The sequence below is a fragment of the Neovison vison genome, chromosome 6, assembly GCF_020171115.1.
Source record: "Neovison vison isolate M4711 chromosome 6, ASM_NN_V1, whole genome shotgun sequence".
NCBI lineage: Eukaryota > Metazoa > Chordata > Mammalia > Carnivora > Mustelidae > Neogale > Neogale vison.
This window is the reverse complement of record NC_058096.1, coordinates 25,203,092-25,491,449: the sequence shown is the minus strand read 5'-3', so window position 1 is coordinate 25,491,449 and position 288,358 is coordinate 25,203,092. Positions and strand designations below refer to the sequence as shown.

At 36.1% G+C, this 288,358-nt stretch overlaps 2 protein-coding genes across 3 annotated transcripts; one reads left to right on the top strand and one right to left on the bottom strand.

Annotated features, from left to right (window-relative positions):
- Positions 1-129,290: 129,290 nt before the first annotated feature.
- CHODL (chondrolectin) lies at positions 129,291-155,640 on the top strand. 2 transcript variants are annotated; one of them, XM_044254992.1, is made up of 6 exons: positions 129,291-129,369; positions 138,901-139,210; positions 139,522-139,679; positions 150,354-150,440; positions 152,322-152,424; positions 155,490-155,640. In XM_044254992.1, the coding sequence occupies exons 1-6, from the start codon at positions 129,291-129,293 to the stop codon at positions 155,572-155,574; spliced, it is 822 nt and encodes a 273-aa protein (XP_044110927.1). In that variant the 3' UTR covers positions 155,575-155,640. The 2 variants fall into 2 exon arrangements, with proteins under 2 accessions (XP_044110927.1, XP_044110928.1); XM_044254993.1 differs by lacking the exons at positions 129,291-129,369; positions 152,322-152,424 and having other exon boundaries at positions 138,945-139,210.
- A 3,772-nt stretch (positions 155,641-159,412) lies between these two features.
- TMPRSS15 (transmembrane serine protease 15) lies at positions 159,413-278,810 on the bottom strand. Its single transcript, XM_044254991.1, has 25 exons — positions 278,666-278,810; positions 275,737-275,867; positions 275,393-275,460; positions 267,009-267,160; positions 262,557-262,592; positions 255,557-255,688; positions 248,829-248,937; positions 243,801-243,907; positions 240,977-241,117; positions 239,885-240,034; positions 231,953-232,058; positions 231,505-231,655; positions 228,384-228,519; positions 220,083-220,172; positions 218,413-218,538; positions 215,892-216,032; positions 205,211-205,321; positions 203,512-203,644; positions 188,660-188,755; positions 185,313-185,362; positions 184,977-185,151; positions 169,066-169,247; positions 167,735-167,830; positions 164,479-164,618; positions 159,413-159,648 (listed from the first exon to the last, which is right to left on the bottom strand). Exons 1-25 carry the CDS (start codon positions 278,808-278,810, stop codon positions 159,493-159,495), a joined length of 3,060 nt encoding a protein of 1,019 aa, XP_044110926.1. The 3' UTR covers positions 159,413-159,492.
- Positions 278,811-288,358: the final 9,548 nt, after the last annotated feature.

Here is a 288,358-nt window from a genome sequence, read left to right as displayed (position 1 = left end):
TCAGTGCACCCTAAGAGAAAAGCAGTCAATCCCTCCCATCTCCCTGGTCTCTGTCTGCACTCTGTGCTTACCCAGCCTGTGACTGAGCATTTCTATCTCTGGTGCACAGCCCTGTTTGGAGTCTCTAAACCCAGCAGATTCCTGCAGCACACTCCTGTGCCACTCCCCCCCCCTGGGGAAGGAAGGTGAGTCTCCCCAGATCTGTCACTTGTGGGGTCCCTGCTCAAAGAGCAGTGGCCCAGCTGTGCTTCAGCTCATGGTTTAAGATAATCCCAAACTGAGAGCCCCATCCTTGGCTCCATCACTGCAGCCAGCTTCCCTGCTCTGATACCTGAGAGCCCTGCCACCCTCAGACATCCCTGTTCTTTTTGTGACCCTGTTGGTCTTGAGACCATGCTGTTGCTGTGAGGGGTCCACCCCCCACTGAGCTTCTGGAGCAAGATCTCTCAGTGGATCAGACTTCTAAAATTTCTCCCCTCCCTCTGCAGTCTCTCTTCCCATATGTTGCCTCATATGGCTAATTATATGTCAGATTCACTTCTTCACACATTCTACCTTTCAGAAAGTGGTGGCTTTTCTGTTCCTAGAATTGCTGCTCTTATCTTTGTTGTCCTGTTGAGTTTGTAAGTGTTCAAAATGGCTTGATAATTATCTAGCTGAACTCTTGGAACCCCATGTATTTAGGTCTTCTACTCCTCTACCATCTAGCTCCTCCCCTCCCTCTATCTATTTTTCTATCTATATTAAAGAAATAAATGTTTATGTTAACTCACAAGAATTATAGCTCTTAAAAGAAAATCTATCATCTTAAATTTTCTAAGAATAATTACTTTGTTTTAATCTACATTACTGAAGAATTTCGTTTTTGTGATCCATACAGTAACTATGGAGTTCTAAATGCCTAAACTATTTCAATTGAAATGATCCCTGTTTTACATTTTTTATTGATTGTTTTATAAAAAACTCCAAACAGAATAATCTATATGAGATTAGATGCATTTGAAATTACCAATGGACAAACATTAAAAAAAAATCTTTTAATATATTTTATTATACACTTTCCTATAGGCACTGGACAAGGTCCATACACTGCATTAAAATTCTTATAAAATATGGCTTTTCTTCTGAAGGAAGATAATTAACTTGAGCAGTTTATACAGAAAGTTAACATATTGTTGTGCCATTTTTGGAAGAAATCCTTTGAGCTTGAATGGCTAATTAAAAGTCTGTGCCAAAGTTTAGCAACTCAGTAACTATCAAAAAACCCAGCAACATAGTTCTGCTTTTTTTTTTTTTTAAATTTTTACAAGTGGATGTAGAAGTAACTGTTGAAAATAGCCTTACCTAAGAATGAAGGTAGTTTACCAAAGAGGTGATACATACAGATTAGAAATAAAACACTATTAAAGTGAATGTTTGGATGTTTATGAAATGCATTCATCAAGTAAATGCACATTTCCTGTCATCTCTAACAGTGATGTTTCCATTAGAGGCTTATTCGTGCACCACATTTAAGGTGTCTGTCAACTTAAAGTGGTTTCATTAATCACTGCATATTTAATCATTTGATATAAAGCAAGGTTTTCTCTCCCGTACTTCTATGTTCACTTAATCATCAATTTATGTATGTACAAGTTTACACAATTCAATTTGGATGGTTATTTTGGCTTCTGAATGGGATAATTGAGATAAGCAATTGGCTTTTTATGTTGGAGATTTAGGGCTTGAAACCTGTGACACCTTCCAGAGCAACACGGTAGGAACCCAAAGGCTTTCATGTGCAAGACTCCTTTGGGGGTTTGTCACAGGCAGGGTGGACTTGCACAAAGGGGTCAATTAGAGATCTCCATTAGGAGCTGTTTCAAGTGTTCCCTTCATTCAGGCACCCACCCTCATTGGAGTTGGTGGTACAAAGTTGAAACTTAAAACCCAATATTCCGTGCTGTCTTGGAATTTGGTGAAGTCAGGAGGGCTTCTCCAACATAGCTGCAAGTACCCACCTACTCTTCTCCCATTGGATAAGATCCCCAAGCCATACAACTTTCTTTATTAAGGGGACCAGGTGAAGTTCCTTCTTATCCCTGAGTACTGGGTTTCCGTTCCCTAACGACTGGTGGAATTATTCAAACAAACTAGCTACATTATCCCATTAAAAAAGGGAGCTGGGTGATTTGTTCTCTTGTTACTATGAAGTCCGTGCCATGCCCCTACTTATTCACTCTGTTCCCAAGTGTAATGCTGTATGACCCTCGAAGGCATGCAATGCCCTCCTCCCTCTGTAAATATATGTGACTAATAACCAGTTCTCATCTTATCTGTTCAGGGTCAGATGTCATGTATTTGACCATCCCCATTGCCCTAAGGCAGAAATCCTTTTCCCATAAAGAGAGTTAGCAGGAGGTGATCAGAACAGGTGATGCTCCCTTGCTCCCCACCCCTTTTACTCTCTGGCCTTTCTCCAATATGCTACGACCCAGCATCCTTGGATGCCTTGCTATGTCACTGCTAACCTTGAATTGGAAATAAATTCCCACTTGTATGTATCCTCTAAAGGTCAAACAAGGCATCCAGCTGATTTTTTTAAAAAATATATTTAGATTTTTTTTTAATTGGCTATAATAGACACACAACATTACATTAGTTTCAGATGTACAGCATAGTCTACGGCTATACCACCCTGAACGTGCCCGATCTCATCAGATATACAACATAGTGATTGGACAACTCTACATGCTATGCTTGCAGAAGGGTAGCTAATGTCAGTCAGCATACAGTGCTATTATAATACCATTGACAATATTCTTTAGCTATACATTTCATCTCCAAGAATATTAAGAATTTTAATGCTGAGAATCAAGAAAGCTGTCAATGGAAAGCTGATGTACCTGAGAGCATCATAGGAAGAAATGGCCTGCTTTGCATCTACCCACACCCTTTGAGGATGTTTTGGATATTTGCTGATCAAACTGGTAAGGAGAAGCAGAAAAGAGAAAGCAAATCATGTCCTGAATAAAGGACAGTTGCTAAACTTTTCCAAGCACTTCCACGTACCATTATCTAAGACTTCTGTATGTACATTTTCATTTAATTCTAACAATAGTTCTACGAAGGAGGTACAGTTGTAAAAGATTAAAAACAAAGAAACAAACATATAAAACTAAGTCATAAGAGTTGAATAAGTGGCCAGAAACAGAAAGTGGTAGAGATAAGATTAGAGTCTATCTGTCTGAATCCAGATCTTGGATCTTGAAAATCACCTTGCCGTTCAATGAATATTCATGTATATGCACACATGGTAAATCACAAAAATCGAGAATGGCACAGTGATTTTCAGCTCTACACTTACACACAATGCAGTCTTGAACAAAGTGCCTGATCTCTTATTTCCTCTTTAATGATAAAAACTAGTGAACAAAAAACACCTTAGGGTGTTTTTAAGGATTTACTGACATAATTGAAATTAAAGCATGCGGGGTGTTTTAGTTGTTAAATTCATGTTTATTCCTAACCTCCTTTTTCTTCACTTAATCACATATCCAGCAAATAAATTCTGAGTTCCCAATATGTGTTAGCTACTTGTTCTGGGTACTTAGATTACAAGGGCAAAACAAACAAACAAACAAATCAAAACCAAAGCAAAGTACCCTGCCCTCATCCACTTCATACTCTATGCACTAGATAAATTCCAAATGAATCAGAGTCAAATATAAAATATAAAACCATGCAATCACTAGAAGAAAACATAAGTTGAGTACCTTTATCATCTAAACATGGGGAGAACTTTTCTTACAATGACTTAATATAAAGAACCATTAAGCAAAAATATTTATGCACCTCATGATTTTTTTAAAAAAATGTTTTTATGCATGGAAAAGATTATCAAATACAAAGTAAAGGAACAAATAACAGTATTGGAAAAGAAGTTGCAACATATGTAAAGAATTTTTTTTAAAAGAAGAAAAAGACCAGTAACTTCATTAAAAATCAAATTAGAAAAAAATAAAAGTATAATGCTAAGTGAAATAAGTCAGTCTGAGAAAGACAAATACCCTATGATCCCACTCATATGTGGAATTTAAGATACAAAACAAATGATCAAAGGAAAAGTGAGAAAGAGGCAGATGGACAGACAGATCAAGAAACAGAATCTTAACCATAGAGAACAAACAAGTGGTTACCAAGGAGGAGGTGGGGAGATGGGTGAAATAGATGATGGGGATTAAAGAGTACACATATCATGATGAAAAAAATAGTTGACAAAAAATGAATTAGAGATTAGGACAGATAAGTCATAGAAGAAAAATGCAAATAGCTTTCAATCTAATAAAAATATATTCAACTTTTCTGAAAATAAGAGAATTGGAATTTAAAACTAAGACACCATTTGTCGATGATTAGTTTAGCAAATTCCAAATGTTTGACAATATACTCTGTTGGTGTGGCAGTGGGGGAAAAGATACTCTTGTATATTTACAAAATGCAAACTGGTACAATCCCTGTGTGGTGGGAGTGGCAATATTTAGTAGAAATACATATGTGTTGTTGGAGAATATCATCAAAAAACATGATGGCTGATTGGCCCATGGGTTGGACCTGGGCACTTGGAGACAACCCTCTCTCTCCTCTGTCCTTGGAATGTGGGTTCTGCTCGCCTTTCCTACTCCTAGACATTGCTCTAAGGTCAAAACTTTGAGATAGTCATGTGTTGAGAGCACCTGCATAATCCAGTTAGGGCTCCTTTATAAACTTTTAAGATTTGGGGTGGGATAAAGGGATCCATCTATCTTGCTGCTGCCCAAGACAGCCTTTTATGTAAGTTCCCTTTGCTCATTAAACCTACCACCCAAGAGCCTGGAGTTGCAGGCCTTTTTCTTTGGTCTCTTCCTGTTCTCCACATATGGGGGTCAGTTTCAGATTACATTTGGGAAGTTCCTAAGAGGGTTGCAAACCAACCTATGTTTACCCTTTGACCTTGCAGTCCTATTTCTAGGAATCTATCCCAGTAATATGCTGATGTTTTGTTGGTTTCATTGAGATATAGAGTTTTCATCATTGCAAAAAAATTTAAAGCCTCCCCTCTAAGATTAGGAACAAGACAAAAGCGTCTTCTTTCACCATTTTATTCAACATCATAGTGGCAGTCCTAGCTAGAGCAATCAAGTAAGACAAAGAAATAAAAGGCATCTTAATTATAAAAGAAGTAAAATTATCATTATTTGCAGATGATATAATCTTATATATTGAAATCCTAAAAACTCAACTATAAATTTATTGAATGTAATTAATGGGAGAAACTAAATACAGATCAAGGTCAATAAAGTCAAGCAAAAACCTTAGAGTTTGGAGGTACCTGGCTGGCTCAGTTGGAAGGGGATATGCCTCTTGATCTCTAGGGGTGGGAGCAATTAAGATCTAGTTTCTTAGCAAGTTTAATCTATAATAAGATTTTGTTGTCTGTAATCACTATATTACATATTTTATCTCCAGGACTTATTTATGTACTAGCTTCAAATATGTACCCTTAAACAACATCTCTCCCATTTCATGAACCTTTCATGCTAACATTTGGTAGCCACCATTATGCTTTCTAATTCTTGAGTTTTTAATTTTTGTTTTTGTTTTCTTTAATTCCACATATAAGGGATAGCATACAGTATTTGTCTTTCTCTACATGACCATGTCACTTAGCATAATGTCCTCAAGTTTTACCCGTGTTGTCTTAACTTTTCTTTTTTCTCATGGCTGAATAGTATTCCATTATATATATGTATGTATATCTATCATCTCTCTTTCTCTCTATCTACATCACACTTTCTTTACCCATTCATTGGCTGAGAGCTGCTCATGTTGTTTTCATATCTTGGCTCTTGTAAATAATGCTGCAATGAACATGGGGGTGCATATGTCTTTTGAAGTTATTGTTTTCATGTGTTGTTTGGTTTTATTTTTGATAAATACTCAGAAGAAGAATCTTTGGATAATAGGGCAGTTTGAGTTTTAATTTTTTGAGAATTTTTTTCTCAATAAATTTTTCCATGGTGAGTGAATCAATCTACATTCCCACCAATAGTGTACAAGGGTTCCCTTTTCTACATATCTTTGCCAACACTTGTTCTTATCTTTTTGCTAATAGAAATTATAACAGGTGTGAGATGACACCTCATTATAGTTTTTACTTGCATTTCCTGGATGATTAGAAATGTTCTGCACCATTTCATGTATCATTTAGATGTCTTCTTTGGAAAAGTATCTATTTAGTTTCTCTGCCCATTTTTTAATTGGATTTTTTTGTGTTTGTTGTTACTGAATTACATGAGTTCTTTATAAATTTTGGATATTAACCCCTTATCTGAGACATGTTTTGCAAATATTCTCTCCCCTTCCATAAGTTGCCTTTTTATTTTGTTAATTGTTTCTTTTTGTAGTGTATAAGCTTTTAAGTATGATGTAGTCACCACTGGTGATTTTTTCTTTTGTTGTTTGTGCTTTCAGAGTCATATAAAAAAATCATTGCCAAATCTAATAAGGATCTTCTTCCTTATGATTTCTAAACAAATTTTTATTTAAATTCCAGTTGGTTAACATACAATATTATATTACTTTCAGGTGTACCTAGGATTACTTCTAGGAGTTTTACAGTATCAGGTCTTATGTTTAAGTCAACAAAAGTCTTATAGTTTTCACTGTACTAATCTTTCACTTCCTTGGTTAAAATTAGAGTATTTTATTTTTTTTTAATGATATGGTGAATGGGATAGTTTTTTTAAATTACTTTTTCAGATATTTTATGTTTGTGTTTAGAAATTCAACTGATTTTTGTGTATTGAATTTATATCCTGCAACTTCACTGAGTGCATTAATTATGTTCAATAAATTTTTAGTTGAGGCTTTAGTATTTCAATATATGAGATATCATCTCCAAATAATGACAGTTTTACTTCTTCTTTTCTAATTCAGATGCCTTTTATTTCTTTGTCTTATTTGATTGCTCCAGCTAGGACTTCAGTATGGTGTTGAATAAAATGGTAAAAGTACACCCTTTTGTCTTGTTCATGATCTTAGAGGGAAGGCTTTAAATTTTTCTCCATTGGGTATAACGTTAGTCATGGTTTGTCATATACAGCCTTTATTACACTGAGGTATGTTCCTTCTATACTTCACCTTTAAAGGTTTTTATCATGAAAGGATGTTGTATTTTGTCAAATGCTTTTTCTACATCTATTGAGGTAGTCACGTGATTTTTGTCTTTCATTCAATAAATGTGGTATATCTGGTACCTGGGGGGCTCAGCTGGCTAAGTGATTGCTTTTGGCTCAGGTCATGAACCTGGAGTCCCATGATTGAGTCCCGCATCAGGTTCCCTGCTCAGCAGGAAGTCTGCTTCTCCCTTTGACCCTCGCCTATCTCATACTCTCTTTCTCTCTCAAATAAATAAATAAAATCTTTAAGAAAACAAAAATAAATAAATGTGGTGTATCACATTTACCAATTTGCATATGTGGAAACATATCTCTACATCCCAGAGATAAATCCCAGTTGGTTATGGTGTATAATTATTTTAATGAGTTTTTGGATTAGATTTGCTAACATTTCATTGAAATTGTATCTATGTTCATTAGAGATATTGTTCTCTTGGTTTCTTTTCATGTGGTGTCCTTATCTGGTTTTGGTATCAGGATGATACTGGCCTTATACAATGATTTTGCAAGTGTTCTCTCCTCTTTAATTTTTTGAAGGAGTATGAGAAGGATTGGTATTAAGCTTTTTAAAGTGTTTGGTAGAATTTGTCAATTAGGCATGTGGTCCTCTGGTTTCTGTGTTGGAAGATTTTTTATTTCATGTCCTTACTCTGTATTGGTGTGTTCAGACTTTTTATTTATTCCTGGTCGTCTTGTTAGGTTGTATGATTCCTGGAATTTATCCATTTCTTGTAGGTTATCTAGTTTGTTGACATATAATTAATTATAGCAGTTTCTTACAATCCTATATATTTCTGTAATGTGTGTTATAATTTCCCCTCTTTCATTTCTGATTTTATTTATTTGAGTCATTTCTCTTTGTTTCTTAGTCTGGCTAGAGATTTGGTTTATCGTAATTCTGTTTATTTATTTATTTTTATTTTTATTTTTGAAAAAGCAGCTTTTAGTTTCATTGATCATTCCTGTTGTTTTTCTGGTCTCTATTTCATTTATTTCTACTCTGACCTTTATTTTTTCCTTCCTTCTGCTAACTTTGTTCTTCTTTTTCTAGTTTCTTAAGTTGTAAAGTTATATCATTTATTTGTAATCTTTCTAAGTTTCTTGGTTTGTTGTTGTAGTTGTTGTTGTTTGTTTTTTGTTTTTTTGGTAGGGTCCATGCCCTTTGTGGAGCCCAATGCAGGGCTTGATCTGATGACCCTGAGATCGAGACATGAGCTAAAATTAAGAGTCAGACACTTAACTGACTGAGCCACCTAAGTGACCCTCTAATTTCTTACTATACGCATTTATTGCTATAAACTTACCTCTCAGAGCTGCTTTTGCAGCTGCTTTTGCAGCTCCCATAGTTTTGGTACGGTGTGTTTCTATTTTCCTTTGTTTCAAGATGTTCTTTGATTTCTCTTTTGATATCTTCCCTGAACCATTGTTTGTTCAGGAATATACTGTTTAATTCATACATGCTTATAGATTTTTCCAGATTTCCTCGTATTGATTTCGAGTTTCAAAGATCATGGTCAGAAAAGATATTTGGCACGATTTCAATCTTCTTAAACTTACTAAGACTTGTTTTGTGTCATATCATATGATCTATCCTTGAAAATGTTCCATGTGCACTTGAGAAGAATGTATATTCTACTGCTATTAAGTAAATGTTCTGTAGAAGTTTGTTAGGCCCATTTGATTTAATGTCTAGTTCAGATCCACCGTTTCCTTGTTGATACTCTTCTGGATGACCTATCCACTGTTGAAGATGAGATATTGAAGTCCATTATTACTGTTTTGTTGTCTATTTCTCCCTTTGTATCTGGTAGTATTCAGGGGCTCCAATGTTGAGTGCATATTTATTTAATTGGTTCTGTCTTCTCAATGAATTAATCCTTTTATCATTATATAATGACATTTCTTATCTCCTATTACTGATTTTGGCTTAAAATCTATTTTTTCTGGTGGAAGTATAGCTGCCCCAGCTTTATTTTGGTTTCTACTTGCATGGAAGTACTTTTTTCCATCCCTTCACTTTGAATTTATGTGCATTCTTAAGACTCAGGGGGGAATCTTCTATAGGCAGCCTGTAATTGGGTCTTATTTTTTTGATCCATCAAATCACCCTGTGCCTTTTGATAGTCGAATTTAATCCACTTACGTTTAGAGTAATTATTGATATGTAAGGACTTAATAATGTCATCGTATTAATTTCTTTCTGGTTATTTTATATTTTCATTGTTTCATTTCCCCTCTGTTTCTGCCTAGCTTTACATGTTGGTTGTTATCCACAATTGCTGTGTTTTCTGTTTCTTTGCCTTTTGTGGATTTATTCTGTTTTTGTTTGTTTGTTTGTTTGTGCTTACTATAGGGCTTATAGTAAACAACTTATAGATAAAACAGACCATTTTAAGCTGATGACATCTTATCTTCAATTACCAATAAAAGCTCTACCCTTTTACTCCTTCTCAAAATTTGCCTCCTTTTATGTTGTGTATTTGTTACCAATTTGTAGTAGCTTTTGTTATTTTTACTATTCTTTTACTTTAAACTTTATACTATAGTTGAGTGTTTAATTCACCATCCTAATGATAGAGCTACAGTATTTTAAAAGATATTTATTTATTTATTTATTTATCTGAGAGATAGAGTATGCTACCAAGGAGGAGGGGCAGTGGGGTGGAAGAGGGAGAGGGAGAGTCTTAAGGAGACTCCACACTGAGCACAAAGCCCTCCATGAGGCTTGATCTCATGACCCTGAGGTCTTGACCCATGCTGAAACCAAGAATTAGATGTTTAATCAACTGAGCTACCCAGGTGCCCCTAGAGTTATAGTTTTCTAATTCTGACTGTGTATTTTTCACTTTTATGGATGTGTTGTATACTTCTGTATGTTTTCATGTTGCTGACTAGCATCTTTTTATTTTGGCTTGAAGAATGCCTCTCAACATTTGCTCCCTCAGCTTTTGTTTGTCTAAGAAAGCCTTGATTTTCCTTCAGGGCTTACCTGGATAAAGTATTCTTGGCTAGCAATTTTTATCTTTCAACTTTGAATGTATAATTCCATTCTTTCCTGGTCTGTAAAGTTTTTGCTGAGAAATCCTACTGATAGCCCAGTGAGGGCTCCTTTGTTGGTCATAATATTTTTAATCCTTGACTGCCTTTAACATCTTTTTTTATCATTGATTTCTGACAGTTTCATTTTAATGTGATTTAAAGATCTTTTTGCATTAAGAAAATAGGGTGACCTGTTGGTTTCATGGGCTTTTATGTACACATCTTTCCCAGGCTTGGAACGTTTTCAGCCATTTTTTCTTTAAATAAACTCTCTCTTCTCTTCTTTCTCTCTCTTCTCCTTCTGTAACCCTGGTTATTCTCAGATTTATGTTATTAATGGAATCTAATAATTCATACAGGCTTTCTTTGCTCTTTTTAAATTTCTGTTCTTTTGCCTCTTCTCTGTTCCGTCAAAATTCTTGCTCTCCAAGTCACTTATTTTTTCTTCTATCTGACCTGTTATTGATGGTCTCTGTTGCATTCATCTCCTTCATCTCTTTCATTGAATTCTTCAACTCCAGAAGAATTGGAGAATTGGTTTCTTTTTATAATTTTAGTATATATATTTCCTGATTTCATTGTATCACCTTCCTGAGATTTCTTGTAACTTATTAAGTTTTTTTTCATTACTACCATTTTGAATTCTTTATCAGTTAGATCATATTATTTCATGTCTTGAAACTTGGTTGCTAAAAAAATTGTCATTTTCATTTTGTGATGCCATATTTTCTCTATTTTTCCTTGTAGTTGTGAATACATGCTTTCACATTTGAAGAAGCTGATACCTCCTTAACTCTGTACTCATTGTCTTTAGTAGAAGGGGTGGTATTGCTATTATCTGGGTGTTTACTCTGTGTTTGTGAAGGTGAACCTGTTCCACACTTCTTGCTCTCATTTGTAGCCATGTTTTAAGCTTTTATGTCTTCTGTGTTTCTTACAATTTATCAGGCTAGTTATTGGAATATTTTCCCTTTTTTTCTGGAAGATGGTGTTCAAGTTTTTAGTTTCTTCCTTGCCTGCTGACTGCTCCCTATTTTTCTGAGTGCTACCTGCCTATTACAGCTCTCTTTGCAGATGTATTCAGGAACACACCCAAAGACAGTGGTGGGAGGTATGTGCTTAGCTCTTGGTGCCTTGGGGGTAGCCAGGACCCAGTAAAAGGATCCCTGGTGGTGGTAGTCTTAGAGGCTCCTAAGTGGACTTTTTGGTGAGTACAATCTCTAATGCCATTTGAAATTCTTATTTGCCTCTTTTCTAATGTCCTCTGATCTCCCCTACTCATAGAGATCTCACCTTACTACTCTTGGTGCTGGACAGAAAACTGGGTTTCTCTAGAAGCATCTCACCCATCTAGGATAGCTTCACACTCACTGCTTTCCTTTGCTTGTGGGAAGGGTTGCCTCTACCAGATAATTGACCCTTTTCAGTATTATTTTGGGGAGAGGGCGATTGTATGAAAAAAGTTTCTTTTTTTGCCTCCTCTGTGAGGCAATCATTTTCATTTTCTTTTTCTCTTTATTTTTCTTTTCCTTCCTTCCTTCCTTCCTTCCTTCCTTCCTTCCTTCCTTCTTTTCTTTCTTTTCTTCCTATTTATTTATTTTTTTAATTTTTACAGTGGTATGGAGTAAGTAAGATGAAATATTTAAAAAGCTGAAAAAAAAACCTCTCTCAACTAAGAATTTTATATGTGATAAAATCATTCTTTAAAAGCAAAAGGCATTCTTAGGTAAAACTGAGAGAATCATTGCTAGCACATCTGTCTTTATAGGAAGTGCTAAAAGGAGTCCTTCGGACTGAAATGAAAGGACACTATTACTGGAATCCATTAGAGAAATAAAAAACAGTCATAATGGTAATGGCATAGGTAAATATAAAAGCTACTATTACTGTATTTTTGGTTTGTTATGATCCCTCCTCCCCTATATATGATATAAAAGCAAGCAGAGAATCTCTTTCTCAGGGAGGTTCTAGTCTCTCTTTTTAAATATTGATCATCTGATTAACTCAGGACCAACTGTGATGATCTTATTGTTGATAATTAAGTTAAATTAAATTCATCCTTGTTGTGTAATGTACAGTTAACAAAAGAAGGATATTCTATCATATTCAAAGGTCCTGCACATACTCAAGGGCAAGGACTATTGGGGGTCATCTTATAATTCTGATTACCAAATGATGTTTGAAGATGCTAGGGAATTAGCCCATTTGTAGATCTGATAAATAAAATGGAAGAATTAAACATTATTCTACCTTTTAACTGAAATACTTCAAATATTTAATAAGGGGAAATTTCTCTTTATAGAAGTATTCCATCAAATAAAAGAAGGAAAGAATGATGGAAAAAATGATACTATTTGGTTACCTCTAATGAATTATTTGATCTAGGAACTGATCATGAAGCACTGTGAGCAAAAAGAGAGGAAAAGGACATCATACGCTTCCTGAAGAAGAATAAAATGCCACACATGAACTGGTCTTGCCAAAGAAACTGATTCTGATATTCATCAATCTTCTAGATCTTACCACCAATATGAAGGAAATAAAGCCAATAAAGTATTGCCCTCGACCTGCAAGGACGACAAGAAGCCCCAGTTCAGATGTATCTTCTCTCTATTTCCGCAAGTCTACACACTTATATACGTTTGCATGACCAATCAGCGAGCAGGGTACAGGAGGGAGCGAATCAGGCTGCGCATCTAAACGAACAACTTTGCTATCAACCAATGCTGTTTACCTCTTCTTTGGGCATTCCGCTTAGTCTCATGAGGTAACCCTAACCTGGCAACTAGCCAGGTGCCATCTTTTAATGGTGGAGGCCGCCCTGGCCAGGGGCCTGCCTCCGACATCTCCCCCTTTTTTCTTTTATGGCAGGGATCGTGCCTGTCTTAGGTTGTCAGTGGCGGGGAATATCCTTACCTGTCATCAGACGGCAGATATCAGTGATCTGCATTCTCTCTTAGGTTGGTATATTTCCCCCACCAATCTTACCCGTCATTGACTAGTGATCCAGCATACTTAGCCACACTTGGGGGGATGTTCCAGCCTCGATGGCTAACAAGGCCTGCACCATGGCTTGCTGTTGCCTATGTTGCTGTCGCCTTCAAATTTGCAGTTTCCTTACTAGTAGAATCAAGCCCATTATGAGGATTGTCATCAGACCCATTACGCTAGCCCATTGTTTCATAAAGGTTAACACATCTTGCAATGTTTTGATTATCTCAATGTTTTGTTTATAAGAGGGTTGCAAGCTCAACTCTGGTGTTATTTATCCTTGTTATGCCTAGTAGCAGGTGCTAAGTGTAGTTTTGGAATTCTGTGGACTAATTCCCCCACAGGTATTGGGAGAGCTGTCGGGAGACATTCTGTAAGTCACTCATATTAGGTATAGGCTATGGGAGTTACACAAATTGCCGGGAAGGGTGCTATACATCCCAGCCCCAATAGGGCCCCCAATATGTCCACTTGTTCTTGAACCAAATCCACTCTCTGGTTGACTATCAGGATTCCTGCTTGCAGATGTGCATTGATCTGAGTCTGTGTTTGAAGGGCAGCCGCCATTCCTTCTGCAAGGGTGTTCACAGCTTCCGCAGTGGGTATAGTTGTAGCAAGCGAGACGGCTGCTGCCATGGCAGCTGCTGTAGATATAGCCAATGCTGTCACAATGGTGACTGTGATACCAAAATCTCTCTTCTTTCTGGATAGCACCACTGGTAACTTGTCATCTGGAATGGAAACTGGGATAGGAACATGGGTAGGGATACGCATAATCACAGCCAGCTTGAAGGCCGTGACATTCCAGCACTGGGAAAGATAGCAATTCTTAGTGCAATTCAACGTATCATTCAGCTCGCTAGCATTTGTTACGAGGAAAATGAACGGTGGTGAGATGCATATGGGAGTGGGCTGATAAGTAATATTATTGGGACAAGACACATTAACTGTTGTCTCAAAGGTACTAGAGTCATTTTGTTTATAAGAACAGCTGAGGAATTTGCCACCATTTAACATGGACACTGCTGAGATATCAGTACATGCTCCTAGCAAGTTACAGACCTGCCATGCATCAAAGGGAGAGGAGAGATTGCCTTGCTTAGGATTTTGAAAGGAATAATTGTACCCTGTAAAGGTATTATTTTTATGAGTAGGAAAGCGTGGAGTGAATGTAAAGCTATGCATTTCATTGATGTAAACTGAGTGCAAGGTACTCTGACATCCAGACCACTCCGGTGGCCATACCCTGTTATTGGTGCACCTGGGCAACTTAAAAGGTTGATATGGCCCCGAGGCATTAATAGGTTTCACAGGGGCCAAACCCTGGATCACAGATGGTCCCATTGAGGTATGTTTAGCAAGCCTTCATCTAGGAACCATGGAGCTGCCTTTTCCACTGTATTCAAAAAGGCCCGAGCAGTTTTTACTTTTAGTGGAGTTCCATTGGCTTTCAGCAGGTCTTTTAAAGACCCTTCCAACTGCACTTTAGATACTTCAGATCCCATTATGAACACACAGACAACAGACGCGGACGTTAAAGACACTAACTAGCACATTAACTTTTTACATGCATACACTTCAGTCGACCTTTACTCCCCGCTTTACCGCGGAATTCCCACTTTTGAACGTGGCTAATGTCCCCGTTTACCTGCGGACCTTTACTCCCCGCTTTACCGCGGATTACCTTGCAAGATTCCTTTATTTAGTTCCCGGGTGCCGGCACCATTTATCGCCCTCGACCCGCAAGGACGACAAGAAGCCCCAGTTCAGATGTATCTTCTCTCTCTTTATTTTCGCAAGTCTACACATTTATATACGTTTACATGATCAATCAGCGAGCAGGGTACAGGAGGGAGCGAATCAGGCTGTGCACCTAAACGAACAACTTTGCTAGCAACCAATGCTGTTTACTTCCTCTTTGGGTGTTCTGCTTAGTCTCATGAGGCAATCCTAACCTGGCAACTAGCCAGGCGCCATCTTTTAATGATGGAGGGCGCCCTGGCCGGGGGCCTGCCTCTGACACAAAGGACCATGACATATGCCATCATAGGGAATGTTAGCAAAAGCTGTTCTGTGAAGAACTCAGAGAAGTCAGCAAATACTTTAGAAGTTAAAAAATAAATTGGAAGTTAAAAATAAATAAGACTGGAAACTTACAAGAGATCTAAGAAACAAGTCAAGCAGTTACAATTAATTAACAAAGAAAATCTGAGCTCTGAGCATATTTGTAAGGACTTCTGCATAATGCAGAGTAGAAGGTGGAAGAGTTTGTAAGTAACTATGATGGTAGGACCAAGGCTTCTTGGAAAATTGGTCAGAATTAGCAGAACAACAGCTTAATAGTAAATTCTGTGACTGTATACAGTCTGTGACTCCCCTGTGCTATCTGTACTCCTAGTCAAGAGCATGAAGGTCAGCATCTTGCCTCTGCTCAGCACCATCCTGATCCAACAAGCCAAGGACTTTGTTTTAAAAAGACTGATCACCTGAGTGTCTCAGTTGGTTATGAGCTCAGGGTCATGGCTTCCAGCCTCACATGGAGCCCAGCACTGGGCTCTGCTTAGAGTCTGCTTGAGACTCTCTCTCTCCTTCTGCCTCTTTGCCCTCCTTGCTCTCTCTCTTTCTCTCTCTAAAATAATAATCCTCAAAAAATAAAAACAAAAAAATAAAAAGACCAATTGCTTTTCCTTATGATACCGTGAGGTTTTTGCTTTGCCACCACTCCATACTTGGCCTTTTTGTTCTGGGTGAAAATCTTCTAAGGGGCCATTGTATTTTGCTGCATGACTAAATCCTCAACACTACAACTAGTTGTATCTGATTGTTTTTGCCATTTAATCTAAAAACCCCATCTCACAAAACCTAATTTCTTTGTGTTGGATCAAGTTCCCCTGCTTTGCCTACTAGTAAGCATAGTTAATATTCATTGTGTTTCAGATTCTTATATTTCACTTTTAGTGATGATTCATATTTGGATCTTGATTCAAACAAATATATGTAAAAAAAATCAGTGACACAATAAGTGAATTTGGAACATTATTTAAATAGTTGATTAGCATAAGGTATTACTACTTATTTTTTTTAGGTGTGAGAATATTGTTTCAATCACATATTTTACAAAGAGTATCATATAGAAATACATGGTAAGATATTTACAGACAAAATGATATATAGACTGAGATTTACTTCAAAATTAATCTAGGGTATATGTAGAATATGTATGAATATAAGAATGTATAATATAGACTATAAGAATATAAGAATGTATAAGATATGAATATTAGAAGATACCCATGACTTGATTTATTGAAGTCAGATAATAAGCACAAGGAGTACATTATACTATTCTGTTTATTTTGGCATGTGTTTAAAATTTCATATAATAAAAACATTTTTCGGGCGCCTGGGTGGCTCAGTGGGTTAAGCCACTGCCTTCGGCTCAGGTCATGATCTCAGGGTCCTGGGATCGAGTCCCGCATCGGGCTCTCTGCTCAGCAGGGAGCCTGCTTCCTCCTCTCTCTCTCTGCCTGCCTCTCTGCCTACTTGTAATCTCTCTCTGTCAAATAAATAAATAAAATCTTAAAAACAAACAAACAAAAACAAAACAAAACAAAACAAAAACAAAAAACGTTTTTCATGGAGATTCCACCTTTTGTGGTCATATTTTAGTAGGCTTTAGCCAATAAACAATTAACGTACTAACAATAATAGGATATTTACAATTTTAGGCAGGATAAATGCTACTGTAAAGGTGATAGGAGATAGGGAATGCAGTATTTAATAAGATCAATAATATGTGCACTTTGCATGTCAAAATTTACTGCCACATATCATTTATATATGTGTGTTTAGGTGTATATTTTATATACATACTCATAAAACTCTTTTTTTTTTAAGATTTATTTATTTTAGAGAGAGAGAGAGAGAATGCAATGGGGAGGGACAGATGGAGAGGGAGAAAGAGAATCTTATGCAGACTCTATGCTGAGAATGGAGCTGAACATGGGGCTTGATCTCACAACCCTAAGACCATGACCTGAACCAAAATCAAGAGTTGGACACTTAACTAACTGAGCCACCTGGGTGCCTCTGTAAAACTCACTTGTAAAATTACTTTAATGTTGGCAATGCTATGGAATTCATTGTAGATTTATGAAACTATCTTTTTCTAGACTCTGAAATTTGTAGTGGGATATATTCTTTACCTAAATAATTTAGGTTCCATTTAGTAGTTTTATGTTGTTTACTTCTTCCACATGGTGCCAAAGTTGGCCACATGAAATATATGTTTTAAGATATTTGAAGTATATCTAATATAGAAAACTGTATTGTATCTTATTGGATTTTCTTCACTGTGAATTGCTATATATTCCATGGGAATAATTTTTTTTAAAGATTTTATTTATTTATTTGACACAGAGAAAGAGAGAGATCACAAGTAGGCAGAGTGTCAGGCAGAGAGAGAGGGGGAAGCAGGGTCCCTACTGAGCAGGGAGCCTGATGCGGGGCTTGATTCCAGAACCTTGGGATCATGACTTGAGCCAAAGGCAGACACTTAACAAGTGAGTCACCCAGTCGCCCCTAGGAATAATTTTTATAAAAAGGAGTTTCCTTAATGGTAAAAATAAAAAAAAATGGGTTAATTTTAATAAAATTCACCAAAAACCTGACAAAGGACAGATTTTATTTTTTAGCCATTCATCATAACTTTGTGGAATTGCTTTTGGTTTATTGCTCTGTTGTTCCAATACCAAGTTGACATTTTCTATGACAAGCCTTATTAATTTGCAGGAATTATTCCTTTTGGCAGCATATATTCAGAATGCATTGTATTAGAAGGGGGTTGGGGGTTGTGATGGAGAAAAATGGAAGTGAACTGAATAATTTAATGTTTTAAAAAGGAAAATGCTATGCGACAGTAACCAGGAGAAATTCCATGAATTTGAATAATAGATGATGAAGGTTCTTGAGTTCTTCAGAATATTAGCATCTCTCTAATGGGGCTTGAGACTTAGAAGGCACCCTAACAGGTCATGTGACATTGCCTTACCTTCAACAAAGCCACAAATAAAGCAGCTTAGACAGAAGTAGAAATCCATTAAAAATCCTCTGTGGAAGGACAGTCATAAAATTCTCCCTATGGGTCACTTATGTTTGGGGAAATCAGATTTGGATAAGTTTCTGATAATAGAGAAATGTGTGTATGTGATGTTCCTGGAATGTGGTTGATGAATGCCTGGCAGTTGCAAAGCAAAAAATGTATACTTCATGTTGTGTAATAAATCAACTCTAGTATTCTCTTGTGCATTCTCTCTCTCTCTCTCTTCCTCCTTCCCTTTGTCATTCCCTCTTTCTTCCTTTCTCTCTCTCCCTTCTCTGTCTCTGTCTCTCTCTCTCTCTCTCTCTCTGTGTGTGTGTGTGTCTCTCTCTGAATATGTGTGTGTAAACTTAATAGAGCCAACATCTGTATGACAGAGATCTTTTTAACCAAACATAGTTTGGAAAGCCAAGGAGTTTCTTTCTACACACAGATTTTCACTGTAGCAGGATGGAATAAACAGCAAATTGGTAACTGTGTTTTAATCTCTGTGTGAGTGGTGAGTGTGTGTTTGTATTTTCCCCCAGGCTTTTGTTTCTTTTTCATGTGATCATGTCTACGACTGCTGGTGAATAATCCAGATACTCATACAAACTCTCTTCTCTTCAGTTGTCTTATTTGTAAAGGGGTAATAGTATCTTTGTCAGAGGGCTATTTAAAAGATTAAATTAGATTATTATAAATTTTTAATATCATGTCTGGTACATAAGAATGTTTAATAAATGTTAGTTATTATTTTTATTATTATTCCTAGTACTCACTGTTGTCCACAGAGGTGGCTGGTAAGACTGGTCCCATGTTCTCTTCACCTTTGTGTTTAATTAGAACAACTCCTCTAACTAGTGAAATAGACTTTGTAACCACCTGAGGTATGTCTGCAGCGTAAATGGGATATAGGGTCGATTTGTGTGGATAAACATCATTTTAGAAAATCAGTCTAGGACCTGAGGGGTGACATAGGCTGACAAGAATCCCTTAATTCTTGGGGACTTACAGTCTACCCTCAAGTCAAAAATGAAATTATTAATTCATTCAACATTCAGTGGAGTGTAGCATGAAGAACCATAATGAGCTGGTCATAGTAACAGACATTAACAAATCTATTTGAAAAAATTTATTCTTGAAATTATCTAAAGGAGGCATAAGGTCATATTATAAGAAGATATATAATACTATCCAAAACTTTTTGGGTAGGTTGGCAAGTGCTTTTTCCATTATTTGAGATAGATAGATATAGCTTGGTTCCCAAAGAATAGTATTCCTTATCCCGATTATTTACATACTTATTGAATACTTTCAAATATTGAAACACTTTGAAGAAAGGCTTTCTTGGTCTGCCATGTCTGTACTACTGTTTGTTTTGTTAACAAATCTGTCTTAGTCAACTTAAGCTGCCATAATGAAATACCATAGACTGAATGGCTTACACAACATAAATCAACTTATTTTTACACAGTTCTGAAGGCTGAAGTCTGAGATCAGTGTGCTAGCATGGTCAAATTTTTGGTGGATACTCTCGTTCTGGATTACACACACACCACCTTCAGAGCAGAACACTCCCTCTGGTGTCTCTTTTTACGAGGGCACCAATCTCATTACACTAGGGCCCTGTCTTCCTTGTCTCACTATCTCCCAAAGGCCTCATTTCTAAACACCATCACGCTGGAGGGTAGGGCTTCAATATATGAATTTTGAGGGGAAACAGACATTCAGTTCATAAAAATATCTTAAATTAATGAAATATAAACATTTGTTTCATAGGCTGTACCACAGATTATTAGAAACTGTTCAATATAAACTGCTCTTATAACTTTGGTATACATTACCATTTATAACCCTTTTATTTAATGTAATAATAAATTAGAATATTGAAAGTCCAAATATATTGACTTTGGATAAATAGTTGAATTTTCACACAGGGAAAATTTACCTTTAGTAACAATTTCTCCAGTCACTTCCATCCTATAATTAAAATAGTCAGTGTTTGGTATTCTTATCATCTTTGTTTCAAAAATTATCTTAGATACTGTTTCTTTAATAATGACAAAAGTCCTAGTACTATAGGTCCTGCATCATTACTGGATTTGCTTCCTAGCAGTCTCTAGTTATCTTTTATACAGATGACAGCAAAAGCCTTCTGGATGGTCTCTCTCTAACTTATCACCTACACAGCAGGTCAATCTCCTTCCTTCTTCCCTTTTTCTTTTCCTTTATTTCCTCCTTCTCTTTTTTCCTTTATTTCTTTATTTCCTTTTTTCTTTATTTCCTCCTTTCTTCTTTCTATAATTCTTCTATCATTTTTAAAAAAATAACCTTTTATTTTTCTTAAAAGTTATATGTGGTATAATTTTATTATTGTTCTTAGTTGTTTTCCTTATGAACCCTGAAAATAGATTATACAACCTTATATCATCGACTTTTACTAGTGGTCATTTGTTTGGCTAATGAATATAAAAGAAAGCCATGTATGCCAAGCTTATGCAGAAAATGTGAAGACCATTTTGCGGCTTGCTGATTGCTCTTTTTTTCCTTGCCATGAGAAACCTATATTATAGCTAGCTGGTAATTATTTCTAAATTTTTTTTCTGTACTTGTATGTATGCACAGATACATAAATGTATAAGTTGAATAGTCCAAATCTGTGTTTTATTTAGGATGCTTTTGCTATATGTATCAGAAAACATCTTTGAGAACTTACATAAAAATAAAGTCCATATGAATTAAAGAACCAATTAAAATTATGAAATAATTAGAAGAAAATGCATGTACACACAGATATATAATTCACCATGTATCTTTTTCCATTTCTGTATCTCTTCTATCAGGATTTATTTTGGACAATGAACAATAACTTGCAACCAAATGGCTATGATGGTCTCAGAATGTTAGTACCTGGGTTAGGAACAAAAACAGACACACACTAGATTCAGTAGTTCTCTGAATTATGAAAGTGAAAACATTTTCAGACAAGGCCAATAGTTCCTTTTACATTTTCTTCCTCCTCTATCCATTTAAATCTATTGTGGTGGCCTTTTATCCTCTCCCTCAAAGAACTTCACCTCTCTCAGAAAAGGAGGAGTTCCAACTTAAGTCTTACAAATCCAGATGACATTTTAAGTTTTGGCCAAATGCTAATGAATCTCCCTCTGATCAAGCTATAGAGGGTCTAGAATTGTGTCTTACTCCTTTTGGACTGCTGTATCAAGATTATTTTAGACTGGGTGGCTTATAAATAACAAAATTATTTCTCAAAGTTCTGGAGACTGGGAAGTTCAAGATCAAAATACTAACAGCTTTGGTGTCTGTTGAGGTACTGCTTCCTGGTTCACAGATAGTTACCTTTTTGCTGTGTCCTTACATGGTAAAAGAGGACAGGGGTACCCCGAAGGGTCTCTTTTATAGCAGCATTAATCCCCATCATGAGGCTCTACCCTCATGACCTAGTCATCTCCTGAAACCTTTACCTCCTGAAACTATCACTGGGGTGGAGGCTAAGATTTCCATCCATGAATTGGGGAGACACAAAAATTCAGTCTATAGCAAATGGAAAATGGCATTAATTTCAGTTTTATCTGCCACTAGAGTTAGTCTTCATATGTTTAGTTATAATGTAAACTTATCTCACCAAGATGAATGTTCAAATGGAAAAAACTTAGTTAAGAAAAATGTATTTTTTCTTATTAGCCTGGCTTTGATCTTGCTTTTTTTCTTCGAATAGTAGATTTTACCATTATTGTGAATAATAAGAATTTTGCTTTTTCTTGACCTACCCAAGCCATTCTTGCTTTAGAAGAGAAATGATATTCACTGTAAGTAAACAGCTCTTTCCTTACTTTTTCTGTTGAGGTGTAGAGGTGCCAGTTCTTATTAAAGTCTTTTATCCTTACACAAGAGGAACATTACATTTTATCCTGTGACACGTAGGTTCTCATTTAATCAAGTTTACAATTTGTCCTTTGCCAATCCTGTTAATTTAATTTTCTACCATTTACACATGCACTCTTAGCTCCTGCTATTTTTAAACCCCTCACAAACTACTTAGTATAAATTCTTGAAGTATTTTATTTTCATGAAGCTTAAGTCAAACAAAACCTTAGATGAAATTTGGCAATACAGAACAGACAAAAACAGAGTTGTCTTTGTGGAAGCAAGAAATGATCCTTGGACTCTACCCAGATATCTTCTTCCATCCCATTGTGTTCTAACTGAATTCTGTCCGTTGGTATCTCCTTCATCTGGATAATTCCTTCTCTTGCATCAGGTTTCTCATTCTTAGAAGTCTAAACTAACCTGCGGTATTCTCTGGTATCATAGCAGTCTACTCTATTTCTGTCATAGTGTAACATGCTGCTCTGTTAGAGTGGTTTGCCTCTCACTCATATAGGATCAGATACTGTTTGAGAACAGGTATGGCTAATGCATTTTTGTCTACCTTGTGCCTTGTATAGTACCCAAGACATAGTAGGCATTCAATAAGCATTTGCTGAAAGAATTAATAAATGAATAAGCATTACTAAAACATCATCTCTGCATTAAATATGTCTCTTTTATATGTTAGCTTTACTTACATAAATACTATCAAATTTATTCTTCAACATCATGGAAGAAGAATGAAATACACAATATTAAAATACTTTGGTTTAGAATTAGGATTCACCCTTATTCTTTTTTTCCTTTTTTTAAATTTTTTTTTTTTTTTTTTTGGAGAGAGAGAGAGAGAAGAGGGGGAGAGGCAGAGGGCAAAGGAAAGTGAGAATCATAAGCAGGCTCCATACTTAGCACAGAGACTAATACAGGGCCCAATATCATGACCTTGAGATCATGATCTGAATTGAACTCAAGAGTTAGACACTTAACTGACTGGGCCACCCAGGCATCCCTCACCTTTATTCTTAATGATAATTATCTTTGATTTGTGGGGCAGTTGCAGTGTTTTTATTTAAATAGTTGAACTCCAGAGTTAACTCATTAAGAATTTGTACAATGTTCAGGTTCACTGTGTAAACACTTTCTATGTATCATACAGCCTGGGGACAGGGAGCATCATTTCTTAGATGAATGCTAATCCCTACTCTAAGGAAAACCACCTCTGACTATTTGATCTGAATCTTGACACTTTTCCTAGAAAAATAATTATTTTTGACAAGTTATATTTTCACTTAGTAGCTTATCCTGTGTTTGTGTGCAAATGTGTGTGTTCATGTGTATATTTATTCCCTGGCAGAAAAGGTGTGAAGTGTAAGTTGTGCAGAGTAGACTGTTTATAGAAAAGAAGATACCCCCCCCCCTTTTTTTTTAGAAATTCAATTTTTTATTTTTACTTTACAAAGCTATTGTGAGGGTTAAATAAACTGGATGATATGAAAGCAAATAGTGCATATTCTTTAACAATTTTTAACAGGGGATTGATTAGAGAGGGGAAAAGCAAAAATTTAGATTTAGGCAGTGGACATCTTTAAGGGAAACAGTAAGTTCATCCTTGATGTATCTTTCAGTGCATGTGAATATTGGTCTCTTTCGTGGCACAACTTTGCATGTGTGCCATCTCTTCTAGAAGACCACTCTAGTTTGCAGAATCTTAGGTAGCTTCTTTACTTCATGACACAGCAGAGGGTTGAGGGGATGACAACCTAACAAGGTGAATTTTTTTTTTAAATGTAGATTTCTTTTTAATCTGTACTGTGGTGTCTTTAATAGCCTCTTCCCCGTTCCTCCTCCACCTGTAGCATATTGCTGTCCATACACACCTACTAAAAAATGACTAAAATGTCATCAAAAAAATAAAGACACATTTTGTCATTGGGGTATTCATACAGCAATCTTGATTTTGTAGACTCTTATCATCTTGGATTTTGCAGCATCCAAATGTTACCTCTTTTTAAAAATCTCTGGGTGGTTTCAGGAACTCCAGACAACTTTGTGCCAAAGATATCACTGATTCGTCCACACCATTCAGTGGGAAATATTGCTGAGGTTAAGTCTTCTATTCTAACTGTATTCTAATTTCAAAAAGGAAACTCTGAGATCTAGAAGGAATACACTTCATAAGGAAATTGCATATATACACATATGTATATGCTTGTTTATGTATATATATATATGCATATATATATTGCATATATATGTATAATAAAAATGTACAGGTAGTTCTTATTATGAGGCACTGCTTTTAACTGAATTGTGTCCCTCCCAGTTTAGATGTGGAAGCCCTAGCCTCCAGTGTGATGGTGTTTAGTGGGGGTTCCTTGGAGGTGATTAAGTTTAGATAAAGTCATGATGGTAGAGCCCTCATCATGCGATTACTGTCTCTCTAAAAGGAGATACCAGAGTTTGCTTCCTTATTCTCTCTCTGCCCTATGAGGAGACAGCAAGAAGAGAGTTGTTTACAAGCCAGGAAGAAAGCCTTCAGCAGAACTAGACCATGCTGGGCACCCTGACCTCTAACTTCTCAGCCTCCAGAACTATGAGAAATAAATGTTCATTGCTCGAGTCTCCAATCTGTGGTATTTTATTATAGCACCCAGAATGAAGACAGTCATGTTGTGTATTCTGTCTCAATGTGATAATTCAATTAGATGTGCTTACTTTGATCTCCAAATGCCACTTACTGTGAGATGCAGAAAAAGAATAGCATGTTCTGTTCATCTCATTTCACATTTGCATCACACTAAATTATCAGTTTTGTTTTATTTTTATAAGATTTTATTTATTTATTTGTCAGACAGAGAGTGAGAACAAGCAGGGGGAACAGCAAAGGGAGAGGGAGAAGAAGGTTCCAATGGCATTAGCTTGTGTTTGACATGTCTAGTGTTAGAAGAGAATGATGGATGTTTTGAGTACCCTGAGTAGTTCTAAATTTTCCTCCAGTATCCACTAAATATGGTTCAAGTCCTCTGCCCATGTATAGTGTAAAACCAGCACTCTCCTCATTATTTCTTAGGGTTTTCAAGGAATTAGTATTGTCCAGGCACTTGTAACTCTGAATTTCTTCTCCCACAGTATTTTTGTTTATCCCTCCATCATTGTTATGGGGTCTCTTTTCCTCTCCACCCAGCTTTTTCTTCGTTATTTCCCTTCATCAAACAATCATGAGCATTTTTAAAATGAAAGTCAGGATGATAGAGCATTACATCACAGTCAACCACTTCAGGCCGAATATGTTAAATATCTTCTGTTTTCTCATGTCTCCCTATTGAGAGCATTTCAACAGGTGACTTTAATAATCCACACTGATTGTCAAGATTTTTCTGCCTAACTTCTCATAAGTTACCTCTCTCAGCCATTAAATTCTTTATTCTGCAGAATAGTTTTACTTTCAACCTTCATCCTATATTAGGTTCTGGGACATGTAAATCTAAAATGGTCTGCGAATGATATTCCTAAATAAAGTTGTCATCCCCCTCTTGAAAGGCCTAATGTATTTCATTAAAATCAATGATAGTGATAGTGTATAGATGTGTGTGTGTCTATGTGTGCTTTCCTTTCTTTTATACCTGGAAGTGCTGGCTTTCTAGGAGAAATGGTTTCTTCAGGTAGCCATTTCTTTACCATTATGCTGACTCATGTGTATGCAATTGTACATCTATTATAACTTATGTATAAAGATACACGATGCATATTTTTGTGTTTATCCATAGAAAGAACATTTTCTTGCTGAGTAAAACTCTAAAAACTCAATTTGTCTCTGAGAATTTAGGCAGAAAAGTTCCAAGAAATAATAATTTTGTGTAAAATAATTACACACGAATTAAAAGATGTGTTGTTAGGTTGAATTTTGCCTTTTCTACAAAAAAATTGTTACACAACTTCATCATTAAAATAGATTATTTTCCCATAAATACAACAATTTGTATTCTGAATCATTTTTTTCCTTTTATACAATCATTTCAAAATTATAACAGATTCAAAGAAGTGTCCCTTCCTCTATTCTCTGTTGGAAAGTACCTGCTTATTCAATTTATTTCATCTCTCTATATATTTGGAATTTTATCACATATAAATATCTTGATGCTGCCTCTTTAACCTAAAATATGGAATCTGAAAGATTTAATTAAACTTCAATTAATGTAATGTCTAGCTTATTATTTTTATAGTAATTATATTATTTTCTTGAAATAAAATTGGGTCGTCATGATAGAATTACTGCAGCCCCCCCTTTTTGGTTTAAATAACCATCAGTTAAATATGGCAAGTTTTTTTCTTATCATATTTATAGTAATATTGATGGAAATTCACTTTATTTACAGAATTATATTGATTTTGCAAGTTCCTAAAAGGCTCTTGGAAAGACCAGTAATGGAATGGATGGATACGTTGCCTTGTAGATCAATCAGTGAGAATTTCATGGATTGTAAAGTCAGGACTAATGTACCGAGGTCAGCACTTTTTGTTCCTGCTGCTCTTTCTGGAACTGCAGCCAGCGACTTATTAGTACTAGTTGCATACTTTCTGGAATGGCAAGCAAAGGAGAGCACAATGCAGCAGAGTTTCTTGGCAAGGAGCTGCGGTTTCTTAACTGCTTTAATTCTGGTGATTGCACTAGGTGCAGTTCATCTCTGATGAAATGCTCCTGGTGAAGACCTAGTACTCTATCAAATAGGAGCTGATGCCTCATTACTTTGAGCAGGGCTCCTGTTCACAGATACAGGAATGCTTGGATTTAAGTGCAGTTGCAACAGAAATGAAGAAGCTTAAACTAGCTTTGGTAGAATTTTACTTTATTTCCTTTAATGTTATTTCATGGAAGATAATAATGCAACAACCAGGCTGGTTGTGTGTGTGTGTGTGTGCATGCACATGCCTGTGTGTATAAGCTTATGAATAAAATTTGTAAATCTGTGTCTTTGTGTTTATTTTTATTTTTTAAAAAGATTTTATTTATTTATTTGGCAGACAGAGATCACAAGTAGGCAGAGAAACAGGCAGAGAGAGAGGAGGAAGCAGGCTCCCTGCTGAGCAGAGAGCCCGATGTAAGACTTGATCCCAGGACCCTGAGATCATGACCTGAGCTGAAGGCAGAGGCTTTAACCCACTGAGGCACCCCGGTGCCCCTGTCTTTGTGTTTATATCCAAATAAAAACTATATCTATTTATAGTCATATGAATGTTATCTGTAGATAAACATGGTTGAATCTGATATTCAATAGTATAGGCAGGAATTTCTATATTATCTGGAAATGGAAAGCATTATAAGACTGTGACTTAGGGATAGGATATAAAGAGCATCAGCAATGGAGGAGGACTGACTGTGTAGGGCCAAGGGCCATTGGAGAACCTATAGGAGGGGAAATTGATTTCATAGCCAAAGGCAAAACTAAACAAACAAACAAACAAACAAAAAACCATAAAAAGAAGAGAAAAGAAAAAGAAAAAAAATGAGAAAACAAGTGGCAGCTATCAGTGAAAGTGATATAGTTTCCCTGATTTGGGGTGATGTTATAGGGCTTTGTGGTATGCAATTTATTATTGGAATTTGAGACATGAAAGTTCATAGCTCAGGGAATCTAAGAACAGAGCCTGGTCCAATGGAAAGGCAGTGTAATAGCTAATGGCTTATCCCCAGCAGAGCTGACCATGACCTGCCTGCATGTAAGATTCAATGCACTGGAATTCTGGAAAAATTGGGAAGCTAAATTCTAATACCCTGAGGTACTAGAGGTACTAAATTGCAGGCCCATTTAAAAAAGTAAATAAAAGATCAATGATCGCAGATAATGGTAATGAGTTTTTTAGCTCAGGTGTAAAACACCTAAGACGTGTCCCTGCGTATTCCATGCTATATGGTTAATGTTAGTTGTTTGTGCTGTGTTATTTTATGTTGATTATAATTATTAACTAATTCTTTATTTTTATTTTTAACCATTTTATTTTTTTAAAGATTTCATTTATTTATTTGTCAGAGGGGGAGAAAGAGAGGGCACAAGCAAGGGGAGAGGCAGGCAGAGGGAGAAGCAGGCTCCCTGCTGAGCAAGGAGCATAATGCCAGGACCCCTGGATCATGACCTGAGTCAAAGGCAGATGCTTAACAAGCTGAGCCACCCAGGCACTGCTATTAAGTAATTTTTTTAAAGAATACTATACCTGAATCTCCAGAATTGATAGGGGAAAATGGTGGGAATGGTCTTCAATAAACTGTACCAGTATTTAATGACTCTATATACTTGGGAAAACTGAGGAACTAGCACATGGTACTAAAAAGGGCTCTGTTATCCAAATTGAACTATTTGTTCCAATCTCTTTCCTCTTCCTTATCTCATTTCATGGTTCCATCTTCTGCTTAAATTCACAGAAACAAAACTGTAGTAAATGTCTCTCTTTTCTCTGACATCCCAGATTAATTTAATAAAAATGGTTAAATTTCTGGGAAAAGAACATCTTTTTGGAGTCCATTTTCCTAGAACACTTTCTTAGTATCTGAAGGCATAGAGGGAATTTGGGAAGGAACTGAAGACTTTGAACATGGATAATTAGCTTCTTCACTTTTGGACAAATTGCTTAACCTTTTTAAACCTCATTAGCTTTTTTTATTTCCCAAAATGGGATGGGAGGGGGAGTAAACTTGATAATCCCTAAAGTTTAAAAGGCCTAAAATATGCACAGAGGGGACAATAGTAAATTTAGGACTACTATTCTGTTTATAAGCTTAGAATTTTATATATGTCAAATATATAAATTTCTAATGTACCACTGTTCACTGTTTGACTTTGCCAATAGTTTGCCAGTATTTCCTTTTCCCTATAGCTCATAAAATTATATGAGGAGCCCTTTGGACCCATTCTGTTGAGATGGAGAGAATCATATGAAGCATGAAAGCTGAATATTATCTTCAGGCTCTTTCCACGTGATTCACTGCTTTTTCAAGGATCCAAACATTTCCAGGTATAGGAAAAGCTGGAAAAATAGAGTCAGCCAATGGGAGCAGGAGGGACTTTACTTGGATAGTAAAATTAATCTCCATTCTTGCTCTCCTTAAATAATGTGGGAAGTCGGTAATGGTGGTGGTATTGTTGGGGATATATATACCTGTATATAATTATATATGACATATAGTCATGCATATGTGTATGTGCATATGTTTATATAGTTATATGTTACAATAGGAATTGTAAAATTAAACAGTTGCACAAAAAATTACCTTAATTATATAAAATTTTTTTAAAGAAAATTGGGTATATGGAATATACATAGAAAATGACTAAAACAGTCTAGGAAATGATAGCAATTGCTAGAATTATACTAATAAATAAATCTATAGTTTCTATAGTTTCTACATATATAGTCGAATTTTAGTTGATGAAAGAATAGACAGTTGAAGGAGAAAAGCGACGAGAAAATTCAAGAAGGGAGCATGAAACTAAGAGCATTTGAGATCGATCATAAAGGAAAGGTAAATTTGAATTATTTTCCTTTGCATATTTCAATTTTAATGTATTTTAGAGCTCTTAAATTTTAATAAATATCCATCTATTCATATTATTCCTAATATTGTGGCACTTTTCTCACATTAAAAAAAATGTGAATTTAACATAAAGACTTAGTATTTGTTCCTTGACACAAGGTATTTATACTATAATTTAATACTATATTTATACTATCAACAAATAAAATTATTTTCCATAGAGGTCATCAGATTAGCCCACTTGGAGCTCAGAATATTTCAGACAATGACAAAAGCTTGAGGCAGAAAAATGCATCCAGCGTAAAATGGAGAAGAACAGAGTAAAGTAAAATAATGGAGATAAACCCAGAAAGATGGGTTTGGAGCAATCATTGGGACCCTTGAGCTTCAATGATAAGTAAAATTTAAAGTGACTGAAATTTTCTCTATGGGAAGATTGCTTTATCATCTCTATGCTTTAGGAATAATTTAGTAGATGTATATAAAATCAAATCAAATATAGAGATACTGAAAATAGGGAGTATAATTAGGAGGACATTTCCATAGGTCCATCAAATAAGTGAAAAAGATGATAAAACTGACACTACACACTGGAGTGAAATGGATAGCAGTGGAGAAAGGAGATTCTGAGTGTACTTGTCTCAGTGTCTGAGTAGTGGTGGCAACTTGAGAAATAGGAAACATGGGAAATGATTGGGTTTCATAGGTTTTAAAGGAAAATGATGAATTTATATTGGAGATTGGCAGTTGCAGGTAGTAGTATGCTGTAAGTGGAGAAGTTCCCTCCAGAGATTTTTTAATGTTGAGAGAAGTTAGTGTATGAAATATAGACCACCCTTATGAATGTAGTGATTGGAGGAGATCCTCCTTTTTTTTTTTTTTTTTTCTTTTCTTTTAGATCTTATTTATTTATTTCATAGAGAGAGACACAGAGAGAGAGGGAACACAAGCAGGGGGAATGCGAGAGGGAGAAGCAGGCTTCCTGCCGAGCAGGGAGCCTGAGTGGGGCTTGATCCCAGGACCCCAGGATCATGACCTGAGCCAAAGGCAGGTGCTTAACAAATAAGCCACCCAGGTGCCCTAGAGGAGATTCTTCTTGAGAAACAGTAGAAAGAGAAAGAAAAAAATGGTAATATGACATTAGAAGAAACTCATTTGTAAATCAACAAGAGAAATATAAGCCAAAGAAACAATCTGGGGGTAAGAATTCAGAAGAACTTCAAGATAACCACATTGACTCTGACTAGTTTGCATAGAGCCCCTGATGGCAGTTGCCCAGGTATAATTGATCTACTGTGAATTGACCTGGACTTTACTTCAGACTTGAATCCCTCAACCTTATAGGTCACTCACATCATGTAATATAGTATGAGTAATGACGGTTATAAGAAGATACCCCCACAGAACTTGGAGATAATACAAACATGTTTGCTTTTGAGTCAAATAAAACAAAAGAAAAATCAAAACTTGTTGAAAATAGAAATCATATTCTTTAGACCTATTTAGAAAATTGTATTTAAAGGATAAATAGATTGACTTGTTCAGAGAGCGTCCTCTTAGAGAGGCAAATTTTGGATTTTCACCTCCAGCATTATCCAAGAAGAGAGACGCAGCATTCAGGGTCTCAGCTCCTTCATGAGCAAAGTGTGTTCTTTGTTATGAGCAGATCTCTTACTTTAGACTTCATGGTTAGAGTAAATTACTCCCCATGTCAATCCTTGGGCTTTGCCTTGATTCTGTGCCATCAATCAACCTATTGATCCAATTTTTGGCTATAAATATTGGAGGAAATATGCACATTAGAAGTGGTATCTTCAACTGTGAATTAATAAATTGGAATTTTTTTAAGATTTATATATTTTAGAGACAGACAGAGTGTGCATGCATTATACACTTATATACCAGTGTCGGGAAAGGGGCAGAAGGAGAGGGGGAGAGAGAATCCTCAGACTCCCTGTTGAGCACAGAGCCCGATTTGGGGCTTGATCTTACAACCCTGAGATCATAACCTGAGCCCAAATCAAGAGTGGTTGCTTCACTAACTGAGCCAGCCAGGGCCCCTGATAAGTTAGTACTCTTAACTATACAGCTGTTTTGTGAGAACTTAGAATAATTTTATTACTTATTTCTGGATACAGTATTAAGTCCCAGTTTTTGGCATTGAGAGATTAAAACTAGACTCCAGATCATGGTAAATCTACCCCGTGAGACCACTTTGTGTCCACTTCCACTGAGGTTCTCTTCTTTCACAACTTCTTACCATCCATTTTCTATTCCAAGCATTTCTAAATCTGGAGTTTCCCAGTGTTCATGTGGCCTCTTCTTACTAGATGTGTATGCAGATCTGCTAGGAGAATCATCAGGTGTTATACGATTTTCTGACAAATATATGCAGATGTTAGTTGGCTGAATGCCTAGGTCAAGTATATGCTTAACGCAGCTGGCTGATTGACTGGGATCTACTTTGCATTTGATGTTTGCAGAATACTTAAGTGCTTTTCATCATTCTATGTTAGGACTGCTTAAATATAGAAATTCCTGGGTTTTAGATACCCAATATGGTATACTTCAGAACAGGAAAAACAAAAGTGAGCTGTAAAGATTCCACTAAAACCAGAGGATTTAGCAATTCTGACAGCCTGATTCATTTACCCATCTTCCCATTCCACATTTGTGTTCTCTTTCAGTGGATAGTACTGATTGACTTCTAGTAAACCCTAGGGAAAAACACTTTATAAATGAATTGATAGTTACATAAATAAAATATTTGTCAAGTCACTAAGTGCTAGGAGCATATTCTCCAATTTAAGCACCCTAAGTCACTCCATGAATATTGAAAAATCAAGGGGAAGGAATATTGTAGCCATGTATATATTCAGCAGAAATGTTTATGTTAATTGATCCTTTTTACTTTTCTCCAACATCCAGTATTTCTCCAATATCTATTTATCTAACATCCGCCATCTTGACTCCTCCCCTAACATCTCCAACATCATAATAGAAAATTCTTGTGATTTTAATTTTTATGGCTACAGGGCTTTCTGTGTAGTGAGATGCATTCTCTTATCTATTTCTGTCAATGGGTACCATTGCAAGTGAATTGTTGTTTTAAAATGTTTACGACTAAGTGCATGAATTCTGAGGCCAGGTGATTGGAGTTTGAATTCTTGTTTTCCCAAATATTGGCTGTGTGACTCTGAGCAAGTTGCTTAAACTCAATGTGCCTTTGTTCTTTATCTATAGATGGGAATAATAATGGCTTCAACTCCCTAGTGTTGTTTTGAGATAAATGATTTCAAATATATAAATCACTTAGTATGATATCTGGAACATAAAAAATGCTGTATAATGGCTGGCCATTATTATAATTCAATGTGTATTTATTTGATTATTCAGCCAACTTACGGAGGTGTTTCTGAATAACATCCTAATTTATAAACAATTACTTCCTGCTTATGGATATTAATTAGGTCAGTCTTTTACAAAATTACATATTCAACATTTATTCACTACAGTTGAATATTTCCTTTCCTCTCTCTTTTTATATTGAACAAGATAATTCCATTAATTTTTCTAATAAAAACTAAATGATTATATTGAGGCAACAACGTACCTAAGATCATGAGAACTTGCAAAGCTGGTCTAGTAATTTAATAGCTACCCAGACTTATCTGGAAGATATTTGCTTATAATTAGTTGGAATACCTGTGCATCGTCAATAACATTCTCTGACGGAACAGTAGTGCCTAAGTCTAGGTGTATCAGTTTCTATAAACAGACTATTTGATTTTAAGTTTTTATAGTCATCCATAGTAAAGGAAATCACACCAGAATCACTTGATACCTGAGAAGATAGTTCTTTACATTTGAAAGTTATTGCGTTGTATCATACCACTTACAGAAGTGTTCTCTGTTAACGTCTTAGCTGAAGGAACTGCAATGCCTTATAGAATATTGTATTAACGTAAAGCAAGAGAGGAATTTAATTTTACCATTAGGAGAATTAGTGCAGCTTTTCCCAGTTATCACTCTTCATTTTGCATCTGTGACTAACCTTAAGGCCACGTTTACATGGAAGTTGGTTCGCTTTGAACCTGCGTCTGTGTCAGTTGCCATGATTTCTGGTCTACATCACATACAGCAATTTCAGTAAGTGCCTGCCTTACAGTGATTTACATTCACCCAGAGACCACAGGGATCCTGCTTAAACATTCCATCACACAATAAGCTTTCATTAAGTATTTCTCTGGAAAGTACGTTTCAGATATCTGCATCAGGTCATATTTTGGAAAATGTTTAATTTTCTTCTCACCTCTTCCTTCTCTGGAGGTTAGCAAGACGGTGTCGCCTTTCCTCACTGTATGAAGATGTTTCTATTTTTCTTTTTATGGTATTATTGAATTTGGTGGGGGATGGGACAGGGCAAGCAAGTTTAGGAAGAATATTGAGAAATTCTGTAATAGAAAAGATAAAAAACCTTAAAGAAAGCAAATTATATTCTGAATCACATTAACTAAGTAAGAGTTGAAAACACTTTTGTTGGTTCTCTCCCCAACCCAATATTTTATTTATTTATTTGAGATAAAGGGAGAGAGACAGAGAAAGCACTGGAGTGGGGGCAGGGGCTCAGAGGGAGAGGAAGAAGCAGGCTTTCCACTGAGCAGGGAGCCCGATGTCCTGAGCTGAAGGCAGATGCTTAACCCAATGAGCCACCCAGGCACCCTGAAAATAGTTTTGTTTTTAAATGAAAAAGTATGGGGCACCTGGGTGGCTCAGTGGGTTAAGCCTCTGCTTTTGGATCAGGTCATGATCCGGGAGTCCTGGAATCAAACCCCCACATCGGGCTCTCTGCTCCACGGTGAGCTTGCTTCCTCCTCTCTCTCTCTGCCTGCCTCTCTGCCTACTTGTGATCTCTGCCTGTCAAATAAATAAATAAAATCTTTAAAAAAAAATAGATGAAAAAGTATAACTTTGAACCTTTGAAAATAATCATTTGCAAGTCAATTATAAATGACATAATAACATATTATTAATGACTTTAAATTAAGTTATTGTTTACAAAAACAAAATCTTTATGTTGTTGGAACTTTTTTTTTTTTTAAATTTACTGCAATACATTTTGTGCACTAAGGGGAATTTTTTAGTTTGGTAAAGGAGAACACTTGCATAATGCTTTATTTAAAAGTAGAGGACAGGGGCGCCTGGTTGGCTCAGTGGGTTAAAGCCTCTGCCTTTGGCTCAGGTCATGGTCCCAGGGTCCTGGGATCAAGCCCCGCATCAGGCTCTCTGCTCGGCAGGGAGCCTGCTTCCCTTCCTCTCTCTCTGCCTGCCTTTCTGCCTACTTGTGATCTCTGTCTGTCAAATAAATAAATTAATAAAATCTTTTAAAAAATAAATAAATAAAAGTAAAGGACAGGGACATCAGTTTGGCTTAGCCAGTTAAGAGTCTGCCTTCAGCTGAGGTCATGATCCCAGGGTCCTGGGATCGAGTCCTGCATTGGGTTCCTTGCTCAGCAGGGAGCCTGCTTCTTCCTCTGCCTGATTTGCCTGCTGCTCCCCCTGCTTATGCTCTCTTTCTGGCAAATAAATAAAGAAAAATCTTAAAAAAAATAAAAATAGAAGACAGTATGATGTTGAATTCATCTTAAATCTGTACATGGGAAGATTGAGCGACAGACGTTCAAAAGGTGTTTTTTCTTGAAGTTTGTTTCTGTAGTGCCGAATAGAGAGGAACTCCTAGCAGGAGGCAATAAACTATTTCATTTGGAGTTGTTGTGTTCAAGAAAGAAAGCCTGGGATTTTGCTAAGTTTTATAAAATATATCATTGTGTTTCTAAGACTTCATAAAGAATCTCAGAAGCTCCCAGTTTGGAGCCTGAGAGTCTGGTGCAAGTGTGTTTATCGATCAAAGAGACCAGATGATGGCTAATTTTCATTTCACTTTGTGATGATTCCATGGCTTGAGAAAGATTTTTCCAGGCATGCATATGCAGACACACACACACATGCACTTACTCTTGTGTGCCTCTAACCCATTGCTCAGAGTTGTGTCTGAATGAGTCAAAGTGACCGTGCCTGTGGAGAAAGAATCCTGTGCCCATCAGGACGAGTTTTAAAATGGGAATGAAGTTACATTAGTGCGCTGTACCTACGCGTAATTTGCTTATGTCTCTGATCTCTTTTGTACCAAGAAAGTCTTTTTCTTCTTATCCTCTTCTCTCAAATATTGTAAAGAAGAATGTTTTGGAATCCACTTGTTTTATTGTTTCCATCAAAATGATTTGCAGCTTGTTGGCTTTTTTACCATTCTGACTAATATTATTTTGATCAGACCCAAAATGTCTACCTTCTTCCTCTCAAATTGCTAGTGTTTAGGGATCTTGGAAGAGGGAGACAAGTGATCCATCATTTTTTCCAATCCTTTCAGCTTCACTTTCTTGGCTTTATATACTCTCCTTGGCCAAGAGAAGGGGGCTTCATGTTCTGACCATTGGAAAACAGTCGTAATACGTTTTAAATATGTACTGTCCTCTGAGGCTGTCTTGCTTGACAGGTTTTAATGTTTGCTTGAGTTCTACTCCTGCATTTGAGCTTAAAAAAATCACTTGGAACAGTAACTTTATTAGAGTAACGTTTTGGTTTGATTACGGGGGCACAGAGAACAGGCGTGATCTACTCTGCAGGGTCAACAAGCTATTCTCTGGAAGGCTCATGGTCATTTTGGAAATAACTAAAGTCTTCTGCACCCTTCTCCTTTCCAAACATTAGTTGTCTGTCTTCATTCCTCTTCTTGCTCTTCCTTATTCCAAATGCATTCTAATTTTCTGTTAAATAATTAACAACTGGCTAACAACTGGCTAAATCTGTTAAATAAAAATATAAGATTCTAAAGTAGTAAGTATTCGTATGGGTGGCTCATAGACATGATATCAATTACTATCTTCTCATAATTCTAGTAGGGAGTTCTAGTACATTTTGGTCTTTGCCATGTAAATCATGGAAGACACTTGTTGATTATTTCATGCCAGGGGTGGTAGCCTTTTTCTGCAAAGGGCCAGGGAGTAGATATAATAACTTTTGTAGAACATACAGTCTCTATCACATCCACTCAACTGTACTGTTGTAGCATGAAGGACACTTAGATCGGGCAAATGTAAAAGTGATGTGTAAATAATTGAGTGTAGTTAACGCCTGTCCTAGCTGATGGTTTCTCCCTTCAGTCTTTCTTTCCGAAACCCAGTTTTGTGTGTGCGTTTGTGTGTGTGTGTGTGTGTGTGTGTGTTTAACAGTATTAAGTTGGTGAGCACATGTTCAGGAAATTAGGCTCCTCTCTCAGCTTCAAATGATGTATCATAATCGATTTAATACAGTAGGGATATTCTTTGGCCAAATATTAGTTTAGGGGGAGGCGTATATCCCACCAAAACGGAAATCTGTTGGGGGACTTCTGCTAACTATTTTGTAGGAGAAGGCCACATAAGAAAAGCGGGTTCTGTAGTAATCCAAAGAGGTACCCGTACCCCAATGTTCATAGCAGTAATGCCCACAATAACCAAGCTATGGAAAGAGCCCAGGTGTCCACTGACAGATATGGATAAAGGAGATGTGGTATATATACATAATGAAATATACTGCACCATCAAAAACTGAAATCTTGCCATTTGCAATGATGTGGATAGAACTAGAGGGTATTATGCTAAGTGAAATTAGTCAATCAGAGAAAGGCAGTTATCGTATGATCTCACTGATACGGGAAATTTGAGAAACAAGGCAGAGGAGCATAGGGGAAGAGAGGGGAAAAAATGAAACAAGATGAAACCAGAGAGGGAGACAAACCATAAGAGACTCCTAATCTCAGAAAACAAGCAGGGTTGTTGGATGGGAAGGAGGTAGGGATGGGATAACTGGGTGATGGACGTTGGGGGGGGTACGTGGTATAATGAGCACTGGAATTTAATTTAAAATTAAGTAAATTAAAAAAAAAAGAAAAGGAAAGCAAGTTCCTTAGCTACATTATGAAGATGTGATTATATCACATTTACTATCAATGGTGAGGATAGTGATGATTTGTGCTAACTTCAAGTAACTCATCATTTTATCCCTAAATCTGTGATACACATTGGTGCTGCTTTTTTGGGTAGATTTTTAAAAAATATTTAAGAATGGATACCTTTAATTTGCTTCATAAGCAATCAAACTCATGGCAAAGATATATTTTTTTTTTGTCTCCAGAAACCCAATTAAAAATTGCATGAAAAGCATAAGTACCTTAAAAAGCTATCTTTTTAAAAAATGGCATTGCAAAACAATGAAGTACTTCTTTCAAGATCCCTTAGAGAATGTAGCAGTGTCTCTTATTTTATACATGTAGAAGAATACTTTTCCAAGATTTAAGAGAAACGATAGAATGAAATTTAATTAAAAAGGTGGGGAATTTTGCAGAGAATTTATAGGGTTTACAGAAGTTTCTTGTATGTATGCACATGCATATGATATTCTTTAATTGGAAAATGGATACAGTACAACTCATATTGAGTCATTTATGAGGTGTGAGGCCATATAAGCTAGCTTCCAAATATTCATATTTATGTAAATTTCCTTCTCTGATGATTTCCTCTTTGTCCAAGAGGTATTACTTACATTTACAATGTACACATGTCATTTTATCTTAAAACTCCATACAGTTAAGCAGTTTGGTTGCTGACAGAAGAAAACTTTCTACAATCCCCCCCAAATCTTTGTTTTTATACTTATTATCAATGTTGAAATAGGAATTTATTTCAATGTACCCCAGGTTTAAATCTTACTTCAAAATCTTGGCTGTCAAAGGGGAAAAGGTCAGATGGAGCCCCCTTGCCCACTTGTTAAAAAGCAGGCTCCTTTGCTGGGAATGAGTAGTTTTGCTCTTAATAACTAGCTTTCCTGCTTTCTAATTAGAGGATTTATTTGCTCCTTGCTGAACATTCTGTTTGAATTTGCTTCCCTGTCCTGTTTAATTTCTTACCGGTTTGTAAAAGTAAAACATAACCATGAGAGTCAGATTTTGGATTCAGCTTTAATGAGATTTGAAGAGAAAAACAAGAAAAGGAAAGTTGCTTTTCAGATGAATTGTTCTCTTGACTTCTTTTATTATTATTCCATCTGGCAATAAAATTGGCAGTCATGGTCAGTCTCAGGAAAAAGGGTCTTACACTGAATGGACCATCTTATACATATACTCCTGACACCAAAGTTCTGATGGAAGAAGACTGGGCTTGGGATGTATGCACAGTTACCCTTGTGCATACCATACAATACCATATACATTAAACATTTACAGGAAATTGAAAGGTTTTTTGGCTTCTTTTTTTTTTTAAGAGAAAGAATCTCATGGGCTTCTCTACCTAAAAATTCTTCTTTAGCTTATGAACCACACATAAGGTCTAGTCTTTCAACTATTCAGAGCCGTTTTAATGCTATGAAGTTCAAATAGGCAAGGGGAGTCTAAGCTTCTATGAATACATCTCCACGAAAATATCAATTCAGTTACACATTTTCAAAAATTCGAAGTTCCTTGAGTAGAACTGCACTATTGTAAAACTTAACACTTCCAAGGGTCCTACGTGACTCTCCAATAAGTTAGGCTATTCTGTGGTAGTGACCTGGGATGACTGGCTACCTGAGATGAGAAGATATGTCTGTAATAGTGTCTTGAAGATGGAGTCTCTCTGTGTGTATGGAAATGTGTGTGTATAACTCATTAGTATCATAGTAAATAGTTTTATGGAGTTTGATAAAATAGATTCTAGGGTGGTTTGGAATAGATTAATAATCCATTCAGCAGATAACAGCTGTGTAAAACATGGAAGCACAGAACCCAAACCTGGCTTTTAGTTACAATGCTACAGCTTAACAGTGGTTTTGCCTCTGAAGGGTGTTTACTCTCTGTATCATCATCTATAAAATGATAGCATTGGACTACATGAACAAATCCATGTGAGATTTTTGCTATTGGATAACAGAGTACCGCCATAAACTTCGTGACTTAAAACACACCTACCTATTATCACACAGGACTGAGTTCTAGGGTGTGGGCACTGCTCGACTGATACTCTCCTCAGGGTCTCACTAGACTGAAATCAATGTGTAGGCCAGGGCAAGTTTCTCATCTGGAGGTCAGGGTCTCTTCCCAAGCTCATCAAGATGGTTAGCAAGATTCTGTTCCTTGCAGCTGTAGGACAGAAGTCCCTATTTAATTGTTGGCCATAGAACAGGGAAGGGTTGCTGTCAGTTCCGTCAGATGCTAGCCACACTGCCTTCTCAAAACACAACAGCTTATTTCTTCAAAGCCAGCAGGAAAACCCCACTTCAGCCTGCTATGAAGAATCTTCCATAATGTAACATAATCAAGACCATTTGTCCCATCATATTCATAGTTTTTACCCACATTCCAGAGGAAGGACATGTACACCAGAGAGCAGGGCTCTTAGAGACCATCTTAGAATTCAGCCTCACATATAACCAGACTGATAGTCAAGTTGCTATAAGAATCATGAGACTCCTAATAAGTCTTCAGACAGAAAGTTAAGATGGAGAATTGTCACCGCCCTCAGCAAGAATGATAAGCCCTGATTTGGGACTATATCATGGCCTTGGCATCATTGGTGATTTCTGTATTTATTTTATTAAGTGTCCCCTTGAATATAGCAGCCTACCTGTGTTATGATCGTTAGTCTGGCTAATATCCTCTGTACAAGTATTCTGTCACTGCCATAACAAATTACCACAGATTTAGGAGTTAAAAACAAAACAAAACAAAACAAAACAAAAAAACCCACCCATTTATTATCTAATAGTTCAATAGGCTGAAAGTCCAGGTACCGCTTGGCTTAACTGATTCTCCACTCAGATTCTTAAGGCTAAAATCAAGGTGCTGGCGGGGCTGATTTCTTTTCTGGAGGCTGTGGGGATAAATCCACTTCTGGACTTATTTAGAATATTGGCAAAACTCTGTTCTGCATAACTTCAGGACTGAGGTCCCAGTTTCCTCGTTGGCTCTTTGCTGGGGGTCATTTTCAGTTTCTAATAGCTGCCAAATTCCTTGGCGCCTGGCCACCTTCCTCCATTTTCAATTCACAATGGCGTATTGAATCATTTTCATGCTTTAATTCTCTTTGATGTCCCTTCCTGCCTCCAATCTCCTCTGTCCCTGTATCTCTGTATTATATCTCTGATCACCTCTTCTGCTTTTTTTTTTTGTCGCTTTTAGGGACTCATGTGACTATACTGGGTCCATCTAGGTAAATCCAAGATAATTTCCCTATTTTAAAGTTAGCTGATTAGTAACCTTAATTCCATCTACAAAGTCCCTTCATAACAGTAATTAGAACAGCGTTTGACTGAATAACCAGGGGACAGGGAACTTGGGGGATATCTTGAGAATTTATCCTTCTTACCTAAAATTAATTAACAAATGTTTATGGTGTGCCTTTTACATTTAATATTCTGCATTAAATATAGGAGACAAAAAATGAGAATGATGTATTTACTGTCCTCTATGAGGTTGGAGTTGATGGTAGAAAAGTCAAATCTATATAAGAGATAGTGTGAGGAAGATAAGCAGACACTGGGTTTGGGAAGGATGTGAGAAGCACACTGGGATGATCATGGTGGGTGGGCACATGGACATCAGTATATCAGTAGGGTCCGGCTATAATCTAAAGGCCAATCTCAAATTAATGCTGGGGAATGAGAGCATCGAGGGGAGCATCTAACAAATCTGTACTGTGAATTATCCTGTAATAGAGAATTAGTCTGACATCTAGGGTCATCCTGTTGACCCTAGAGAGACTATTTGTAATGTGCCTATTCTCTATCAGAATTTAGAACAAAATGAGAGACAGGATAAAAGTCAGGTTGAAAAGATCAAAATGTTCTTAACAGAATGATAAATCAGATACATGAGAACAAATTAATATATTAGATTTATCCAGTCACTGTCCCCAAGTTTGCAAAGTCTTCAGTCTTCCCTTGGGAGAATTTGTGCCTATAAAACCAATGATAAGGAGGAACCTAGAATTGATGTGCCTTGTGGATACACTGAGCTGCTACCTCCTTACCCTGACCAATAATGTTTCCTACATGTTCCCCTCCAGAGAGAAGGGTATATGACAGGATGGGGCAAGAAGCCAGGAGTCTTATTCCTCTATTGTGAAACATGAACCAGGGGAGAGGAAGTTCTTTCCCTCCATGGGAGGTTATCCTAACTGCTCTCAACATATTCTCCAGGAATAATTTACATTTAAACATGATAAAACACAAGGGATGCACATTGGAGTGTTTAGAGAAACGTGGTGGTATACAGATAAGGCCACTGAGTTTTGCTAAATCGGGTTCCTCATGGAACCCGAGTCAGGAAGTTAGTTATTAAGCCATGTTCTGGAGTTGAATCTCTTCAGGTTATGGGCAATAGGAAGGCAGCCCTGGAAACAGTGATCTGGACTAGAATTGCTCTTCCAAACTAAGCCTTTAGGCTTCAGTATTTCAGTGTTGGCAGGAGGCTACTGGTTCATTCTAGTCCTTCTGAGCCTAGCTGAAATTGCTAAAGAATCTCAGACTCAGGGCACATACTAAATAGCTTTGGAGTCTCAGGGTCATCAGTTCACTAAAAGGAAATCCTGGAACTAAGTAATTTAAAGGCATTATGAACACGGGGTATTTTTAAAGAGGCCAAGTGCTATTATTGATGAACTGTCTGTAGTGTTAGATACTCAGAGAGTGACTGGGAGATTCTCTGCTGAAATATGGCCTAATTTATTTCTTTTGACTTTGGACTCTGGGAGGGAAACCAAAGTGACTCACTTTATCTAGAGATCTGATGAAAACTTTGTATGAGTAAAAAGACAATCTGAAAGGCAACGTATTTTCAATTAATTTATCTTTAAGAGGAAAAAATAGCTGCAATTAAAAATTGGCATGATTTACAAATTCAGGCTTTAAAATGTTTATCATGTATTAAAAATAATTTAAAGAAAAATAAAAATCACCACTCACATAGTTGGTCAAGCAAAATTTGTAGAGATCTGATTTTAATGTTTACTTCCTGCATCAATGTAGAATCAATGAAGTTTAGCACCACCTGTGGATTTGTTGTTGTTCTTGTGAAATTTTTATGTGAGCATCATATTAAAATGTTTTCTTATGGTTGGCCCATTTGTTCTAGTTGCTATTGCTGAAACAAACCAGCTCAAACTTGGTAATTTGGCATAAAGCAAGCTTTATTGCGTTCATGGCTTCTGTGGGTCATGTAACTTTAAAGGACGTAGTGGGGACGACCTGTCCTTTTTTTTTTTAAAGATTTTATTTATTTATCTATTTGACAAAGAGAAAGAGAGAGATCACAAGCAGGCCGAGAAGCAGGCAGATAGAGAGAGGGAAGCAGGCTCCCTGCTGAGCTGGGAGCCCTATAGGGCTTGATCCCAGAACCCTGAGATCATGACCTGAGCTGAAGGCAGAAGCTTAACCCACTGAACCACCCAGGCGCCCCTGTGGGGAGCACCTGTCTTAATCCACAAGGTCTGGGGCCTCAGCTGGAAGACTAACGAGCTGGGAGGGAGGGTTTAAGTTGTTGGTGAGGCCAGCTCTTCGATGGCTTGTTCAAGTCACCTGTTGCTCCTGGACAGGAGGACCATAAGTCTAGGTGTGCCTATCTTTGGCCTCTCTGAGTGGGTTGACTTCCTCAAGCCACGGCAGCTTACATGAAAGTTCAAGGTTTCAAGTGCAACTATTCCAAAGAACAAGATAGAAGCTGCCTTGGAAACCACATGGTGCCAGTCCCTTCACTGCCACCACTGCTCTTGGTTACAAGAGAGTCACACACCTGCTCTCATTCAAGGGGAGTAGAGATAGGCACCATAGCTCAGTTGGAAGAGTACCAAGGTCATATTGTAGAAGCAAGGGGATGTGGGCTGGAAGATCTGTTTTTGCTATTTTGAAAGTGCAATCTGTCACAATGTTTATGTTATGCATATTTATTATTCAATCGAGAGTATCTTTGTAGCTGCAGTCTGTCTTGCTTACCTGCCACTATGCATTTGGGAACTATACAGAAAAATCTTTATTTGTGGCCATAAAATAAATGAAATTACATATTCTAATAGTTGTGATGAGAAGAACGAATGTTAAATTGAAAAATGCAATGATATTTTTATTGTTTAGTTTACTAGTAACATTAGAGATATATTTCATTAAAAATCCGTTTGTACATATATCCATGAAAACTTTATTTCTCTTTATTCAAGCAGGTTGTGTCAGCCAAAGAGCAGATGGCTTGCCCATAATGCCTTTGGGCAGATGTTCTCATTTGGGCCATAATATGTGAATAAAAAAATGTCATATTGCAAGCTCTCTCATCATCTGCAGCAATTACTGGATGAAGTCCAATGTTTACACAGGTCTTTTATAACTGTGTGCTATATTGGCCAGGGGTAGTACTGGAAGCTTGGTATATATAACATTATTTTGCTAAGTTTCAGAATAGATTATTTTGTACTATTCAATTTGATATTTACTAAATGGTCATAACACTATACACTTTTATGTATATAGAATTTAGGCATCAGTTTAATAACATTATTTCATTAATTCCAACATTCTGATATTACCGTTTTGGAAACTTATATTGAAAATAAAGGCATATAATTATTGTATGATGATGATGATAGATTAGAAAACTGAAAATAAGTCTATTCCAGAAAAGGAGTGGAAAAAGAAAAAGAAAAGCCAATGATTATGGGAAAATCACTAGAAACAAACAGTAAGATGGTTTTACCATGTGTTTTATTTGAGGATCTACTTCTTCAACCACATAAGACTCCATGAGGTTTTTTTTGTTTTTTGTGGGTTTTTTTGGTAGTTTTTTGTTTTTGTTTTTGTTTTGTTTTGTTTTGTTTTTTAATTCAGGTGTTTGTCAGTGGAACTTCTGGAGATACTAGAAAGAAGTAAGCCATTTTGAGTGGTGGGAATGAAAATGGAAGACAATTACTCCATTTCCTGAAAGAGGAAAACATGCTGAGACTGACGTACAATAGATTTTGTGTAGATCATTTTCTTTCTTTCAATCTCGAATACTATTCAATCACTTGTACTTTCTTTATCCAACATCAGCATCTGTCTGAAACTTTAAAAGGGGCAACAGAAGGTGCTGCACATAAAAAGTCCTTATTGATGTTGCTTTGCTAGATATAAGACTGAAGTACAGCTTCTTCAAAAGACTGAATTAGAAGACAGACTAACATTACTTTGCACCTGCATCTCCATTTACATTTTTCTATTCACTTCACCTACATGCTCAGGCAATATTGTTGAGAAAAATGACATTTTACGAAAAGGAAGCATCAGAATATGTATTTACTCTTGAATTTTATTAGTGTATTCTGCATCTAAACACATGGAATGTAGCCTGTATCACAAGTAGGTTCATTTTTAACAAACGTTTTGGCGGTGTGCTCTGGCTTTTGTTTTCTGTGCTGTTTCTTAAATGGGACTCCATTAACCAGAGAGTTTATATATTTCAGTTCAGAGGAGTGGTTCTCGATGGCAAGCAGTTTTGAGCCCCCAGTGGACATTTGGCAATATATGGAGATATTTTCACAGCTGGGGGGTGGGCATCTATTTTGTCAGAATTTTGAAGGCTTCTATCCTACTCATATATAACAGTTAATTCTTGGCCAAACACTTATCTTTGAATATTCTCCATAAGTATTCCTCCCTGTACTAGGATTTTTCAACCTTGGCAATACTGACATTTTGTGTTGGATAATTTTTTATTGCGGATGGGGACAGCTTTCCTGTCTTTTGTAGGATTAGCATATGAGGTTGGCAATGTGGTGATTTAATACGAGAATTGTTTTGTTTCCCTCCACCACTATTTAAAGTTGTCTGCTGCTTTGAGATTTTTTTTTTTCTCAAAAAAGACCTTATCAGATATCGAAAACCTTAGATTTTTAGGCTAACTTCAAATATCACTGGAGTGAATTTTCCATACCAGTGACTTATTTATTAACCTCAACTTGATTGTTAAACAAACAAACAAACAAACAAAAAAAAGCTTACACAGTGTTGTATGTCAGCTATATCTCCATAAAGCTGGAGAAAAAACTTAGAAAATAATTTAAAAATAAAATGAACATTTTTCGGAGTTTCCTATATATGGGCATTGTTTTTAGTATTGTGGTAGGTGGAATAATACCACCACCACCCTTGCCCCAACATCGATGTCCTAATTCCCAGAACCTGTGTATCTGTTGCTTGAAATTGTAAAAGGCATTTTGCCCATGTGATGGAGATTAAGAACCTTGAGCTGGGGGTTATTCGGGTGGGCCCACTATAATCACATGAATACCTATAGGTGGATCATGTGTTCCCAGTTGTAGTCAGAGGGTCAGATGGATGGTGATGTGAGGAATTCAATTGTTGAGGCTGGCTTTGAAGATGGAGGACAGCATTCTTGAGCCAAGCAATCCAGACAGCTTCTAGAAGTTGGAAGAGGTCAGATTCTTTCCTAGAGTCTCCAGATAGGTAGACAGCCCTGATAATACCCTGCCTTCAGCCCCCTGAGTCCTTCAACAGACCTTTTTATGGAGAGAAGTGCAAGATAAAAAAATTTGAGTTTAAGCCCTTAAAAAAAAGTTGGAAATATTAAATTTAACAAGGTCAGATTTTTTTTTTGTCTGTTCTTTCTAGTTTTACTTCAAGACTTATTTTCAGAGCTTTAAAATGCTAATGTGAATTGTGTTTCTCCTAGAGAGTGACTATGAAAAGCAGTATTTCTCAAATTTGTTTGACAGGGAAGCTTTTTTTTTTTTCTTTTCTTTTGTGTGTTTTGGACAATTATAGCTAGGAAACAAAATTCTGTTAGGCTCTATAGTTACTGAACAGATACTGGATTTTATTTTATTTTTTCAAATGTGATATGAGCTCATTTGGTAAATTACTTAAACCTAAGACTTTCAGGAGGATGAAAATATGGTTTGCACCATAGTCTATCTATTAACTTAAATCCTGATGCTGAAGTTTTTGTTTTTGTTTTTGTTTTCATGTTTGAAGGCTAACAGATTTCTTGAAGTATCGTTTGTATTACAAAGATAAACCATTATTTCTGTAAGGGCTTCTCTGAATACACAGTGTTTCTGTGACCAAAGAGCTGTCTCTTAAAACAGAAGCTCAAAATTCAGCAAGAATAGTGATCAATCAGCCAGGGCTAAGCACATGCTATCCTTTTACTGATCTGGGTGTGATTAATGCTTAAAAAGGAAGAACAACCCCATTTCAATTCCCTTTACAACTTTATTCTTAGCAGAACAATGGATTAAATGCTTGCAAAAGGAGTTGTTTCTATTGTACATCTTAAAAGAATTAAATTTTAATTACCAAATGCATTAAACCTGTATATTAATTAAGTGGTTTCGGGATGCAGTGCTCCTGGGGCATCAGCATTTTTCCTGATGTCTCATTTTGCTGACTGCAGTCTGAAGGGAAGCTTGTCCCAGACAGAGGCAGCAGGACCAGCACTGCCAAATAGCACTATGTCCAAACAAAAGGGCTTGCACCCCAATTAAGTTAAAAGTCTCTGAGATGCTCTTGCATTCCAGATGGCAAGTAAATTCAAATTTACAGAGGGATTTAATTAAGATACTTTGATTGCAAGCACGAAGCCAGCAATATAATCTCAAGCACACACACACACACACTGTGGGACTTAAAAATCACTGCCATATAAGTAGCATCTAGGCCACAGTCATCAAAAGTCTGGGATTGGGTACCCAGTAACACTTCTCATTCCGTATTTTCTGCTATTTAGACAATTTAGAAACTTCTTTTTTGTGGTCGGTGTAGTGAACAAAATTTCAGGTTTTTTTGTTGGTTAAGAACAAAGGCTTTGTTATTAGACACATCTGTTTTCAGATGCTAGACTTGGCAATATTAACTTTATGATTTAATTTCTCCCTGAGCTGCCGTTTCTTCAGCTATTGGAGGAAAGTAACATCCACCTTGTAAGATGATGGGGAATGAATAAAGAAAAACATTCTAATGATTCTGAGGGTAGGTCATTAGTCCTGGTCTTTCTATAGCTCCCCACTTTTCCCTCCAACTGCTTAATTGCCATCTCTACTCAAATTTATAATCGGTATTTTGAGCTTACATTGGCTTAAACAAAATGGTTGGTTATCGTAAGCACAGGAATCTGTCTGTCCCCCAGTTTTCCCCTTCTCAGCTCTGGTTCCACTATCCATTTGACTACTCAAGCCAAAGAGCCAGGAGTGAATCATGGTTCCCCTAATCCCATCATCTCCTACAGGAAATTCTGTTAACTCTCCCTCTGATCTGTATCTTGGGCATGCCCACTTCTTTCCATTGCCATGACTAGTGTGGTGTTTCTCAAGCTCGCAGCTATTGATTTTTGGGGCTGGGTAGTTCCTTACTGTAGTATGTTGTCCTGTGACATTGCAAGATATCCTTAACATTGTAAGATGTTTAGCCATATTCCTGGCTTTTACCTACTAGATGCCAGTAGTATTCCCCCAGTTGTGAACACAAAATGTCTCTAGACATCGACAAATGTCCTCTGGAGTGAGAAAGTCAATCTCTGTTGAGAACGGCTGCACTTGTACAACTCATTATTACCTCTTGACACCTAAAATTAACTACCACAACCACCACTTGAAATATTCTGTGTTTAATTTTTTTTAACTTAGAGTTTTGTTATATAATACTGTAATTCATTGTTTCAAATAAAGATAATTTTGCCACCTTTCAATCTTTATCTTCATTTTATCCTTGTAGTTATTGCTGTGTGTGTGTGTGTTTTAAGAAACCATAAAACTTAATGGCTTAAAAAGACAATAACATTTATTTTGCTTACAAATCTGCAATTGGGCAGTAGTTGGCAAAGACAGCTCATCTCTGCTCTACTCATGGCAACGGAAGTGTCTGGAAGTTTGGACAACATGCTTTTTTGCAACATGGTGGCTGGCTTCCAAGAATGAGTATTGCAAGAGGAGAAAACTAGGTGAAAGCCAAATTGCCTCTTAAGACCTAACCTTAGAATTCTTATAGTGTCACTTCTATAGTATTTTATTCATCAAGAGAGTCCCCCAAATTACCAAGTTTCAAGGGCAGCAACAATAATCTCTACCTTGATGAAGGAAAGGCAAAGCCCTAGTAGAGTGTGTGGGGATTAAAATTACTACAATGGCACCTTTTTTTTTTTTTTTTTTTTTTGATGTGTGTGGAGGAAGATTACTACCTGCCATACTACTTCAAGATGAATATTAAGTTGGGAGCTAAGTTAAAAGTTTTTGTTCTTTAATGAGAATGTATGTTGGTTTTCTATACTGTACTACAAGTTATCACAGATTTAGGGCTTAAAAACAGCAAACACTCATTTTATGTTTCTGTAGATGAGTGATCTTGGCTCAGTTTATCTGGATTCTCTGCTCAGTTTCACAAAGCTTAAATATCAGACTGCATTTTTTCTAGAGCCTGAATTGCTCTTTTTTTTTTTTTAAAGATTTTATTTATTTATTTGAGAGAGAGAGATCACAAGCAGGCAGAGAGGCAGGCAGAGAGAGAGGAGGAAGCAGGCTCCCCGCTGAGCAGAGAGCCCGATGTGGGACTCGATCCCAGGACCCTGAGATCACGACCTGAGCCGAAGGCAGCAGCTTAACCCACTGAGCCACCCAGGTGCCCCCTGAATTGATAACTTGTAGTACAGAATAGAAAACCAACATACATTCTCATTGAAAGCTGAATTGCTCTTTTAAGCTTTCAATGAGAATGTATGTTGGTTTTCTATTCTGTACTACAAGTTATCACAGATTTAGGGCTTAAAAACAGCAAAAACTCATTTTATGTTTCTGTAGATGAGTGATCTTGGCTCAGTCTATGTGGATTCTCTGCTCAGTTTCACAAAGCTTAAATATCAGACTGCATTTTTTCTAGAGTCTGAACTGCTCTTTTAAGCTCACATGATTGTTGCTAGAAATCAGTTCTTGGTGGGCACAGAAATCTTAAGATCTGTCATAGAATTCTACTCACCACAGAATGTTTATAATATTTTTCCATGAAACATGATACTGATTCTGGTTTTGAGATTTATGTGTATATGTCTGTTTAATGGAAATCTAGATCTATTTCTGTTGCATAATAGACATTTTACTTGAATTATTATGCTAAATTATAGTAATAGATTTTCAAGCACTATCATCCTGCTATTCCTGAAATTGATGTAGTTTTGAATGTAGGTGAGGTCCAGAGCTGACAGCCAAGAAAGAATTCTTGATGCATCTTTGGTGTAAACAGGTGATTATATTAAAGTACAAGGACAGGACCTGTGGGCAAATAGATCTGCATTGGCATTGTGAGGAGCAATTCATTACATATGTGGAGTTTGGGGAGGTAAGGGAAAAAGGAAGTTTTCAAAAGAACTTTCACATGCTAAAGAGGACCTACAAGATACCCAAGGCCTTGCCATTGTCAAGTTAAGGTTGTTTTTCCCTCTAGTAAAGCATTAATATTAAGACAGTTGGGAGCTTCCTGGAAGAATAGTATACTTTGCCTGCCTCAGGTATTGGTCAATAACTGCAGGTTATAAGGACATTTCATTTTATCTACATTTCCTTCTGGAAATTAAGTTATTGATAAGAATGTTCTTTTCTTGTAAGTCACTAAGACATTTGTGGACTGAGGGAGACTCCTGTCTCACAGGACTGTGATCTCTATAAATTAACCATTTGTTTTTCCTTCCCTTAGCTTTGGGACAGCCAGGAGTGTCTGAGGAATGTCACCTAGATCCCACCTGGGGGGAAAAGGGAGGTTTAAGGGGTGTGTGTGTGCTGAAGTGTTTGAGGGGTGTCAGCTTGTGCTTTGTTCTCAGCTTGCCTTCTGCTCCTTCATCACAATGAACTTTCTTGGTGTTACTGAATCTTGTTTACATATTTATTTAGGAGGTTTTTTTGCATCATTATTAGCTTGATCTTATGGAATCTTTTTATTGTGCTGTTAGAGTTAGGGTCAATTTTATGCTGGTACTGTAAGGAATTTCCCATTTTGCATTCTGAGTGGTTTAAATAGCAATGGAGTTTTCTCACCCATGAAGATTTGCTAATGTGTTCCTATGCAAATATTTCAGCCTAGTAATTTTTAAAATTCTTGTGTTTTGTGTGTGTGATGGTGGTGGGGAGTTGGGATAGATTTTTTTCCTTCAGTTTCTTCTTTAGTAAAACAACTTGCTTAGTTGTCGCCCTCGACCTGCAAGGACGACAAGAAGCCCCAGTTCAGGTGTATCTTCTCTCTCCTTATTTCTGCAAGTCTACACACTTATATACGTTTACATGACCAATCAGCGAGCAGGGTACAGGAGGGAGCGAATCAGGCTGTGCACCTAAACAAACAACTTCGCTAGCAACCCATGCTGTTTACTTCCTCTTTGGGCGTTCCCCTTAGTCTCACGAGGCAATCCTAACCTGGCAACTAGCCAGGCGCCATCTTTTAATGGCGGAGGCCGCCCTGGCCAGGGGGCTGCCTCCGACACTTAGTTTTTCTGTTCTGGGGCCACTTTGGTCATATTTTTTAAAATATTTTATCAGGTTTTTAAGTTTAGCTGTATACAGGTGGGAAAAGATCAATATTAGAATTAACTTTTTTTTTTTTAAAGATTTTATTTATTTGACAGAGAGAGACCACAAGTAGGCAGAGAGGCAGGCAGAGAGAGAGAGGAGGAAGCAGGCTCCCTGCTGAGCAGAAAGCCTGGCGCGGGACTCGATCCCAGGACCCTGAGATCATGACCTGAGCCGAAGGCAGCGGCTTAACCCACTGAGCCACCCAGGCGCCCCAACTTTTTTTTTTTTTTTTAAATGGAGTTACTTTACCATTCTCATTTCTCTCCCTCTTTTTTAAAAAGTTTTTTTTTTTTTTTTTTTTTTTTTAATCTTTGTGAGGGAGAGAGGAAGTGAGAGAGAGCATGAGAGGGGATAAAATCAGAGGGAGAAGCAGATTCCCCATGGAGTTCAGAGCCCAATACGGGACTCCAACCCAGGACTCCAGGGATCATGACCTGAGCCGAAGGCAGTCACTCAACCAACTGAGCCACCCAGGCGCCCACCATTCTCATTTCCGATTCCATGCTTTTATGGGTTTTTTTGGGCAGGGTTGTTGAAGATTTTTTGTGTGTGTGAGGTATGCTAAGATTTTTAAAGAATTAGCCCTTTGAGCTCTGCCACTTTAAAACTCACTACTTTTTTGGTTATCTCTGTTTATTCTTCTTGTACTTGTTGTTTAAATTATTCTTAAACTAGCCTCAGAGGTAAGTACATTATTGGAACCATTTTGCCAGTGAAAAACACTGAGGCCCAGGTAAAACTGACTAGTCTGTGGTCCTAGTAGGATGGCAATGCTAGCATTGAATTCAAGCATTCTGGCTCAAGAGTTTGAGTTGCCTACACTAGTAATTACCTGTCTTTTAGCTATTCCAGTGGGTGTATGAATTTGTATTTGTGATTTGTGTTTCCCAATGGTGATAATATTAAACAGCTTTTCATGTGCTTATTGGCTGTTTGTATCCCTTCTTTGGAGAAACGTCTATTCAAATTATTTGCCCATCTTAAACTTTGGCTGTCTTTTGATTGTTGAATTTTAAGAGTTTTGTTTTGTTTGTTTGTTTTTTTTTTTACAGATTTTATTTATTTGTTTGACAGACAAATAGAACACAAGTAGGCAGAGAGGCAGGAGGAGGGAGAGGGAGAATAGGCTTTCCGCTGACCAGGGTGCTGGATGTAAGACTTGATCCCAGGATCCTGGGATCATGACTGTTGGGTTCGTTATCAAAGGGACGAGACTGAGACAAAGTGAAAGTTATGCAAAGTCTTATTCTATGCCAAGCATTAGAAGTCAGACTGACTGGCCAGGGCCGCCTCTGAAGAGAGCAACCCCCCCTTGGTCTTACAGGCTAGTTTTTTTAGGGCACAACCTCAGACCTCTACGTACATGGCTTTGGCTGATTGGATGTCTTTTATCTGCCTGGTCTTATTTTACGTGTGTGTTTTAGCAACAGTACTCAGAACTGATATCACTAACTGCTGAGGCGTTAATTAAACAACAAAATGCCTACCTAGGCAACATGGCAACAACAAAATGACTACCTAGGCAACAAAATGGCTACCTAGGCAACTTGGAGTCACTCTGGCTAAGCAGGCGCAGGCAGGCTCTAGGGGTTTAACAGGTTTTAACATGGAATCGGCCCCAACAATAACCTGAGCTGAAGACAGCCACTTAGCCGACTGAGCCACCCAGGCGCCCTGAATTGTAAGAGTTCTTGATGTATTCTGAATGCCAGTTCCTTTTTTTTTTTTAAGATTTTATTTGTTTATTTGACAGAGAGAGAGATCACAAGTAGGCAGAGAGACAAGCAGAGAGAAAGGGGGCAGCAGGCTCCCTGCTGAACAGAGAGCCCAATGTGGGGCTCGATCCCAGGACTCTCAGATCATGACCTGAGCCAAAGTCAGAGGTTTAACCCGCTGAGCCACCCAGGCACCCCATCTGCATACTAATTCTTAGAAATTTTATTTAAATTCAGCTAATTAGCATATAGTATATTATTAGTTTCACAAGTAGAGTTCAGTGATTCATCAGTTGCATATAACACCCAGTGCTCATTACATCAAGTGTCCTCCTTACTGCCCATCAACCAGTTACCCCATCCTCCACCCAACTCCTCTCTGGAAACCCTCGGTTTGCTTCCTATAGTTAAGAGTCTCTTATAGTTTGTCTCCTTCTCTGATTTTCTTATTTTATTTTTCCTTCCTTCCCCTATGATCCTCTGTTTTGTTTAATTTCTACGTACAGTGAGATCATATGATAATTGTCTTTCTTTGATTGACTTATTTTGCTTAGCATAATACCCTCTAGTTCCATCCATGTCATTGTAAATGGTAAGATTTTTTTTTTTTAATGGCCAAGTAATATTCTGTTGATAGGAGTGAGGGACAGGCAGGACTAGGTAAGGAGAGAGAGGTAGGGGGCTACAGGATCAGTCTCATAAGAATTCCAAAAATGCATGGTGAAAGGAAACCAGATATATGGAAACAAATCAGACGATCCTGTCCTAGGTGTCAGAGGTGGGTTCTTGTTATAAGAGCTACTTGTGACCAACAAAAAATTATCAGACCTTGAAAAGGAAGTAAGCCATTAAAGGTGGTGTATTATTAACCCTTGCTCAATGTTGCTATCAATGAGTTATTAAAAGGATTTAAGTTCCCTGGTTAGCTTTCAATAAAAGATCAACCCTCAAAGCTCCCAGTGGCAACCCTGTTGGGACCCCTTTCTCCTGAGAGCTTTCTCAGTATCTTTGTCAGTGTCTTGATTACTAATTTAATCTCTTTGTTATAGGTAGATACAGATGTTTTCTTTACTCTGTTTTAGTTCTTTGTGCCTTCCTAGAAATCTTTCCAGTTATGTACTTTGTTGGTATGACTGTGAATAATATTCTCTTAAACTTTATTTCTGTAAAGTATGTGGAAATATCCTCTCCTTTCTCTCTCATTTTAGTAATTTGAGTCTTCTCACTTTTCTCATTAGTTTAGCTGAATTTTTCCTCTTTCTTAATCTTTCTCTTACAGTGATATCTCTCTCTCTCTCTCTCTTTATATATATATATATATATATATATATATAATATAATGTATTATATGCTGGGACCGCACTGTCTTGATTACTCTAGTTTTATAGTAACTTTTCAAGTCAGTATGTGTGAGTCCTTGGAGCCTTGTGTGTCCAAGGACAACTTCAGGTTTGTTGACTTTTTTTCCCCCTATTTTTTTTCTTTATTTTTGTTATTTTCATACTGTTGCTTACTTTTGGTTTTATCTCTTTTTAAGAAATCTGTAGAACTTCTATTTGGTTCACTTTTTAGAATTTCTACTTATTGATATTCTCTATTTCATGGGACATCATTCTCTACTTGTTCTGTAGACATGGTTTCCTTTAGTTCTTCTGACATATTTATAATAGCTATTTTAGGAACACCTGGGTGGTTTAGTCAGTTATGTGTCCTACTCTTGCTTTTGTCTGGGTTCATTCTCTCTGGGTTGTGGGATCAAGCCTATCATCAGGTTCCATGCAATGCATGGAGACTGCTTGAGATTCTCTGCCTCCCTCTGTCCCTCACTTGTGCTCTCTCCCTCTGTCTCTATCTCAAAATAATAATAATAAAAGCTGTTATAAAACTTTTTAGTAACTCAAATGTCTGGGTTCCTTCAGGATTATTTCTACTGATTTTTCTACCCCAGCTCCCCACCAATGGATAGCCATACACCTATTTCTTTGCATGTTTTGATTTTTTTTTTTTTTTAAGAAATTGGGCATTTTGAATGTGATCTCTCTGAAAACCAGGCATGTCTCCTCATAATCTCCCCATTTTTTTCTTGGTTTTGCTGGTGATTGTTGCTGCTGGTCTGTATTCTTTGGCATGTACAGCCATTGATTTCACCTCACAGTTAGCTTAGTGGTCAGCCAATATTAGACAGTTTTTCTTAAATTCCTTGAAAAAGATGGCCACCCCACCCCCTGTCATTTTCTAAAGTGGTACTCTGTGTGAGTATTAAGCCACACTTTCAACTGCCCCAACAGTTCACAACTCTACTTTAGCTTTCATTTCCTACTTGGGCAGATTCTTGAGATTAGCTATAGCTGAGAGATTAGGGGCTTCCCAGTCCCTTACTAGGTATGACCACATTTTCATGACCTTCTAATTCCCAGGAATGTCAGTTTTTGAAATTCCCCTGTAGTAGTCTCACCCATAATTTTTCCTTTAAAGTTTCCCCCTCATTTCGTTTTAAGATCCCCACCCCTTATGTGCTTTTGTATTGTTATTTCTGCCTTATGCAGGTGTGTTAGACAATTGAAACTGTTTTTGTTGTTGTTGACAAAAAAACGAAGACAAAAGCTTCTTGCATTGAATGAGCTCTGAATCAGGCCAAATAAGACAAGTCCTATGAGTATAGTTTTCTAGGAAGTAACCAGATAATCAAATAACACTAGCTCTCTGGAAGAGTGGGCCTTTTGGTTCAAAACTGTTGCTAATCCTGTTTGGTCCCACCCAGTGGTTGCTACACTGTTTATAGCTATCTTGGTTGTAAGGCTGTTGATTTTTGAAGGCTACTGCAAAGCTTGGGGGAAGGTGATGGGATAGGATGGGATAATGCAAGTTAACATACAACAAGGTCAGCTTTTCTTACCAAGATTCAGCTGTTTTACTTAAATAAACACTTCTCAGCCTGGCAACTGATGTCTTTGTTTTCTTCCAGAATTCTGAAAGTTAATTTTGAGAATTTGTTAGCATTCTTACTACTTTTATGGAAGAGTGGATTTTTTGATGTCCTAACGCCCCCATTACAGAAGTCTTGCCTAGAAGATGGGTCTGAAATATATTAACTTCCTATGTGATTAGCAACTACAAATTTCATGACTTAAAAGATACCTATTTATAATGTCACTGTTTTGTAGGTCTGAGCACTATTCAACAGGGTTCTCTGCTTGGTCTCACAAGACTGTAATCCAGACATCTTTGGCCAGCTTCTCATTTAGAGCTTGTGGTCCTCTCCCAAGCTCATTCAGACTGTCCACAAAATTCGGCATCTTGTACTTATAAGATGGCAGTTCTGAGCTCCTAGGTAGTTCACAACATGGCAGTTTGCTGCTTTGACATCAGCAAGGGAGGAGATCTCTGATTACTTATGACTCTGACATATAGACCCAATGTTAAAGAACTTAATTGCTTATGCAGTCCCATCCAGGATAATTTCCCCTTTGATAACTTAAATTGATTAGAAGCCTTAATTAATCTACCAGATCCCTTCATCTTTGCCATATGAGAAACCAAAATTTCAGGAATGATATCCCATCACATTTGCCATATTCTACTCTTTAGAGGCAAGCTACAGGTCTTATCCACACTCACAAGGGGTTATTATTCAAGGATCATCCTAAAAATCTGTTACCACATATGGTGAATCCTAAAAAGTTCTCATTCTACTAATTGATTTGGTTATTTGTAGTTCATAATTTTATCTTTATAATGTAACAATGATATCAAGCATTATTATAAAGTAGTAGTGAACAGAGGGGATTCCAACTGCCAACAGTGAAAGTCTAAGACCCAGTGTGACAAGAGCAAATTCTTGTACTCTCCTTACAAAGCTTGCTTATGCTGGGGACTAGCTCTAATTTATAGATATGTGCTGCCACTCTTATTCTACCCTCAACACCCTATACTCCTCATTCTATGCTGCCTATAATGGCATTCTCCCAGTGGATATGCTTTGCTTTGTAAGAGAAGATGGGAAAATGCAAGCATACCTAACATCAGGCTTCTCATGAGTGGGCAACTTTCTCTGGATGTATTATGTAGGGAATAACACTAAATTCCACAGCAGGATGGTATTCTTTTTAGACCTAGTAAAGGCTTTGGTTTAAATTTATAAAGCTAAATGAAAATTGAAATGTCCATGTTTGGCCCCACTTTGACTTGATTATAAGGTACTTATAACATTGCTATATATCCCAGTCTAAAAATTTAAAAGGAAACAAACAGTAACTTATAAAATTGAATGCCCAAATAACTTTACCCAGAAAAATTGAAATAACCATCAGTAGTGTTCCTAGGCATTTTTTAAAAAAACCCAACAGTATGTACCAAGCCTTTCAAAATAGTGATGCTTATTTTTTCATTCACATTTATCAGGGAATCCTTTTTTATTAATATAATGCAACACTAGATATGGAGATTATATTTGAAAATCATAAAGTTAACCCACAAAGGAATTATTTCTTGCAATTAAGTTTTTTTTTCTTTTAATACTAGGTAAAGTGCTATTCCAAGAATTGGATTCAATATCTACTAGTTTTCCTTGAATCTTAATGCTAAAGTTCTAATTAAGTTAAATTTTTATGGCACCAATAATTTTAAAATTCCTTAAGGACCACATTGGATTATGAAACACAGTTGCTCTTAGCCATTAACTTTCATATTTAAGACCAAGTTTATAAGCTTTTCTTACTTTGTCTTTTTTTTTTTTTTTTGAAGATAGAATTTTTGCTGACAGAGCTTTTGGAGTTAACTAATGGATGCATATATGATTCCACACACAAAAAAATGTTGAAAATGATGAAATGGCTTTTTCTAATTAGAAAGGATTGACCAAACAGGTTCCACTTAAGTCAATGAGGGAAAAAGTATGCCTATATCTAGCCTGGCAGAGCTTGCTAGTCAGGCCTGGACAAAGATATGATCCTATTTTGTTTTATACCACAGACGTTATCCTGAGAGCTTACCTGCATGTTACACTATCCGACCCTCACCCACAGCTCCAAGTCAAACTACACTTAAAATACCCAAAAAGATGCCTGGATATAGAGATATTTTGGTACGATTATTGCTTTAGCATGCAGACTCTGAAGCCAGGTGATGTTCAAATCCTGGATTTTCCCACTAATTTTAATGGTGTTACTTTGGGTAAGACCTGAATTTACCTGTCAGTGTATTTATAAAATGACCATAATACTGCTACCCATAAGTTTGTAGAGTGGAATAAGTGGTGATATCTCTAAAGCACTTAAACCAAAGAATATTGTATGAAATAATTGTTGTCTTTCATTAAAACAATTATTTTAGAATGTAACTGCTTTTATATATTGAGGTTTTCTAAATTTATAATACAGATGTAGTTGAAAAGCAGCTAATAAGGGAATTCTCATTTACAGTGAGTGATAGCTTACATAGTCATTCAGTCCTTTATTTTCTTTTGCATCTAGATATTCATTTAGCAGATGTTTTCAGGATATACTCTATACCAGGTACTGTGCAAGATATTAGGTCTGTATTACTGAACAGGAAAGATTGTCCTTGTCCTCATGGAATTTATAATCAGATAAAAGAGACAGAAGGAAAAATTAAATGACATATTTAAAACATCACAAATTCGATGAGCTAGAATACCAAGAGAGAATATCAGAAGAAGCTTTTTGGTTTTAGGGAGAAATCATAAATAGCCTCTTTCAGGAGATCACATTCAAACCAAACTTGAATTTTAAAGAACTGGAGTGACTGGCAGAGCATTTCTAAACATATGAAATATTTATTAAGGCATAGAAGACCTCGGCTGATTAAAGAAAAAAAAAAAGACTAAAGATATTGTAATGGTAGTGAGGAGTACATACTTTTTGGTGATGGAGAAGGAAATCAAGCGTACGGTTTTGGATAATTCAATTTTTGTGAAATTAAAGACCTCCATAGAGAGATGTCTAGTAGGTAGTTGAATACATATATCTGGAACTTGGAAGAGTCTGAGCATAGAGAGAATTGGGAAATAACAGTACATAGGTTATATGTAAGCCTGTACGAATGAATGAGATCACTTTTGTTTTTGATTTTTTATTATTGATAGAGATCACAGGTAGGCAGAGAGGCAGGCAGAGAGAGAGAGAGGAGGAAGCAGGCTCCCCGCTGAGCAGAGAGCCCAATGAGGGGCTCAATCCCAGGACCCTGGGATCATGACCTGAGCCGAAGGCAGAGGCTTTAACCCACTGAGCCACCCAGGTGCCCTGTTTTGTTTTGTTTTCTTACCTAGGAAGAGCCTAGGTTAAGAAAAGGTTGAAGGACTGAAACAGGAGGGACAGAAACCTTTAGAGATCAGTCACAAGAGGAAGAGCTGGCAAAAGAATATAAAAAGAAGCTGGTGAAATGAAGAAAACCTGGAGGGTGTTAGGTCAGCTACTACTCTAGGCCCATTCTTAGGGGTAATGCTCAGACCATTGTACAGTCTATCAGTTCTGTCCTCACAAAATCAAATACTAGGGCTCTTAAGGGAGTATAGTGGAATTTCATTGTCGTTGTTTGCTTGTAGATGATGGCTCAAAACTTCAATAGTTACTAGCAACAGGAGAGAAAAAATATGAACATATGAACTTTCATTTTCAATTATTCTTATGAATGTAAGCATACCCTTTGCCCTTCATACATATCCAAGGCATGCATAATAGAATGGACCATTGCCTCCTTTGCATTGGCAAATATAATTCTATCAGTGTAACTTTAGCAACTCTGTGTTTAAGGTTTCTTTAGAATAGCATCAGTGGTCCTTAAGATCAAGCAAAATTATTCATTCTAAAGATTAATAAGTATTGTAGAAAAGTGTGCTTGAAACAAATGTGTTTTTAAAGTAAGATTAAATAGATTAAACTTCATTGGCAATTAGGAGCCTGAAAGGATTTACTGAAACAGAAGAATATTATAAGAGTTGTAATGGGAGAAAATTACACTTGGGACAGGACAAAGGAGGGAAAGGAGAAGGGAGATTAGAGGCACGCAAAAGGAAGGAAATAGATATGGCATTTGTTGCAGAAAGAAAATAAAAACGTCTTTAGTTATAGGTTGTGAGGGGGTAAGGGATTAGAAGGAATCCATTATTTCCAGAGTCTTGAGCTAGGAGATGGGTAATAACCCACAAACACAGTGTGGGAAATAGGTTCCAAGAGTGGAGTTAGAAGTTCTAAGTCAGGTAAGATTTGTGTTCATTGTAGGTGCTGGCGACTATTAACAGAAGGGGCATTGAGTTCCCAGCAGAAAGCCAGACTCCTTCTTTACCACCCTAGCATCTGTGAATAAGCCATGGAGTGGCACCCATCAAGTGCATGTTGAATCACCACCTCTTCATTGTTTTTAGTTTATTCTTTCGAGGTTATTCTTTCACAATGAACAGACGGTAGAATTTTGCCATTCTTTATGGAATCTATTATGACTTCAGCTTTATCTGCCTAATTAGTTACCAGAACAATCCTTTTTCTGTTCCCAGTAATTTTATTTTCATTTGTCACATGCTTAGTATTAGTTTTTATATAGTTTCTTGGCATCCTGAGTTTCTCCACAGCACATCAATTGAACATTGGTATCCCATACTGGGCTACCAACCCCAAAGTATAGATGTTTCCTTTGTCTGCACTGAGCCTAATGTAGTGTTTGGGCCACACTACCAAGCTTATATTCTAGTTAATGAGGGACAATGACATTTTACTCATTAATAAATGTGAAAGTATTTGATACTAAAATGTGCTTATGGTACTATTACTAGATACTTATGACAGAAGGATATTGTATGTAGTGTAAAATAGGGCTTCTTTAAGCTCAGAAGAAAGAGTTGGAATTGGAAAAAGATACACTACCTGCTTACCAGAGAGAATAAAAGATTTAGATGTTAATAACATACAGTATTATCAAATTTTAGATTAAGAAAATTTAAATGACAAGTACAACATAATTTCTGATATATCAATAGTCCACAGTAAGATAATAATGGTAAAAATATTAGCAAGAGGAGAAATTTCTATAGATTTCATTGTGTGCTTAAGTGACTTGCTAAGGGATTTACATAAATCATTGTCAATCCTTCTAACAACTCTGTAAAGCAGGCATTATTAAACCTATTTTCAGTTGAATAAACTGAGATTGTAAAAAAAATTAAATTGTCAAAATTCTGAATCAGCAAAATGTTGAAGAGCTGAGATTTAAATCTGTATCTTCTTATCTCTCAGTCTCGTTCTTTCTACCATAAAGATATTTATTATTTGGCACTTTTATTTTTACTTTACAAATGGAATTTAAATTTTTTTTACTCAAAATTGAAATGCTCAGATACCTCAAAATGCCAGAAACCATGGAACATTCATAACAAAATGATGCCAGTATAGTCAATAAGTTGACTTTCTAGTTAACTAATTACCAAAATTTTGCTGATTTTAAACATATAAAATTAATTATCTATCTTACAACATTAGTTTCAAAATTGTGTTTATTCAACTGGTTTAGAGTGCTCCATCAACAATAAATTATTTATAATAATTCATGAATAAACTTTGAATTTATTCAGTAGGTTTAGAATGTTACTTTATAAACAAATTTGCTAATCTTTGAAAAAGCTACTGACTTGGTCCAAATGAAAATATTTATTTTTCAACAAGAGCACTGCAATTTTTTTTTTTTAACACTTAGGTCCTCTATTCAATTTCTGGAATACATATGAACTTTGAGAATTCGACTAGGAGAAAATCTCAGCCATCAAGCTTATGACTGGTAGTAATTTTCTTAGAGATCTTCTAGCTAATAGTTTACTCAAAGCTACATTTTGTATAATATACTTAATATTATACTTTGTGATATGTTTCATAATTATGTATACTGGATGCAGTTATTTTCACAAGGCTAATGGATAATTTATATTTTACAGGATACCTTTAAGATTATCTGCGTGTTTTAACATGAGAAGGTGGTGATGGTAAATACAGATACTATGTTATACTTTGCAGTGTTTTTATTTTATTTTTTTTACCTTTTTAATCTTTTTCCCCTTTAATGTCCAAAAATAACTTGCATGAGCTTTAATTTCAGATTATCACCAATTCATATCACACTCATAAAACTATAGTTTCATAAAGACATGTTGAAGAAGTATTGTGATTATCTTAATTTTGTTACTGTTGAGTTTCATCTTTAAGATACAGAGTGTATTAGGGCTACCAGAGTGGCTCAGTCAGTTGAGCATCTGACTCTTGGTTTTAGCTCAGGTCATGATCCCAGAGCCCTGGGATCCAGCTAGAGCCCTGGGATCCAGCTTGGGTTGGACTCTGCATGCAGTGGGGAGTCTGAGATTCTCTTCCTTTGCTCCTCCCTACACTCAGATTCTCTCTCTCACTCTCTCTCTCTCTCTCTCACTCTCTCTCTCAAATAAACAAATAAATCTTTTTTTTTTTCCAAAAAAGTGTATTAGTTCACTGAGGAATTATACCATTTGGGGGACAATAAAGTAGTATCTTCTGAAAGTTTCTCATTTCTTGCGAATTTTCCCAAATCCTGTCTGCTGTGGATAAGAATTTGATATTGTTAAAAAGAAAGCTTATCACCACCAAACACACAGATCCGTCCTTAGAAACCTTTTATGAGTAATTGAAACCTCAAAAAACTCAAGGTCTCAAGTTGAAAATCTCCATTCGTGGAGTTTTGAGGTGATGCAAAAATCTCAGCCAGGTTTCTGCTTTGCCTTTTATTTGTTCTACTTGTCCTTTCACCCATTTCTGGCCCATTTCTACCTTTAATCCTAACTCTTGGATTTTGCCTCATTTATTGATTCCTGTCTTTGTTTGGTTTTCAAACTATGACCTTGAAATTACTGCTGCCATTATACTCCCCATTCTGAATTGATTAGTTTTTCCAGTTAATTAATGGTTTCAGGTTTTCTTGACTCTTCAGAATTTCTCAGAAGCCTACCCTAGACTTCTGGAAACTTGTCTTTGCTCCCTTAAACCAACCAGTTTAAAGTTGGGGCAATTTTATCCTTAAGTTTAACCTAAGAATAGATTTTTGGGATTCATAAATTGATGGGTTTTCATTTTACCTTGATTCTTCTGTTCTTGTTTCTGTGGGAGGAATCAGTTAGGTGTGATAATAGCATTTCTTTTCCCTCTAATTTCCCTTTTTAGTTCACAATGGGATTATGAGATTCCTAAAAGCAAGCTCTTTCAGAAAATATTTAGGTATAGGGTGCCTGGGTCGCTCGGTCAGTTAAGCATTTGCCTTCAGCTCAGGTCATGATCCTGGAGTCCCAGGATTGAGCCACACATCAAGACTCTCTGCTCTGCGGGAAGTCTGCTTGTCTTTATGTCCGTTACCTTCCCAATCCATCCCCTCCACTCATCTGCTCTTTCTCTCTCTCTTGAAAAAAATAAAACCTTTTAAAAAATTTAGGTATACACTTTGCAAATGAATCAAGATATCTAAAAATTCCATTTATTTTTAGGAATGTCTGTCTCAACACTGAAATTTTTGTTTTCTTATTTATTATATATCTTCTTATACATGGATTTTTATAATTTTTAATGATTTGTATTAATTAAAGCATTTGGAGTCACTGTAGAATAGTGTTTGAGTATGGGCTGTCAGCTAAATTGATATGTTGGCTCTGCTACTTCCCTCTGCTCCATAGTCCATATCTATAAAAAAAGGTAATAATAGTACATAGTTTATACTATCATTTGTATAGCATTTAGTGAGATAATACATGTAAAGCAAAAATTCCTAGGTTGTAGTTAACATTTTGATGAATATTAAATTCTATTGTTATTGGCCACATTTTAAGAGTTTTAATTGAAATTCCAGTTAGCATACAATGTAATGTTTCAGGTGTACAATGTAAGTGATTCTGTACTTCCATACAATAATACCCAGTGCTCATCACAGCAAGTGCCCTTCTTAATCTCCATCATCTATTTCAACCACCCCCTCACCCACCTCCCCTCTGGTAACCATCAGTGTGTTCTCTCTAGTTAAGTATCTTTCTTGGTTTGCTTCTCTCCCTCTCTCTCTCTCTCTCTCTATTCCCTTTGCTCATTTGGTTTGTTTTCTAAATTCTGCACAAGAGTGAAATCATGTGGCGTTTGTTTTTCTCTGACTTACTTTGTTTAGCATTATATTCCTTAGCACCATCCATGTTATTGCAATTGGTAAGACTTCTTTTCTTTCTTTTTTTTTTTTTATGGCTGAGTTAAATTCCCTTGTGCATAAGTGCCACATCTTTACAAGTGTCCACATCGATGGACACTTGGGCTGCTTCTATAGTTTGGCTATTGGAAATAATGCTGTTATATAAACACAGGCGTACATGTAATACTTTGAATTAGTATTTTTGTATTCTTTGGGTAAATACCCAGCAGTGTGATGTAGGGTAGTTCTATTTTTAACTTTTTGAGTAACTTCTGTACAGTTGTCCACAGTGGCTGCACCAATTCACATTTCCACCAACAGTGTAAAAGAGTGTTTCTTTTTCTCCACTTCCTCACCAACACCTCTTCCATGTGTTGGTTTTTAGCCATTCTGACAGGTGTGAGGTGATAGTTCATTGTAGTTTTGATTTATATAACTCAGTATTTGTATATAACTCAAAAGACATTTCAGTGTGGTCTCAATTTGTCTCCAGGGAACTGAAAAATCAAAAGAAATGGTATTGTTACATGATGAATTCACCTAAAATATCAGAGAAAGTTGTTAAGATGAGATCAAGTAAAGTGTCCTAAAACCAGGGGCACACACCCGTCTAACTAAGGCAAGGGAGATTGTATATCATTTGCATTTGGCCTATGGAACCAGCTAGAATTGGGTTTATCTGTTCTGTAATTTATCAGATCTTATTCATTAGGCTGATTAATCAAAGCTAGTTGAGCTCCTACTTCTTCATAGGTAAAATGGATTGATAGCACTTACCTCTTAGGAGTATTAGGAATATTAATGAAAACAGAATGTTTAGCAGGGTGCCTGGTGCAAAGTAAATGTTAAAGATGTCATAATTAATAGCAATACAGTTATATTAGTATCACTACTAGTCACTATTAATATTTAGAATATGTAAATAGCCCTTACACTATTCATTTTATTCCTATTCCTGTTTATTCTATGTAAGGTGAAGTGATACAGGTAAAACATAAAATATAAACATATATAAAAAACATAAACATATATAAAACTAAGCCTGCTGCAAATGAGTTATGAATTATTATATGTATGTTCATGCATTCACTTTTAAAAGAATTTTACTGGGATGCTTGGTTGGTTTAGCCTGTAAAGTGTCTGCCTTCAGCTCAGATCATGATCCCAGGGTCCTGGGATCAAGCCTCACATCAGCCTCCTTTCTCAGTGGGGAGCCTGTTTCTCCCTCTGCCTGCTGCTTCCCCTGCTGTGTGCACACTTGCTCTCATGTGCTCTCTCTCTCTCACACACACACATAAATTAAAAAAAAAAATCTTTAAATAAAAAAATAAAAATTTTACTGAGGGGCACCTGGGTGCCTCAGTTGGTTAAATGTCGTGTTCTTCGTTTCAGCTCCAGTCATTATGTCAGGGTCATGAGATCTAGCCCCGTATCAGGTTCTACACAGGGCATGGAGCCTGCTTAAGATTCTCTCTATCCCTCTGTGTCTGCCCCAACACCTTTCCACACTTGCTCACAGTGTCTCTTGAAAAAAAAATTTTTTACTGAAATTTACATACCATAAAACCTCATTTAAAGTATACAATTTAATGCTTTTTTAGCATAGAGTGGTACAACTTTCACCACAGTGTAATTTTAGGATATTTCATCCACATCAGAAAGAAACCCTGTACCTATTAACTGTCACTTCCCATTCTCCCTAAGCCCTGTGCAACCACTGATCTACATGCTGTCTCTATAGATTTTCCCATTCTAGACATTTCATTTCAATACAGTCATACAGCATACGATCTTTTGTAACTGTTTTCTTTCACTGAGGATAGTCTATTCAAGGCTCAGCCAAGGCTCAGTATTTCATGCCTTTTTATTGAAGAATACTCTTCCACTGATGACTATCACCTCTTATTTATCCATTCATCAGCTGGTGCATAGGAGTTTTCACTTTTTGGCTATCATTAATAGCACTGTGATGAATATTCATGCATACGTTTTTGTGTGGAAGTGTGGAAGTATGCTTTCTGTTCTCTTGGGTATATCCCGAGGACTGGAATTGCTTAAGTGCAATGTCAACTCTGTTTAACTCTTTTGAGGAAGTACCAGCCTGTTTTTCCAAAGCAGCTATACCATTTTATGTTCCTGTTAGCAATATACAGTATCAATTTTGATTCACGTGAACACTACTTTGAACACTACTTCTGAAATTTCTTTTCTTTTTTTTTTTTTAAAGATTTCATTTATTTATTTGACAGATCACAAGTAGGCAGAGAGGCAGGCGGGGGGGGGTGGAGAAGACTCTCTGCTAAGCAGAGAGCCCGACGCTGGGCTTGATCCCAAGACCCTGAGATCATGACCTGAGCCAAAGGCTTTAACCCACTGAGCCACCCAGGTGCCCCTACTTCTGAAATTTCTAATGGATAAAGAACATGACACTTAGCCATGGGTGATATCCTTAAAACTGCCTATCTCAAAGGATAAAGGGAATGCAGAGGTCAGGATTTGAGCCCAGGTCTAGCTGGGTCCAAGGACTGTGTTTTTCACGGCTATAGCACGTGCTCCAGGGACGTTTGGAGGGGTTGAGTTCCATTACAAATTTGTTGGTCCTGAGTATTCTATTTCAAATACAACTTGTTTTTCATGATTTATATTCCACATCCTAATGGAGCCTAATGAAAAATATACTTATGGGAAGACCTAAAATCTTATTTCAATTTTGCATCTAAGTGGAAAAAGAAAATTCACACCCTTTCAGTCATTTTACATAAACTGCTTCCAAAGTAAAAGCAAGTGTATTAGTCTTCCCTAGTGCTACATCATTTCTTTTCTTTTCCTTTTTTCTTTCTCTCCATTCCCTTTTAAATGCAAGCAGAATTTCCTGGTCACATTCTTGTCATATGAGGAAATATTCTGGGCACTGCTCTGCTTTCTACTCACTCTCTCTGCATTTGTATTAAAAGACTTTGTTTTAGCCAAGGTATATGGAGGTAGGCCAAGAGCGTAACTTCCTGATACTGTAATTCCGAGGCCACAAAACCTCTATCATACATAGTCTCTAGTACAGAAAAGATAAAATTATGTCATATTGATTAAACACAAAAATCAGTCTCCAAAAGCTTTTGAAAAGAGCCATTAAAACATCTCATCTTTTTAAGTATATTTAAGGTAATGGAGTAGATAAATTACGGGGTCCCTTTGATTTAAGATTTATTTATTTGAGAGTGAGAGAGCATGAGTGGTGAATAGGACCAGTGTGAAGAGAGTATCCAGGCAGACTCTGCTAAGAGCAGAGACTGACATGGAGCTCAGGCTTATGAGTCATGAGATCAGGACTGAGCTGAATCCAAGACTTGGATGCTGAACTGACTGAGCCACCCAGGCACTCCTGGTGTCCCTTTCTCAAAGAATGCACTCTGCCCTTCCCCAAACCTGTCCATAAGATTTTTTTGGTGGGGGGAGTGCCTCCTAAGATAAGTATTCAAATTATATCTATGTTGTCCTAGTACCTTGTGGTAATAAGAGATTAGACATTGGATCAGGGGTTGGCCCAGGCTATGCCAAATCATGCCCCTTACCAGGAATTTAAAATTAGACCCAAGGGATCCCAGCTGTAATTTGTGATATGTTGTAACAATTAGAAATTGTGGCATAAACACCTTTGCCACATTGTCTAAGTGCAGAAAGAAAATTATAAAAAGAGACATAAAAGACTGGGAAGGTAGAAGGGAGGGAGAATCAGATTCTAGTCCTTCTTGAGAAACCAACTCTTATACCTGCCTTTGTTCATGAGACATTTCTAATTTTTCTTCATTTCCTCCCTGTTTCCACCCCATAAGCTAGTTTGAGTTTTATTACTTGTGGTCAAAAAGCAGTAATGATTCAAGGTCCTTAGAACTACAAAGAGAAGGAAGCAGTACTTTTTCCCTTCTTCCCTGCATTGCTGATAATAATATTTATGTACTTGAGATGTCATAATTCTGTGCACACTAATGGAACTAAGAGAAAACCTTCAGTCAGGATATATCTTTGACAGCTTATTTATTCCGATGAGGGGAAGTGGTTACAGAATAAGCAAGGGACCCTGTATTCAACATTAGAAATTAAAAAAAAATAATTTGGATGTTTTGATGATTTGTCATCTGAATGTGAATTTTCTTTTGTAATGGAGTCCTAGCTTTTGAGTCTGTTACTTTTTTTTCCCCACAGAAACATATTTCCTGTGTCTTAAGAAAGTCTTTTTAAGGGGCGCCTGGGTGGCTCAGTGGGTTAAGCCACTGCCTTCGGCTCAGGTCATGATCTCAGGGTCCTGGGATCGAGTCCCGCATCGGGCTCTCTGCTCGGCAGGGAGCCTGTTTCCTCCTCTCTCTCTCTCTGCCTGCTTGTGATCTCTATCTGTCAAATAAATAAATAAAATCTTAAAAAAAAAAAAAAAGAAAGTCTTATTAAAAGCGTAATAGTAAAGGTTTACTTTTCCAGAGCCATTTTTTTTTCTCTTTGGATTCATGAGATTTAGGTATGTGAATTATTCACATTTGTAACACTAAGGTATTCTATGTTCTACATGATTTTCTAAATTTTTTGTCAAAATTACCACAAAATGAAGTCTCAGCTTTAATTTGATTTCAAGAAAAAGGGTTTAGAGTTAAAAAGCAACTGGAAGAGAGATTTCTCCAGACATAATTTCAGTGATTGAAAGTTCTTTAAATAAATATATATCTGGTAACGTTGAAATTTGAATGATTTGCCTCCTATTTACGAAACACAGAATATATGTAACGACTGTTAGTATACGAAGTGAAATTCAGACTAAGATATTTAACTGGGAAAAAAATCAAGCTGGAATACTTATTATTAGAAGTATATTTTTGAAGAACAAAATGAAGATATTAGGAATAAACACATTCACCACTTTTATTACAGATTTTCAAGCAAACATTGGCTTAAAAATGTGTATTTGTTATGAAAAATTTTCCTTAATACCAAGTGTATAAACTAATAAAACTATTTAAGTTGAACTGACTCTGACTTCAAGTCTGTGCACTGCCCCATATCAAATACTATGGGAAGGGAGAAACATTTGCAAAGTTATTATTGTTTTAATTTTTATTTAAATTCCAGTTAACACACAGTGTGATATTAGTTTTGGGTGATTCAACACTTCCATACAACATCCAGTGCTAATCCCAAGTGCATTCCCCACTCCCTATTGGCCATTTAACCCATCCCCCACTCATCTCCTCTCTGGTAATCATCAGTTTATTCTCTGTATTTAAGAGTCCATTTTTTGGTTTGTCTTTTTCTTTTTGTTTTCTTTCTTAAATACCACAAATGAGTGAAATCATATAGTCTTTGTCTTTCTCTGACTTATTTCACTTACCATAATATTCTCTAGATCTATCCCTTTTGTTGCAAATGGCAAGATTTCATTCTCCTTATGGCTGAGTAATATTCCATTGTAGATATATATCACATCTTTATCACTTCATCAGCCAATGGACATCTGGGCTCTTTTGATAATTTGGCTATTGCAGATAATGCTGCTCTAAATTTCAGGGTGCATGTATCCTTTCTAATTAGTATTTTTGTATTCTTTGGTAGATACCTAGTAGTATAATTGCTGGATCATAGGGTAGCTCTACTTTTAACTTTTTGAGGAACCTCCCTACTGTTTTCCAGGGTGGCTGCACCAGTTTGCATTCCCACAAACAGTGCAAGAAAGTTCCTTTTTCTATGTATTCTCACCAATACCTGTTGTTTGTTGTGTTAAGTTTAGACATTCTGGCAGATATGAGGTGATGTTTCATTGTGTTTTTGATTTGTATTTCCCTAACAATGAGTAATGTTGAGTATCTTCTCATGTGTCTGTTGGTCATCTGTACATTGTCTTTGGAAAAATGTCTATCCATATTTTCTGCCCATTTTTAAATTATATTATTTTTGGATAAGTTTGATAAGTTCTTCATATATTTTGCATACTAACCCTTTATCTGATATATCATTTGCAAATATCTTCTCCCATTCAGTAGGTTGCCTTTTAGTTCTGTTGATTTCTTCGCTGAGCAGAGGTTTTTACTTTTGATGAAGTCTCTTGAGTTTGAAGGACTCTGATTTTCCATTATAATAGGGATAGGGTGAGCCACCTTCTTTCTGAGCCAACTGGGGACAAGGGCTCTTACCAAAAATTTTAGAGCCCAGTGTCTAGTATCCAGACTTCCTAGGTATACCTTTCAAGCCCTTCCTATCTAGAGAGCTGTGGACAAATCTTTGTTCCTTATAAAAACTGCCCTCCACACACACCCTGATTTGCTAATAAATACAAGAGCTCTCCTTGTCTCGGTTACTTTTTCCTTTTTCCAGAAACTGCCAGCAATTGCTTCTCTTTTCCCAGTGAATCCCCAACCTCCAAATATTCTTGGATGGTAGCTTGTATCAGTCAGGCTCACTCAGTTGCAAGATATAGAAATCAAATTCATTAAGCAACTAAAAGGAGTTTATTGGCTTAAAGAAATGGGAACTCCCTAGTACCACTGACTTCAAATGTGGCTGACCTGGAGATTAAAACTCTATCCTTTCTTCTCTGTTCCTTGTTCTGATCTTCTTGTTGGCTTTTAAAGCTTTTATCTTTACTGGTCGATCACCTCTAGAAAGACTTGGGTTCTAATAACTGATAATTATTTGATTATGCAAAAGTCTCAGAATGCTGAGTATAGGCTCAGAAATGAACTGAAATGACCATTGTGGCCAGGGAAAATAATATTTGAATTGTTCAGGCCAGGAGACAGGGAGTATGATAAATTCTATCTCAATTGTAAGAATGAGAAGGAAAGTGAATCCTTAGAGAGTGACAGTGGGGTGGGGAGGAAGCATGTTCACTATAGGACTCTCTTTAGTAGGACCCTGATATAAGGAATCTATTTTTCCTTGCCTTGTCAAGGGCCTTAAGCTCAGAACACAAATGTTTGCTAACCAGTACTTAGGATACGGAAGGGCAAAATGCCTCCATTCTTATCTCAGTAGTAAAATCAAAATACATATTTATATCTCAATTGGTTAGCCTATTATATTTTTAAGTCAATTGCGTATTTTAAAAGTCTCAATACAAAACATTAAAAGCATTCTATTTGTTAGCATTTTGCTTAGTCATATTAAATATACACAATATATTTGGTTAGATTATACCTCAAGTCTCCCTAGGATTCAGGAAACCCCCTTCTAACCAATGGCTTTTCCCTAGTCACTCTTTCAAATACTTTTAACAGATTGCTGCTGGAGAAGCCCTCAATGTCCAGTTTTTGATTATTTATAAAGTGAAATTCATACATTTATTTCCCAGAAGGCAAACTAGGCTCTAAGGCTACAGGGATACTCCACGGTGCTCTTGCTGAGCTTTCAATCTGTTGAAAAATAACAGATTTATGTTCAGACAACTGATAGCGAAAGTGGCAAGTGCTGTAACCAAGGCATAAATGCAAAGTTCAGGTGAAATGGAGTGAGGATTACTGGTTTCTAATTTTCAGTGCAATAAAGTTAAAACTTTTTAAGTGACATTTGGAGACTTAGTGTTGTAGTCTTCCTTCGAGCCAGATCCTTCTCGCTAGGTGCCCAGTACTCCATCCAGATGGGGTCAATTGCTGCTGGCCTGCCATCCCTGTTGCCTGCTCCTGCCTTCATTTCTTTTCATTTTGTCCTTTCATCCTGGACCACTCTTCCCAGGTTATGCCTGCCTCTGATGGTCCTACTTCTTCTAATACTCAGCTCAAACGCTCTCTCCATTTTCAAAGTCTTCCACTTTTTTTTTTTTTTGGATTTGAACTTTCTCTTGGATAACACTGTAGCATTTGATGTTAGACAAACATTTGTCGGGTTATTTTGTGTGAGAATTGTTGTATGATTATAGTTTACCACTTCCTCTCTTCCTCTCCTACCCATTTAGATCTCCTGCAGGAATCCTTCTCTTAGCTTCCAATCTTGTCCTAATTTTTATTGAGGAAATAGAAGTCGATGGCAGTTCCCATTTATTCTCGCACAATAACTGTCTCTACTCTCTACCTTTTCTTTTATTACTTGATGTGAAGTTATTTCTTCTCTGTTTTAAATCTCTTTCTTCCATGATTTATTAAATACTCTGATCATGAACTCCTTTCTGCTGTCTTCACACCATTGGTTTCTTATCTGTTTTGCCTAATTTCCACGAGCCTATAAACATTCCTTACTGTCCTATACCTTTGACACCTCTTTGACTTGAAATATAATTTTCTTTATTTAACATAAAGCTCAAATCAGGAAATGACCCCAACACTAACAGATTTGCTCTTGTTAAGATTGCCTATCCTCCTAAATCCCACACTCTCCTTCTCTTTCTTGATGGTTAGCAACTTTAGTTAAAATTGACCACTATCTCCTTTTTGGAACATAATTTTCTCTTGGATTTTATGAAAATACCCTAATTGTCTTTCTCACTGGCCACCCCATCTAAGTTTCTTGTTCTCATTTCATCCTTAAAATACCATAGTATCATGGGCTTAATTCTTGGACTTGGCCTTTTCCCTATATTTCATTTATCCTCTTGTTCATAAATACATACAGTTCTGACTTATACTGTGACTCCAGGCTTTAGTTCGTTTTAAAATTGGGTTACTAGTATTTTTTGCAATTGAATTCTAAGAGTTCCTAAGTGAAATAAATCAGTCACAACAGAACAAATACTGCATGACTCTACTTATGAGATTTCTAAAATAGTTAAATTTACAGAATTAGGGAGTAGAATTATGGTTGGGAAGGGCTGGAGGGAGAGGGAAGTGGGGGAGGTGTTAATTAGCTGTCATAATATCTCAATTGTGCAAGATGAGTAAATTCTAGAGATGTGCTGTATAACACTGTCCTTATAGCTAACAATATTGTATTGCACACACTTACAAATTTGTTAAGAGAGTTTAAAAAAAAAAAGAAAGAAACTGAAACTAAAAATCACACTGCAAATGAAAATCTTGTTTCCATTGCAACTTAGGTGCGAGAGGAAGGCAAAAATTGAAAAAAGTAAGTGTCAAGTGTCAGAACTTATTGAAACCATCTGGGAGAACTGATGATATTGAACTTATCCCTGCCTTTCAGCAGAAGTGTATGAAAGGGGTGGATCCTTTCTCTGACTCATCCACTTAGCTTGGAAACTTGACTTTGAAAGCAGAGGAAGAACTGCAATTTGATCATACATTCAGTATGAGATTTGCTGATCTGCCTCCAGACAAGTTTACATTTTTCTCTTAGAAGTATCCAGCCATTCACAAAACAGCAAGGAACATCTTGCTACAGTTTCTAACTTGTTGGGTATGGGAGCAAGAGTTTTCATAGTTTATTAATTTCATGAACAAGGAAGAAAATAATCTCACTTCAGTTAGAAAAAAACCTGATGTTTGCTATATACAAATTTTGGGTCAAAATTAGGTCTATTTTTGTTTGTATTACTTGAGCTTATGGTTTCAGTAGTTTTTTGCTACTTTCAAAAGTTTTCCTTTCTTTTTGTCTTATGTAGTAAGATTTTATATATGTAAATAAAATTATTTAAAATCCATCTGCTACCTTTATTATAGCTACCAAGGCTACATTTAGAATAGTTAATCCTGTTTCCATTTAGACATTTATTATGTTGTCCTTATGAGTTTTAAAAATGTATGAAAAATTAATTTAAAAATCATAAAATATATTCAATTATTTACTTTTTTTTATGATTGAAAAATTTATTTAGAGAGAGAAAGAGAATGGGGGGAGAGGCAGAGGGAGAGAGAATCTCCAGTAGGCTCCACACTCTGTGGGGAACGATTTTGGACTTGATCTCAAGACCCTGGATCATGACCTGAACCAAAATCAAGAGTCAGCCACTTAACCAACTGAGCCACCCAGGCGCCCTTCAACTCTAGTTTTAATAGAGGTTAATGTTAAAGTAATTTTAATCTGAAATTGGAGAGAACATTATTCCTATAGCAAATGCTATAGCTCAGTAACATTTTGTATAGTAGAAATTTGTAGTAAGACTTTTAGGCCTACTTGGATAAAGAGTTAAAAAAAATGAAGTATGAGTTAAAGAAAAGCTGAAGAAAAATCCAAGTACTGATTTGTATTATAACTGATATCCTTGCAGAGGGGAAATCACATAAAAAGTTGACCAGACCCAACACATTCAATTATTATTGGATTATTAGATCGTCTACTTACTGATTATGTTAATACATGAGATACTGACATGATAGTATTTATGCAAGCATTCCCTCAGATATGAAATTTTTTTTTTCAGGATTCCAGGATAAGAATCTTAAGAAAGGCTGATCTAGACAGAGCAGATTTATCCTACTCAACACATGTTGTAATAATCAGTACCTGGCAAATTTGATAAGACTCTTATTTCTCTTCCATCGAGTAAATTTGTGGTCAAAATTTACAATGGTCCTAAATTTCTTCAGTTTTATGAGAGAGAAATTTGATGTTCAGACCTACTGATGCAGCTTTCTAGAGTAACAAAGAAAAGCTTTTTCTTATATTTCCCCTTTTGGTAAATCTCCATCCATCCAAATTTCATCCAGGCTACCCAATTTCCAAGTGGAAATCTCTTTTCTTCAAACTCTCGTTGCCGTTCAGCAAAGAAGATCCAACCCATCTGACTCAAAAGGATATCCTGAATCCACACATCCTTCTCTCCCTCTCCACCACTACCACCCTGTGCAAACAATTCTCTTCTCGCGATTATCTAAATAGCTGCTGAACTAGTCTCTGCTTCCACGGTTGCCCTCTGCTTGTCCATTCTTCTCACTAAAGAAACCAGAAACTGTAAAAATCGCAAATCAGATTACACTTTCGGTTTCTCTAATCTCTTCCCTAAATTAAGATTATTCAGTGATTTCCCATCATTTTTAAAATAAAATAGATTTCTTATCTGCAAGTCCTGTATGATCTATCTCCTGCCCCCATCTATGATTTCATTTCCTATAGTTCCCCAGACCCTTGTCTCCAGGCTTCAGCAAACCTCCATTTTTTTTTTCCTGAAGATTTTATTTATTTATTTATTTATTATTTATTTATTTATAGCATGTGCACACATGCACATGTGAGCAGAAAGAGGGGCAGAGGGAGAGGCAGAGAGAGAATCTCAAGCTGACTCTGAGCTGAGTGCAGAGCTGGATGGGGCTTGAACCCATGATCTACAATCATGACCTGAGCCAAAACAAAGAGTCAGATGCTCAACCTACTGAGCCACCTAGGCACCCCAACCTTGGCCTTCTTTGTCTTCCCTGAAAAAGCTAAGTTCATCCCTAGCTTAGCATCTTTGCACCATTTTCTTGGAAATATCTCTTTCCCTGATCTTCTCATGGCTGGCTGCTTCTTTTCTCTCAAGAGAGGCTTTCCCTGAATCCTAATTTAAAGTAGTCACTGAGCTACTTTTTGTTATATCTATTTCAATTCTCTGCATGGCACTGATATTCATAGTTTATTATTTTATTATACATTATTTAATTATATCCAACACATATAACATATAACATATATTATAGGGTTCTGATTTACATATGGGTTATTTAGTTTTGGTTTCTCCCTAAGAGAACAAAAACTTAATGAAAATAGGGATATTGTCAGTTACCTGTGTTCACTACTGTACCTACAGCCAATAGTAGTGCCTTGAACAGAAATGTACTTAAAGAATAAATAAACTTTTTTATTAATGGCCACACAAAAAAAGCTGATAGGCAGTGATTGGCATATCCTCTCTCCTCCAAGTAGATTCTGAGGTTAGAAGCACATGTGATCATTTTGAGCATGGCCAATGTTATGTGACCTGTATCTCTTATAAGTATATCCTTATCACCTATTTTCTTGTGTGTGATATGAATATGAGGGAGTTGGATCGGAATGATATTCAAGGCCTTTATCAGCTCAGCAAATACATATTTTTTGGCCTTCTTTTTTTTTTTTGAGCTTTTATTTGAGAGACACAGAGAGAGAGAACATTAGTGGGGTGAGGGGCAGAGGGAGAAGCAGACTTCCTGCTGAGCTGGAAGTCTGATGTGGGGTTTGATCCTGGGACTCTGGGATCATGACCTGAGCTGAAAAAAGATGCTTAACTGACTGAACCACCCTGGCAATTCTCTGCAAATATACCCCTTATAATGAAATGGTTAACTCTATTTTAGGCTGCCAGTAGCTTTAATTACTAAATATCTACATCAATTTCAACTTTAAACTTGGTGTTAAAAAAATTGTATGGTAACAGCATGAGTATCCCATTACTAATATTAATCCTTGGTGTCAGAGATTTTTTAATCAGCTCCCATTATATTTCCTTATATGGTTTCTTACAAACTATATCTCAATCAGCTATTGCTATTGTGAAATTTTCAACATGAAACTTCTATTAAAATGAAGTAAAAAGAATAATGACATTTTTAAATCTTAGGAAATTTTTTCTCCTTTATTTGTGGGAGTCTTTTCAAAAAGGTATTTTATCTCAACTGGAAATGTTTATTTCTATTCCTACAGCATTCCTATGTTACAATGAACTGAGTGGTGACTGTTGGATGTAATTGACAGGAACACATTTTTGGGAGGGGAGAAGCATTCATAAAATCAATATGAATCCATTTGCGAAAGTGGAATTGTTTAGAGAAATATAAATATCTTCACTCAGTTTTTGTCCATTTACTGAAAGCAGTTTGAAATTGATAAAGCAATGTTCTTCTACATATCTTCACATTAAATATTTTACCACATTAAAATATGGTTTAATGTCTATTATCACAACTATTTTCTTCCTATTCGGTAATTTCCTCATTCCTTGGTGGCCAATTACATCAGGGTTAGCAAGGATTCCTTAAAGGGAATTGTCTAGAATCTTTAGATATTATTTTGATGTGTTAAATATACTATTACCTGTTCCTTTGTATCAAAATAGATATTAAATTTTTTATCAATCGGAATATCTTTTTTTTTGTACTTTAATATCAGCCATTTTCCTTGGAATATAAACAATATTTTCCTTGGAATAATAAACAATAATTCTTTGTAACAACTGATTTATGAAGCTAGTCAATAAAGCAAATTCTCAGGATGCCTGGTTGCCTCAGTCATTAAGAATCTGCCTTTGGCTCAGGTCATGATCCCAGGGTCTTGGGATCCAGCCCCACATTGGTCTGCCTGCTCAGCAGGGAGCCTGCTTCTCCCTTTCCCTCTGCTGCTCCCCCTGCTGTGTTCCCTCTATTTCTGTGTCTCTCTGTCAAATAAATAAATACAATCTTAAAAAAAAAATGAAGCTCTCACCATATTAGCAGAAAGACAAATCAAATGTCAGTTTTTTTCCAAGACTGTAAATACTTATCATTGTATGCTAAGAAACACCTTCATTATTTCTTTCAAAGATTTGTGTCCTTGTTTTTTTCTTATGTTAAGGACCCAGTTTCCTTTTGCCACTTTATCACCAACATTCATGTAGTTAAAACCTATGCCTGTAATCAAAAGTTCAATCCCATATTTTTAGAACTCTACAAAATATTCCCGTGGAAATTCCAGTACTGTTTCAATCTCAATACATTTCTGAACTGAAATAATCCTTCTCAATACCCAGGTCAGTTTCCACTGTCAGTATTATTGATTGGGATATCCTAGTCTTCATGAATATTTTTGGGAAATACAGTTTGAACACTTACAGTGTCTTAAGACCTGTACCAAAGACTGGGAGTAACAGACAAGATCCCTGTAGGGATGATGATCATAGTTTAGGAGGCTTTGCACCAATGTTAGTGCATTACAGTTTAGAGTAGTAGTAGGAAAAGAAACCTAAGAGTCAGATGCTATGGACCACATGAGAAGAAACAGTAAGCCTGGTGTTTAGATGTTAGAGAAGGCTTTGTGAAGAAAATGTATCTAAGTGATGCTGTGAAGGATTAGTAGGAGTAAGCAGGTGAAGGAAGAGATGGGGGTGCAGAAGTGATATTCCAGCTTGCATATACTTGTGCGAAGTTTAGATGCAAACCCTCGCATATGTAGGAAACTAACATTTAGTATGGTTGAACAGAATGAGAGGATATGTGGTGGAAGGTGTATCTGGAAAGGTTTTTTAGGAATATTTTACTTACTATTGAACAATTCTAAGGGGATTGGCCTGAGTAGATTTATATTGTAGAAATATTCTCAATGAATTGTGAATAGCACATTTAAGATCAGCAAGAAATGAAGCAGGTAGGCCATTTATATGGGGGTAGTATAGAGGAAGATGATGACAACCTTCCCAAGACTAGGAATAGCAGAAAGTGGATTGAGTAGATTTAATTGCTGTTAGGGATCTGATGTCAACACAATTTGGTGATCTAATAGATGTGAGTTTTGATGAGATATGAATAAAATTCTTGTTGGCTCCCCATCAGAAAAGATGAATACCCAACTTTTGTAGCAATATAGATGGGACTAGAAGAGATTATGCTGAGTGAAATAAGTCAAGCAGAGAGAGTCAATTATCATATGGTTTCACTTATTTGTGGAGCATAACAAATAGCATGGAGGACAAGTGGAGTTAGAGAGGAGAAGGGAGTTGAGGGAAATTGGAAGGGGAGGTGAACCATGAGAGACTATGGACTCTGAAAAACAATCTGAAGGTTTTGAAGGGTCAGGGGGTGGGAGGTTGGGGGAACCAGGTGGTGGTATTAGAGACGGCACGGATTGCATGGAGCACTGGGTATGGTGCAAAAACAATGAATACTGTTACACTGAAAAAATAAGTAAATAAATAAATAAATAGCTATTAGCTGAAAAAAATTCTTGTTGGGTATTGTGAGGGACAACAGCACATTCTGTGAGCTAGAGAATGCTTGGAGGCTTCTTAGAAAATACTGACTTGTTGGACATACTGAACATTTAAGTGGAAACGTTCATCAGAAGTAGAATATGTACATTGATATCCAGAAATGATAATGGCTACAGATTCTAGATTTGGAGTAATCAGAATATTTAAGGTAGTTAAGGACCTCACGTGGTGGAAGTAACTAGGAAGGATGCATAAAATGAGAAGAAAAGTGGCTTAATGAGAATACTGAGCTTAGGGAATGAGCTGAAGGAGATTTAAGAGTGACTGATTAAAGGATCCAGAAAAGTAGGAGGAAAACCATAAAGCATAGTAGCATCATGAAGATCAGAGAAAGCGAGTGCTTTAGAAATTTTCAAGATAGTTCATTTTCTTCACTAAAATTCCTTTGTATATATAACATATGACCCACTTTCCCAATACTTAATTTTAATTTTTATTTTAACAGTTCTTGGCATATGTATTTCTTTGTATTTTTAATATTTAAATCCTAACATAAACTTGTTAATTTCCTTTAAAATTTAGAAACAAGATAATTTTTAAAAAGATTTTATTTTAAGGAAAGTGTGAGTGGGGGGAGAAACAGAGTGTGAGAAAGAGGGAGGGAAAAAGAATCCCAAGCAGACTCTAAGCTGAGTGCAGAGCCCAATGCAGAGCTAGATTTCACCACCCTAAGATCATGACCTAAGCCAAAACCAAGAGTTGGAGGCTTAACTGACTGAGCCACCCAGGTGTCCCAAAACAGAACAAAATCTTGATATTATTATAGTGTATATGTTTGGTAAATGTCATTTTTCTAATGCTGAGATGAAGGTAATGATAACACTTTTTTTTTTCCTAAATGGAATTTTATAATTAAATCCCTGATAGGTTTTCCTATCATCATTAAAGTCTGCAACTTGCTTGCATCTCCTACTTATAATTCAATTTTACCAATAATTTGATTTTACCAATAATCATAAAGATTTTTTTGTTTAAATCCTATAATCTTTTCTAAAGCAATTTTATTAGAAACTGAAAGGAAGTGAGAATTTATGAATGCAAGTCAATTAGATATACATATAGGTGTTTGTGTGTGTATATACATATACATATACACATACATATATATACACACAGATACAATGCTACCTTTCTTAAAATGAGAAATGAGTTTCTTATGTGAATATGTATATATATAATGTATATACAGCATATGCATATATTTTAATATTGTACAATTTGGGAAGTAGTTCCTAAAAGCTACAGCATCTTAATTATCAATCAGCAATCTGTTTCTGAAAAGCTGATGCTTTGGATGAAGATCCTAAGCGCATATTCCTGGTTCCCATTATTTTAAATGGGCAAACCTACATCAACCCAAAAATCCAAACAAATTTCCTAGGACATAACTTTATAAAGATGGTATGGTCGCTTATGTTTGCAGATGTGAAATGCTTAGAGCACCATTTCCTGTTTATCAGATACCTAATATTTTAAAAATTGCTTTGTGTGTATCAACGTGCACAGTTTGTATATGAAGTCAAAGACACATTTATAATTAAGTAAATTAATTATAAAGCAAATTTATTTTTCAAAGCAGACAAAAATACATCATAAAACATCTGTGAGGTTTCCTGCAATGAATTTCTACCAAGTGAAGTTGAAACTTGAAGCTCGAATGAAGTTAAGCAAGTTAAGGAGGGGGCTGAGGATGTCATTGTCATTTTTATGGTAGAAGAACATGATGATGTGGATTACTGGAGATAAAAAGGGACATGACTAAGCAAACTATCAAAAGCAGGAGAACTAATAGAAATTAACTGCTTTGTAAAGCACTTTAGAACAGGTGGTCAGTGATTGAAAATGAAAACCTTGCAGGATTGGTTCTCCCCTTTCCTGGCAATTCTGTTTCATAAAACAAGAGGCTCTTCTTTTAGGAGTAGATCTTCATCATGTTCCTGTCACTTCCAAGGATGTCTACCTCACATCCATTGGCATCAATGCCTCCTTCAGCTCCAGAGATATCTCAGACATACTTGCCCTGGGATGATAGTTGGAATTCTTTCAAAAACGTCTATATATAATTCTGAGGTCATCTTAATTATACCTAGATTGTAATTAAAGAATTTTCCCACCCACCACTTTGTTGAGTTTAGGGAGCATAGTTATAAACTTCTATATGAACAGTAGCTGATCAACACTGTATTAGGGGAAGAAAAAATGTACCTCCTGTGAATTTGGTTGTTAAAGTCTAAAAGACAATCATCAGGAAAACTTGACTGGGGGTGATCTGTGAAGTGTGCCTCATTGTTGTGCTACTTGATGGTGTTGGTCAGTATTAGTCCTACATTTTGTGTAAATAAATTTATAACTACAATTAAAACTATTACTAGATATATTTCAAGATGTTAGACTGGGCACAATGTTCCTTAGGGTCTCTGAGGGCACCAAACAATTTGTGTCTTTTTCTACCTCACTAGGTTCTTAAAAATTAATAAAACAACAGAAGAGTAAGGAAAATGTAAAACAGAAAACTCAGATTTATTGTTACTAAAGTCTAAGATATATTATATAGCTTAATGTGAGAGTGAAATGGACATGAAAAATAAAATTTAGAATTATACAGATGCACCTGTTAAATTATGGTAAAACAGGACCAGAGGAAGGTTCCCACCATGAAAGCTAAATCTTGTTATCTAAGAGCAGAGGAGAAAGCTTCCAGCCTACAGGTAAGGCAGCTTCTAAGAGAAAAAAGGGAGATTATAATTCTCATTTCTAATTTACCAGTTAGAAAAGTCACTGCATCTCCTTGTAGTCAGAGTAAGTAAAGGTTACGGAGAGAGACTAGGAATATTAAACTCTCTGATCAACTTCTATGTGGGAGGAAACAGTAATTTTCTTTTAATAGTTCCCAAAATTTTATTCTGTTAAACTTTCCAAAAAGACAGCATCATGTTTCTCTAAATGGCCTTCTCTTGGAGGAGATTGTATTCACAGGTGGGTTATTATCCAGAGATGGTAGAGCTGCTAGGTGAGAATTCTCTTGTCCATCCTGTGTGGCTTTACCCCCCAGTAGAGGAGATTGCTGAATCTTCATCTCCAGCGGCTGCTTTCTTGAGGCCATTCCCCTGATTTCAGCCATGGCTCCTTTGGGTATCTTTCTGGGAATAAAGGACTCTGAATTGGGTCAGAATAGGACAGTAATGAGATTCACTCCATTGTCTCATGCCACTGACATTGAACACTCATCTTTTGTTTGTCATCTAAAACTTCAGTTACATCAAATGTTCTTTATTGAAATGAAATTATTGCGTAAAGAGGTTTCAAAAAAATGCTTCTCATTCGGTGATGCTAACAACACAGAAATATAACAAATTTGAATATAAATCTATTCATTAATTTAATGGACAAAATTAACAACCAATTAATTCCCTTTGCAAATTAAAATCCAGTGGCCAAAAGGTTGAAATCTAAAATTGAATTCTCTTTTATGAGTGAAAAGTCCAGAGTCTTCTCCAATCTTTCTCTGTTGAGTCTCAACTAGAGATGTTGCTGATACAGACAGAGCTGGGTTTCTTCAACAGTCATCTTGGTGGCTGTGTCTGCCTGGAATGGGTTTGGTTCCTCACCATCTCCCACATTCCCAAAAACCAACTTTGGCATACTTCTTAAAGAGACCAGAGTTAATAAGACCCACAATTATCACAGCACTTGCTTCAATCACACTAGGGTTAGAAAGCAAATTATCATCTTTAAAAAAACAAAACAAAAAACCTTTTATTTAAATTCCAGTTAACATCCAGTATAGTATTAATTTCAGGGATGTGATTTAGCAGTTCCACACTTCCATACAATACCTGGTGTTCCTCATAGCAAGCGCACTCCTTATTCCCCATCGCCTGTTTAACCCTTGCCTACCCAAACTCCCCTCCCCCTCTGGTAACCATACAAATTACCATCTTCCTGAGCAGTTACCTCAGGCCAGCTTATGCTTTCAGAACACAGTATCTTTTGCCAAGGATCAAAAGAGGGACTCCTTGGTATCCGAGGGTGCCTTCTTAGTGTTATTTCAGTCAGGATGCAAATTGCTCTCAACTGTCCATAATCCAGAGCTTGAAAATAAACAGGACCTTTACAGTAAGAGGTCGATTTTGGCCCAGCAGACCTACCACGTCTGGATGACGGCCTGCCTGTGCAGACCATCTCCTCTGAGAAGAACATTTGGAAACGATGGTGTCCTCTTGAGAAGTTTAAAATATGCAGTGTTGGAAACCCCTATCACAGGTCTTATTTGCAGTTTCTTTGTTTTCCATTAAGCATATTTTTAAAAAAATCTTTTAACTTAAAATTCTACTTAAACCCTTGTTTCTGGCACACCAGGACAGAACTGAATATAGGCTGTATCTAATTAATAAAACTTTGGTCATGTCTCATGAGCAGACATTTTTAGTCCTGGGACACACTGGCTGTTTCTGCTACCTGTTTCCAAGGAGTCACATAAGGTTGGCAAAGCTACATCCTTGGGAAGCTTACTTTCTCATATCTCCTGAAAGTAGAGACAAAGTGACATCTTGTGATAGAGTGATCTTTGAGCCTGTGGACAAGCAAATGGAATCCAAATTTAGCTTCCCCAAAGTTCATTCCTTGGCCTTAAGACAGATGGTTCAAGACAACATAAGGGAGTAACAGAGCCAGTAGGCCGAGGGTCATCAGTAGGTGGGGAGATGGGGGTGGAGGGGAGAAAGCAAATGCAAGTGCTGAAAGGGAAGCTTTGTCTCACGTTTATTCACATGAGCATATAATTTGCAAATGCAACCAAATGAATATTTCATGATAGTTTAAACTTACCTAAGCACTTTGGGTCACCATTAAGGAGAGAAACCTACAATTGAGTTGATGATCACAGGGCATTTAGGTAATGAAAAGCCATTGTTATTAGTGGACTTTATTATTTATTTCAAAATAGCAAGCTGAAAGTTATCTACAGGTCAGCAAATAACACAGACAATTGAAAGCACATAGGTTTCTTTAGCATCTCCAGTTCTATTTAATTAGATTTTTCAGTTAGATGCAATGCAGTACATTATACAAAGAACTCCCATATTCCCTAGATAGATATAATACGTTATAGAGGTTTTACATTCTATTAATCTTAGGGTAATGGGAACTCAGTGAGATATGCTTCATTTCACAGATCATGTAAATGTTGCAACAATGTTAAAATAGTACAAATAGTTGATTAAATCGCCTATTCCCTGCCTTACATCTCAAATGTTAACATAATCTATAAACCTTTGGTGTTATAAAATGCTTAAAACAGTATTATAGTTATTTAAAAGAAATAATACAGTTTCACGTGAAACCATAATAGATTTAGGCCATATGATTTGACATTGTTTGGCAGAATATATCCTCATATAAAAGTAAATCTCCAAACTCCCAAAGAGAAGGATTTCTCAATATTTCACATTTTGAAAATTTTGTTGTTTGTGGTAGCATTGTCAAAGGGTAAAAAACAATCTTGAGGAGAGAAAACTAATTGTATTGGGGCACCTGGGTGGCTTAGTCAATTGAGCCTCTACCTTCAGCTCAGGTCATGATTCCAGGGTCCTGGGATTGAGTCCCACTCTGGGCTTCCTATTCAGTGGGGAGTCTACTTCTCCTTCTGCCTGTAGTTCTCCCTGCCTGTATGTGCTCTCTCTCCCTCTTTCTGACAAAACCCTTTAAAAAAAAAAAAAAGAAAGAAAAGAAAACTAATTGTATTTACTTTTGTGTGAATCCAAGATGTGCTCTCAATATTAATATCATGTGTTACTACACAAATATAGAAAACTTCAACAAAAAACTGCAGTAATAATGTCACCAAAAGGGAAAAGGTACATTCTATGGAATTTGACAGCTCTGTCCCCAAAAGATAGGAAATAAAAAATTGAGCACATGTGAGAGTACCGATGCTGTCATTTAACATGTACAATTGTTCTTGAAGATAAAATATTATAAAACTAGTGGAATGGCATTTTTTAAAAAATTTCAGTCTCTTGTCTAATATCATTTTCAAGATATTGAGAGAGATCTCACAGGCCAAGGAATTAAATTAAGTAATTTCCTGTAGGATAGAAAACTTAAAATGTTAATAAGTTTATATTCAGAGATTTAGTTCTCAAATAATAGATTTGATTTATTTGCTGGCTTTCAGAAATCATTGTAACAGAGTTCCAGAAAATATGGAAAAGAGGAAAATGGAATGAAAATTCATAAATCAGGCATCATGGGTCAGAAGGGAATCCCTGATGACTCTCGAGGGCTGCATTGTTTCAGTCAAACTTGATTTAGGATAAGAAGAAGTACAACTTTATTAATAGACTTTAATTTTAAGAAAAATTTTGGATATGCATGTACCGATTTTTGTGTGAAAGTAGAGGCAAATCCTCAACTCCTTTGGATAAATATGTAGGAGTGAAATTGCTGAATCTTATGGTACAACTCTGTTTAGTTTTGTAAGAAACTGCCAAACTGTCTTGCAAAGCCTCTGTATCATTTTGCACTTCCACAAGAACGAAGGAGCAATTCCTGTTGTTGTGCACCCTTGGTAGTATATAGCATTGCCAGCATTTTGAATTTTAACCATTAGAGATTGTGGCTTTATGTTGATTCTCAGGCTATTTAAAAAAAAAATCTTCTCCATTTGCATAGTCATAACACCATTAAAACAATAAAAAAATCTATTGACTCAAGTAGCACAAATGGTAGATATAATTATATTTAAAGAATTACAGTGACAAAATGTATAAAATTAAGAATAAAAAAAGAATGTATCTGAATTCAGTAATCTCACAAATTGAACTTCCAAGTAAGTTGTTTGCCTCAAGATCATAACCTTAGCACAGAATATTTCCACTTGTTCTTTTTGTTTCTTTCACAAAGAGTGCACTTAGATACTTTTTCTTCTCCTTATCCTATTAAAAATATAATTTTAGAAAGAATAAAATGAACATAAACTTAATTATAAACAAAGATAACTAGTTTTCCTCTTTATATTCCCATCCATCTCATTTCTCACATATTTTGGACATTTGATAAATTTAGCAAAATTTTTACATTTCTTAGAATAGGGATTGAATCAGTCCATTTTTTTTATTCTAATCACTTAAAGCCCGTAGTCCACTGAATTGTGTATCTCCTTCCAATCCCATATGTTCAAATCCTAACTCTCAGTTCCTGTGAACATGATCTCATTTGAAGATAGCATAGATTTGTACATTTGTATAAATTTATAGATTTAATTAGGCAAGGATTCAATTAGTTTTTATAAGAAGAGGAAAAGAGACACACAGGGAAGGGGAGAAGGCTATGTGAAGCCAAAGGCAAAGCGTGGAGTAATGAAACCAGGAGCCACCAGAAGCTTAGGAAGAAGCAAGAAAGAATTCTCTAGAGCCTTCAGAAGGAATGTGGCCCTGTCAACACTTTGATTTCAGACTTTGTTTCCAGAATAGCAATAGAATAAATTTCTATTGTTTTAGTTACTAAGTATGTAGTAATTTGTTATTGGAACACTAAAAGCAGATACAGAGCATTTTTAATATCTGATTAATATCTGGTTAATATTTCACTCCTAATAACACAATGATGTGAAGAACCAGGCTATGAGTTCAATGAAGCTGTTTATATCCTAAAATAAGGTTACTGATCTTTCTGTTATTGATAATTATTCCTTATTTCACTACTGTAAGCATGTTATTGCTTAAACATTACAACACTTGGATTTTAATAAACAAGAAAATGTTAAAATGTTCATACAAATTTTAATAAACTCTTAGGGTACAAAGTCTTTGATTTGGGAAAGGTAATAAAAATGTAGCCATATTGCATTTGAACTCAGCTTCCAGAAGGGTAATTTGTTTATTAATTTGGTGCTAATTTGATAATGAAAAAGTCTTCTAGTTTGAAGGCCAGAAGGTATACTGATTTAGTCAACTTCCTTGGCCAAGGAAATGAACAACCAAGCATTTCACTGATACTTTTTGAAAAGTATTTTCTTTCCTTGGCATATTAAATGGGGACAGGAACCATTTCTAATCTGACAGTTAACAACCGACATAAATTGACTTAATTCATATGTATTCTAAAATTCCATCCTTTAAATGTAGAGAATCATTTGAATTTTAGAGATTGTGCCCATTTCCAAATTTTTCACTTAAAGGTGTTCTTTTTTTTTTTTTAACTTTCCTTAATTATATGTTGTGACTCTTTGCTTATATACCAGAAGAAGGCAGAAGCACGTTTTGACTAAGTTTACATTTTTTAAACAATTTTTATTAAAGTTTATAAAGCTGTTATGACAACTTCTTTTGTTAAAGAGTTCTATTTTTATTCTATTAATTTCTGAGAAAATGGAAGGTTAGTGAAAGTCTGAAATTATTTAATACATTTTAAGTTGATTCACTGATAACATAGATGAAAAATAGAAAATATGCTACCACAAAATTGGTCCCTAATAGAATGTTCTCTGTTTCTTAGTAGTTTTATTGAAATCTAACATTTTTTTTGTAGACGTACAGATAGACTTTCTTTATTAAATTTAACTTGGGTTTCAGCATATCAGATTATTTGTCAAATGTCCAAAAGTCAGTTCCACTTGAAAACAAGTCAGATAAAAACAATAAAGTATCCAGGAAATTATTATTAAAGTCAATGGCAAGATGAGATTGAATTAACAAAAACTAAATTCATAAGCAACACATAGGAGAATAAATCTTATATAAAATAATGAAAATTAACAGGCAGTTAAACAGAAGTTTAGATTAAGATAACTAGACAGCAGATAACCTATTCCGAAATGACTGAAATCTAACTTTTAACTGAATGATGCTGATAGAAAAGATACTTGGTTTTCAACAAAGCATGAGCAGATTTTCATCTTTATCCCTCTTGGTCCTTAAAAGTATCACATCCTGTACAATTTAACATGGGTGGTAAATATTCTGCATGTGTCTACATCTTCCAAAGCTAGGTTATCATTCAATGTCAGTGATTAACTTGAATAATTTAAAAGGAAAGTTCGTCTTGAAAAATCATTGTTAGAGATTGGCATCTGATATAAATCAAAAATAATACTTTAAATGGTAAGCATTAATCCAGTCATTAAATGAAAGTCTTAGTTTTAAGTTCAGTGGGTTTTAGCTTTGCAATTGAAATTAATTTTGAAACTACCAAAATTATTCATTTATATTATTTAGTGATCCTTTGATTTGGAAGAAGTTTGTTTTGATTAAGTCTGAGAGAATCCTGGGTCAGATGTAATTTCTGTGATCAAGATGGAAGCAAATTCTTTGAGAGCCATTTGAATATCTAGTGGCTTTTGACACATGAGGGAAAAGTCAGCTGAGAGAGCTGAATTATGTTTCTTTTCAATAAAATTTTGGATGGAGTTCTGCAATGGTAGTAAGTGATTGCCAAAAAGTGTACAAGTAAAAGTGTACACATGCATAAAAAGTAAGCATGCTGTTTGCTTAAAATTTCAAATACTCCTCTTAAGCTGCACTTAAATTGCCATGAAAAACATCATTATGGATTTAGAATTCATCAGTTATACTTAAAGGTCTTTAATTTGGCTCCTTAAAATGTTGTCATTCCCAAGTTTTTCATTTAAGGGCTTTTTTAAATCACTTTATCTCATTGACCACATATTTTGGAAGGTTTTGATCACCAACTCAATAGTATTTTAGAAAATAACATATAATAAATTTTATACTAATTGAAAGCATGTATTACTTTGCTTAGCCACGTTGATGTAATTTTAGTTAAAAGGAAGGCCATCTAGTATCTTAGACAATCCGGGTAGCTTGATCCATAGCAGAGGTAAGTAAAGGTATGACTTTGACTGATACTGTGAAATATTTATGGTGTACTCCATTCTTCATAGAGGCTTTCATGGAAAAATAGTATTTTGAAGACACATGATACAAATTTTAGATTCTGTTTGCATGTCAAAAAAAACCTGACATCATGATGTTTTTTAACATCTCATTTTTACTCAAAAGTTGTGATGGTATTCGAGAAATGGACCCAGAAAAACACATTGTAATTAAAAGTAACTAATTAAAGTCTACAATTACATGTCTTTAATACTCTTTTTTTTTTAAAAAAAGATTTTATTTATTTATTTGACAGACAGATCACAAGCAGGCAGAGAGGCGAGCAGAGAGAGAGAGGGAAGCAGGTTCCCCACTGAGCAGAGAGCCCGATGTGGGACTCGATCCCAGGACCCTGAGATCATGACCAGAGCCAAAGGCAGCAGCTTGACCCACTGAGCCACCCAGGTGCCCCACATGTCTTTAATACTCTTAAAAGCAATAGCTCAGGGAGCATTCAGTGACTAAAAAAAAAAAAAAAAAAAAAAACAAAAAAAAACTTAATATATCAGCTCACTGAAAAAAATGAAACTCTACATCTTTTTTGTGTGTTTTTTAAGAAATTAATTTTTAAAACTTTAAAAATAAAAATCTCAAGGCATCTCTGTAGTTTACCAGATTCTGTATACTTCAAAATATGTCATAACTATTGAAATGGGAAAGAAATTCATAAAATCTGGCATCTTACCAGAAATTATCGAGACATCACTATGGATGCTTGACTGGAAATCTTACTATGGTCCTATAAGATTGTTTTAACATGAGTATTACAATTATCTGAAGAATAGGTAAATAAATGATGGTAATACTCATATGTTCGCAAACATATTGCAACTACATTAAATGCCATAGTCACTATTAAGATATTTAGTTTATCTATAATAGAAAACAAGGCATTTTTCCCATTACAGTTTCTTATTTCCACTAAGACACTATACCTGGAAGAATATTCAGCACCCCTGACTGAATTTCAAAACATGAACACTGAAGTTTGAACTGCTTTATATAATAGCACAGATAGCATTCCCTTTTAATAAAATATAAAGAACTATTATTTTCCTTCCCCCTCCTTTCTTAAGGGTACCAACAAAGCAATTCCTGGAAACTATTTTTCTTCAGATTCAAAGAGATTAACTTCTAGAAAGAAAACAACCTGGTCACCCCTGTTTATGTTTTCACAAAAGACCGCTGGGTAAGATCTCTGTTGAGAAAATCACATTGCTTTGTTAGAGTGAGACAATCTTTTCTAGAAAAGATTTAGTTTACTTAGTGGGTGTCACTTGGATTTTTTCTTTTTAAAATAAACTTCCAAAAAAATAATTTCTTCAGGCTATAGATGGTAGGAACAAATAGTAGATGTAGGGTCTATTACTTTTGTATAATTCTGAACTTTTCAGAAGCTTAGTAAGCATATGGAGAATGGAACATAATAAAGGACAAGGAACAAGTTTCTGTACTCTCTAAGAGTTGTCCAGACTGAAACCCCAGTTGTAGTGAGATATAACATTTTGTTAATTTGAGGTTTACACACATGATTTAATATATGCATATATAGCAAAATGATTATCATAATTACTTAGTTAATATTACCACAATAAGTTTAGTTAAAATGAGGTGTCACATAGTTACAAATTTTTTCTTGTGATCAGAACTTTTAAGATCTAGTCTTTTAGCAATTTACAAATCTATAATGTGGTATCATTCAATTATCCTATGTGTTTCAGGTAAATATAGTAGTTATATCTGTTTTGGGAATGGCAAGGAATATGTCCCAGAATAGATCTTTAAAGTTACTGAAAGTTAAATTTTTCATTAATAAAATGTTTACATGCACACTTTTACAGTAAACACTTTCTAAAATGTAATTCAGAATTTTCTGTTTGATGAGCCTGTATTTTGAGCATTACACGGTGTTTTTCTTCTTTGAAGAATTCAGTGTTATACTTGGGATATTATAGGGTCATACTCTCAGGTGTCGTTAAAGAACAATAATTTCTTTTCTCTGACCCTAGAAACATAGCTTTTCTAGACAATACTTTTCACCTTACCTTCATCATGGATACCTCTGCACCTGTGATGCCCATTTGTGCCCCTCTGTCTCTGGTAGTCTTCCCTAATATCTGGGTTTCAAGTACAGTTTAGATGTTGATGACTCCCAAATTCATATCTGTAGTTCCAACTTCTTTTTGAGCTCTACAATTTTTATAATCAATGATAGCACACTGTTATCTAAGAAACATCTCAAATCAAACAAATTCAAAATTTAGCTAATTTTCCCTCCGAAAAGCACTATTTTCCAGTTGCCTCCATATTAGTAAATATACTCTGTTCATTCAGTTGTTCAGGTTAAAAACTTGACTTCTTTTCCTTGTATCTATTATAGAGCTATCCAGTCCCATCCAGTGTCTTAATTGTCCTTTAAAAACCATGTCTAGAAATTGATCAGCTCTCTCCACCTCCACAGATGCCATTTGGTTCAAGCTACCATCGTTTCTTACCTAGGCTACTGTAAAGTCTCATAATCCTCCTAAACTGGATCTCTTTGTTTTTGGCTCAACATCTTGTAATCTCAGGTCAACATGGTAGTCTGAGTGGTAGAGTGACTATCAAAGGTCGTGTTACTTCATGTTTTCCTATATTATTCAGAATAAAAGTTAGACTTTGAAATAGCCTATTTGGCCCCTATTGTGTCTCTGATGTGCTAGGATACTCTGCTCCTGTTGCATTCTTGTTCCAACTACACAGTTTTTTTTTGCTTTGCCGAAAAACAGCAAGGTATGCTGCTGCCTCAGAGAATTGCATCTCCTACGCCCAGCCTGATGTGGGGCTTAAACTCACCACTGTGCACACACACACACACACCCCTCCTGGCCCTATTCTTTATTTTGTTCCTTAGCATTTGCCATTCATTAGCGTATGATGTATTTCAATTATGTAGGTTGTTCATTTTCTGCATTTCCCTCCCTTTAAGCTTTGGGAACAGAGATTTTGGTCTGTCTTGCTGAGACCTGTATTTCAGTACATAGAAAACTGAACAGCATGTAATGATACTTAGTAACTATTGAATGGATTACTTAAACTAGAGGAGAGTAAGTCAAATTAAAGCAGTTAGTGGCCAAACAATGAATCTAGGGAAAAAGGGAAAAAGGTAATATCAGAGTTTAAACAGGCTGGGGGAAGGTTTGGTGGCATGGTAGATGGTCTTGGAGCATTGTGAGTTACGTTCTGGAAATTCATGCTTGAAACCTGCAGGGTTCAAGGTGATTGGATGCTGATAATAGTTATTGCTTTCTAATGGTTAGTTCTGTTGACCATCTCTCTTTGGCATTTAATTTTCTTTTTTTGAAGGGGATCACATCTGTCTGCTTAATTTGAGTTTTGCTCTGGGGTTCAGAAATTAATTTTTGCTTCTACTTCAGATGATTTTTGCTGTCTAGCTCAGTAATTGTGAGAGATAATTTTAAGAGGTAAAAGCCTCAACTACAGGGTCTTTAGATATGGTTATTAAATATCTTCTCTTTATTTAGAATTTTGATGTTTTTTGGTCTTCATCAGTAAAAACTTGATTATGACATGTGTTTCTTAGTTGTAGAGTGACTTTACACTTTATACTTCTGACTTACAACATGTGCACTTTTGAAAGATTGCCAAAATGTACATCTTAATCTCTAGAAATATTGTTCAATACAGTAGCCACTAACTAAATGTATCTTTATATTTCAATTTAACTTTTTAAAAACTAAATAAAAGTTAAAATTCAGTAGCAGTAACCACCCATCAAATGTGTAATAATCACATAAGATTAGTTGTTCCTACATTGGACAGCATTGATCTAGAACAATTCAACGTCCACAAAGTTTTATTGTACATGGCTCTCTAGACTTCTTTTTGCTGGTTAAATTTTTCCATCCTAAGTTTATTCATTTGAAATTATTTGTTCCATGATGAATATTTGAGAGCTTTTCTGTTAAGCATGCCACTGGCATTTAAAGAACATAGAATATTCCTGTACAAAAATAAATCATAATATTAGGTAGTAAATGTTACATTAGAGGCATATACAGAGTACTCTTTGGACATAAATAAAGCAGTAATTAATTTTGTTTCAGATATGGGTAGGTTGTACAATACATGGTTTGAGGCTCTCTTTTTGCTACTACTATAACTGTCAGGAAAGAAACAGTCGAACACTGGGTCTAGTAAGCTTCTATTTATTGTTGAAAAAGCCAATCAATATCAGCTTGAACATTAACTAATAGCATGGTTTTGCCACTGCCCAAACAATATCGTAGTTAATAGCAATTTTAACGTCTGAAACCACTGTAATTGCCCTCAGAAATCAATGGATCAATAAGAGACTCTTTTTGGTTTTAGAAATGTATTGAACCATACATCACATTTTGAAAAGGTTACTTTTGATCATGGCAGCCCAGACAAATTCAAAATTAGTTTCAAAACTAAATAGAAACAAGAGAATTCTTATTTTTAAAGTCTATAACTTTAGATTTAAAACAATACAAGCATCCATTTACACTTTTGTTATATACTATTTAAATTTAATGAGACTTCACATGTTTTCACTGGAAATATTAAAAAAAAATAAAGCCACAGCTAAAGAAGTTATCTAAATAAATTTAAAACTTAAATAAATTATAGTTAAAATAGTAAATTGTCAAAGTCTACCAAGATATTTTGAACTTTAGTAAGAAATTTGATCATGAAACCAATTCATAGCTTTCTTTAAATATTCTCTTGAGATGGGGATAGTTTTTATTTAACTCTTTATTCTTTACATATAAATTATGTATTGAAGATTCTTCTATGATGAAACCACATTTTAGAATATTTGTCTCTGAAGGGACATTGCTAGTGATCCTGCAGTGAAAAATGTGTAAACACCATGTTTATTTTAGCTAGATATACAAACTAAGATGAAAGCAGAAAGCCGAAGACCATCGTGTTATTTGGAAGTGCTGGCATTGTCATTTAAAAAGCAATTACTTATATTGATTGCATTCAGCATTCAGGAAACACTAACAGGGATGCAAAGGTTTGTTTGTTTTCGAAGTTGTTAGGTGATGTCAAGCAAATTATTTGGATCCAGTCTCTAATACATGAAAAATTTTACTTTTGGCTTATGTTACTTGAATTGTAATGTCCTCATTGAAGGTACATCTTTTGAGACACTCTCACAATTTAGCTAACCTCGCTGCTTTAGATTGCTATTTGGACATTTTCAGGCTTTGATATCTGTAAGGCTTTTACCAGTACAGACTATTTATTATTTACTAAATGGTTATTAGCATGATCAAAATGCCTATAGTATCAAAGGAAGCAGAAAACAATCTTTTCTGATCTAGTGTCCAAACAAAATGTCCCAAAGGGACTGATCATTTTGTCTTATTTAGTATATACAAACAAAACAACAGAATGCTATTATTGCCTAGTTCTCCTTTTAGTATGTGTTGGGACACAAAGAACATTTCTCTGCTATGCAGTCAACAGGGTTTGGCTATCTTAGTGTGGTACCAGTCATTTGGTGGGCTGTACTTAGAGGAAAATAGTAAGAAGATAAAATAAATAAAACTGATGGGGTAGTTTGGATGGGAAGGGACCCCAACAGAGATTAAGTATAAATTTGAAGGAGGGTGGGATAAGTAAGATCAGAGGCTAAGGACCCTGGGGCATCTGATCTAATATGGATATCCATCTTAAAAGCCATCTGGCATAAGTCATGGAGATATCACTGGGTTTTTTTTTTAATTAATTTCTTTTCAGTGTAACAGAATTAATTGTTTATGCACCACACCCAGTGCTCCATGCAATCCATGCCCTCCATAAAACCCACCACCTGGCTCCCCAAACCTTCCACCTCCCACCCCTTCAAAACCCTCAGGTCATTTTTCAGAGTCCATAGTCTCTCATAGTTCATCTCCCCTTCCAATTTCCCTCAACTCCCTTCTCCTCTCCATCTCACCATGTCCTCTGTGTTATTTGTTATGCTCCACAAATAAGTGAAACCATATGATAATTGACTCTGCTTGACTTGTTTCACTCAGCATAATCTCCTACAGTCCCATCCATGTTGATACAAAAGTTGGGTATTCATCCTTTCTGATGGAGGCATAATACTCCATAGTATATATGGACCACATCTTCTTTATCCATTCATCTGTTGAAGGGCATCTTGGTTCTTTCCATAGTTTGGCAACCGTGGCCATTGCTGCTATACACATTGGGGTACAGATGGCCCTTTTTTTTCACTACATCTGTATCTTTGGGGTAAATACGCAGTAGTGCAATTGCAGGGTCAGAGGGAACTCTATTTTTAATTTCTTGAGGAATCTCCACACTGTTCTCCAAATTGTCTGCACCAACATGTATCCCCACCAGCAGTGTTAGAAGGTTCCCCTTTCTCCACATGCTCTCCAACATGTTGTTTCCTCTCTTGTTAATTTTGGGCATTCTAACTGGTGTAAGGTGATATCTCAATGTGGTTTTAATTTGAATCTCCCTGATGGCTGGTGATGATGAACATTTTTTCATGTATCTGATAGCCATTTGTATGTCTTCATTGGAGAAGTGTCTGTTCATGTCTTCCGCCCATTTTTTGACATGAGTATCTGCTTTGACTGTGTTGAGTTTGAGAAGTTCTTTATAGATCCTGGATATCAGCCTTTGGTCTGTACTGTCATTTGAAAATATCTTATTCCATTACGTGGGCTGCCTCATTGTTTTGTTGACTGTTTCCTTTGCTGTGCAGAAGCTTTTGATCTTGACGATGTCCCAAAAGTTCATTTTCACTTTTGTTTCCTTTGCCTTTGGAGACATATCTTGAAAGAAGTTGCTGTGGCTGATATCAAAGAGTTTACTTCCCAAGTTCTCCTCTATGGTTCTGATGGATTCCGGTCTCACCTTGAGGTCTTTTATCCATTTGGAGTTCATCTTTGTGTACGGTGTAAGAGAATAGTTGAGTTTCATTCTTCTACATATAGCTGTCTAATTTTCCCAGCACCATTTATTGAAGAAACTGTCTTTTTTCCACTGTATATTTTTTCCTGCTTTGTTGAAGATTATTTGACCATAGAGTTGAGGGTCCATATCTGGGCTCTCTACTCTGTTCCACTGGTCTATGTGTCTGTTTTTATGCCAGTACCATGCTGTCTTGGTGATCACAGCTTTGTAGTAAAGCTTGAAATCAGGTAATGTGATGCCCCCAGTTTTGTTTTTCTTTTTCAGCATTTCCTTAGCGATTCGGGGTCTCTTCTGATTCCATACAAATTTTTGGATTATTTGCTCCAGTTCTTTGAAGAATACCGGTGGAATTTTGATCGGAATGGCATTAAAAGTATAGATTGCTCTAGACAGTATAGACACTTTAACAATGTTTATTCTTCTGATCCATGAGCATGGAATGCTCTTCCATCTTTTTCTGTCTTCTTCGATTTCTTTCATGAGTATTCTGTAGTTCCTCGAGTACAGTTTGACTTCTTCACTGCCAGTTTGGATACCTTTTATTTCTCTCTGTTGTCTGATTGCTGTTGCTAGGACTTCTAATACTCTGTTGAACAAGAGTGGTGAGAGTGGGCATCCTTGTCATGTTCCTGTTCTCAACAGGAAGGCTGCAAGCTTTTTCCCATTGAGGATGATATTTGCTGTGGGTTTTTCATAGATAGATTTTATGAAGTTCAGGAATGTCCCCTCTATCCCTATACTTTGAAGCGTTTTAATTAGGAATGGATGATGGATTTTGTCAAATGCTTTTTCTGCATCAATTGAGAGGACCAAGTGGTTCTTCTCTCTTTTCTTATTGATTTGTTGTATCATACTGATTGATTTGTGAATGCTGAACCATTCTTGCAACCCAGGGATGAATCCCACCTGGTCATGGTGGATAATCTTTTTAATGTGCTGTTCGATCCTATTTGCTAGGATCTTGTTGAGAATCTTAACATCTATATTCATCAGTGATATTGGTCTGAAATTCTCCTTTATGGTGTGGTCATGCCTGGTATGGGGATCAGAGTAATGCTGACTTCATAAAAAGAGTCTGGAAGTTTTCCTTCTGCTTCAATTTTCTGAAACAGCTTCAGGAGAGTAAGTGTTATTTCTTCTTCAAAAGTTTGGTAGAATTCCCCAGGGAACCCATCAGGTCCTAGGCTCTTGTTTTTTGGGAGGTTTTTGATCACTGCTTCAATCTCGTTACTCGATATTGGTCTATTCAGGTTGTCAATTTCTTCTTGGTCCAATTTTGGGAGTTTATAGTTTTCCAGGAATGCATTCATTTCATCTAGGTTGCTTAACTTGTTGGCATATAACTATTGATAATAACTTCTGATGATTGTTTCTATTTCCTTGGTATTAGTTGTGATCTCTCCCTTTTCATTCATAATTTTAATAACTTGGGCCTTCTCTCTTTTCTTTTGGATTAGTGTGGCCAATGGTTAATCAATCTTGTTGATTCTTTCAAAAAACCAGCTTCTAGTTTCATTGATGTGCTTTGCTGTATCTGTGGTTTCTATCTCATTGATCTCTGCTCTAATCTTGATTATTTCCCTTCTTGTGTGTGGAGTTGGCTTAATTTGTTGTTGATTCTCCAGTTCTTTCAGGTGTGGAGACAGCTGGTGTATTCTGGATTTTTCAGTTTTTTTTTTTTTTTTTTTTTAGGGAGACTTGGATAGCTATGTATTTCCCCCTTAGGACTGCCTTTGCTGTATCCCATAGGTTTTGGACTGAAGTGTCTTCATTCTCATTGGTTTCCATGAATTGTTTCAGTTCTTCTTTGATCTCCTGGTTGACCCAAGCATTCTTAAGCAAGGTGGTCTTTAGCTTCCAGGTGTTTGAGTTCCTTCCGAACTTTTCCTTGTAATTGAGCTCCAGTTTCAAAGCATTGTGATCTGAGAATATGCAGGGAATAATCTCAGTCTTTTGGTATCAGTTGAGCCCTGATTTGTGACCCAGTATATTGTCTATTCTGGAGAAGGTTCCATTTGCACTTAAGAAGAATGAGTATTCTATTGTTTTAGGGTAGAATGTTCTGTATATATCTATGAGGTCCACCTGGTCCAATGTGTCATTAAATGCTCTTGTTTATTGATTTTATCCTTGCATGATCTATTACTGAGAGTGGCATAAGATCTCCTACTATTAAGGTATTCATATCAATATGACTCTTTATCTCGATTAACAGTTTTCTTATGTAATTGACTGCTCCCATATTAAGGGCATAAATATTTACAATTGTTAGATCTTCTTGGTGGATAGTCCCTTTAAGAACTATGTAGTGTCCTTCTGTATCTCTGACTACAGTATTTCATTTAAAATCTAATTTATCTGATATGAGAATCGCTGCCCTGGCCTTCTTTTGAGGCCCATTGTCATGAAAGATGCTTTCCATCCCTTCACTTTCAGTCTGGGTGTATCCTTAGGTTTGAAATGTGTCTCTTGTAGACAACATATGGATGGGTCCTGTCGTTTTATCCAATCTGCAACCCTGTGTTGTTTTATGGTCACATTTAGGCCATTCACATTGGGAGTGATTATTGAGAGATAAGTTTTTATTGATATCCTGTTACCTTCGAAGTCTTTCTTTCTGTAGATTGTCTCCATATATTTCTGTTCAATGATATTCTTGGAATTTTTGATCTTTTATAGAACCCCCCTTAATATTTCCTGCAGTGTTGGCTTGTTGGTCGCATACTCTTTTATACCTTGCCGGTCTTGGAAACTCTTTATCTCTCCATCCATTTTTAATGTCAATCTTGCTGGATAAAGTATCTTGGCTGCATGTTCTTCTCATTAGTGCCCTGAATACATCTTGCCAGCCCTTTCTGGCTTGCCATGTTTCTGTGGACATGTCTGAAATTATTCTGATGGGCTTTCCTCTGTACGTAAGGAACTTCTTTGTCCTAGCTGCTTTCAAGAGGTCCTGTCTACAATTATGATTCATCATTCTCACTATCAGGTTTCTTGCGGTCTTTCTAGATTCAATAATCTTGGGAGGAGACCATTCTGCCTCTAGTATATGAATGCTGGTTCCATTCACGAGATTAGGAAAATTTTCATGGAGAATTTTTTCAACTATATCTTCTAGTCTTCTTTCTTTCTCCTCCCCCTTAGGTATTCCAATAATTCTAACATTGGAATGTTTCATGGCGTCATTTATTTCCCTAATTTTGTTTTTGTGGCTTCTAAGCTGTTTGTTCCAGGCTTCCCCTTCATCCTTTCTCTCTGTTTGTTCTCCAGATCACTAATTCTATCTTCTGTCTCAGTTACCCTAGCTTTTAGAGAATTTAGATTAGATTGGAACTCATTGAGAACATTGTGAACATCATCCCTGGTGGCCTTCACTTCTGCCCTAATCATTTTGTCATCCATGGCTTTCTCCAATCTAGCTATTGCCTGGATAATTGTTAGCCTGAATTCCCTTTCCGACATATTATCTATATCCATGGCCATTAGCTCTGTTGCAGAAGGCCCAGCCTCTGAATTTTTCTTCTGTTGGGCATTCCTCCTCTTAGTCATGTTGGTGAGAGATGGCACAATGGATGCAGCTTTATGTATCAACAATGGTGCAGGCAAGGTGCACCCTGGAATGCTTCTGGGCAATTAAGAGTCCCCTCCCAAATAAAAGAAAAAAGAAAGTTAAATAAATAAATAAAATAAAAAGAGAGAGAGAGAGACAGGAATAAAAAGAAAGGTAAAATAAAAGAGAAGGCCTAGCCCAAACGGGCCCCAAGATAAGATTTGTGATGTATACAAAGAAAAACAGACAAACAAAAGGATTGATAAAAGTAGATGACGAGCAAAAAGAAAAGATAAAAACAAAACAAAACAACAACAACAAAAAAGAACCTCGTCAAAAAGAACCCCAAGTAAAGATTTATATACTACCAGGACAAAAACAATACACAGAAACCCTGGAGGGAGAAAAAGATGGGAGAGTGGTTATAAATTCTCAGTGTGGGCAAGGAAGGTTATTTGATTCTTCCTGGATGTATCTTTGTTAAAGGGGGGATTAAAACTGGTTTACCTCTAGGGGTAGCATAGATCGGGAAAAGGGGATTACGTTGAAGTTTAACCCTATGTGAATATTAAAAAATAAAAATAAAAAAATAAACTCAACTAAAATTAAATTAAATTTAAAAAATAAAAAAATAGAAAAGCAAAAGAAAAACACAGGTATATGTATCAAAAAGTTCATGTTAAAATGTTATTATGGAATTTGATGTACTGGATATCTCACTGTGATGGTAAATAGGTTAAAAAATGATTTATTAAAATAATGAACCAGAATAGTGGGAACAAATTAAAAATAAAAGTTGTATCTATGAAGTAGTGGTCGTTGTTCTTTTGTCTTTTTGTTGTTGTTGTTTTTGTTGTTTGTGGTGATGGTTTTCTGGGGGAAGGGCCTGCCGTGTGGTTTTTCAGGCACTGTTTCTTGAGTTAAGTCCTCCTGCCCCCATCAAGGGCATGGGCTCTGAGGAAACCAGTTTTTCAGGCTTTTGTTCTCTGGAGGGTTTTTTGTTTGTTTGTTCATTTGTTTTCTCTTGCCTTGGCAACTTTTGATGGGTTTTGGAGGTTTAGAGGAAAGCAAACTGCCCCCAGACCTCCCTCTAAGAGAGAAGTTTCAGTCTGTTCCCCTCTGGGTGTTCCAGAGCACATAAATTCCCCCTCTGCTGCTGACAGAGCATGTTCCCAGTCAGGGTTTCTGGGGACACAGGAACTCCTGCTTGTACCCAAACCACAGTAGCCGTGGCTGTCTGGGCAGCTCCAGACTGCCAGAGAGGTTCAAAGCAGTGATAGCGCACTGAGATTTTCCTGCTGGCCCGGGCTGGGAGTGCTCAGACTCTCCGGGTCCAAGGCACCTGCAGACATCTCTCTCAGGGAGGGGTGAGGGGCGGGGCTCAGACTCTGGTAGCGTGGTGCCTGGAGAGTGCAAAAGGCTGTGGTTCTGCCTGATGGCACCTGCATGCACCTCTCTCAAGGGGAGCGTGTGGGGCGTGACTCAGACTCTGGTTTGAGAGAGCGCGAGTAAACAGGAGGAAGAGGGAGAGAATCTGAAGCAGACTCTATGTTGAATGCAGAGTCCTATGCAGGGCTCCATCCCACAACTGTGAGATCAGGACTTGAGCCAAAACCCAGAGTTGGATCCTTACCGCACTGAGCCACCCAAGTGCTTCTCATCTGGAATCTTTGTAAAATTAAGGCACTGGAACAAGAACTGAGCCTAGACAGTGGGAAATGGGTCAGGTCAAAATGAATGTATTCATTTTGGCAGGGTTCAGGCAGGGCAGTATTCCCACTCTGTAAATGGTGCACTGGACTGAGAAAGTTGGGGAAATAGAGAGGCCCACCATAACTGAGTCAGCTAGTTATTCCTTCTCCACTGGGAGGTTTCAAGCTAGAAATTCTCAATTTTATGGAGAGCTATGGCAAGTATCTCCTCAAAAAGGTCAAAGAGACTACTATTACTGAAATATTTTTTTCTGTCTGTGGAATCTAATAAATTTGTGATGCCAACTTTTTCATCACTTATTTTCTCTGCATATCCAATTTCTTAAAACTTTCACTGGTTTGAATTATGACTTGTATTATTACATTAGCCCAGCATTTTCCCTTCTTTGTCTCTGAAAGTCATATTTATCCATTAAGGGGATATTAAAAATCATCTCATTTTTAAAGGACTTTATGAGGTGTGTTCATCATAATGAATCACATCTTCTTCTGAGCTTTCTGTTACTTTACCTCTGAGTAGTACTTTACTTCATACTCTGTTTCAGTTTGTTTCCACACTTTTCCAATTAGGTTGAATGCTTAGGGTGAATAGGAAGTGTATTATCTATCTCTGTGGGTTCTAGAAGAATCATTTGCAATTAGTAAGCATCTATAAATGTATATTCAATCAAGTTACATGATATTAATTCAAACTCTAAGCCTGACCTAAAAAATCAACTATTTTTCTCCAGTAGGTTATTTAGTCTGTCATGCTCTTAGTTCTTTCATTTGTAAACGGAGGGGAACAATCTGCTCACTGAATTTGTAGATTAGTTTTATAGTGAAGGAATTCCTATAAGAATCAGCAAAGACCATCATTGACTCAATACATTTTTGCTGAATATCTAAGTTTGCCATGCACTCTTCTAGGTATCATTAGTCTCTAGAGGAATCTCTGTAGGGTCAATATAGTGCAGACAGTATCTGAACTTTGTCCTATATCACACTTGAGACATGTACTATCTCTGATTTACAGAATAGACCAACCTCAGTTTTGTTTGACAGATACTTTATTTTTTATTTTTTAATTTTACTTTTTTTATTTTACTTTGATGTAAAGTTGTTTTTATTTTTTATTATGTTATGTTATTCACCATACAGTACATCATTACTTTTTAATGTAGTGTTCCATGATTCATTGTTTGCATATAAAAATATGGAAATAGCAAAAATGTAAAATTATCAACCTATGTAACATAAGAGGTTAAAAACTAGCATCCAAAAGGATAAAGAAGGTAGATTAAAATTATATTAAATAGGAGTGTCAGTTTGTTTAAGCATCTGACTCTTGGTTTCTGTTCAGCTCATGATCTTAGGGTTGTGAGATCAAGCCCTGCTTGATCTGTGCTCTGTGCTGGGCATGAGCACGCTTAAGTTTCTCTCTCTGCCGCTCTCTCTGCAACCTCCCCCCACACCCCGCAGCCCCCCACACTTTCTCTTTTTCTCTCTTTCTTTCTCTCCCTCTTTCTCTCTCTCTCTCAAAAAAAAAAATCATATTTGGGCGCCTGGGTGGCTCAGTTGATTAAGCGACTGCCTTCATTCAGGTCAGGTCATGATCCCAGAGTCCTAGGATCGAGTCCCACATCCCAGCTCCACGGGGAGTCTGCTTCTCCCTCTGACCTCCCCTCTCATGCTTTCTCACTCTGTCTCTCTCTCTCAAATAAATAAATAAAATCTTTTTTAAAAATCATATTAAATAGGAGCATATAAGCAAAGATAGTCATGATTAAACAACCACAATAAGCCCAAGAAAAATTAAACATAATTTTGACAAAGAAGGTGCTGTGTTCAGTCATTCTACAATAATTTTGCTCAGTTTAGGTAGGGCAAACCCTCCTACCTACCAACCTCCACGTTGGGGCAATTGGTCTTCACCAGTTTGTTTGCAGTAATAACCAGAATTTCAAGCACTTATATCATGTGAAAAGAAATGTCTGAGAACGAGGATGAGAAGAGAGGTATATAGAGTGGCATGGTCTTGATACACTTTGAATCCCTGCATCCAGCTGTGCTCTGAGTTAGTTTAATTCCTTGACTTGCCAGTTATATTGTCTCTTGCCTTAAGCTAGTCTGAGTTGATATATATGTGTATACAATGTATAAATATATATGCATATTTTATTTACAGCTGAGATAATCCAGTTTAATATGTTCTTTTTAGTGTAATGTTTAGGATATTCAGTTTAGCCCCAAGTCACCTGCAATTCAGAGGTCAATTTAATTCTTGAATTTGCCCCGTGGTTTGGGTTTCTTCCTACAGGATTTGATTGGTTCTGGAATCTTGGCGTCCTTACTATTTTTTTTTTTTTAAGATTTTATTTATTTGAGAAACATAGAGTGTATGCATGTGCATACAAGTGGGGAAGGGGCAGGGGTAGAGGGAGAGGGAGAAGCAGCCTCCCCACTGTGCAAGGATATCAATCACTGAGGCTCAATTCCAGGACCCTGGGATCATGACCTGAGCCAAAGGCAGAAGCTTAGCAACTGAGCCAACCAGGTGCCCCCATGGACGCCCTACTGTTGTCAAACACTTGTTTATCAGGAATCCTCTGGATCAACCCTGAAACAGAGCACAATACGGTACCCTGTGGAATGTCTGAAAGAGAAAAATCCTGAAGAAGCAAACATCTAAAAAACTCACCATTTCTAGTCTACGTGTATATACCCTCAAACATCTCTTGGAGTCTCAACTAAAGTAGTCTCTGCACAAGGAGGTAAGAGTAGTATTCTCATTGGGGGAAATTATTATTAAATTCCACTTAAGTAACTAACAATGAGATATTTTTAGTATTATTCAGCTTTGGAAATACAGTTAAATAATGAGTTTTGAATGCAACCAGGTAAGATGAAAGTTTTGGGGACCCAATAAATACAGGGACATAAGGAGACTCAGTGCCATTAAAATTCTGTATTAGTGGTTTGGAACTTTTATAATATTTTATTTGAAGAGGAATTAAAAAGAAAAAAATATTAAAAAGTAAAAAAAAAACAAAACAGTGACTAGAAGGTATGTAAACCACATAAGAGGGAGAAAATGATCAGAAAAGACAGAATATTAATCAGTAATAACATGGAAATTTAGAATCAGAGTTGTTGGTTAGAAGAGCTCAATCAGTATTTTTCTGGACTGTTCTATCTCCAGCACCTATAAAGTTCTATCACTGTTACCAGAAGAAAATCATAGGAAATATTTTTTTCTTGCATTATGAAATTAATTCAAATTGAAATATGTTTATTTTTTTAGAATGTTTTTGAAAAAATTAAAACAAGGTGTTTGTTTCATTATGTTTTGTTTTAGAACAGACGGTTATGTCCACGCCAGGATATCAACAACATTCCCTACCAGAAATACAACTTGTAAAAGGACTTAGACACTTCCCAGAAGAAATAGCCAGTGAAATTTGAGACTCAGAGTTGAACAACCAGAACGTGAAGAACAATACTCCAGAACAAGGAAAGGTAACAGGAATTTCTATAATTTCTGAAAAGTAAGCTGCATGCGTTGAGCAAATATGATTCACCAAATACCCATGTATAGCATTATAGTTCTCAGCTTCCTTTGCAATTAGGATTTCAGCAGTGAAGTTCAGCCTAAGTCAGCCTAACTCCTAGGCTGAAGCAGTTCTCAGTAGGTGTGCTTCTTCCATTTCTCTGTCAGTGTTCCATGGTAATCACCAATGTCAGATGACATAACTAGACATTAAAGTCTACCCACATTAGAGTTTATGATCATAAAATAAACTTATTGTCTAAAGCCATTGAAATATACATATTAATATATTTGTATATTATTATTAATATAGTGATACAAGAAGGCAAGGAACTCTTTTCTCAGATGGGAGACAATATATCTCTGAGACTTATGGGAATAATACCTCACTGGCAAGGCCAGTGGAACTAAAAGAAGCCTATCATTACCAAGAGGCCAGTGTTAGAGATTGACTGAGAGAATACTCATTGCTGGAAGAAAATGGCCTCAGATTTGGAGATTGTCTAAACTGTCCATGTTACTATGTTAGAGGGGATCACAGTGAAGGAGCTGAGGAAAGACCCAACATTAATATGCGAAATCTCCTTGGACTTTGAATGATGACTGGACTCCAGGTCCCTGAGAGATTGTGTCTGGAGTCCTACTATAACCTGCTGCCTAATTGGCTGCAGTCCCTCATATGCTCCATCACTTATTGACAAGCTGATTCCTAGACTCTTTCAGAGACTCATTCTGAGCCATTGTGATGCTAGACATAGCCTGACTGGCTTTGACCCTGTCTCTCATACTTCCAAGCTGGATGACCCACTCTAAATTATTGTGATCACATTATCTCCTCTCTAGTTTGCCCAACTTTAAAATGGGGACAGTTATATTTACCTCTTGAGTTGTTATGAAGATTCAGTGAGATATTTATGTAAGGTGTTTAGAATAGTTTATATCACACTGAAGCACTCAGTAATGGTTATCTTTCCACATTGTTATTAACACTGCTTGGATGACTAAAAGATGCTGAAAGCTGGTATGTACTAGAAACCCTCCATTTTGTATTTAATCTTTGATATCTCAATTTTAGACACAAATTCATATAGAGTTTATTATATTCTCTTGGGATTGGGAACTTGGACTTTTATACCTTTTTCAGAATGAAGCACTCTTTAAACCTGCATGTTTCTGTGATTTCAAACATGAATTATTTTTATAGCATTTGGTATGAAACCTGGGAGGGTAGGAGGGTATGGACAATGATATAGAGGAGTTATTATTTTCGGAAGCTTAATAATTTTTCCTCAACTTCTTCTTCTTCTTCATTTTTTTTTTTTAAAGAGGAGAAAGGGGCAGAGGAAGAGAGAGAACCTTAAGCAGGCTCCACATGTAGGGTGGAGCCTGACTTGGGGTCCCATCTCATGACCCTGAGTTCATGACCTGAGCTGAAACCAAGAGTCAGTCACAACCAAATGGGCCACCCAGGTGCTCTTTTCTTCAGCTTCCCATAAGAGGTATCTGTTCTTCTGTTTTCAGTCTGGATAATACGTCTCTATGCTCTTTTCATGGGGGGTGGCTTCAAGGATTCTGGTAAATATTCCATTTCTTTATTAGGATACTGGTTATTTAGGGTTGTTCACTTTGTGAAAATACATAGACCAGACATTTATGATCTGTGCATGTCTTAAATTTTACGTTTAAAAATTATTGGTTAGAAGTGCAGTCTAGTGTTCTTTACGTTCTATTAGATGGAAAATTCTTACACACATGCTCATTTTATGATTTGTGGCATTGCATAAAAAAGTTAATTCTGTAATAATCCTAAACACACAGTTATTAAGAAATGATATATTTCATTTGAGTCAAACACATATGTTCACTAAAAACATATTATTCTTTAGAAAATGGCTCTTTTGTTTACTTCCAAATGTGTATCTGATGTGTCTGATCTTGTATTGAAGGATAATTGCTTATTACCCTTTAGATGTTACCTTATAGACTCATAGCTGCCCACCAGTGGAAAAAAAATCTGGCGACTGATTATGTAACTTGATTATGTATTATGATTCTCTTTAATTAAGTTACACTTAGAACCATACATTCTTATATTAGTATAAATCATATTTTAACAATTTTAAACATGAATTTCCTATGTAGTTGAATGAATGCAAAATTGTCAAAATACATTGTGAATTTTAAAAATAGGCAACATAAAAAGCATGTGTTTGTCATTTTACTATCTGAGTAGAAAACAATGAGGAAGAAGAGAGACTGTGTAATTATTTTTCTTATATATGCTTAAAATATACCTAAAAGGAAACAGGAGACTAATAAAAGTGACATTTTCATTAAGATAAGGGGCAACCAGGAAAATCTTCAAAAAAAAAAATAAAAAAGGAAATGAGAAGACACTTCATAGTAAATACCTTTATGATTTTAAGTTAATGAAAAATATAGATAGCCTACACAAAATTAAATAAATGATATACAAGCATACAACTTTCCTAAGATAGTAATTATTTAGGTTTTAGGGCATTTATCTTCAAGACCCATATAAAACACACAGACATACACAGGCAATATACTCCATCTGGAGGGATGATACTCTTAACAAGAGATTCTAGCACATTCTATAAAAGAGGCAGAAAGAGAGGAGAGGTAGGAAGAGTCTTGAGATGTGGGACAGGAGCCAAAGGTAAACTTTGCTGCCTTGTAAGATAGGTCTTTTTAATGACTAGGAGGGCTGCCAACTTTCAGGGAAAATTGAAGTATATCATTTTCACAAAGATTCTTCCCCTCCATGCTTGGAAAGATAAATTGCTCATTACTGCCAGACTTTCATTAGATGAATTCATTATTTTAAGTTGAAATGAGTAGAGATTGAAAGAAAATGTCCTGCATTTTATATACTAAATAGATGACACTGTTCCTGTCTCTTAGCAATACTCATTGAAGTGTTGCTATAATATCTTTTTTTAATATAAGTTGATTTTTTTATTACAGTCTTCTTGAATGTCTTATGTTTCCTGACATTTATAATGAAACACATACATGGATTCACATATTTAAAGTCGTTGTTCAAAGTTTATTTTAAAGGAGTAAAACTTTTCTTGCTGGAGAGAGAGGGAAAGAAAGTAGGTGAGAGAAGAAATTATGGTTACTGCTCCATGAAAAAAGTTCAAACCTTTTATACCTAAAACCTTTTAAAAATTCTTGGGTTAGTCAGTTTTGCTTATCTGCATCTTCCTGACAAACAGATTTCATGAAAAATAATTGATCTAAATAATGTGGTTTTTTTTAAAGTATTTAAATTCAATTAGTTAACATAATAGTGTATCATTACTTTCGGGTGTAGAGTTCAGTTATTCATTTGTTGCATATAACACCCAGTTCTCATTATATCATGTGCCTTCCTTAATGCCCATCACCCAGTTACCCCATCTGCCACCCCCCTCCCCTCCAACAACCCTTAGTTTGTTTCTTATAGTTAAGAGTTCCTTGTGGTTTGTCTCCCTCTCTAATTTTGTCTTATTTTATTTTTCTCTCCCTTCCCCTATGATCCTGTTTTGTTTCTAAATTCCTCATATGAGTGGAACCATATGATAACTGTCTTTCTCTGATTGACTTATTTCCCTTAGCATAATACCCTCCAGTTCCAACCACGTCATAACAAATAGTAAGGTTTCATCTGTTTTGATGGTTGAGTAATATTCCATTTTAAACACACACACACACACACACACACACACACACACACGCACGCACACACACACATGCACACACATCACGTCTTCCTTATCCATTCATCTGTTGATGGACAACTGATTTCTTTCCATAATTTGGCTATTGTGGACATTGCTGCTATAAAAACTGGGGTCCAGTGCCCTTTTGGATCACAACATTTGTATCCTTTGGGTAAATACCTAGTAGTGTAATTGTTAGGCTGTCAGGTAACTCTATTTTTAACTTCTTGAGGAACCTCCATACTGTTTTCCAGAGGCTGCACCAGCTTCGATTCCCACCAACAGTGTAAGAGGGTTCCCCTTTCTCTGCATCTTCACCAACATTTATTGTTTCCAGACTTTTAATTTTAGCCATTCTGACCCATGTGAGGTCTTATCTCCTGGTGGTTTTGATTTGTATTTCCCTGATGCCAAGTGATCTTGAGGATTTTTTCATGTGTCTGTTAGCCATTTGTATGTTTTCTTTGGAGAAATGTCTGTTCACATCTTCTTCCCATTTCTTGACTTGAACTTGGAGATGTGTCTAGCAAGAAGTTACTACAGCTGAGGTCACAGAGGTTTCTCCTTGTGTTCTCCTCTAGGATTTTGATGGATTTTTGTCTCACATTTAGGTCTTTCATCATTTGTGACTTATTTTTGTGTATGGCATAAGAAAATGTTCCAGTTTCATTGTTGTACCTGTGGCTGTCCGATTTTCCCAACACCATTTGTTGGAAGACACTTTTTAAAAATATTTTACTTATTTTATTTGACAGACAGAGATCACAAGTAGCCAGAGAGGCAGACAGAGAGAGAGGGGAAGCAGGCTCCCTGCCGAGCAGAGAGCCCAATGAGGGACTGAATGTGGTGTTTGATCCCAGGACCCTGCAGTTATGACCTGAGCTGGGATTATGACCTAAAACCGAAGAGGCTTTAATCCACTGAGCCAACCAGTCACCCAAAATTGTCTTTTTTCTATTGGTTATTGTTTCCTGCTTTGTCAAAGATTAGTTGACCATAGAGTTGAGGGTCAGTTTCTGGGTTCACTGTTATGTTCCACTGATCATCACTGATCTATGTGTCTGTTTTTGTGCCAGTACCATACTGTCTTGATGATTACAGCTTTGTAATAGAACTTGAAGTCTGGCATTGTGATGGCACCAGTTTGGTTTTCTTTTTCAACATTCCTCTTGCTATTCAGGGTCTTTTCTGGCATACAGATTTTAAGATTATTTGTTATAGGAGGCGCCGGGGTGGCTCTGTGGGTTAAAGCCTCTTCCTTCGGCTCGGGTCATGATCCCAGGGTCCTGGGATAGAGCCCCGCATCAGGCTTTCTGCTCAGCAGGGAGCCTGCTTCCCCCTCACTCTCTGTTTGCCTCTCTACCTTCTTGTGATCTCTGTCTGTCAAATAAATAAATAAAATCTTTTAAAAAAAAGATTATTTGTTATAACTCTGTGAAAAATGCCAATGGTATTTTTTTAATTTAATTTTATTTTTCAGTATTCCAAGTTCATTGTTTATGTACCACACCCAGTGCTCCATGCAATACATGCTCTCCTTAATACCCACCACCAGGCTCACCCAACTCCTACCCCCTCCTCTCCAAAACCCTCAGTTTGTTTCTCAGAGACCACAGTCTCTCAGGTTCATCTCCCTCTCTGTTTTCCCCCAACTCACTTCTCTCCAACTCCTTATGTCCTCCGTGTTATTCCTTATGCTCTACAAGTAAGTGAAACCATATGATAATTGACTCTCTCTGCTTGACTCATTTCACTCAGCATAATCTCCTACAGTCCCATCCATGTTGATACAAGAGTGGGTATTCATCCTTTCTGAAGGAGGCATAATATTTCATTGTATATATGGACCATATCTTTTTTATCCATTCATTTGCTGAAGGGCATCTTGGCTCTTTCCACAGTTTGGCAACTGTAGCCATTGCTGCTATGAACACTGGGGTATACATGGCCCTTTTTTTCACCAAATCTGTACACTGTTTGTGGGAATGCAAGTTGGTGCAGCCACTTTGGAAAGTAGTGTGGAGATTCCTTAAGAAATTAAAAGTTGAGCTATACTATGACCCTGAAATTGCACTACTGGTCATTTACCTCAATGGTATTTTAATAGGGATTGCTCTGGGCAGCATAGATCTAAATATAAAATTTTTAAGTTGTGATAAATGTCACAATAATTTTGCTATGAAATCAAAATTCTTCAAATGAAAATTGTCAGGATTTTCAGTGTCTGATATTTACCTTTAAAAATATTGTTAAAAATTATATAAGAGCACCTAGGTGGCAGATTTGGTTAAGTGTCCTACTCTTGATTTTGACTTAGGTCATGATCTCAGGCATTGTGAGATCGAGCCCTGCATTGGGCTCCACACTCAGCTTTGGAGTATTCGTGAGATTCTCTTTTCCTCTCCCTCTGGCCCTCCCACTTGTGCTGACTCATTCTCTCTTTCTAAAATAAATAAGTGAATCTTTAAAAAATAAAATTATAGAGAATATTTGTAAGCTTCTGTCCTATCAATGTGTAATAATTACACGAAGAGGGAAAACAATAATTTAACTAGTATATAAAATCACTTTTTATGGCAAAGTCAATTTGATTTGTATTGAGAAAATCTAGTTTCAAGTCTAGACTCTTCTGATTATCAGCTATGAAGGCAGGACATACTTCATTCCATGTCTTAAGTGTCTCATGGCTAAATGCAGATGGTAGTATATGATACATTGGGGGGCAAATAGAGTCAAATATGAAATTGTATAAAAAATATTTTCTAAATTTTGGTGACCTATAAAACATTGTAATTTCACCTATTTGAGAGAGAGCAAAAGAGAGACAATGAGGTTGGGGAGGGTCAGAGGAAGAAGCAGACTCCCCGTTGAGCAGGGAGCCTGATGTCAGACTCTATCCTGGGACTCCTGGAGCTGAGTGCAGATTATTAACCATCTGAATCACCCAGGTGCCCCGACACTTACAGAGTAACTGGAAAATTTATAAATGTCCACAATGCATCACTGTGCAGAGATAGATCTAAAAATCACAAGATAGTAACAACACCATATGAAAATATGGCTTTGTTATAAAAGCAGATATTTTCTCCAAGTTCTAACTTTCTATAACTTTTCTGTTGAAGCCATTATTATAAGTATTGCTATTATAGAAACACTCAGAATGATAAGTTGGCTGTGGCTGGTTTGCACTATTTTTTAGTTGTGTATCATTTCATTTTCTAGAAACAAATTTAGCCATTCTGTATGGTAGTGCCATTTGTTCATGATTTTTGAAAACTATTGCTATTAATCCTTCTTCAAGCCTTCTTACACCTCAGATCAACATTTCACACTAGAAAGTTAATTTGATGGCTTCCTGCTCCCAATAGTTTAATTTCTCAAACTGTTGGGGTCACATACAGAATGTGTGGATGTTGTAACATAAGATAGCATTATGATAGTTTCAAATTTATGGAAGTGTACTCATTAGGGTGTGTCTGCTCATCAAAAACACCCTCATGTAAATTTCTTTCTGTGCCATGTTTTTTTCTTAATGCACATCTATAGTACAAAATGGTGGATGAATAAGCCAACAGATGGTTTATCTCAGTGGCTGCATCATGGGATGCATCATTAGTTTCATGTCTGTGCTACACTAGGAATGCTGGCTTTACTGTGGGCATCTGGCTGGCAGTTCCTACGGGGGTTGTCACACACATATAACCCAAGCATCCCAGCTGTGTTTTCAGCTCCCTGGTGTTTAGTCTGGCATGAAAAGGTGTTCATGAGCCAAACTAATCCCCTTGTTAATTCTGTGAGCAGCTAGAGGAGAGCTCTTAAATCCTAAATCCCTAATAGCTATCCTGACTTCCTTCATTAAAATGGTTGATTTGTCAAAGTTGTTTTTTTTTTTAATTTTTTCCTTTAGCTTTGATCAATGAGATCAGGATTATTGCAAAACAGGTATTTCATTTCAACAAAAAACACTGATATAATGAAATAAACATATAGGGCAATTAAACAATGAGGCCACCACTAGATAAATTACAAAGGTTTTGTTATTTTGTGTTTAGCTCACCAAATAAAAGTAATGGTTAATGCAGTTTTTAGCAGTGCCTTTCTAATTTACCATACAAAACCAACCCTCTCAAATTAAATGTATATAAAATATATTTAGGAAAATAACAAGGTTGAATTCATGAGCCCAACAGTTTATTTATGAATCTCCTGAAGCTTCTTCAATGTCCTAGAAAAGTATGGCTAAAAAACAGACATCAATGAAAAAGTGTCTTTGTAATATGATGGAGCAGAACTGTAATTAAATAATATAAATTACACATATAAAATATATAAAAATGGGAGAAAGGGAGAAGGCAAGCAGGTGAAATACCACTTTTGCTTACTCAGGAATATAGATTGCTGGTTTGACCCACATTGTTATGAAATTTTATATTGGGTTTTTGGTGATAATACTTCAATGGCTTACCTTAGAAAGCATTTTCTCCCTACCCACATGTCTACAAGATAGCTGAGGGATCTCTTCTCCAGGCTCTGGGTGCATTTAAATATTTTCATTATAAGGGCACCTGTGTGGCACACTCAGTTGGGCATCCAACTCTTGGTTTCAACTCAGATCATAATCTCAGGGTCATGAGATAAAGCCTAGGTCGTGCTCCATGCTGAGCATGGAGTCTGCTTGGGATTCTTTCTCCCTCTCCCTCTGCCCCTCCTTCTCATGCTCTCTCTCTCTTTCTCTCTCTAAAAATAAATTAATATTTTTAAAAAAGAAATAAATGTGTTCATTTTAGCTGTCATTCGGAGATGTAAGCTGAGGAACATTAGCTAACAAGGGCATGTTCTTCTTATGGCAGAAAGGTATAGGTAAGAGGCCAAACCAAAACACAAAAGTGTGTTTAAAGCCTCTGTCTCAATAGCTTGTGTGTCATATCCCACCATATTTTGTTGATCAAGGTTAAACAATTTAGGAATCCCAACATCGATAGAGTGAAAACATATTCTCCAGTGGTGGAGTAGGGAGGATAAATATTTGTGGTGTAATTATACAATCTACACATAATTTATAATTTGGATCTCAAATATTAAATTTCACTCACAGAATATATCCACTATGATGCCAGTGAGGATTCCTTCCTCCCCTCAAAATTTTATGCTTTTATGGTATCAGATTTGAAGTTCAAAATCTTGTGATAATCTTTACATCATACCTGCCCTTCCCCTCAACCACCCCTCAGTGGTGGAGTTGGAGTAGAATAATATCTAAAAATGTGTCTTGGCCACCCACATCTGGCTCCAAAGACAATGGCATGAATTTAATGTTTTTCTTCAGGCTTATTCCTGGTATCAGTTTCTATATCACATTGCTTTTGCTGTATTGATGAGGTATAACAAGGGATCCAGCATGACAGTAATTTGCAACAACACACAATTTCCACAAATGGTCCTATAGGGTAGCTGTGGGAGCTCTATTCCAGACTGTTGATGAGGATTGCATTGGTTCCATATGTCTGTTATCTTATGACCAAGGCCAAAGAAGTATTGCCAAAAGGAAGAGATCTTTCTTTGTGGAGAGAGCTAAAGTGAGAGAGACCAAAACAAGGAACTCATGAGCATTTTAAGTTTTTCCTTGGTATGTGGCTTATGTCCCATTCTTGCCCATTCTGTTGGTCAAAGTAAGTCACATGGACAAAATCATTATCCACGAAGTGGGGAATTTTACTCTTCCCCAAGAAAATGTAAAGGAAGAGTAAATATTTGTGAAAGTAGTACAATCTACCTCAAATAGTTAAGAAGGTTGTAGCCAAATAAAATGTAGTTGTGGATTTCAGGGGGAAAAAGTTTCAGAACTTATCTAAGAGGAAAGTCTTACTAACCTTTAAAATAATCCTTCTTTGTTTCCTGGAATAATTTTCTCCATGCATTCAGGGTCCTCTCAGTTCTGGTTGCACACAAAATTTGCTTTGCTAGAACATTTCTTGTAGAGAAAAGAGCTAGGAAGAAGTAGAACAATGTAAATCACTGAAATTGTAGGCCACAGGTAGTTATTCTTTTATGACTTTGAAAAGATTATTTTCAATGAGGCAATCATGCATTTTGGGATTATAAAATAAGCATTATTAGTTCCTTGGGAGATTGTGACCTTTTAAATAGCTTTATATTTCTGTGATTACTAGAAAAGGGAAAGGAAACAAAAAATAAAATCTCAGGTATTTAGGCTTATGATTTCATTCAATCCACATAATATGGCTTTATGATTTATTATGAAATATTAAAAGACAAAGCAGGGGAAATACTCAAGTCCAAAGAAATTGACAAAGTTTGTCTAATATCATTATATATATAAAAAGCTTGGTTAAAGAGAATTGTCTGGAGTTTAAATGTGGGTTAATATGCCTCTCAATAGCAGCATTATACATTAAAATACTGTTCAAGAAGGTAAAGTATATGAATCATTGAATAAGCAGGGTTATAATCTTGGTGCAATTGTTGTCATTATTGACCAAACTTATTTTTATGAAAATAACTTTCTCAAAAGAAGATACATACAAATTGCTAGAAATACAAATGCCCTTTTATTTTATGATTTTTCTTTCAGATATCCGAAGAGGAGTCGCATTTACTCCTACCCAGGTGTTTCAACCTTTATAATGAGTGTAATTCAATTCAACAAACATCTATATAGTCTTACCCATGGGCAAGATACCATGGAAATATAAAGACAAAAATGCCCTTTTAATTGGTGATATTAATATTCATCTGGAATAATATGCCTGTTGCAGTTTGTTTCTGAAGAAACAGCTTCACCCAGCTTCTAACACTTAAAAAAGTTCTCATCAGTGTTACCATAAAGTAGCAGTGCTTCTAATAGAAATTCTGACAAGGTACGTGTCAGCTGCTTTCCCTGCCTGCCTCTGAAAGTGCTCAATATTTTTGGTTCCAACATCATGAGATGACAGTGCTTGGAGAGTTCCCTGCTTATTTTATAACCTATTCAGCAGAAATTATTTCCATGGCTGCCAGCCATTGGGCGTGTACTAACTCTGCGACTTGGCACAAAGGTGCTTCCTTCCATTTGATTTAATTTAAGCATCTTTTCCAGCTATACCTTCCAGTGAATGCCCGCACCTTTCCGAAAAGGGTGCTAGAAAGAGCACCAGATTGACCATTTGAATAGTCCTGTTGTAGCCCCAGGTGTGTGACCATGTGACTCTACTTTACTGTTTAATCTATTACAATCTATAGATTTGATCTATATCTTTTCAAGGTCTCTTTCAACGTTATTTCTCCTCTGCATTTTGCTTCCCTCTTCAGTCTCTTCTGCACAGTACACAAGTCCTCCAGCTTCAGAATGAAGGAAGTCTGACCACACACTCTGCATACTTTGGGGTTTTGGTTTTCTTCTCTATTAAAAAGAAACAATGATACTCATTTTAGTTATTAGGAAAAGTGAACAAGCTAAAACCATTGCAGTGCTTAAGATGCTGCTTCGCACAGAGCAGGGACTTTCCCTATCTAATTCCCAAAGGGTGCATTTTCCTGTTCCTTTCCATCTGTATGCACAGATGGAAACCAAACCAAAGCAAAGATGGTTTGGTCCTAGGGTCTTTATAAAAGAACCTGGCTAGGGGTGATGAGGATTGAAGAGACGTGAGACCCGCTGGGCTCCACATGGGCTTTTGGTTGGAAAGGCCACAGCAGAACAATGGGTATGACTGCCTTGGTGCTTCTGCAATTGCTGAGATTTTATATAAGAAAATGGTGGGAAAGTCTAGCTACACTGGCACGGCTCAAATAACTCTGCCTTAGTTTTGCTGAGACATTCCAGGGCTGGTCTACTGGGATATTTAAACTCTCTGAGATGAGTACTACTTAGGTTAATTTCAGCAAATCTCCACTGGTCACCTGCTGTCTTCAGTTTTTGCCCCATTTGTTTACCATCAGTCTTAACAATTTTTTCACTTTAAAATGACCTAAATTTTCACTCTTTTATTCAGTCTCATTCAAGCAGTACTATCTGGTTTTTTTTTTTTTGATGTGGTAATTACGTTTAACCTTTTGATTCCCCCTTCACTCATTCCCCACCCATGTCTGGCAACCATCAGTCTGTTCTCTACATGTATGAGCATTTCCTTCCAATTTTTTTTTTTTAGATTCTACATATAATTGAGATCATATGGTATTTGTCCTTCTCTCACTCATTTCACTTGGCATTATGCTCTTGATGTCTATTATCTATGTTGTAGCAATGGCAAGATTTCATTCTTTTTAGAAAAAAATTTTTAAAAAGTTACATTCTTTTTATGGTGAATATTCATACATATACATATATATGCACACACATATATACATACACATACATATATACATACACATGTATGTACACAATTTCTTCATCCATTCATCCACCAATGGACACTCAGGTTGTTTGCATATCTTGGCTATTGTAAATAATGCTGCAGTGAAGATGGAGATGCAGATATCTTTTCAAGCTAGTGTTTTCATTTTATTCTAATATATACCCAGGAGTAGAATTCCTAGATTATATGGTAGTTCTGTTTTTAATATTTTGACAAACTTCCATACTATTTTCCATAGTGGCTGCACTAATTTCTGTTCCCACCAACAGTGTATAAGTGTCCCTATGTTGATTTCTTAATACACATACAAGTAAATATATAACTATTAAAATCTATATTTCACTTAACATCCTCCCAAAGGGCCTTGGGAAACATTGGCTTAGTTTTGCATGGAGTTGGCCAATGGGTGGGAGTGATGGATGAAGAAGTAGGTATGTGATGCAGGAGAAAAAAAAAATCTACTTTTTTAGGAAATACTAAAAGGCTCTGTGTTTTCTACTTGAATAGCACAGGAGAGCATAGTGAAGTGGCTTGATACTGTGTTTAAGAGTACAGAGTCTAGAGCTTGACTTCAAATTCCAGTGTTCTCTTCTAGCCATGTGTGACCACGGCAAGTCACTTAGCATCTTTGTGCTGTAGTTTCCTCATCTTTAAGAAGGGGGAAAACAAGAGTGTCATAAGACTTTTGCGAGAATTTAAGGAATTATGTATATAAACCTTTCAGAAGGTAGTGGTATGTAGTAACTATAATACTATTATTGTACTAGGAAAGAGAAGAGCAAATCAATCTCAGAATTTCCAATAACATCTAGAGGGAAGACCTGAGTTTACCTTCTAACAACCCAGCTAATATTTTGCCCAAGCACCAGACCAAATATCTTAGATCTTTTCGTTTTTCAGTAATATAATTTGGTGTTAATTCATAATGGTTAGTCTGCTTCTGGTAAGACTTTATGCATTCCCTTTTCTCCTCCTTAATGTGCCAGTGTGAAGATTTTATATCAAAATTGTGTTATTTATTACATATATTATGACTTAAAACAATTAATCTATCAAGGTTTAAAAGTTCAAGTCAATAAAATGCTGTCTATATTCCAACCACAACTTTTAAATAACTTGTTATGCCAAAAGCATGAAATTTTAATTCTTTGGTGATATATTGAAGAATGATATTCCAAATTATATTATTCATACAATGAACCAAAGAGCTTAATTTTTTAAAATGTTGGAATGAAGAAAGAAATTTACTATGCTCAAAGCTCTTGGTTAATTGTGCACTTTAATGTAAGGGCAGGAGAGCAAATCACAACTTAGTTTTTTAAACTTTAAAGACAATAAGCCACTTTGTGTGAAAACTGATGTACATCCTTACTGAAATGCTATACTTTACTTCATTATTGTTTCAGAATTGTGAGGGGAGAGTAGATGTTGGCCAGATAAATGCAGACTCTTCTCCACAACGGGTTACCTGCTTAGATACTCCTGTTCCTGGAAGGATATCAGGTGATTTCCTTAGGTGTGTCAGGGGGAAAAAAAAATGGAGTGTAGAGTATTTTCTTTTCTTTTCCTGGTCATGAAACTTCAAGACAGAATAACTGTTGGTTAAACAGGGAAGAAACACCTGCTTCTGGTGTTGCTTCCTGATTTTTTACCCCCTTTGCACAGCTATCCTTATGTGCACATTGTGGGTGTATGCTAAAGTCTCCTTTGATGGGCAATTCATGAAGTAACTGGTTTTTGTAGTATTTATGCAATAACATTTATACAACATTATGCAACATTGATGTGATATGCAAAATTATACAATATACAATTAGAGATGATAATACAATTAAAAGAAAAGGTAGGGGACAATATACTTCTTCATCCTTAATTCTCAAAAGTATTTGCATCTATGTTATATGGATGTAAAATAAATTGTCAACGTGTCACTGGAAGGCGGGAAGGGTCCAGAACATGATTTCTGCTCTGAAGCCTTTTTTTAATTAAATGAAATCCATAACATTAATGTTGGGTAAAAAAAGATGTACTAGACATAGTTCTGTTTATGAATGAACTTACCTTCCACCTGAGAAGGTAAAATACATGCATGGAAACAGCTAAGTAATTTGGGGAAATTGATAGTATGAGACATTTTATGTGTTAGATTTTATTCAAGGGCCAAATAAATTAAGTTTTATCCATTTGGGAAAGGAAAAAGAGTGGTTCAAGATTTTCTTTCTTTTTTTTTTTTTTTGGTCTATTTTTTTTTTCTTTTTGAGGATAGGCGAGCCAATGTTTATGACAGCTATAGTGAAAGAGGCATTGAAAGGTGGGGAAAATTGTGCAAGTGTATAGGAAGGTGAGAAAGCGTAGAGACTGTCGGTCACCTGGTTGGTCGGTTGTGCTGGCTGATTGATGAAAACAGAAGTGGAAATAAAGCTAGAAAGATAAAGAGGAGCAATTTTGGAGGGTCTAGAATGCTCAACAAAGAAGTTTAAACTTTATTCTATGGTCAAAATGTAATCGATAGCTTTTGAGTAGAAGAATATGTAAAAAAAAAAGAACTTTTGTTTTTTCTGAATAGAAGTTTTTGAGGGTGGCATGCACAAATTTTTCTTCTAATTTTTGTATTATATTTTCTACAAGTGTATTTATGTCAACAGTGGAAGCAAATTAAGAAAATAATAAACATATGAGAAAGCTATATTTTAGGCAAAACAGAGTGGTGATGGTATATGGGATAATTGGATATACTGACGCTGGGGAAGGTAAAGCCTAAATCCCAGTCAACTCTTTGGATTAACTACAGGCGTGTCTGCATATTCTTGTTATTGCCTGTGAACCTCAAGATTTATTTCATGTTATAAAAGGGTTAAGAAGCAGTAGTCATCAGAAATAATATGATCACATAATTTTAAAAAAATTGAACAATCTGTCATACATGCAACCAACTGACTGTATTCCACTTATAATAAATTAGGTGTTCTAAACAGGTTTTCTACCAAACTTATTGAAAATAGCATTTTGTTGCTATGACAACTGAGAACAGCAATTGGAAACTAGAACATTAAAGGTGAGACAGAAAAGACAGACAAATAGTTCATACTCAGCTAGGTGGTATTCCTTTTGAGTTTTTATAAATCCAGAGAAGAATTTGAAATTCTCAAATGTTCAAAAGTGAATAGTATTTCTCCTTAAAATCATGTAGATTTAGAATGCCCAGTTATATTTGCATCATATGTTGGTTATTAAATGAAATGAGTCAACTCTCCTTCATTTCTTCTGAATCTCAAAAGCCTTCATCTATTTGAGCTATGATTGATTACTTTTAGTAGATTCTGTATGTTTCCACCCTTTGCTAGGACATACAACTGCTTATTGATTGAAATTCTGATTTTCAAAGTGTACTTTATGCATTCTAAGGGTTTCATAAAATATCTCTAGAGTTTCTTTTGAAAAGAAATATGATCGTTATGGCCACTTGATTTGGGTATTTTCTATTTCTTAAAGGTTTCACCTCAACACCACACTAAAAATGGCAATTGTAGAGCTCAGGAAAGGAGCAGGTAGCTTCATATTTCAGAAGGTTTGCAGCAATTTGACATAAAAATTACAAGATTTTTTTTTAAAGTTTCATTTATTTGAGAGAGAGAGAGAGAAAATGCACAAGAGCAGGGGAGGGGCAGAGGGAGAGAGAGAATCCCCAAGCAGACTCCACACTGTGCAGGGGGCCTGCTGAGGACTCGATCCCAGGACCCTGAGATCACAACCTGAGCTAAAATCAAAAGTTGGCTTCTTAACCAGTGGAGCCACCCAGGCATTTATTCTGTAATTACTATTTGTAGGCTTTTGAAAGATCTTAATTGATATCAGCATTTATTGAATTCCTAATATTAGGTCCTGGGATACGATATCATGGTAACATGGTATCTGCCCTAAAGGAGATTAATGTGTGTATATAAAGAGACATAAAATACCTAACTAGTGGAGGAGAAGTATAATGTAATATTTTGAAAAATTAAAAATGTTTTAAATTTTAAAAAAATAGCCTCATAAAAAATAGGGCATGAAATAAATTAAAAAAATTTCTGGTTACTAAAAAATAAATTTCATTAAGGAGGGGATAGTTGACCATGTGGAAAATGTCAAGGTGTAGATGGGCACTGTTTTGAGCAAATTGAAACTTTTTCAGGCACATTAGGAAGTGTTTGCTGTATTCACAGAAGATGCTACTGACCGAAGTATATAGCTGTGTGGAAGTAAAAAAACAAAATTTAGAATCTCTACCATTATCATCTAGGAAAGTACATCTGAATTTTGGGCTCATGCACGTCTTCTCATAAAAAATGAAACTATTGTGAAGATGGTTCCATATTTCTGCAGAGTAGGAAGACACAGTTAAACTAAACTAAGATTCGTAAATACAGTTGACATGGATTTCACTTGAAAATCTCCCGCCTTCCAAGTCTTTAGTATTAATAAAGGAAAGGGAGGTTTGGAGAGTAGGAAGCCTTCTTTTATCTCTGCCACAGGAGTAAGAAACTGTGGAGGAGAGGAGGCTGTCCTTCTGTCCTTCTGTGCTGGATGAAGTTATCCAAGGTCCCTCCCCACCCGCCACCCTCATTCATGTAAGCCGGAAAAGAAAAGGGAGACGTTCCAAAACCTGGCTTCAGGTGAAGATTAAAAACTTAAATCAGAGATACATTCATTCTTTCATTTATTTATTTGGTAAATATTTATCAGGAACCCACTGGTGGGGAATAAAACCAGTCCCAAACTCATGATATAGTGGGAAAAGACAAACATTAAACAAGTAAACAAGTGTACAACCAGTTGCAGCATTAAGTGTGATATGTGCTCACTAAATGCTTGTTGAATGAGTAACAGATGCTATCACAAATATAAACGGGGAGTGGGATAAGCAGGGGAGGATTTGAATGATGTGGTCAGGGAAGGTCATTCTGCAGATCTAGGCAGAGGCCAAAGGATGGTGCCCTCTCTTCCATTCTGACATCCCCCTGAATTATTAACTCGAGTTAAAGAAAACAATGCAGAGTGTGGGAGAAGATTCTAGGGTCCTAGTGGCCCTCAATAGGTTGGAATAAGCCATGTGGAGTAACATGTTTAGGGAGAGGTTGATATCTATGCATGGGGGGGGGTTGATAAAGGGATTGAGATATTGAGGGTTCCATTTTATTCCTAGGATTTTTTCAAAAGTCATTAGAATTACATGCTAATGAACCCCAGTGGGGATGAACCTGAATCACAATGATTCTCCCAACCTCGTTTGAAGAACTTTCTGTCATTTTGTAACTGTTATATTATTTGACTTCATAAATATTTGAAAATCTAATCCATTCTTCAATTTTTTTCATTTCGTATTAAATGACTCCTACCTGTTAGAGAAGATAGGAAGTACTTAGCTAATACATTCATGATGATTCTTGTCTCCGATCTTGAAAGCTCTTGAAAATTAAAGCTGCCTTATGAATCTTTGTGGCCATTCTCTAGAGAGCAATCATAAAGCATCATTTTTTTTTATGGAGCATGGTTAGTTTATTCATTGTTAGTATAAGGGATTTGACAATAGAAATGTACTTACTTTTATTTTTTCCCCGTTTCTGTTCAGGTTTATTTGAAAAGAGTTTCTTTGGAATGCAGAATATGTAGCCTTTATTACAAACAAATGATAACTTTTCTATATAAAAAAAGTAAGCCCAGAGGATAAAGAGACTTCTATGGATGCTGATATCTAGCAGTTATCTGACAGTGTGTTCCTTGCTATTCCCCAAATTTACATTTTGCTGTGCTGCAGTATACACATACATTTGGCATGTAAGTAATTTACCCTGAGAAACAGTGTATGAATAAATAGCATAGTAACAGATGTACCTCCAGAAGGATATTTAAATTGATTTTTGTCCTAATACCTTTGTTTTCTTCCCCAAATTCCCTCTAACGTAGTATGTCATTCCACACACCCCACTTTATTGCTATTACGGTTGCTTTGACACCACTGTTTTTCAGTCATTTGATATTTGTGGAGAAACACTGAATATTTGTGAATGTGTAAGACATAGTTTATGTTTTCTAGGTCTTTAGTGATTCCTCTTTCTGACACCCTTTCCTTTTTAATAAAATAGAGCACTTTTATGGAAAAAAAATCTTGGTTCATCAAATATTCATTCATGGTTTTATGGACTCTTAGTTGGATTTTCTTTCATTCGACACTCAGGTTTATTTTACTTTGTTTGAATTTTCCATTTATGACATTTGTGATATGTTGATCTGTTGTTCAGAGGACTAAAGCAGATTTTCCAAGACTCCTAATTTCTGATCTATTTGGAAATCAAATAAGAGAGTGTCCCTATTCGTTATAAATTGTCATAGTCTTTTTTTAAAAAAAGATTTTATTTATTTATTTTTATTTTAGAGAGAGAGAACGTAAGTGGGGGAAGGAGCAGAGAGAGAGGGAGAGAGAATCTCAAGCAGACTCCCCGTGGAGCATGGAGCCCAACACTGGGCTCCATCCCAGGACCCTGAGATCATGATCTGAGCTGAAATCAAGAGTCTGATGTTCAACCAACTGAGCCACCCAGACACCCCTATAATCTTTTTTATAAAAAGAAAGGAAGGAAGGGTGGGAAGGAGGGAGGGAGGAAGGGGAAAGAAGAAAGAAAAGAAGGAGGGAAAGAAGGAAGGAGGGAAGAGTAAGAAGGAAAAAAAGGTAGAAAATTGTTAATCTTTCTTAACTTTAAAGAAATAGGACTTTATATAAAACTGAAAAGGACTTTAGAAAAATTATAGTTTAGTGATTCCCAACTTCTTTGAGTATAAAGCCCTATTTTTAACACATGTATTTTTCCAGGAGCCCACATAAAAACAATTATTCTTTCAACAAAATTTTAATAAATATGTGAACAAAAGTTTTATGAATTTAGTGACATTTAAAAATTCAGTTTTCATCTATATACATTTGAAAAATTAGTGCATCTATGCAGATAAGACTTATTCTGTCTGGAGATAATTTAGTACACATGAAGATTAAGATTTGAAAAAATTGTGAAATAAGAGCATTTCTGGAACAGAATGCCATCCGATCAGGAAGCACAAACTTCTCCAGCTCATTCTTTTTATATTTTGAAAATGAAAACTAAAAAGGTGAAGAAACTTGCTCAAAATTAGATTAACTGAAAATTTAAGTTTATAATTCTGCCAGCTAAACCATTTTTCCGTATCACAATACTCAATGAGGACTTTGACTACTAAGTACCTAGATAATTCAGGCCAGACCCTTGAAGTAAAGATGACTTTAGTGTATTCTTTTTTTTCTTTTGGTTTAATTATCTCACTTTTGTTTATATATAAACAAAATAAGTTTTGTTTATATATATATATATATATATAACATATATATGTTATTTATATAAGTTGTGTTAATATATATTAAGACAAGATTCAGTAATTGAGCCAAGATTAAGAAGTATCGGTTCATGCTCGAATGATAGCCATGGTACCCAATTGCATTGCTTTAAATTAATACAGAAGTATTAAAAGGAAATTTTAACTCATGGAGTTGATATTTAGCTAGACATTCACATAAATTCATATGATTTTTCAGATCTGTTAAGATATACTTCTAGTAACTTAATTTTACAAATATTTTAACTCCTCACCTGAATGGTCAGAGCATGTAACAGACTCAGTGGTTCTTAAATTTAAACTTCAAATGACAGGAAAGCATGTTTTTGTTGCATTTGTAATTCTTTGTTATTTTCTAAGAGCACTGTGAACATCGACACTTTCTTAGCTAGCCCTGTCAAGGCTAAGACTTCTACTGGAATGATAAAGAAGAGTCGAACTGGCTCTTGAATGAGGTAGGTCATGCACTCTGTAGCACAGACGTGTTTTGAAAAGAACAAATAAATCACGGGGGAGTTTGTCCAACTGCTCATTCTAGCCTTTGAGCCAATTACATGTGTGCACAGATGTCAAGGTGTCATTTCTGAAAAATAGGGAGGATAAGCCTTGGATTCAATGCTCTTTTCCTGGAAATGACAACTAACTGTTAATTTAGATAAAATAAACTGTTTTTGCCTAATGCTAGAATGCTTACGTTGTAAAAGGTTTCATTAGTTCACTTTCAAATATTTGTTTTATGACATCATGGCAATATTGTTGATAGTGCGCAGGGAGACTTATCAACCATCATTAAATAAAGTGTAGTAGAATGAATAAATGGGTTAATATTGGACTTCAATAATATTTCAAATATATTAATTACAATAATTTTAAACACTGTAACAAATCCCCTTTGTAGACCATTACAAGGCACTGAATGTTTGTGACTCTTCTCCCCCAAATTCACATGTTGAAATCCTAACCCCCAATATGTGATTGTATTGGGAGATGGTGTCATTGGGAGACATTACGTCCGGAGAGTGGAGCCCTAGTAAATGGGACTGTGCCCTCAGAGAGCTCTGTATTTCCCTTTTCATCATATAAGAATCTAACCAGAAGTTGGCAGTTCACAACCCAGAAGAGGGCCCTCCCTGGAACCCTACTGTGCTGGCACCCCGATCTCTGATTTCCAGCCTCAAGAACTTTAAGAAATAAAGTACTGTCGTTGGTAAGTCACCTGGTGTATGATATTTTATTATAGGAGCCTGCACTAAGACAACCCTATTTGTCATTTTTTGCTCTGGAACTCATCTGAATGAACCCAGCTAGAGGCTAGAGCCACTGTGAGGAGTCCCTGGAATTCAGACTGTCTGTCCTTGAGGCTTATTAATGGACACAAGAAACAGGTGCTTACGGGGGACTGCAGACATTTTCAAGGGAGTAGAGACAGTGAAGGAGTAAGTTGTATATTTGGGACAGACAGATTCCATAGCCCCCTATTAAGGGGCCTGATGTCACTTTTCAAAACTTTGGATTCCAAATATTGTGATGTTTCAGAGCCTCGGGAGTCTCGGTAGTTGAATCATGCTTGAGATTTCTTTGGGACCACTCTGAGATTACCTTTCTATTTTGGGTAGAGAAGAGCTACATTTTGGGGTTGTTGAGTCTGTGTTGAACTTTTTAGCTTAATCAGTCTGAAGCTCTTGTTTGATTTTTTTTTTTTTTTTTTTTTTTAACTGGGAAAAGAATCTTAACTTGCAACAGCCCTCTCCTGATGGCCAGTCATGTGGTTTTATCACAACTTCGTTTCAGGGAATCTGGAGGCCAGACTCTATACATGTGCAAACATTCCCCACATAACCTTCAGTTCTCTAGGTTGCCCTTCAGGGAACTCTTATCTCCTGATTGATTTGAAGGCGATTCTTAAATTTCGGGAATGGAAATACGTTTGCTATAAGAAGGTCCCTTGTCTTTTATGGTACCTTATGCATACTGACAAGGAAAAACAAAGTCATTTCTTAAAAAAAAAAAAAAAAAAGAGTATTTGTTGCTTTCCCCTAAATTCCAATAACTTCATAATATTTTTTAAAATGGAATTTTGTTAAAAACTTTTAATTTATAACTCCCATTTTGCCGTATGAAAAAAAAAAATATTGAAGGGAGATCTACCTCCCTCCCCCAGGCTCTCCAAAGAGAATATCAAATACCACTAAAATTCTATATTTATGACTACCCAAAGTGTGCTTTCTGAATTTAATGATGATCCATCCAGATGTTTTAGGGTGATGGAGAAACAAAAAAGGAAAAAAAAAAAGCAGGTTTTATTAGTCAAACCCTTTTAAAAACATCACATATAAAAAGAACCTTTAATAATCTGTTGTGTTGGTAAGTCAGACAACTACTAGGTTAACTGTTAAATTGCCTTAATTAATGGGAGTAGACACCCTGAACTGATGTAATCCTAGCCTGAAGAGAAGAAACCATATTTTAGAAGTCTGTGCAACCATATAGATTACTGTTATTTGGATTTTCTGGAGTACTAAAACCATGAAGCTCCCCCTTGCCAATAGTGGCTTCGAGGACTGGCTGGCTTTTTAGGTATCTGAGCCATTTGGGATAGTGGGGTATACTAATATGTAGGAAATTATATCCAGTGCTTAGATTATAATCCACTGGTATTCCTTCCACAATAGGGAACTTGTCATGACAGCTATGGACCCATGTGTATCTGGAAATAAAATGCCACAAAAGAGAGAGGAGCTCCCATTAAGAATCCCAGTTCTGCAGGCATCTGAGCACTTAGGTAATCAACCGTTGAGGATTATCATCCTCAACCTGGATTAAGGCTAGAGACTTCCTGCAAAAATACATAATTGCCCATTCCTCTATGCTAACCATGACACTGCATGCAGACTTGCCCTGTAACATTCAGACATTCAGTATTGACACACAATAAGTATTATATTTGTTTTTTCTTTTACATTTTTTTCTTTTCTTTTTTAAAATATTTTATTTATTTGACAGAGAGTGAGAAATCACAAGTAGGCAGAGAGGCAGGCAGAGAGAGAGAGGGGGGAGGAAGCAGGCTCCCTGCGGAGCAGAGAGCCGGATGTGGGGCTCGATCCCAGGACCCTGGGATCATGATCTGAGCCGAAGGAAGAGGCTTTAACCCACTAAGCCAACCAGGCACCCCACATTTTTTTTTCTTTATAGTGGACTGTGAGCCCCTGGAACAACTCTCTGACGACAGCCTCACCCACTGACCCTTGGACACGATTTTCGGGGCTAGCTGTAGATACCTTCATTGCTTTGAGGATTTATATTTTCCTTCCATTCAAAAGCCCAGCAGTGACTGTTTCTTTAGGACGTCGAGCTAGTGGTGAAACTCACAGGATCCATACCCTCTATAAAATGTATTAATTGCTCATTGCCCTGAAATAAATTAGTAATTTAATGGTAATATAAGGAAAAATAAAGTGATAGACATCATCATAATTATTGTGGAATTTTACTTCCCTGAGTAGGCTGGACTCTAATCCTTCAAGCCTAAGTGCTAGAATTCTTATTCTGCAAGACTTGTTCTTACTGTAGCAAGATTTACCTTCTTTTCCCCCAAGAAAACAGCCCAGTAAATGTTCAGTGTGAACTTGTGGCTTGTGAAAACCAAAGACAGGGAGGTGTTCTAGGAAAATGTACCACCCAATAAAACCAAGTCAAGTTATGGAAAAACATCTTTGTAGGTTTTAGAATGCTTTCTTTCTTTCTTTTTAAACATTTTATTTATTTATTTGACAGACAGAGATCACAAGTAGGCAGAGAGAGAGAGGAGGAAGTAGGCTCCCCGCTGAGCAGAGAGCCCAATATGGGGCTTGATCCCAGAACCCTGGGATCATGATCTGAGCTGAAAGTGGAGGCTTTGACCCACTGAGCCACCCAGGCGCCCCTACAAAGCTTTATTTCTAATAGAAACTATAGATCACACATAGATGATTGCAAAGAAATACATATATTTACATCCAGGAAATTCCCAAGTATTCAGAATATTTGTGCTGATGGTTTTCTCTGGAGCTGCATTCTGAGATTAAAATCAGTTGGGAAAACCGTGCCTCAAATATTCTCTTCAATTTGCTTCTGTGGCAATTTAGTCAAGCAACCTGCTTGGAAGTAATCTATTTGCAGAACCTAGGTGGGGAAAAACCTGCCACATCCTATAATTCACGGAGCAGGTTTTGGCTCCCACTTCGCCAATCCATCTTGAATAGTGGCTGGTGCCCTGCATCTAGCAATACATATGATCAAGCAATTTAGCGCAAAAAGAGAAAGGCCCCACAACTTGGCATCCCCTTGGACATTAATCTTTGAGAAAACCAAATGGATCCAACTTTTGCCAGAGTTTAATAGCAAAGCTGTCACATTTTACACAAACGAGCATCAGGTCTGTTAGCGAATGGAAAGAGAGGACCAGGAGAAGCGGAGGGGAGGAGGTGGGGCTGCTGACTGCAGTCTTTTCAAAGCGGCTCCAGTTTTTATGGGAGGGGCCGGGTTGCGTCCCATAGCGGGAGAGAAGAAGTAGTTAAAAATGATTGCTAGCAAGGGGCCGGAACCTCGGGATGTGGGTATATAAGACCGCGCCTCCGGGCAGAGCTGCTGTTGCTGCTGCCGCCGCGGTGAGAGCCAGGACTAGCCACACCGGCTTAGCCCCTCACTAGCCAGAGGCCCGGGAGAGGAGCAAAGGCGTCGGGCGGGGTCCAACTCGGGTTTCCTGCTTCACCGCTGGGGCAGACACGGACCCTCTAACTTCTGTTTCCTCTCCTTAAACGCGCACGGGCGGGGTGGTGCGCTCTAGCTCAGCACACCAGCGCGCGGCAAGGGCGCGCCCGGCTCCAGGCCCTGCCAAAGGCGATGAGTGCCGGGCCCTGGCCAGCTGGGCTCCGGCGGCGGGAGTAGGGTCCGGCGGGCAGGCAGGGAGGCTCAGAGGTTAGAGCTCCGCTGCGCGGCGGGCAGTGCTCGTCTTCGCTCCACGCACACCTGCTGCTGTCGCCGCGCCGCGATGAGCCGCGTGGTCTCTCTGCTGCTGGGCGCCGCGCTGCTCTGCGGCCATGGAGTTCTCTGCCGCCGGGTGGTCAGCGGTGAGTCAGGGGGCTGCCCGCCAGCGGACTAGCAGGGAGAGGGGACGCGGGGTGCGGGGGCAAGGGCGGTGCGCGGCGGTCTGTTCTGGGGTCAAGGCTCTCCAGGAGCTTGGAAACCTGTGAGGAGTAGGGCGTCGGGAAGACTGGGGGGCGTGGCAGGGAAGGGACTAGATTGTGGTCAGCTTTCTTCCCGGCCCCGCAAAAACACACGCAGAGAAAAGTTTAAATTTGGGGGGAGTGCCTGGTTCAGGAACGGCAAAGTGGGCTCTGCTACAGCGTTTTCCAAGACTGATTTTCACTCTCTTTTTAAGAGAGTAAGGCCACCGGGCAGGGCTTGGCACCTGCAAAAGGGGTGGGGTACCATGGAGCAGGCAGAGGAAAGAAACCCAGAGCTTCAAGAACCGCCGCAGAAATGCCAGCCCCTGTTGGCCTGTCTTGACTTCGGTCTGCGCACTGTGTTCAGTCGGATAGTCTCTGGGACCAGACCTACCCTTTGTGGGTGGCTCTCAGACTCCTGGGCATACATGCGGCCTTTGTTCTCAGGGAGGGCTGACAAAGAACAGGGGACTTACTGGTCATTATGTGCAGACGCCTTTCCTTTGCACACCTTATTCCAGGTTGGGGACTTTTCAGAAAAGGAAGTCCGGTCGAGTTGGGCTGAGGTGTGCACGGTAATGGCCACAGGTTCGTGCACACTGCAGGTGCCCAATTAGGTGGGCCGAGTCAGTGCCAGGGAAGTGGATCAGAATTGGCAAGCTTCCAAGCATTTGCTCTGATTTTTCTTTTTCTTCGACTTTCACGGTTCTTTTGTTAAGCAATTTATGTCTCATTCACCATCCCTTACTTTTGGGGAAAGTCTTTAAAAAAAAAAAAAAAAAAAGATTCTCAAAAGCTTAGGATGAATGAATTGTGCCTTACATGAAAATTGAGTATAACAACCCCTACTGAAATTTCTTGCAATGTTAATTAAAGTGTTTCAATGAATATTTGTTGAATGTATGTGGGAAAGGGTTTTAAGTGTGGACTTTTTTTTTTTTTTTAAGGTAAAAAGCACAAATTCCTTTTCACATTCCGTTCATCAGTATAACAGGTGTCACTAGAGTTAAGGATAGATGAGAGATGACATCAACTTAATCCATAGTGAAGCCAGACCTTTAGAAACTGGCATATTAAGCTTAATTGTTGCTGATCTTCCCCTCAGCAATATGTGATGTTCTACATCTTGAGACTATAATCCTTCAGTGTCTAGTTATCAATCACTCACCGCTGACTTTTTGGCCCTCTGGAGACATTGGAATTAAATACATGGTGAACTGTCATTTGGACATGTATGCGCTTACATTTGGGGGGCAGGGAGAAAAAAACAGGCTCATTATATTGATAAATTGAAAACTTTTCATTACCAAGTTAGGATGTTACAGGAACCATATATTAGATCCCTTTCCCCTTAATATAGCTTTGAAGAAAAAGTTCACTATATAGACCTGAGTGTTTGAATTACATATTTGACTGCTTTTGTGTTTATGAGAATTACTCTTACAAGTGATTGAGCAGCAGAGACCAAGCTTTTAGCATATGGTGTGTTTTTAGAAACACTTCATTGCCTTAAGTAATATCCTTTTGGTATATTCTTGTTTGTATGCCATAAACTTTGCAAGAGAGAAGAAAAATATGTAAAATAAAAACAGAACTTAAAAAATTGTCAGTGAAAAGGGGTTTTTTTTTGTATTCTATTATTGCATAAATTGTTGCAAACCTTTTGTTGTGTTTTCCTGTGAAGTATTTATAGGCATCTTGTAGATGACATCTGGAAAATTTCTAATTAACTGAACATGATCTATTCGATTTAGCATAAATGATGATGTTTACTTGATATCAAAACAATTACTTAGTTATGTTTTTCTTATGGATAATTTAATTACCCTTGGCCATAAAAATTCTCATTAAAATTTAACCATTATAAGTTTGTGATTTTATCCTTTGAAGACAATTAAAAAATATTTTAGCCACAATAGCATGAGTACAGAGAGTCTAAAACATGACATGTTGGAAGTAGTAGGTCTAATGTCTGATGGATCAATGTTAAGTTCTATGTGGTGCATCAACTTTTTCCTGCCACTGGGGACCAAAATTCTACTCAAATATCCGTCAAATGAAATCAGCTCTTTGGGGCTGTTATTAGGAACATACTTGTAACATATGGAACATATCAGTATAGCTATTTATAATTTATATTTAGTGTACCAAAATAATTACTTTCTCTAGAAAAGAGACAGAAACCCACAAAATAATTCTTTATAGAAATTTTCTTCATTTTAGTACTTGAAAACATGCGATATTTCCCATACTTTTAAATACATCACTATTGTAAAAGTTGAGAAACAAAAGTATTTTCACAAGAAATAGGAAAGTATTTTTATAGGTTAGCAGTCATGTTTATTTTGATGCATAAATATATAGTAAAATATATAACCATGAGAGTAATTTAATGTATTAGAGTATTTAGTGAAAGAGTATTTAATGAATTTATGAGTTAATTTTGGAATTACTTTTAGGATCTCAGATTTGTACTGATTTGTTACTGACCACAGATATGTAGAGAATATTTCTGGGGAGTAAAATAATTTAATTCCATGACTTGATTGGTAGATTATGACAGATTTAGGACAAAGATAAGAGAATTTTACTTATGGGGACATGGATACAAAGGAGAAAGAAGTGTTCAGGAGTGCCTGGGAGGTTCAGTTGGGTAGGTTTCCAACGTGGTTTAGGCTCAGGTTTCTGAGTCATGGCATCCATGCTAGGCATGAAGCTGACTTGAGATTCTCTCCCTCTGTTTCCCCGCCCACTGCCCTGCCACCTCTCTCCCTCTCTCTCTTAGTAAATAAATAAATCTTAAAACAAACAAACAAACAAAGAAACAAAACAGAACTGTTCAAAATTCAGGTTTTTAAGGTAGAAAGATATGTCTGAAGAACATGTGGGTATTTTTAAACATTTCAGGTGTTTTTGAAGTAATGTGTGTGTATGGTTTTTACTCTTGCTTTTTCTTTTTAGTGGGCGCAGCAGTGATCCCCGACCTGTTACGCAGTAAAGGGCACTAAGTGTTTTGCGTGGTACCTCCATATTTCTGCATAAAATGTTAATATGTATTAATTTGAATTCATTGGAATTGGCCTGCATGTTATTTAAGATCCTGGGGGATTTAGACACATCTCTTCTGTTGTGTAGCTGCCACAGAATTATGCAAATCTATGGGTTGTGACCAGTAGCTGTAGGTTATTGTAATAGCAAGGGAGATAGAAAAAAATCTGCTGAGCATGTCCCATCCTGTGGTACTATTCCATGACATCATCAAAAGCATAAAGTGATGACAGTGCAATTTTCAAAGATGCAATTACTTTAAGTATCTCTTGGGCAGGAAAGGAACAAATTAATCTTATTACTAGTCATTTAATAAATTACACATCTATCATAGCCATTACTCCTTAACTGTTATTTTTCATCTTTTTATAGATTTGTTTTGAGAACTCTTCTTCCCGAGGATGGCAATAACTATTTCAATAATGTTAAAAATGAGGTGGTGTTGCGTAAAGGGGTCCAGAGTGGAAATCCAGCTGATGTTCACATTAACAATTTTTACTTTATAACAGCTTTCTGTGCTGGGCACTTGGCGTACAGGTGGATGAATGTACACAATTGGCAGGCACTCTTGTAACATATTACTGGTAATAGAAAAGACCCGATGACTTGAATCCTGTTGCACTCCTTGTAATTGGGAAAAATTCATTTGGGGTTTGCTTTATTTAGAAGATGTAAGGGCTGGGTGAAAAAAAAAAACACTTAAGACTAGATAAGACTAGATATGGTTTGAAAATCTGATATAGATGTTGCAATATTAATCCTGTGTCTAAATGTTCAGTAATAGAAAAACCAAAATCTGCTTAGAAAAACAAACTCTCAATGCATAAGCCCTTGCACATATCATCAATGGTAATCAATAACAGATTAATGCTAATAATTTAAGATAGAAAACATGAATAAGGTATATGGTCATCAATCTCTTTATTTCATGAAATATTTCGCTTTAGAAAAAAATATTACATTTGTCTAGGGAGGCAGCATAGACATCTGGATGAAGGTGTGGACTATGGGGCCAGAGAGACTGCCTGGTTCTAAACCCTGACTACTGTGTTGTATGAATCTGCAAAATATCTAACTTTTTCAAATAGGATGGGAGCTCCAGGGTGCGACCTACAGCACAGGACTGTTGGAGGGTGAAGGGGTTTGAACAGATTTATGCAGACTGGATCGTGCACAGGGAGTTTGTGCCAAGAAGCTGAGAGCGAGCTCAGCATGCAGGTCCTGTATGCTGGAGCTAAGGCCACCTAGAAGAAAACAACTTTTTCTAGCTGAGCAGCCTATATCGCCCCGAGAACACATCTTTTCCTGATTTACCCAAAGGTGTGGCTGGTGCTACAGTGAGACCCTTCATGCTGAACTATTCATAAATGTCTGACCATTATTATTACAATACTTCCTTAAAAGTCCTGTTTAGGTGAGAAAACTCCATTTTAGGTGAGAAAACCAGGAAAGTTTTAAGTAATGCCCCCAAGCATACCCACAGCAGCTCTTTTTGATTGGATGTTTTAACTTTTGAGTTACAGTCACTTGGTTTACCATTTGCTATTTAGATCCCAATTTTTAAATATGCAAATTTTAATAAATGAGTTCCATTCCCTTCTCAAAGCTTGTGGTATTTCCTAGTGGGAGAGGTAGGACTTGCAATTGCCACCACCGTCCACAAAATGACCCAGGACTACAGTTTTGAGTTTATCAATGCAAGAAAATATATTCTAACACCCTTGTACTGGCACATTATACATTTAATTGCACTATAAAATCTCTGTTACAAAATTGGAAACTTATTATAACAAAACTTTTTTTTTTTTAACAAAATATCATCCTTAAGTTGGTGGACTATTGAACACTTTAAGGAGCGCTGTTTGAAAGCATTTCATTTTAGTTTAGAAGTGCTGGCATTGTATCAGAGATCATGGCACAGTGTATAATGTTGGATCAACCTATTTAGTTATGTGATTTGGGAGAGAGTAAGAAAGAATGATGAAAAACCAATTATTTTGTGGGATTTTGGTAAAATGTCCAAAGTTCAGTCAGTCAGGTTTGGGGAAGACTTATCATGTAGATTCTCTTTTGTACATTTTTTTTCTTTTTATAACTAAAAGTAGATCATGACTGAACCATAGAAATTCATAAAATATCTTTTATGCCTTTAATGAAAATTATGACATAAATTCAATTCTCAATATTAGTAATATATGCTTAGAGCATAAGGTATGAGAAAAATGTTATTATTTTGCTCACAGAGGACTCAGCTGTCAGAAAGTTAATAAATATGAGCAAAATAAAACTGAATCATAGATCCTTTCTATTCGAGAAGAAAAAAGTAAACTGCCATAATACTATGAGTTCGGCCCCACTTTTATATCAATGCCAAAAGCATTTACTGCCAATATTTAGTTCTAACGGACAAAACCATCTATTCATGGGAATAGTAGAATAGTAGAATCTTAGCAGTGACAGTGATAGGAATTTTATGCTGTATGCATGTGTGTATAATATTAATAGGTGTAGAATCCTAGGTGGAAATCCTAGGTGACATTAAGTAAATTGTTAGTATGAAGCTTGCCTTAGTGTAATAAACACTGTTGCATGGTTATCTGAATATTTATCTAAATATGCTATGGTTAGCAGAGGGTGGATGGAAGTAGATGTAGTAGGTGAAGTTTCGAATTCCTATCGTTCAGAATAGCCAATGGAAGATTTTATCTGAATGAAACATTTAAAGATCAGAGAAAAGGGAGTTCCCCATGTGATCTCACAGAAGGAGAAGAGAGATAGTTGTAATGGTTCTCTAGGAAGATTAGCCTTTACAGAAGTGGGAAAAGTGGCTTCCAGAAGATCTGCATTAATGGAACTTTTCTGGGAATTAGGGCAACATTTGTTTCCCAGCTGTTGGGAGTTCCCCGGCCATGACGGCCAAATTTCCATCAGCTGAAATGGTGGGGAGTGTTCAGAAGCTCCTTTTGCCTGATTTTGCTACTGCTTGGACTACATTTGCACAATAAGGCCGTAGTTGGGAGTGAAATAGAAATGGATGTCAAGAAATCCAGTGTCAACTTTAACTGATTGTATATGAATGGTAATAAAACTGGGCCAGATATCTGTAATTTTCAAACAGCCTTGCTAGATCTGAACTGCTAGTGACCTTTCAGTTCAAAATCTGAGGACACAACTGATATTCAGCAGATACTTTGGAGTTAATATCTACCTGTTCTAGTGGTAATTGGCCCCTATTTGGATCCCCTGACTATACCTCTGCTTTGCAGCCACTGCAATCTCTACCTCCTCTCCCATGACCCTGGACCATTCCATCACCCACAGCCAAGGTGAGAATGCCTGTCACAGACAGTGCCATGGTCAGCTAGCATCTAGGATTCACGCACACTTTTTAACTACTTTAAATAGAATCCCTGCCTTAGGTTTTCCTCTTATTAATATTATTTCTCTGTAGACTCACATAACAGTGTTAGGAATTTCCACATTGCATTAAAATTCTCTTAAACATTTCATTCAAAATGCTACCCTTAATTTTATAAATTAAACTGTAATTTCAGTGGAACTATTTCAGTGTCCTCACTGTAAAGAAATCGGTGTAGTGTTTATTTTTTAACATCAAAGAGAATGAGCAGGGACTTTTAGCATCTAAATTATATATAGGCACCCTCTGAATGAGTGCTGGCCTTGGTATATAAGTAATTTTTACTCATTCAAGTTTCTGGTTAATTTATTTTTTAAATGGGCTCCTTTTTGACATCTTGCAACACAATCTTGTTGGACAAATTTAATATTTAAGAAGTGTTAGAGGCAAATCCAAGTCTGAGGGTTCTTGGAGTGAAAAACTGAGCCCGTTGAAGACTCAAGGGAATGCAGTTGAGATATATTTCGAGACAGAAATATGTAAAGACTGTAGAAGAAAGTGGAAATAGCTTGCTTTAAAAATACAGGCACAGAACTCACTGGGATTAATGGCATATTTAGAATATTATCAGGAGCAACCATTTTAAACAATGAAGTCATCACAAAATCTAATAATAAATTAGGAGAAATTAAAATAAATAATTATATTAGAATCAGCCCCTGGAACTTTCATGATTATTTCTCAAGGATGATTTATTTCAGACTGATTTGTCCTCTTGAAATCTCTTTACTCCCTTTTTCCTGCAGTCATTCATACTAACGTTTTATTTTTCATTAACAATTAGTTGGGGCTGTCCATTCATTTGTTTATATTATTCAGTGTGGTGCTCCTGGGTCCAGATCACAGTTAATGAGACGGAGAGGACAACTGGCTGGCAGGCTTACATTGCTACAACTACTTTATTAGATGGCAATTCTCAGCTTGGACCATGATATTGAATGCATATCACTCAAACACTGTGGTGAGGTTAATGGCCTCCTGATTTCGGCACCCTCCCGACTCTGAGTGTCATCATAGGTCATTAATTGCTGATTCTGGGGGAGAATGGATGTGATACTGATGTTGACTCAGTGTGATGTACTGTAATTAAGAGTACAAATCTTGAATGCAGTATTTTTTAGCCAGTGTTTAAGTACAGTAACACTCCCCTCTCTCCACTACTGACAAATTTTCTTGATCGACTCCAAAACTAAATACCTGCTGAGAAAAGCCTTCAATCCTAACAAGAATATGTTCATGCAGACAAATCTTAAGAAAGCTGTAGAGCTCTGCCTTAATTTCTTCGCATAAAGTAATTTGACTTAATTTTACATAAAATACTTGGTAATCTGTTTTCCGAGACCAAACCTAAGCTGAAATTGGAAGAAGGCAAAGAAACTAATAGAGGTTCTGGGCAGCGGGTTGGGAAAAAGAAATAGTGATAGAGATGGATGCATGATTTTTAATGTTGACAGAAGAGAACAGAAGTGAAACAAAGAAGCTAGTCTGGAGATTATCTCTATAATTTGGCATACTTGCCTGGTGGTATAAGGGAGCAGAAGTAAATCAAGAGTCTATGCGTTGAACCACCCAGGTGGCCCTAAATTAGGGAAAGTTGAAAAGAAATGCAATGTTACCACTTTCAAACTCATAAAGGAAGTAATTGCAACTAGTCTAATAGGGCATCTTTTCAGTTAAATTTGAAGAAGTCATTTTATTTAATATGTCTCCATTTAATACATAAATGGAGATTCTAATGTTGAAAAGCAATTTGTTCTCACTTACATCACCTAAGTTGTATTTAATTTAACGGTCTTTGAAAGACACTTTTGGCCAAATTTCAGTTTACCGAGATCTCCGAGTTATCAGAGATTGAAAATAATCAGCAATAGATGAGACTTTAAAAGCACCTTTATTTCTTGATGTATTTGTTTGTTTCATATTTAAAATGTCTTTCTTTTTTGTTTATTTATTCGTTTTTAGTATTTGATTCTCTGAGTTCAGCGGAGCCTGAGTGGCTCAGTCTGTTGAACGTCCAACTCTTGGTTTCAGCTGGGATTGTGATCTCGACCTAGTGTGACCCTTGCACATGGCTTCTGGAGTCTGCTTGAGATTCTTTCCGCCCTCCCTCCCCCTTGCCCTCTATACCCTCCCCCCACACCCCTCATGTGCACTCGTTTTCTTCCATTCTCTCTCTTTCTCTCTCTGAAATAGATAAAATCTTGATTCTCTAAGTTCAAATTTGGGAAATTCTATTTGGAGTTTATAACTCATTTGAGATGTCTGTGTAGAAAAAAGAGAAGTCATTGGCTGAGCGACTGGAGATCATACATGGAGATCACCTATGAAACCAGAAAATATTCAGAGAATTGAGAATGAGAATTTTCTCAAAGATTACTCTATACTACTCTAGAAATCTATCCTGTCACTTTTAATGCTGTATTTTATTAATAAATTATTACTAGAGTTACTTTAATTTTGACCTCTATTAACTTCAATGTAATGTATTTAATGTATATACAATAAAAGCAAATATTTATGCCTCAAATTTCCCACCTTAAAGGTTTTTCATGATACCTTCTAAACATTGCTTTTAAAAATTTTATTTGTTTTTTTAAATTAAATTATTTTATGAATTGTTTTTCTTTCATAGTTTTGGCCTTTTAGCTCTCCATATACCTGAAATTTCTTTAGCTACCTTCATATGCTGTGATAATTAATTTACATCTAAGCCAGAAGAATCATGAGTTCCCTTTACAGAAATTTTCTTTAAGTAAAGTGTTTTGAAGTTTGTGTTAGAAGTTTACCTAGGGAATCAATTTGCTTTTATAAATTGAAAGTAATAATTTAAAAAATAAACCTTATAAAATGATGCAATGGAACAATCATTCTTGGGAGAGTGCATCCTGTGTTGATTGGCTCTTTAACCTTAATTCATAATAGCTTATGAATATAGTTCGGGTAATCAATACATAACATCTTTTTTTCAGGCCAGAAGGTGTGTTTTGCTGACCTCAAGCATCCCTGCTACAAAATGGCCTACTTCCATGAACTGTCGAGCCGAGTGAGCTTCCAGGAGGCACGCCTGGCTTGTGAGAGTGAGGGGGGAGCCCTTCTTAGCCTGGAGAATGAGGCAGAACAGAAGTTAATAGAAAGTATGTTGCAAAATCTGACAAAACCAGGAACGGGAATTTCTGATGGTGATTTCTGGATAGGGCTTTGGCGAAACGGAGAGGGGCAGACATCTGGTGCCTGCCCAGATCTCTACCAGTGGTCTGATGGAAGTGCTTCCCAGTACCGGTAAGTAGGGGTCCTGAAAAGTTGGATGTTCTCTGGGGGACTCAAAAGGGAGAAGGGAGATTTCTGTTCACCTGTAGAGGATGTCAGAATGGAAGAAGCCAAGTGGGTGTTGGGTATTAAGGAGGGCACTTGTTGTGGTGAGTACTGGGTGTCGTATGTAAGTGATGAATCACTAAATTCTACTTCTGAAACTAATATTTCACTCAATGTTCACTAACTGGAATTTAAATAAAAACTCAAAACAAAAAGCAAAACAAAAAGAATAGAATGGGTGAAATCACTTCGAGGTGTTCCTGTTGCTCTGTTTACAGAAACTGGTATACTGATGAACCTTCCTGTGGAAGTGAGAAATGTGTTGTGATGTATCATCAACCAACGGCCAATCCAGGCCTTGGGGGTCCCTACCTTTACCAGTGGAATGATGACAGGTGCAACATGAAGCACAATTACATCTGCAAGTATGAACCAGGTAGGAAATACCATAAATAGGGATAATGGATTTTGTGCATATTTGGTTATATTTTGATCTTCACTATTTATATTTAGGCTTCACTGCCTTTGACTCTTTGTGTTTCTCTGCTGTGAAATCCAGACTTTCTCTGCAGCTTGTCATAGAGCTCAGTGTCCGGAAAAATACTTTATGCTATAGAACAAATTGCCCAGTCAGTTAAGCAGAAGGGGTAACTGGACACATTTGGAGACCTGTATTTAAGGGGAAATAACATTTCTTTTTCTTTTTCCTTTTTTTTTTTTTTTATTAACATATAATGTATTAGCACCAGGGGTACAAGTCTGTGAATCGCCAGGTTTACACACTTCACAGCACTCACCATAACACATACCCTCCCCAATGTCCATAACCCCACTACCCTCTCCCTCCCCCCTCCCCCCAGCAACCCTCAGTTTGTTTTGCGAGGTTAAGTGTCTCTTATGGTTTGTCTCCCTCCTGATCCCATCTTGTTTCATTTATTCTTTTCCTACCCCCCAACACCTCCCAACGTTGCAGCTCCAATCCCTTATATCAGGGAGATCATATGAGAGTTGTCTTTCACCGATTGACTTATTTCACTAAGCATAATACCCTCTAATTCCATCCACGTCATCGCAAATGGCAAGATTTCATTTCTTTTGATGGCTGCATAGTATTCCATTGTGTATATATACCACATCTTCTTGATCCATTCATCTGTTGATGGACATCTAGGTTCTTTCTATAATTTGGCTACTGTGGACATTGCTGCTATAAACATTTGGGTGTACATGCCCTTTCAGATCACTGCATTAGTATCTTTAGGGTAAATACACATTAGTGCAATTGCTGGGTCATAGGGTAGCTCTATTTTCAACTTTTTGAGGAACCTCCATGCTGTTTTCCAGAGTGGTTGCACCAGCTTGCATTCCCACCAACAGTGTAGGAGGGTTCCCCTTTCTCTGCATCCTTACCAGCATCTGTCACTTCCTGACTTGTTAATTTTAGCTATTCTGACTGGTGTGAGGTGATATCTCATTGTGGTTTTGATTTATATTTCCCTGATGCTGAGTGATGTGGAGCACTTTTTCATGTGTCTGTTGGCCATCTGGGTGTCTTCTTTGCAGAAATGTCTGTTCATGTCCTCTGCCCATTTCTGGATTGGATTATTTGTTCTTTGGGTATTGAGTTTGCTGAGCCCTTTGTGGATTTTGGATACTAACCCTTCATCTGATATGTCATTTGCAAATATCTTCTCCCATTCTATCAGTTGTCTTTTGGTTTTGATAACTCTTTCCTTTGCTGTGCAAAAGCTTTTGATCTTGATGAAGTCCCAATAGTTCATTTTTGCCCTTGCTTCCCTTGCCTTTGGCATGTTCCTAGGAAGAAGTTTCTGCAGCTGAGGTTGAAGAGGTTGCTGCCTGTGTTCTCCTCAAGGATTTTGATGGATTCCTTTCTCACACTGAGGTCCTTCATCCATTTTGAGTCTATTTTAGTGTGTGGTGTAAGGAAATGGTACAATTTCATTTTCTGCATGTGGCTGTCCAATTTTCCCAACACCATTTCTTGAAGAGACTATCTTTATTCCACTGGACATTCTTTCCTGCTTTGTCGAAGATTAGTTGACCATAGAGTTGAGGGTCTATTTCTGGACTCTCTATTCTGTTACATTGATCTATGGTCTCTGTTTTTGTGGCAGTACCATACTGTCTTGATGTTGACAGCTTTGTAATAGAGCTTGAAGTCGGGAATTGTGATGTCACCAACTTTGGTTTTCTTTTTCAATATTCCTCTGGCTATTCAAGTTCTTTTCTGGTTCCATATAAATTTTAGGATTATTTGTTCCATTTCTTTGAAATAAATTGATGGGATTTTGATAGGGATAACATTAAACATGTAGATTTCTTTAGGTAGCATTGACATTTTCATAATATTTGTTCTTCTAATCCATGAGCATGGAACATTTTTCCATTTCTTTGTGTCTTCCTCAATTTCTTTCATGAGTACTTTATGGTTTTCTGAGTATACATTCTTTGCCTCTTTGGTTAGGTTTATTCCTAGGTATCTTATGGTTTTGGGTGCAGTTGTAAATGGGATTGACTCCTTAATTTCTCTTTCTTCTGTCTTGTTGTTGGTGTAAAGAAATGCAACTGATTTCTGTGTATTGATTTTATATTCTGACACTTTACTGAATTCCTGTATAAGTTCTAGCAGATTTGGAGTGGAGTCTTTTGGGTTTTCCACATATAGTATCAAATCATCTGCAAAGACTGAGAGTTTTACTTCTTTGCCAATTTGGATGCCTTTAATTTCTTTTTGTTTTCTAATTGCTGAGGCTAGGACTTCTAGTACTATGCTGAATAGCAGTGGTGATCATGGACAGTCCTGCCATGTTCCTGACCTTAGTGGAAAAGCTCTCAGTTTTTCTCCATTGAGAATTTATATTTGTAGTGGGTTTTTCATAGATGGCTTTGATGATATTGAGGTATGTGCCCTCTATCCCTACACTCTGCAGAGTTTGGATCAGGAAAGGATGCTGTACTTTGTCAAATGCTTTTTCAGGGGGCGCCTGAGTGGCTCAATTGGTTAAGCGGCTGCTTTTGGCTCAGGTCATGATCCTGGAGTCCCGGGATGGAGTCGTGCATCGGGCTCCCAGCTCCACGGGAGTCTGCTTCTCTCTCTGACCTTCTCCCTGCTCATACTCTCTCTCACTGTCTCTCTCTCAAATAAATAAAAATTTTAAAAATATATTAAAAAATGATTTTTCAGCATCTATTGAGAGTATCATATGGTTCTTGTTCTTTCTTTTATTAATGTATCACATTGATTGATGTGTAAATGTTGAACCAATCTTGCAGCCCTGGAATAAATTCCACTTGGTCAGGGTGAATAATCCTTTTAATATACTGTTGGATTCTACTGGATAATATTTGGTGAGAATTTTTGCATCTGTGTTCATCAAGGATATTTGTCTGTAATTATCTTTTTTGATGGAATCTGTGTCTGGTTTTGGGATCAAGGTAATGCTGACCTCATAAAATGATTTTGGAAGTTTTTCTTCCATATCTATTTTTTGGAACAGTTTCAGAAGAATACAAATTAATTTTTTTCTTTAAATGTTTGATAGAATTCCCCTGGAAAGCCATCTGGCCCTAGGCTCTTGTTTGTTGGGAGATTTTTGATGAGTGCTTCAATCTCCTTACTGGTTATGGGTCTGTTCAGGCTTTCTATTTCTTCCTGGTTCAGTTGTGGTGGTTTATATGTCTCTAGGAATGCATCCATTTCTTCCAGATTGTCAAATTTGCTGACATATAGTTGCTCATAATATGTTCTTGTAATTGTTTATATTTCTTTGGTGTTGGTTGTGATCTCTCCTCTTTCATTCATGATTTTATTAATTTGGATCCTTTCTCGTTTCTTTTTGTTAAGTCTGGCCAGGGGTTTATTACTCTTATTAATTCTTTCAAAGAACCAGCTCCTAGTTTCATTGATTTGTTCTATTCTTTTTTTTTCCAATTTATTTATTTTCAGAAAAACAGTATTCATTATTTTTTCACCACACCCAGTGCTCCATGCAAGCCATGCCCTCTATAATACCCACCACCTGGTACCCCAACCTCCCACCCCCTGCCACTTCAAACCCCTCAGACTGTTTTTCAGAGTCCATAGCCTCTCATGGTTCACCTCCCCTTCCAATTTACCCAAATTCCCTACTCCTCTCTAACGCCCCTTGTCCTTCATGCTATGAAATAAGTCAAGCAGAGAGAGTCAATTATCATATGGTTTCACTTATTTCATTGATTTCTGCTCTGATCTTTATTATTTCTCTTCTGCTGCGTTTAGGCTTTCTTTGTTGTTCTTTCTCCAGCTCCTTCAAGTGTAGGGTTAGGTTGTGTATTTGAGACTTTTCTTGTTTCTTGAGAAAGGCTTGAACCACTATATATTTTCCTCTCAGGACTGCCTTTTCTGTGTCACACAGATTTTGAACTGTTGTATTTTCGTTATCATTTGTTTCTATGAATTTTTTCAATTCTTCTTTAGTTTCTTGGTTGACCCATTCATTCATTAGAAGGATGATCTTTACTCTTCATGTATTTGGATTCTTTCCAAATTTCATCTTGTGATTGAGTTCTAACTTCAGAGCATTGTGGTCTGAAAATATGCAAGGAATGATCCCAGTCTTTTGATACCAATTGAGTCCTGATTTATGACCCAGGATGTGATCAGTAAGGGGAGTGTTAAAGTCCCCTACTATTATTGTATTACTGTTGATGTGTTTCTTTGATTTTATTATTAATTGGTTTATATAGTTGGCTGCTCCCATGTTAGGGGCATAGATATTTAAAATTGTTAGATCTTCTTGTTGGACAGACCCTTTGAGTATGATATAGTGTCCTTCCTCATCTTCTGTTATAGTCTTTGGCTTAAAGTCCAACTGAGCTGATATAAGGATTGCCACCCCAGCTTTCTTTTTATGTCCATTTGCATGGTAAATTGTTTCCCACCCCCTCACTTTAAATCTGGAGGTGTCTTTGGGTCTAAAATAACTTTCTTGTAGGCAGCATATTGATGGATTTTATTTTTTTATCCATTCTGATACCCTGTGTCTTTTGATTGGGACATTTAGCCCATTAACATTCAGGGTAACTATTGAGAGATATTGATTTAGTGCCATTGTATTGCCTATAAGGTGACTGTTACTGTATATTGTCTCTGTTCCTTTCTGATCTACTATTTTTAGGGTCTCTCTTTGCTTAGAGGACCCCTTTCAATGTTTCCTGTAGGGCTGGTTTAGTGTTTGCAAATTCTTTCAGTTTTTGTTTGTCCTGGAAGCTTTTTATCTCTCCTCCTATTTTCAATGATACCCTAGCTGGATATAGTATTCTTGGATGCATGTTTTTTCTTGTTTAGTGCTCTGAATATATCATGCCAGTTCTTTCTGGCCTGCCAGGTGTCTGTGGATAAGTCTGTTGCCAATCTAATACTTTTACCATTGTATGTTACAGACTTCTTGTCCCAGGCTGCTTTCAGGATTTTCTCTTTGTTGCTAAGACTTGTAAATTTTACTATTAGGTGATGGGGTGTGGACCTATTCTTATTGATTTTGAGAGTGGTTCTCTGTGCCTCCTGGATTTTGATGCTTGTTCCCTTTGCCATATTAGGAAAATTCTCTACAATAATTCTTTCCAATATACCTTCTGCTCCCCTCTCTCTTTCTTCTTCTTCTGGAATCCCAATTATTCTAATGTTGTTTTGTCTGATGGTATCACTTATCTCTTGAAATCTCCCCTCATGGTCCAGTGGTTGTTTGTTTTTCTTTTGCTCCGCTTCTTTATTCTCTGTCATTTGGTCTTCTATATCACTAATTCTCTCTTCTGCCTCATTTATCCTAGCAGTAAGAGCCTCCATTTTTTATTGCATATCATTGATAGCTTTTTTTAAATTTCAACTTGGTTAGACTTTAGTTATTTTATTTCTCCAAAAATAAATTTATTTTTATTTCTCCATACAGTGTTTCTCTAATATCTTCCATGCCTTTTTTGAGCCCAGCTAGCACCTTGAGAATCGTCATTCTGAACTCTAGATCTGACATATTATCAATGTCCGTATTGATTAGGTCCCTGGTCTTTGGTACTGTCTCTTTTTCTTTTTGTGTGTGTGTGTGTGGTGAGTTTTCCGCCTTGTCATTTTATTCAGATAAGAATATATGAAGGAGTAAATAAAATACTAAAAGGGTTGAAAAAACCCCAGGAAAATGTGCTTTAACCAAATCAGAAGACACCCCAAATTGTGTGGGGGAGAAAGGGGGTAAAAAGAAGTTCAGAAAAAATAAATAAAGAAAAAAATATTAAAAAAGAAAAATATATATATATATATTAGACTGATGAATAGAACAGGATCACCCACTTAATTTTGGAGTTTTGGTCTTTTAGAAGAAACTACCTCCCAATATTTTAAAGAATGAAAAACCTATATAAGGGTAAACATGATGAAGGGATGGAATATAGTATAAAGATGATTTTTTTTTTAATTTCTAAAAAAGGAGTTGATAAGATAAGTTGGTTGGGAGAATAAAGAAAAAGAAAGTGGAGGGAATTCCTCAGGCTGGAGACTAGAACAAAGCCCTGTGCTAGATTTAGGGTATATTTTGATCTATTAGAAGAAGTTGTATCCCAATTTTTTTAGAAGAAAAAACCCTATGTGTATACAAAAAATAAAGTTAGATACAATGAAGGATAAAATATGACTATAATAATGACTATAATAATGATTTTTTGAAAGGTATTGTTTAGATAAACTAGTTAAAGAATGTTAAAAGAGGAAAGGGTAAAAGTTAAGAAAAATAGCAGAAGAAAAACATAAAATTAAAAAAATTAATTAACTTTGCAAGACTGAAGAATCATGGGGAGAAAGCCATGAATTCCATTCTTTGCTTTCTCCTCCTCTGGAATTCAGCTGTTCTCCTTGGTAAGTGAACTTGGTCATTGCTGGATTTCTTGCTGATCTCCTTGGAGAGGGGCCTGTTGTAGTGATTCTCAAGTGTCTTTGCCCCAGGCAGAATTGCACAGCCCTTACCAGGGGCCAGGCTAAGTAACCCGCTAGGGTTAGCTTTCAGGAGCTTTTGTTCCCTGAACACTTTCCGCAGAGTTCTGGAGGTCAGGAATAAAAACGGCAGCCTCCCAATCTCTGGCCTGGAGGAGCCAAGAGCTCGGTGCCCCACTCCTCAGTGCACCCTCGGAGAAAAGCACTCAATCACTCCCATCTCCCTGGCCTCTGGCAGCGCCCCGAGCTCACCCAGCCTGTGACCAAGCTTCTTTGGTCTGGTTGGCACACAGCCCCACCTGAAGTCTCTGAACCCTGCACATTCCTGAGCTCTTCCAGGGGGGATCTCTCGGATCTGGTGGGGTCCCCGCTCACAGACCAGTGGTCTGTGCCATGGATCACAATTTAAGGTAACCCTGAGTTGAGAGCTCACTCCTTGGCTTTGTCTCTGTAGCCGGCTTCCCTGCTTTAATACCTGTGAGCTCTGCGACACTCAGACACCCTCGATCCTTCTGTGACCCCATGGGACCTGAGACCACACTATGCCCATGTGGGCTTCACCCTGTTTAGCCTCTGCAGTGATGTCCCTCAGTGGAGCAGACTTTTCAAAGTTCTGATTTTTTGCTCCGTTGCTCCGTTGCTCCGCCCCTTGCCGGGAGCCAGCCCCTCCCCCCGCAGTCTATTGTCCCGTTGCTTTGGATTCACTTATCGCCGGTCCTACGTTTCAGAAAGTGGTCATTTTCTGTTTCTAGAATTGCTGCCCTTCTTCTCTTTGATCTCCTATTGGATTTATAGGTGTTCAGAATGGTTTGATAAGCTATCTAGCTAATCTCCTGCTACCTGATGTCATCTCAGCCTGCTACTTCTCTGATATCTTGACCCAAGGCTGGGAGAATAACATTTCCAATGTTCAGGTCAAATTGTGTTTTTGTAAACAGATTTTTATGAAGAATAAATGTCTATTTTTAAATATTTTAAATATGTAGTGTAAAGTTTTTGAAGTCGGTATAAGTCATCAATGCAATCAAAGCACCTAGGGATTTACACATGTGAGTGACAGATCATTGGATGATTATCCAATGCATTTAAGGGAACAAAATGACTTTCCTCTTGGAACATTAGCATCTCTTTTGTTGACATTGCCACTTCACATGTGCTCCTCATTGGAAGTCAGATTGATTCTAGCTCACTGAGGCATAGTGGAAAAAGATTAGGGGCTTGTGCCATGGTCTTCCTTTTTGTCATTCTTTGGAATCTGCCCCATTGATAGCTTTGGTTTGAAGTCTCTGACTTCTTGTCATGGGCAGCATGGGAAGATTGTCTTGTCCTGAGCTACACTGGTGGGGTTTCCTGTGGACATAGTAAATTTAAATTACCTTGAAGAGGGCAGTTCCACTAAATTAATATTTGACAAAAAGTAGAGACTAATCAAAATTACATAAACTAATTTTTTAAATCACCTGAGAAAGTCAAGCTAGACACCTAGGCTTTGAGAGTTTTTTGATGTTTTTCTCCTTCTCAGTGCTGGGAAGTGCCATTTGAAGTCTTCTGAGGGGCTGTCTACTTGACCTCAAAATGTGTTCATGGAAGGCAATTAGAATCAAGTACTGCTATTTCTATTATTCTCTTGAAATTACATGATTCCTTTCTCATAAGACCTTAAAGCACCAGAGATTATTTGGATTAGATTCACCCTTCTCTTTATATTTATCCTGCTCTTCAGTGTATTAGCCAGCTTTCTTTATCCCCGGTGAGTTTATTCTTTAAAGCCCTAAATCCATCATTACCCTCTTAGAAGCCTTTGCAAAGCCAAATCTGTTATGCACTTATGTTCTTTGTCTTTATTTTTTTTTTCTTAGAAAAATATAAAGTTAAAATTCTCTGATACTTTCCATTGGTGATACTGTGTACTATTGAATGAAACAAAGTATGTTATACAGTATCCTTACTATTTCTTTCTCCTTTCTTTGGGCTTTTAGGTAAACTATTTGACCCTTCATACATTTATTTTATTTTTATTTTGCATTCCTACTTACCAAATTATTGAGGACACTGCCAAGCCCAGAATCTTCTTTACTTGTTTTGTGTAGGTAATCTAGGTTCATATTACTCATGGAAGAGCACTTAAGATAAAATATATATATATATATTTCTCTATCTTCTATATTCTACCTAAATCTTCAAATAATCTATACTTTGTGAATAAGATTCCTTTATGTATTTTTTTTTGTTTTTGGTGCACATGTGCAGTTTTATTGTTATAAATGTAGAGCTATATTTATAGTCTTATTAATATAGTTAGAATTTTTATTCTTTATTCTAATAGTCTAAATATGTATTTATTTATTTTATTTTAAATATTTGTCTTCTATTTGTTAACCTTCCTTAGGCTAAGTGTTTTATTTATGGAGGAGGCTAATTTGATTAAATTTCTTGCTTCTATAGTCAATGCTCTTTTAGTGGAGAATGATTAGTTTTTAATGGTGAGGGGGTTGGAGGAGTAAGCAGCAGGATTTATTAAAATTCATGAATTAGGACACCAATTATTTTGAACTTTATTCTCCAGCTACCCGAAGCACTGTGTGGTTTGAACTTAGTCTCCTCTTTCTGTCCCCTACACACCATCTAAAATATGACTAATGATATCTGAAGTAGTAAATAATTAACCTGGTTATGAAGACATGGAATAACTCACTAATTGATTTTCTTACTCTCTTCTCAATTTTTTGTTATTGCCTTGTGAGTTACATATCTATTTTCTTTGTCTATCAGTGTTATCTTAAGACATTTTCATGGGGATCCTTCTGAATCTAATGTTCACACTTATTAAAATTGCATTATGCCCTCTTTTTCTTAGACATTAAAAGTAGTGTTTACAGGTTAAGTTTCTAAAATGTTGTTAATCAGAAATTATATTGATCTAAAGATTATTAAGATTATTTTTAAAAAATAACCAGTTCTATATTGATAAATTGTATTTCATCTGTATATTTGTGCAGCAAACCCCATTAGAGCAGCAACTGGCATAGAGGGCCCAAGTTATGTAGAAAAATGTGTAGGATAGAACTGTATCTAAAACCTATAGGAGGATATTGAAGTGTTAGGGTGAAATATTTGTAAAAGAATAATAAATGTTATTACAGGACAGTGTATGATAAATGTCCAATAAAGAAAAACTATGTGGCCAAATTAGAGTAGCCAATCTAATATTAAAAATGATTTAACATGCTGAACTAATATAGAATGCTGCCTGTGTTTTATTTTTTTCTTTCCCATCAGTTATCAAACATAAACAGAATTATATTTTTGAAACAAATGAAGACAAGTTACGGGGTTTTTTTGTTCTCATTGATTCAACTTACTTTCACTGAACTATTAATTTATCAAAATAGTGCCTTACGTAAAAAAAAAAATAACGGAACAATACCAGATCATGTAAGAAATTTTGACATTTTTAAATTGTATAACCATTAAAGAGATCTTTATCTTGTAAAACCAGGGAAAGAAATAACTTGCAAGCCTTAATTTATTATTATTAATATTTTTTAAAGAAATAGATGCTACCAAAAGCACATCTAAGTATGGCATTGTTTTTCTAGGACAGAAATGTGCTTTAGAACATTATTTGAATCCCCTATTCCAAATGCATCCATGTACAGTCGTCTGCTGATTTTATTGCAAGGAGAAACCCAGATATTGCACTGATATTAATGAAGAAGCCATCTAGGCTTGTCTTGGAATGGCACTTAGTGTCTCACATTCTTAGACTCCCAATTCCTGCTTCTCTTTGTGTTTCTTTCTACTTGCTGGGTCATGATTGGCTGTAGCAGGCTGTTGTCAGTATAGACACGGTATTGATTGCTAAAGGCAGTTTGGGGGTCGCATGGACCAAGTCAATCTGAGTCACAAAGATTTATCAACTGGTTACTTTATTCAAAGGTAATGAAATTATGACTTCACAGTTGAATAATTTCATGTAAATTTAAATTCAAGATATAATTTTTATCTGTAAAGTATTCAGAAATCAAAACTCTGGTGTTTACATTGTTTTATTATAAAGTTTTATTTTCATCTGTATTTGTATTTCTCTTCTTTATCATTATATATGATGCCTGTACCAATTATTTACAGAGATTAATCCAACTTCTCCTGTAGAAAAGACTTATTTTACAAATCAACCAGGAGACACCCATCAAAATGTGGTCGTTACTGAAGCAGGTAATGAATTCACCTATTTTTAACCACCCCCTAACAAGAGCAGAAACTATAATTGTAAACTCTGCTTCATGCTGGCCCTAAATTTTCTTGTTGCTTGGTGATATGGTTCACTGAATTTAGCCTATGGGAGTTTATCTTTGAACTAATAATGCTGAGCTAGTTTTTGAGCAGAAGAATCTATTTGTTTCCTTCCTATTTTTTCACTTCAAGTCAACATATCTAGTAATAAACTAAGTAATCCACATGGAAACCTGGACTCACAACTTTTCACATAACACATAGGCATTATGATGTAAATGGGCACATTCAGCAGGTTGCAAACCATGGTGTGCTGGTAAATGTTTAGTGAGTGGCTGATGTGGGAGTGGGTATAAAAGCAAAAGCCTGATTTGTATCTGTGCAGATTCCCGTGGTAAGTGTTCTCCTACCTTGGCTGGTTTCAGGATATGGAGGGGATATCACTGGTGAGCAGGGTGGACAGAATGTGTACAAAGAGCTCTCAACCCAGAAGCCCCTGGCACAACCTTCTCTGCCAAAGAAACAATGAAATCCCACTGCAAATTGCACATTCCCCGATTGGAATTATAAATCCCAATCAGAAACTTCTCCTAGGATTAGTTAGTTAGGCGTTCTTTTAGCATGGGCCTGTGACGACCGGACAGAAATCTTAAACAATCCTTAAGATTAAGAAATCAGAAAGCAATCCTAGTTGCTTTGTGAAGATTGCGCCAAAGACCCAAAGTCTTAGAGTCTTTCCCCAGGTGATCCAAAATCCATGAAAAAGTAGGAAATACTTTCTCTTCTTCTTGACTGTTACAGATAAGGGTTCATGATGGTATTTGGAAAAAGAACAAAAATGTTTCCTGAATCCTTAAAGTCCTTGAAGCCGTGTGTTGGGAGCTCAAGATTAAGGGAAAGCATAGCAAGTTACCCCCAAAATACCCCATCACTAGACCTCAGTTAATATATCTTTTGTTAACAAAGGACATGATGTACAGTTATGTGGATAGTTTGATCTAAGTCTGGTCTACTTTGACTAGAATTATTTAGATTGCTAATGCTGACAGCTTTCGATTTACTAGCGAAACTCATAGTTTTTCCATTTTCTTTTCTTACGTGGACATGATATTAAACCTTAGTGCTTTTTATTTTTCAGGTGCCTGATTTTAAAGCCAGTCAGAACATCTAGACCTAATTAAAAATGCTAATAAATAATTACATGAGGAATGTTTTCCCTCTTATGACCTTGAAGAAATGTTTAATGGAATGATTTTAATTTATATGGGGCTTAAGTGTGGCAGTGTTTTATTTTACCAAGGGTACCTAACATTATCAAGTTTGATGGAATAGGATTAAAAAAATGATTCATTTTAGAATTTAATTAAGATCAAGTCCTTATGCGTCTGGACTTTTGTATCTCTGGGTTATGCCTGTGTCATTAGTTAATATTTACTAATATTTAGTATTTTGATTTAATCCCAGAGAGTCTTGCATATCATCGTAGCATTGACCTTACTGGTTAAGATGATTATATAACCAATAAATCAACAATTATTTTAATAATCAGTGCTTATTTCTTAAAGTAATAATGGAGAAGGATTAATGAAGTGAGATAGCTAAGATTATTAGTATGTCATGAAAACTAGTCCCTATCTAAATGGCAGATTTAATAATAGTTTTAGAAATAGGACATTGAACTAGAGAATGGCAACCAAATATATTTCACTAGATTATTCAATATTGGAGAAGAAACTTTCTCAGAATTCATTTATTTATAATAAATCTATTTTACCTTAAAGTTTTGGAAAATGTTTATATAGTTTCAGTGTTAGAATTCTGCCTCAGACATCTTTTTGTACTAAGACTGTTTTGCTTTTGTAGGCATAATTCCCAATCTAATTTATGTTGTTATACCAACAATCCCACTGCTTTTATTGATACTGGTCGCTTTTGGAACCTGCTGTTTCCAGATGCTGCATAAAAGGTAATTAATTCATGTATGTAGAGACAACTTGAAAAGTTTTCTATAGGTTTTCCAGAACTCATTTTAAAAAGTATAGAATTATATTTTTAATTTGCCTTAAGAAAGTTCTGATTTTAGTATCTGTTAGTACAAATCCAGTATATACAATCTAATAAGATAGGCCTTGATTACAGGATCCATGAATTATTTCACTTAATATTCACAAGTCATAGGAAGTAGGTACTCTTTTGTTTCTGTTTTTCTGTTGAGGATATGGTGGCTTACATGAGTTATACAGTTTGCCTTGGGTTTCTTAGCTAGTGTGTGTGTCAGATTTGAAATTTGAATCCTTGCAAGCTGACAACATATACAACTATACTATACTGTCTCTTGTTTATTACATATAAGCATTAATGCTAAACCTTTCCATCTTGACCCCAAGTTGTATGTAAGACTTGGTTTTTGGGTATACTCTGTAGTACCTTTCTAAAAATTTTAAGTCATAGGTTGTTGTTTATTTCCAAAGGATCTTTTGAATATAGGAAATAAAGTACAAATGTAAAAATAGGTCACTTTTAGGAGGCAGTTTCCATCAAAATGATATGTCTTAATAGCAACATTCTTGGGGGTATTCTTTTATATCTATTTAATCATACCCTTGAGTTAAAGATGAAATTTTTTCATGTGTGTCAATTTATCAGTTAAAAATTAATACATGAAATATAGATACATGTTAAAATAAAAAGGGAAAGGTGTTGTGTTTAAATGAGAGCATATTTGCTAGAATAAATTTGCCATCTTTGTCAGTATTTTATTTTACTTTAATTTAGTTTAATTTTTTTTTCTTATTTTATTTTTTGTTTCCTTAAAAGGAACTTTTATCAGTATTTTAAACAAAAACTGAGTGCCTTCATCAGGGAAGGACCTGCAAATGAAGTCTTATTTTTCTTTTGATTTGAGTTCATCTTCATCTTTTTCTGAAATAAGCCATAAAGATCCACTAAGTTAAAAAAAAAAAAAAAAGCCCCAGAAAAACAAAACAAAAATGTTAAATAGATGTAAATTCTAAATGGTTCACATAAATTATTTTAAAGGGTACAAATTGTGATGTATGGTCTCCTTAAATAAGATATTTTGAATAATGATAACTAAAGCCTGGAAAATTAATACTATATTGTGCCTTTGGGTTTTCCAACATATCTGGGATAGTATTTTGTACAGAAAAAAGACAGTATTAAATATCTCATTTATTCCCTTAATACCTAAGGCTATAGATGGAAAGATGATTAGTCATTTTGAAAACCAGAGAAGTAGAGAGAGGATGTGACATAAATTTCCCCTTAATCCAGAAAACTGTTAAGGAAGAGCTGTAAATAACAAATAAGATTGAAAAACAATATTTTAAAATATTATACGGACATTGTCATTTCTAAAATAAAAATTACTCAAGTGCCAGTAACTGAGATTTCTCTAAAGTTTGTTTTTCTTCTTCCAAATAGTATATTATTGTGGAGATTCTATTCATATAAAAGTCTTCCACTTTTTTATACCTTTGAAGATCTGAGAAGTTTTCACTTGTTTCAAATTCTCCGAGTGAGAAAATAAACCAAAATTGAGTACCTCCAGATGCCGGAATTAGCTGTAGTGCTTATTTCATTCGTTCTTAGATCCTCCCCTTTTCCTTTCTTCCAGGAAAGCAAGGAGAAACTTCACCAAAGACTCAACTCCATTATCATCTGAGTGCCTTGCAGAAAGTTTAAATTCCAATCTGGTACACATAATGGTTTATATCATTCCATGTCCTATTCAAAGCAATAACTCGTTTCCTTAACTGGTAGTAACTCTTAAATGAAATACTAATGCTACACAAAATCTAAGTTACATTAATAACTTAACCATCTTTTATTTACTATTTGAAAAAATTTCTTGTTTTTCATAAACTTTGCTTGGTTTATTTTTCATTCATGTTAGATGACTTCATAGATAAAAAGATGTATTGTTCATACTTTTTTGGAAGCAAATCTCCAAAATGTTTAATTTGGTCACAGTATTTTATTAGTAACAAATTCAGTTACATTAAAGTCAATGAAGTAGTATTATAGAATTGTATTGATCAGATTGTTAGGAAGAATTCTTTTCTGTATCGGATGGAGTTCTGCCATATGTGGTAGACTGAGAGTAGATGGAATGGGTTACCTATGGGCTGTGGAGCAGATGTCCTTGAAGGGACTGTCTGTGGGAGGCAGGAAGTGCAGGACCCAAGTTACAGGAACCCGAAGTGGTTAAGTGATCCAGGTGAGGGTTCTTTCTCAGGAAATGAAAGCCAGGAACCTAGATTTTGGTAAGTAGCCTGGTAGAGGATGATTTTCAGAGCTAAACTCAGGAAGAGGCAATTATGCAGGAAACTAAGAAGTGGCCATTTTATGAAAAAGAGAGTGAGAAGATAGCCAGCCCTCTATGGGGGGATGGAAGTGTGGGCTTGGATTCTATATCTGACAGGAGGGAAGTTCAGTCTCAGATCTCAAGGTAGTAAGTTATTAAGGCCTGAATCTACTTTGAACTGCATTGGTTGCAGAGACTGAAGCAAAGCCAAACTTTCAGGGATTAAGTGAATTAACTATAAAACAGGAAAACAGAGGGGAAGAGGGGTTTAGGAAGGTACTTACACTTAGGACAAAAACACTATTTTGATGATTCGGCATCAAATACAGCCCATGTGAACAGAAGAATATCCAAAAAGCAAAATTTGAAAAATCAGTGATCAAATAAATTGAAAATTTATGAGTGATTATAATGAAACTTTTTGGTATTATGTCAGACATGTGTGTGTGTGTGTGTGTGTGTCTGAATGTGTCTGAATTTTAAACTAAGAAGGGTCAAACAGATCAATTTTGTTTTTTCCATCATTTCACATGACCTGTTTACCATCTTCACATACTGGAATAATCTAGAATCTTTTGTAGATATGCTGGTGAGAGAAGAAAGACCATTTTATAAGGGTCTGAAATATCTCCATTTGGACCAAAACATGCCTATTTCAATAAAAAGTCCCAAAAATTGAACTTATATCTTCTTATGTTTTTCAGTAAAGGAAGAACAAAAACTAGCCCAACTCAGTCCACACTATGGATTTCAAAAAGCACCAGAAAAGAAAGTGGCATGGAAGTATAATAATTCACTGACTTGGTTCCAAAAGAGAAAATAAAATTGTCTAATTCTGGATCTGCATCAGGAATGGCATCAGAGCATTAGCTTGGAATGGCTTGAAATCTCAAAGGACCTGCAAGATGAACTGTAAGCTCCCTCTTGAGGCAAATATTAAAATAATTTTTATATATCTATTATTTCATTTACAAAATACGCTGTGCTAATAATGGAGTGAGACATGCTTATTTCGCTAAAGGATGCACCCAAACGTCAAGTAAATGGAATGGACCATGCAGATAAAATTGCTGTCAACACATCAGAGAAGTGTATGTGTTGGAAGCAGGTATTTTTGTTTCTGTCACTTTTCATAAGTTATAACCTAGTTAATGTAATGTAAATTGTACTAAAATTTACAGTGTGCAAAAATATTTTACCTTTACATAAGTGTTTGATAAAAATGAACTGTTCTAGTATTTATTTTTATGGTGTTTCATTTTTCAATACATGCTGTTTTGATCAAAGAAATGCATCACTGTTTTCAACTGACTACACACACACATAGATCTATTACCATAGAAAAAGTTTCTTTTATAGAAGTGGTTCATCTTCTTTCAGTTTCTCTGTTCTGGGGTCAGACAATGTTTAGGAAATCTCTTCAGAAATAAGAAGCTATTTCAGTAACTGTGGTGTAAATTTACTCAAATATTTTACTTAGAGGCAAGAGTTGTCTAATTTCAATTGTGCAAGACATGTGCCTTACAGTTGTTTTTAGTTTAAAATTCAACAGATTTTGTAATAACTTTGTTAATAGCCGTATCAACAATATTACACTCGGTCTAGAGCAAAACAAAAGTGGCATACACAATATAAATCATGTCTTCACATGTTGCCTATATAACCACAAGTAGCTCTCTGAGGGTTCTGGAATCAGTTTGGTCCCTCCCTTGCCGACAAAACAAAGATGGTTGTTGGAGGGTGGGGATTAGCACCGGAAGCAGATGGCTGTGGAGTATGCTTAAGGTTTTCCCATAGCTCTGCTCAGCCTCTATTGGCCGTAAAATAGTTTCATCTGTTTGGTGAGACCAGGTGCATCGTCACCATCAGTGTCGGGGTAAGCACAGCACACAGATATTTCACCAAGGAGAGAAACTATGAATTGTTGTGAACATGGGTTGGAGGGCATTGGCCATCCTGGGTTCGTGTTGAGGATTTGCCTGAGAGAATGAACTGTGGCTCCTCTTGTCTTATCTTCTCTAGTTTCTTCAACGCTTGTGGCTTCTTCTCAAGAGACTTGTAACTCTAGGGTCTTCAAATGTTCCTGTGTTCCTTTTAAGTAAATAAAAAGTTCTTGTTTCTGAAGAATGATTATGGATATTGTCTAAATCTTTTAAGTGAACAAAATAGAGGTTTTGCATCTGTACCTGAAGAGGAAGACAAACGACTATTGAAGAAGGGTATGAATGGAAGTTGGGGTTATAGAGCGTCTTAAACCTCAACTTTTCCCTGGTTAACCATTTAAACTGGAAAATAAAGAGCTTTTATTAAGGCAATTCACAACTAAAGTTGGTTGGCAAAATTTAGAGACAAATAGAAATGAGTGGGTGCTGGCACCCTTTCACCTGCTTAGAGACTGAAGGAGGCAGCAGCTGCATTCTAAGGTCCAATCTGACACATTTCGCACTTCCTTTCCCTACTTGGTTTCCCATCATTGCTGGGATCTACATCTTCCCTCCCAGGTCCTACCATGTGTTTCTTCCTTCAGTTGGATCTTAAGGGACAGGAGACAGTGCTTTCCCCATAGTCTGGCCACCCATGACTATACCACAACAGCTGCATGGCGGGAGAGGCAAGGCAATGGGGGAGGGCCGTGGTTTTGCCTGTTGTCTTGATCCACGCCTGCAAAACTCTTCTGGTATCTGTTTCTAAACTCATACAGTCAACTTCCCTTTTGTGAGACGGTGACAGTGAGACTGTCCTTAAGGTTTCTTAAACTTTTTGCTGACCTCTGAAAAATGAAAAGAAGTACTTGGTACCTTGTGTATCTGGTGTGTTTGTATTTTCACATATGTGTGTCTTGAAATGCAGGTGAATTGTGGACAATATCCAGGTAGTAAAATCAAACAACACGTCCTACCCCTGTTTGTTCCATCCTTTCTAACTGCTCCTAAGATCAAATCATTGGAAAGGTCTTAAAAAGAGTAGTGCATTCGAGGACTCCTAATTTTTGTACAAGACTAAATACCACAAATGTTTACCAGGATTTTGTAGTGCCCAATTATCTGGCCACACTTTCTTATATGATATTGTTTTCCCTTTCTCTGTTCCCCAGAGAGAGAGACTTTTGGTACAGCAACATGTGATTATCTACTATCCTCAATCCCTGAACTTCCCTGAACCCCTACCCCTGGTCCTCATGCCTCTTCAATACATCAATCATAGTCATTCCTTTCAGATGTAGCCCAAATTATGTGGCTTCTTCCATAGGCCCAATCTATACGCCTTTAAACCTTACTCTTTCTTATATTACTTTGGACCATATAGACCCATACAACTCTGTGTGTGTGTGTGTGTGTGTGTGTGTGTGTGTTAAGTAGGTGTAAATTTTGTCTTCCCAAATAAATCAATAGATTTTTGTGTGGTAAGCTAAACTGAAGTTTGTACTTACTCTGGAAATGATCCAAGAGATTAAAGCAGTGAGTCAAATTCATTTATTCCACATTTTTGGCCTTCTAATGGGTGATTCAGCTGTGTCTAAGTAACTTTTGCACATGTTAAAAACATTCACTGTAAAACATAGATTAAAAAAAACCCATTTGAAATAGTTGCATTTTTTTTGATATGTCTGATTACTTTTTGGAAAGTTAAAAAATATTAACTCGAAATAAATAGATGGTATTGTTAATGCAGATAAAAAATGATCCAATAACAGAATGACAATAACAGTTAATTTACTTCTCTTTTTGATATAAGGTTGATACAGAGACTTGCGCTTTTTGCTATTTAATTAGCTTGAGGGTGCTGTGCCATCAATTTAGTTCTCTGTGACATGAACTTAAAATACGTATTTTTTTTTAAGATTTTATTTATTTATTTGACAGACAGAGATCACAAGTAGGCAGAGAGGCAGGCAGAGAGAGAAATAGGAGGAAGCAGGCTCCCTGCAGAGCAGAGAGCCTGATGTGGGGCTCGATCCCAGGACCCTGGAGCCATGATCTGAGCCGAAGGCAGAGGCCTTAACCCACCGAGCCACCCAGGCGCCCCTAAAATACGTATTTTTAATGAGTGGGGAAAATATTAAGGATATACTCAAGATGAATTGAAAATGCAAATGATAGAAAAGTGGAAAGAATACTGAGATTCTGAAACTAAATAATTTATAGCAGTTTACTTCAAATAACAACACACTGTGCAAAACAGTTTACTTCACATCTCTTCCGAATTTTGCCGAAGTTTAAGTATATGGTATATGTTTTACAATAGCATTCCTTTGAATGAGAGAATTTGATAAAAATGATTAAAAACAAAGAAAATGACCTCTGTGAAAGATTAGCTGATCACAATGAAATCAAAGAGTATTAGTTTAAAGTTATTTTGTATGGTATTATTTTTTGTGTGTTTGCCTTCACCCTTCAGCATGCAGTGACTTAGGAAAGAATAAAGTCTCTTAGAAGTCATTTTTTTTTAATTATTTATTTAACAGACAGAGATCACAAGCAGGCAGAGAGGCAGACAGAGAGAGAGGAAAGGAAGCAGGCTCCCTGCTGAGCAGAGAGCCCGATGCGGAGCTCGATCCCAGGACTCTGGGATCATGACCTGAGCTGAAGGCAGAGGCTTCAACCCACTGAGCCACTTAGAAGTCATTTTGATAAAAGCCTCAACTTCCATGCTCCTTAGAGTGAAATGGGAAAATAGCATGACTTTCATGTTGGTTTAGGAAACACTTCACTGTAGAAAACTTTGTATCCATTCTGTGAACCTCAGGACCCGGGCATATACCCCTGGACGATTAGGCAGTCCACACTGGTATCCAAATGATGTCACACCAGCCAGGAACCACCTGTTGTTTTCTTGGCACATTAATGGTCCTCCTGAATCCCCCTAAAGAGAAAATTGCAAAAGAAAATTGTAGATGTGTTGTCAATTGGCATAAACATCTAAGGTTATTTTTTCAGCATCAATTCAAAACTAAAGAGCAAAATATGATTTAATTGCAAGTCATCTGTATATCTCTTCACCAGCACGCTCCATTAAGAATGAGAACTTTTGGCTGCTCAGAAAGGACACAGAGAAACCCTTGACAGCTAAAACATAATTTGCATGTAACTCTTCGTAAAGCACTTTTATAGCAAAACTTTCCTTACTTTCATTATGGCATTTTGATAGGCATTAAGAAATTCTCTAAGGCACAACTAAGAAGAATCCCAACCAAAATATATACTAAAAGCTGATCATTTTATTAAAAGAGGTATAATATGGTTTCATTCTTCTGTGGAATTTAATAAACAAGAGATGAACATAAGGGAGAAAAAAAGAAAGGCAAACCGTCAAACAGACTCAACTACAGAGAACTGAGGGTTGCTGGAGGGGAGCTGAGTGGGGGCATGGGGATTAAGGGTGATGGGGATTAAGGAGGGCATTTTTGTGATGAGCACTGGGTGTTGTATGGAAATGATGAATCACTAGATTCTAATCCTGAACTAATATCACGCTATATGTTAACCAAATGGAGTTTAAATAAAAACTTGTAACAAAAAACGGAACAAAAAGAAGTATGTTCTAAGAACTGGGAGAGGCTTTGCAGAAAAGACACTTATTCCACGTTGTGTGTGAGAGAAATTAAAAACTCCCACAGAAAAGTTGATTTCAGTTCTTTCAGGTAGCATTAACTTTTTGTCATTAGACAATCAGATTTGAAAAAATCTTAACATTTCAATGGGAATAGGTATGTCAAGGATATAATTTATGGTAAGCACACGTATTTTCACAGATTTTAACTGATGAATAATTATTTAATTTTTGAAAATATTAATTATAACAGCTTCTGCTAGAGTTAATTTCATATATTTCATTTGCATGAGTATTTGTATGTAATGCAAAAGAACATAATGCAAACTTATCATACCATTACTTAATGATGGCATTGACAGATATTTTTCTCTTACAGTTATTGTGCAAAATTTTCAATCTTTTTTTTTTATATTTATGAAGGAATTTAAAGCCTTGTGTACTTTGGTTGCAATCCCTGGTACAATAGAATATTTCAACCCGAGTTTGTGTTAAAAAATATCCCTAGAGACTTTTTGTCTTTATTCTTTATTATCTTTGGGATCATGTTTAAGGGGAAAAAATGTGGTGTATAAAAGTATCTTTTCTTGCTTGGATACAGAGGAACATAAATTGCACTGACAACATAGGTTACCTCTTTTCTAAATGTAACAAATGTGTTTGAAGGCAATTACTGTGATTTTTATTTCTATAACCTAAACCCTTAATTTATAATTTGGGTCCAGAACTATTTATGGGATAGTTAAGGATAACTTCCTTAATATCCTTAATACAGACTCAGATAGTAAAAATAAACCTCAACTGTTTGGGTATTTTGAAAAGAAGTCCTTTGGTTTAAAAAAAAAAAAAAACACAGAATCTAGACATTGACTCCATGAACAGGTTGTTAAGTTGCCCAGCATGTGCTGGATCATTTGCAGATATTCACACAATCCACAGGGAGGCTTGATGCCCAACAGTCAGGTTGTCTGTATGGCTGGAGACCTATTACGCATGGGACTGTCACTTCACTCATCTAACTCTACCATTTCAGTTCTGTTACATAATTTCATGCCTTGATTTGCTGATTTGTTAAAGGAAGCCTTTCTCTTCTTCGACCATCTCAGAAATGGTGGAATTGTGGACTTCAAAAATATAAGTGAACGTCCAGACGATGAAGTATCAACCTAAAATTTATGTTGTCATACCAGTGGTTTTAGTATGCTAAAACACACATTACTGGGTCCCAGGGTTAGTTGCTGACTCATCAGGTCTCTGCTGGGGCCTGAGAATTTGTTCCTAGAATAGGTTCTCAGGTGCTGCTCAGATGCTGGGCTGGAGGCCATCTTGGAACACCACTGGAATAGAACAAAGGTCTACATAGCTAGCAAAATGAGTTTGTTTTTTGTGTAGTTCACTTTGTCCTATATAGAGGGGACTTCTATAGCCACTTGTGAGGCCTCAAAATCTGGATAACCACCCCACACATGTAAGCTTTTGGCAAGCTAGAAGATATTTAAGAATGTATGAATGCTGGGGCGCCTGGGTGGCTCAGTGGGTTAAAGCCTCTGCCTTTGGCTCAGGTCATGATCCCAGGATGCTGGGATGGAGCCCTGCATCAGGTTCTCTGCTCAGCAGGGAGCCTGCTTCCCCCTCTCTCTCTCTCTGCCTGCCTCTCTGCCTACTTGTAATCTCTGTCAAATAAATAAAATCTTAAAAAAAAAAAAGAATGTATTAATGACTAATAAGGCCAATCCTTTGCCACTGTAAAGGGGAAAATAATGTTCCAAAAGAGTTCATTCAACTGATGTATCAGTTGTAGCATATCCATAATTTTAAAGATATTCTTATTTAATCAGTTAGTCCTTTTGTATAAAATAGTGTTAAAGTTGAACAAAGATCATGTGACCCTCTATACTATGGATTTCTCAATCATGATAACATATTACATAAGATCCTGCCCTGTGTGGAGATGTTCCTACTTGCGAATGAATAACATACTTAGTCTAGAAATTAGACCCAAACATAAGATTTGAGAGATCTGGCACGAGTGACTGGCTTAATGTAACTCTAATACCAGTAGCATTCATGGTCATATTTTCTACCTCGTGCATGAGGCACCTGCCACACAACCCCCATTAACTGTAATTGAAGTTGTACAGCTGATTTCCCTCCTGAACAATAATTCTATAAATCTCCCTCTAAGTGGCAATATATCTTACCTTTAGCATGCTTTTCATTTTAAAAGGAACGTTTAAGATCTAGAGATAAATTTTAAGCAAGAAGAAAGCTGTCTTATTTGTCTTGAATTTGAAAATGTTCAACAACGCAGAATAGATGTAAAACTAGGCTGAAAGTTTAACAGGATTTGAGACACTGATTTAACTAGAGCATACATATAAAGATTCATCTGCTTAAGTGTCTGTTAAAAAAATTCTTGTATGAAGTCGAATTACGTTGACATAGATGTTAGTATATATAACAAGTTATTTGCATTTTAACAGTGAAAGATTTTCCCATGGTACAAATGGCTGTGTCCACATTTGTAAATTATTACTTTGTTCATTACTGCTATCAGGTTTAATCTAATCCAGCAGATGTTAAGGCATCAACATTATTAATTTTCAAATACAGAAAACATGCTAGATTTATTTCTAAAGTCTCATAGGAAAAACTGTTAATATTTTCAGTGCTTATTTAAATGCCTTCTACGTATTACCTGATTTTTAAACCTCTAAATAAAACTTAAGTGACTTGCCCAAAGTCTCACCCAGAAGTATTTAGGCAAGGGTAACATAAGAGTAGTCTGAGAGGGGCGCCTGGGTGGCTCAGTCGTTAAGCATCTGCCTTAGGCTCAGGTCACCATCCCAGGGTCCTGGGATGGAGCCCTGCATCAGGATCCCTGGTTGGCAGGAAATCTGCTTCTCCCTTTCCCACTCCCCCCTGCTTGTGTTCCTGCTCTCATTGGCTCTCTCTGTCAAATAAATAAAATCTTAAAAAAATAATAATAATAAATAAGACTAGTCTGAGCCCAGAGTCTATGCTTTCGTGACTACTCCACACTGCACCTAAAAATGAACAATGATTCTAAAATTTGGCAGAATTTATCTTTTATTTGTTGACTGCATGTGGATTTCATGGCACTAATAGAGGGCTACATTATTTCAAGTGATAACATGTTCTTGTCTTCAGTGAGGGTAATTTGTGAGTAGGAGTTTTCTCTGGTGATCATGTAAGTCAAAAACTCCTGATACATCAGATATATTGCCATGTTGACATTCAGTGAGATCATGTGATTACATCTTTAAAATGAAATATAAATGATAAGATGAAAATTCTAGGGTAGGAGCTCCAGGTCCAGATTTATGCCAGGCTGTTGAGTAAGTTCTAGTTTTTTTTTTGTTTTTTTTTTGTTTTTAATTAATTAATTAATTTATTTGACAGAGAGAAATCACAAGTAGACAGAGAGGCAGGCAGAGAGAGAGGAGGAAGCAGGCTCCCTGCTGAGCAGAGAGCCCGATGCGGGACTCGATCCCAGGACCCTGAGCCGAAGGCAGCGGCTTAACCCACTGAGCCACCCAGGGCTAAGCAGGGTCGGGCCTGGTTAGTACTTGGATGGGAGTAAGTTCTAGTTTTTAACTTTCCTACAAGTGGTTAGTTACAAACTGGTTCTAACCAAGGTATCCAAGTTGGTTTTATGCAGAAAATTATTTCTTGTCCCTGAACCCGTGCCCCAGACTCAAAACCAGGGTTGAAAATTGGAAGCTAATAGGTGAAATTGGCCTTCCAATTCCCTTTTTTGTGTTTTGTTTGAAATCTGTATAGGGTTTTAAAGAATTAGAATTAGATTTAGCTAAGGTCAACAGTGGGTCAGCACTACATAACTTACCTGACTCTCACACAGTCATATTTTATGCCTCAGCTCTTAAGCTATCTGATCTTAGTATTTCTCCTTAAAAATGAGTTTTCTTTCTAATGCTCACATCCACCCTAGGAATACTATGTGAGTAGGCCACAAATTTTTAAAAAAGTCACAGTTCGGTAAGAGAAGAAATGAAGTTAAAAGCCTGATGATTTTTTTACTCCCTAATCATTGCGAAGCCATAAAATCATTATAGAGCAATGCTTTCTGGAGATGTAGAGTGAACAGTTTTACATACTTACCTGACAAGAATCTATTCCTCCTTCTTCATAACCTGCACAGACCATATTTTCTGTAATGTTATATTCTGGCATCTGTTGTTGGCATTTCTCATTTGATAGAAGAGGGACATTGGCTTCTTGCAATATGTTTGCAGTAGGGCCTGTTCAAAATGGAAATACGGCCCGCCAGTCAGAAGGGATCAACGTGCATCCCTGAATGAGCCGCCATCAGTCTTATTTATTTCAACAGTTCACTCTCATTATCGAGTACTGTGTGCATAGATAGTGAAACTAAATGCTGAACCTTAGTATTTTTAAAGCACATAATAAAGCCCATCTGTGGATTTTGCCAAATGGATAACAGAAAAGCACTCCTTTTGTTTCCAAGGGCTAACGGGAATGGGGGATTGGACTAGACAGGCTTTAGGAATTTGCAGTAATTTTAAATGGTTACGGTATTGCTCATGGGGAAAAATAGCCCACCAACACGAGGAGTTTCATTTATGGAAATTAGCAATGACTCTGAAATCCAGGAGGCTTTTCATTTGACACCTGAAGAGGTGCTCCCTGATAATGGCATTCAGAAACTTTGTGAGGCTCTGTGAATGAGCAGGTGCACACGGAACAGAAGACAAAGCTCAGCTGAACTGTGCCCTGGTCTAAGGGCAATCAGCTTGTCATCCACACCCAGGTGAAGAGAAAGGAGGCATTCTGTAACAGGCATTCTGTACTCCCACGCTTTTCACAAAATGACTCATCTACTGCAAGCATGACTCCTTGTTTACTGAAATACTAATTCCAAGGGGGATCTGAAGCCCGCAGGTGTCTAGTGCCTCAGAAAAGGCACCTGAGAAGCACTTTCTAATAATTAGCAATTCTATGTGTTTCCACAAGAGAGGCAGAAAGTTGATGATAACTTAGTGCATGTGACAGCCAGTGTTATTGCAAAAATGTAGTGACTTCATTTCCACCCAAGTTTTAATCCATACACTAAACAGGAAAAAGTTGTGTGTGTGTGTGTGTGTGTGTGTACCTGGACATGTGTGTATGTATATAAGGTGCAAAGCAATATATGTAAGATTCAGTGCTGTGTTGGTCAACGTTTAATATAGGTTTTCAAGGAAAAAATCCCAATATCTATCATTTGCGTGGTGTAAACACTCAAGGTACCAGCGTCACAGTGAACAGGAGTTGGGAGATGTGCACAAGTGGCAACTTTCGGCTGGTGCCAGTGACTCCAGCTGCTAATCATTGGATGACTTTGAAAGTTTGACATTGGACTTTAAGACGTGAAGATGGAGGAGGGAATTCAGCATCTCACTGTTATTCATTCTATGAAGACCAATGATGGGCTGGTAGTCTCTAGTTTTTATTATAAGCTATTATAAAATCAAAACCCATTTTACTGCTCATCAAGGAATAAAAAAGATTGGATGGGTATACGATACGACTCCTTGGTAAAGAAAAATTTGAGCAGTGTTCTTATATTTAATATTTATTTGTCCACAATTGCCATAAAGATAATTGAGAATACACACATTAAAAATACATAAAAATATCAATAAAGTTCTTTTAAGTTTCCTAATTGCCTTAATTTAACGGACTAATATCACTTCACTTCTTCCTAGTAAATGATGTATTCATGGTTTTCTTAGTTAATTACGATAATATACTCATAACAGTGGGGGAGAGGGATCTGGGTTTTACACAGTTAAGTAGCTGGAAATCATAAGACAAAGTTCATAAAATTCGTTAAAATTTCCATCGCCCAGGAAGTATGTAAACATGATCTGACCATTTATTCCTAAATGAAATTGATCTCAGATACTGATTTTCCTTGACTCCATACCACTCTTAGAGACCCTTCTTAAGTCAATTAAATGCATATCTTTAGTAACAATAAGTAATGTGAACCAAGTTTACTGAGCTCCAAAAGAAATACCCATTTCCTATGGAATAAAGAGCCTTAAATTTTGTTAGGGAATAATTTGTTTTTGAAGAGTCTACATTGTGGCCATAAATGTCTTTTAGTTGAAGTCAGATAGAGAAAATATCTATCTAGGAATCATTTTTACTCTTTAGATTTCAAATTTAATAAATCATGGCATCTTTCAAGCAGAGGAAATAAAAGAAGATACTGCCTTTGACTTCAATACATTTTATGGACAGCAGACATGAGGTATTTCAGTGACATAATGCAATTGCCATGGAGAAACCCTGTTGAAATCAGCAGGCAAAGACTTGACTTAGAATGTCACCCTTTCTTTTACAAGGAAGAAGGGTGTTATTCTTGTTAGTTTTTAAAAAAAATATTGATTGATTGATTTTTAAGAATATTTTAAATATTTATGTATTTCAACTTAATATTTTAAAATATTTTAGTATTTTGACTTATTTTTAATATTTATGTATTTTTTTAAATTTTATTACGTTCAGTTAGTAAGAAGGGTGTTTTAATTGTGAATGTTTTGCTTCTGGTAGCTGACCTTTCCACAAAATTCTGTGGCTTTTCATCTTATGTAATAAGGATTTTTTAAATATCTTGGACATGATCTATTGCGACTCTAGAGGCCGGGTTCTCCCACCAGACTATATAGTGCCTTTCCTTTTTGCTTAATTTTTAATGGGTAGTCAAAATTCTGCCCTAGATGGAATAACTTACATCAGGAATTCTGAAACCAACGTGCCTTGTAGTTACATTAAGAGAGAACAGAGTACTAGATTTTGTAAAAAAAAAAAAATTACGTTCGGTTAGTTTTAATATGCATCTTTTATGTGTTTGGAAAACATCCTGTTAAATAATGCTAACCGCTGAGTTTATAGTCTTTACTGTAAGATTTGTGCCACATCTGAGTAGGCTCACTCAGCATGGTGAAGTTAAAGGGGATTCCATTCTCATTTTTTAGGGAATGGGAGTGTAAGGACTTTATGTGATAAAGATAGTTTTACTGATTTGAAAAATGTAACAGGTAATAATTTGGCTTTTGATCAAACTTTATCCAGGTGCTTTACAAAAATAAATTTTGTAATGTTTGTAATATTCACTTAAACAGATATATCTTTTCTCTTTATCATAGTAATTTTTATAATACCAAAATTAGGTGTTAAGTTTGGGGGATGCTTGAAATCTCCTCCAATAAGGAGTATAGCATATGAATTTAAGTCAGACAGTGCTTTTAAGAGCTATTGCAAAAGATGTTGAAAATATTCACAGGATAGTGCAATAGCATCCTTCTTATTAGTAGGCATTTTCCTTTTATTGAGTCTAATGATTTACCTTGATGTATAATCCTCCCCCAGCCAGCAATGGAACAAATTCTTCCTGGAGGAAAAACCTGATTTTCTTCTGGTAAACAAATAGGTTGTATATAATCTGGAAAAACAAAACAGAAACAGACAAACACCATTTCTAACAAGTTTTAAAAATCAATTATTTTCAACATTTTATCTAAAACACTTGTATTTCTGTTTTATGCTGCTTGAACATTTTTTAGACATCAGTCTCAGAGGAAAGAAGCATCTCAGGGCAGTACTTTTTGACAATGGACTAGGTATCCCAGTGGTCTTTTGGGATCCTTTTCTACATTGTCTCCTAATTACACTTTAAGAATGTAAACAATGTCTTAGTTCTAGAGCTGATCATTTTTATTTGATTTTAAGTGATCATGCTATTGACCGTGTCAGCTGTGTGAAAATCTTGGGAAGGCTGTTCTTCAGGGCCAATTAAAAGACACTCAGACAAATGTTCTGAAGCTTTTTTGATTTTCCTCAATTATCTCCATATGAAAAAAGCTTTTAGGTGATTGTTTTACAGTGCACTTATGGAAGCATCAGCATTGGTCACTGACTTTTAAAGCCTTTCTCCAACAATTTACAAGCTGCCTGTCATTTATTAAGCGCCCACTACACTTAAGACCCAAGGCAGACACAAAAATGTGTAAGATATGGTGCTTACCCTCAAGGACAAGGCTACCTAATTAATCCATCAATAGTCTGCCTTTGATAAGTGCTCTAAGACATGTGTACACCAAATTCCATGAGAACCCAGAAATGGCAGCATTTTATCCTCACCAGGAAAAGTCTTCGGAGTAAAGGATGGAGTTGGGCAGAGCCCTTCAGGATAACATTCACTCCATTAGGTGATTTCTTGCTCATCACCTACGTATTTGGAGGAAGTCTTCCAACTGCCATTCTGTTAATATTATGGAATCGCCTTTAAAAACTTCATTCTAGAGTATATGCTCTTCTCTCAGTTTGTCCTATTCTGCCCTTTGTGGTAGATGGACCTGCCTTTCTTCCACATGAGAAATACAGAGGCATGCATTGGACCATGACTTATTTTCTCTATGCTGCTCCTTTGAGTTCACTATTTACAGGGGGCTCAGAATATTTTATTCTGCTGGCCAACTTTCTAGAATGTTGTATTCAAACACTTGATGAAGATAATTGAATATGTTTTGCTCCATTCCCCAATTCCACCTAAATTATGATTTCTATAACAAATTATCCAACCTTCATGGATTATTAATTCGTTGGTACTGATAATATTTCAAATCTAATTTTGAATTGATTTCACCAGATAAGATGACTAAAACTGATGTCTTTTACCTGTGTAATTCACTTTAAATTCAAGGTGCATCATGGCGAGGTCACTGTCCTTTGTCCGTTTATTGTAATGAGGGTTTATGATGATTTGATCTATAAATCGAGTTACTATTTGAGGAGAAGTCAGATTTGATGTCATATGCAGGCCTAGGACTGCTTCCCACTTGGATGGCTCTAAATTTCTCCTGAAGATAATGAAAAAGATGTGTAAGAAACCCTCCATCCACCATTGTTACTTTCTTTTTTTTTTTTTAATATTTTATTTATTTATTTTACAGAGAGAGAGAGATCACAAGTAGGCAGAGAGGCAGGCAGAGAGAGAGGGGGGAAGTAGGCTCCCTGCTGAGCAGAGAGCCACATGCGAGGCTCGATCCCAGGACCCTGAGACCATGACCCAAGCCGAAGGCAGAGGCTTAACCCACTGAGCCACCCAGGTGACCCCACCATTGTTACTTTCTAAAGATGCTGCTCATAGTAGATATTCCAGAACTATGAGTGCCCATCCTAAAATATTCTTGAATTTCTCTGAATGATTCTTCTTTAAAAACATTTCCTTTAATTTTTTATTCTTCTTGTTAGATCACAGAAAGAACCCTAACTAGTGCTCATTTCTATCACTTCCCTTAGATCATCTCTTGATCTCTAGTTCTAGATTGAGGTTCAAAACTTCAGTTTCACATTAGAATCACCAGGAGTTCTTGTAAATAACAGTGTAACCTGCTTCCCCTTCTCTATCTCTGATTTAATGAGTCTGGAATGGAGAGAGGGGACTTCAAAAACCTAGGTTTTTTAAATTTTTAAATTAAATCTCCATTTTAAAATTAAATCTCCAAGTTTATCCTACTGTACGGTCTAGTTAGAGAACCACTGCCTGAGACCCCATTCCACTGTGGAGATTGTATCTTGGTCCAGGGTCTCTGCAGAAAGCCCCAGCCATCAGTAAGGAGATTCAGGAGCTCTCCTGTTTAGGGGGTTATTGAATTCACACAAAGTTAAGACAAGCAATAAAACCTATTATATTTATAACATATCAACTCGAGTAATTTTCATATTCAGTGAACTTAAATAATTTTCCACACATAATGTTGGTCCTTGATAATGAATTGGTAAAGGATAACATTTGTGTTCTAGGCAGATTAAATGATAATTTGAAAGTGTGCAGGGACTTCCAGCTGTGCTTTTGGCCTGAAACATCATCACACCAAGAAACTACTAGTGGACAGCTGGAATTAAGCCAATTAAGCCATATTCACAATGCAGTCAAAATTCAATAACTGCTATTTTAGAAGAGCTAGTGATCTAATTCTTAATTGTTACAAATGCCTCATTTAATGGGGTCTTTCAACTTGTTAGAATCCAGGTCACCTACAAATACACAAAAGGAATGAAGTTATTTCAAGTCCATTTGTTTATCTTTTTACCTATCCATTACTTTGTTGAAATTAAACAAAGGATCATGTTTGATCGAGTCGCCGGCATCAATAAAGCCAGGGAATGCCTAAGCATCCAGGAGACATCCACCGATAACCACACTGCATTAAAATCAGAGGAAACTTACTGACATGCTTTATAGAAGAGAGTAAGACCCATTTACGGAGAACCTATTTTGTGGCAAGGCGGTACTTTGCATCAATTCTTCATTTTTGCTATGAATTTTACATTGAGAACAACCTAGATGCTGGTAGTTTAATTGGTGGGCAGAGACTTGAACTAGGACCATCTGATTTCAGAGACTATACTCGCACCAGCATAGTGAAGTGCCTCCAGTGGCTCTGGGCAGGGTTCTATGGGCAGGGTTGAGAGCATGAAGTGAGGGTTGGGAGGAGATACATGCTAGGCTGCTGGATTATCTGGGCTCTGGAAGGGGAGAGAATGTCCCTGCTCCTAGTTGTTGGTGGGCCAGGAGGGCATTATGTTGCTGTGAAGGTACTGTTTGCTTGTCAAGAGACCCTTTCACTTCCCCTTTTCCAGGTCAGAGGAATCAGTACTTCAGCCAAACTGGACTCACTGATAATTTCAGACATTCTGACTGTACCCTCTCCCACTGTACCCTGGGAGTCCTCTGCCTGCATTGGCTTCCTCAAAGTGAGGGGATGTAATGAAATCTCTTTCCTAGTGTCCTATATCTGAATTTCTTTCCATATCACACATTTACATATGTTTTCTAAAGCTCAGCTGGTCATGGTTTTCGCTTGATTAGTTAGAATACCTGTTATGGCTGACAGGTAATTCAGAGTTACTCTTTTTTTAAGAATTGTATTTTTTCTTAAACGTTTAATATATAGTAACTCAATATTTGCAAAAAATGAATTCTACAAGTGTTACACCATATTTCTTACTTTGCATTTAATTATGTTTATACACATTATATTTTGCATTATAATTATATTATATGTAACCAAGGCATTATATTAATATTCATATTATAAATAATAGTAATTATATTAATGATATAAAATTTGCTCAAAAGGAATATGAGCCCATTATAGAGATTCTATTTGGAAGTTAATAGAGTGCATGTCTTTAAAAAAATGATAGGATTGTTTTCTTCTTTTTTTTTTTTTGGATTGTTTTCTTCTTAAATACTTTCTACATATTTTATTTTTAGGAAAACATACATTAAAAATTCAGAGAGATATCTGCAGCTATTTGTTGGAGATTTAACTCAATGACAAGATAATGAAGTTCAGGGGCACCTCGGTGGCTCAGTCAGTTGCATCTGACTCTTGGTTTTGGTCCAGATCTTGATCTCAGGGTCCTGGGAGGGAGCCTCATCAGAACTCTGTGCTCACATCCTCAGATCACAATGCTTTGAAACTGGAGCTCAATTACAAGGAAAAGTTCAGAAGGAACTCAAACACCTGGAGGCTAAAGACCACCTTGCTTAAGAATGCTTGGATCAACCAGGAGATCAAAGAAGAAGTGAAACAATTCATGGAAACCAATGAGAATGAAGACACTTCGGTCCAAAACCTATGGGATACAGCAAAGGCGGTCCTAAGGGGGAAATACATAGCCATCCAAGCATCCCTCAAAAAAATAAAAAAATCCAGAACACACCAGCTGTCTCTGTACCTTAAAGAACTGGAGAATCAACAACAAATCAAACCAACTCCACACATAAGAAGGGAAATAATCAAGATTAGAGCTGAGATCAATGAGGTAGAAACAAGAGATACAGTAGAACGTATCAATGAAACTAGAAGCTGGTTTTTTGAAAGAACCAATAAGATCGATAAACTATTGGCCACTCTAATCCAAAAGAAAAGAGAGAAAGCTGAAATTCATAAAATTATGAATGAAAAGGGAGAGATCACAACTAACACCAAGGAAGTAGAAACAATCATCAGAAGTTATTACGAACAGTTATATGCCAATAAACTAAGCAACCTAGATGAAATGGATGCATTCCTGGAAAACTATAAACTCCCAAAATTGAACCAGGAAGAAACTGACAACCTGAATAGACCAATATCTAGTAACGAGATTGAAGCAGTGATCAAAAACCTCCCAAAAAACAAGAGCCCAGGACCTGATGGGTTCCCTGGGGAATTCTACCAAACTTTCAAAGAAGAAATAACACCTATACTCCTGAAGCTGTTTCAAAAAATTGAAGCAGAAGGAAAACTTCCAGACTCTTTCTATGAAGCCAGCATTACCTTAATCCAGGCAAAGACCCTACTAAAAAGGAGAATTTCAGACCAATATCACTGATGAATATGGATGCTAAGATTCTCAACAAGATCCTAGCAAACAGGATCCAACAGCACATTAAAAAGATTATCCACCATGACCAGGAGGGACTCATCCCTGGGCTACAAGGATGGTTCAACATTCGCAAATCAATCAATGTGACAGAACAAATTAATAAGAGAAGAGAGAAGAACCACATGGTCCTCTCAATTGATGCAGAAAAGCATTTGACAAAATCCAGCATCCGTTCCTGATTAAAACGCTTCAAAGTATAGGGATAGAGGGGACATTCCTGAACTTCATCAAATCTATCTATGAAAGACCCACAGCAAATATCATCCTCAATGGGAAAAAGCTTGCAGCCTTCCCGTTGAGATCAGGAATACGACAAGGATGCCCACTCTCACCACTCTTGTTCAACAGAGTATTAGAAGTCCTAGCAACAGCAATCAGACAACAAAGAGAAATAAAAGGTATCCAAATTGGTAATGAAGAAGTCAAACTCTCTCTCTTCACAGATGACATGATTCTTTATATGGAAAACCCAAAAGACTCCACCCCCAAACTACTAGAACTCATACAACAATTCAGTAACGTGGCAGGACACAAAGTCAATGTACAGAAATCAGTGGCTCTCTTATACACTAATAATGAAAATACAGAAAGAGAAATTAGAGAATCGATTCCATTTACTATAGCACCAAGAACCATAAGATACCTGGGAATAAACCTGACCAAAGAGGTAAAGGATCTGTACTTGAGGAACTACAGAACATTCATGAAAGAAATTGAAGAAGACACAAAAAGATGGAAGACCATTCCATGCTCTTGGATTGGAAGAATAAACATTGTTAAAATGTCTATACTCCCTAGAGCAATCTATGCTTTTAATGCTATTCCGATCAAAATACCACTGGTATTCTTCAAAGAGCTGGAGCAAATAATCCAAAAATTTGTATGGATCAGAAGAGACACCGAATCGCTAAGGAAATGTTGAAAAACAAAAATAAAACGGGGGGCATCACGTTACCTGATTTCAAGCTTTACTACAAAGCTGTGATCACCAAGACAGCATGGTACTGCCATAAAAACAGACACATAGACCAGTGGAACAGAGTAGACATCCCAGATATGGACCCTCAACTCTATGGTCAACTAATCTTTGACAAAACAGGAAAAAATGTACAGTGGAAAAAAGACAGTCTCTTCAATAAGTGGTGCTGGGAAAACTGGGCAGCTATATGTAGAAGAATGAAACTCGGCCATTCTCTTACACTGTACACAAAGATAAACTCAAAATGGATAAAAGACCTCAATGTGAGTCAGGAATCCATCAGAATCCTAGAGGAGAACATAGGCAGTAATCTCTTCAGTATCAGCCACAGCAACTTCTTTCAAGATATGTCTCCAAAGGCAAAGGAAACAAAAGCGAAAATGAACTTTTGGGACTTCATCAAGATCAAAAGCTTCTGCACAGCAAAGGAAACAGTCAAGAAAATAAAGAGGCAACCCACAGAATGGGAGAAGATATTTGCAAATGACAGTACAGACAAAAGGTTGATATCCAGGTTCTATAAAGAACTCCTCAGACTCAACACACACAAAACAGACAATCATATCAAAAAATGGGCAGAAGATATGAACAGACACTTCTCCAATGAAGACATACAAATGGCTATCAGACACATGAAAAGATGTTCATTATCACTAGCCATCAGGGAGATTCAAATTAAAACCACCTTACACCAGTTAGACTGGCCAAAATTAGCAGGACAGGAAACAACATGTGTTGGAAGGGATGTGGATAAAGGGGAACCCTCTTCCACTGTTGGTGGGAATGCAAGTTGGTGCAGCCTCTTTGGAGAACAGTGTGGAGATTCCTCAAGAAATTAAAAATAGAACTTCCCTATGATCCTGCAATTGCACTACTGGGTATTTAACCCAAAGATACAGATGTAGTAAAAGAAGGGCCATCTGTACCCCCAAAATTTATAGCAGCAATGGCCACGGTCGCCAAACTGTGGAAAGAACCAAGATGCCCTTCAATGGACGAATGGATAAGGAAGATGTGGTCCATATACACTATGGAGTATTATGCCTCCATCAGAAAGGACAAATACCCAACTTTTGTAGCAACATGGACGGGACTGGAAGAGATTATGCTGAGTGAAATAAGTCAAGCAGAGAGAGTCAATTAGCATATGGTTTCACTTATTTGTGGAGCATAACAAATAACATGGAGGACATGGGGAGATAGAGAGGAGAAGGAAGTTGGGGGAAATTGGAAGGGAAGGTGAACCATGAGTGACTATGGACTCTGAAAAACAATCTGAGGGTTTTGAAGTGGCAGGGGGTGGGAAGTCGGGCTACCAGGTGGTGGGTATTATAGAGGGCATGGATTGCATGGAGCACTGGGTGTGGTGCAAAAATAGTGAATACTGTTATGCTGAAAATAAATTAAAAATAAATTAAAAATAAATAAATAAATAAATATTTTTCTTTATTAAAAAAAAAAAGACCTCTGTGCTCAGCAGGTAGTCTGCTTGAGATTCTTTCTCTCTCCTCCATTCTCTCTTCCCCTCCCTCTGCTCATACACTATCTAAATCAGTAATAAAATCTTTAAAAAAATTGCAATTAAGAAAAAATAATGCAGTTTAGTGGCTAATCTCCCAAATTCTTTTGTAAGCACTGTACACCTTCTGAGAATAATAAATATTAGGTACTGATATGAGAGAGCTTACAGGCAGCCCAAAGTTTAGTGATCACCATTTTGTCTTGTTATTTCAAGGTTTGGAGTAGAAAACCAATCCATGAACCATGGACTGTGAAAATTAAGCATACATGCTTCAAGCTACTGGTCTAATTAAATACAAGTTACGGCAGTATTAATCTGACACATTCTTAATGAGTTCCAAAGTTGTTATAGTGCTACATGGAGAAATAGCCTCTTCTCATTTTTTTTTTTCTCCTGCATCTATCTGTAAGTCGTACATTAAGAAGGAGATACTCCTCCAACATGTGTCAATTGCATTTCTCTCTCAGGTTCTGCTCCACATAAGTTTTCCTGTCTATTTGCTTAGCTTCTCCACCACAAGCTCACATTAGCACAAGCACCACTAGAACAACTAGTGGTTGAAGAAAGACTTCAGAACCCCTGGCCAGTTGTACTCAATTTTATGAATCACCTGAAGAATTTGCTAAAAATCTGGATTCCTAATTTCCATCTCCAGAGATTCTAATTTGGAATGTTGGAGTGGGACACAAGAATCTGCACTTTGTAATTACTATTGGGATATTGAGTAATACAGAATCCTCCCTGGCTTTTCCATTCACTCAAAGCCAAGAGAAAGAAGAAAGCTTCCAGAAAAATCAGTCAGCTGAGGAGGGGATAATTTTTAAAAATATATTTGTCTCAAAGCATCTACACTCTAGTAAAACAAGGAAAAACTATAGAGATGGGAACAGGAGATAGGCCCACTGGGTAGGTGAGCCCCAGTCTGACACAGGCTAAAGATGCTGAAGTAGGGTACCTTGAGGTAGGGGAGGTTGGCTGAATTTCTGCTGCATTTGACCTGTTCAAACAAAATGTTATTCCTAGTAGTAGAAGAAAGAAAAGTCACAAGTTGGGAGGCAACAGAAAGACATGTATTCCTGAATTCTGTAACCCCAGAGACTAGCACAATTTTTGGTGCACAAGAGGCGCACCAAATGGGAGGAACTAGTGCTAGGCCACTCTAGGTTGCTATGTGCTGTCGTGTAAAGAAATTCTCTACTCAGTGTATGAGGATGTCCATTTTTAAATAGGATTTTCATTGTGGTAAAAAATAAATTTGATAAAGAAGATATGGTCCATATATACAATGGAGTATTATGCCTCCATCAGAAAGGATGGATACCCAGCTTTTGTATCAACATGGACGGGACTGGAAGAGATTATGCTGAGTGAAGTAAGTCAAGCAGAGAGAGTCAATTATCATATGGTTTCACTTACTTGTGAAACAAAAGGAATAACACAGAAGTCATTGGGAGATGGAGAGGAGTAGTGAGATGGGAGAAATCGGAGAGGGAGACAAACCATGAGAGACTGTGGACTCTGAGAAACAAAATGAGGGGTTTGGAGGGGAGGGGGCTGGGGGGATGGGGGAGCCTAGTGGTGGTGGGTATCCAGGAGGGCACGTATTGCATGGAGCACTGGGTATGGTGCATAAACAATGAATTTTGGAACACTGAAAAGAAATAAAATAAAATAAAATGGGAATAAAGTAAATATGGTAAGATATTTATGATAAAGTGGCACACTGTGCTGAAAGGAAGAAAAATCAGTGGGAACCCATAACTCTACATTGAAAAATTTTTCTGTTCTATCATTAACAAAGATGGTACCTTAGCCAAGTCTGCCCACTGCCAACCCCAATGTTTGCCCCAAGCACATTTCAGGTCTCTATCATTATTCTCCACTGAATAGAATAAGGATTCCTATGAGGACAACCAATTCCATTTTTTTTTTAATATTTTATTTATTTATTTGACAGAGAGAGAGAGAGATCACAAGTAGGCAGAGAGTCAGGCAGAGAGAAGGCTGAGCAGAGAGCCCGATGCAGGGCTCGATCCCAGGACACTGAGATTATGACCTGAGCTGAAGGCAGCGGCTTAATCCACCTAGCCACCCAGGCACCCCCTAATTCCATTTTTAAGGCATATAAAAATTAGGATGCCTCTGAAATATGGTGTTGTTAGAGAATAAGAAATTTTTCAAGACTAGAGTCCGAATGTCCATTGACTGATGAATGGATAGACATGTGATGCGCACGCGTGCGCGCGTGCGCATACACACACACACACACACACACACACAAAATGGAATATAACTTAGCCATTAAAGAAAGAGAATGAATTCTTACCAGTTTCAGTGACATGGATGGATCTAGAAGGGATAATGCTGAGTGAAGTAAGTAAGTCAGAGAAAGACAAATACAATTTGACTTCACTCATTTGTGGAATTTTAGAAACAAAACAGATGAATATGAGTGGGGGAAGGAGAGAGGCAAACCAAGAAACAGACTCAACTATAGAGAACAAACTGAGGATTCCTGGAGAGAAGGTGGGCAGGAGGATGAATTAATGGGTAGTGAGGATTAAGGAGAGCACTTGTGATAAGCATGGGGTGTTTGTTGTATGTAAGTGCTGAATCACTAAATCCTACACCTGAAACTAAGTTACACTCAATGTTAATTAACTAGAATTTAGATAAGAACTCGAGAGAAAAAGGAAAGAATATTAGAGGCAATTTTAAAAGAACAAAGGAGATAGATTAAATGGGATTAGAGTGGCCAGTTTTAACAATATAATATCATATGGTAATCATAATAATTATCCAAGTTAATAAAATAAATTGTTAATGAAGGGTCATGAACCCATAGTGAAACTCAAAGGAGAAAAATTAAAGTGTATAAAAGGCCGATGTATTGTAAAAGAAAAAGGATGAATAGTGAGGATATGTTTAATTATTGTTCTTTTATATGAATAAGGTCAAGAGTGTCACACATAAGGGTACTTTTAGTTCAACTACTAAGTAGAAACCTGTCTTTAAAGTAGAGGTATGCCTTTTATTTGTTTAGTTGTTAGAAAAGGAAGTACAGGGTACACGGAGTAAGTGGAATAATCCTCAATACCATTTGATCTGGTGGGTTATGTCTACACACTTTAAGAATAGTTTTTGAATGCCTGTCTTCACTTGACTTCCAGGAATCTCCTCATACTTGCGATCTTCCTTTCATCTCAAAATTCAAATATTAGAGTACTCCTGAGTTCTGTTTTTTGTTTTCTTCTCTTTTCCATTATCCCCCAGATAATCATATCCAATGTCATGACTTCAAATATCAGCAATGTGTGCAAATTTTCCAAATCTGTATTTCAATAATTGACTTCTTCTCTGAACTGTAGACTCACCACATGCCACATGCCAATTAGGCAGTACCATTTGGATTTTATCAGAAAGTCCTAAATTTGATAAAAAAAAAAACTCATAACTCTTGTTCTCTTTGCAGTCCTGTTTCTTCTCATTATCCTCACTTCAGTAAATGATATCATATCAACACACAACACACACCCTGTTTACTCGAGGCCTAACCCTTGACTCTGCCCTTGCCCTTTCTCTTTATCTGTCTATAACTCTATCCACCTGAACTTACTCATAAATGAGATCCTGTCTTTTGTCCAGCTTCCTCAGCCACAATCCTAGGATGACTATTGTTTCTTTCGAATTGGTCTCCCTGGGTTCACTATTGGTCCTCCCAGCAGATTCTTCTCCAGCTGATGTCATTCTTCGCCTTCTGGAAGGTCTCTCATCCCACTTGTCATGGCCTTCTTAGTCCTCACCAGGACCTAGAAACTGGTCCTGCCTACATCTCCAGTCTTGTTCCTTCCTGTCTGCCAATCACTTCCTGGCCAGCAGCAATGACAGGCTTCTTGAGGTTTCTAGAACAGGCTAATCTCATTCCTACCCCAGGGCATCTGAGTTGGTGTTACCTCTCCAGAAACTTGTGTTAAGTTCCTTCCTCATCTCTTTAGATCTTCCTTCAATTTTCATTTGTTGTACAAGTTTCTCCATATACTGTATCCAAATAAAGTCCCCTGCTTCCATCATTTGCTTTCTGCTTATACCACTTTTATCTTCCTTTTTTGCACTTAATCATTCCCTAAAATAAAATATTTATCTGAATATTTTTCTAGGGCAAGGACTTTGTCTGTAGAGCATCATTTTCTCCAAAACTTAGAACACTTGTTCTAATTTCTTGATTCAAGGTAATGACCTAGTTCTCAAAGAAGAGATAACTTCAGGGATCTGGCACCAAGCTTCTAGGAAATACAGGAACTTCTGGGTGGAATTACAACTATAATGAGATACCTCATTATAATAGGAAATATGTTATTAAAGTGATTTGCCAGAGGCAGGGATGGTATGTGTCTGGAATTGTTGAAGGGACTTAAAACTAAAATAAAACAAACAAATAAATAAATAAATAAAAAGGGGAAAGTACATTATTAAAAATAGTGCTATATGAGTAGCATCAAGCAAACAAGTTATACAATATGGGTCGAGGGGGTTTTTACAAATACATAATTTTTTTTAAAGATTTTATTTATTTATTTGACAGAGAGAAATCACAAGTAGGTGGAGAGGCAGGCAGAGAGAGAGAGAGAGGGAAGCAGGCCCCCTGCTGAGCAGAGAGCCCGATGCGGGACTCGATCCCAGGACCCTGAGATCATGACCTGAGCTGAAGGCAGCGGCTTAACCCACTGAGCCACCCAGGTGCCCCTACAAATACATAATTTTAAGGAAAAGACTTTACATTGGAAATTGATAAAGCCTATGAGAAAGGCATCAGTCTAAAAAGTCCTAATGATGGAAGAAGAGAATTTTAACTATCAAAAAGATGACTAGCAGCTTGAACTTGAAATGTCTTTAAAAACGTACCCAAGGCCTACCCTATGATAAGTCACTAACTTACTCTTGAAATCTTTACTGGCCTAAGAAAATGCACTTCTTTTATATTTGCAAAAGTTACTATTATCTTGAAAAAGTATTAAAGTATTTCTGCAACCTGAAGGAGATAATATATTGAACATCCTAAAGTCATCATTGAATAGGTAGATAAATAGAGAAATTAATTAAGTCTATAATGTTTATATGCTAGGATAAGTTTAAGTAGAAATGAAATACTTTTCTAAGTACTATATTTGTATATGTTCTATATTCTAGTCCTATATAAGGTGCTTGAGGTATTCAAAAGAATCCAGATTTTAAGTTGTAATAGAGGTATCAATTAAGTTATGTTGTTTTAGAGTCAATACTTAACTATTTAAAAAGTTTGCTTCAAAGCTTTATCAGCTACATCAGTTAAATTAATTTAACGCTGAAGTGTAAATAGTAGTATGGATTTTTTGCCATACCCCCAAGCACCTCATATAGGAAATAGTCTATTTCAGGAACATTAACACCTGTTTCAAGGAATTATTTCAATAAGGAATGAGACACGTATTTGGTCTTCTCTAAAGGGCTAAATCAAAGAATGGAAGATGGGCAAGAGGCCTCTCTGTGGAAAATTTCAACACCAATATATGTCTATAGAGTAGATGTGACCCTGGGGTACCTGTGTGGCTCAGTCAGTTAAGTGTCTGCCTTTGGCTCAGGTCATGATCCCAGGGTCCTGGTATGGAGCCTGGGATTGAGTCTTACATCAGGATCCCTGATTAGCAGGGAATCTGCTTCTCCCTCTCCTCTCTGCTTCTGCTCTATCTCACTATTTCTTTCTCTCTCTCAAATAAATAAATAAATCTAAAATTCAATTAAGAAAAATAGTTGTGATCCAGACTTAAATCTATATATATACCTGCCCACGGAAGAGGCTGAATAGTGGTTGCTTCTAGAAGTGGGGATGGTGACTGACAGGAAAAGGGGGATAAGAGAGTTTTATATGTGATGTGAATATTTCATGTCCTGATAGGAGTGTGGGTTACACAGGTGCAGGCATTTTCAAAACCTATCAAACCATGCACTTAAGCTTATTCATGTGTTCTATGTCAGTGGGAAAAAGAGAAAAGCAAATATTAAACTCTATGTGGTGAGTTTGCTTTACTGTGGTAGGCTTAGCAGTTCTCAAACCACTTGTTTTGTGAATCCATACATGTTTTGTGGATTGTAGGAACAGGTTTCTGATTATTGGAGATAAGTGTTGCAAATATGGAAGGAGAAAAGATTAGAATGTGCCTATGGTAATCTATTTTAATTAAAGCTGTTATTTTGAGTTCATATTTGTAGGGATGTAGCTATATTTATTGAGAGGGCCTAGGAGTAGGACATATCAGCACTAGCAAGGAGCATGTAAGATTTTGTTTTTTAAAATACAGGAGAAACTAAAATGAGCTAAATGGAGTTGGTGTTTCTTATAGAAAACTTGATTTGGGGACTAGAGTGGACAAAGCACAAGATGAACACGAACATCTTATTTTGCAGAAAGTAAAGGAGTTCTCAAAGAATGGAGATATATCAAGACCAACAAGGGGGCAAGCTTGAAGAGTTTTACCAAATAGAAGGGCTTTCTATAAAATAACTTGCTGTCCTAGTAAAAAATATAGGGTAAAGGACATAATGTCTAATCCAGTATCAAGTGATTTGGAAAATAAGTATTTCTCCAAACTGGAGAGAATGAAAGAATGAAAAAGGTTTTCATAGCACAAGATGCAAACAATTGGTGAAACTCAGTGAAGGTATACAAGAGTTCTCTATACTACTATTTGAAATTTGTGTGCATGTTTGAAATTGTAGCAATATAAAAAGTTTAGAAAATAAATACACTGAACGTCTCCTGGGCAAGAATTAGAATCTTCTTTCCTGCACAGGAACAGCAGCACAATGAAAATTTTATTGTACATCTATGTAATTCACAGTATCCAAAAGCACTGCATCCTCTTACTTTTGTCCTGATAATCACTCTAGGAGGCAGATCTTACGAACACCCTGTGGAGGAGGATATTGAAACAGAGACACCAAGTCACGTGAGGTCAATAGCACAAGCAGAATCAAAATTCTGTCCTCGGGTTTACAGTCAGTCTTGCCTTAAAGCCACAGTAAAGTTGGTTCGTACTCTCCCAATCTCTCTTTTAAGGTTCAAAAAGAAGACAAATCAGTGACCGAGAAAGAGAACAGGTAGAGGGAAATTTAGTGACATCCATAATGGTTTAGGGATAGGAATGAGAGTGTGGACAGTAAGAACATAGACAGAGAAGAGCTGTCCAATTAAACCATTTAGTCACCTGCAGGTTAAAGCACCTTGACCAGATAGATACAAGTTTCTTGGGGAAGAAGAAATAATATCACTGAGTGGCTAACAAGAGCAAAATGCAAGGTTGGGTGAGGATGAGTTTGAATTCATCACAATTCCATCCTATGGCAGCTTACACTTGTTTGCTTGTGTTCAAATTGAAACTGTGAAAATACATTTTATGTCTTATATGACTGAACACGTGTGTGTATATTAGGTGAAACAGCTTTTCTCTTTTTTTTTTTTAATTATTTATTTATTTATTTGACAGAGATTGCAAGCAGGCAGAGAGGCAGAGAGAGGAAGGGAAGCAGGCTCCCCACCGAGCAGAGAGCCCAATGTGGGACTCATTCCCAGGACCCTGGGATCATGACCTGAGCTGAAGGTACAAGCTTTAACCCACTGGGCGCCACCCAGGCGCCCCTGAAACAGCTTTTCTATTTCCTTTGGATATTTGTGGCTTAAAAAGATAGTATATTGGTAACAGTGACCTACAATAAGTACATCTGTAAGGCAGATAAATGAAAGATACCATTAATATTACTGTAACCCTGGGGGCACCTGGGTGGCTCAGTGGGTTAAGCCGCTGCCTTCGGCTCAGGTCATGATCTCAGGGTCCTGGGATCGAGTCCCGCATCGGGCTCTCTGCTCAGCAGGGGGCCTGCTTCCCTCTCTCTCTCTCTCTGCCTGCCTCTCTGCCTACTTGTGATTTCTCTCTGTCAAATAAATAAATAAAAATCTTTAAAAAAAAATATTACTGTAACCCTGGCTGACATTTAGAAAGTGTATGTTCTGCAAGAACATTAAATGGACTAATTTACCAAATCCAAGGTTAATATAAGAGGTCACTAACTTACTAAGATCTACCTTCGCACAATAGAAACACAATGAATCTGTAGCTAAAGCTACCTTTTACTTGTAAAATGGGGTTTAAGTTAACCACCTGTGGCATACCAAGACATAGAGCATGAATAGGCGAAATTAAGTCATGTTTAGCAGGGGATGAGAAAATTGACTGAGATAGACACTGCTTGTGGTGTGGTTAAAAACAGATCAAAATGTAATTATCAAGAGGTAGAAAAGTCACCAAGAAGCAGTTTAAGTATGGGAGAGGCTGTAGTTTACTCACCCAGATAGAGGGTATGATGCATAGATTCAGAGAGATTTGGGTTTGGACAGGCAGTATCGTGGGTAGCCCTTGTGGAATCCAGGTGATGGCTGGGATCTGGCTATGGGTCCTCATTTCAGATTCTTCAGGTTCTGACTTTGCGTCTGCCCTCACTCTGGTGCGATGGGATCAATGCTTCAATGCTCATTCCTTCTGTCCCTCATCCCCACCTCCCAGACAACGGTTAACCTTCTGCATCTGACAGTTGGTCCCCACCCAACCAAAAACTTTCAATGTCTGTGTTGGTAGGGAGTTAACTTTTGGATTGGATAAACTACAGATATGTCTTCCATTCCTGAGCATGCGTGGGTCTTTCCTCAGAGATTCTGGGTGCCATGAACCGGCCACGGAAAGGTTCATTCTAATCCTTATAGCTCAGAACATTCTCTGGACGCTTCTTAGGGTAGGAAACTGCTCTAGGTCAGGGCTTACAAATCTTCTGTGAGGAAGCTCCTTTTTTTTCTGGCCCAATTTAAAAGTGTTAGGATGGGATTACCTAGAAAGGTACCTTCTTTTAGGCAAAAGCAGAAAATCGACATGTTCTTGGGCCCAAGAATATTTATGCCCCCCTAGCCTTTTCTCCCTGTCCCTCACCCATTCTATTTTCTCCTGTGTTACTGCTTTGGGTATGTCTGCTTCTAGAAGGAGAAGATAGATCCTAGAATTCAGCATGTGTTTTTGTCTTATTATGTAATGAAAAAAATAGTCAGATATGGTCTGATATTCTAAATTTTACTTATGGGTAGCATCTAAGTAGATCTGACTTGAGAAGGAAGCATTTGTATCCTAGTTAGTAATAAAGTCCTCACACATGAACTTCTGGAGCACAGTTTATTTATAACTTGAGGGCTGTTTAAACACGCTTTTTTGATACAGACAATTTCTGACACTAATTATTGGCCTGATTAATATAACCAGTGCAGCTTATATGTTAAATATGAATTTTACACCTATAAAAATGCTCACTTTGTGAAGGTAAGAATTTCAATTTTTATGTATGTAGGAAACACTATACTTGATGCAAGTATCTCATGAGGAATGATTTTTCATTTAACTTTCTCAGTTTTTATGTATGATTTTAATGGGAAAATGATTGATACTCTATGGTGTCAAAAAGAGCAGGAACATTTCCCCAAGAGGAAGATTTTGTGAGGCGGCATGAAACAGGACGCACCGTGTCTGCTGCCGTCCTCTCACTTGGGAGGGGACACTGTGACGTCACACTCACCCATACACACAGTGGGCCGCAGACACTAGCCAGTCGTTGCTGAGGAGAGAAGCACCACAGAGCAGTTGGCCATTATAGTAAAGGGCAACCACCCAGGGCCAGGCTCCTTCTTTGGCGTTATGTCCTCCAACAATCTTCGGGTTGACTTCTTGGGCCGCCGGTTTGTTTCCACATGCTATTAAAATAATTGAAGAAAGAGCATCTATTTTATTTGGGTGGAGGTGGATGTCCCCAGATCATGAAAACTGAGTGCATCGCTACAAAACAACTTCAGGCTATTCAGAATTTTAAAGGGAAGGCTGAAAGGAAAGAAAACATGACAAAATGGTGACTTACATTTACCGTTACACTGTAACAGGATCAATGAATCCTGGAAACACTGTTCACTGTAATAGAAGAGCAATTATATTTCAGAAATTGTGCACCTGGCATCTTAAAACAGAACATAGTGTACAATATCTTTTTTTTTTTTTTAGTAGAATTAACCTTCAAATGTAAGTATTGTAAATGAAACGTGGGGAGGCTGATAGGCACAGCAGGAAAATCGTCCTGGAGTTTAAGATCCAGTAGAACTGAATTTGAACCCTTATCTCTACCATTTACATTTCAAGTGATTTTTGGATAAGTTTTTCAGTGTCCCTGAGATTCAGTTTTATCATCCATAAAATGGAGGCAATACTACTTACTTTATTGGAATTTGTGAGAAGTAAAAGAAGTGTTTGCACCGAAGTTATTATTGTGCCATATGCCCAAGGAACATTCTACAGGTGATAGTTATTATTAGCTTGCTTGGACCAACCTCAGATAGCATTATTGTATAATACAGAATATGTCTCAGTATGGCTAATCAGACAAGAATTCAGTGCCCTGCACCGTGTGTGACGCTGTGTACTCCACTCAGAAAATTCAAGAATCGATCCCTGGCCCTGCCTTCAAGGGAAATAAACATATAAACAGGAAAATACAAAGTGTAGGCATACATAATTTAAAAACTCACTACCTGTTCAAATATTGGGATACCAACTCTTTTTCAGAGCTAAGAATTCTATTTTAAACAAAGGACAACAGTTTAAAAATGTGTTCTACTCTCTGACCACTAGAGATCAGTAGAATACAAGGAATTAAAGTATTTGCCCACACTTCCTGACCTGGCTAGAGCAGATACTGGTCACATCGATGCAAACTCGTAACTGTAATGATTTCTATTTTTAAATTTAACTGCATCTGTTGTGCATATTATTTAGGTGTTTGAAATTTTAGGGAAAAACAAAACAAAAAATACTAAACAAGATCCCAAATCCATATGAGATCAAGTACTATCAAAACAATTCAGTGTTTCTGGAACATACATGACAAGTTTACGTGAAAACACTTGCATTCATATTGTCCAATTGACAGACCCTTTAAAATAGAAGTAATTTCAATTGAAATATAAGAAAATATATTCATGTTTTATTAATAAACAATGTGAATGCATGTATTTCTACCTAGATACGGGTTTATCATTATATATTCATAATTCCCTAAAGAAGAAGCCTCAATAGACTCCCCTTCTGTTTAAACTCACAGTTGGGAGAAAAGGAGTTTCTAGGAGGCTTTCCAACATACTTTCAAGTTCATCCAAACTCCTTCTATATCGATATTACTCATCAATGAAAATCCATATTCAAACGGCTCAGCGTTCTTGGACAGTAAATGATGCCAGATAATCTGTGGTGTGTGCAAAACTGATGAAATTGTTTTTAGCAAGCATAGTTTAAAAGTTTAATAAATAATAAATAAAAAGTTCAATACACTTTTAAAATTAAAGTAACTATTAAGTTAACTGGAAAACAGAACTGAGCTTCGCATTCATTCTGCACGCATAGTCGGACTTTTCATGCACAAACACAAATGCATTGTCTCAGTGTAGAGAAGTACATTGCTTAGTCTCTGGTCAGAAAGAGCAGTGAATCCACACTTTGTCCAGGTATTTGGAGAGTTTGAACGGAAATAGAATTCCGGTCCTGGCCTTTGGCCCTGGAATCTGAGCTAACTTAGCCCTCTGGACATGAAGAAAGACAATGCCACGATCCTGTGTCTTTCTCTCAGCCCTGTGGGGCACTATTGTGATATAAATGGATGGGTTTATAGCCACAGTATTGACAAAACTAACTATTTTTTCTCCGAATACATGCCCAACAACATGGCCTTTTTTTGTTGTTGAAAAGGCTATGCTCGCTCTTTCTTTCTTTCTTTCTTTCTCCTTTCCAGAAGTGCTATTTAACCTGATTGCCTTGGGGAATTTAGAAGATTGTGAGGTGGAGTGGAAAAGCAGAGGGATGTGGGGTTGCCCAGGCTTTGAAAACTTGTCCAAGTCACTTGCGGACAGCATGCTTCTGTTCCCTCTGCCTTAGAGTAGAGCAATACTCATAGAACTCTTTGGAGTAACATAAGCATGCAGACAATAGGGACATCAGTGATACTGGCATTTTGTTGATAAGCATGGCATAATGAACTTCTGCTCTGAAACATGTGCATAACTGAGATAATATTAAAAAAATATTTTTCTTTTGTTCTTTTTCTTATTCTTAAATGTCTACAAGGTACAAATAAATTTTCAGTGTGCAAACTGTTCAAGATCTATAATGTTAATGGAAGTTTAGACATGCTTATAGAAGGAAATCTAGAAATCTGCTTTCTCACTTGAAAATGCTCTGCTTCACCCCCTATGAGACTAATAATATCAGTCAAGGCCCAGCAAACATTCATATGAAACATTCAATTGCAAAGTCCTTGGCACTAAAAATACTCCTTTATCAATTCATTTTACTGGTTGAGTTCACAGATATGATAACTTTTCATGAATAGTTGAATAATTACATAATTTCATTTTCACCATTAAGTATGTTTTTCAAAGAACTGCAAGCTAATGCACCAGCAATGACGTCTTAAATCTTTGTCAGTAGTCACGGCGGCTTCTTGAAGTTACTGTCTCCCCCCAGCCCCCCTGCCACCACAGCTGGCCTTTAATAGAACTGTAAAATTCAAAAGCCCATTTCAGCAAAAAATATCATTAATGGCCAAACAGGAGAAATGACATAATGTAAGTTAAAACCTATCTTTGAATACAGGAAGAATTGTTCTTTTTAAACATCAGTAAACGCTATAAAAATGAACCTAATTTTAAAGAGCAAAAGAGAATATGCAGGCACAACTAGAAGCCTGATCTCCTTCACTTTATGTTCATGTATTATTTGCTAAATACTATGACTTTTTCCTCCTTTCTTCTCTCTTCTGTTGATAGTTAATTTGTGTCACCCTCTTTAGTCAGACCAACAGTGGACTTACTTATCTCAACTCTCACAATTATTTTCTTTGGGGGTTTACTTCTTTATGAATCTGAAGGTAAGGATAGAAAAGACATAGAAGTAAAATTATTGACTCTCTGTCAGTGAGCTGCCCAATTATATATATGCAATATTTCGTTTGACTGTATTACAATATACATGAGGGTTAGTCAGTGTTATTGGATATGATCAATTAGGTACTATTTGAGATTACATGAATAATAAAATAAATATATAAGTAACTTTCAAGCTTATATGGCTAGTATGTGGTGACATTAAAATCTGACAAGTTTCAAAATCCATCTTCTTTCCAGCCCATGTTCGATTAGTCCAAGACCAGATTTTGGGACTTACCTTGGTGTTAGTAGTAAGCTGCCATTAGGTGCTGTGCTTAATTTTACAAATGGTCCACTTCCAGTAGAGAAGACTGTCATTGATGAGTTTCCACTCCTAGGGAAAGACACGTAGAGACAAAACAAAAGCACAAAGACCCAAAACATAAATTTCTAGTTCTTTAATGTTGTAGACACTGAAAAAAATTATGGGATTCCATACAAAAAGACTAACATTTTAATATAAAACTTCAAATGTTTTGCTATCTAAGAGATGGTACAAATCAGTGGAATTGTCCATAATGACATGAAATATAATTTTAATTTTTGTGTAAATCTCTGGTTGTTTGCACGCATATATTACTTAACAATGTTAAAATCAGTGCATATATATTACTTGGGTATCTCATTTTTTTCATTTGACTCTTCTGTGTTATTCAATAATTTTGATAATGATCAATTTTAATGACAACCTCACAGAATTTCTGCACCATAATTTATTAAACATTTTTTCTGTCGGGTGTAATCATCTTTTAAAAAATGCATGTAGCTTAAGAACAAGCTAGAAAAAGAATATCTTCAGTGTTTGCTTTTCCAAATGTTTCTTTGTTCTTGATATTTCATTCAATTCAAGGTCTAACTAGCCCTGATGTAAAGACAGAAGCTTTGGGATTACTCTAAAAGGGATTATGTAGCCTGGACCTCCAAGGGTCAACACAAGGGCCAGGGTGGGATGGAGAAACAGACAATCTCCATGTGACAAAAGACATTATTAAGTTACTGATCCTTCTTATCCCTGAAAACATGTTACACCCATGCTCTCAACTGTGAACCATAATTAAAGATTTTTCTCTGTTATCCTGACTCTCTTCCCTAGGCTTAGCTGGAAACTTTTAGCGTCTCAGTTCCTGATCTTGTTTTCCTACCTTTCATTTATTTCAGATTTTAATCCTCACATATAAAACTATGCTTTTAGGTTGGAAACATCCTGATTGCTGCAAACTTCTACTGTTTAGCAGGGAGATGATATTTTATCTTTTGCAATAACAGGGTCTACCCATTGCCTATTCAAAAGAAGCTCCACTGTCTTCCCCACATTATACCCAACACTGACCCTTTTCCATCTGTGTATAGGGAATTTCCAAGGAACATTTATAGCTATTATGATTAATAAGAAGAAAAGAACTAAGTTGAGAGTACTTCCAGTCTCTTTCAGATGAGACAATATCCTAAAAACACTGGAAGGGTTTGTCTGATAACTTTTATCCACTGAACACAGAACTAGAACAATGGAGCCTATATTTAATGCCCCAGAATTCAGCATCTTGCATTTTAACTTTATAAACAGATAAAAGTAAATCTAGCCACAAATCATTGACTATTCATTTAATAACACCTGAAATGAATTTGCCAAAGGAAGAATGAGTGCTGTTCCTGTTAATTTTTAAAGATTAAGGCATTCCCTCCAGGTAAGCAGAAGCATCATCTTATTTAAGTATTTATCTAAAATATATTTGTTATAGTTCAGAACACAAAATAGTCATAAAACCCAAAAAGCAGTGGAGAGTGTAGAAACCAGGAATGCTCTGGATCAGGGCAACCCTCTGCCCCCCCCCCCAAAGCTTTATATTATTGCTCAACAGACTCTGCTTTGCTGCCTGCCACCACTCTTGGTCTGGTCTACCTCTCCATTCTTCCAAGTGGTGTGACCAAGAACAATGGACACTAAACTCCTGCAACAATATTCTCGATATACCAAAAAATAAATAAATAAATAAAAATTAAAATTAAAAAAAAAATCTCAGTATCCTTATTCTGCTGAATTCCTACCCGTGTTGGATATTCTTCTAGGTAGTTTTCTATGTTCCTGACTCAAGGATTTCCACAGTATGTTCTTCAGGCAAGCAGCATGAGCCTCCAGAGAATATATTAGAAATGCAAATTGCCCAGCTGCACTCCAGACTCCCTCCCCACTACCCTCACACCCACATCAAAAATCCTGGGGCTGGGGCCCAGCCATCTGTCTGTTAACACATTCAGGGTGATTTTGATGGTTGCCAAGTCTAGCAACCCCTGTCAAAGCCAAATATAATGTCTATTTTTCACTCATTCAGGGGTCTGCTTTTTGGCTTCCAACATGACTTGGAGTTATTTGATAGGCAATTTGGTTTAAGGTACCGATAAAGTGAATTCATATGTCAGGGCCCACAAAATGGAGACCGCAGCAATAGCCCAGCCCACTTCCCAGATCTAAACCTGTCAGCCCACACAGGAAAGGCCTCACTGTCAAGGAATCTTAATAGACAATCTTCCAACCCAGCTTTGGCTAGCTTACTTTACCCTGGAAAATAGGACCTGCTAAACTTATAAGGAAATACCCCACCTCCTAGGCAATCAGGCCCTGCCGCCTTTTCTAACGGTCTGTAAAACTCCCCCTTGAAACAAGTAAGGAACAATAATAAAAGTCATTTTTCTCCTTAAAAACAAGACAAAACAAAACAAAACAAAAACCCTCCCCGTTGCCAGAATTCATTCAGAAAGTCTACTCTGAGACTTAGGAGGCGCTCCTCTGATGGGTAGATTGTTTTCCCTCGAATAAATGTCATCAAACTCAATACTAAATTGTTTTAGTTTGGTCATTTGACAATATTCATAGTGACATAGCGGACATCAAGGGTAATTCATAAAAAATATATCTCAGAGGGGTGCCTGGGTGGCTCAGTTGGTTAAGCTTCAGTCTCTGGGTTTTGGCTCAGGTCATGATCTCCCTGTTGGGCTTCACACTCAGCAGGGAAAATGCTTGAGATTCTCTCTCTCCCTCTGCTTCTGCCCCTCCTCCTTTTTTCCTCCCCCTGCTCCTTCCACTCTGCTATCCCACTGCTGGGTCATACCTGCACTCTCTCTTTCTCAAATAAATAAGTAAAAAAAAATTAAGATTTTATTTATTTATTTGACAGACAGAGATCACAAGTAGGCAGAGAGGCAGGCAGAGAGAGAGGGGGAAGCAGGCTCCCTGGCAAGCAGAGAGCCCGATGTGGGGCTCGATCCCAGGACCCTGAGATTATGACCCGAGCTGAAGGCAGAGGCTTTTAACCCACTGAGCCACCCAGGTGCCCCAATAAGTAAAATCTTTAAAAAATGTATTTATATATATCTCATACATAGATGTGGGTTTAACACTTTTCCATTATCTCTACATGTTTTATATTCTATCCTTGATTATCTCTCTCCCCTCCTTTTTTTTAAAATTGTATTTGAAAGAGAGAGTTGGGGAAGGGAGAGGGAGAAACAGAGACCCCCCTGAGCTAGCAGAAGGCAACAGCTCACCTGCTTACCCGACTGAGGCACCCAGGTTCACCGCCCCCTGCTTTTTTTTAAATGAGTAAGTTCTACACTTAACTCATGACCCCAAGATCAAGAGTTGTATGCTCTATTGACTGAGCCAGCCAGGCAGTCCCACTAGCTCTTTTAATACATGTCATGAGAAGTTGCGTTAATATCTCTAGAAATTCAAAACAAAATGTGGACAAAATTAAATTGAAAAAATATTGAAATGTATTTATAAATACATTTTAAAAAATCTAGTATCTGTTTATTACATGCTTACCACTGGCATACTATGATGGGATTGGCAGGTAAATTTTTAACATAAGCTTATTCTAGGAGGAAAAAAAAGACTAGAGGCAAAGCTTTAAAGATAAAGAATATTTAGTAAATGTTAATACTTCTACCCTTGAATTGTCCAATGTTATTCCATTTGATGTTCTCACTATCTGGCAGAGGAAAAAAATAAAGATTATACATGCACATGGAAAAAAAAAAGGACATGAAGTTTGTATTCTGAGATTGTCTTCTTTACATTTCCTCATGTTAAGTCTCAAATTCACATGAGGAAACAGACTGCAGTTAATACTACAGATTTATTCTTTGGAATATAGAATACAGAACAGAATAACTGAAACGTTCTTTTGGAAAGAAAATTATTAAGTATTCGTGAAATTAATTTTGTGTTGTACATACTGATGTCAGTAGCCCAAGAACAATGTCTAGAGCCATCAGGTCATACAACATTTCCAAGTGTCAGTGCTAGATGCTAGAATTTGGAATTTAATTTGGGACCCACTACTTGCATTTAAAGTCCTGCCAAAGTCAACACATCCTTTTCCGGACTGAACACAATTTATTCCAGTTTGTAGTCACAGTAAATAGAACACAAGCCGCAGAGTAAGTTTACAATCAACTACTTTTTGTTTTGAAGAAATGATGGAGACAATAAAATATATTTCAGATGTTCTTGGCAACATGAAAGGTTAGCAACCTTTTATTATCACCATTTATTTTTGAAAAACAAAATCTCGGAATGACTGAAAAATTGAATTGGAAAAGAATAAGCTATATTAAGTTCTGCAGTTAAAGTGTGTCACTGAATCGCTCCCTGCCTCAGTTTCCTTTTCTTGCAACAAAATTCATTTTTTTTTAAAGATTTATTTTATTTATTTATTTGACACAGAGATCAGAAGTTGGCGAGAGGCAGGCAGAGAGAGAGGAGGAAGCAGGCTTCCCACAGAGCAGAGAGCCCGATGCGGGGCTTGATCCCAGGACCCTGGGATCATGACCCGAGCCGAAGGCAGAGGCTTAATCCACTGAGCCACCCAGGCGCCCCAACAAAATTCATTTTTAATGTTTATAGAGGCACTCTGTCAAGATTCTGGCTGAGAGTTTGCATTTTTTAAAGCCTAAAAATTTGAGCTCTGCAGATTTAGATAGCTCTACCACACATTAGCACAGCTGTTTGGAATCTGTAGAAATACGGTATCACATAGAAACATGCCCGTATGGTATTACCTTGTGACACACTAATGCCTCCCGACTACCTCTTTCTAAACCTTTATTACCATTTGTATAGGTTATGCCTCCTCAGAGGGCTCCCCTGGCTTCAGGAAAACCTTATTCTATGTTGGAAAAGAAGCCTATAAATGCAACCCACCATCAATCATTATTTTTAAGGTCCTATATGGAATATAAAAACACACGCAGAGATGGATTCTAGGGAGCATAAGAAGGCTATCCTGGAGGGTCTTGTACAGTATTAAATCTGTGTCTTTTCTCAGGCCTGCTTGGGTTTCCTATTTTTTGTCTTGCTCCTCAGACTGTATTTGCCCTGATAAGAATTCCTCCCGGAAGCAAGAGCTTAGGTAGGGACCTGTTAAACTGTTGGACACACTAAAGCTAAACAGAATAATAACAAATGTTGCAAATGCAGCAGTCAGGCCTGCGGCTCGTTTCACACCCCACAAGGCTTAAGCCATGAATGGGGCCAGGTGGGATTAGTCTGAAAAGGGTTTTAGAGAAGGATGGACCTTCTTTTACAGACTGGTGGGAAATCAAGGGATTGATTTGGCAGGGCAGAAGGTGGGGAGGGCGTTTGAATAGGCAAGGGAAAGGAGAATGAAAGGGATTTGAGGCAAAGGATGGCAAAACACCCTACTCAGAGTCAGGGCATGTGGGCAGTTGGGTAAACGGCATGACTGTATTGGACACATTTCAGCTAAAATTGCTTTATTCCTTGACCACATTTATCACAACATATCTATCAGTCCCCAACACTACCACAGCTTAGCAAATAGGGAAGCTGAATTATTTTTAGATTTTCTGACCTCAACTCCTAAGATCTTGTGATACACAGAAGGGGAAAAATGCCAATAGAAAAAAATTATTTTCACCTAATCAGTTCTCCTCATTTGCGCAAGCTACTGTATTAAGAAAAAGAGAGAAACTAATGGGTCAGTCTGGTAGCTGTTCTGTGTTATCCCACAGATGGAATGGTCTTAGGAAGGAAACAAATTCCTGGCATTTCCTACCTCAAATGTGGCTGAGAGAAATAATACTTAGGGAAGATTGTCACAAACAGGATCCTTACGGTGAACATCTTGGAGACTGTGGTCTTAATCCCTGTACTATATCCTGGATTCATTTGGAATTATATTTTCTTAGCTGCTGTTGGAGTTTATTTATTTTTAGATAAGAGGCAGATGACATACACCTCTACATTTACTATGAGGTTTTTTCAGTGCATATATTTCTTTTTTTTCCAAGTTTTTATTTAAATTCAGTTAGTTGGGGCGCCTGGGTGGCTCAGTGCTTAGGCGTGGGCCTTCGGTTTAAATTATGCTCTCAGGGTCCTGGGATCGAGCCCTGCATCCGGATCCCTGCTCCATAGAGAAACTCCTTCTTCCTCTCCCTTTGCCAGTCACTCTGCCTACTTGGGATCTCTCTCTCTGTCAAATAAATAAATAAGATCATAAATAAATAAATTCCAGTTAGTTAACATACAGTGTAATATTAGTTGCAGGTTCATCACTTACATAGATTCATCACTTACATATAACACCCAGTGCTCATCACAGTAAGTGCCCTCCTTAATCCCCCTCCCCCATTTAACCCATCTCTCCCACCTACGTCCCTCCCAGCAGCCCTCAGTTTGTTCTCTATAGTTAAGAGTCTGCTTCTGGGTTTGCCTGTCTTTTTCCTGGCCCGCATTCATTTGTTGTGTTCCTTAAATTCCACACATAAGTGAAATCATATGGTATTTGTCTTTCTCTAATTGATTTATTTTGCTTAGCATAGTACTCTCTAGCTCCATCCATGTCATTGCAAATAGCAGGATTTCACTTTTTTATGGCTGGGTAATGTTCCATTGTGTATATGTGCTACCTCTTCTTTATCCATTCATCAGTTGTTGGACATTTGGGCTCTTTCCATAATTTGGCTATTGTCGATAATGCTGCTATAAACATTGGGATGCATCAGTGCGCGTATTTGTTCAATGCATTACTACTTTAAAAGGACATGCATGGAAAATTTCCTTTAGAATTTACTGTCTCGGGGCGCCTGGGTGGCTCAGTGGGTTAAGCCGCTGCCTTCGGCTCAGGTCATGATCTCAGGATCCTGGGATCGAGTCCCGCATCGGGCTCTCTGCTCAGCAGGGAGCCTGCTTCCTCCTCTCTCTCTCTGCCTGCTTCTCTGCCTACTTGTAATCTCTCTCTGTCAAATAAATAAATAAAATCTTTAAAAAAAAAAAAGAAAAAGAAAAGAAAAGAATTTAGTGTCTCCAGGGCACCTGGAAGGCTCAGTCAATTAAACATCTGCCTTCAGCTCAGGTCATGATTCCAGGGTCCTGGGATTGAACCCCACTTCAGGCTCCCCACTCAGTGGGGAGTTTGCTTCTCCTTCTCACTCTGTTCTCCTCCTGCTCATGAACTCAATCTCTTTCAAATAAATAAGTAAAATGTTAAAAGAAAAAAAAAAGAATTTAGTGTCTGTCTCTCCTATGGAACTGGGAGCATTTATCCTATCTCATAATTAAAGTGATGCAATTTTTAATGTTTTCCTTTTTGCACAGGTTTCCAGGAACCTCAGGCACAAATACTAATAATTGTTTTGTTCCTATATGTCTTATAAATTTGCCTCTTTATTTCCTCAGACCTTATTTTCAGCTACTATTCTACTAATATTATTGCATATACCTTTTGTTATTCACCCCAATTTCTTTTTGAAAAGGTAAGGTTATAAAGAAAGGAAGAAAATGAAAGGAAATGAGAAAAGAAGAAAGGGAATAGGAAAGGGAGGAAGGAAGCAAAAAATCAGGAAGAATGAGAATAAGGGAAAGAGGAAGAAGGAAAATTAAAGAAAGGGACAGAGAGTATATTCTATTCGCTCTTATCAATTTTATTCAAAATGGCTCCTGGTCTCATAGAATATATAGCATTATTTGCAGGTTGAGGGATTGGAAATAATTTTTAGACAGGAAATAAAATGAACAAGAAAACTTTTGTTATTCATTTCACAGGGCAAAAGTTTTCTCCTGTTCTCAACTAGTTCTGTTTTAGAATATAGAAAATCCCTCACAAATAACATGATCTAAGGATTATAGTCCTTTATCTGATATGTCATTCGCACATATCTTCTCCCATTCCATAGGTTCCCTTTTAGTTTCATTGATTGTTTCCTTTGCTGTGCAAAATATTTTATCTTGAAGTCCCAGTAGTTCATTTTTGCCTTTGTTTCCCTTGCCTTTGGAGGCCCATCTAGCAAGAATTTGCTGCGGCTGAGGTCGAAGAAATTCTCCTCTAGGATTTTGATGGATTCCTGTCTCACATTTAGGTCATTCATCTATTTTGACTTTAATTTTGTGCATGGTGTGAGAAAGTAGTCCAGTTTCATTTTTCTGCATTTGGCTGTCTGCACTTTTTTGTTAATTAACTTGAATTTAAATAAAACAAACAAACAAACAACTCCTCAAAAACCAGGATCTAAGGAAATGATAAAGGATATTGGTTTATATGTAATGGATTGAGTAAAAAAAAGTTTTTGAGTTTTAAAAAAAAGTCCGTACCAGACTTTTGTAGACCAAATAGCTATATGTTGTAGAAAATTTATTGGTAGTTGATTCACAGTTGTGCCATACATAAAAGATATTTTCTTACTCCTTTATATGTATGATTATAATCTCAACAATTTCCTTGCCACATAAATCTCTCTGGGGTTACAAAATATCCATTAGAGTAGAAGTCAAAATAAGAACTAAAGACAGTGAGAATTCTCCCTGAATTGTATCAATACGAATATGATATTTCATATAAAAGAGTCTCTTAATTCCCAATACTTTGTTTTCAAATTCTTAGTGAGAGAAATCAGTAATGTATTTTTCAGAGAAAGCAATAATTCCAGGGTGTGGTTGGTGAAAACCAAGCAACAGATTTTTTTTGTTTTTTTTTTTCCTTTTTAATGACGTCCTTCCTATAGAGATTTCTTTAAGCTCTTTACATTTATTTTGAGCTACTGGACAAGAAATTTTTTTTTTTTTTTTTTTAGAGAAGCCAAAATAGACTGGTGTCAGAATGACAAATTAAGGAGTCCCCTGGATTAAGTCAGAGATGGTCCTCAAGCTGGTTTCAATAAAAAAAAAGAAAAGAGGGGTGCCTGGGTGGCTCAGTGGGTTATAGCCTCTGCCTTCAGCTCAATTCATGATCCCAGGACCTGGGATTGAGACTCTGGGATCAAGCCCCGAATGGAGCCCCTGTATCTGACTCTCTGCTAAGCGGGGAGCCTGCTTCCTCCTCTCCGCCTGCCTCTCCACCTACTTGTGATCTCTGTCTGTCAAATATAGTCTTTAAAAAAAATTTTAAAGAAAGAAAGAAAGAAAAGTTTGATTTTCTGTTTCATTTCACTTTATTTTTGCTTTTGATACCAGTTGAAATCAAACTGCCAGACTTTAGAGATGCTTTATACAAGTTCTCTGTTTTCTACCGAAACAAGTACACAAAAGTTCATGGGTTCCATTGAGACGACTACCCCACCAAAATCACCTGGGACTCTGCAAAGACCCAAGATCTCTGGGCCTCACACTAGCCTAGGTCTGGGGTCTGTTAAGCTATTTGTCTGTGATAATAAGTAAGGGGTTTGTAATTAGATAAGAAATATTTACATATTAACATTTGCTAACTTTTAATTGAAATGTGTCTTCCTTTCTTATACAAATGTAGGTGACTGATAGTCACTATGATCAGTCACACTGATAATAACACCTATAATTTTGTCGCCAAAGCAAACATTACAGTGGGTGCATACATCTAAAAATATAATTCATGCTAATTTTTGTCTTACAGTAATCATTAGAACCTCCAACGTATCTTATCCAAAACCTAAATAAATATATATCACTATATGATATTATAATATTTTGCTAGTTATTTTTTTAATTTTTTTTTTTTTTTTAAAGAGAGAGTGTCCGTGAGTTGCCAGGGCTGGGGGCAGAGGCAGAGAGAGAAAATCTCAAGCAGGCTCCATGCTCGGCATGGGGAGTCCTTTGCAGGGCTTGATCTCACGACCCTCAGCTGAAATCAAGAGTTCGATGCTTAACCAATTGGGCCATTAGGTGCCCGTTGATAGTTATTTTTTAAGGAAGTTAATTTCCTTTGTAATCATGCATGTTTTATTTTTTACTCTTAAATATGCAAATCTAAGAAGAGGTTGGTAAGTTTCAGCAGACTGCCAAAAGTGACCATGGCATGCAAGAGTAGGTTAAGGAAGCCTACCCTAGACCGCGGTTCTCATGCTTTAGCATCGGAATCACCTGAAAGGCTCTTTCACAAACACAGTTTGCCAACTCTACCCTAGACTTGCTCAAGATCAGGTCTCCAGTGGAACTCCAGAATTTGCATTTCTGTACATGCATTCCAGGCTTGCAGATGCTGCTAGTTTGGTCCTAAGAATCCAACGTCAAAAACCATGGACCACACTGAATCCAAATGTCTGGGTAAAAGACCAGGTGATTCTAACTATAACCAGGTTTAGGGGCTGCTGACCAAACTCTTTAATTACTAGTCAGTGGTACACTGGTTTTCACTCCCTTACCCGTAACAGACAGAATGTTCTAGCTACGGCACTTTTCATAATATGGTGAATAATAAACTTACTAAATACGAATCTTAGAAAGTTATAAAATTACTATGCTTTGCTGTAATTGTTTTCTCCTTACTTATTTTTAGTTAATTCATTTCTAATTTTAAAATAGGGAAAATATCAGAGTTATAGTTTATATATCAGGTAAATGATGAACATTTTTGCTTGGTCAATTAAACCAAGCAAAATTCAATTTTTCCTACCACCTTGCCCACAACCTGCCCCTACCCCATCTCACCCTAGGAAAGTAGCTAAAAATATGATAAAAATTTTCCTTTGGTGCTACACTTTCAAGTTAGAAATTAAAATAATAGAAAATAGTATTTAATTATTTCTTTGTGAAGTTAGCAAATACCAAAACAAATTATTTAAAGTAGAAGTTAGTAGTTAAATTTTTTCTACTAATTCCTGTACCTTATCTTTGTTGTTGTTTTGTGTTAAAGCTTTTCCTACATAGTTGAAAATTTGGGGACAACGACAGGAAGTATGGACAAGAGCAGAAAAACTTCTTGTCTACCGATTTTTAAAACTACTATGGAACACAGTCTCTATTTTCAGTTTTCCAGGACCCAGTGTTTAATTGTGGATACAAATCTGTGGTGGTGCCTATAGAGGATATTACATCATTAATGCTCTGATTATTTGGAAGGCTAATAAAAACAACATTTTACCCCCAACTCCCCTGCAGTTTCAAAACACCTCTGAAATGGAAGAAGTAATTCCATTTCTTATTTTGGATTGGGAATGAGAGACTCAACCTGAGGCTTTTCACGTTTGAACTGAAGGTATCTTGCATAGTACTATTACAGGATTTAAAAATTAACAGCAGCTCTTCATAAGCAGCCTAATAGGGGCATGTATACTCAACTCTATCTTTAAGACATTAATATTTCCTAAATTCTGTGAAGCTGTTCCGACTTGATGACTTGTAGTTTTTAAATGGCTTAGCAAGGCAAGTCAACCACAAAGTTCATGTATTGGGTTAATAATGAAGTAGGGTGCTTTCCTAGGAAACGTTTTAAAAATCACTACCCTAAATTTCTTTAACATTTATCCTTGCACTGCTGTAAAATGTTTTCTTTCATACTTTGATCAGGGACATGAAAGTGTTATTTAAAGTACTTTTTTACTTATGCATGCTATAAATGGCAGAGAATGAAAATGTTTCATTTAAAGGAGGGAAGGCTGATGAAATCTGCCTCACATGATTTACTAGAGTCTTTGGGGAATTGCATTTTGTACCCTATCTGCATAAATAATCTTGAGAGACTACAGTGCCTTTTTAATAAATTGACTCCTAAATTACTTTCCACTGTACCAAACACATCATTTTAAACTCACTAAGTTTTCTTTCGGTTACCATGCGCCAGTCTAGACACATTCTCATTAAGGCTATAACTTTCTTTCAATTACTAGAGCACTACAGAGACTATTTAATAAGTGTAGGCCCAAAGATTAAAGTCTTTGCAGAGATTACCTGACTCATTTCTGAAGAAAGCAAGTGCCTGACCTTCATCAAAAATATTGTATCTAAGGCAGTGGGATTTGCTTGATACACACTAAAAAAATCTAGTTTTTTGTCCCTGTCTCCTGCTGGAAGGACTGTGATTCATAGGAAATGAGGTCAGTGAACTAGAGAGTATAAAATCTGGCTGGGAGAAACATGTAAATAGATAGTACACAGTTGTGTGGGATTGCCTGTCATTCACTCAGCTCAACCTGTTTTCTAGAATGCCTTCCCTGACATGCCCATAGTGAGTGGGTCTCCTTTAGGACATTGTGTTTATCATGTTACATTGTCATTATCTTTTTATGTGTCTGTTTCCACCATATTTAAAGCAAAACCACGTTTTACCCATCCATGGGACAGACGCAATATCTTTGCTAATGCTTAAATTTCTGATCGAGAAGTCATCAAAATAATACATTTTTATTAGCAACTGTTAAAAAGTAATAAAGATATTTTCCTTTTTAATATTCTCTTTCATGCAATTGTAGGAATTGCTAATTATTTTATTCAAATTTTTAAAAATTTCTATCAGTGAAAATATTGATATTTTGGTCTCTATAAATGATTCATCTTGACCCCATATGTCCTCCAGGAAACTCTTCAGTTAAGATTCACAACCAGAATGAAAAAAAGAACCTCCTGTGTCTATAACCATACAATGATGCCTAGATAGATGGTGAATTGGAACACAAGCTCCATCATCCAGAGTATGTGGATTCATCACTTGTGGAAACAAGCTCAAGTTACCAATCGCCTTAGCTTAATCTTTACTAAATTCCTGAGTCTATAAAACAATTCCTAAGAATAACTGACAAATTCAGTAGTGAAAGCAAATGACTTCCTAGGGGCTCACTTGTGTGAACTTACTATTGAACTAAAATCAACATTAAAGTAGGAATCTGGAATCAATGCCACTTATCCTGTGCTTTTCTTGAAGTGAGGATAAATAAACAACTTTCAAATAAACAAAACAACATTTTGTTGACCCTTCATCAAAAAAACATTATTCCAAAAAAAAAAAAAAAAAAATTATTCCCTCTACAGCTCACCTTCCTCCAAGCCTCTTTATGTCTCAAAGTTTCCCATGTTGAAAGAATTTTTGTTAGAATGCAAGCTATAATGTATTATAGAAACTAATATATAAAGTACAGGAAGTCTCCATTTAATGCATATAAATCAAAATGAGGATTATTTACATAAAGGGTGATAAAGCTCACATCTTCCCTTTGCTCTTTAAGGAATCTGATTTCCTGATGAGGTTGACATCACTTGAATGAGGCTTAAAGCTGGAGAGTTCACATTCTGAATGAACAGCATTTTAGGAAGTAAAGGAAACTGAGAGCTTTCATTTCAAACTGCAAGAAATTATGGGGCATTTCTGATATTCTGAATGGGAACTCAGCATATTTTCCTATGGTAAAATACCTATATGTGGTGGTTAGGCACTAGATTGGTATTAATATACAATGTACCTCTTCCAGTCTACTAGAAATTAAATAGCCATTATAGATTACATCAAGACCTATGGTTATTTCTAGTGGGAAATATGTCTTGGGTTAAAAAAATAAACATTTTGAAATAAATTTTGAAAATCTGTTTATAGTATGAAGACTATATGATTATTAGCTAGAAAGAAGGGCCCCTTATAAAGAAAGCAATCGATTACCTTTGATTTTGATGAACTAGGAACAGTTGAGATAATTGTCAAATGCTGTGGGTATGTGTGGATGTTGAATTTTTCACTTTATATGAAATTTTTAGGATAGATTAGAAAATCACTCCCCATCAGGACAGAAGGAAAATGATAATGATTTATAGTTGAACAACTTTGGCCATTTAAATAGCTAGATATTTCTATTTTATAGGCACATATATTTATATGTAATGAATAATTTATTGCTTTAAATATGTTTTTTAATATCTATATATTGAGACAATCATAAGTCTGAATATTAGCATTCAGTAATGGATAAAATAGTTGTAGTTCCTATATTTATAGATTTTATTGTTTAATACGACAGGACAGACTAGCAAATAATATAGTACTATAAGTGATAAAATAACCATCCATGATCTAATATGGTTAAATCTCCCAAATCATGAATACCAAAGGACCAGAATGCTAAATGAGAGTTGATTATACAACTTAAAAGAAGATTATCACTATGATTTCCTTCTATTTTAAAGCTCATTACTTTTGAGATTTGGTGGGAAAGTAAAAAAAAGGAAAATGTTGAACTTGTATTTTTGATGTAATATATTATGACAGACTGGAACTATAATAAATTTTAGGTGCATCATTAATATTTAATTATTACTTTCATTATGCACTTCAAAAAAATCTTGAAATTTTATATACCTTTTCTCACAGTAATTATACTGCTACAGATTTCCCAAAGAAATTATTGTGGAAATGTTGCAAAGATACAGCAATTGCATGTTCTCTAAGGACCTGTGTGGTTAGTGATATATTATATATATATGTGTGTGTGTGTGTGTGTGTGTGTGTGTGTGTGTGTATGGTATATATCTGGTGATATAGTATGACAGAATATTTCATTTTCTTTGATAATCTATAGAAAATGTGTAATGGCATGAGAAATGCTGTGTAAGTCAGCTATAAAACAGCATGACATAACATTTTGTATGATTTTTTAAGACATTATTTTTATATACTTACATTTATAGCATATTTATAAAAAGGCTATTAACAGTGGTTGTTTTTGAAGTGTTTTTTGAAAATGGTGTTACTCAAGATTTTTATTTTCTTCCTTTTGCTCACATGTATTTTCTAAATTCATAACTGCCATAAATTTAAAAAGATGTCTTAATAAACCCAATTCAATACTGATAAAAAAGTTTGAGAATCTCTTAAAACAGAGCTGAGTAGAATTACTTACCCTAGTCCCAGCAGCTGACAGACATCATTTGAAATCTGGGTGGTCCAGTTGTCAGCACAAGCTACATGCCACGTACTCAGGATTCTGAACTGCACCAAACCATTGTTGTTCAGTGTGCCGTTGAAAAGACGCACTAAAGAGATTTGATCACACAGAAGGTCATTTTGACCTAAGTCGTCAAAAGTAAATCATGGGCTCTAAATAACATGTGTTGGGATGTCTGGGTGGCACAGTTGTTTAAGCATCCGACTCTTGATTTCAACTCAGGTCATGATCTCAGGGTCCTGAGATGGACTCTGCACTGGGGGTGGAGCCTGCTTAAATTTCTCTCTCTCTCCCCCTCCCGTTGCCCCTCCTCTTTCCTTGCTGCTTTCTCTCTCAAAAGAAAAAAAAAAAAATAGTAAAGTACATGTGTAATGTTCTTAACATTTAGAGTTTAGAGATTGATGATAATTTTTCTTAAGAGTATGTTAGAAGCCCTAAATCGAAAAATACAAATTTGACAGACTTAACATTGCTCTTTCATAGAACTATAAAAGTGGAAAAGGCAGAGATATGGAAGTTTATTGCATATCAATGCAGCAAATAAACAGAAAATAAAGTTATTGGTGAGGAGCATGTCTTACAAGCTTAATTTCTAAAAGAAGGAAAATTCAAGTTCAGAAACAACTTCAAGCATTTTTTTTTTCTCTACTTCCTTCCCTAGAAGCTATTTTCTTTGGCTTTGCTTTTTGTTTTTTTTTTTTGTTGTTGTTGTTGCTGATTGGTTTCCATCTTCTTCCCTGCCATCTTACAAGCATGTTGGATACAGTATAAAGGTTATGAGTGGCCAGGTAGGCACTGGGCCAAGTTGAGTGAGTTTATCAAACAGGTGAAATATGAGCAATGATAGCTTCACCACAAACACTATACTGTAATTCTGTAATTAATGTTATTGTTTACAGTTTTTTTTTTCGTATTCTGAGCAAAATAAGAGCATTCACTTTAGAATCAGACAGACTTAAGTTGAAAAGGCAACTCTAGCCCCTTATTAGGTATGTGATCTTTGGCAGCCACTTAACTTCTCCAAGCCTCAGGTTTCTCATGGCTAAAAAGAGCTAATTCTTATGTTAAGATTGCTTTACAGTGCTCAGTTAGAGTGTGGGACACATAATAAGTAGCATTAAACATTTGTTTAGAAATAAAAACAAGACATAGTAAAAGTAGCCATTGCTCATCCCATTATAGAGATCTAGAATTGGGCTAGATTACAGACTCAACAAAGCAGGAAGAATAGGTACAGAAAACCAAGAATGCAAAAGAACAAGTCTAACACAGTTCCAAGTAAACATGAGGGTGTCTCCGTATGCAGGCAGTGGGCAGGGCATCATAGTCCCTAAGGGCAGTGCTAGAGGGCCTGGTGCAGGCCACTGACTCTCTGTGGTGTTTTATGCTTTCTATGTGAATGTGGGTTTTCCTAGACTTAAAATGACCAAATGTAGTCAAATGTTAGTAGACAAATAAACAAAAACAGGGCTCTGCACGTTAACTTTTCTCCGAACCAGAATGGCATTGGAGGAGCTGAAATCACTGGGGAATGATCATACCCAAAAGCACCAAAACACATCCTGATAAACACATTCCTAATCTTTCTTTTTACATTTGTAGACTCCAAATGTAAAGGCTAAAGTGAGAAAAGTGTTCTCAAAATAGAACATACCGCAATGGGCTTCATCTGAACCATCCTTACAGTGTAGAAGACCATCACAGAGATTCACCAGTGGAACACACTCTCCATTCTTACACCGAAAATAGTCTTCCTTGCAGGGCTCTATGGAGAGAAAATATTTATCTATAGGGTGAAGAGAGACACATAAATAAACCTATAATATCCATCCCTTTTCTACCTCTTTACACATCAGCCTTCTACAGCAGTGCATGGTTGAGCTAGATTTAATATCAGATAAGACTATATACACTTAGTTGCTCAGAATACCTCCGCAAAAGCAGTGTCAAAGCCAGAGACATGACTTGAGAAAAGTGTGGAGAAAACCTTAGGCATCTTTGTAGCAGAGCACAGAGCAGTTCCAAGAGATGGCTAAGAGGTTTAGGATACATCTCTCCCTCAACATCTCTGTTAGTCTCTTCAATAAACTTGTCCACCCCAAATGAACATACAAACATACATTGGAATGTTACAGAAGCATGAAAACATTTATTGATTTCACCATCCAAATGATACATCCAAACCTATACTATAGAGAAATGTGGAAGTTGCCTCTGGGCAGGACCAAAGCTGGACCAGGCTGGAAACAGTGAACTCATGGGTTGGGTGGGGAAAAGTAGTCACAAAGAAAAGGAAATCCTGCATCAGCAGTAATTTGTGAGGAGTTTAAAGATGGAGCTTCAAACAAGTAAATCAGGGTTGGAGTCAAGCATGTGATTGCAACTGAAGAATCAGAAGGCAAATGAAGAGGCTGGACAAGGAAGGAACTGAATGGATCTAGAGGCAGTGGTGGTTTCCAGAATTTGAGTGATGCAAAAATAGGCCTACAGGAAATACTCATTGTTGGAGGAAAGTGGATGCTGCTCTTTCCTTGAACTGTTTGATCTTGCAGGGTTTTGCTCAGGGCAAGTGGGGTTTGCTCCTTAAATGTGATTTCTAACTATGACTTGGGAGGGATAGCTACATGCCAGTATGAGGATCTCTGTTGAAGGCCACGTGGAATTTGGCTTCCCTGAGAAGGGAGATAGTGGTTCGGTATGGAGAAGCTTGGTGTTTCTTCCCCTACATTGTACAAGGATGATTATAATGGAGAAGCAAAAGCTCTTGATAAAAATAAGGAAATCTATATTTTGAAAGCTATTATGGGTATTAATCATAAACTATTATATTGTTTTCAAGGAGATACAGTTCATGTTGAAGTTGTTTCAGAACTGAACTGTATTAATCTCCATATGGACTTTCTCAATTTATAATGATAAAATGTAATGTCACTTGAAAGGAATTATTCTTATAGTTTTAAAAATAGGTTGTAGCCCTGAATCTGAGAGTATTGATAAGTACCATTACACTATAAAAAGAGATACCACATGTAGACATTACAACACTTACTAAAAAAAGTATCAAAATTGGTGCAGTAATTACTAATACCCATCACCTATTTCCAGCAATATACATATATATATATGTGTGTGTGTATGTGTGTATATATATATATATGTAAAAAAGGATTAGATTTTTCTTTAAAAAATGCATAATGTCCTTGAAGAAGAGGATTTTCAAGTGGGAGAGGGGAAGATGGTGCCATCCAGCACCCCAAGTGAGGGAAGCTCCAATACAATAATTCATATGAGTGGCCTTAAAGGAGGAAGGCCATCAGTCACTCCTCACCTGTAATTCTTTTACACTAAAGAATCACAAGGGGTAGTGCTTCCATGGGATTAATGCAAGATCTTTTATATTTTCTTTCAACTCATGTGTGTGTGTAACTAAATTAAATACCCTTATTTGGTTCTGTTCTTTTCTATTCTATTCAACTCTGAATTTTTATCTATTCTATTTTATTCCATTTTATAATAAGAAATGCTGGTCAAAACCAGATAATTTGATTTCATGATCAGCTTTTTAAAAAATACCAGACAAAACTGAAATATAGTGAATAACTTCAAAGGAGGTGGTGACTTCAGTTTCTTAATGTTTGTGGGCATATAGCTGTACAAATAAAGACTTATGTTCACCTGCGGTATAATAAATTTAAAGTCAGAAGTTAGTCTAGAACTTCCCTTGATGGTAGTTAGGGGCCAGGAGAGAGGATGGCAGTAGAAATAGCCTGCATTTTCTCCATGTGGGAAAAGAGCATGGCCTTCCTTTTGACCAATGGACACTGGAAAATTGAGTGACAACTTCCGTATAGGACAAGCAGCCAAAAGAAAAATACTTCGGTGATAGAATTTTTCTGTTTACCTCTCCTTGGACACTACAGTTACAGCAAGATAGAAGGGAAATGGGTAGAAAATGAGTCAAAGGCAGCATTTCTACTCTCCTCTATCTTAAAAGCTGTTAGGCTAAGTTTTGTACCGGAACTGGGAGATAAAAGAAACTTTGAACTAGACTATATTGAAGTTTTGATGCTGTATTTGACATTATATCTTAATATCTAAAAGTGAGTCTTAATTACCCAGTTAAGAAAATTTAATACCTAGGAGCGCCTGGGTCATGATCCTAGGATCCTGGGATCGAGCTCCACATCGAGCTCCACAAGCAGGAAGCTTGCTTCCTCCTCTCCCTCTCTCTCTGCCTGCCTCTCTGCCTACTTGTCATCTCTCTTTGTCAAATAGATAAATAAAATCTTGAAAAAAAATGAATATACAGTTTACCAACTGAAATATCCATACACCTTTACATGTTTGGCATAAAGTGGGAAATCAGTAGTATCTGCTAAACATTAAGTGAATTAACTTATGTTAAATGAGCAATATGCCTCAAAGATCAGAATGAACCCTAGTAACAGAATTGACATAATATTAAGCAATCTTTAAAAGTATGATTTCAAAGAAATACTTTTTTTTTTAAATTGGGAAGTTGCTTTGCTAATGGTGACTCTATTGATTTGCAAAACAGAAACTGGGTCTACAAATTATGAAGATAAAATATGCTTGTTTATGTTTGAATGGTGGCTTAAACATAAGCTCTGGAATCTTATGACCTTGGTTTGATCTAGAATTTAGCCATTTTCTTTACACTAATTTTCAACCTCAAGCAACTAAATGACTCTTTCTGAGCCTTAGTTTCTTTTACTGTCTAATGGGGATAAAGAAGATTATGTCTTAGTGTATACTGAAAGTCAGTTAAAAATAAAAAAAGAAATGTATTTGGGAGGCACCTGAGTGACTAGGTTGTTAAGCATCTGCCTTTGGCTCAGGCCATGATCCCAGGGTCCTGGGATCAAGCCCCACTTCAGGCTCACTGCTCAGTGGGGATCCTGTTTCTCCCTCTGCTCCTGGCTCCTCCTCTCTCTCTCAAATAAATAAATAAAATCTTAAAAAAAAAAAAAAAAGAATAAGAAAGGTATTTGGTATACCAGTATGGATATATTGAATGTTCAATGAATAATATTCTGAAGAGGAAAAGGTGTAACACTTTGAAGGAATCCCTTTCTTTGATTTTTTAAAAAATATTTTATTTATTTGTTTGACAGACAGAGATCTTAAGTAGGCAGAGAGACAGGCAGAGAGGGAGAGGAGGAAGCAGGCTCCCTGCTAAGCAGAGAGCCTGAGGTGGGGTTCCATCCCAGGACCCAGAGATCATGATCTGAGCCGAAGGCAGAGGCTTTAACCCACTGAGCCACCCAGGCGCCCCTCATTGATATTTTAAATTAACATTCTCATTTCCATGTCCAGTTGTCCTACTTTCCTCCAGATAACAGTATAAACAACAAGAAAGCATCCTTAATTTTTTCCTCTGGATCTGTTAAAACAATAATTGGAATTGTTTATACTTTATTTTAAACTTTGAAGCTTTGCAACCCAAATTTAAGTCACATTAATTAAAAAAAATATTTTAAGGGAGACGTGGCTGGCCTGGTTGTTTCTACAAATCTCTACCTCAATGAGAGAAGTAGGTTACATATGTCAACTATAATACTATTAGGGATGTTCTTGTAAATGTAATTATCGATTTGTTTCACAAACACATACTTTTTAACCAGATTAGTGAGATGATAAATGGGTAAAGACAATTGCACATTCTAATGCAAACATTAATATTTTACTGATTTTATATTTTACTTCTCCACTATTAATTTTCCTTTAAAAAGCAAGAAGGCTCAAAATTAGGTATACATGTGTTTGTATTTATATATTCTATTTTAAATCTATACTTTGATATATATTATGTTTATTTAAAAAGTTGACAGCCTAATTACATATCCATGATTAAATATCTTACTAGAGAATATTACTCACCATGAGTTATTTTTAAATTATCTCATTACTTTGTTTTCATAGCTTGTTAAAATCATTATGTAAAAATGAGTTCTCAATGCCAACAATTTAATCATAGATAAGTTTATTGATAATTTTACTCTTTTACTAGTGTCATCAGGCTATATTTATTTAGTAAAGCACATATTTGCTGAATGGAAATTTAAATTTCTGAATGAAAATATGAATGAATACATGCATAAAGATCTGAATATTGTGATTTATTTTTGCACTGTGGCCTTGGTCTGAAGCTGTTGAGGTTATACTCTACGAGTCTAAAAAAAAAAAAAAATAACTTGCTTCCATAAAATGGATGCATACAATGAAAAAATGCTGAATGAGGCAAAATGATCGATTATTCCTGCACTGAGTAGAAATTATAAAATGTGGAGAAAGTGTGAATAAACTCTTTCAAAATTTTCCTTACATGCGTGAACTGGATTTTGATTCTTTGCAACATATAGCAGTTCAGCTTCATTAAGAAGTCTTTAGTCCAAAGTGTAACTCTCTGTGGCCTCTGAAATCTTACTTCCAATCATTTTATGCCCATAGTGAGACAGGGAAGAAGAAATATTGCTAAGAATTGAATTTCCCCATCTTCTTTTTATGAAGTCTCCAGTAGCCCTGCCTCATTTAGTCAACATATGCTTGACTTTAAATGGAACTGAATTGATCTCTAAGGCACATGCCACACAATCTGGGGAGGGCTCTAAACCCCTAAATGTAATCAGCTGCCACTTCCACAGTTGCCTGATAAGCACTATTGAATTCCAAATTAAGACCCTGAGTATCAGAAAAGAGCAATGAGGGGACGTTTATGGGAGACCAATCTTAATAAATCTATATTTCATATACCCTAGTTTAATTTACAAGGAAATGCTAAAAATAGGACAAGGAAAGGAGATACAAAAATGTGCTATACAATTGTTTTATATTTCAGTTGAATGTGTTTGAAGGTACCCTTAAAATATCTCAGAAGATAAACGAAGTGCATAAATGCTGAAAATTTGTGATATCCCTTTTATACTTCTTTCTAAAATGATCATCAAAGCAGGGAACCATATAAACAGATAAGTGTGCTGAACCTCTCTTTCCATTACCAGCTTGATTATCTTCCACTGCCAATTCCTGTTTCTCTAATTGCTTTTCAGTCTTTTGGTGTAAAAATCCCGCTGGGAGAAGATTGTTCTGATGACGACTCATTCACTCCATTTTCTACTCTGCAGCAGCAACTGTCCTGTGTCCAGGAGTGTTGGGAAACCACATTCCCAGAATATTCACCACTCGGTGTTGGTCATGGAATCCTCCATTCAAGCTTCAATCGGAAATTCTCTCTAAATGTTTTATTTCCTGAATAACATGATCATAGTAATTGCAATGTAGCAAATGGGTAAACAAATATGAATAACCCCCTACACCAAAAACTTGGGATTTATTTCATATTAGAAGTAGTAGATTGTGCTCTTTAGACTTTTTACTGTGAAGAGAATTGCTTGTGATATTTTTCAAAATTCTTGGGGTTGTATTTATCTCATAAAAATCTACTAAAAACCAGAAACTGTAATATTTTTGTTGGAATAAATTTATTGTTGTATTCCTTTTTGTGATCTATTCTTTCCACCTTTTTCCTCTGTCCCCATCTAAGTTGTGTGTGTTTTTTTTTTGTTTTTTTTTGTTTTGTTTTTAAGACCTACCTTTCTCTAAAGTTTTGTATCAAAGTGATTTCTTTTTTGCAGATGGTGAGATGCCTAATAATTATTCCAATTATTCAGATTTATGAAAAAAATCACTTTTGGTTAGCGTTAGTTTTTTTTTTTTCTTAATCTCATTAGTTCGGTTGGTTTTATAATTCATCTTCATTTCTTTAAAAATAAACTTCTTTCCTTAATTATTTATTTATTTTCTTTCCATTGCTAAGAATTTGACTTTTTTAGATTCCACGTATGTGATATTATGTAGTATTTGTCTTCCTCTGACTTATTTCACTTAGCATAATGCCCTCAAGTTTTATCCACATTGTCACAAATGACAGGATTTCCTTCTTTCTCATGGATGAATAGTGTTCCACTGAATATAATATACCACATCACCTTTATCCATTTATCTATAGATTAACACTGAGGTTGTTTCTATATCTTGGCTATTGTAAATAATACGTCAATGAACATGGAGGTATAGGTATCTCTTCAATATTCTGATTTCATGTCTTTTGGATTCATATCCAGAAGTGGGATTGCTGGATTATATGGTAGGCCAAATATTAAATTTTGTGAAACCTTCATAATGTTTTCCATAGGGGCAGTACCAGTTTGCATTCCCATCCTCACATCCTCACCAACACTTATTTTTGATTACTTGTCTTTTCAACAATAGTCATTTTAACAGGTGTGAGTTGACAGCTCATTGTGGTTTGGATTTGCATTTCCCTAATGAGTGATGTTGAGCATCTTTTCATGTTCATTTTGGTCATTTCTATATCTTTTTGGGAAAAAAATATTCAGTTCTTCTCCTCTTTTTTAAAAAATTCAGATTGTTTTTTAATTAAGCTTTTTATTTTAATTCCTGTATAGTTAACATACTTTGTTGTATTAGTTTCAGGTATACAATATCATGTTTAAAAAATATAATACTTTATTAAAAAGTTATTTCCATGACATCACTCTTTGAAAAAGTTTGGGAAGCCTTCTTCTCGAGCAGAGTAGGTATTTGGGATTTTCTTACACTACTTTAAGATACTTGGAAGAATTAATTCTTTTGCATTCAAATAATAGATGATAGATGCCAAATAGATGATATTGATGCCCATACATTAAATTCTCCACAAAATCTCAGAAATATCACTATATCGTCTGTAAGTATTCATCATTAAATGGGTAATATATAAAGCTGATTTGAATTTTTAAAGATTCATTTATTTATTTGAGAGAGAGAGGTGAGAGAGGCAGAGGGAGAGGGAGAGAATCTCCAGCAGACTTCTGAGCATGGAGCCCAGCACGGGGCTGGATCCCATGACCCTGAGATCATGACCTGATCAGAAATCAACAGTCAGGTGTTTAACCTCCTGAGCCACCCAGGTGCCCCAAAGCTGATCTGATTTTTAACATATTTATTCTGTTTAGAATTTGTCAAATGATTTTTCTGTTAAAATTTAAAAATTCAATAAGAAATTGTATAATGCTGATTATTGCTTATTAATTTTTTACAGACAGCAGTAAGACTTTGTGATTTTTAGGCATTTATTCAAATCCAGAAAATATATAATTCTTCTTCCTTTATACTTTTCACTGTCAGTTTTGACTGGTTCTTTTCTTTTGGAAATGCTTATTATTTTCAAATTGCGGCTTGGTGTTTTTTTTTCCTGCATGCCCATTGCAGATTCTCACATTTTTCCACCTCTTTATCTATTGTTTTTACATTCTTGATCATGCTTATGTGCAGCAATTTTTTTTAAAGATTTTATTTATTTATTTGACAGAGAGAGACACAGTGAGAGGGGGAACATAAGTAGGGGGAGTGGGAGAGTGAGAAGTAAGCTTCCTGCTAAGCAGGAAGCCCTGTGCAGGGTTACATCGCAGGACCGTGGGGTCATGACCTAAGCCAGAGGCCGATGCTCAATGACTGAGCCACCCAGGTAACCCTGTGCAGCAATTTTTGTGGAAATGTGGATATTTTGGTGCAAGAGTGTTTGACTAGGTATACTATCAACCAAATAATTATGGTTGATAATTAATTAATGAATTAACAAAGACATCTAATCAAATCAGAAAGAATAATTAGGCTGTGATAGAGTTTCAGCTGGAAATTCCTCTGCCTGAAAATGGCCATGGTATTCTCAATATCTTAAGGTGCAACTGTTTTGTAATATCATTTTTGGGGGACAGGAGTTCAGCAAGATACTAGAAGCTAAATTTAAAATATTAATTTTCTACAAAAAATTAGAAGCTATAATTTTAGGTATAAAAATAATGCTGAAACCATCTTGTGTCTTCTATCCTTAACTAAAATTCTTTATTATGTCATTTACTTTCTATGTAATAATAAGAACCAATTAGATTTATCAATCATACACATCCAAAGTCTTTTTTATCTTAGAACTAAATACTACCTATCAAATTTTTCTCATCCATGTCCAATACTGATCTACATTTTAAAAGTCTCATCAGAAAACCAGATGATTAACTTAAGTTAAATCAAATGTTGAATGAAATTGAAATTAAAATAATAGGTACACCACAAAGAGAAAAACTAGAATAAAATATAGGCAGACAAACATGGTTGTCATAGTGCAATCAGTAGCAACAAAATTTTCAAGGAACAGAATCTGTAGCTTGATTAAAAAATGATAGTCTCTTTCCATAATTTGGCTATTGTTGAAATGCTGCTATAAATATCAGGCACAAATGTTCATTGACTGGTAAATGGATAAAGAAGTTGTGGCGTGCGTGCACACACACACACACAAAATATTACTCATCCATAAAGAAGAGTGAAATCTTGCCATATGCAGTGATGTGTATGGAGCTAGAGAATACTAGGTGAAGTGAAATAAGTCAGACAAAGACAAATACCTATGATTTCACTCATATGTGGAATTTAAGAAACAAAACAGTATGGGAAGGGGAAAAAAAAGGAGACAGGGAAGCAAACCATGGAGCACAAACTGAGGGGTGATGGAGGGCTGTGAGTGGGGGACGGGATAAGGGAGGCACTTGTGATGAGCACTGGGTATAATGTGTAAGTGATGAATCAATGAATTCTACACTTGAAACTAATATTACATTGTATGTTAACTGGAGTTTAAATGAAAACTTGAAATTAAAAACAAACAAAAGCAAAACAAAACGACTGTCTCAAAATTACCTTGATTAATAAATTTCAAAACAGTGATATGGTTCTTTCCTAAATTAGTTCCTGACTATAGATATAGTCTCTCTCCATATACATATTATATATAGTCATATATTTATATATTTATAAACATATTGTTATATAAATATATAACATCTACTGCTACTGTCATGTCACTATATTTCTTATTTCTTTGAAAAATAATTATAAATATGATTTTAAAAGAAACAGTTTTAATTTGTAAAGTAATAATAATTTGAAATTAAGTCATGTTCTACATTTTCTCCTTTTTATGTACGGTATTTTAAGATAAAAATCTAATTTTCTGTAAATCTCAGAAAGTCTTTATTCCTATTTTTATACTATTTAATTGTCATAGTTTTTAATATTTTGTTTGCTTATTTCACTAGTTGAATATTTTGATTGATATATGTTACTATTGCTTATAAGTCACAATAGCTGTTTCTAAAACTGATCACGAAACCCAGAAGGGCAGATTAGTTGATTGAGCTATCACTCCTACCTAAGTAGATTGGATAATACTTGCTATGGCTTATTTCCATGGCCAGAGGGTGGACAAGATACAGACCAACTTTGCAGTTAAGCAGAAAGCGTACAACTTTCAGAGATGAAGTCAAAATTCTGGGCTAGTTGTGAGGGGAGGAACAGATACTTGTACCGCTGGATCTGAGATTAGATAACAGGCCAGATGAAGATCAATGCTTTGGCCCTACCACTTTTCTAGATAGTCTAGTCAAAGACAAACTGATCATAGTCTCCTATGGAAAGGGAAGATAGATAAAGGAAGTGACATGTATTCTGTCTTCCTGACATATTTGCACCAGGAGAGAACCAAAGTGGAGGGGCAGTAGTATAAGAAAAATCATAGTCCAAGGGGAGCAGCAAGTAATCACAAATTCTCTCTAGATTGTCAGAAGCAAAGAGTTGTATCATATCCTCTATCTACAGGTATAGAAATACAGGTATATCCATGATGAGCAGGCATGCAATTTTGTTTTTTCCTGCTGATTATGTTATGGCATGATAAAAAATACAGAATAAGAAGGTTGTGCATACCAGTGGTATCAGCACCAAATTCCTGTATCCTTCATGGCAGCAGCTTTATACTGGTTGTCTTTAAGTTAATGATGTTAATTTTTTAACGGGATGTTGTTGGAATCCAAACAGCTCACTTGCCTGACTCCCTGCTGTTCTCTGAAAATGGTTTTGGCAAAGGGAACTTGACAGATCATCCTCCTTCTTCATAGTGCCAAGTAACCTGCTTTTTAACATTTAAAATGGCCCTCTTAAGTGAACAAAATTCACAACTTGACACCCCATCGAAGAGCAAGTAAACCTGCTGAAAATGATGTGCATTCCTGCTTTGAACTGACCTAGGCAGTGGTTATGCAGATGTAAAGGAGGAAAGAAAATCTCTGATGTGATGACAGAGAATGAGTATATCCAAATGCAGACACTGAAGTCACATTTAGGCTTTGAAACACTCCATGCTTTTATCATTTTGCTCTGAAAGTTACAATGCAACATGTAATCCCAAGTGCACATACCTGGAATCCCTAAGTAGTAGCCAGTAGTGAAATTTGCTTTAAATCCCCCTTTTGCCAACAGCTTGTCAGTGATGAAAAGCACAGTCATTCTGTTGGTGGTTGAGAACACGTCCATGACTGGGCCAGGCCCTGTATACACAGCTGTTCCAATTGAAAACAAGAAAATCACTGAAATAGTCCTTTGCATCTAGAAGAAAGCATACCTGTTCTTACAGTTCCATCTTATAGAGGTATGCAACATGCAACATGGCTGGTCAGGAAGTGACCACATGTGCATAATTGTGTACTTCCTTTTAGATTTTGGACACTGCTTCTAGGAAAGCCAACTTCTCTATTGATCTTTTCCAGGATTGTCTGAAGTTTCTGTGGCTCTATGCTTTAATGATAAATTCCTCCTAATATTTACTGGCTTAGCGCCACTACTCTTCAAACTCATGTGATTCCCAGAAAAAAAAAAAAAATGACTGCTTTTAAAGACCTTTATAAAACAGTGGGGGTTATAACTTCCCTTAGTAAATTTTTGTCCAAATGTATTTGATATTTCTTGTGAGTTGAATCATTAACCTAAGCTGAAGGATTAGGTTAATTAGAGACAGGTAATATAAACCTAAGTGGTGGTTTTCAAAATGTTTTCCACTAAGTCCTGGGCTTTGGGGGTTTCATAAATAATGAAATATTCTCTACTACACAATAAAGCTTAGGCTAATTTAAAAAATATGTTCACACACACACACACACATTTAGGGAGGGACCGGGGGAGGGGCCGAGGTAGAGATCTGTAAGCGTGCTCCCCATCCAGTGCAAAGCCCAATGCAGGGCTCCTTCTCGCAACCTTGAGATCATGACCTGAGCTCAAATCAAGAGTTTGATGCTTAACTGACTGAGCCACCTAGGCACCCCTCATATTATTAGATATTTTATATATTACAATCCTGGAAAATGATTGTTTCAAAAGGACTTCTTGCCTCAATTTTGAAAAATATGATTTTGAGATCCTCTGGAATTCTTGTTTACTTTTCAATAATTGATGTAATATTAAGAGGTGAAATGATGAAAATGAATTCTTAGATCATGAGAAACTGAATTTTCATTAGAAGGACAATATAAAGTAAAAATGGGAAAACAACTCAAAATATGTTCATAACTATGTTTCTCAAAATAAAATTTGAATTTCATCAGTTCTTATTACCATTAGATTCCCATCCCCACTGAGATTTTCATTGTTGATGTCTTCTGTGTGTGGCTCTCAAAATCCTCTTCTAGGAAGCCTGAATTTTAGAACTTTGTGGGATTTTGCAGGCGAACACCATGTAAGCAGTAATCAGTTAGTAACACTGGGAACCCTCTCTACCACCCTGCCCCTGTACAGCTATGGAAAGTTCCTTCTGGTCTTCTTCCACTGGTTGCCATGTTCATGAGATTGCATCCTCATTGCATAGCTAGCTGGCCAGGTTTTGTAGGAAATGATTAATGTGAGTCCCAAACACAGTTTGATAGAACACTTTTATTTGTGAAGTATGTTGTTTCATGTATTCCAGTTGGCCCTATAGGCATTTTCATAATTTAATGTATTACTTATCAGGAGACACTTTCTTAAAAACTGGTAGTAGTTAAATAGAATATTAGCTATTACATTTGATTGATAGTTTTTATTGTGTTACTGTGTATTTTATGAACTACATATAAGAATTTCCTCCAGAATAGTACACTTTTCCCCCATGTGTATTTTGAAAAAATTAGTAATCAATAAAAGATAGGGAAAAATCAACTTTGGTCAATATTTGAATCATTCTCAGGTACTTATATAGGAGCCGCTGGTCCTAGAGAAATAGGCAATCAGAGCAATAATGAAATGTAAATAAAAAATCATAAAAAAAATTTGCAAAAAACACAATTTGTTCTTTCAGTTTGATGTGAAACAAAACTGGATTTAATAGCTATTTTGGGGGACGCCTGGGTGGCTCAGTTGGTTAAGCAGCTGCCTTCGGCTCAGGTCATGATCCCAGCGTCCTGGGATCGAGTCCCACATCGGGCTCCTTGCTCGGCAGGGAGCCTGCTTCTCCCTCTGCCTCTGCCTGCCATTCTGTCTGCCTGTGCTCACTCTCTCTCTCTCTCTCTCTCTGACAAATAAATAAAATCTTTAAAAAAAAATTTAAAAAAAATAGCTATTTTTGGAAATATGATGTACACATAATGCATCTTAAATTGAATAATATATTTCTTTTAGCTTTTATTCTCCAATGGGTAATGTTTACTGTAGTATATTAATATAGCTGGTTGAAACCACTCATGCAAAAATATTAATTCTGGTTTGCCAAGGATGCTTAAGAAGAATATTACTCTGTCATAATTGTAAACACTCTCATTTTGGAAGCTCCACATAAAATTTGACATGTTATTCTGCTGTTGTAATTTCATTTTGCTAGTTGTAAAAATGATTACAGTTATTGGGAAATGCTCTCTCTATCAATCCAATGTCTTGAGCCATGCAACTTTCATAGTATTTAAATCACAGACTTACCTAAGAGCAAAGAATCATCTTCTCTACCATCTCTGATTTCCACTACATCTGCAATATTTTCTAAGTCGAATTCTTGAAAATGAAGTTGTATATTTTTTCCCTTCTGTGCATTTAAATTCCAAACACCTTAAAAATAATACATGACAACACAGGTTAGAACACGCTTCTTTTGACTTCCCTCAAAAGCTTCTCTCTCTCTCATGAGAATTTCAAATTTCTCTGAATTTTTCATGATCCTCTCAAGTCCCTCCTGCCTTTTCCCTTATTGTTAAAATAGCTTGGGCATTTTGTAAAGCCTGACAACTTATCTACATCTTGATCTAGACTATGTTATGTTTGCTTCTTCTTTTCTCATTTCAGTGCCTAACAAATAAAGTGCCCAATGAATACTTATTTCATAAATCAATAAATTCAATAAATTTCTTTAAATTGTTCTTTTAATATCCCACTGACTTTCAGAATGCTTAGATCATTAGGTTGTGCAAATGATATGTTTAAAAGATGTCTTCAATGTGAAGTAAAGATGATAATCTCTGGTTCCCCATACAAGTCAAATGAGATTCATGGCTGTTTATTTTTTTGGATCAGATAAGTCCCTGAAATTGTGGCTCTATTCCCCTATGAAAGTGATACTTCCTTATCTCTGGGTCATTTGAAGGAAGGAAGGTTGACATTTTCTAAACAACACATTTTTCACTGTCATTAGGGGATTTCTTTCACTGGTAGATTTCCCCATTTTTGCTATCTTAGGTATGGCCATGAGAGGAACATACCTGTTTCCGAGACCTACTAAAGTGGCAAATTTGTAGGCTGGGCTGGGGAACTGGCACTTTTAACACAATTTGTAGACTGTACTGCTCCTCCAGTTAGGAATATTGACCAAGAGATAGGCTCTGTGCAGTTTTATCAAACTATTCTCCCAGACTTAAGATTTTTAGTAAATCCTCATTATTTTATCTTAAAAAAAAAAAAAGATTTACTTATTTATTTTAGAGAGAGAGGGAGAGAGTGTGCAAGCGAGACAAGGGACAGAGAGAATCTTCAAGCAGACTCCCCACTGAGCGTGCTACCTGACATGGGTGGGGTTCAGTCTCAAGACCCTGTGATCACGACCTGAGCTGAAATCAGGAGTTGGGTGCTTAACCAACTGAGCCATCCAGGCACCCCATCTCATCTTTTATACATTAATCTAGTTGCATGCTTTATTGACACTAACTATATTTACAAAGGTGTGGATGTTACAACTGGCCCTTTACTATACTTTCCACTGACTTTATGGAATTACGGACTTATTATATGTAATACAGACATTATATGCATAATCAAGAAGTGTGATTAAGGCAGTAGTACCTGGAGTAAGATACTTTCACACTCCGGTTTTATTCAATTTTTAAATTTGAGATTATAATAATAGCACTTGCTTCAAAGAATTATTGTAAAAATTGAACTGAAATAATATATTAATCACCAACAGAGTGCCTAGCATAGAATAAATGCTAAATAAGTTAGTAATTATTACTGTTATTGTTGTTACTATATTGTGCAGTCTTCTAGCCGTGGTAGGTGTACTGAGGTTCGGCAAATTTATAGTCAACTTTGCTCTGTCAAAGAGGGGAGCTAGCCTTGACAAATACATCTGTTTTTCATGGCCTGGGGAGAAAATGACTCACAGAAAGCCTGGTTAGGGTAGTTGTTTGGAAAGTTCATGGAAGTGAATGTTGTATTTGGCTCCCACAGTTCAAAAGGTCCTCCACAGTCCGCTGAAAAGGAGAAAAGGGAAACAATGAAAAATCACTAGTAACACAATGCTTATTTCAGAGAGATAAATGCCAGCAAATTCCCAATTATTTGGATATTCCCAAAATCCAATCTGGTTTTGACAGATAGAATTTATAGATTGTTAAAAGAAAATCTTGCAACCTAAGTAAGGGAAAACTATAGGTTAACAGGTCTCTTGAGAAGAACTTTGCAAAAACTTAAATACCATTAAGTTCTTTGAATCTCTAAGGTGGCATAATCGCGTGGAGCATTTCCCAAAATTATTTCAGCAAGGAATAATTTTGCTGAACATCTGTTATAAATAGGTTTTATGAAATAAGGTGTCAACTCCCTGCTAAAGAAAATAGAAATATAGAAATATAGAAAACGAATCTTGATAATGGAAAAAAATCTTATATTTTACATTCTCTTGAGAAAGGTGAGTAAATCACTCTTTCTGCCATTTCTTTTTTTTCTTTTTTCTTTTAAATTTTAAAATTTTTTTATAAACATATAATGTATTTTTATCCCCAGGGGTACAGGTCTGTGAATCGCCAGGTTTACACATTTCACAGCACTCACCATAGCACATACCCTCCCCAGTGCATTCTGCCATTTCTTATGTTTTCTCTTTCTTTTTGCTTTTCTACTTTTTTCTCTACACCCCTCTCTCCGACCTTTCTTTCTTTCTTTCTTTCAGTAGAGAGGGAACTTCACTGTCCTGTATACTAAGATGTCTTAACTGTTAAGAAAGGGAGACAAACAGAAACTCCTCTTTCTAAATAATTGCTCAAGACTGGTCTGTTACCTAACATTGCCCAGGAGTCAGGTTAGGGAAAAATTTATTAGACAAAATTCTAGTTAAAACTAAGATTTTAAGTTGACAGATTCACTTTCTGAAATTCTTAACCTACTTTATATTTTTCTCCCTGCTTACTCAAAGAAAATTCAAAAGTAGTATAAAAAATCAACTACTTAAAGATCCTAATTCTATCTTATTTGTACTGACATGTTACATTTAAAATCAAAAGAATAAAAGTAACCTAATTGTAAGAACACAGGGAACTGAGATAAGTGTATATTTTTTTCTATTTAAAGGCAGATGATGCTGACGTTATTTACTCCCAGTAAGATAGAAATCAGATTATAGGAGAGAGAATTGAATGTCTTTACACTTATAGCAATGCCTTCAGTCATACCCTCTTCTTCAGTCCCTCTTTACATGTCTTCTGCCTCACTTATGTAGCTCTTTTCAGTTCATGTACTCTTCCAAGTTTGTATGTAATAAGCACCTTTAATTTGGGTTTCATGATGTATATAACTGGACAGAGAGAAGTGTTTGTTGTGGTTCAACAGTAGGCTGACATCCCATCCTGTCCTGTACAGTGGTAGAGCATGGTCTATCTCTAATGCCCCCCGGGGCAGGCTGGTCTACACCCAGATGCGTTTAGTAAGAATAACAAAACCTCTTGCAAAATCTTATCATTTGAAAATTGTTTCCATGAATTTTGTCTCATCTGAGGAGAGAACATGGTCTATAAAAGGAAGATGTGTTTGAGCTGGTGGATTGTCAGAGTTAGCTCTTTGTCTTTTTGAGAGTTGGTTTTCTCATATGTGAAAGAGATATATATTAGAGATTTTCAGGGTTGTTATAAAAGTTGGACATAATTATGAAAAGTGCCTATGCATTACCTGGCATATTCTGTACTGATTTTCAATACGTACTTGTGGATTAAGGAATTACTTTTATTATTTCCACTTTAAATGGACAATATGAGCATTGGAGGTATTCAGTTACTTGCTAATGTTATGTACATTTATTTAGTGTCAAAGTCAAGACTTCAGTTATCTTAGCTTATCCCTCAATACGTCTTCTTATTAGGTTAATAAAGCTCTACATCATTTCCACCATCTGGTCTAAGCCATAGGCAGGGTTTAGTCTGTGTCTCAATAAGTGTTACTGGATGGTATGTGACATATACTTGTTAGGTACAGACAAAGAGAAGGAGGGCAGAAGGGAACATGAATGAAAGTACTAACAAGTAAGGTCAATGATGGATAGATTTAGAAGGAAGAAGGCACTGTACATAGGGTGCTAAAGAAGGTATTGGAACCAAAGATAGAGTGATAAGGGAGAAGAAGGGCAGGTTCTATGCTGGAAAGGGTGAAGGAAAGGTCAGATAATTGTATGATCTGATCTCTGAGGTCAATACTCTGCTTGATTATGTGACTAATCACCTCACAAAGAGTTCTGAAGAAATATCTACTACAACCCCTCTCCTCCCACTTATACACAACTCATTTAATTTTAATAATTCTTAGTACCATGAAATGCTCTCTTCAGTTCTCTGTGAAATTAATGGGGAAGGGGGAAGTATAAAAATTCTGCAGGGGCAAACCTGACATTGCAGATTGCAGATTAGAGAAATCCAGTTCTTGGATTTCATTAGTTTAGACACAGCCAGTGTGGCCAGTGGATTTGTTGTCGCTGATTTTAAGCCATCATTCTTATTTTCTCCTCAACAAATGGGAAAATCTCGAAACTGTAGTCTCCTGATAAATAGCTGATATTTTGGAGAATGTATTGAATTTTCACATAATTGAATACAACAGTACATTATATTACACATAGATGAGTAGGTAGGACTTCAATAAATACATATATAGTATGAAAATGTTGTCAAGTATAATTGTTATGCCTGTCAAGATAGTTCACTTAGCATTTCTCCACTAAATACAAGTCTTAGAAAATTCATTCTCTTGAAATACTTAAGGATTACTTTTTTATGGGATTGGAAAGGAGACAAACCACAAGAGACTCTTAATCTCATAAAACAAACTAAGAGTTGCTGGGAATTGAGGGGTAGAGATAGGGTGGTTGTTTGATGGACACTGGGTTGGGTATGTGATATGTGAGTGCTGTGAAATGTGTAAGTCTGACAATTCACAGACCTATACCCCTGGGGCAAATAATACATTATATGTTAATAAAAATAATTTTAAAAGAATTACTTTTTTGAAATGAATGTCAGATATAATGTCACAACAAACAACCGACCAGTAAGATATCTCTGATCCTTAGTTGTTAAGATATATCAGTTACTCTCTGTATATAATAACAGTAATAAGGAATTAGAAAAAGCACTTTCATCCATTCTAAATATGAACACACTGTTTAATTTAATGGTGGCGTTGCTATAGTAGAAATATAACATATGCTTCTTAATAGAGGGGCCAAAGACTCACAAAATGCACTTCTGGGTACCACAGTCATACTGTAACATTAGATAAACTCTCTCCACCCAGAGAATGAGAGTTAAATAGTCTCTCTGGTATAGGAAACTCTTACTTACTTAGAGTTGTGAACTTCTTCATTTTCTTTTTTTTTTTTTTTTTTTTGAAGCTGTTCTCTCAAAGATTTGTATTCTGATTAATTCCTACCATGCCAGCAGGGATTTTCACTGCATACAGAATGTAAATAACATGCAGTATTTTGCAAAGTGGTTGTCAAGGATAGATATTTTCTTTGAGGCATGTCATTTTTAATCCATGCTTAAGCCTCTGATGTTCATGAGATTTGTGTCAATGAGAGGTGAAAAAGAGAAGAGCCAGCTCCCACTTACAATAGGAGGGTTCAGATGAAAGGTATTTGTGGCAAAACAATAGCTATACCTTGAGAAATAATCTTTCACTGATATCTGAATATTATTAAAATCAGTATTATTTTTCATTATCATAGTAATAGATAATAAGTCCTACACTATTACAGATAACATTTTAAAAATTTAGGTTGTAATATAACGTGGACTATCTCATGAAAATTTTGTGTTCAGTTTATCAAAATTTATGTTCCATTCACAGGTTCTAGTGACCAGCCATGATACTAATATTTACCTTAAATCTATGACAATGATGTTCAAATTTTCATTTCTTATAGTTTACATTTTATTTGTAATGAATAGCAATCTAGCCAACAAACAGGTTATTAGTTTTGAAGGTAAAAATATGAAAACAAAACAGAATAGACAAAACATACTGATATAGGAGCATATGAGTGCAGTTAATATGGAATTTGCTAGGGATTTAAATATCAAGTCACACTAATGATATATAAGACAAGCCCCTCTGGGGCACCTGGGTGGCTCAATGGGCTTAAAGCCTCTGCCTTCGGCTCAGGTCATGATCTCAGGGTCCTGAGATGGAGCCCCGCATCAGGCTCTCTGCTTAGCGGGGAGCTTGTCTCCTCCTCTCTCTCTGCCTGCTTCTCTGCCTACTTGTCATCTCTGTCAAATAAATAATAAAATAAAACCTTAAAAAAAAAAAAGACAATCAGCTCTGCTAGAAAATGGCCACCACAAAATTATAAGACAAGTAGATAATTACCTATTCTTTTCTATATGAAGAGCTAAAGTTAGATTATTTAGCTCAAAATAAAATGTCCTACCTGTGAAACTTTCCAAATTAATGTTAATTTTTGTCTCTGGAAATGGAAAATGGCCTAGATAATGGCCAAATAGAGCAAAAGTGTGGGAAAAGAGTGGCTTAAAATATCTAGAACTATATTTTGTAATTTTTTTTCTTAAGTAGTTTTAACAGCCACAGAAATAAGTTAGAGCCTGAAATGTGGATTCCTTTTTATATATACCTGTTTTATCTAGTAGGTATCTTGTCATCAGTCACCCAAGTTGTGTTGCAAATTGACATAATATTTGTGTAATGGAATGTTTACTTTTTAAAAGTGTTCTCAATATAATCCTCACATTTAAATTATTTGTGTTGATGCCATAGGACAACAACTGTAGAGCTAATGCAGCAGCAAGAGATCAAAATCACAGAATGGAAAAATCCCTGTAGTTATGAAAACTGAAATTAACATTTCCCCAAACTAGGCTCAACATGGATCCCTAGGAACAAGGGAGGAATTTTGCTAGTCAGCTACTGGTCTGGGATTATTTTCTTATTCAAATGCTCTGTAAGAGCCAAAGAAAGGCTATTAGCCAGTCAACCATGGTTTCCTTTTCTTTCTGCTTAAACAAATCAGTGATCTGGAACCAGAAAAGCTCTGCTCAAATAAGAATTTCACTGAACCAATTGCAAATGGCATTAATGAAATTGTTCAGAATGCATTTGATGGTAATTAACATTTTCTGCTGTGCTAAATATTGCCCTGAAGTGAGCCATTTGGAAATTGGAACAAATATACTTTGGGCAAATTCTAAAGTTTATATTTTAAAATCAGGTAGGTTATTCCAGTGTTATAATTTCCCTATTGTTAAAATATGCAGAGATATCATGCTTCCTTGACCTTGAAGTGTTATTTTTTCCCCCTTTCTGACCAGAATAGATATGAGGACTGTATGGGTTATATAGTTAAAATTTTAATATGGGAAATTATATTAAAGTTTTATTTGTATGTATAATATTAGGTACAGAAGTTCTCTCACATCTTCTATTTCAGATAATGATGAAATTGTTATTTTAAAAATGTCAAGCCTATGTAGCTATTACTTCTACTAGAAAATCTTGCTTCTTGGCCACTTACTGATGAATAGGAGAACACACTGGCAGAAAAAAATTATGAAAATTGTTTTAAATGTTTGAAATATCAAAATAGCAAGATGTTTCTAGTATTTGGTGTCTATAGGAATTATTTATCAAACCATTTAATGACTTTAGTAATTAGAATATTTCCTAATGGTTTTTTGCATGAGAATGTATTATATAATGGACAGGTAGGGTATGGGGCACTCACACAAAATGAAATGAAAAAATTAATTTTAAACAATGCCAGATGGCTCAAATTATTGCATTCATGTTGGGTTTTGCTCCATCCCATCCCTTCCTTCATTTTCAAAACTTTGAAAAAAGTTCTGGTAATAAAATTTCGCTTGACAAAAATATTTGTGTCACCAAAAGAAACACAGCCAACACAAAAAGAGAGAGAAACTTAGTTCGTCTCTACTAATATTTTTTGATCATCTATTTCTGTGATGTTAAAATGCAGTCAGACACTGGTGAAGCAAAGGTGAATGAGACCCAGAGTTTGGTGTCATGAAACCCACTTTTTTTTTTTTAAGATTTTTATTTATTTATTTGACAGACAGAGATCATAAATAGGCAGAGAGGCAGACAGAGAGAGGGGGAAGCAGGCTCCCTGCTGAGCGGAGAGCCTGATGCAGGGCTGATCCCAGGATCCTGAGATCATGACCTGAGCTGAAGGCAGAGGCTTAACCCACTGACCCACCCAAGCACCCCATGAAACTCACTTCTTGCCACACTTTTGTGGCCTATATTTATATGTAAAAAGGTAAGCTACTTTTCTGCCTTTGTTTCAATTTTATAAGTGTCCTACTGTCTCTTAATGATTCTTAAAACTTTCTCCAGTTCACACTTTCTTTAAAATCTATCACTTACTTTCCTCATTTACTACTTTTAGGGGCACATGATTATATTGCCTTAATTGTTTCTTTATGTGGATTATATTTTTCCATGCATTGGTTATTACTACATATTATATTTTTTGTGCAGTACTTTGTACCTAGTAGCTATTTATAAAATTTGAATAAATATTTGAAATATTGAAGAATTTATGTATAGCCCATATAAGCAACTAAACATGTTAATACAAAAAATGGTTAAATGTAAACTATCCTTTTAGTAAAATCTAAGTTCACATTCAATAGGGTGGCATGGAACAAGTAGGGCAATGTAATTACTATGCTCATCTTAATGACAGCTTATTCGTTATCCATTCTCAAATTATCAGTCATTTATCTTTAGAGCTTTTGAATTGTTAAAAACCCTCATCTGAAAGTCTGCCTTCTTTCTTTTTAACTTAAAGATTGAGAGAAGAAAAATATATAGTTTTAGAAGTAAAGTCGGGACACCTGGGTGGCTCAGTTGGTTGAGCAGCTGCCTTCGGCTCAGGTCATGATCCCAGCGTCCTGGGATCGAGTCCCTCATCGGGCTCCTTGCTCAGCAGGGAGCCTGCTTCTCCCTCTGCCTCTGCCTGCCATTCTGTCTGCCTGTGCTTGCTCTCTCTCCCTCTCTCTCTCTGATAAATTAAAAATAAATAAATAAATAAATCTTTAAAAAGAAGTAAAGTCAAATTTAGATATGTTCTCCATGTTGATTTGCTGATGTTATTATGGGAAGAGTTTCAAGTGCACTTGGAAGGAAATGAAAATGGAAAAAATTGCTGTGTTTGTGGGCTGAGATCCATGGCAAAACAAAAACATCCATGAGGTTTGACATAAGCAAAACTGTAGGACTAGATCAGTTTCCAACTGCCATAATCCAAAGATAAAAAGGATTTTTTTTTTTTACATTAATACTACAATGCAGTGAAGACATACCAGTAGAGGCAAAATACATGTTTGATACAATTATCATTATATGCTTTTTTTTTTCCTCTGTCAAATCCCATAGTTGAAAAGTGGTATGAAGGTATTGTCTTCTTTGATATTATAAGATGGGTAATATGCCTCTTTCTCCTCTGAAATGTCAGTTCCCAATTTTAATTAAGAGTCTAGAAACAGACTCCATTTTGTTCTTTTGTGTTAAAAGACCCCATAGGATTGGGAAATCCTGGACACTGCTCAACTATGACACTTTAGTGGTTCCATGAGGGGAGCCCATTGCAGGGTCTTACAAAAACACCATTTCAGGATTTAAAAAAAAAAAAAATTGTGTGATCTTGGTCTGTCTAGTTAAAGTCCAGGCCCAGTGGAATTCATTATTATTATTATTATTATTATTATTAAATTATTCAATTATTATTAAATTATTCTGGAAATAGGCTGGGTACATTTCAAGCTCAACCAAACTTCTCTTTAATCTTAACATCACTCTTTAAGATAACCATGAGACTCTTAAGGCTTCTTCCCAAAAAATGATCCACCATGCCACATGGCCAATACAGAACTAGTTTGTATTCTAGTGAAACGAAAATGGAAGTCAGCACCTTCTTTATTTTAAAAAATAAAAATATACAAAGATTATTATAAATATGATGCATACCAAAGCACTGAGTGATTTCCTTGTGAGTGTATGTATAAAGCAATATTTTGTTAACTTCCATTTCATTTATATTTTGGAGTCTTCAACTTTTAGTGAAAAAATAACATTAGGCTGAAATAATTTGAAATGCCAAAAGAATATCTACTTGAACATATAATGCTTTCATTGGTAAAATACATGTTATAGTTACTTACTAGGAAGTTCTGGTGGAGGAGTTGGGACCAAAGTTGGTTCTGGATAAAGACTCACATTGCAAATCCCATATGTTAGTCTTATGTCATCCAATGCTATATCACTCAGGATCTGGTTTTTAAAAGCATTAAAAGCAACCTGCAATTCAGAGAGGGATATGAAATCATACTACTCTAATCTTTTTTGACTTGATTCTTCTTGTGGCCCAATATTTGCTGGAGAATCAGTATTACCAACTCCAAATATAAGAGGGCAAGTTTCTACATAGTGAAATATTGATAGATTCTGCTTTTTATAATCCTGTCGTGAGCCCACTTCCCTTCCTGTGGGTTCATACTAATCTAAATTTTCACTAGTGTTTTTCTTCCGATTTAGGCAATATTGCCACAGCTTCTCTATGTCTCTGTCTTTCTCATGATTTGTCATACTCTACTGTACTCTGACATGGATCCACATTTTCTGGCAAGGGACAGCAATCTTCTCACAGATTCCTCCCCGCAACTATTTTAGCAATTTGGGTAGAAATTTCTATAAGAAATTTGGTAAATTTCTTATAGCATATGAGCCCTAAAGAGAAGACACACCAACTAGATAATTGAGAAAAGAAAGGGACAAGAGAAAATACGAGTGTCATATGACCATTCGGGGACAACTAGTACTGATCATAGTTCACCCAGGAAACTGGTGTGGGATACTTTGTGAGGGTAATGTCCAGAGAACACAGACCCAGACTTGGAAGAAAGTTTCAGCAGTCAGATGAAAACTATTAGGTTCTTAAAGACAGTGGGTATTTTAGCTGAACTTCCCTGGATCCTCTTTTGTGTAGGAAACACATAAACAGAATACCCACAATACATTAATTCTCTCCTAGGTACATTGTATACATTATCTCATTTAATTTTTTCAATACTATTGTAGAGTCATCCATTTGCTCATTTGTTCATTCTTTTCACCTTTTTCACGCTAGACACAATTCCAAATAAGGATTATTTTCTCCCTTTCATGTGCAAACTGAATTTCAAAGAGACTAAAGAGACTTAAGATTTCATGACAGTGACAAAGCCAAGGTGCAAGTATTTGTAGAACGCAATGCTCTCATTCTGCCTGATAAGCTAACCTTGAAAAAGTGGATCCAATTATATTATTAAAAAAAACCAAAAAACAAAAAACAAAAAAATACTCAGTGGGTTGAGCCAGATTGGCTACTGCAATATAGTAGCCCCCCATTATCTGAGGTTTCACTTTCTGTGATTTCAGAGCCTCATGATCAGCTGGGTTATGAATCAGAAGACCCTTGTTCAGATATTATCAGAAGGTCAGTAGTAGCCTAATGCCATGTCACAGTGCCTATATCATTCATCTCACTTCATCTTATCATGTAGGAATTTTGTCATTTCACATCATCATAAGAAGAATGAATACAATACAATAAGACAATTTTGGGAGAGATACAAGATTCACATAACTTTTGCTATAGTATATTACTCTAATTGCCCTATTTTCTTATTATTGTTGTTAATCTTTTACTGAGTTTAATTGATAAATTAAATGTTGCCATAGGTATATATGTATAGAAAAAAACCCATAGCATATGTAGGGTTCAGTATTATCTACGGTATCCGTCGAAGTCTTGGAACATATACCCCATGGACAAGGAAGACTATTATACTTATTTCTATGCTCTGCCATTCCATTGTTCCCCTGATGTTCTGTTTCCTTTATTCTTCCCTGAATTATCAGAAAACAAAGCTGGAGAAGAAAACTTCACAGAAAAAAAAAATTAGATAGACTTGGAAGAAAGAAAAGAAAGAAAAAGGGAAGGAAAGAAAGATGCAAGGAAGGCAGATGAAGGTTTTTGATTACTGCCTCCTTCTACAAAGTCATGAGGAAAAACCAAAGCCTTCGCTATGACTATGTCTGTCCAAATATACACCTTCTGAAAGTTATACTCTCTTGCCTGAAATGACCTGATTAAAACAATGTTAATTTGGTCAAACTATTAGCCTGTATTATCTTATATTTTAATTGCAAACACCCTTAGGAAGAGAACACATTAAGCTGTTATCTGAAAAATTAATTCACCTTAATGTGAAATAAATGACCAGAGACATCCCAAGGATAGAGCTCATGGAATTTATTTCTAAAGGAAATATATAGATTAAGTCAAATTTGGGCAGGGTAAATGGATACCGATGGGCATGGTTGTTCTAATAGAAAAAAAAATGGTTCCCTAGAAAAGTGCAGGGATGATCTAGTTGATATCTGTGAAAAGCTGGAAGTCCTAGGTGAGCAGGGGACATAGGAAGACATGGTTGGCATCTGCTAGAAAGTTGCTGAAGAAAGTTGTAATATACCCCAATGTTTCTATGGATCTTATGGATCATTATAAGTAGTAGTTTCATGTAGTAAATTGTTCCTCAATAAGTGTTTTTTTTTTAAGGATTTTGTTTATTTATTTGAGAATGGGAGATAGCAAGAGAGAACACTAGAGGGGTGGAGGTGTACAGGGAATGGAAGAAGCAGGCTCCCCGCTAAGCAGAGAACCTGATGTGGGGCTCTATCCCAGGACCCCAGGATCACACCCCCAGCTGGCAGCAAACTACTCAATGACTGAGCCACCCAGATGCCCCTCAATAAATTGTTTTAAAATAAGTTAGTGGATAAATGAAAATAAGGGCACTCAGAGTTTTGTTTTTATTTTTTTTCCCTTTTAGAGAGAGTGCACATGCTCACGTGAGGATGGGGAATGAGAAGGGGTAAGAGGAGGTGGAGAAACCTTTTATTTATTTATTTATTTTGAAGTATATGTGCTGCCAAAGCCAGCACAGAAAGGGAGAATCTTAAGCAGAATCCACACCCAGCATAGTACCCAACATGGGGCTTGATCTCTTGACTCTGAGATCATGACTTGAGCTGAAATCAAAAGTTGGGTGCTTAACCAACTGAGCCACCCAGATCCTCCAAACTCAGAGATTTTTCTTAAAAAGAGACTAAGAAGGTAGAGAAAATGACTTGGCTGTATTCAGAAAATAATTTTTTTCATCATATTATCTTAAACTATAATTGTATAGCCATTTTTAGAACACAATCACATGATTATAAATCACAAGGTATTTTGCCAACCTTAAATTCCACTGTCTCATTTAATGTTACTTGTCCATAATTCCAATTTTCTCCATAATTTCCTTCCTTTTGGAAAACTGTCTTCTCCATGTTTTGGCCACTGCTGATATTAATGCTTAATTTATAGACATTTTCACCATACATATAATACCTAATTTGGAAACAAGCACATATGATTAGATTTCTACACATTAGAATAAATGCAGTTTATGTTCTTCTAAATCCTTTACTTTCTCTGGAATATTCCCTTTTTCCTTGAATGAAGGAGTTGTTGGTAAAGTCTGTGTGTGGGGAGGGGGTCTTCCAGAATTTTGCTATTTTATCAATTGAAAAAATAATGCAAATCCATTAAAACTTGGGATGTCTTAGTGAAATCACAAACCTGGCAATGTGACAAAGGCAATGGTACACACTAAATAAGAGTATGTAACACGTGTCTAGGACCTACCAGAAACTGAGGCAGACTGGTTCTAAAGTGGGATCTAATGGGAGACTTAAGAGTCCTACTCTTTCTCGTCTCCCTCCTGGTCCAGTGGGGGTGGAAATGTAAAATCCTGTAAAAACAATAAAAGAAGTTTTTACTTCATTTAACTGGTGGCAATTTCTTTATGTGAGACATATCATGTTATAAGGAGAAAGAAACAACTTTAAGGTGAAAATATAAGGAGTGGGAAGGAAGGTAGATGCCATAATACATTATTATTTAGGAAAATCACTTCACAACTCTGGACCTCCCAATTTATAAAACAAAAGGATTGAACTGGAGCATCTCTAAGGGTATATCAAATTCTGACTTTTTATTAGTCCATATAATTATTTTATCATATTACTGTTACCAGATACCACTTTGATTCCCATTTACTAGATGTTTTTATCAATTCACTTCTTTAGAGATAATAATCACATGAGAGTATTTAGATATGCCGGTAGACTAACTCATGATGTATGCAAATATTTAAGCACAGATTTGAAGGTGATGTTAAGAGTTTCAAAGGCCATCAGTTTTTTATTCCATTGACTATACTGCATTTCTTTATATAAGAAGTTACCTGATTTTATAATGGTTTCATCTCCCATATTCCTTTGAATGATAACTAATCAGATCACAGAAGAGTAGGAAGCATGCTAATCTACATAAAAGCTTTCTATAATAGCTCAAGCCACTGCATAAAGTGCTTTTTGGTCTGGAATTCATTATCCCAACCAATGATTAGAGTCATCTGAAGTGTGGGAAGAGTTGCTAGAGTGAGAAAATTTTGAACATTTTCTTAGAGAAATTTAATTTTTTTATCCTTAGCTTGCTGCTCATATATTATGACAGAAAGCAGGAAACATGTAACAAAATATGCTATGAGGAAAAGGCAATATTGGGTAAATCTGATTTATAATTTCTAAATCTGATTTCTAATAAGAGTAGTTTTTTATGAAATGCTGAAATTTAATGTTTATTTGAAATCAAGCATCTCCTCTCTTGTGTTTCCCAACAGAAATTTTTATAGACAATGCTGTATAAAATTCAAAGTTAGTCATTTACGACATGTAGCGTAAGGATAAGATGTGAAGAAAATACTAGTAAAATTGCCAACAGATATATCAGTTTATATTTAGATTGGTAAGGCAAAAAAAAAATCCCTCAGAATGAATATTTTATCAAGGTGAAATCATGGTCAAATATATTAACAAATATACATCCACTGGATTTAAGTTATAAAACGTAAAATGGAAATGAATGCATGTTTAACATTTTATATTAACACATTACTTTATATAATGCTATGGCATTTCATGAGTACTTATTTTAGCTCTATAGTTAGTGCTCAACCTAACAAAAACTGTAGCGTAGATACAGAGGGGATGAGCCAGAATCTGCACTTTAAATGCTGAAATCCAGGGACATCTGGGTGGCTCAGTTGGTTAAGCGGCCGCCTTCGCCTTCGGCTCAGGTCATAACCCCAGTGTCCTGGAATTGAGTCCTGCATCAGGCTCCTTGCTCTGCAGGGCACCTGCTTCTCCCTCGGCCACTCTGTCTGCCTGTGCTCACTCTCTCTCTCTCTCTCTCTGACAAATAAATAAATAAAATCTTTTAAAAATAAATAAATAAATAAATAAATCCAAATCCCCTTTGAGTTGACCTTAATTTTAGTTGATTAGAATATAGTGGGGGGGAATAATTAAAATGCCATTAAATTCCCTGAATAAATAATGAACTGGCTACCCTGTTAAGAAATATTTCTAGTTAGCAGCAATCATACAACACAAAAACTATTGTACTTCTATTTATGTTTGTCCATGTTCAATCAATTAGTTACATTTAGAAATATTTTTAACCTATTGTTTACTCATTAAGCAGTAATATATATGAAATTTTTGCTTTGATAAAGATATGATGCTATGAGTTTTGTTTCATTGTTCAGATAGCATGTACTTATGTGGACTACTGTACCTTAAGAATTTTCCATAAATTAATTTTTAAGAGCACAATCTATTAAATATCATATAGAATTGCATATTTTGGAATATAAAATAAAATAATATAATAGTAAGTAATATAATAAAACAAAAATAATAAATAATAAATAATATATTAGTAATTTCTATGATACCTGTTAAATTCTTAATAAATTAGAAGATGAAAGAAATTCTTCATAAAATCATGAATTTTAAAAATAAAGTATTGCTTACATAATAACTTACTTAGTCTACCTAATTGTCCTTAAATTTCATCTCCAACATTTGCCTGTGGGGGTCACTTGACCTCTGTTTAATATCTCTCAGATATAGAAGGAATCATTGTGTTCAAGTCAGTGCATTACATTTCAACACAATTAGAATCTCTTTTCTTTTTAAAAAGTAAGTTATTGTGTGCTTATTTTTTATTATTTTGCTCCTGGGCCCATTAAGGATAAATGAATTTATGTTAATTCTACAAATATTTAAAGGTTACTATTTTGCCTTTTCTAAAACTTCTCAAGATTATTCATTCTTTTGGCCTTCAATAATTTAATATGGCACAATTTCAATTGCTTCTCCATTTGATAAGCTCTCAATTAGCTCTACATGCAGTTGGTTCCACTCAGAGTATGGAAACCAGAAGTTCACACAACATAGCTGTTGGAATATCTTACCAGGTGTACAAGTAGGGACATCCTAACACTTGGGATTATGATTTAAGTTATAACATCATTGGCACTATTTACTTCCAAGTGTATCTTATTCATAGTTCTCCAACTGTCTCTGAGAATTCTTCATCTCCAACATTCTTGCTCAATAATGCCTCCTTCTATGCAATCTAATTGGTCCCTTATTCAATATCTTTTACCATCTCCTTATTTCCTACTAAACAAACATATATTTACTCTAATGTTTGAGGCTTCTGTACTATGTATAACTTCAGTGTTATTTTCTAGCCATAGTTCTTATAATTCATCTATTTATACACAGCACTTGTATAATGTTAGATTATTTTAATTTGCTCAGTGCCCAGAAATGTTATGATGTTTGGGTCTTTTTTTTTTTTCCTGTGTATTCATGTTACTCTATTTCTCCTTACAATTGCACATGTCAGAATCCTACTAATTTTTTGAGGTCATTAAATCAAACTGCCATCTCCTTTAGAAAGCTCCTCTTGGTGCAATTATATGGGATCACTCCTTGTGAATTCTCAGTTACAAGTGTACTTCTCTGATGTTACTTAGTTTGTTCTATTTGTCCTATAGTCACTAACATACTTATATGTTCTATTATATTCATGTTCACATGTGACTTTTAAAACTGCTAGACTTTGTGAAAAGAGCGACAGTTCATTTTTGAAATCTCAGTATGGATTAGCTGAATGTTGCTTAATTTATTCTTATTATACCAATTTGGCTTGCTTTTTTATTTTAAATTCATAAAGGAATACACAAAATGAATGATTAAATAGATAATTTTTATAACCACACAGGAATTGCTATGGTCAAATGATAGTTTCTTTTAAAGTCCTTCAAATTTCTTGAAATGTCTTTGAGAACACTTGGAATTAACCTCAGAGTCAGCCATTTTCTTTATCTTTCTTTCTTTCTTTTCCTTTTTTTTTTTTTTTTTTTTTTTTTTTTGGTAAGCATAGTAACCAATTTAATGATCAAAACGTGCCTCTAAAGTCAGGTCTGACTATCATCAACCCATTTCCCAGATGACGGAACTAAGGCAGAGAGAGAGAACAGTTAACTTGCAGCGCTGATTTAAATCTAGCTGACTTCAGAGTCTCTATTTTAATGATCTTTACTACTACACTATGCTAACCCCTACGCGTTAGAAACAATTATGATTTCATTCAGAAAGGCCAACAAAGAAACACTTTCTTTGGGTTGCCTACCCTCTTGTGACCCCTTCATTTCTGAAGTTTTCACATGTTACTGACCTCGTTTTCTCTGAATGTTCTGAACAAACGAGTCAGTTCTGAGCACCCCAAGATGCTGCCCTGTATCATTGCCACCATCTCCACTGACTCCCTTTGCTTCTAAGAGGTACAGAGAAACTCGGAGCCTTGACAGTGGAGAGATTTAGGAGGCTATAGCTCTCTGCTCTTCCAGGAGAGAGTTCTTTAGAAGGAGCCAAAAGTTAAGGGGCTTAGATGTTCCTCCCTAAAGCAATGTTAATTCAAAGTTTATCTGTTTCATTTAGACGTTTCTGTCATTTAAAGTGAAGGCAAAGAACAAAAAAGCCCTGCATGGATAAGAGGAACAGCGGGAGAGATTTAATTCTTTTCCATTTCAGAGGTAGGATGTTCTGACACATAAAAAAAAAAAGCAGGTTGGAAGAAAAATGCCCCTGGGGGTGTGGGGGTGGAACGTCTGGTAGATTATGAAATCACTGGTATGAGAGTTGGAGAGAACCTATTAAATCCTATCATCCGTTCTCATTACACCACGGCCTCTGGTGGGCTCTGAACTGCTCTGACTTGTCTCATTTTAAATAACTCCAGCTACACGACTTTCTCCTGAGACTCCATTTCCGACCCAACTATTTAAAACCTCCACCTGACATTCAACCTGTTTCACTTTGGTCATTTTCATCCTATTTCTTCAGTTATTTAATATGTTGGCAAGCTGAAGCCATTTTTTCTCCTGTAATGTACTTACATTCTTCAAATATCCGTGGAATTATTTTATCTCTTATTATGATGACATAAAAGTAGAAAAATGATCATTTGAACATCAAAGATTTCAACTACATAAAAAGTATCTGTCATAGTCAATAGATATAAACGCTTTCTGTACTTTCTTCTAACTACTCTTGTCCAACTGTGGCAGAGACTTTTTTTTTTTTTACAGTAAAGACAAAGATGTGGTCAAATTATTTGACTCTTTCAGGCCAGGCTTCTTTATAGAGCTGGGGTGATTATCGCTTTGGAGTTAGTAGTTAGCTGTACAGATTACTAATTTATCCATAGAGATTCAGGCTCTGGAAAGTAATTTGTTCAAAGAAGATTAACTACAAATGATAGTATGCATGTCATCATTTTCAATACTAAACATGTTTGGTCTAATGGGATTGTCCATCTACACAGAACACATTTTTGTTCATAGCTTCACACTGCTAACTAATTTAGCAGAATCCTATTGCCTTTCCTTTCAGATTATTTCCAGAATCTGACCTCTTCTCACTGCATCTGGTCCCACTGATCTGAAAGTCCTATGGCCTCTTCTCTCGGTCGGGTGATAACTCTCTACCGGTCTCGTTGACAACAGCCTTGCTTTTCCATAAACTCTTCTACCAGCCAGCGTGAATCCTATCACTTCTATTCTCAAGAAACTCCAATAGTTCTTCATTTCACTGAGGAAAAAGCCAAAGCTGAAGAAGACCCATTATTACCTGCACTCAACTGACCCTGTTTATTCGAGGTCATCCATGTTGACCTCCTGGCTTTTCTTTAAATAGGTCAAGCACAGTCCTCTTAAAGCCTTTATTCTGCTTGTTCCCTCTGTGTAGAAAAATCTATATGGCTGATTCCTTCAGTTCTGAAAAGTTTTGATTTGAATGTCATCTTTCAATGGGACTTACCTGATCACCCTGTTATAATCTGCAATAGCACCTCAGCATACTTGCCCTCACCACTGCCCTTACAAAGCTCTATATATTTTTCTCAGAACACTGATTCACATTTAGCATACCCACAATTTGTCATACACATTGCTTAGTTTGTAGTTTTAACTCCCCCCCCAAATATGTGTCCCATGATTGCAGAAAATCTGTTTTATTTTTGCTCAAAGATAATATTTTGAGTAACTTCAGTAGAGACTAGGACACAAAAACAAACAAACAAAAAAACAAACACTTCTTGAATAAAGGAATAGAAGAATTAATCAACTGAGGCTTTTGTTGATGACTACAGAAATAGATTAAAAATGGGTCAAAAGTAGTCACTTTTTATTAAGCAATATTTTGATCAAGTTGAAGTAGTATGATGAACCAAACTTTGTTATCCCAGGGAGAGCATTGTCTAAAGGAACAGGATTAGTCAGATACATTTTTGCCTGAAAAAGTGAATTATTTAATGTCCTCTTACCAGATGTTATTCAAAACTGACATTCAATCAGCTACTTTTCAGTTCATAAAAATAAGTGTATTGATCTCTGTGATAGAAATGGCCATTGAAAATAAATTATAATGCACAGGTGCTCAGAGTATTTTTAATCTGAGCAATTTTGTGAAATTACAAAAATTTCACTAAGTCAATAATTCACTCAATCAGAAATTATTTGTTCAGTCAAAATTGCAGATATTCATTTATGTAAATTAAAAAACAATTTTATATGTTTATTAGAGTCAGATAATGAGAATGTACTAGGAATTCAAAGATGAAAAAGACAAGTTTCCTGTTTCTGAAAATAAACAAATAATGAAGAAAATATAATACCACATGGCAGGAGAAATAAAAGAAGTATTTATAATTTTTTAATGGAAAGGAAAATTTCAACTTGGAAGTTCTAGACAGACTTTATGGAAGTGGTGATATGAGATCTGTGTGCTCAATGTCTATAGCCATGTCTGGTTATAAGAAGATTGTAATGCTTTTTTTTTTTTTAATTGAACCATATTTTCACCAGTAACCTATTGACAAGTCATATTGTAGGATGGATTTTGCCTAAGAATATTATCTAAATGCAGAAATTTCTATTCTGTCCTTCTGTAATTTTCCTTATTTTTAAGGTCCATATTACTTCTGTATTTGGAAACTCAAATACAGTTAAGTGATTAATTTGGTATCCTAAGTACATGCTTTGAGGATTTTCATGGGTGGTCTTGCCACTATGACTTCCTTATCTCCTGATAATTCCCTGTGATTTCTGGTCTTTTCCATCAACTATTATTGTTTCCAATGTTATTTTTCTCCCTGAAATATAAATCTAATATTCACACAAAAAGCTATTTACAACTTACAGCCCTTCCCTCAGGACCATGCTTTAGAATCAGCTCATTCATCATCCTTTTGGTATGGACGGATGGCTGTGTCTCCACAATTTATATGTTGAAACTCTAATTCCAGATGATGGTGTTTGGAGGTAAGGCCTTTGGGAGACAATTAGGTCAAGAGTGAAACCCTCGTGATGTGATTAGGGACCTTATGAGAAGATACAGGAGAGAGTGCTCTTTGTCTCTCTCTGACTCTGGCTCTCTGTTCTCCCTCTGTTGTGTGAGAATACAGTGAGAAAGCCTGTGTCCATGAAGCAGAAGAGCTCTCATCAGAACGTGACCATGCTGGCACCTCAACCACAGACATCCCCTCTCCAGAACTATGAGAACTAGATTATTGTTTAGATGAAGCAGGCTGTGGTACCCTGCCACAGCAGCTTAAACAAAGACAGCTCCTCAGAAGAAGTAAATCTATCCCTAGATCTTTATTCCAAGTTAGCATGATCTTGTATATTGAGAATTCTAAGAAAGACTAAGAACTATTCCAGTTAATAAACAAGTTCAGCAAAGTTGTAGGGTGCAAGACCAATATGCCAAAAAAAAAATGTATTTCTCTATAGCAGCAATAAATAATTTGAAAAATGAAATTAAGGCAAAGTAGACCAAAGTTCAGAAAAGCTAATTGCTTCCTCCAAGTACAATTGGCCAATCGTAAGTGGCAAATCTAGGGCGATAATCCATCTTGTCTGTAATCAGCTCCATGTACTTTTTAATGTTTCATGAATATATAGGATAAAAGAATATATTTTTTAAATACTCACTTTTATAGCTTATTTGATTACCATTTTCATTTAAAAGTATTCATTACCCATGATTTTTTTAAAAAGAAAATCTGAAAAAAGCATTTCAAATTTAATACTATTCACATTAAACTACAAATACATGCCACTTTCCTTTTGATTTTTGAATTAAATATGAATTATACCTGATTCATTGCCAAAAGTATGGTCAAAATTTGGTCCAGTAAAAGGAGGAAAGGTGTTTCCCTGAATCCTTTCCCACTCATTATCATCATTTAGATCCTGGACCCAGAAACAAAAGCCATCTTCAAAATTACAGTTAATTTTCTCATAATCTGTGAATTAAAAAAAAAAAAAAACACTTCAAATTTAGTCCACAGTGTAACTAATTTAATCAATTGCACTGAAAATAATCTAGTCTTATACAGTCTTACACACCTATTTTTAAATTAAATTAGATTTAATTTAAATTCAATTAATTAACATATAGTATTATTAGTTTCAGAGGTAGAATTTAGTGATTCATCAGTTTCATATAACACTCAGTGCTCATTGATCAAGTGCCTTCCATAATGCCCATCATCCCATTCTCACACCCTACTCCCTTCCAGCATCCCTGTTTGTTTCCTATGGTTAAGAGTCTCTTACGGTTTTTTTTCCCTCTCCTATTCCATCTTGTTTTATTTTTCCCTCCCTTCCTACATACTTATAATTGTCAGGCACACAATCTTTTTTTTTTTATTCATCATAATTCTGTTTTATTCTATTTAGTTTAAAAAAAAAAAACAGCTTTTCGTTGACAACTATCTTAAATTAATATGCTTCCTATACCCCAGTAGGGCTTTAGCAGAGACAAGCTTCTTGTTCTTACTATTCTTTAAGTTTTACATCTTACCTCTTTTTGGTTTACCCACATAAACTTTGTCTCATATTTTTCTCTCCTCTTTTTACTAAATTTAATACTTGGGTCAAAATCAAGTTGATGTGGAATATTCTCAGAATTAGTTTTATGCATATACATATATACGGAACTTTGTAATTTTTATCAAATTGGTTATCTGATTCTTTTGAAGAACATGAACTATCTTCTAATTTACCAATTTCTCCAACTATCAAGTAGAGACAGGTACATATAAGAGACACTCATTAAAGAACTTGCATAATGAACAAATTATGACCTTGTTCTAAAATTTCAGGTCCTGTCTGCTACTTTTAAAATTCCATTACAATATTGAAGGATCTTAAGATTCAAAGGCTGAAGAATGAACAATACTTACTATTAAGTTCTGTGCTGTTAAATGCGGTGTATGTTGCATTAAATCCAATATAATCATTTTCATCAGATTCTATAAGAAAAGTGGCAGTAACTTGGTTGGAAAAGATCCTAATTGTGCCAGGATTGGTTTCCCAGAGAGAAACTACCAAAATAAATAAAAATAAATAAATAAATAATAAAATAACTATTATATTTATATATCTGTTTATCCATCTAACAATAGATCCATTCTTCTGTCCAACCATTTATCAATTTATTGTTTTATCAATTTATCTATTGAACAACTCTCCAGTTATTCTATTCTGATTTACCTCAATTCCCCTAATTATTTGGAGAAGATCCTCTTGCAATTTATATCATTTTTCTTTATGTAATGATCACCGTCTCTGAAACTTTCTGCCAGTTAGAGAACTTTTACATCACTGTACATAAAAATGACCAAAAATGCCTTTGAACTTGATTGTATTCCCTTACCCCTAATCAAGTACATAATCATTTTATGGTACTGGATACTTAAACTTTTTTAGAATTTCTCTAGATAATCTTGTTTTTTCTAATTTAATTAAAATATCTACATATTTTCAATGTGATAAAATAATAACAGTATTTGAGGTATATATTCTGAATTTGAATTTATTAAAAGTAAACATTTTATGTATCTCTTAAAGGAGCTTGCTAAAATATTTAGAAAAAGATGGGAGTGTGAGTCAAGAATTATACTGGCGTTATTATAAAATAAAATAACTTTAGAGTTAAGGAATGATATTGATCTTCATGTATTACATGCTATAGCACAATGACACATAAATCTGTTATTTTAAATTTAAATCAACAAATACTGAGTTTTTAATATATCAGGTACTGTGCTAGATGCAGAAGGTAAGATGGTATTGCCTTCTTAAAAAAAGTATTATTTTTAACTTTAAAATGTAATTTTAGTAGCCAAATTAATCTCTCATATTTTTTCAAGTGAAAATTATAATATTTAATTTTCAAAACTTTAAAATGGATTTATATTTCAAAAAGACCTTAAAATTTAAACAACTACCTATTTGTTATAACTTAAATACACTTTCATAGATTTTTGTCTATTTGAATATTTAGTTTCTTTTCTGATTTTTTATGATAGTTATTTGTACATTATTCAATCACTATGCCTGGTGATTCTAAGATTTATTCATGAATCACTGATAATCTAAGCACATGAAAATAAGTGAAAATAGCATTTAGGCAAACCATGGTATTCAAGGGGTAAAGGAACATGAGGGAAACTTACACCTATCACTTTTGGGCAGTTAGCCTCTATGAATTTTGTTTTCATCATCTATAGAAGTAAACAAAATTATACTAGCACCTACATAATACGGTTTTGCGAGCATTTATTGAGTTAACTTAAAATGTTTAGAATACTATTTTGCACATTACAAGTCATTAGTGTATGCTAAAACTAATTATTAATATCACATTAGCCCTTGGAGAAATTTATATGACTTGGTTTATTTGTTTATTAATGTAAATACTTATGTTGATTATAATTTTAAGGAACTAGATTTATCAACCACAGAAATAAGCAGATTATCAAATGGCTGGCCCATCTATTTTTGTCAAATGTGACTTATTGGAGTTCATCTGTTTTATGTATATTCACTATTATATTTGTACTAGGGGGTTTTAAAACACAATGAGTAATTGCACTGTGTTTGAAGTTAGAGAGTCTTAAGTCTGATTTCGCCTCCAACACTCACTAGCTCTAGGGACTTGTGGTCATTTAACCCCTTAGGGCCCATTTTCCTCTCCTGTAATGCATACTTCACAGGTTTATTGAAAATATTAAATAAGAATATCCATACATAACACACAGTATGGTGAATGTTACATTAATAGCACCCAATTCAAAGTACATATCATATGTAAATATTTCTCAAACTGATTAATCAAAAACACTTATTAGATAGGATTCACTTTTCATTACCACAAGTACAATTTGAAAGCCAAAATGGTTAAAATAAATGTCGCTATTATATAAACTTGAAAAACAGGTGTCACCTATAACCTCGTATCAGCTCTATACTTGACACTCCCTCTGAAGGGTGAGGAAAACTACTGATTCGCTGGGCTCCATTCTTATATCCTCTTCTTCATCCTTATTTTATTTCCTCTTGGAATTTCACCTCTACTGTTGTTGGCTATCATGAGTAGGTAGGTCCATGCATTTTGAGACCAAACAGAATAAAGGGATATATATTCATTCATTTCCTGCCTTCTTTTCAGCTTCTAAGGGTGTTCACGTACATAATGACAAATGGTTATATAAGAGCAATACCACCTACACCTACCATTTACTGATCTTAAGTCCTGGGCTAGTCATTGTTTTACCCACTTTATTCAAAATAGTACAGCAAAAGACTGAGAAGTAGAGTGCATGTTGAAAATAGGAAGACATTCTGTGAGTTGCAATGCTAGAGAAAATAAGAACAATGATTTTCAGGGTTTGTCTGAATTTTGCTTAATAGGGAGTAACAATTAAAGAAAGCATAGTAACCAAAGACATAATTACATTTCTTTGGAAAATTCCACATGATTTTAAAAACCAAAAGTAGAAGATAATAATGGAAACCATAACCTTTTTATTACTAAGAAGATTGATGACATAGGGCAGGCACTAAATTATTAACTTTTATGAGAATCAGTTTTACTTTTTCTTTCAGTAACTTAAGTTCAAGTCCACATTCAGTTTAAAAATCAAAGAGAAAACACATTCCTTTAAGGAGTTCTTACCACATATTTTCATTTTTAAAATGGGTTATATATTTGTTTTAACTTACCTCTTAAAATCTTGCTTGTGCCCACACCTTCATAAATATTTAATACATCTGTATAATATGTATTAAAATAATCGAAGCTCAGTTTAATGGAGAGTCCTTGATTTACACTAAATTAAAGCAAAAAATAGATTACTACACTCTTAACAGGCCGTTACAACTCTTTATGCATTCTAAATTTGAATGTATTTTCTAGTTGTAATTAAAAAAAGACCTAACATGAGAATGATACTCAATAAATTTTTAAGTATATGATACAGAACTGTTAACTATAAGCACAATGTTGTACAGCAGATCTCTAGAACTTTTTCAACTTACATGACTGAAACACTGTTCCTACTGAACAGTAACTCCCCATTTCACTCTCTCCTTGTCCCTGGAAACCATTCTACTTTCTGTCTCTATGAGTTTGAATACTTTAGATGCTTCATGTAAATGGAATCATGCGATATTTATTCTTCTATGAAAAGTTTATTTCACTTGGCATGATGTCCTCAAATTTCACCCATGTTGTTGCACATGATAGGATTTCCTTCTTTTAATGGCTGAATAATATTCCATTGTATGTATGTACCATATTTTCTGTATCCAGTCATTGAATGGACATTTAGGTTGTTTCCATCTCTTCTCGGTTTTTGTGAATAATGTTGCGATGCAGCTGAGCATGGGAGTGTAAATATCTCTTAGAGATTCTGATTTCAACTGTTGGATAAATATCCAGAAATGAGATTGCTGGATTATGTAGCAGTTCCTTTTAAAAATGTTTGAGGAATCACCATACTGTTTTCCATACCATACATTTTACATTCCATCAGTGGCATACAGGGTTCCATTTTCTCCACATCCTCACCAACATTTATCATTTTCTGTTTTTTTTAATAATAGCCACTGTGATTTTAATTTGCATATCTTTGATGATTGTTGATGCTGAGCAACTTTTCAAATGCCTGTTCACCATCTGTATGTCTTGTTTGGAGAAATACCTATTTGAGATTTTTGACCATTTTTTAATTGAATTATTTGTTCTTTTGCTATGCAGTTGTAAAAGTAACTTATGTATTTTGAATATTAACCCTTTATCAGATATATGGCTTGCAAATATTATATTCCATTTCATAGGTTGCCTTTTCACTCTACTGATTGTTTCCTTTGCTCTATAGAAGGTTTTTTAATGTGATGTAATGCTTGTCTATTTTTGCTTTAGCTGCGTATGCTTTAATGTCATTGAAGAACAGTGTTAGGAAGATTTCTTTCTATTTTTTTTTTTTTTCTGTATGTGTGGTATGATTGTGTGGTGTATGTTTGATGTGGGTATGGTGGATTTTTGGTGTATGTTAATTGTGTATGTGTTGTTATGTGTGGGGTGAACATGGTGCTGTTGCTATGTGAGTGTGTGTGTGTGTGTGTGTATGAGAAGGGACTGTTTCCTTAATTTCTTTTTTTGTGTGTGTTCATTATGTAAGGAAACATAACTGATTTTTTATATGAATTTTGTATTCTTTAACTTTGCTGAATTCTTTTATTAGTGGTATGCTTATTAGTGTGCATTTTGATAATTTTCTACATATAAGATCTTGTCATCTGTGGGCAGACCATGTATAAAAATTCTGCCTTCGTTAGGACTATTCAGGAATGGGCACTTGAGTGAACTTTCTGGTGAGACTCAAGGGACTCCAGCATCAAAGCTTATGAAGACAGAGGAAGAAACAAAGCAGACTTCAGGGGTGATTTCTGTTTTTTAATTGAAGTTTTGGTGTCGTTAAGCAGGAATATAGTGAGTTTTTCTTCATGTGATATTTTTAAGCTAAGAAACCAAAGGATACAAGATAATCTCCTTCAAAACTTTTGTTTTCAGTATTCTTTTACTTTTTAAAAATATAACACCAAAGACAGAAGAGAGAAACTGGTGCATATTGTTTTCTATTTCTTTCTTCTGATTCAGAAAAGCTAGCTGAACTGCAATAAAAATGTGGTCATTTATAAATATAAGACTAATTAGAAATACAATATATGTTTTTAATAATATTAGACATGGTATTCTTACAATTTTTTGAAGGGAATGGATTTTTTCTAAATATAATTTATGCATTTTGCATTTTTGTATCAATAGTTAATCTCTTTAGAGCCTACTTTTTTGATATATCGATATGGGGCTAAGCCCTTTACATTTAGTACTACATTTAATAGTGACTTTGGCCTCTGAATTTAGAGATTGTGAACTCTATGAATGCAGAAATTTTGGGTCAGAGAGATTTTATGATTTGCCTGAGATCACACATTTTGAATCTGTAGGGCAGATTTGAACTCACAAAGACTGTCTGCAGTGCTCACATTCTTAATATCTGACACTCTGCTAAATGTAATTTTAATATAATTCTAAGGATGGGATAGCCCCAAATATAGTTTAATTGCATTTTAGGCATTTCTCCACTCTTTAAACGGTCTTCAAATCCTATAGGAAACATCATTGTCTTTAACCCCACTTTGATTACCATTAGGAGAAACAAACTATCAAGGACAATGCATCACTATTGCAGTAATCAGGTTGAGAAGAAAACATATTTAGGTTGTTTATATGATTAATTAAATCATAATTTCATCTTGAAGTACAGTGTTTAGGGTAATATTTGGATTCCTTGGGTTTACAAAATCATTGCTTCACTAATGGTGGATTTCTTTCTTTTTTCTTTCTTCCTTTTTTTTTTTTTAAGATTTTATTTATTTGAGAGAGAGTGTGTGCATGAGAGAGCATGGGTAAGGGTGGAGTCAGAGGGAAAGGGAAAAGAAGACTCTCAGTTGAGCAGGAAGCCCAGTGGGGCTCAATGCCAGGGATCATGACATAAGCCTAAAGTAGCCACTTAACCAACTGAGCCACCCAGGTGCCCCTAATGGTGGATTTCTTTTTCTTTTCTTTTCTTTTTTTCTTTTTTTTATTATGTTAGGTTGGTCACTATACAGTACATGATTGTTTTTGATGTAATGTTCCATGACTCATTGTTTGTATATAACACCCAGTGCTCCATGCAATATGTGCCCTCTTTAATACCCATCACTGGGCTAACCAACTCCCACCCTTCTCACCTCTCAAACTAATGATGGATTTCTTAAAAATTGTTTTAAAAATTAAGTAACCGAGAAGAAAGAAAAAAGAATCAAACCATACAAATCCTTAATTAACATAGTGTGATTATTAAATAAATGGTATATTATTATGGCAAAAGTTCTGCTTATAAACTTTCATATAAATTTGACTGAGCTTTATTAAACAGTGGATTTAACAATTAAATTATTTTTATTTGGTTTAATAAAATTCCAAAGATTGCATGAAGAAGTAATTAAGGATTTATGTTCTTTCCATTTTCAAAGGAAGTAACTTAAGATTTTTCTATAGCTTTCTGTTGACATTTTAAATAAAGAATAGAATATTTTTCATTTTACTTATGAACATTGTTAATAGGCATATAAATGTTTCTTTTAAAATTTGATGGGATTATATTGGAAACACTATCTTCCAAATTCATTATTTCTTCACTTGACAAGTGAGCTACCATTTTTAACACAAAATCTTGTATTTGGCACACAAGTAACCTGTTATCTGGAGCATGAAAACATAACGTACATGTGGTTGAGCTCCAAAATAGAAATTATTTAAAGAGAATAGGATGTTCTTCTTTCTCTGAATAATGCCAAGTAAATGTGTTTAGGACACTCTTCCCTTCATATGCATCTCGTGTCTGGGATATATCTACACAAGTAAACAATACTGTGCATCTTTATGGGGCCATTTCTATGATTTGGTTGGAAAGAATTTGTTTGGTACTAAATTGTAAACTTTCATCAGCTATTATGTTTTCTAGTGAGTCATCTGGTTTTTCTAGTGAGTCATCACAATGATTAAAACTATTAAACAGTAGGGATATGAACCATGAAAGACTGTGGACTCTGAGAAACAAACTGAGGGTTTTGGAGGGGAGTGGGTTGGGGACTGGGTGAACCTGGTGGTGGGTATTAAGGAGGGCACGTATTGCATGGAGCACTGGGTGTGATGCATAAACAATGAATCTTGGAACACTGAAAAAATAAAGTTAAAAAAAAAAAAACTATTATACAGTAGGTTGGATTGGGAAACCATAATCCCATCCAACTGTTAAGAGAGATGAACTAACAGAATGAATGTCATTTATCAAAGTATATCCCATAGAACAATTATTCTGCATGCTCTGTGGAGGAAAATGATTAGTGGCTTAAGATTATTTTTTTTCTTTTTTTGAGATATTTACTGCTTGTTAACTTATTTGAAACTGTGAGAAGTCCTGGACTTAAAAAAAAAAGTTGTAATGAGTTTATTCAGTGTTACTTTTATTTATTTGGGTACAAATTATTTTCCTTTGGAATATTGGGAAAGAAAATCAGATACTAGTCCTGTGTGAAAAATGCTTAGATAAATATTGAGGTGGATCAGCCTTCAGCCTGATTATTTGGATCATCACAATGATTGAATTAGTGGGTTGAAGTGTCTTGGAGGGCAAATACATAGTCACTGATCCCAGTGTTTTTCAAGATCTAACGAACAGGATGTGTATAGAAGGTGTCTCCAGCTCTTAATCTGCCATGACTAACTCACATCATAGGAGATTTTCCAACACATGCTGGCATAATGAGAAAGGAACTCTTCAGAGGCCAGGATGCATGTGATGGGAAATATTATGTATTACAATATACAGGTATACATGTGTGCTCTTTGCCTTGGCAGTCCTTGATCTGTGCCAATCATGGGGGAGGGGAACTTACTGCAGAGTCCTGTGATGGCCCTATTTATTAGACAGTATGATCCATCCATAGCACAGAACACCTTTTTGAAGGTGAAGAATGAGTGAGAAACTACTTGGACAAGCTATCAGTTGGGAAGACTTTGCTTCATAGCTAGTGAAAATGTTTGTTCAAAAATAAATAGACTACTGAAGGTGGTAGGACCTACTGTATCAGAGAAAGACTTAATGGCTTAACAGGGAATAGAAGATGATCTATTACCGTATAATCCACCGGCAAACAACAGTCGATTTAGAAGGCTTCGGGTAATGAGCAGCCTGGAAGGCCCCAGAAGATCCAGTCAACAAAAACCTTCCATCACAAGCTGTGGCTGTGGAAACAAGTGGGAATTTGTGTCAGACAAAAAATAGTCCTGGAAAGTTTTCTCATATGAAATGGGATTCAAATCATCTAGTGAACACCTCCTAGAACATCAATGACTGAAATCTCTATGAGGCTATTTTACAAAACTGAAATGATCAAGTGGGAGTAGATGAAGTCTCATGTTTAAAATCTATTGTCCATTTTCAAATACGTGTATATAACTCACCATAGATTCTTTTAAAAAAGTATTCTATTTCTAAATACTCATACTTAAGCTTCATTTTCAGTACTTCTTTTTTTCATATTTTAAGGAAATAAATATATTTAAATTATAAACTTCTAATTTAGACAAATAGCTACTAACTGTTTTGGTCTTATTTTCCCTATTAAATTGGACTAGGGTGAACTTCAAGTATGTGCATTACATACTGTGTTCTCCTGAAAATGATCAGAATATGGCCAGGCAAATGAGATGTATGCTTCTGGTGGCCTGTGGTGAACTCTATCCATCCACTCTATTCCACCTTCTTTTAAACCTCTTGCTTCTTTTGTATGAATTCGCTAGCTCCGTATTTTCACATATTCCTGAATATGTCTCTTTGCTTTTTATGATTCCTCATTTTCCTCTTTTATTTTTTATTTTTTTAAAGACTTTATTTATTTATTTGACAGACAGAAATCATAGTAGGCAGAGGGGCAGGCAGAGAGAGAGAGGGAAGCAGGCTCCCCGCTGAACAGAGAGCCCAATGTGGGGCTCGATTTCAGGACCCTGAGCCAAAGGCAGAGGATTAACCCACTGAGCCACCCAAGCGACCCCCCTCATTTTCCTCTTTTAATTCTTATAGCAAATTTACTTCATATATGATGTCATGTATTATCAGTTGTCTTTAACTTATATCTGAGTCATTTCCAACTAGTTTAGAATCGTACTGAGGGCATGAACCAGGAGCCATGCCTCACTATGTTTTGTGTCCCCTTTACAGTTATTATGTATACTATGTGTTTAAAAAAGTAATAAAACACATTTTATTTTCACAAACGTTAATTTTTCTTAGATCATTTTCTATACAGTTACTCGATTCTGTTGACACCATATTCTAAAATAACTACTCCTAGAGTGTGTCCTTTTTCCTCTTGGCAGGTTGGTAATTCCTCATAGGCCAGAAACATTGATGGAGGGTAGGGAGATTAAAGAAATTTATGAAAATTAAACTGGTGCTCTTGGAATCTGAGGGCTAGAATAAATTAATCCAAAATGGATGGATGGAAAATCCCATGTAACAGTATACAATATTCCTATCAAGTTATAAAATGCAAGCTATTATATGACATCAAATGTTTTATATGGACAAAAGAAAAAAACTGAAAAGTGAACAGTTTTTGGTTGGCTTTTTGCTAGTTCCGGTATTTTTAAAAAAGCATAAAAATTCACTTTGTGATTATAAGACTGTAAGATTATAAATTGTAAGATATAAAGTCCATTTAATGGCCTAAGAATTCATTGCATTGGATTATGACTCGGTAGCCTGACTCCCAACAAAAGACAAAAAGCAAAACAACAAATAAACAACAACAAAAACTGAGAACAGAAAAGATACTCTCAGATAAAAGGATTAAGCACTGAAAAATCCATGACATATTTGGTTGAGGCGGCAGAGAATATCCAAGCTTGTTGAGAGAACTGAATCTCCTTATGTGTGATACTTCCCTGAGCTGAAGAGGACAGTTAAGGAGAATTGGTACAATTCTAAGATAAACAGTAAAACATGTGATTTTTAATGCAAATTAAATTTAATTAAGTTTTTTCTAGTTGTTAAGTTATTTAAGTAATTTTCTAGTTGTAAAGGGAAATTAAGTAATTTTCTAGTTGTAAAAGGAAATCTTTTTCAAAGTCAATTCGCTGCCCACCACAGACCATGCTGAGAAGATGGGACAGTCAGTCCTTCCCCGTCAATGACTGTGGCGTCTGCTTATATTTTAGGTGATATGTGAAGACTTTTAACCTGTTTGCCAGAAAAAAATATATATATGGACTTCAAGATTACAGGCAGTTCAAGAAAATCCACTGCTTTTGTAAATAGTTTGTATATAATAAAGTAGAGCAATCAATCCACCAGGTATATTTGAATATAACTGCTAGCACTGATGGGGTATTTACTGTGTGCCAGCTCCTGTTCTGAAGTTATTACAGATTTATTAGTGTAATGTTCACAACCATCTGATAAAATTACAGGTGGCAAATGTGAGACACAGAGGGGTTAGGTAACCAGCAAACATTCTCCCAGCTTGTTAGTGACAATTTAAAACCAGGCAGTCTTACTGCTGAGCATAGAAAGCTATCCTCCCTTATACCTCGATATACAGAGCTATCATGATGTTATCATCTCCTCTTTGAACTGAAAAGTGAGGGAGGGAGGAGGGTATGTGTGTGCAGAATTGTAAATTAAAGAAGGAACAGGAAATTTTAAAGAATTCCATCATTTTCATTGTACTTGCAATAACATGCTACAACAAATAGGAGGAAGCAAAAAAGAGTGAAAAGGGCACAAAACAGGACTGGTTTAAGAATTTATAAAACCAATTTGCAAATCTGATAACATTTCAGTGATTCCTCCCTTCTCCACACCCATTCACTGCATCTTTGGGGGGGAATTATCAACAGGTCTGTGTCATACAACAAGATTCATAGTTTTCCAAAAACGTGAGTTGTGTCCCCAGTGGCAGGATTGTTGTAGGTTTGCTATACCCTTTTTCAGACCCTTTGGGGCACATCACTAGACTGCACTTTTAAACATGGAGCCATGTGTGGTGCCTGGGTGGCTCAGTTCGTTAAGCAACTGCTTTCAGCTCAGGTCATGATCTTCGAGTCCCAGGATCAAGTCTCACATCAGTCCCTGCTCAGCAGGGAGTTTGCTTCTCCCCTGACCTCTCTTCTCTCATGCTCTCTCATTTTCACTCTCTCTCTCTCTCTCAAATAAATAAATAAAATCTTAGGGGAAAAAAAATGGAGCCATGTGACTGATCCTGGCCATTAAACTATTGTGGAGGTAATTGTATTTATTTCCAAATTTGATTTCTAAAAAGGCCTTCTAGGACATTCTTCCTTTGTCTGTCAGTGGGTTGCAAAGGATCCAGGGCATCCCAGATACCTACACAGAGTACAACCCCTTGCCCTCTAACTTGGACCATGACATGATAAGCAAACTGTTTTTGTCTTAAATTGCTAAGATTGTTTATCATAGTATTTAGCCTATCCTAAAAAATATGATCAATTTTTCCAGTTGTCTATGAAGTTGCTGAGTTTTGGTGGGAATGGATAATCTACATTTCAAGTTCTGGGGAATTCTTGTATGTGAGGATAAAAGTATTCCTAAGAAGAATATTCCTGGGGCGACTGGGTGGCTCAGTCATTAAGCATCTGTCTTTGACTGGGGTCATGGTCCCAGGGTCCTGGGATCAAGCTCCCCATTGGGCTTCCTGCTCAGCAGAGAGCCTGCTTTTCTGTCTTGCTCCCCTCCCCCCTTTGTGTTCCTTCTCTAGCTGTCTGTCAAATAAATAAATAAAATCTTAAAAAGAAGAAGAAGAAGAATATTCCTGAAGACATTTAAAATAAAATTATAGTAGTATTGAACTACATATAATAGCAAAGTTCAGAATGCCAAAATATTATTATTTCAAGAGATAGGCTTGTTCTAGGGGCTTTCTCATATATTCTTTCATTTAATTTCAGGATATTTCTGGAGGACTGAATTTTACACAAGACAATGAAGCGGGCTAGGCTTTTAGATAGATCCAACCCAGCCATGGATAAGTAGGATTACTGACTGTTCAGGATTATAACTTTTTAGACTGCATAGTGCTTTACAGTGCAGCATGAGAAAAAAATCCCGAGTGGGAGATAAACGAGCCTGTCAAATAATATCAGGTCTTTACTGAGCTCTCTGAAAGGCCTATAACAGGAGGGGATTCCTAAGTCATGCGTTTAAAACCTCATGAGAGCTCCCTCTGCTGGCTAAATATTTACTAGTTGTGTGCTTGCTTAGGTCCTCAAATTCTTCTCCAAGATAGATAGATAAACATGATCTACGACCATCCACCAAGGTCTATCTTGCACATATATAGAGGCATGCAAACAATCTATAGAGACAGTTGACAACTTCCAAATAGGTCTGAACATCGGTCTAAAGGCTGTGAGTCAGCATCTTTCCTTTTCATAGGTCAGCTAAAAAGTGAACTTTCCTGCTGACACCATTCTAATCAGAAGAGAAAAACAATTTAAAGAAGTCTTGGTTCAGCTATAGTCAGCTATAAGTTGTGTAAAACCTAAATAACTAAAGGCTAAAAAAGGAAGCTATGTGAGGAAGTCAACATTAATGTGACTCTATTAATAACACGAACTAGAATTAGAGCTTGCAGCTGGAGAAGAAAGAGAGAGCGTGTGTTGTGTGCGCACAGGGTCATTTCATATAGAAAGAATATTCTTAAATTAATTTTTTTGTGAGTGTAGATTAATGGACACAAGCTTTCATGTAGAAATTATGCTACTAAAAGTTCAAGTTGGTGCTGAGGTGAAGTGCACTGGGCTTTTGGGCTCACCATCCCTAATGATGAGTGATGACTTGAACTACTTACAGGCCCGAATCCTGGCTGGATAAGGACAGATTAATTGATTGATTTGTCCACATTTATTCCACAAAGGCTTTACATTTATTTTTCAAGTTAAATGCAATGCTAATTTTAAACTATAAATAATGACGAGAGCCAAGAAAAGTGAAAAATGAGAATCTAGAGACTTAAGAAAGTTAGTGACATGGAAGGTTAGTTGAGACTAAGGTTCAATTAACACAAACCTCCATGATATTGAAAAGTAAATATGCAGTTTGATTGTGTCTTTCAGGCAAATTTAAAGAATTAAATCAGTTCTAATACAGAGGCTCATGCCATGCCTCTAATACTAAGGCATCATCCATACTGACTCAGGAAAAGAGTTCATGGCCTTTATAACTTATTTTAGGACAAACGCTGTCACACTTACATGATATTTCTATGGTTCTTTTTGGAAATGCACTGCTATGACTTTACCATGAACATTATTAACTCCATGACAGTAAAGACATTTTCTGATTATTCAACTCATCTTACATATTCCTCCCCACTAAATTTTATCGATCATCGTTAAATAGGCATAAAGCTATGTGCCTAAATTTGGCATTCATTATTCTTTCTGAAATATTTAGCAAAATCACACTTATTACCTCATGATGGCACACTTGTATCATATTCTCCCTGAAAAGGTTTTGAAAACTGTCTGAAAGCCATAGCAAAAAAGAATTTTGCTTTCTTCTTCTTTGAGTAACTTAGTTATATAAAATAGATTAAAAAATATTCTATAGCCTGCACTTTCTTCCAATATGCACTGAGTGCACTTCAAAGTATGTAGTTAAACTTTGAAGGTTTGAATTTTATCAAAGAACATTTGAATTGGGATTGCTTAGTAGAAGCCTCTTTAGTCAAGTTGCCTTTTTTCTGATTTGGTCCTGGAAAACAGGCCAACTGCCTTTTAAAGTAAGTACCAAGTCGTTAGGTAACTTTTCAAGCTTTGCTGTTATTGGAGCATTCATCTTCAATTAATAGCAAGCAAGAAGAGCAAAGTGTAGCAAATTGTAACTACAACCATTATACATTTCAGGAACTATAATTGTGTTCATGATCTGTTTTGATAATGATCACAAACAGCACCAAAAATTGTTCAATTAATGCTTTCTGTTTAATTCTTTAAGAATTAATTATAAGTTAGAGTTATTCAAATAGTTCACCTTGCTTATCAATATATTTTTACAGGTGTGTGATAGTCTTTCATATATGTTACCCAGCTATAAAATGAAGTCAAAGAGTGAATACATATAAATCACTTTGAGTCATGCTTGGCATAGAGTAAGTACTACTTAAGTGTGAAATAATAATAATAACAATAGTTGATAATAAGAATAATATTAACACTTAAACAGATGGCAAAATTTGCAAATCATGAATATTTTATTCCTAAGACAGGAACTTATTCATAACTGATTTATATTATTCACAGAACTATAACTCCAGCACATTTTTTTGTCTATTTGTTATTTCTACATCAAAAGGCAAACAAAAGAAACAATCAAAATTAAGGGGTGACAATTACTGAGTGAGGGACCATTAAAATGGCCAAAAAGAGAAGGATTAATATTATGGAATAATGGTGAAAAAACATGAACGAGCATTCAAATTCATAATAGTTTGGAGTAGTTTAATAAAGGATGAAAAACAATGACATTCTCTTCCCTCACTTATGATCGACATTAATCACAGCATTCTTTCCATAGTCATCAAATAGAATTCCACATAATTAATATTTAATATTGCATAATATAGTTTAAGAAAACATTAATGTAATTATTTATTAGGTTCCATATTAAATTATAATCATGAGTATTGGAATATCTCATTCTCCAGTAGTTTCTGTTATCTCAGAGATGTGTACGTGCCTGCGTGTGTGTGTGTGTGTGTGTGTGTGTGTATGTGTGTATGTGTAGACAGGGAGGGAGGATAAAAAGGCAGTGGTGAGAGAAAATGTGGACGGCCTTACTTACCACAAGTGTTATTGTCTTCATCAGAACCATCTGGACAGTTTAATTCTCCATCACAAAATAAATCAATTGCTACACACTTTAGAGCATCAGCACAAGGACTAGAACCAGGTGGACATACTATGGAGACATTTCCTTTAAAATAAAAAAAAAAAAAGATTGATTTTATAAGTTTTTTGCATAGTAAATTTAATTTCCAAACATATATACAATGTTTGGATATTTATTATGTATTTTTCATCATTTAAATCTTTACTCATAAGCATATATTTCAGTTTCCAATGTAAACGTTTATTTCATTTAGTCATTTGTAAATGTTTAGAATATTAAATTTTAAAAAGAAGATATGTATTTCTTCATCGATGTTAAATATAAATGTTTAGCTTGTTGGTTTTAACCTTAATAAATCAATACTACTGTTTGGACATTTAGCTCCTAATGTTTACACCTCCTAGAACTATTTATATGTGTTTAGTGGGGGAATTTATTGGAAGATTTTTATATTATCTGGAGTATCTAGTAACCACTTCCTTTACTTATAAACTTATTATTTGAAAATATGGGGGCTGAAGTCAAAGTTTGCATTCTGCAGAGCAAAATTTGCCAGCAAAAGCATTTTATAACAGAATAAAACACTTAAAATTCCCACTGCCTGGCTACATTGAGCAGTGGAGAAACCCAATCGCTATTTCCACTCAATATTTCTTTGCTTCTTGGGTCAGAGATTCTTCGTGGGAAAGATGCAGACATTCCCCTGGAGAATTCTATGCCACACTCTGACCGGAATCTGATCAATTTGCTGTTCTCAGTCTGTCTTGTCACCTGCTCTTCTACATGCCTACATATAGAAATGCACCAAGAGACACATTTTACTTCTAGAAATTAACTTGGAAAATTTAACTGTGAGTCTTAAAAATGTCATATTCTGCACTGCACTGCCATCTGCTGGGTTTTAAAAATATACTTGATTCTGAAATTTCTCCTTGTGTTCCATGAAATTAATTTGGAAGATAAAAGTGCTTGTGTCAATTAATCTACCAAGGTAATACCTAATTAGGAACATTTATGGACAGGGTTGATGGGCATATATTCAACTAAATTAGATTTTTATAATTGGCTCTAATTAAAATGGATATAAACCACTGGGAAATTCATGGATCACCTAATGTCTGAAATAGGACATGATAAAGATCAGAGTCATTCCTAAAGGACAAACTACCCCTATTTTAAGATTATAAAAAAGAGTGATAAAACTGGTATTGAATAAACCTAAAGCATATTATAGCTGTTGATATAGATGAGATACTTATCGAGAGTCCTTAATCATTGAGTCCCTAATCTATTAAAGACATAGTGTTGATAGTATTCCATAAATGCTTGCTAAATAAATAACAAAAAGTATTATTCTAGAAAATCTATATCTCATTTTAACAACAGTTAATAAAATTCTACATATTCAGCATTTAAAAGAAGAGATTTGGGGTTATAGCCAGAAAGATGTATAATTTTGTCTGTCCTACCCTTTCTCACGGGAACTGTGCTTCAGGATGGTCACCCGTCTGTCCGTGGTTTACTGAACTCTGCAGATTGAACCTCCAAAGCCACACTTGCATGTGGTACCCAGTGGGATCTTTTGATCTCATTAATGACCATTCATTCACTCCACAAGTGTTTTGATCCATTTACTTGTGTCAAACACTTTTGAGGAATGGAGATAAAAGGGTGAATAACAGAGCTTCTATTTTCATGAAGCTTGGAGTTTAGTGAAAGTCTGGTTCATTAACTATTTTTTTTTAAGAGGTATAAAAAAGTACTATGGGTACACCAAGAATTAGTCAAGAAGTCTTCTTCTGAGGCCGAAATTGAAAACGTCTTCATACTATGTTTTGAAGGATGGTTAGAAATGTACCAGGAAGAGAGATGTATGCAATGCACGTGACAAGACCACACCGATGTACAGAGAACAGATGAGTATAACCTATCTGGATGGTAGGATGTTTGCAAAGACCGTGGCAGGAAGGGAGTTTGGTTTCAAGTGTAGGAGACTTTTTATTTTTTTTATTTTTGTAAAATGTGAGAAATATTTTTTCTGTAGGTGATGGCATTGAAAGTTTTTATCTGTGTGTGGTATGATCAGTCCATGTTTTGTTAACGCAACTCTGGGACCAAGCGGAGAATCATGTAGAATAAGGAGACAAGCTAAGGAGTTGTTTTTATGGTCAAAGTGAAAGTGGTAACGATTGGAACTCTGACTGGCTCTTATTAGTGGATAAGGGTTGGAACTTCACCCTAGTAGAGGAGATGGGGCGTGGACTAAATTGCTATTTTACGAGTAGAATAGATGAGTTTTAGTGACCAGATGTGTCCCTGACTAAAAGGAGTGGAAGGAGGATGCTAAGAAGGATGCTTACACTTTTGGAGTGGCTAGTTGAATTAATTCATGGTAATTAATCATGATGGTAATTGTAAGAGGAACCCCTGGTGGGATTAGAAAATGACTCTAATTGGAAGTATTTTGAAACAAAGATAGAAATATGAAGTACTTCACTTTGGGTTGTACTCTATTTTTCCAGACTCTGTTTCCTCAACAGTTTTCAGCTGCCTTAGTCCGTGAAGAAAGAGGAGTTTTTCATATTGAAACCAATATGGAAAACAAAATTATTACATTAGCACAGTACATCTGGGGATTTTATCAGATTGTGTTTTTACCTTGTCTTCTGTCTTCCTTTCATCTCATTACCTAATATAGGATGACAATTTCCAACAAAACCATTCATTGAAACATTACTTGTTACAGAAACTAGTCAGATGCTGCTTTTTAACAATGGCCTTCCATTCTTAAAGCTAGAGTTCTTCAACTTGTATATTATTTTCTTTGCCATTTCATTCCTTAATTCTTGCTCTGGTATTTCTCCTTCACTAAGAAGTCTGTACTGTACTTCTCAATAGAGAATTCCTAGGAAAGGTGTTAAGTAATTGTATTTAAAGAAATGCACACAGACAACATAATAATTGATTTTGTTTATCAGAAGCTGAACAAATTGCCTGAATATTAATTACATTATCTTGAGTGGTGGGGAAAAGTTGTGCATGTATTTTTCTATCTATCCAGTATTTTATCTTTGGGAAATTAATTCTTTGGCATTTTGTGAAAACTACTATTATTTGGGATTCTGCAAATGCAAGGTTTTAATTGTCCAATTTTATTTGTACCATAAATGATTCAGTATAAACTCAAGGTGATTGCTCCAGAATGACCCAAAATCACAACAATTTTCAGTGATTTGCAGAGAGGAAGCACCTGTGTTTGCTTTGTGCAGGCCCTGTGCACTGCATTGGAGAGGATGAAAAGAGAGAAATCCATCTTTTTTTTTTTTTTCCCTTCCAGACCAATTATGAAGAGCATTACCTACAAGATAATAATTTGCAAATCATGTTTTAGAAATCTTACATTTTTATTTTTCCTATTACTCAAATGGGAAATAGAATGCTGGGTGGACAAAACTGTTTGAGATAACATTCAGCCACAAATCCTTCTGACGCTTAGCAGTGAGCATGGAGTCTCAACCCATGAATACCAGCCTTTAGAGATGAAGTTAATTTCTCTACACTATATTGAAAAAATAAATATCGCCTTACAGAAATTCTTAACAACTTTGATATAACTAATTTCATCTTTTTTTTTTAGTTGGCTGGCCAATCCAAATGCAATTACAGTGGAAAGATACTTGAACAGTTCAGAAGCCACACGCATAGGGATGTTTTCAAGTAGAGGAGTGTGCTTCGCAACATACATGCTGTTCTCTCCAATGGAGAGAAAGAAAAATAAAGTTACATTTGATGTTGGATCAAGTCCTTGTATCTTAGTCCTTGGGCAATTCAGCTGAAGAGTATAATTCTACCTTAGCTTCTCTTGACCCAATTTCATGTTCTTCACTCAATCAGCCGATTCTTTTTCTTCAATCCCCAAGCCCTCCCACATAGTAATATTGGAGCAAGATTGCATTTTGTATGAAATCGAGAAAGCCCACAATAGTGAAACTTTTGTTTTTCTGCAATCACTGCCTGCATAGGAAGCAACAAAAGACTGCAACAAGCTATATTCTAGAAATCCTTCAAGCATTTGAATGATTGCCCAAAACAGCCCTTCTTGGCACTCTGTAGCAGCCAAGAAATCAATCAGCATAATTTGACCCTGGTTCCCATCTCCCTCCTCTAGTCTTCCAAACGGGCTAATAAAACTTTACAGTAATTGGTAACAAAGACAGTTGAACAATAGAACATAATCCTCATGGACTTTGTACCTGCTATCATACAAAAATTCTCTTTGGCAGAATTTATAATAGTAATAATGCCAGGTATATGATGCGTGCATTTGTTGATTTTTCTCAAACCCTGTCTTCCAGGCATATAGATGAAAATAAACTTAACATCCCTGAAAGGCATGTTCATAATAAGTTACTGCTTGGAAACTGTGGTTTTCAAGTTTAATTGCCTTGTTCCCCTCTGTAAATCTATAGTATCTCGCTGTAGGAGAGGAAAAACTGGGAAGGATGACAGGGGACTCATGGATCCAGTAAGAGGAAACACGAGATGTTGCCACTTTCTTACCTTATTATAATTCTTTGAGGTTTGATTAAGGTAATTCAATAGTCTCCAATAAAAGGAGTGTTTTTGGTCAAAGGAATGATCAGATTTAAATAAGCATTACCAAATACAATTATCTTGTTTTAACCCTAGTCTTATTTTTTAAATATTTATTTTTTAAAAATTAACATATATTATTTGCCCCAGGGGTACAGGTTTGTGAATCATCAGGCTTATACATTTCACAGCACTCACTGTAGCACATACCCTCCCCAATGTCCATAACCCAGCCAACATATCCCTCCTCCTGACCCTGCAATAACCCTCAATTTGTTTAGTGAGATTAAAGTCTCTTATGGTTTGTCTTCCTCCTGATTCAATCTTGTTTCATTTTATCCCTCCCTAGCCCCCACGACCTCTAGTCCTGCCTCTCAAATTCTTCATATCAGAGAGATCATATGATGATTGTCTTTCTCTGATTGACTTTAAATATTTCTTTAAAAAAATAAATAAATAAGCATTCAAATGCTTTTTTTTTCCCCCCTAAGTCAGAAGGGAGAAGGAAGAAGGAATCTAACTTTGTGCCAGTCACGAATTCAGACAATACTATTATCTCTCTTTTAATTCTCTCTATTATTGTCTCTCTATTATCTCTCTTTTAATTCTCATGATCATTCCCTAAGATCTATAATTTAATCTAAAGTTAAAAAAGAGGAAATAGCTTGCCAAACACCACATATAAAGTAATCGGTGGAATTAGTTAACGATTTATTTGCCTAAGCCTTTTCAATGATAGAGAACTGAATGTTCTGTTTTGGTTTTCAATTTACATATCAAATGCTTACAGTGTGAAAAGGGCTGACTCTGGACTGATCCCATCCCTGTAGCTCACACGTAGGAAAGGAGATTTTTGCATCACCTCCCATGAGAGCAAAGTATGGGTGAACTAACTCTCATGCTCTTTGACCCCCATTCAATATCTCCTTTGGCCAGGGGAAATTGGCATAAAGTTCAGCCACTTCCTTCCATTTTTGACAAGTTCGCCCTCAGGATAGTAAGGCAGGAGCACTTACTTTTTAAGTAAGTGTTTAAGAAACTAAGACTTTTTTGCTTTAATGCTGATTCCTGTCCCTCCCTGCCCCACCCACCCCCACCCACCCCCACCCCTGACCAATCATTCCTTGTATTTCTCTTAGGACACTGTATACACCTGAGATGTCTTCAGTACTGTGGTTCCTGTGAATCACTCAATGAATCAATAGACAATTGAAAATAGACACTAATTTGGATATTGGTTGCTGACTTTCAAAGTTTGAGAAAGATACTTCTCAAAATATGCTCCAATTATTTTTTTCAGCTTATTTTTAGACTGAGGGAATTAGCCGTTATCAATCCTCAAAACATTTTTTTTTTAAAGTATGTTGTAAGGTGGTTTTAAATGCTGTTAAGTAATTTTCCACATTGGAGAGGAGACTTTGGGATCAAGAACAGTTTTAATTTTTAGTATGCTGGGTTACTATATGAGTTAACACCCAAACACAACTCCAAGCAGCCTTTTCCTACCTTAACAGTCTCTGGATTTGGAGGTGTGATGGATTGGTTCATAAAGGATTTTGGTTAATGATTTACATATCCCTTTGGTTTTCAAACACCGGAATTATTAAGTCTTACAGAGAAGGGCATTTATAGTTTTGAAAATGTAAAACTTGTACACGTATAACATTTTGTATGGATTCTAATAACATAAAAATGGCAATGTTAATTTAGGAGCTGAAGATCTATACAATATTAACTTTGTGGAGTTTATCTGAAGACGTGAGGAACACACCCAGGTCATTCAACATGAAGACTAAATTAGGACCAGAAAAGGCCATTTAGTTGACAAGCAGATAGACAGAAGCACAGTAAACAACTTCTAGGAATCCAGAGAAACTGACACATCAAAGATATGTCTGGAAGTTAGCACAAAGTAGCCACTTTATGAGAACTTGTTGCTTGAGTGAATTCAAGGCTATTTTGGTGCTGGGTTAGCAAGGCATATTGAGTTGAGACAGCAAGCTTTTCTACCTTGTATACAGACAGAATAATCAAAGAAAAAAAAAACTTTCACATCTGATGAAACCTACATCTCTTCTGGCAAACATTTTGATCCTATTGGTGGCATTCTTAGCAACAGATAATAATCAGGTTTCTAACAGCAGACTGAGTGAGGTCAGCTAATCCAGGCGTTAGCCTTAAATACTGCTGCTCACTTTTGGTGAAGTCTTAGGCTTAAGCTGCAATCTTTTATGCTCCAATTTTCTTATCCATAAAATAGGAGTAATATTAACTGCTGTGTTAGCAGAGAATTCTTAAGAGCCTAAAATAAAACATAAGTGAAAACTTTTTAAAAGGTATAAATAAAATTAATACTGACCTGGAGTTGACAGAGGACTGTGAGTTGTTAGCTTGCCTGTGAAAATAAATGGAATTAAGACAATTATTACTTTTTAAAACTGATTATTAGAACTTCATTGTATATTTTCTCTATTTAATCCTTAACCTGAGAGTTTTTATAGTTACTGTGAATTATGATTATCTATTAGCTTAAGGATATGTCATTTGTATCTGGATCTAAGAATAAATCTTTTATGTTTTCATTGATTTTTAGAATTGTAGAGCAGAGGTTTTTAGATTTTAAGTCATCTTTTATTTTCTAAGTAAAGAAGATCATGTTATTCAATTATGAATAACTAAACACAAGGATTCATTAATTTCTCAGTGGTTTTGGACTTAAATGTTCTAGGTTAATCTGATGTTATTTGAAATAGAAGGTTGGGATATGCTTAGGCCATGGGCTTTGGACTCCAGGGGAATTGCTTTTAATTCCCAAGTTTGACACCTCATAACTGTGTGACTCAGGGCACATTGCTTATTACTTATTTCTTTTTAAGTGGAAAAAATATTACATCTCTACAGCATCATTCTGAGAATTAAATGAAAAAATGCTGGTAAAATGTAGTACCTGGCCCAAGTAGATACTTTAAAAAAATGTAGATCTTTCCAATACTATAAAATTGCTCATAATACTAGATAGTACCAAAATTAATATCTTTATAGTATTATAACAATCTATACCTTTAGAAAGCATTTGTGTATAACTTTGATATTTAGAATGAGTCTGAAATATTTGGAAAAATTTTATTATTTGCATTTTATGGAAAGCACATTTTTAGAGGAATAAAAAGATGTGCCCAGTGTTTCTGGTAGTTGGCAGAGCCTGGATTGATATTTAGGGCTTCTGACTTTAAATTATTTTTCTACAACATAATAATTTTACACTTGGAGATAGATTAGGATAATTTGAAAATTTTTGATAATTTCCCAAAGTAAACTCTTTTGATAGTGGTGTGATCTTGGTGAGACAAAGTGAAGTTCTAAGTTTCATGCGCAATAATAACCAATTGTAGTTAGAAAGATGGAATAATGGAATGATGGACAGAACAAAGTTAACATTAAGCTTTGGATTGTCCTTTCTCAAGAACACAGTACGTTCTGAAGTCATCATTTGATTATCTTTTAAATGTTTTTCCTTTCTTTATTCCTAGTGACCTTAGAAATATTATGGATTCATCTCCAAAGCTTCAGGATTTGAGCCACATTTTAGGATGCTCCACACTCACACACACACACATACATAGGCTTACACACACCATACACGCATACAAATGTATATAGAATTTAAAATATGAAAGGAACATTGAGATTGGAAATGCATGTCTTTGGTATGTGTAACTAGGCATTATAAAATCTGCAAGATTATGAATTACATCATTCTTAACCAAATGTAAACTTCTTATATTTTAATATGAAGAATAAATTCTCCGCTAGGGCTATTAAAAAATCCTTTTATAATATCATGCAGTTTGATTATCACCAAGTTATATTTTTTTAAATGCCAGAAGTACTGACCTGAAGTTGTTGCAGGACTTACTGTAGAGAAATTCCCCAAAGAGGCTGGAATAAAGTAAAGTTGATTTCAAGTTTGGTATTATAATATAAAAATATTATGAAACAGTGAGTGCAGTTTTAATATAATTAAAGGGCATCTGTTCTTCTAGAGTTCCCATTTTATCCTAACTCATGCTGGATGTTTCTATCATTATTTGATTGTAATACATTTGATGATTTCCAGAATCTCTATGTTCTCTCAATAAAATTTACCTATGCAAAATATTTGCTTTCTTTTGCTCATTTAAGAAAGATACCTATTCATTGTAGTTATATAGGATAATTTATATTTAAGACATGTACTATAACATTGCACACCACATCATTTTAAACTTAGAATCAATGGTTTTGCCCTAAAATATATGGAAGATATCAAAATAATATTGCACATAATAATAGCTACTGAGAACCAAGTCTTATTTAATCATGAAGTCGGCTTTTCACACAAAAGGTAAAAAATAGCTGTTTTCCTTTAAAATGTTTAATAGTTTTAAAGATATAATGACAACTATAAAAGATATAAAGGAAATCAAATCATACCTTATGAAAAGCCCTCATCTAGTCAGTTTGTTTTTATTCAAAGCTGTATTTATGATAAGTACGTGAAGAGTTATAGCCTCTTCTAGTAACTAGGTTGTTTGTTTCAGTATTTCTTAATTTCTTAATTGTCTTATTCCTACAAGATCTATAGATGCTTCATAAATAATATATAGTAGTTATTGATGAAAAATATAACAAAATAACATTTATAAGATTTTTTCATAAAGATTTTCATATTTTACTTTCTTACTCTGATTTGGCTGTCAGCTATACAAAAGTCCATGGTATTCATGAACATGTCATCCAAATTTAAATGTAATAAATTTAAAAAGCTGCACGTGACAAGTAAATATTAAATTTATATATCTAAAATTAAGCTTGGTATTATGTTTATGAATATGTCCTAACATAGTTCAATAAATTAAATGTAACTTCAATGTGTGGAACATATTCTTGAGTTGATGTTGTGATATGTTTACTGCACCCATGGTATTTATTCTAAGTTAACTCGAGGATATGCTTTTATTGAGTAAATATATATATATATATATATATTATTTTTTTTTTTTTTAAAGATTTCATTCATTTATCTGACAGACAGAGATCACAAGTAGGCAGGGAGGCAGGCAGAGAAGAGGAAGCAGGCTCCCCGCAGAGCAGAGAGCCCGATGCGGGGCTCGATCCCAGGACCCTGAGATCATGACCCGAGCCGAAGGCAGTGGCTTAACCCACTGAGCCACCCAGGAGCCCCGTATTTATATTTTTTTTAAGACCACCCCCAAAGAGCCCAACTGTAGGGAGTCATGAAAATAAGTTTCAGCATATCTGTTAATTCATTTGCCTTTAAAGACCTCTAGAAACTGATGCATATTCAACTAAAGATAGTATGAAACCAAGTTTCTGAAAGAAAATGACTATTGAGAAAGTGTGGATTCAGGCCGTTCAGAGATAGAACAAGCAAATGAATGTAATGGATAAAAGCACAGACATTGGGATTAGACTGCCTGGGTCAGAATCTTCAATCAAACTCTAATTAACTGTATGATGTAAGGCTATTTATCAACGTTACCTGTGCTTTGGTCTTCTCATCTCTAAAATGGGGGGAAGGGTGGCAGTAAAGACACCATGTAATACAATTAGCATAAAAGTTAAATGTGTCAACCTAGAGTAGTAGCTTTTAGCTCGTGTGAATCAAAGATTCCAGTCTTTACTCCAGCCGTTGTGCCAGAGGGAACCAAGTCATCACTAGAGGAGGCTCTGAAGAGCATTGGTTGCTTCTCATTACACAGGTGCAACAGGATGCAACAGGAGGCTCAAAGAAAGAGAAAACTGTGCTTGATGAACCGAAACTGTAAGGAAAAGCAACCAGAGGTCTGCAGCTTCAGATCTACTATCACAAAACCAAAAACAAATAAAAAAAATGCCACATGGTTTTTATACATTTGCTTTAAAGACAAACCTATACTGACTGATCTCATTCTGTAGTAAAATAAATAAATAAATAAATGATAATAATAAAATAAAATATTTAAAGACAAAACTGCTTAAAAGTTTGTCTTTATTCCATTTGATGTGGGTATTTATATATTGATTCATTTTCTAAAGCCCAACAATTTCTAAATTCCAAAACATACTGGACTCCAAGGTTTACAGATAAGGAATAATGGGCCTGGCAAATCAGTAGTATTGTTCTCAACCAAAATGAAGACATAATGTAAATGTTGAACTGAATTGAATGGAGGACAACTAGAATGGAAAATTTAGAACAACCCAAGCATTGATAGAAGTTATTGTTCTGCTATTATTTTTGATGCCTCTCTTTCCCTTTGATTGATTCTTATTTTAAAATTACTTATTTTAAAAATGAAGTTTTATTTTTTATTAGTAAGTATCCAGGATGAATCAAACTCGTTGACCTCTCTAGTTTTCCCTATCCTTCTTTTAAGTTCCTAATTAGAGAGTGGACTTGACATTTGACTTTGTAATTTAATAATGCCCATGACTCTATCAGAAAGTAATGAGTAGTCACTTACTGTTGGATGGTTCCTGCAAAGTCAGGGTGTACTTGACAACACCAAGAATGTGATGAGACCCACAAACATGTATGTATGCCAATATTTTCACAATCTTTTTTGATATTTTATAAACTTTTCCTGACTGATATTTTCCTTCAAATATGGTTTCTCCGTATTTCACATTTCTCATGTAAATGTGCTACCTCAGGCAATAAGACATGTTCCTAAAGTCAAGGACAATCCCACTGCTTCCCTAGTATATAGCTAGAATTTTAATTTCATAGCTTAATGATTCAAAGAAATCAAATAATGTTCACAGATACCTGTGATATCTATGCTGTTCAAATCAATATGGAAAGTGACCAGTTGGCTGGATTTATTTGCTTCAATGCCTTGAATCAGTTCTTCTTTTACATTTTCATCTGACACCCACTGGGCAAAGAAAAGGTCAAATATAACTATAACGCTGCCATTTCTGCAAAGCAAAAGATGATATAAGAGGGAAAAGTCAGCCTTCATCAAATGATTTGTGCTTAATTCGTGTAAGGTGTCTTTGAAAATCTCTATAGTTCTCACCTTATTACACCCATGTAGTAAAACTTGGTAGGTTATGTCAAATATTATCTTTATTTTATAGGTGGAAGAAAAATACATTGAAAGACTAAATGTTTCTCTAAGAACACAGACATATCCAGAATTGGGATCTTGAGTTTTCTGCATTAGAACCCTAATCCTCAGGCCATGTTATTCCCAGGGTTATCCGTGTCGAGTAAAACACAATCACATGGTATCATGATGTTTACTCTTAATTTACTGTTTTAAGGAAAGAAAAGTGCATATCTGTAATTTTTCACAGGTGATTTTTAAGTAAGGAGAAGTCTAAGAGAGTTTTACTGATTTTAGAGAAGTTTCCTATATATAAATTTATATATACATAAAGGTCTGATAGCAAGCTTAGAGCAACAAATCTATATCTATCCTTTCTTCTCTGTTCTTAATATAAAATATCAAAATATTTCAAGGGATAGAAAGAAAGAAGACACATACACTTGGGATTTGGGGTCTATTCAGTCAGTCTCATGGTCAAAAGCTGGGATTATTTTGCCTACATTATTTCTGACCAGAACATTAGAATTCAGTTATATGGCCCAAATCATATTCCTTTTTATTTGCTCCCTGTTTTGTAACATACATTTAAAAAGTTTTCTTCGTTGGGGATTTGTTTACAGTTTAAAGAAACATAAAAATGAACAAATTTTTGGCCCAAAAGGGCTACTTGAAATACTTTTGCTCTCCTAGCCACACATGTGCTTGGCTCACAGTATTCTTTTAGGGTAAAACACTTAGGAAACAAACTCTAATCCTGATCTTCATTGTACGCCCTTCAGAAAGCTGGGGGCTACTCAGAACACATTCGGATCCTAAAGAGGAAGACTAGGAACAGTGAAATTGTGGATTGTATGTTTGCTGATTCTGAAATTTGGGCAGTTACACTCATATCCTTGTGGTGTCTGTAAGTTAATGAGGTTCTTCAAGGAATTCATCAATTCTAAAAACCCTCTTTATCTATTTTTCCATACCACTACCTTGGTAGAGTGTAGAATATATGAATATATATATTTGTTTTTCGCCAGAACTATGTATAGGACCAGAACATTCCTTGAAGATCATAGTAGATTGGCATTGCCTCTAGGTGTGATAGTCCTCTTTTAAGTCTATGCTACTATCCAGGTTCATAGTTTAGCAGAAGTGATTCCTTTCTACACAGCTGGTTTTTCATTTCTGAAATCAACTGGCTTACTCTGACATAATAATTTCACATTTCACCTTTATTAAACAGATTAGGGTAAAAAGAATGTTTAACTTTGCTTAAATCATAGTAACCAAATCTTATAAATGAGAAGGTTCCTTAGTAATGGTTTAATTCAGGGTTCCCCAAACTTACCCATACATACATGGAACCACTTGCTTTGTATGTATCATTACTTTGATAATGATACATGTTGTCACACACTATTTTTTAATCTACTTTTCCACTTTCACTAATTTTTCCATGCTGGCTGATCCCTAATTTTATTTGAGAATAACCCTCTATTCTCTCAGGAAAGTGATTTCTCCAACAATTCCTTGTGTCAATGACAGTTTTATTCATGGGTATATGACTGAGACTTGAATGGAATCTGAGGCAACAATGATGAGAAACTTCAGGAAAGTTTGTCCATATCTAACTGGGGAAGGCTCGTAGTAGACTACTCTTCTTTAATGAACATTATCATATTTATATATGATTGCCGGAATTGCCATTTCCACCTTGGGACCATGAGACAAGCTATGATTGACAAGCTAAAGATGGCATAGTAAAAGAAGGAATTAAATTCTTGATTATGTGATTGTCATTGTACCATTGAATTAACCTCTGCTGAAACCTTCAGTTTTTTTGTGATGTCATATGATAAGCATTTGCTGGCTGTGGCATTTTTAGTCATGTGTTCTGTTAATTGCAGTTTTTTTTTTTTTTTCCTAAAGATTTTATTTATTTATTTGGCAGAGAGAGATCACAAGCAGGCAGAGAGGCAGGCAGAGAGAGAGGGAAGGAAGCAGGCTCCCGGCTGAGCAGAAAGCCCGATGCGGGGCTCGATTCCAGGACCCCGGGATCATGACCTGAGCCAAAGGCAGCGGCTCAACCCACTGAGCCAACCAGGCGCCCCTGTTAATTGCAGTTTTAAAAACCCTAAGTGTCATACAACTTTCAGGCTTTATTCCATATTTATTTAAAGAGAAGCTCCAGGAAAGGAAGATTACTCTATTTTTTGCACCTGATATTGGTCAACGATGTTATTTTAGCAATAAGGAGATTGAGACTCAGACTAATGTAGGTAACTTTGCTCAGAGTTATGTGCTTATTACTGTAAGTGATAGGAATGAAATACAGAGCCTCCATTTCCCCAGGTGCTTTTCTACATAGTCCCTATTTCCATACCACCAACACTGCCACTATCAACACCATGGGAACTATTTATCAAGAGGAAAGACAATACAACACATTTACTTAGATGCATGTCCAGGTTTTTGTCTTGCAATGGTACCAGATTTTTAAATCCAAAATAGATAGGGAAAACAGCTAGTTGAGTTTTGGGGGAAGAAGGGATAGGTATTTTTTCCTTCCATAATTTTGAGAGATAAAATCTTCTCTTTTCTTTTCCTCTCTTTCTCCCTCTACCTCTCTCCTATCTCCTCTGTGGCATTCTTCCCCCTCTACTAGTTCCCTCTCACCTTTCCCCTTTTCTCTTCCTCCCTCTTCCTTTAATTATGTCTCCTTAACCACCCTTTGCCCCCAAATAGTTAAATCTACTATGGACCAAGATTAAATACATTTTTCTATCTTCATAACTACATTTTAATTTTATCCTTGGTTACACAGCAGATAGTTTAAATTCTGATAAAATCTCAGTTCTTTCTCTCTCTCTCTCTTTTTTTTCTTTTAAGATGTACTTATTTATTTGAGAGAGAGTATGAGTGTGCAAGCAGGGATAGGCACAGTGGGAGAGAGAGAGAGAAATCCTTAAGAGATTCCCCACTGTGTGCTCAGCCCTACAGAGGCTCCACCCCAGATTTTGGGATCATGACCTGAGATGAAATAGAGTTGGCCGCTTAACTGACTGAGGCACCCAGGTGCCCCTCAGTTATTTCTTTATGTAATTTCTTCATATTTAATTTGACTGACCACTTGCCTTTATTTTGTTAGAGTTAGGGAGTAAAGAGGTAAGGCATCTTTGATAGAGAAAGTACAAGTCTGGAATTTTCCTTCCCTGATTTGAAAGTAACTGGACTAGTTCATTCTCAGGCACAATAAAAGATGTATCTTCTTGGTTGCAAATTATACATTGCAGTCAATTATTTACACTTTGGAAGGACAAGAATTTCATATTCTATATCCATATACAGTTTTATTTGTTTATTTATTTTTACAAATGACTTTTTTTGTTTTTATTTTAATTTCAGTTAGTTAATGTATATCACATAGAGTTTTATTTTTTGAATTTCTTTTCTCATTCACTGTAAAGGCTGAGATAAGAGGCACATATGTAGAAATCAGGAAAATCATAATAAATATTTGTGTTTTACTTAATAAGAACTCGACAGCTGTTATTTGATTAGTTGGATACTGATCCTGATCACTTCTGTGAGATTGATTTTATTTATTAAAGTAAATGAGAATTCTTCCTTTAGGGAAACAACCACCACCACCTAAGAATGGCTATTTTCATTTCAAAGTACTTATTTCAGTGGAATATCTGTTTTCTTTTTTCTTAAAGCAGATAAATTCTATCATTGCACAGAAAGCCTGTGTACAATAAATCAAAATGTTTCTTATCTCTTATTTTCTTAATGATATTGATAACCTCTAGGGTTGCTGAGTAAACAAAAGTCTTGTTTCCTAACTTTGTGACTCATCTGTGCTCAAAGGGCAAAATAAGTCACATATTGCCACAAAGGGTAAACAGCATTTTATTAAAAGAATCAACTGCTAAATTGCCCAAACATTTGGGCTAAATGCCCAAAACACTTCCCACAAAGCATATTGTTCCCAGAAGAGAGAGCAAACTCGCAGAGTGGCCACACACACACACAAATGCACACAATTTAACACACAATCTGGGGATTGACATCAAGTTAATGTTCTTATTTTTATTTTTTTATTTTAATTTTTAACTTTTTAGAGTGTTTTTTCATTATGTTATGTTAGACACCATACAGTAATGTTTTTAAAAGGAAGAAAGGATATCTTGATGACTCAGTTTAGTTTTCTGACTGCTCTAATTTGACCATATCCCCATAAATATAGGATGAGTTGAATTGAAATCAGTAACCAAAAGGAAAATAGGTATTTTAAAGGATTTTTGATATATTTTTCATAGTTTACGTGGTAGTTAGTTGAGAACTTACTTATTTCTGTTGCCTGGTTTTATCAATTGGAGTTTAAAATAATTTGTAAAGGGGTGCCAGGGTGGCTCAGTGAATTAAAGCTTCTGCCTTCAGCTCAGGTCAGGATCCCTGGGTCCTGGGATCAAGCCCCTGTATCTGACTCTCTGCTCAGCAGGGAGCCTGCTTTCCCCCCTCTCTCTCTGCCTGCCTCTCTGCCTACTTGTGATCTCTGTCTGCCAAATAAATAAATAAAATCTTAAAAAAATAATTTGTAAAGCTAATTAGGAGTCTGCCACTTTATTCTGAATATGTCATTTTATAAATGATTATTTAAATAAACCTAATTGTTTGCTTCTTGCTTTCTTTCTTGCTTCTGAATTTTTTTTCTTATCCTTCTCTTCTCAGTCTCCCAGAGTGCTGAGACTTATAATTTATCTTACAGACATTTTCATGAAATTTCTTTGCATGCAATGCAAAAGAGTTCAAAAACTGACTTCTGATTTAAAAATAGTTTAGCTACATCTGGGTATGAGTATCTCTTCAATGATAAAGTGAATTATTTGTAAATCATTATAAAATATATACCAAGGTTTAGCTACTACATTGCTTTTCTAGGTAGCTATAAATGAGGATAAAGAAATAATTCCTCAGCCCGAATAATTTATAGTTCCCAATATAGTGACTTTTACCATCTAGAGAAATAAAAGAGTACTTATTAAACATCAGAGAAAATGCTGGGGTTTTGATAACCCACCAGGACTGTGTATAAAATTCTATATTCAGCAATTTTCCCCAATCTAGTGAAAATAAAGTTATCCAGCTTGTTGTAAGCATGTGGATAGGAAGAATTCCATTAGCAAAACTATCCTAATAAATTCTGCAATAGACTCCAGGCTTTGTATGGATGTCACTGGGCTGAGCCTGATATAAGGAGAGGCAAGTACCTGGGATACCTCTTCTTCAGAAATGCAAAAACCTTTGAGAAATCTGAATTAATGATTTAATGGTGAGCTCCACACTCGATCCTCTACAAAACTGGAAAAGGGAAATTGGATCCACACACCCCAAAATAGACAAATTGCTTAACGTGGCAAAAAAAAAAAAAAAAAAAAAAAAAAAGTCTTGTATGTGCCTTTTTATCCTCATGGAGTATTGAATAAATATGTTAAAAATACCCCTTTGAATAAGGAAGATGTGGTCCATATACACTATGGAGTATTATGCCTCCATCCAACTTTTGTAGCAACATGGACGGGACCGGAAGAGATTATGCTGACTGAAATAAGTCAAGCAGAGAGAATCAATTATCATATGGTTTCAATTATTTTTGAAGCATGACAAATAGCATGGAGGACAAGGGGAGATGGAGAGGAGAAGGGAGTTGAGGGAAATTGGAAGGGGAGGTGAACCATGAGAGACTATGGACTCTGAAAAACAATCTGAGGGTTTTGAAGAGGCAGGGGGTGGGAGGTTGGGGGAACCCAGGTGGTGGGTATTATAGAGGGCACGGATTGCATGGAGCACTGGGTGTGGTGCAAAAACAATGAATACTGTTACACTGAAAAGAAATTAAAATAAAATAATAAAATCTTAAAACACCAAAAAACATACCCCTTTGAGAAAGACAAAAAAACAACAAAATAAACAAAAACAAGCAAGTATACGAACAAAAATCTTTCCTAAGAGTCCACATGTATCCTTCCAGTCCTGATATTGAGCCTATGAAAGAGATTTTCAGAGATAATAAGCCCTGGAAATCAAGATTAGTAGCCTCTGTACAGTAGGTAGGAATGAAGGCAGTTGGTGGGTGTCGGGCTGTCTGGCCATGGGAACAAAGATGTCAAGAATATGCAATGAGATTAAAGAATGATGAGTTGTAGGTAGATAAATAGATAAGAAAGAAGAAAAGAAAGGAAAGAAAGAAAGAGAGGAGAGAGAGAGAGATTTATTATCTTTTTGTTCTTGGTGTTTTCATTGTGACTCCACCAATAGAATTAGTTTTGTGACAAGAAATGGTGAGGCCCTGAGTTTTCTTCTGCTCATGAAATAATCCTCATTTGACTTGCTACTGTTTTTCTAAGCATGATCTCTGACTTTGACTTGAACTTCCTTCCTCTATATGGCCACTAAGAAGGAAGGATTCTTTCATTAATGTCTCTACTCTTGTCAAGAATGGGTATCCACTATCTTTGTTGCCAGGCGGTCTGACTCAGTCATCTGTGATCTGAGGTAGGAGATTAGTCTTTCTGCGTAGATTCCTTGCATTTATCCAATGACCTAGAGTTCCTTATGGCTTCCATTTGAGAAAAGGTTAAGCATCAGGCTCCTGGACTTTACACTGCACACCCTCCTAATGTCTCAACATCTTGGTGGACACTCATGGACAGCTAGAAATATAATTAATATGTTTCTCCCTTTATACGCATTGCATACATGTTTACAACCCATCCTTAGAAGCCATGAAACACCAGTCCAGGTCACCTCCTACAGGGATTCTTACCTGACACTCTAGCCCCAGTAAGGTTTGTCCTCAGTCGGCTCACTCAGTGATTGTACCAATATATAAAGTAACAATTGTCATACCATAATATAATTGTCAATTTGTCTCTCTTGTTAGACTATGAGCTCCCTCAGAATAAAGAATATGTCTTTGATATCTGTATTTCCAGAGCCTAGTTAATGTCTATCTCAGTGTATGTGCTCTTTATATAAAGTTCTAGAAAATAAATAAACCTTTCCCTTGATACCTGTTGTTGACATATTGATTACTATGTTAGGTGCTACATGTTTTCTTTAACTTGTCCTACAGATATAAAAATAAGTATATTCTTACAAGGGCATTAACTTTCATTAGAATAGAATTTTAATTAAAAAAAAAAAAAACTAAACTAGCTCCCTGGAAGCATAGGAGTGTTATGAATTCAAGAGTCCCTTAGGTTGGAAAGGTGGGTGGTGGAAGGCTTTGTGAAAGATGCAAGACGCAGTCTGAGAGGCAGGAGACAAGACTACCTACGGAGAGAAGAAAGGGATGCTATTTCTAGTACAGGAAGAAGAACTGATGCAGCATACAAAGATGGAAATTCATTTATTCTGTAAAAATTGAGAACTACAAAGAGGATCAGTGGGTGAGAGCCAGAGAAATAGACATGGTTGGAAATAAGAAATAATTTTCTAGCAACTGAAGTTAGAAACAAATTAAAAAAAAAAATCAGTAACAGTGATGCTCACAGCAATGTTAAAATGGAATACTAATTCTTCTCAGATATCCTTGTATGAGGGAATCCATTCTAAATTGTATGAATCTCTTTCTTTTGTTGGATGACAATGAATTTCCAACCAAGGCTGTGGGCATTCCAGCCTGAAGCAGGGAAGCAAGGGCTAGATGACATCCTTTAAAATTTCCTTCTCTCCCTATGACTTACAGTGTAAATGGAATGTAATGAATGAATGTCTTCCACATGTTCAGAGCAAATCAAACTCTATCGTCACTTGCATACATTCAACCTCAGCCCCCTCCATGGGTCTCTGCAAGATTTTACTCAGGAGAGAGAAACATGTTAACATAAGATAAATTACCCAGGGTAATTATTTGCACTAATATGAAAGTTTATGCTGTGCCATTTTTCTCACAAAATCTTCAGGAAAATGTTGAAAATTTAAAATGTTCCCTTTTCCTCTAACCCTAGGACTCTCTAGCAAATGTTGTAAATATCAGCAAAAAGTCCCTATTTTATGATTCTGTGTTCTTTTTATCAATAGAAAATTTTTGAACTGTACTTACTCAAATTGTAAAATTCTTGAGTTTTTATATTCATTTTTCAGATTACTTGATTGAAAGATCTCATCCATCTAAAAAAATAAGTTTTAAAAAAGCATATTATATTTAAGACAAACTTTTTTTAAACACTTCAAACAAACTGATCTTTCTGTTCTGATTAGAATTGGATTACAGACATTTTTCCTTCTCTGTGGGGATAGGACTCAAACATTTAAGCTTTTTGGGCATATTACATTTATTTACTAATTTTCTCAAAGTAAGAAAATGGATCTACATATCTTCTGGCAAGTAGTTAGTGAAACTATGTTTTGAAATTTTAAATCAGCTGGAAAAAGACAGTCTCCTACCATTTGCTGAAGGTCAAAAGCAAGAACTTTAAAATCCGCTGAGAGTTTGTCTTGTAAATTAGGATTGTATGTTGCTCCAGATGTTATTTTCAATGTCCCTCTGGTTTTGTGACTTTCTCCAAACACTGCATCTACATGAATTAATAAGAAATAAAACACTAGAAATGTGAGTTATGAATAAGAAAGAATATGCACATTCCAGCTAATACTCAGAAGTAGTGTTCTTGCTTCGTGTATTGATGTGGTAGTTCCTATTTTTTTCTTTACAGACTTCATGTTCCATTATTAGGTGCGTGTGTGTGTGTGTGTGTGGTTATATGGTTGTTTTACAGAATTAAAAATAATCTTCTTTATCCTACTAATTTGTTTTTCTTTCTTTGAAATCTACCCCACAGTCCAAGCTTCGAAGTGTGTGTGTGTGTGTGTGTGTGTGTGTGTGTGAGTGTGTGTAACTACTGAGATTCCTGTTGGAAGATAAGGGATAAACATTCACCAATTTTGGGAACTGATTCAGGGATTCATGGTGAGAAATGGACCATTAAAAGTTTTAAAAGTTCTGTAGTTGCTTTCAGATACTTCTTGAACACCTAGCATCCAGGGACACTGTTGGTTTTCTACAATGGATTGCTGTGAAGGTTTCAGTGTGTGTGTTACTTTGAAACATAGACTTGAAATTACTTCTTTTATTCTAATAATGATAAAGTTGGCATGTGCAACATTTTGCCATTAGATAGTGATCGTTGTTATTGGAGAAGTTACTGAGAATGTCGCAGAAAGTGTATTAACTCAATATAAGAAAATGTAAAGGAAAAGGTAACAAATTGAATATAAATGTGGGTGATGAGTTGTGCCATCAAGTCTTGCGTAATCCCTTTAGCAGAATATCTTTTTTGATATATATTTAAATTTAAAATGAGACTCTTCAACTGAGACACAATGATGGAACCCTTTGCAAATGTATTAATAGTGACACATAATTCTCACATTGTAATATGAAAAGATGTTATTTTTTCTTTTCCCAGGTGGGGAAATTGGAAATAAGATTCGCTATGAAAATTTCCCAAGGTGATAAAGTTAGTAAGTGACAGGTTTGGAATTTGGATGTAGGATTGACACAATTTAGAACCCAGGATCTGTCATATATTGATGTCGAACTTCCAGTCCAGAAGGAACATTAGAAATAATATTTTAAGCAATAAACTGGCATTCAGTCTAAACAGCTATCATTGCATAATCGATTAACTATTATCATTTATGTCATTTTATTTGTTTTTAAATACTCAAAATTACATTTAGATTCGCATGTTTAAATATGAAAGACAAGGAAAGACTGAAGAACTGTCCTGCATTGGAGGAGGCTGAGGGAATAGGATAACTAAATCCTGCATAGGAATCTGCTTTGGATCCTGGACAGGTAAAGAGCATTAGTAGGAAAACTGGTAAAACATGATTAAAATGTGTGGTTCTGTTAATAATACTGTACCAATGTTAGTTTCTTGGTTGTGCCAACTGTACTATGGATATATAAGATACTGACATTAGGGGAAGCTGGGAAAAGGTTATGTAAGAACCCTACAATTTTCGCAACCGTTTTGTAAGTCTAAAATGATTATCAGTAAAAAATAACACAGTGTATGGAAGGTAGCATGTCTTATGTCTTCTGGAGCTCTATTACAGATTTAACTCAACTCTTTTTGTATTTAGTTGTTCATTATTAAATCATGTTAACATTTATAAATATTTATTTTAACTTTACTTATAAAATAGCTTTTATACCTTCATTGAACATCAAAAATTCCAATGGACTTTAAAATGATTACATAGCCTTCTGGTTATTTACAGCATTTAAGTAAAGCACTCGCTGTTCTAAAAGTCTAAGTGAACCTTTGCATAAAATACCCCAAATCTTCTTTCTCCTAAAATACATCCCTTGTAGTTAGCTATAGTATTTAAATGATATTGTATTGGAATTATTTTATAAAACTAAGTACTGATGCACATTTAAGAATTTACTTAAATTAGCCTCTGATTCTTCACCTCTAAAACGAGGGTAACTATGGGGCACCTGAGTGGTATAGTTGGTTAAGCGTACAACTCTTGGTTTTGGCTCATGTCATGATTTCATGGTCATGAGATTAGCCCCAAGTAGGGCTCAGGGCTCATCAGGAAACAGAGTCTGTTTGGGATTCTCTCTCTCCCTCTTCCTTTGCCCTTTCCACTTGTGCTCTCTTTATCTTCTTTCTTTCTCTCTGAAATAAATAAATAAATCTTTAAAAACAAACAAGTAAATAAATAAAATGAGGGTAACTATAACAACTAATTCATAAGTTTGTTGGAAGAAAAGAATACATTTGAAGATCATTGAAAATCTAATGGTATAGATAATTTAACTCTAAATAAGAGTTACTTTTCCCTATTTCTATTCATTACAAATTGCTATTCAGGCATCTTGAGATCTTTCTAAGTCTACAATTACATCCCAGCTCCCTTATATTGTTGCAATTCAAATCGTTGGACTAGTAAGAACATGAAAGTACTGTTCTCTAGAAATAAGCAATGTATTTTCTTTAACCTTGCCTATTTATTGACTTGACCAGTCAATAATATTTTATTATGTTTATGATTTAAATTGTATCAGAAGGAATCCAGGGGCTGTGAAAGCTACTTTGTTATTTGTTCAAGTCAAAAACTTAACCCTTTTCATTTTAAAAGCTTAGTCTCCTGCTTGAATTTTGAATTAAATTTCAAATTATACATGAGCTAATTTTCCAATATTCTGTGAAGTGAACTACCGAAAGTATCTGAATGGAACATAGATAACCTGTCATGAAATTATAGCAATGAATAAGACATATTGGCGGGAGAACTGAGATGAAAATGGGCACATTCATCTGGGAACTGCTTCAGCAACCAAAGCCAAGGGACTTACCTCTTTCTGATTCCTTGATTGCCAGCCAAGACACAGCAAATAATCCAGCACAGACGATCACCAATAAGACAAAGAGAGCTGCAAACAGGACCTCATAGGTGCTGAGAGAAAGGTACCTTGAAGGTTTATTTCTTTTTGACACCATTTTTGGTTTTTGAAAGTATGCTAATCTAAGAACTGGAAAAGAATATAGAGCCTTCAGCTAACCAGAGCTTGAAACCTCTCAAGTTGTCTAGGATTTATAAAGTGACCACATGAGTCTACCTTAGTGTTACTAATCAACATAAATGAGTTGTGTATATCTCTTCAGCAACATTATGTCTCTATACGTTAAATAGCTTAAAAAGGGTGGTTAATCTTTAAGAAGATATTAATGAGTAAAGATATGTCTGGAGTTATAAATGTTAATCACCTGAACCATTTGTTGAGGTGAATGAAATTAAATGCACGTTGTAAACAAAAATGACACTATCATTTTGAGAACTGGTAAGAAAAATGTGAAATTCATGGCAAACAAATTAGTCATTAGGCATATGTACTTGATATTTGAAGAGACTCTAACAGATCAACCTTCTACCCTCTGACTCAGGTCATTATTAAGGCATTTCTCCTGTTCTAGGTAGGTGCAGACATTCTAAAAATAACTTTTATGTACAGGTATGTATTAAGCCCAACATGTATATTAATTGATCTCGCTCTCCCTCTTCCCCACCCTCCTCCTCCTTCCCTTCCTCCGTTCTTTTTCCTCTCTGTGTGCGTGTGTGTGGATATATGTTTATTTGTATGCACATATATGTATCTCTTACTGAAATAATTACAGATTTTGTAATCTTCATTATATCGCCCATGTGAAGTCATGCAATGTAAGGTAGTATTGATTTAGCTTAAAGGAAAGTCTCCTTTAACAAGGCATCACATGTCTACTCTTTATGGCCTTGTATGGTGACCAGTGAATGGGAGTAGCTGCTGAGAGAGGGGAAAAAAAAAATCTGTTTCTATTTTAAGAAAGTATTCTGGGTGGGAAGACATTGCTCACTTGTCCTGAACTTTATCTTTTTAAACACGCTAATTGTAATAAGAGAACAGGTTAGAGAACAGGTCAATGGTAAACCTACACTTTATGGGAAAAATCAAGACTTTTTTCTAATAATTAAAAAACAGTCTATCATGGGATGGGAACTTCCATGTTTTGAGTAAGCAGTGACTCTAGAATTGAAAATTAATAGGTAAAACCAAACCTATTCTGAAATAAACCAGTTTGCCTCTTGTCTTGGTAAGTGAAATTGGCCAGAGAAAGGAAGGCCTTGATCAGAGGGCTTTAATACACTGAAATTGTGGCATATTATAATAGGCTTCAATAAGCATTAACCATTTCTAATTTTCTTTCTTCTTGAGAGAAGAGAATTGTATGTTGTACTCTGAAATCCTTGCTGATAAAAACTAGGATATAAAAATTAAGTGCATTTCATGGAGTACATTTATATTTTTTATTTAACTGAATTAATACCATTTATATTGTTCCACCCTTTAAAATCTGCATGGAGTGAGAGATACTAGTGATGATGTTGGGACAGGTTCATTTTACTTATACTCTAGGAGATGATTCTAATAATAGGCCAGACCCTTCACTAAAGTTGGAGACTGAAGAGTGACCTGTGAATTTGGGGAGCCAAGAAATTGGAAGTAAAATTGCTGTTTTCTGCATTACAGTTGATGCAGATGAAATTGCTTTTCAGAAAATGAAGTAGAACTTTGTTGTATTTCTTTGGACTTTATTATAGAAGGGAAGGAGAAGTGAGCACAATGAGTTCACACACTCTAAGCACAGAGTAAAAATACATTAAGTATAAGATTGAAAACCAAAAATTATATACCTTAGGTTCAGAAATGAAATCAGCATTCATATTATACATTCTCCTCAAATTATATGCTTTCAGTAATCATACTTAAAATGAGGGAGTAAATAGCTTTCTTTAAAAGAGACAATAATTTCTGAAGGATAGACTAAAATAAGACAAACAGGTCAATGTGAAAAACAACAATTCACATGCCTTAAAATTTTTTAAAAATGAGTAAAATAAAATAGAACTTGCTCTATCAGATAATAAAGCTCATCACAGAGTTATTTGAGAAAGAATGAGTAGGGGGAGGGGCAGAGGGACAAGCCAGACTCCCCACTGAGCAAGGAGCCTGACCTGGGGCTCAATTCAAGGACCCTGAGATCATGACCTGATGCTTAACCTGACTGAACCACCCAGGTACCCCAACAACACCCTTTATTTTGAAACAAAGGTTATCAAAAACAAAGTAAGAATCAAGACACATACTAGAAGAGGTTTTTCTTTTCTTTTTTTTTTCCCCTTCTTTCTTTCAACTGTGGTTGTTTTATTTTGGCTAAAACAGAACAGAATTGAGGGAAAGATTTTGTATGGATTTCTTAAATTTATTTGGGGCATCTAAGGAAAGTCCATGAGAGGAGCTGGCAAGTAAAAAGGGGGAAAAATAAAGCCAATAAAGGCTTTTATGTATAACCAAGCCTTTTACCCCCATGGGCTCAGGAACATAATATTGCTGGGGATTGTGTGAGACAGTGAGGAAAATTCTCCAAGTTATTCCAACTAAGGAGAAGTAACTTTTAAGCAGGAAGGGGGGAAGATAGTGCCGGAATGGTACACCAACCCAGGGGCTTCAACTGTATTTATACAGTTCTATACAGTGCTAGTTCTCTTAAAATTTTGAAATAAATTAGTGAACCATTAATGACAGAGCTAGATGATTAGGACATATGAATTAATGCTATTCTGCATTTTGCCATTTTACATATATAGAAAAGGGAAGGATGTGATTGAAGTTCTTGTGATATTTTCTTCTTTATTAAATGCTCATTAAAATTTTGGAGCTTTATGCATAGAATTTCTTACTTCAGAAGTGTAGAGATCACAGAAAAGCTCCCCCCCCATCTTAATAGAAGTCTTTGAATATCTACAGGAGAGTAAAACATTTATTTGAAACAAACGTTTAAAATATTTAACCATAAAAGCTAAGATGATCTAGAAGGAGTGTAGGTATAATACGTTTGGGATGGTGAACAAGAGAATATGTAGCTATGGGTAGGTAAGCATCATTAATAGTCATAATGAAGCTTTCAGTGGGGAAATAACTATGGCCATTTCAGTGATGGGAACAATTGTTTCTGGTTTGGTGAAGAATGAAGGAGGAAGAGACTTGAAGATAGTGAGACATGGAATAGGTAGAGCCAATGCTGAAGTTTTGGGAGCTCTTACGAGAGGGTTATAAATATCCTTTTTTTTTTTTTTTTTAAGATTTTATTTATTTATTTGACAGACAGAGATCACAAGTAGGCAGAGAAGCAGGCAGAGAAAGAAGAGGAAACAGGCTCCCCGATGAGCAGAGAGCCCGATGAGCAGAGAGCCCGATGCGGGGCTCGAATCCAGGACCCTGGGATCATGACCTGAGCCCATGGCAGAGGCTTTAATCCACTGAGCCACCCAGGCACCCCATGGTTTATAAGTATCTTTTTTTTTTTTTTTTTAAAGATTTCATTTATTTATTTGACATAGACACAGCGAGAGAGGGAACACAGGCAGGGGGAGCGGGAGAGGGAGAAGCAGACTTCCTGCCATGCAGGGAGCCCGATGCGGGGCTCGATCCCAGGACTCTGGGATCATGACTTCAGCCAAAGGCAGATGCTTAATGACTGAGCCACCCAGGCACCCCGGTTTATAAATATCTTTGTCTGAAATGAATGAAAGGATAAAAATAACACAGCTAAGAAAATGAAGCTCTTGTTAATGTTATAGAAGCAAAAGAACCAGAGGTTAAGTTTCATGGTGCCTATCACAATCTATGTATTTGCTCAACAACTATGTGATTTTTAAAAAAACATTTATTTATTTGTGAGAGAGAGCTGGAGGGGGAGGGGACAGAGTAAGAGAGAGAAAGAAAATCTCAAACAGACTCCATGCTGAGTGTGATGCTCCACTTGGGGTTCGATTCCACTTGGGGTTGAGATCACCAAGAGTTAAGCGCTTAACCAGCTGTGCCACTCAGAATTCCCAACAAATATGTGATTTTATACTCTGACTGTCCAAGGATCAGTAGTAGTAATTGCAGAGGGCTCTAGATTAAAGCCATCAGCATTCATAAAAAATTTCTTTCCCTACTCAGCACAATGTGATAAATTCCAGCAGATTTCACTGTTAAATAATTTCCCATAACTAGGTCGTTACCAAACAAATTTCTTGAATAAGTTTAAACTAAAAAATAATATAAAACAAAAAAATCTATATTGTTCAGAAAGAATAATTTTGGAGTTTCTGCAGATTTTTTTTTTTCCCTTTCTGAAAATACGCCCACATTCCCAGTGTAATAAGTCAATTAACACTTAGCTTGCTTAAGTGATTCATGGTTCAAAGGTGACAGAGCATTAAGAAATTCACATTTGCTTATCTCCAAGACTGGTATATTTCTTTTCCTTGACTTTCCATATAATTTTAACATATTATCCTAATATCTAGGTGCAATAAGAGAGTGATTTTTCTTTGTACAAAGTCTGAAGAATATTTGATAAATACCTTGGGTTAAAAAAAAGGATGGGGGCACCTGGGTAGCTCAGTTGGCTAAACATCTGTCTTCGGCCCAGGTCATGATCTGAGTCCTGGGATGGAGCCCCGCATTTGGCTCCCTGCTCAGCGGGAAGCCTGCTGCTCCCTCTCCCTCTGCAGCTTGTGCTCATCTCTCTAACACTCTCTCTCAAATAAATGAATAAATAAAATCTTTAAAAAAGAGAAAAAAAAAGGATGGGGGGAGTAGGTCTTTAATTATTATTCGATATCTTTTCAATGAGGATCTTAGGTACTATAATCCCAGAGATTTGCCTATTTGATATTGCTTTCTATTGTTTTGACCTTTGAAGAAAAATTAGTCTCTGTATAAAAATTCGGTGCCCTTTTGTCTTTCCCTAAGAAGCTTGTTGCTATTCATCTGCTCTTCTCTGGCCTGAGACTGAACTAGTCCCTTTTATGACTGTTCCATTTGTCATTCATCATTCATCTTTGCATGTGTATCATCATCAACCAGCTGTTTGCTTGTTTTTGTCTTCAAATTACTTTTAGAAAGGCTGGCTGATGGAGTCTATGTTCCCTGAGTTCGTTTGCACGGGAGAAACCTTCCTCTTTCGTACTTGAAAAAGAAAGTATCCTTTTCTAGGGATTGTATGTGTAGGCAAATGACAAGTTTTATTTTTGTCTTGGAATTCTGAAGATATTTTTCCGATACTGTTTTTCTGACACAGGACGTAATGGTGGAAATGTCTAAAGCTAACCCTGGATCTTACTTCTGTATGTGACGTATTTTACATCTGCCCGAATACTTAGAGAATTATTTTTTTTTTCATAGTTGACGTTCAATAGAGAATAAATGGGCTATGATCAATCTGAATGGAGTTTTCTTGGAATGTGGTGAACCTTTTCCAGTTTCCCTTTCACCTAAAAATTAACGTTCCTTTATTGAAGTTTTGATTTTTTTTTTTTTAACTTCAATTTTCCAGATGTCTTACTGGGTTACTGGGGCCGGAGTCCAGTTTTCTTTGTATTGAATTCTCTTGTCATTCCTTTATATCTATACTTTTGTCCTAATTGTTACAGTGTCTATAACTCCCTTATACATTTTAATTACATGCCATGTTCGACTGTGTTTTCTGTTCTCTGCTGCTACTAATTTTTTTGTGTAATGCTGTTGATTTCAGATTGCTATTTGTTTTCTTAATTATAATCTTTTTCTCTCTTAATCTAATGGTGTGTTTTATTATCATATTATTAGTTCTTATTGCCTTGGCCTCATTTTCTTATTAACTTATTCTAGAATAAATCATGCTATAGGAAACTTCCCTTTGGCTGAACTTGCTTCCAGGTTTAGTTTCTTGGCACTATTTTAATACTGTCATCTCTCTTTCTCCCTTTCCTCTTTCTGAGTTATATTCACATGGCTGTTATGCAATTTCGTTTTATCAGGTTCACACTTCACTTAGACAGTCCTGCTTAGGCTCTTTTCCATAGTTTCCCCATAGAGTGGGCGAATTCTGCTTATATTCACATGAGCTAGAGTCTGAGATATGCATACTATATGCCTTCTCTTGTTTTGAAAACTAAGGGGTCGGGGGAAATTGGTGAGGGAGGAGGGCAGCTATATACAAGCTAAATTCCTTTCTCTCCTGAAATTTTTTTGAGTACTCTGTACCAAGTTCCCTGTGTAGTCATGTGGGGTTTATTTTGTGTGTGAATGTGTGTGGGTTGCCTCTGTGTTGCACACTATTCTCTGCAAGGAGGTGAGTAGCTTTGAGAAATTACAGGCGCTTATGGTTTCACCTCCACTGAGATCCATGGACAATCACTGGCCATTAAGAGTTGCTACTCTTGAGATACTTTCTCTTCCTTTCTCTCGGTTTGTCTACTCACCAGATTGACCTGCTTTTCTACAAACTGCAAGGTATAAATAAAAATTAGAAACTTTTTGAATTTTCTTTTTTTTTTTCTTTTTTTATCAATACTGATGGGGAGGAGAGGCTTTGTAGGTGAATGATAGTAAAAAAAAAAAAAGCCATATTGAGCATCTTAATATTCTTGTGATAGGACAAAGTTTATGCTATGTACTTTTACGTTTCAAGCTTCAGTATTCAGACTTGATGCAAAAATCCATCTCATGTAATTTTTAAAAAAATTGGCACAGAATTGACACACAATATGTTACCAGTTCCACGTTTACAACATAGTGATTCCCACATCATTGTAATTTCTGGTTTAAAGACTACATCGATTTTATGTCAGCTAACACTATACGTAAAACATTCATTTATTTTTATGTATTTATTTTTTTAAAGATCTTATTTATTTGACAGAGAGAGAGAGAGAGAGCACAAGTAAGCAAAGCAGCAGGCAGAGAGAGAGGGAGACGCAGACTCTCTAGTGAGCAGGGACCCTGATGTGGGGCTCAATCCCGGGATGCTGGAATCATGACCTGAGCCAAAGGCAGCTGCTTAACCAACTGAGCCACCCAGGTGTCCCTAAAACATTCATTTACATGTCATATCACAGCTTCCTGGCTCTGAAGAATCTGATATAACTGCATATACGTACAGTATTTTTTTCAGCTGAATACTGTTTTATGGAAGGATACATGAAAACCAAACATATACAGACTATACATCTGTTTAATTAATAGGAATCTCTCACATCAATTAGCAGGAGTTAATTAAGAGTCAGAATCCTCTACTACTTTCGGCTGGAGAGTAGGAGAACTCTTTTTTTTTTTTTTTTTTAAAGATTTTATCTACCCATTAGAGAGATAGAGAGAGACCACAAGTCGGCAGAGCAGCAGGCAGAGGAAGAGGGAGAAGCAGGCTCGGGAGCCTGATGTGGGGCTGGATCCCAGGACTCTAGGATCATGACCTGAGCCAAAGGCAGCCGCTTAACGAACTGAGCCACCCAGGTGCCCCAAGAGAGTAGGAGAACTCTTAACGTCACACACTAGAACAGTCTGTCTAAAATGGCAAAACTCTACTCATTGAATTGGAAAAAATGTATTTGCCATTCAAAGGTGGTGGTGTGAAGTGGAAAAAGCACCAGACAGGTAGATGGTAAACCCACCTTACGTATGGGTATTGGCCCCTACCATGCAACCGTGGGCATTTACTAAACTTCTTACCGAGCTTCAGTCTTCTAATCTGGAGCATGAAATTGCTGATCCTAAAATCACTTTCATTTCTAAAATTTCATGACTTTATGATTTTTTATGATCCCTTCCAACGGGTATGATTTATGTGTCTTCACATTAAAAAAGCCTTTCTTTCCCGGATTTCTTTTTGAGAGTCACCTAAAAACAGCTCTGAGAGATAGTGTCCTTTAAAACATTATCCTAAGCTCTTTTCTTTCTTATCTCCCATCGACCTTCCATTTTCAGCAGCTTCTTTTTATCCTTCCCACCCGACTACCGGGAGATCTTATTTACTTCCCCTTTGCTAATGCAAATTTTGCTTCCCAGCTCTTCACTCTTTGTTCCTGCTCCATGGGCGGGCAGCTTCTTCCCTTGTCACAGGAAAGTCCCTCTCACCAAGCCTATCTCCCTAATCTACTTTTGTCTGTAAAGTGGATTATGAAACTTTTGAATAAAAGGTATTATACCAGAACAGGCTGAACTGCATAGCACTTAACTGTTCTAAAGGAGAGAACTCTATTGATGGCAGTATTCAAAAATAGACCTGTATTTCAGGAAAGAAAAATGAACTAGGCTGTGAGAGATTGGTTTTTCCTAGTAGGGGTTACCACACTTTTTATAGCATCTTAGTCGGTTAGTAGGGAGCTTTGAAAAAATATCAGCAGGCTCTTGCCTATCAGCTGCTAGTTTAGGTCATTTTCAAAGAAACCCCCTATACATCCAGGATCCTAACCAGTTCACAGCCCCATGATTTTACATTGTTGTGCCAGCTTCAGTGGCGACTGCAGCAGGATTAATCTCTCCGTGTTACTTTTTAACTTTAATCATCTTAGTGCCTGGAGGTCAAAAGACTTTTTGATATTGAAAGAGAGTCAGCCTCAAATTTTCTCAGTGGTTTTTAATCTAATTGCCCTATCATCACCAAAGTGTTGTATCAAGCTTGACTTTTTTCACAGAGTAAGTTTTCCACATCAACTGGCTCAGTTTTCACTGTCTTGTTGTTAAAATCGTTCCAGAAGCTCATCTCCCTTTCCTTCCTAACTAAAAGGATAAAGATAAGATCCAATTAGGACATCATTGAGTACAGGAAACTGAAGTTTCCTGGCCTGATCTAGGCTTCAAAGTTCTCAAGTAAAAAATTTGCATTTCATTTTTATGACTCTGCCTTTTTAGCTATCACCCAAATAAATCCTTTGGGTAATATTTTTTTACTAAGTAGATGCATAGCTTCTTCATGTGAATATTATTTGCTTCTCCTTTATTATTAAGACTGTCATTTTCTAGAAGAAAATAACCAGGTATATAGGGAGCTTTTGCTAAAGTAATGCAATGTATCTACAATTATGTGTTTGATGAATGTTTCTTGCCGCTGCTGCTAAGAGTTAGAACTATTAACCGTAAAAATAAAAGAACTCACAGTAACCAGGAATACAGCTTTATTGTTAAGTTATTAGTTAAGGATGGTAAAGTCAATGGCAGAGGCATGAGTTTGGTAAAGCTGAGGTTGGTTAGACAGAAGGAATTACACAGGCTAAGTATATGGTGAGTTAGATTTTTTACATTAGATCCTTGGAGAGATTGTGTGAAACTAAGAGGAGTTTTATATAAACATGATCCTTCCTAAGCTCCTTCCTAAGCTCATCCTTCCTGTTTTCATTTTCCCCTTCCCTAGTGATGAAACTCACCGAGTTTTATCGAGTTTTATCTTGGGCCACCAGCAACAGCCCCTGGTTTTCACTCTTCTTTCAATTCATGTGATTACGTTCAGGAGGATGGGCTATGGGAGAAAGCGGTATGTGTGACATCTGCATCCTCTCCCTGAGGAGTCTTGCTGGAATTTTATTTTTCCCTCCTGAAGGCTATAAAATGGGGGTAAGCCTTGGAAGCTCTTTCCTTATCATTGCTGCTTTTTTCCCTTAGACACAGAGATCTAAAACTAGCCTACGTTCTCATCCTGTGCTT

Bases quoted from the DNA above. Each gene is read 5' to 3' on its own strand.
- TMPRSS15 (XM_044254991.1), bottom strand. From the start codon at position 278,810: ATGGTGTCAAAAAGAAATAAACCTTCAAGGTACCTTTCTCTCAGCACC. The intron at 267,161-275,392 runs GTAAGTACAGTT...TTTGCTTTGCAG, and splicing joins TCAAGAATTTTACAATTTGA to AAATGGCAGCGTTATAGTTA. The intron at 205,322-215,891 runs GTATGTGCACTT...TTCTCTCCATAG, and splicing joins CTACTACTTAGGGATTCCAG to AGCCCTGCAAGGAAGACTAT.
- CHODL (XM_044254992.1), top strand. From the start codon at position 129,291: ATGAGCCGCGTGGTCTCTCTGCTGCTGGGCGCCGCGCTGCTCTGCGGC. The intron at 139,211-139,521 runs GTAAGTAGGGGT...CTCTGTTTACAG, and splicing joins GGAAGTGCTTCCCAGTACCG to AAACTGGTATACTGATGAAC. The intron at 152,425-155,489 runs GTAATTAATTCA...TATGTTTTTCAG, and splicing joins TTCCAGATGCTGCATAAAAG to TAAAGGAAGAACAAAAACTA.